The sequence below is a fragment of the Salvia hispanica genome, chromosome 3, assembly GCF_023119035.1.
Source record: "Salvia hispanica cultivar TCC Black 2014 chromosome 3, UniMelb_Shisp_WGS_1.0, whole genome shotgun sequence".
Classification (NCBI taxonomy): Eukaryota; Viridiplantae; Streptophyta; class Magnoliopsida; order Lamiales; family Lamiaceae; genus Salvia; species Salvia hispanica.
The window spans coordinates 49,558,947-49,814,101 of NC_062967.1; the positions used below are offsets into that span (position 1 = coordinate 49,558,947).

Sequence of the window (255,155 nt, forward strand, 5' to 3'; positions counted from 1 at the left end):
ATTTAGTGTTTTAGACAGTACTTGACAAGCTAGGAAAAATTTGATTGAGTGAAAAAAAATTATACCGCCTTATATATTCATTGTTTCAAAATACTATAGTAAGATACTGGGCCGTATATAGTATATTGGACCATCGCTATATTCAGTGACCAGATCTGACAAGGCCTGCTCAAAATTAGGCCCATTGATCTAATTTTCAGGCCCAGAACAAAACTTAGCCGCATCCAACCAACACTCAAATATTTATTTATTCGTTTCCTTTTTTCTCTTTAATCATTTATTGTTGCTGCTAAATCCTCCAAAATTTCTAGCCTTTTTTTGTGCGATCAAGCTAGTCATAGTTCTCGATTAAGACGTTTAACTACTGTCGAAACACGAATTCTTCGAATTCCTTGATATCTCAAGATATTGTTGTAGTTTTGATGATTCGGCAGCTTGTTTTTTAAGCCTAGGTATTTGCAATAGCAATTTTTTCAGATTTTTATTTATTTTTCCTCTATTTATTTTGTGTAAGTATGGATATTATTCTTGCTTCTGTTGAATTCCACAGGTGTATGTGGAGAAATGGATGTTGAATTGGTTACAGACGGAATATCAGAGGATGAAAATTTCGGTTATGATGATGGAAGTGAGGTAATATAGCTTACAATTGTTTGAATAAGTAAATTGGTTTGTTGGATTACTTAAGCGCATTATAAAAATTGATGCTGGAAGCTCATTAAAATGCATTGTCTAAGGGAAAGTGATAAGAGTATTTTGATCTATGAATGAAATTCCTGGCTGTTGTTTTTGATTGTTTTTTGTACTCAAGATGGCATTGTAAATTGCTGAGTACTGTATGGTTGCTTTGCAGGATTATTTGAATTATGAGGGAGAACGTTGTGGTATTTGTATGGATGTTGTTATCGACAGAGGTGTGCTTGATTGCTGCCAGCATTGGTATGTTAATGATAATTATAAGCTGTGATCAATTCTGTGTCTTAGAAATGTATAAAATAATGTCAGGAGCATGTATAGGTATCAATTTTATTGGTTAACAGTTGGCACCGTGCAGATTTTGATGCTTACTTATATTCCAGGTTCTGTTTCGCATGCATTGATAACTGGGCTACTATTACGAGCCTTTGCCCTCTTTGCCAGAATGAGTTTCAACTGATAACATGCGTACCTGTAAGTAACTTTCTTTTTTCAGCTCTCTTCGTTTTACACCTTTTTTACTGCTTCTTTATCTGCTATGATATTCTTCCATTTCTTTCACTTAGACAATCGTTTCCGAAAACCATGAGGTTTCTGCTTGACTGCTTTAATTTTTTTCCTTAATTCCTTACTATACATCAGGACACATTCATTTAAGAGGAGTAGTTAAGTGATTATTTTATATCTTCTTGAAGCATATTCTAGTGGTATCCTGAATATCCACATGGCTATTTTCTAATAGTCTAAAATTCTCAATGAAGGTACATGATAGTTTTGGCAGCAGTCAGACGGATGATGAAGCAGATCAAAGGTATAGTTTGTCTGCTATCTTTATGTGGCTTATAGACTCATAATAGCCATTTACTTTGAGTGATAGGATAGATTGATAAATCATAGGATTGAGTATTTGAAGGTTAAGATGGTCAAACAAAACTCGAAATTAATCAGTCCATTAAAGTAATTACTGGATTAGCTTGAGTTATTTTTATCAACCATCATGTCACTCAAAGTAAACGCTCCCATATAGTATGAACCCTCGCATGTAATCTTTCCAATGCTCCGTCGAGTAGAACTGAAAATGTGGTTCTTTGAAAAAAAAAATTTATTACAGAAGAGGTCAGTGTTGGCTTTTTAGGGATTGGGGAAGGGAATGCTAGTAGTGTTTTTGCTGAATAAATCTTAGTTCTTCAAAACCGGAAGAGAAGAGAATTGTTGATCAGTTGCATCTTTTTTGTCTTTCAGTTCCATCACATCCTAGCTGGGAGCAACTTGTATAGAGTTTTAGTTTTTCTCCCAGCTGCCCCAAACATCTCTAGTTCCATATCTCCTTATTTTGAGTAGGTTGAAAAATAATGTTATATTTTCCCTCTGTCCCCAACCGATAGTCTTCTTTTCTCACTTTGGTCGGTCTCACAAAATTTATTTTTGGTAAGTTCCCTCTCTTATGAGGTGGGCCCCATTATCCACTAGCAATACTCTAATAACTCCTTTTTTCTATCTCTCTCATATTTTACCAATTTCTCATTAAAACCGTGCCATCCCCAAAGTCCCTATGTTTAGGGGGACGGACAGAGTGTAAAATATTTTCATATTTGTTGTTTCTATGACATGTCTACCATTCAAATTTTAATAGGGTCTTGACATGATGGTGTTGTATGGATAGACATTGACAGAGAAGAAGCAAAAATTGAATTGCTGATTCTACTTTTTAGTAATGGATTATTGATTTAAAAAAGGGTAGAACGGAAATGTTTGTAGTTTGTTGACCCTGTATTTTCGGCTACTTGTAGTTTTTGAGGGAGTTTTAAAAATTGAAATAAAGAGTTGTTATTCATTGAGACCCAATAAATATTCTGAGTTCTTCTCTAGGAGGTTAAATTTCTCAAATTTTCTTTTCAATGGTTCTTCCATAGATGTCAGAAACCAAACCAGAGTAGCTGCTCTTCTATTTTTTGGCCATCTATGAGAACTTCAGCTAGAATTTTATGATCTTGTTCATTTACGAAAAGTACTGTGGATTTGTTTTCGGTAATCACTCGAATGTTCACTAGAACTATCTTATTTTGTTGCAGAGATGAGGACTGGTTCGTCGAGGAGAAAACTAACACTCTTTCTTTTCCTTCATATTATATTGATGAAAATGTAAGTTGGTGTTTGACTTTCATTTACTTTATTTGCTTATGGCATCAGATTCCATGTTTCAAGGTTTGGTCTGAAAGTATAATGGTACCTTACTTGATGCCCTTTTTCTTGCTTACCTTTTTCGTATGATACTAAAGACATGCCTCTCAACTATTTTTAAATAGTGATAAAAAGGTATGAGTCGAAAATCATTACAAAATGCTCAAGGGGTGAGGGGACACAAGCCACATGCACACATGTTTTTAAGTAAACTAAGTGTGCGATACAGTTTGAGTGGGCCCATGGAAAATCCAAACCATTCATCACCCACCATCCAATGTGGTGCTCTTTACCTTGATGAATTGGTCTTGTGTACAATTCATCCTTAAAACCTAGTTCAGAGGGAGAGGGTTCCCAAGGCACATATATATACGTCTCATCACAGTGCAATTGTGATGCAGGATCACAACTACCTACTAACTATATATATCGATCTTCATTCTTCAATGGACCAAGCATGCAGGAATAATTAAAACATTGTTGCGCAATTTGAGCTACGTGTCTGCCTTAGGCTTATTTTAGTTGATAGAAGTACTGCAATTATTTTCCTTTGAAATAGCTCTTGGTATGAGAGATTTAGGAATTGCTGGCCTGCTGATATTTTGTGGGCAACTAGGCATATAAATTTTTAAATCTTGGAACAGTAAGTCTTGCTGATTAGTAAGTTTAACTAGATATTATTGGTCTTTACTGGAAATCAAACTCAGGGTGCTTATACCTATCCCTGAGGGGATTGAGGTTTATTTCTCATTGGGTACTTTTTCTCACTGCTTCCCTATTTGTATCTTGTTCTTTTTCATTAACTTCTGTAGGAAAATGAACATTAGTTAAGCATGCGATTATAGTGGCTTTGTCCTGTTTTAGGCAGTTGTCTGCTTGGATGGAGATGGCTGCAAAATACGGAGTGGATCAGTGGAAATTGGAGAAGATTCAGACATTGATACATCCATTGCTTGTGATTCCTGTGATAAATGGTAGGGTACAATGCAAGTACCTTGTTTCCAACTGATGGTTCATGAAGTACTCCTGTTTAAATAGTATACAAAGCAATCACACATTATTTTACTTTGTTTAATATAAAGTTTAGGTGTATAAAATGTTACCCTTTTATCTTATGTGTGTTCTTCTTGAAAATGGGCCTCGTTCTTATTGAAAGATAATTAGAACTTTATAATTGACTGGTTGTTGAAGTGGATGTATGATGTACTCTTCTGATATGCTCTTGTATTCATGCAAATAGGTACCATGCTTTCTGTGTGGGGTTTGATCCTGAAGGTACTTGTGAAGGCTCATGGCTCTGTCCAGGGTAATTTTGTGGTTCTTATTTCCTGCTATATAAACCAATGCAGGTCAATGTATATTAGAATCTTTATATTTGTGATGCTAGTTGATGCAGGTGTATTATTGCTGAAGCTCAACAGAGATCAGAACGGGCTTCGGTATCAAGGATTAACTACCAAAACGGTATTGGAAATGCTGGTGGCGACTATTTAGCTGAAGCATCATTTTCTGGAAGAGTATCAGTATCTGTTGCTGATGACGGCGAGACTGCTGTGGTCATCTCATTGGTTGGAGGAAATCAAACGTATCAGGAATCAGACATGGATAACAAGGTGTTAACCTGCTCTACATCTAGTGTGTCGAATGCTGAAGCATTATCAGAAAAGAGGAACAGTTTTGACCCTGAGTCATGTCAACAAGAAACGGAAGAATATTTATCTCCTGCCAAGCAGAAGATAAGTGCTGGTGATACAGTTGAAAGAGCTGGAACACATTTAAACGACAAAATGACTGAGTCTAGTTTTCTTGGTACATCCATGGGATCTGATACACTTAGTGATTGCATTTTATAGAATTTGCATCTTCTCATTTATCTTGAGTTAGGCAAAATTGAGCACTACCAGAGATGTTTGTTTACTTTCTCATGCATATATTTTTTGCAGATAAGAAGAGCAATGGCATTTCTGGAGATCAGGTGACTGGATCTTTGGAAGCAAATAATAGGTCAGAAGATCTTTTACCAGGTATAAGTTAGAGTGAGCAAATAAATCAATCCTTTCTGATCCACTCTTGAGTGAGTGTTACTGTATAAGTGATTTGGCAACAATTATATTTGACTATCTGCTGTATTAAGTTAACCTCATTTTTGCTTATATCATTCTTGCTGGAGTGTTTCCAGCTGCGACTGTGGTACCTGATGAAATCAAAGCTTTCTCTATGAAAAGCATGTTGCCTAATGAGAAACAGACGCCAAGTGGAACTGGTGCTAAAAGAAAGCATGGAAATCGCAGGTTGTTATGCGATAAAGTGTTTTATCTTCAGAACTGTTTTACAATTGTAAGTAGATATCAACATTTGCCTCCCTATTAAGGAGGATTCTTAATGGAAGGAGCACCTGTTGGAGGTCCAGATCTGATTATGTTTTGCAGTTTCTTGTGGCTTTTTGAAGTTGTTTCTAAATACTCCCTCCATCACACTCTAAGTGACACATTTTTCTTTTCGGGATGTCACACTCTAAATGACACATTTCTTAAAATTGAAACATCACCCTCTCTACTTTTTCTCTCTTACTTTATTCTCTCTTCACTTAACTCACAAAAACAACTACATAAAATCCCGTGCCGAATTAGAAATGCTCTACTTAGAGTGGGACGGAGGGAGTAAAACTTTTATGAATGAGCCCAAATGGCTACTACTTAGAACAATATGTTTTTGTCAATTGTCATTCTTCTTATAACTATTATCGGAAGTAAGATACTTCATGTGTTTTGAGTGTGTTGGTTGTAACTTGTAAATTTCTAGTGCAATATTAGACTATGTGTTTGTATTGTCTTTGAAGCACTTCTGAAATTTGTTGTGCAGTGTTTTAACCATAGAGACCACCTAGATCATAATGTATAGGCTTATGTCTTCACGGGGCTCAAAACATCCCCTATGACAGTTAGGATTTGGGTTGGATTAATTGATAATCATTTTACTTGATACATTAATAATATTAAAGCTTATTATTGTACTTGCCTTTTTTCTTCTCTCACATTGTTGATTTATGAGTTATATTGATTTCTTGTTTAGTGGGCCTTCCTCATGGAAAATAGATTATTGCTAGGTCTGAACTATCTCTTACCTTCTATTTCCTGGGCGTTTGTTCACATAGTTGTTTATGATGTAATAGAAATGCGGGTGGAGAGATAGAGGCTAGTCTCGAGGCTAAACTACCGCGGAAGAAAATCAAAGCTGAAAGAGACTGTCACCCCATTCGCCTGACAGATAAAAGAGCTGCATCTCTTCTAGATGATTCCAATACAGCATCTACACAACAAACCATGGGAGGTAGCACACATAAATCTTCATCTGCCGAGGAAAATGGCACTCCAGATATAATGGATATAGTTCAGGAGACAGATCGTAGAAAAGAAAGAGAAACTGCTACTGGGTTGAGGCTAAAAAAGATAATGCGGAGAACTGATAATAAAGATTCTTTGGTGCTAGTTCAAGAGCTTAAGAAGAAAATCAGAGATGCTGTTCGAAACAAATCCTCTGAAGAGCTAGGACAGAATCGTTTTGATCCAAAACTTTTGGATGCTTTCCGGGCTGCTTTGGCTGGATCAGGGGCTGAGAATAGGAAACCGAGTTTTGACATAAAGGCAAAACGGGCATTGCTACAAAAAGGAAAAGTACGTGAAAGCCTAACAAAAAAGATATATGGAACTGGGGCTGGGGGAAAGCGAAAGCGTGCTTGGACTCGTGAATGTGAAGTTGAATTCTGGAAACATCGTTGCATGAAAGGATCAAAGCCTGAAAAGATTCAGACACTAAAGTCAGTTCTTGATCTCCTGAGGGATGAACCTGATCAAACAAAGAAAATGCCTGGGGATGACCAGGAGGGGAAGGGTTCTTCTATTCTTTCAAGATTGTATTTAGCTGACGCATCTGTTTTCCCTAGGAAGAATGATATTAAACCCGTCTCAGCCCTTAAAGCTGACTCAAATGAAAGAGCATCTAAATTGCAGCCAAATAACCATTCCGACCTAAACCAACAGAAGCTTAGTACTTTACCAGAGGCGATTACTCCTTTAGAGAGTAAAGAACAGAAGACTCATCCCAAGGGTGCAAAATCTGAAGCTGCTTCAGGTGATGCACAACTAAAGAGACATCCCAAAGGTGCAACTCATACTACTGCAATTGGTGGCGTTAAGATACCTTTGTCGAAGGACACGGAAACTAAACCTGATGTCGTAAAGAGCGATAAAAGACAGTGGGCCTTAGAACTTTTGGCAAGAAAAACGGCAGCCTCATGCAAGAGCACACAAGATAAAGAAGAGGACCAATTAATTCTCAAAGGACACTATCCATTATTGGTAAATTTAATATTTTTTCCTTCAGCAAGATTGTCTCCCTTCCTAGGAACTTTGAAATTAAACAAGTTCCTTTATCAATAATTCTATAGGCTCAACTGCCAAAAGATATGCGTCCTGTTTTGGCTCCCAGTCGTCACAACAAAATCCCCTCATCAGTCAGGCAGGTAAATATTGTCTTCATTCCACAGCAACCAATGTGTTTCAGCCATCAATTCGACACTTCTATCCTTAGATAATTAATGGGTAATTCTGGACAGTTCACCTATCATTATTTGTTGGCGAGCATGCAGAATTTAGATAAGCTGTCTTTTTGTATGTGTTCTATGTCACATGAAATTCTGGTTCTTGCCTATGAGTTTTACCTTATATATTCCGAAAAAATACTTCCTTCTAAGGATAGATAGAATCATGAAACTCGCATCCAAAATTTTCTTTTGGAATGTTAATCTCATTTGGTCATGCTTCAAGCATCTCCTAAATTTGTTAACATAAGAATGTGTCACCATGATCCTGATTTCAACTTGGGGTGAATTGCCTGAACTAGCATGTAGTATTTCTGTATCACAAGGTCCCTGCATCCAGGCTGTATATTTTCGAGTCTTTCGTCTGATTTTATCCTCTTTTTGATGCTATTATTTACTTTGCTTTGCCTTGGTTGTAGCTATTTCCTTTTCTCAGCTGGACATCTTTCTATTTGTGAGATTAAAACTCAAATCTATAATTAACCAATAGTTACAATTCAGGTTCAACTTTATCGTCTGACGGAGCACTTCCTGAAGAAAGCAAATCTATCAAAGGTTTGCCAAAGTGCTGAAACAGAGTTGGCTGTAGCAGATGCTATTAATATTGAAAAAGACATAGCTAACAGGTCAAAGAGCAAGCTTGTATACCAGAATCTATGCTCACAAGAGCTGTCACGCAGATCAGAAGACATAAACTCTGAAAGAGCTGAAGGAATCAATCATTGCTCCACTTCTAAAGGCCCATCTGTTGAAGCATCTGAGGAAGCGAGTAATATATCCTTTGATCTCGAAGTTAATGAAGCCTTAAAAAATGCAGGGCTTATGTCCGATTCCCCTCCAAGTAGTCCCAGTCACCCGACCGAGGACATTGATAACAATTTTGGGTCACCAGGAAACAGCGATGATGGACCTGACAATGTAATTGAAGTTGATCCACATCCGGATCTTGATATTTATGGTGATTTTGAGTACAGTTTGGAAGATGATGACTTCATTGGTGCGGGTGTTCTGAACACTTCTAAGCTAGAGTCTGAGCCACCTAAACTCAAGTTGTTGTTTTCTTCCCTTAAACCTGAGAAACCAGACGGAACTGTGGACTTTGTGGATCATGAGGTGCAGAGAGATGTTGAACCTTTAGCTGGCCCATCTGAGCTGCATGAGCCTCAAAACAAGACGAGTGCTGAAAGCTCAACTGTGGATGATAGAGTAGATGGGTGTGGTCCTCGAAAGTCTTCTGATGAAGATGATGAAGAGCCTTCTCTTGCAGAGTGTGAAGAACTTTATGGACCTGATATAGAACCACTTGTCGGAAAGTATCCGGTGACGGTTCCTGCAATGCAATTTGGACCAACAGTCAGTAATGGACTACACGTGGAAAATGGAGATGATAGGTCGAACGATACTGATAAGAGCTCTGTACAACCAATGGAGGATCACACGAACAACTCAGGAGCTACCATGGAGGAATCAAATCAAGCAAGTACCAAGGAGAAGACATCCAAATGTAACGCCAAGCAATCAGAAAACCATAATATGATCATGAAAAAGGTTAAACGCTTCCACCTACACATGTATATACACACACATTAGTTCTTTGTTGTCTATCTGCTCATAAATTAATCACGTTTTTCCATTGCAGGTCGAAACTTACATAAAGGAGCACATAAGACCTCTTTGCAAGAGTGGCGTGATCACAGTTGAACAATACCGGTGGGCTGTGGGGAAGACTACTGAGAAAGTAATGAAGTATCACTCCAAGGAGAAAAACGCTAATTTCCTCATCAAGGAAGGTGAGAAGGTGAAGAAACTCGCGCAACAGTATGTTGAAGCTTCCCAGCAACGATGAAGCTTCCCAGCAGAAAAACTAAATTCGTTACACATTCACTGTCCTTTTCTGGATCTCACCATAATGTCTCATTGTATTGCTTAAATTAATGCGCATCAAAATACGGTAAAATCTTTGGAGGAAATAACACTCATGTGGTCCTTTCTAAGATCCGAGTGTTAGCTGCTGCTGCTTAGTATTGTAACAGTTTTTGTGATATTTGGAAATATTGTTTCTAATTTCACTCTACATGTCGAACTTGTGAACTTGTAATCTAGTGAATTTGTGTTTCATTCAAATTTAAATTGTGCATGGTAAATTCAATATAAACGTGTATACTTTGTGTTCAATCTTGACTTCATTGAGTTTATGTGATGATCATAATGTGTGTTTTGATTATAGTTCTGGTGTTAAAATATTTACCAATTGAAATGCTGAATCATATACTACTAAAAATCTAAATTAGAAGAAAAAAACGACTACAATTATGATCTCGTGCAATTCTCATGACACCCTATGTTCTATAAATTGAGAAACACCTTACCAATTGAGCTAGGTTTCGTGTTATAAAAATTGACGAGGCAAATTATGTACTTCTTCCATCCGCCATTCATAATCCCATTTTGACTCAGCACGAGAATATAATATAATAAACAATTCACTGATAATATTACATTGATGGTAAATTAGAGAAAATAAACAACTAAATAGGTAAAAAAAAAGTTAACATATACTCCCTCCGTCCCACAATAATTATCACTCTTATTGTGAGCACGAGTTTTAAGAAATATAAAAAAAAAATTGATTGGAAAAGTTAGTGGAATGTGAGACTTATTTTTTATATTGGCTTTATAATAAAATGTGAGTGAAGTGAGTTAGTGGAATGTGAGACATACTTCCATTTTTGGTAAAATTGAAGTGTGACAATTATTGTGGGACGGACTGAAATGAAAAAGAGTGACAATTATTGTGGGACGGGAGAGAGTAATCTGCATCTAATATTTATTGTATATGATCTCCCTATTACTCCCTTCGTCCCCCATTAAGAGTAACACTTTGACCGGACACGAGTTTTAGGAAATGTAAAGAAAAGTTGGTTGAAAAAGTTAGTGGAATGTGGGACCTACTTTTTTATATTGGTTTTATAATAAAATGTGAGTGAAATGAGTTAGTGGAATGTGAGACCTACTTATCATTTATGGTAAAAATGAAGTGCTACTCTTAATTGGGGACGAACTAAAATGGAAATTAGTAATTCTTATTCGGGGACGGAGGAAGTATACGTACTAGTTTATAAAGTTTACACGAATCTTATAGTAAAAAAGTACAGGTTGCTAAAATCGTACACTTTGCTAAAAACTTAATGTATTTCTTATAAATTTAAAATTCAGTTTCAAAAATTATGAACTTGGTCTTGTAATAAATGACATATAAAAATTAGTTTTCCCTACTCATGAGAAATTCATACAAGACATAAATTCCTAACTTTTGAGACAAAATTTCAGATTATAGAAAAATCCTAAATTACGACATAATTTAAAATAATAGAAACCAATAATCATATTAGCTTTTGAGTCTTTTTTGCACATATGATAATTTTTTTTGTAAAATATATACATACTCAATTAGATTGTAATATTAATTTCCTTTTATACAAATATCTAATTATCTCAATCGAATTATGAGAAAATTTGTGTTTGTGTTATGATAAGTTTTGTTTATGAAAATTGAAAATATTTCAGAGTTTTGATTTTGTTGAGTCTCTCATTTAAATAATTGATACTCACTAAATATTATTTGAGAAATAATACTACTAATTAGAAAAAAATATATAATTATTTAGATCTAAAATATGACTGTGAATGTCGTTTAAATTTGAACTAATTAATGATTTTATGCATTCATTAACATTTTTGGTCTAGAAATAGTCTACATAAAGTATGTACCAAAAAAGCATACAAAATTATGATCCGAATTGACCAAACTACCCTTCGTTTGAATGTGTAAACAGTTTCCGCCAATCTCTTCCGCCCCCATTTCAGTTACAAAAACACAACCAACTTTCTATCTCTGCCGATTCTATCTTCTCTCTCTAAAATCCCTAAATTAGGGTTTCATTTAAAGAAATTACCCTTCGCCAGCAGAGATTACACACGAATGCTTTTAATCCACCGGATAAGAAAGCAACACAGTGACGAAAAACAGGTACAAAATCACATACTAAAATTACTCTGTTTATCTGTAAGCATAGGGTTTTTTTTTTCTCTAATTGAATCCAAGCTTTGGTTTCGAACTTATCGCCTTTTATTTCCTCTTCAATTCAACAACTGCCTGAGCTGCTGCAACGCTTTTGTTTCAATTAGTTGTGAAATGGAGTTTATGTTTATCATTTCTGAAATTTTCTGTTTAAGTGATTATTCGTCATTGTTGGTAGCTCTATCCGTTACCTCATTAAGCATCTGTTTCGCGAATATTCTAATTCGGAGGAGGTTGGGGCGGCAGCGAAACCTTTCTGAATTGGGAGACTTGAGGCCTTCTGTTGGTGTGGATGGACAGAATGGAGTTCACAGTCCGGAGAGAACGACTGTGCTTTTTGATGGAGATGAGAATGGTGCGCAGACGGGGCTATCACTGGTGGAGCAGTTGATGCCGGATCTAAGACTGCATGCTCTCAGCTTCTTAGATTATCCCAGTGTCTGCCGTCTATCCATGGCGAATTCCCTCCTGTATAGAGCTGCCAATGATGAGATTTTATGGAAAACACTCTATCTTAAGGTTTGGTTCTTTGGAAGATCACTCTTGGGGATTTTGATATGATGTGTTTCAGTGTTTGTGTAAGGGCTGTATTTTTGTTAGATGGAATTTGCACTACTTTAGGGTTTAAGTCTTGAATCTCATGCTCATTGAATCTAATAGTGGAAGATAAGTTACGTAGTTCAGGATCCTGTCAAACGATTTGACCCTGGCTAATTTCTGGTTTGTAGATGAAAAACAACATGGTTTGTTATACATTGTTTAGTTTGATCGCTTCATATAATACGATAATCAACTCGTTCTTTTCTAGGAGTAGTAGTAATTAATCCACGTGGTAGAAACTAGAAAGTGAGATAGTCAGCACTCATTAGTGCCTGGTAAATCTTGCGATATAGATTCCACATACTAGAATCTTTAATGATGAAAATGCTTTCCATTTTCTTTTTCTGCTCATTTAATTTGTCATTTAGTAAACAAATCATTGTTTAGCAACTTCGGTTAGAGGAGCATCCTAATGGTTTGGAACTGATGTATGCAAGGGAACTGATATGGATGCTTGTGTTTTTTCTATAATAAGTTGGTTTGCATTGTCGTTTATATAGATGAATTTATTTTCTTATTGTAATTTGGACTTTTCAGCTAAAGATTCGAATGTATCGTTTCTGTATGAATACTATTAATTGTTGGGATGGATCTTTTCTTTGAAATTTTGACTATATACTGGCATACCATTTCTGATGTTTTTATGATTAAATTCTAGACATCGTTGAATCTTTGACACGTGTTCCTATTTAAAGATGTGGTTGCTTATTGGTGTTTTATGTCTTTAAGATATCGATAGTTTCTTATTTCTATTTTACTACTGGCATGAGTCATTATTATGTAACTAAACGCGTTAAATATAAAAGAAATGATACTTTAGATAATTGCTTCTATAACTACACTTGTAACAGTTGATGCAGCTTCACAATCAGTATTATTGCTGTCGGTTTGATTTAACAATTGAGATTTTTTGTTTCATAAAAATGGAGATGGTATGTGTGAGGATGTGAGATACAAATTTTTTCGATTGCCCATTAGATTTAGTCCCTCAAAATGTTACCTTAACTTGAAAGGGTTGGGGAAAAAAACTGCTATAGGGTAAACATTTTAGAATGCTTCACCAATACTTGCACCCAAACAGTAAACATTTTGTATACTTCACCCATACTTGCACACAAATGGAAAACTTTAGCATGCTTCACCAATACTTGCACACAAACACATAACTACAAGGGATGCTATTGATTATTGACTATGTATTTTTCCTGTTAGTATTGTCTTGGCATGAATCTCATGATTAGCATTCTCAAATAATTCTTTCTTGGGCTATTAATTGTGTGTTTCTTGCTCTCAGAAATTATATTTATTTCCCGTGTGCATGCTTAAAGTTAGTGTATAGTAATCCAGTCATTATTTAAACTGTCAATATACTGATCTGTTGGCCCTTTGCCCCATCCTCTAGGATTTCTCGTTGGAGCAAGCTGATGTTACGCCAGCCAATGGATGGAAAGCTTATTATGCAGCTAACTTAGCCATTGTTAACATCAACGCTGAGTTTTTTAGGATAGTTAAAGAGAGGTCACATACTGCTATGTCCCAGTTTTGGCTCAAGGCAGGCTACGTCAAATGTTTCCGTGCTACTGGCGAGTCATTTACTGGGTATGTATGTGTCTTTTAGCTGTGCATTGATTTTTCATTTTAAGTATCTCCTTACTTTTTATGATGTAAATTTAATTGCATATCTATGTATTTCTTTCTTTATATTTGAATCTTTCTATAAAGTCGTCTGACTCTTTAAAGCTTTTTATTTCCGTTTCTTTTTTAGTTGCTTTAATCTTTTATCGTTGTGGGTCCATGTGTTAGAATAATAATGCTAATATGTTCCTTGACCTGGTGTTTTAGTTACAATCAAGTCATGGAGAGCTGGCGTGCGACATTTAACCAGGAGAATGATAATAATTTCCAGATACGAGATGTAAGGACTCATGTCCTAACAGATATGGCTTGGGTTACCGTGAAAGCTTATTCCAACATGGAGAGAGCATACAATGTGACAAACATTTATGAACTCTGTGATGGTAGGTGGTATATGGTGCACCATCATTGCTTAGCAGCTCTCTTCCACGGAGGAGCTGATCAACAATTTGTATAGAGATAAGGAAACGTCCTTGCCAAGGATTTTCAAGGAAAGGGTAAAAGTATTTACATTCTTTGTATGAAATGACATAAAACTTCAAAATTTTCTCGGGAGATTCTAGTTTCTCTTTTAAAAAATGATTTATTACCTCAAGTTTTGCGTATGTGGAATTGTTGAAAGATGTGTGTATTTAGGGTTTTTGATTTCACAAGTTTCTCTTCTCACAATATATGAACAATACATGCACAGCACAATACATGCACAACACAACACATATAGAGTTTTCTGAGAAATTGATGTTTTGGGTAGTGGATTATATGTTATAGGAAACGTGGAGCACACCGGGGGATTAACATGTACTTTGAATGTAAATGATGCGAATTTTTTTTAGGTAACTATCTTTTTTTTTTCCTTTTCTTTTTGCAAGAGAGCTTTACAAATTTTCGTGTATTGTAATAAGTGAGGGAGAGATATCACTGTGATGGATTTACTGTAAATAATCGTGTAATTTTGTTTTGTTATGATTAGTGAACTAACATCAACATGATTATTAGTGATTGCTTAGCAATATAGGGTTTTCTATTGCTCTATTTCTTTGGAGAATAGGGACGGATTAGACAGATTAGTTTATCATGCAACTCTTGTTCCTATTCGAGCAATGCTTAAATGAAATATTTTTAGTTTGATTAGTGTGATTTCATTCACCATATTCTAGTTGTGAGTTGTTAGTTGTATGTTAGTACTTAGTTTTACTTTGTTTGAAGCTATAATTTAATTACCCTTCACCAATGGATACTTTCGTTGAATCATCATCATTAAAAATCATATTATAATAATAGTATGACATTGTGGCTCATATATGTTGAATGACCTATATATGTTATTTTTAGGGTTTGAATTTCTTTTAGTGAACATAAATTTTAAGAAAATTACCCACCAAAATGTTATCCGTTAAAGTCAATTACCTTACTTTACACATGACATTTTTTACTTTCGGTGTGTGGATTAGATAAAGGACCTAAGAGTATTCACAAATAGGGAGCCGTCCCACCATCGTGTGGGATGGTGCTGATTGTGCGCCTTCAGTTGTGGGACGGCGATCGGTAGGCGCCGACGGGACGGGCATGGCCGTGGGGCGGATGGCAGTGGGACGACACTCACCCGGTGGTGCCTATTGTGTGCCGAACAGGAGCCATCCCAAGTTTTTCATATTTTTCTAAAAAATTCTTTAATTTCAACTCACAATTAAAAAGAATTAAATTGGAAGACTTTTTGGGAGGGCCGTGAGAGAATGAGAGAGAGGGCTTTGGAAGGGCTGTGAGTTTGGCTGATGTCCCTATTATGAATGTTCTACATATTTTTAGGCTGAAATTAATATTTGTTGTAACAAACTAGAAACTTTTAACATAAATTTGTCAATTAATATGTTTATCAGTTTTTGTTTTATGCTACTCAATGAGATATTTTTTAGAGCATTATCAAGGAAGTGGATAAATAGAGAGATAAAAAGAAATACTCCTATATTATATTTATCTTTTTTTTATAATTAAAAGTCATTCTTCAATGAGAAGGGTATTAATAGAATTTTGAAAATATATCTTTGTATTTAATTTCTTCAGACAAAAAGTAAAATGTGGGTTAATTTTATTTGCTTTTAAAATTTACCTCCTTTTTGAAGTTCACTACTTTTAAGAAATATATTTATCTTTTGTGAAAGTAAATGAGAAATATTCTTAATTTATCTATTTCCTTTGGAGATACACTAAAAACAACTCCAAGAAAATGGGTAAATAGAAAAATAAAGAGAAATAGTATTATATTTGCATTTTCTTCATAAAAAATTATTTTCTAATGAAAAAATGTTATATACCTTTTACAATTTTAAAATCTTTTTATCATACAAAAGGTAAATATGATAGTTATTTATCTTTCCTTACACCCTAATAGATGCTCTAATAAAAATATTTTTGGATTCCCCCCAAAAAAGACAAAATCATCCATCAATATATTATATATCATCCTTAATATATAGACTATATATTTATCATCTAAATTCTAAGGTATGTATATATAGGTTGATATATTGACTTTCTCAATAGTTTAATTAGTTACTGCGTACATCATTGCAATTTTCCAAGAAAAAAAAAAGATTTGTTATTTTCATCAGTAGAGACCTTTTAAGATAAATCCACGCTATCATATGAATATACTTTTTCTTTTATGTAGTGTTTTTCATCTTATTGTTATGGGAATAATTAGGTACTCATAATGTGAAAGCTTAGAGTGATGGAAATGGTAGAAATTGTTTTGTAAAATTAATAATATTTCACCGTTTTAATTTAGTTGAGTCTCCTATTTAAAAATAATTAATATTGTCACTAAATATTAATTGAAAAATAAAATTAGAAGAAAATAGAAGTATATAATTATTTAGATCTAAAATATATGACTGTGACTATCGTTTAAAATATATTTTTTTTGTGTGTGTAAGAAATGAAAGAGTAAATTTGAACTAAAATTAATGATTTTATGCCTTCATTAACATTTTTTCTCAACAAATAGTCTACTTTAATTATATACCAAAAAAGCATGCAAAATTATGATGCGAATTGCCTATAGATCGTTTGAATGACCCTTAAAGAGAAACTAGAATCTCCCAATACTTGCACACAAACATGTAACTACAAGGGATGCTATTGATTATTCACTACGCTATTTTTCATGTTAGTTATAAGCATGTTTCCATGCTACCGGCAAGTCATTTACTGGGTATGTATGTGCATTACCTGTGCATTATCTGTGCATTAATTCCGTTCCTTTTGAGTTGCTTTAATGTTTTTTCGTTGTGGGTTCATGTGTTAAAACAATAATGCTAATATGTTCCTTGACCTGGTGTTTTACTTACAATCAAGTCATGGAGAGCTGGTGTGCGACATTTAGCTGGGAGAATGCTAATAATTTCCAGATACGAGATGTAAGGACTCATGTCCTAACTGATATGCTTGGGTTAACATGAAAGCTTATTCCAACATGGAGAGGGTATACAATGTGACAAACATTTATGATTTCTGTAACGGTAAGTGGTATATGGTGCACCATCATAGCTTAGCAGCTCTCATCCATGAAGGAGCTGATCAACAATTTGTGTAGAGATAAGGAAACGCCCTTGCCAAGGATTTTCAAGGAAAGGGTAATGTAATGTATTTACATTCTTTGTTTGAAATTACATAAAACTTCAAAAATTTCTTGGTTGATTCTAGTTTCTCTTTTAACAAATGATTCATTACCTCAACTGTTTGCGTATGTGGCATTGTGGCAAGATGTGCGTATTTAGGTTTTTTGATTTCACAAGTCTCTCTTCTCACAATATATGCACAATACATGCACAGCACAATGGATGCACATATGGAGTTTAGGAATTTTATTAGAAAAACATCCATCAATATGTTATAGTAGTATATAGTTTGCTATTTTCCATGGCAGTTGAAGTTCAATCATAATATTCAACTAACTTACGTGCATTTTGTTATCCTACTTGAGGAAAAAGAGGTTCAAAATCACATACTAAACTTACTCTGTAAATCTGTAAGCATAGGGTTTTTTTCTCTAATTGAATCCAAGCTTAGGTTTCGAGTTTATCGCCTTTTATTTCCTCTTCATTTCAACAGTTGCTGCATCGTTTTTGTTTCAATTTGTTGTGAAATGGAGTCTAAGTTTAGCATTTTTGGAATTTTTTCTATAAGTGATTATTCGTCATTGTTGGTAGCTCTATCCATGACCTTATTATGCATCTGTTTCGCGACTATTATAATTCGTCGGAGGTTGAGGCGGCAGCGAAGCCCTTCTGAATTGGGAGACTTGAGGCCTTCTGTTGGTGTGGATGGACAGAATGGAATTCACAGTCAGGAGAGAACGATATGGAATTTGGGGACTCGAGGCCTTCTCTTCTCACAATATATGCACAATACATGCACAGCACAATGCATGCACATATATATGGAGTTTAGGAATTTTATTTGAACAACATCCATCAATATTTTACTCCATATCATCCTTAAGTAGACTGTAGTTTGCTACTCCTTCTGTTCCATGGAGACGTTTCTTTTCGGCACGGAGATTAAGAAAAATTGTGTTATGTGAGTTAAGTAAAGGGAGAATAAAGTGAAAAATAAAAATGGTAGAGAGATGAAGAGAGAAAAAAGTAAGAGATAGTAAAATAGGTGTGGAAAAATGTGTTGACTTTTACTAAATTAAAAGGGAAATGACTCTATTACTATGGAACGTACCAAAATAACAAAATGACTCTATTACTATGGAACGGAGGGAGTATTTACCATGACAGTTCAATCGTAATATTTGACTAGCTTACATGCATTTTTTATCCTATTTAGCACGACTAAATCAACATGTTTTCTATGTAACTTTTTGTCCTACTTGTCACAAACTTAAAAAGTGATTTATAATATTATAAATATTTCACGGTTGCCCACATATAATAAGTTTTGCAAAAAATATCTTGTTGGGATTAGGAAATAGCAATAAACAAAATGAAAATTTATGATATTATAGACTAGTTTTAAAGTTTATGGGAAATATCAAAATTTGACTAAAGTTCATGGTTCTAGGTTCCAATATCCCTCATATAATTTATTAACTTTTGAGAATTTTTTCTACCACATATTACAAATTTTTTTGTATAATTTATACGGGATGTAATCAGTTGCTAACTAATTACCAATCCCAAATTGAGACCAATTTTCAACCATTACATTAGAATATCTTGTGGTTAATATAATGTCAAGTGTAATATATTTTAAATTTGAATAATTATTAATTAAATTAAAAGGGTATTAATGTCAAATCCTATAATGTCAAGTGTAATATATTTTAAATTTGAATAATTATTAATTAAATTAAAAGGGTATTAATGTCAAATCCTATATGTAGTAATTATAACTAACTACTTTCTCTCTCCTCAAAATCATCTCAAATCTTTAAATTTACGTAACTCTCTCAATTTAAATTATTTTTTCAGTAAAAAATATATCAAATTAAAGATAATTTAATAAGGATTCCAACGAGATCTCAATTGCATATGTTCCGACGATGTTCGGGTGATGAAATTTGATAAATTATATTTCAATTTTCGTACATGTTGATAAGCAGCTTTTTTAACAAATGCAACAAAAAATCTCAATATATTGTAGGCAAAATCTCAATATTATGCATGTCCAATCTCAATAAAAATGTGTTGATATTTTCTTGTCCTTGTGTTGATATTCTAATGTCATATTATTGATATTTGTAATACACAATGTTGATATAAAAAAACACTCATGAAAATTATCATATGAAAACATAATGACGATATTACCCTTTTGTTGATATTTTGTCTACTATTTATTGAGATTTTGTGAGCTTTAATCTCATCCACTCATTTTAAAATCCAAGGGTGAAGATTTAGTCTTGATTTTAGATTAGGGTGCTAAAAGGATTAGAATAGGACCCAAATTTATACAAGCACAACTAAATTTTAATTTAATTTTCCTTTTATGCAAATATCTAATATATCTCACTCAACTTATGAGAAAATTTGTGTTTGTATTATGATAAGTTATATTCGTGAAATTTAGTACTATAATATTTTAGAGTTCTGGTTTAGTTGAGTCTCCTACTTAAAATAATTGAATTTCTTTACTGAATATTATTTGAAAAATAAAATTAGAAGAAAAATATAAATTTATATAAAATATAAAAATGGAGTTTTGGAGAAATTTACAAGATTGCCATTTAATTTAAAAATTATATTAAATTAAAAATATACTCCCTCCGTCCCACTTAAAATGCAACATTTGAGAATCGGCACGGGATTTTATGTAGTGTTGTTTTGTGAGTTAATGAAGAGAGAGTAAAGTAAGAGAGATGAAAAAGTAGAGATAGAGTTGTTTCCATTTAAGGAAACGTTTCATTTTTAATGGGACAACCAAAAAAGGAAAACGTTGCATTTTTAATGGGACAAAGGGAGTATAATTTAAAGGCCATTTAAACTTTTGATTAAAAGATAAAAACATGTGATTAAGTGGAGTGATTGAGAGGTTTTATTATGCCACGTGTAATTATAACACACCACATCACCATTCCACCTTGGTATGCCTAGACTAGGGAATTTTTTCTCATATAACACACCACATCACCATTCCACTTTGGTATGCCTAGACTAGGGAATTTTCTCTCGTGAGTGGGAGCTTAGCAAAAATAATTTGATTCAATTGATATTGACTAATTTTATCCCCAAAATCAGCCTATTATTTTTCGTAAGGTGTTAATAAAATAATACGGTAACAAATAAATCTATATAAGTAATAGCAAATAATTGAAAATAATAAACATTATATTTTCCACGATACGGTTTATGGTTTATGGCAAGTTGCAACAATATCTACAGACTTTTAGGTATTATTATTTTTTTGAATAAATGTTTTGACAAAAAATAGTGTATGGATACAGAAAAATAGATTCGCACATATTATACGGAAAAATAAATTTTTCGGGTTATGGATTTTTTGGGTCATAAATTTTCAACCCTAACCCTAATCCGTCGGGTTTTGGGCTAACCCATCGGGCTATTCGGGCCTAAAAGCTTTCGAAAATAATCTCTTATATCAATTTTTTCTTCTATAAAATGATTTTAATTTTAGATACTTCTTTTTTTTAGTTTAAATCATATAAAATCTTCAAATTTTCATAGTTTTCTTCAATAATACTTGAAAAGAAGTCTTTCATCTCGATCAACTACAATATAAATTAAAACTTGTGTTCGTGTCATTATTATGACATTGTTCGTAACTAATTCTTTATGAAAATTAAAAATCATATCTTACATGAATCATTATTAAAATGATAAATATATTAAGATTTTGATGGGTTAGTTTTTTATTTTGTCTTGATTGGCTTTGGTAGTGGTAAGACACTAGTGGCGGATGATGGAACGGTGCAATAATGAGTTGCGATGGAACTTGAAAGCTGATATTGTGGGATCGAGTGAAAAAGTGTAGAATAAAGATTGAATAAGACTAATGATTGTGTAGAATGAAGATTGAGGATTCAAAAATATAAAAAACCCCTAAAACTTAATATTTTATAATTAAAACTCACAACCCATCGGGCCGACCCGCAATCCGTTCGGGCCAACCCGTTTAACCCGCCAACCCATTCGGGCCAACCCGTTTAGCCCGTTTTGTATTCGGGTAATAAAATTATAGCCCTAACCCACTCATATTATCGGGTTGTTCGGGTCGGCCCACGGGTTTCGGGTTGAATTGACATCCCTAGTATGGATACAGAAAAATAAATTCGCATATATTATACGGAAAAATAGATCCAAATTCCAAATGCACGATAATTTAATTTGACCAATAAGTGTTAAATTTAATTAATTATTATAATCTATTCCAAATAAAAATATAGGGAATCTTGGTAATCACACGATTAATACAAAGTGGAGCCTCTAGATTAAGTGGACTGAGTGAGAGGTTTTACAAGGGTTACGTTCATAATATTTTAGCATATAAATATGTCATTTAAAGGATGGGTATCCACACATATCTACTTACCTTATAGAACTCAAGCATACCATTTTTGCTCTTACCATAGGAGGAAAGCTTGACGCCATGAAACCATTCCACACCATGCTCAATGAGCTCGAGGCTTCCTCAATTTCTTTGGTTGTCAGAGTACACTTCGTGTTTTTGACACAACCGCTGCTAGAGACAAAACCATTGTGATCAGCAAACAGTGTGTTTTACAAGATCGTGCGGTACGTTATTTTGTTGGCCGTCTAATGTTTATTTGCAAAGTAATAGTAATTCATAAATTCAGGACTTTTCCTACATGGCGTTAAAATCCAGGCTACTTTTCCCCAGCTTTGCACGCGCGGTTTGGTGGAATATTGAAGGAAGGGGAGTTTCCGTATACGCAATTTTCTTGTGAAGGAAAATAGTTCTCGCAATCCCCTAACAAATCATGCATTTCGGCTGGTTATGTTTTCAAAGACACAGATGTTTGAAGTGAATGAACCACAGTATACAAAGATGACGTTTCAATTTAAGTCATTTGAGGAAATTAGTCAGATTGCCGATATAGGGACGAACCACTTTTTGGTAACTTCAGCATCTTTAATTTTGGCGTTAATTTTCATTCCTATTTCTCCCTCGCTGCTTACTTCTTCCTTTTACAGATATTATTGGTGTGATTGTCAATTGTGGCCAGATTGTGACACGCTCTACATCTAGACTCATTGAAATACAACTAACAGATCCATAATAGGAGTTGAATTATTGGTTAGTTTGCTCATTTGTTGAATGTATTTTAAACACCTCTTTCCTCAGGCATAACATCCTCTATTTCACATTGTGGGAAGATATCGTAGACTCCTATCTTGAACAAATAGAAAGAGTTAAAGGGTAGATGGTTTTTAATTATTTATTTATAGAATGTATTTACTTTACAGTATTGTTGCCCGGAATAACTTATAAATTTAAAATTTCAGGCGTTGTTCATGCGAGCATGCATTTTAGTGCATCTAAAGTATACATTAATGCAAATATTGATGAAATTTCCAAATTGAAGGAGAGATTTGTTTTTGCCCCTTACATTTGTACGTGCTTGTTGTTACATAAGATCATTATAAGATTTAAGCTCATTTGATTTTTTGATATCTTACCATGGGCGTTCTATCTTGATAGGATTACTGGCGACGACTCTTTTGGGTGTCATGAATCAACTGTTCCTTGTACATCTGATGAATTTGATGCTCTTGATGTTAAATCTCTAGAGGATGTGCTCCACCTAAAGGCATTTCCCCCTTTTTATTTGATGTTTTTTGTTTCTTTATTGCTAAGTTTTATTTAGCTCACGATTATTTATTGTGATGCATAAGATGGTTCTTACTGGCTATGTGGAAGAATTGAAAATGTCGAGTGTCACTATGGCCAATGGTTCTATATGACATGCAAACGGTGTGTCATAAAAGTTTCGAAGCTCGGCAATAGGTTCAACTGTATGGCCTGTGATGAGTTTGGTGCATTGTCGTTCCAAGGTTTAGCGCTACCCACTATTTGCCATCTGTTATGTTTGTTCACACATTTACCCATTCTACTTACATTCATTTTCAGGTATAGATTCGTTGCACACATTATTAATGGTATTAGTAGTGCTTAATTGCTACTGTGGAATCGAGAGTGTTTGTATATGTTGGGAAAACGAGTTGATGACTGTGAATATCGTTTAAAATAGATTTTTTTTTAAGAAATGAAAGCGTAAATTTGAACTAAAATAAATGATTGGGATATTGATCTCTTATATTATGGAACTTTCAACAAGTTGGGTTTTTCCCATGACCTATAAATTTTGGCAAATAATATCACAAACTTTTATCCGAGTTTGTTATTTCCCACGATAGAAAAAATTCTGGTTATATTAATGGATTGAAGAACAATTTTGGAGGGTGTGCTTAAAGAAAAACTATCCTCAATGATTGAAGAACTTGAAGCTCTCAAAGTTGAAGTTGAGAAATTATAAAAAAAAATCTGTATCATGATATTGTTTGTCCGAATTTTTTCGCTGATGTGAAATAACAAACTCAGGTAAAAGTTTGTGATATTATTTACCAAATTTTAAAATTCGTAAAAATAACCCAATTTTTTAAAAATTTCATGATATTAAAGACCAACGTTAATTTTATGCCTTCATTAACTTTTTTGTTCTACAAATAGTCTACTTAAATTATATACCAAAAAAGCATGCAAAATTGTGATCCGAATTACCTAAACTACCCTTCGTTTGAATGCGTATACAGTTTCCGCCACCTCTCTTCTGCACTGCACTCCATTTCAGTGACAAAACCAGCATCAACTTTCTATCTCTGCCGATTTTATCTTCTCTCTCTAAAATCCCTAAATTAGGGTTTCATTTAAAGAAATTTCCCTTCGCCAGCAGAGATTACACACAAATTCTTTTAATCCACCGGCTAAGAAAGCAAGACAGTGAAGAAAAACAGGTAAAATATCACATACTAAAATTACTCTGTTTATCTGTAAGCGTTGGTTTTTTTTTCTCTGATTGAATCCAAGCTTTGTTTCGAATTTATCTCCTTTTATTTCCTCTTCAATTCAACAACTGCCTGAGTTGCTGCAACGCTTTTGTTTCAATTAGTTGTGAAATGGAGTTTATGTTTATCATTTCTGAAATTTTCGGTATAAGTGATTATTCGTCATTTTTGGTAGCTCTATCCGGGACCTCATTATGCATCTGTTTCGCGACTATTCTAATTCGGCGGAGGTTGAGGCGGCAGCGAAGCCCTTCTGAATTGGGGGACTTGAGGCCTTCTGTTTGTGTGGATGGACAGAATGGAATTCACAGTCAGGAGAGGACGACTGTGCTTGTCGATGGTGGTGAGAATGGTGCGCAGGTGGGGCTATCGCAAATGGAGCAGCTGGTGCCGGATCTAAGACTGCATGCTCTCAGCTTCTTAGATTACTCAAGTGTCTGCCGTCTCTCCATGACGAATTCACTCCTGTATAGAGCTGCCAATGAGGAGATTTTGTGGAAAACAATCTATCTTAAGGTTTGGTTCTTTGGAAGATCACTCTTGGGGATTTTGGTAGGATATGTGTTTGTGTTAGGGTCGTATTTTTGTTAGATGGATTTTGCACTACTTTAGGGTTTAAGTCTTGAATCTCAAGCTCATTGAATCTAATAGTGGAAGATAAGTTACGTAGTTTGGGATCCTGTCAAACGATTTGACCTTGGCTAATTTCTGGTTTGTAGAGGAAAAGCAACATGTTTTGGTATATTGTTTAGTTTAATCGATAATCAACTTGTTCTTTTATAGGAGTAATAGTGGTAATTAACATGGTAGAAAGTGAGATGGTCAGCACTCAGTAGTGCCTGGTAAGTCTTGCGATATAGATTCCACATACCAGAATCTTTAATGATGAAAATGCTTTCCATATTCTTTTTCCGCTCATTTAATTTGTCATTTAGCAAACAAATTATTGTTTAGCAACTTCAGTTAGTGGAGCTGGAGCATCCTCATGGTTTGGGATTAGCTTGTGTAAGTCAGACAGATGTATGCAATGGAACTGTTATGAATGCTTGCGTTTTTTTCTATATCCAGTTGGTTTGCATTGTCGTTTTATATAGATGATTTTATTTTCTTATTGTAATTTGGATTTTTCAGCTAAAGATTCGACAATATGGTGGCTGTATGAATACTATTAATTGTTTGGATAGTTCTTTTCTTTGAAATTTTGACTATATACTGGCATACCAATTCTGACGTTTTATCGTTGAATCTTTGACACGTTTTCTTATTTAAAGATATGGTTGCTAATTGGTGTTTTATGTCTTTAAGATATCCATAGTTTCTTATTTCTATTTCACTACTTGCATGAGTCATTATTATGTAACTAAATGTGCTAAATAAAAAAGAAATTATACTTTAGATAATTGCTTCTTTAAATACACTTGTAACAGTTGATGCAGCCTCACAATCAGTACTATTACTGTCGGTTTGGTTTAACGATTGAGATTCAATTTTTTCGATTGGCCATAAGATTTAGTCCCTCAAAATGTTACCTTAACTTGAAAGTGTTGAAAAAAAACTGCGCAATAATATGCTTGCTCTATTTCATACTATATGTTAGAGTTGTGTTGGTTCATTAACTAAAGCAAAATAATATCTTTGTTTCTTCTGGTAGCTAGTAACTGAACTGTTAAGTTTCTCTTAATGACTATTCTTTTGTAATTTAAGTAGTAAAAAGTAGTTCTTCCCCCTATGCATCACCATTCAACCCCCTTTCCTTCCGACAAGTGAGACTGTGAGAGACGGAGGGGGATAGAAAGGTAAAACTAAAATTTGAATACAAGAACCAAAAGAAAAATGCCTTCTATTCCTGAATCATGTTAAGGGAAGCATGGTATTTGTCCTATAACATCACTTCTTTGACCTATATTAGGGTGACTTAATAAATTACAGTTACATCGTCAGATTTGTGACCTACTGGGCTTATTTGAGATTGTTAACTAAGACATTTGTGCTATAGGGTAAACACTTTAGAATGCTTCACCAATACTTGCACCCAAACAGTAAACATTTTGTATAATTCACCCATACTTGCACACAAATGGAAAATTTTAGCATGCTTCACCAATTCTTGCACACAAACTCATAACCACAAGGGATGCTATTGATTATTGACTGTATTTTTCCTGTTAGTACTGTCTTGGTATGAATCTAGGTCTTGGCATGAATCTCATGATTAGCATTCTCAAATAATTCTTTCATGGGCTATTAATTGTGTGTTTCTTGCTCTCTGAAATTATATTTATATCCTGTGTGAATGCTTAAAGTTAGTGTATAGTAATCCAGTCATTATTTTAAACTGTCAATATACTGATCTGTTGGCCCTTTGCCCCATCCTCTAGGATTTCTCGTTGGAGCAAGCTAATGTTACGCCAGCCAATGGATGGAAAGCTTATTATGCAGCTACTTTAGCTATTGTTAACATCAACGCTGAGTTTTTTAGGATAGTTAAAGAAAGGTCACATACTGCTATGTCCCAGTTTTGGCTCAATGCAGGTTATGTCAAATGCTTCCTTGCTACTGGCGAGTCTTTTACTGGGTATGTATGTGTCTTTTAGCTGTGCATTAATTCCGTTTCTTTTGAGTTGCTTTAATGTTTTGTCGTTGTGGGTCCATGTGTTAGAACAATAATGCTAATATGTTCCTTGACCTGGCGTTTTAGTTACAATCAAGTCATGGAGAGCTGGCGTGCGACATTTAACCAGGAGAATGCTAATTATTTCCAGATACGAGATGTAAGGACTCATGTCCTAACAGATATGGCTTGGGTTACCGTGAAAGCTTATTCCAACATGGAGAGAGCATACAATGTGACCAACATTTATGAACTCTGTGACGGTAGGTGGTATATGGTGCACCATCATAGCTTAGCAGCTCTCATCCACGGAGGAGCAGATCAACAATTTTTGTAGAGATAAGGAAACGCCCTTGCCAAGGATTTTCAAGGAAAGGGTAAAGTGTTTACATTCTTTGTTTGAGATTACATAAAACTTCAAAAATTTCTTGGGTGATTCTAGTTTTTCTTTTAACAAATGATTCATTACCTCAAGTTTTGCATATGTGGCATTGTGGCAAGATGTGTGTATTTAGGTTTTTTGATTTCACAAGTATCTCTTCTCAAAATATATGCACAGCACAATGCATGCACATATGGAGTTTCCTACCCCCTCCCCCTGTCAAGATTCTCTTGCCTACAATTGGTGTGACTTTCCATCCATGATGTGTTTGGAATCTTTAGAAAATTGATTTACATTTCTTTTATAAAATCGCCGTTCTATTTTTCCAAACTTTCCAAACACAGAATGAAAGATGGATTAGACTACTATGTTGAATCTCGCGTGACTGACATGCGACTGGAATGCGCTATGACTTAATGAATCTGGAAATGTGGCCTTAAGCTATGTTGTTATTTTTGGCAATTTATTCTGGAGGATTTTATCTGGGGAAATTGATGTTTTGGGTAGTGGATTACTATATTCTATAGGAAACGTGGTACACATCGCGTATTAACATGTACATTTTGAATGTAAATGATGTGAATTTTGTTTTGGGAACTATTGGTACTCCCTCCGTCCCACTCATGATGGCCACATTCTTGAGTGGCACGAGATTTTAGGAAGTGTTGTTAGGTAGAATAAAATAGATATGAAAAAAGTAGTTGAATATTTTAATGAGGAGAGATGAGGGATAGGGTTATTTTCAAAATAGGAAAGTGATCATCTTGATTGGGACAAACAAAAAATGAAAGGTGGTCATCTTGAATTGGACGGAGAGAGTATCTTTTTTTCCTTTTCTTTATCCTGAAAGGCTTTACCAATTTTTCGTGTATTGTAACAAGTGAGGGAGAGATATAACTGTGATGGATTTACTGTAAATTTGTTTTGTTATAGCTACTGAACTAACACCAGCATGATTATTAGTGATCGACTGATTAGACAGATTAGAGCACTCCCAATGCACTCGGCGTTAAATCCGGCGTTTTATCGCCGATTATCGCCGAAAATTCGCCGGCAATGGGGAGGAATCGGCGATAATCCGGCGTTAATTCGGTAGAATTAACGCCGAATCCCGAAAATTCGCCGGGGAGAAATAAGGGAGTTTTTAGGGAGAGCATTGGGAGTGCTCTTATTGTATCGTGCAGTTTGTTGTTCTACTCTTGTTCCTATTTGAACAATGCTCTAATGAAGTGTTTTCAGTTTGATTAGTATGATTTCATTCACCATATTCTTGTTGTGATGTTCTTATTTTGGGGGAAAAACGATTTTTTCTTTTAGTGAACATTAATTTTAAAAAATTGTCCACCCATATGTTGTCCGTTAAAGTCAACTACATAATTTTAGATATGACATTGTTGAACTTTCGGCGTATAAATTAAGATACATGACCTATATTTTTAGGAAAAATTTAATGTGTTATAATAACTAGAAGCTTTTAAGATAAAATCTCATTCTCTAATACAAAAGGTATTATACCTTAATTCAATTTTGAAGGGATATATAGTACTTATCTCTTTTTTTTGGGATTCCCCAAAATTTCCAGCTTAGAAATTTTATAAGATAATCATCCATAAAGATTAAATATGTTATATGTATCATCTTTAAGTAGATTATCTACCATCTAAGGTATGTATGTATATATATAGGTTGACTGTCTCAATGGTTTATACATGGTTGCATTTTTTTAGGAAAAAAGTAAAATTTGTTATTTTCATCAATCGATAGTACTCCCTTTTAAGACAAAATCCTGCACATACATTGCACATGTGAATATACTTGTTCTTTTATGTAGTCTCTTTCATCTTATTGATATGAGAATAATTAGGTACAAATATTATGTGAAAACATAGAGTGATGGAAATGGTAGAAATTGTGTTGTAAAATTAATGATCGATGGCAAAGGATAGGTTTCATTTTAGTGAATAGTGATGAAAATGGGTTTGTATGGTAAATAAGGAAAAGAGTGTGGATTATTAGTGATTTTTTGGTTCTAAATGTTGGTATTGCTAGTAGTATGATTTTGTATTTGCTATATATATAATTCACTTTTGCAGATATGAGGAAGAAAAATGAAATTATTTGGCTGGTGGTTGTTTACATGAAGGATGTCCTTGCATTTACATAGGTGTACGAATGGGTATTTTTGTACACAACTTTTGTGTGAAATTATATTTTCTAAGGCTAACGTAGAAGTTAAAACTAGAACTCCCTCCGTCCCAGAGAAGTTGGCACACTTTCCTTTTTAGTTTGTCCCACAAAAGATGTCACATTTCTCTTTTTGGAAAAAGTTCTCACATGAATATAAAAATTATATTTTCTCTCTCCATTTAACACACAAAACAAAACCTCCTAAAATCTCGTGCCATTTTCAAAGTATGTCAACTTCTCTGGGACGGAGGGAGTATTAATTAGAAAAAAATCTTGACCATGAGTTTAAGTTTGAGTATCTACATTGGATGTGACATGTTTATCAAGTCTTTTTTCTATTGCATGTGACATATTTTAAGTTTTTTTAAAACCAATAACCAATTCACCCTAAACCGTTTACGTGAATTATGTTCTTCTCAAACTGGGATTTATTTAAAGCTGAGTTTTTTTAATCACATCCTTGAGTGTTCAGTAAATTTTGGGCCCCATCTCTTAGACAAGTTTTATTTGCTTTGCTTTTGCTTTATCTAAATTCAAGTTTTTTTTTTTAGGCTTTTGCTTGTTCTAAATCCAAGTTTTTTTTTTTTTTTGCTTGTTCCGAATTCAAGTTTAATACTCCTTAATTGTTTCTTAGCATAAGAATCCTTTCAAAACTCATGTTTTTCAAATAGTGTTTAAATACAAATTGCAGTAACTGTGATAATGATATTAGTACTAACCATTAGTACCTACCTATAATTGCATTGTTTACTTGTAGTATTATTTATTAGTGCTAATAATGAATCAATGGATTAAACTTCTGATCTTTTAAATGGATGAGAAATGTCTTTACCATGTGCACTGTGATTCATTGTTCACTATTTCATAGTAGTTGAGACTTCATATCATCACAATTTTCATGTGTTTCTATATAAACAATCTTTTAAGGTAATACATACTACAACACTCAAAAAAAAAAAAATTTAATCATTTTGTTCATAATAAATAGTATGTTTTTTTTTATCCATTTACAAAATTTAGTCTCCCTCCATTTATCATAACTTTATCTCCCTAATAAAATGAGTCAAATTCTCTATTAATAATATTTAAATTATTCTTTATTTTTATCTCTATCTCTTTTATATTCTTTCAGTTTTGCATTAAAACTGATATTAGGGAGTAGTATCAATTTTGTTAAATAATAGAAAATTTAAAAACAAGTCTATAAATAAAAAATTCTCCGGCTACAAAAACAAATTATCCAATTTATATTAATTTTCAAATAAGCTCTACCGGATAAACGTGTATAGAGAGGAATTAAAATTAGTGGTTGAGAGAGAGAAAGAGAGATGGCTGCCACCGCCGTGACCGGCAGCTGCAACACCACCTTCTTCCCTTCCTCTCTCCCAAAACCTCCGCGACAATTTCTCCATTCTTATAAAATCACCGCACCTCAACACCTGACGCTGACTAGTACTTCAATCACCCGACTTTCTGTTTCACCGCCTGAAACCAGCGCCGTTGAAGCAGAACAAAGTGACGATGGCGTCTCTTCCTCCTCTGCCTCTCTCGCGTATATGCCTCTCTCTCATCGTATTTCAACATTTTCTCACTTGTTGTTTAATCCTTGATAGTAATTGCATAAATTTTAGAGGCAATTGCTACTAATTATATGAGCTTTCGCCCAATTTTGATTTTGCATAATAAACTAAAAATTTACATATTTGGAGACATGATTTTAGTTCTCTCACGAAACCTAATTGAGTGAAATTTTATCCTGTTTGTGTAATTCAATGGAGTGCCACGCAGATTTAATTGTTTGGATTGATGTGATCATAAACAACTCTAGTCATCTAGAACTAGTATGATGTAATTAATGGTGTTAGTTTAGCATCAATGTGAGTGAATTTGGTGATGATTCTTGACCTTTTCCTGGCCATAATTGAATGATCAAGAAAATGTTGGTGATATCATAACTCAAGATAGGTGAATTAGTATGAGTTGAAATAAAAATCTTGCACTGATACTTGAGGTACATTGGTGAAGGGGGTGTAATGCCTGTGGAAGGGAAGAGATTGAGAAGGGTTGTAACGGTGAAGGAAGGATTCAAGGTGGGATTGCCACTGTCCCGGGCTTCGGCTGGTGGCCAATAAAAGCTTACCGGCCTTGCCCTGCATACCTGCAGTCCGGAGGGAGGTACAGAAGAACAGGCCAAAGCATGGACGAAGTTGTCTCTGGAGGTGGTGGTGGTCGTGCCAAACCTGCATCAAGGTAATAACATCACAACTGCTTTTTTACATTTGGTTTCATATACAATCAAAGCTTTACATACATAATTCATAATCTTGAAACTATGCCTTTGCTCATCAGTTCAGCATTTTGTTTGTGATGTGAAGTGCATAGCATTCTTCTTCACTTTGTCGCTAACTATAGTTGCTGAATTTTTTTTGATTTTCAGCAAGAAAAAGGAATGATCTGAGTAAGTCAGGAGATAACTAAATGTTCAAGAATGCTTCAATGATGTTAGGCAAGTTTAATTTCTAGCACAAGAAGAATATCATCTAGTTTTTCTTGCATCAACAAAGCCATGTCCTTATTCTGTTTCTTTCTTTTTGTTGGTAAATGCAACATTAAATTCAAGGACCGTGCCACACTGGACTCGAGCCAGAGATCTTTGTACACCATATGTGAAAATTTTTGTTTACATTCATATATATCTGGGAAACATTCTATTACAAGGTGGTTTGGGAGAAAACAACACAGGATTTGATTTCTCCGACCACATAACTTTAGCAAATAAATCTTCTGTTGGAGCAAGAAGAGCTATTTCTTCTACTCGGAGTTGAATTTGCAGCAATCCTCATTTGCTGAATCAATGCCTCTGTATTCACCTCTTCCGATAAAATCTTTTCCAAATCTTTGGGGTTGATCACTAGCTTCACTTTCCAAACGCCATTCCCTGACCTCGGCTGCACCTCCACCGTCTTCCTCCTTGCCCCCGCCTCCATTCTTACTGCTCCCTCTTCAGCATCTGAGACTGCCTTCAAAGAGCAGTTTCCCATGATGTAAGATATATATTGGTATGTGTGAATGGTGGTTATTTCTTGCTCTTCTTTCTGTGACTGTGTGTACTGTGAAAGTGAGGGGATTTGGGGGTATTTATGAGACAAATTAGTAGGTGGATTAAGATAATGAAAGGGTCACGGATTTAATTTGGGGTAGAAAAGGCATCTTTTTTTCTTTTCTTTTTTTGAAAAATAAACTAGAATTTTGAGGGAGCGTTAAAGAATGGCAAATGGGAGTGATCCCATGTTTGAAAAGTTGGTATTTCTGTACAACGACATTTTGAGCCCAATCAAGTCTAGGTGGTGTGAATGTGGAGTTTTTAGATCCCCTTTTCTTGCATTTATTTTAATAATATTCGTATTATTCTCTTTTGGTTCTCAATTTCTTGTCATTATTCAAATTGATAAATTTTGAGCCGTAATTGATGATTTTGTAGTTTCTTGGTTTTTATGATTTTTTTTTATTGAAAGATTACTTATCGCTTTAATCGGATAGTTTGTTAACAAACTTTTCGAGTGTGAAATTGATTATTGTAAGAAATATAGTTTGGATGTGCATGTATTTAAAGAGATAAAATGGCTCTAAATACAGTTTTTGACAAATTGGACAATGTTGAGGAATAAGATTTCCTTTTTAATTAATTAATGACGCTAATCCACCACGGTCCAAATCTTCAACAATTTATCACATGCGGCCCTTCTAATTTGTCTTTTTCTAATTATTTGCAATTTTTAGAGAATATTTTGTCCTCTCTAAACACAAATATATATGAAAATCTTATCCAAGAGAGCTACGGCCCGTGATGAGAATTGAGAGCAATAAGAGTTAAAACTTAAAACTACCATGTTTGTACACTAGATTACAAGAACGTTGATGAGACTTGTATTAAACCTCCATTGTTTACGAAGAGTATTAATAACAATGTTGCCGGAAGTTTTGAAGACTAAGAATTATACTCCCTTCGTCCTACTCCCACAGCAGGAGCCCTATTTCGTTTGGGCACGAATTTTAAAGAAAAGTAGGTTGAATAAGTTAGTGGAATATGAATGTCACTAATATATACTCCCTCCGTCCAAGACAAAATAGAGCACATTTGTCTTTTTGTTTGTCCACGAAAAATATAGCACATTTAAAAAAAGAAAGTTTTCAACTACTTCACTTTTTTTCCCTTCTATCTTACTAATAATATGGATACCACATTCCACTAACACTACTTCTCTCTTACTTTTTTCTCTTCTATCTTATTTTACCAATTCCACATTAAAACGTGTGTCATTCACAATGTGCCATATTTTACGTGGACGGAGGGAGTATTAGTTTTATATTAAATATGAGTCAAATATGTTGGTGGAATGTGAGGCCTACTTACAATCTATGGTAAAAGTGAAATATAACTCTTATAGTGGGACGAAGGAAGTATTCCTTCCGTCCGCTATTAGGAATCTCATTTCTTGGGGCACGGATTTTAAGAAATACTAATAAGAAAAGTGAGTGGAAAAAAGTTAGTGGAAAAAAATTAGTGGAATATGGGTCTCATTTGTATATATAGTTTTAAATGAAATATGAGTGGAATGAGTTGGTGGAATGTGTGATCATATTAAACTAAGATGTTGTATATGGGCTTATTATTAGGCCCAAATTATGCCTATTTATTGAAGAGGGATAAAAAATCAGTGGCAATCAGGGTACAACGGGGTTCGTATGCTTTACGCCTTTACCACTCAGCTATGGTATGGACCCTCACGTTTAGGGTTAAAATGTAACTACAAAGAAAATTATAGTTATTTGCTTATAAAAAAAATTACTAGTACTAAACTTCACATATGGAAGTCTTATGTTTTCTCAAATCTATCCAAAGATAAGATTTATTGAAGCAAAAATACTACAGTGTCTATCTATAAAGTTTTAAAAATTTATCTCCCGTTATCTTTTATCATTCACGAACCTCTTTATGTGCCAATTTCATGCAATGCATGGAATATTCTCCTCCAACTCTCAAGTCTCGTGGAATTCGTAACATGATATCAGTACATTGTGCAATTCTAGAGGAAATTACATTCTGGTCAGAAACGAACTTCAAATTAGATATACAACTTATATTGAAATTAAAGTTATGATTTTGAAGGAATAAAAGGACTACAAATGTGGTTAAATGGCTTTGTATTAAACGAATAATTTCTACATAGCTCACCCAAAAAAACTCATAGGCCCAAAGTGATGGCCCAATCAATTATGAAAGTCAGCTCTACGGTTTAAAAATGCACTTTATATAACTCCGCACCCTCTATTCTTCTAATATTATCGCACAATCTCGCTTTCAGTTTCAATTTTCAACTGGTATTATACAATGATTCAATACCTTTGATTGTTTCTCTTCATTTTTCCATTGCTTTTTTTTTTTTTTTTTTTTTTTTTTTTTTTTTTTTTTTTTTTATTCATTTGTCGTTATATAAATCTTTGACATTGAGTTTGTCTTTGTATCATATTATTATGTAGTATTTCCGAAAAAATTTTAAAATATTTATTTTCTATGTGTTGGCCTCTTGTGACGATTAAAACTTAAATTTCGTTCTTCTGAGAATTGTTTCATCATGCGGAAAAGATTTATGGAGACCTGAACTGAAAGCCTTTCTATTTTAAATTATGCTTTCCTATTAAATTCAACGTTTGAGTCACTTAAATTTTGTTTTATACATGTGATTCTAAAGATGTATGTTTCGAATTTAAAGGGGTTTGATTGTTCATTTTGTTCTCACTTCTCAGTGATGATGAACCATAGATGACGAGTGTGATATCCATTCTTAAAAGCATTGATGACAATTCAAGCCATTTGTCTGAGAGCTTCAATCTTACCCCATTTACATATCAAACTATTTCAACAATTTTTTTTAATTCTGAATAATATTTTCTCCTTTGCTACGTATTTTTATTTGAACTCAACAAAAAAGAAGTATTTTTCTTTTCTGATTTGATACAGTATAATCTTCAGCCTATCTACATAACACGGCACTCAATGATTCTGTTGTTTTGCACAACATAAACCGAACTCTAGTTGATTTCAATTTTTTCTTTTTCTTTGATATGTTTCATCGATGTAGTCATTGTTGCTGCCCAAAACCCTCTTACACTCACACAATTTAATTGCTGCGCATAAATGTAATTGATCAATTAAATAACGTATCAACTCACCCACCCCACTAATCACCGCAACCCGTTCCTCTATCTTCAACCAGGGTTGTACACAAATTTTTATTGACAAGGTTATATATTACAAAAATTCAACAATATTACACAAATACTAGTATATTATTAACAATCTTTTATTTATACTCGACACCTCCATAATGCCAATTTTGTATCATTGAAAGAAGGCTAATTTCTAGGAGATATGCGTGCGCGTAGTGGATTTTTCATAACGACAGTACTTTCCTGCTTCTCTGTGAGATCCACCTCATCATCCGCTTCCCACTTGAAACTTCGAATCAAATTTGCAACCAAGTACTCCAAATGTAACATCGCCATCCAAAATCCCGGGCAAACCCTCCGCCCGGCCCCGAACGGCATCATTTTTATCTCTCTACTTCCGGTCACGTCAAACCCTTCCCCCGCGCACGCCTCCACGAACCTCTCCGGCCTGAACTCCATCGGCTCCTCCCACACCTCCGGATCCCAATTCATGTCCGCCACCATGAAATTCACGTACGCGTCCTTGGGGATTCGGTAACCCTCCAGATCCACCTCCTCCTTCACCTCGTGCGCCAATACAAAGTGAGCCGGCGGATGCCGCCGCAGCGCCTCCAGCACCACCGCCTTCAGATACGGCAGCTTCTGCAGATCCTCCTCCTCCACCACGTCGCCTTCCAGTTCCACCACGCCGATGATCTCCTGGTACACTTTCTCCTGAATTTCTCGGTGCTTTACTAAATTCGCCATGATCCACTGCAGCGCCGTCGATGTGGTGTCGGTGCCGGCGGAGAGGAATTCGCTGCATAAGCTCACGATTTCTTCTTCGCGAAGCTTCCTCTTCTCCTCCGGTAGGATCAGATCCGCGAGTGTGTCCACGTACGCTACCAATTCGTTCGAATTCCTCATATTCTTCGATTCAATTCGACCTCTGATGAGCGGAATCATGATTCTATCCTGTTCGCCGCGGATTTCAATCAGCTCCTTCCACCGCTTCCGGAATATGATCCGCCCTAGCCGAGGCCAGAAATTGAGAACGGCGAATCTCTGGAAATTCAACAGATATTTTCGCTGGATGGCTTCGATCTCCTTGATTTGACTCTCCTGCAGTTTATCCCCAAAACAGAGCAGCACGAGTAAACAGAACATAGCGTACTGGAAGTGATCAATCAACCTCACCGGCGCAGCGGAGGAACCGCGGATGCGATCCATGAGGAGAGACAGCACCCACCGCCGCGACGCGGAGTAGCCTCTGACGCGGGAGGGGTGGAGGATCTCCTGCGTCAGGTTGCGCCGGAGGAGGCGCCACGTCGGGCCGTAGGAGGAGGCGCTGATCGTCTTCCGCGGCGCGTTGAGGTGGGTGAGGGTCGCCGTGGCCCCGGGGCGGTCGGCGAAAACGGCGCCGTTCTGGACGAGGGCGCGGTGAGCGATGGAGTGGCCGCTGACGAAGATGAAGACGCGGCGAGCGATGTGGATGGTGATGATGGGGCCGTAGTCGGGTTTAAGGAGGCGGAGGACGTGCTCGAGGTCGGAGATCGACTTGCGCAGCCATATGAGGTTGCCGATGAGCGGGAGCGCCGGCGGACCCGGCGGCAGGCGGTTTCTGCGCGGAGAGGAGAGGGAGATTAGGGCTTGGAGTAGGGCGGCGATGCAGAGGGAGACGATGATGATGAACCACGCCTCCATTTTTGAGCTTCGACCTTTGCTCTTTGTGTGATACGCCTAAGATAGTAGTACTCCATACTAGAGTGAGGTCATTGTGTTATGAATATTTTATCCTAAAACAGGAAGACGTCAACGTATCGGGATAGCGCCATTTTTGTATTAAAAAATGAGTAATCACCTGGATTAAGATTAGAGCATTTACGTCAATGCTTCCAATGCTCTTGCCAATAGCATGGATGTATGCTCGGACACACTTTTATTCATTTTTAATTCTTTGCTATGAGATCACAACATCTACATCCATGCTATTCTATAAGAGCATGCTCTTTTGCAATTAAAGGATCTCAAGCACCATTCTATTATTCAATTTAAATACTTCAAATACTAAAAATATTTTCACAATATTAAAATATTCAAAATACCTAAAATAATATTGCTACAAATTACTATAAAATTAAAAATTACATAATCGATGAATCTTGTTGCTTCCTAATTGAAAACACAAGAACATGCTTATATATATAGGCTACAAACTTTGGGAATTGCAACCATAAACATGTCTATCTTAAGTAAAAATTGATATTTGATGAGAAAGATTGACTGATTTCACTATTATTTGATGTAAAAAGAGTCAAATAAATTTTTTAAAATATGGTCGAAAAGCGGCTATATTTTTTGAAATCCGATTTTTTTTTTGAATTATTTTTAATTTAAAAAAAATAAATTTAACGGAATAATAACATGCGTAATCGCGCATGGGGTGATTGGGCATCACCGGCCAATGGAATGCTGCCACGTTGCCCTGCTCTTCGCCACGATGGAGCTTTCGGCAAGAGCACGTCCCTGCCAACGGCAAGAGCGCAGCGGCGAGCACGGACGTGCTCTTGCTGACGACAAGAGCTGTCAGCAAGAGCACAGCTCTTCGCAAGAGCATCGTTGGAGATGCTCTTATACCATAACAGGTGAAGTTGTTCCAACATAGATTTATTTTATACTGTAATAAAAAAGTTTAATAGTATAAAAATAAAATTAAGAAATAAAATAATTAGGATATGTGGAACAATATACAGGTATCCAATAAAATTACTGAAATCTCTAGTCTCTTCCGTTAGTATATTAAAATACATATTTTATTGTTGTTGAATTAAAATGTATCCACACACTATACACACCCATAGAGTACACACACATGTAGACAATGCACACACACTAGACACATAGCGCGTCACACACATACTAAACTACACAAACATAACACACAACACACATCCACTGATGGAGGATGGTATGTCCGTCTACAACTATGGAGATGCCTCTGCCGTCGACACAGGAAGCTCCGATGCAGACGTTGACGGCGTATGCCGGGGCTAATTATGGAGGATTTGCCCTGCCACCTAGGATTCTGGGGTGTCGCTGCTGTTATTGCATTATCTCAACCTCTTCCACCTCCATCGCAACCGACTTCATTCATGGAGTTTATAATTTTTCACAGAAAATTACTCCCTTTGTTCCCTCATAGTTGAGTCTTTTTAATAATTTTGAGAAGTTCCCTCATAGTTAAGTCATTTCCATCGATAGTAACTTCTTACTCTCTCTTACTTTACTCCCTCTTACTTTATTTTCTTTACTTTATTCACTTTTTATTTTATTCTCTCTTACCTTTTTTCTCTTTCTTATTTTATTTATCTATTTATTTAACACATTTAACATTCTTTTCTTAAACTCCGTGCCGAAAAGTTATGCCTCAACTATGAGAGTACGAAGGGAGTTGTATATCTAATTTATGTTTAAAAGATACTCCCGCGTCCCATAATAGATGGTGTACTTGGGGAATGGTATGAGATTTTAGAAGATGTTTTGTGTGTTAGGTAGAGAGAGGAAATAGTACATTATGAATGAGAGTTTTCTCCAAAGACAGGTGGCATCTTCTATAGGACAAACTGAAAAGGAAAGCGTGACATCTATTGTGGGACGGAGGAAATATTTAATAAAATTACCGAAATTTTTAGTGTTATAATAGTTAGTATGTTGAAATACCCATTTTACTGTTGTTAAATTATAAAGTATCCACAAAGATTTAAATATATTATTTATTTAGTTAACATACCATATTGCTTACTACTATAATTAATGTAGATTACCCTTAATTCTAGTCATTTACGGTTGTGAAGTATAGATAAAATAGAAATAATTTACCACTACTATAAATAATTCACCTTAATACACATACTATGCATACATTACTCACATAGAGTGCACACGCATACAATTATGGAGATCCATCCGCCGTTGTTCCATATGACGCCGACACTGGAATTTCCGACGCAGAATTTGATGGTGCTCATGACAGGACTAATTATAGTGGATTTTTCGGCAATTACAGCCACCTTGGATTTTGCGCTTTGCCGCTGTGATTGCATAATCTCAACCGTTTACGTCTTCATCGCCACGGCCAACTTTACTCCATAGAGTTTACAATTTGTCATAGAAAAGTATGTCTAATTTTTTTGTAGAGTAGTATTAATAAAGTTATTAAAATCTTCTGGTCCCTACGGTTTGTATATTAAAATGCCTATTTATTGTTGTTGAATTATATAATAGGTTTATGTTAAAATGATAACCCCTGTTAAAGTGACACCGTGACACTACTTATATAGCAATATTATAAACGCTACACAACAATCTATAGATTGCTGTATAGCGTATTGGATATTGCTGACCAAGAAAAATTGTTGTATAGTGTACAATATATTGTTGGCCGTCTTTTTTAGATTTTTTTTTGCCACGTGGCAGCTTATTATTCGTCCACGTGTACAAATGATTGACTAGGAATGGTGGTATGATGTTATTTTAAGATGTGGTGGCACCCTAACACTCCCCTTATATAATATCCACAAATATTTATAGTATATATATATATTAGCTACTCCCTCCGTCCCACATAATTTTACACATTTTGACCCGACACGAGTTTTAAGAAATGTAATGGAAAGTGAGTTGAAATAGTTGTTGGGATGTGGGTCCTACTTTTAAAGTATTAGTTTTATAATAAAATATGAGTAGGAATGAGTTAGTGGAATATGAGGTCCACTACCAAAAATGGTAAAAGTGATATGGGTAAAATTATGTGGGACGACCTAAAACGGAATACTGGGTAAAATTATGTGGGATGGAGGGAGTATTTATTTGCTTAGTGTATCTTATTGCCTTTATTTTATGTAAGTTATCCTTAATTCTAGTTCTTTGTGGTCGTGAAGTATAAAACTCTAGTCCCTACAGTGTATATAGGTGGCGTTCGGTTGTCATGACTAATAATCATGAGACTATCCATCTAGGATTAAGTTGTGGGATTATTTTAGTTGGAGGGGGGAGGCTATGACTAATTATCATAAGACTATCCATCTAGGATTAAGTTGAGGAGGTTAATCTTATGAACCAAACATGATACATATTTAATCATGAGATTTAGTCTTGCCAACCGAACGCCCCCGTGGTGTATTGTTTATGTGCAATGTGCATTGTGTGCGTGCGTGAGCAGTGCTTGTGTTTAGTGAATGTGTGCATTGTGTGTATTAATATTATACATAATACATTGTTATTTTATGCATAACTAAAATTTTACTACACCACTTCTCTTGCTTTTGTAATTTATTATTTACTAATATTTTTTAGATATTTTATACTCTATGCATACACAAAAAATTGTCTCATATATGGATCCGCTAAGATATGAAAGACATGACAACCATGTACCATTTCTAGCCAACCACAAAAGTCTAGAAATATTACTTTGGGCTGGCCTCTTTAAGTATTTAGCCTAGAGCCTATTTCAGGGCCATCCCTGTTGATCTGTTCCTACCATTAATTAGCTGTATCTATGTTAAGTCTATGTGATTTAGAATAATGGTTACGCAAAGCAGTTATTACACAACTGATCAACTACAAGTTATGATCACCATTCACTTTTCTCTTCTCCTTATAAATTAAAGAAGAAAAACAATATCATCAGCAAGTGTAACAATGTCGAGCATTGCATGTGCAGTTTCTTTAACTTTTTTTTCCAACAGGAGCAGCAAAGATTCAAGAAACTTTCATCGGCATAACAGCATTAGATCCTCGGGTGATCATCAAATTTTTTCAACTACACATTCTATTTTTTCTTGCTACACCATTTCTTCACTATGTTATTATTTACTTAGGTATATACTATGTTGATTGATCTAAGTTATGACATGTTTGAGCAGGAAGACATGAGAAGATCAAATCAATGGCATCTCAAACTCCAACAGTTTCTTCTCCAAAGAGAGAAACAGATCCGAAGAAAAGGATAGTGATAACTGGAATGGGGCTTGTTTCTGTTTTTGGAAGTGACATTGATGTTTACTACAACAAATTGCTTGCTGGAGAGAGCGCCATTTCTCTCATCGACAGATTTGATACGTCAGATTTCACTGTTAAGATTGCGGGCCAGATACGCGGCTTCTCTTCGGAGGGATACATCAACGGGAAGGATGATCGCCGTCTCGATGATTGCTGGAGATATAGTTTGGTTGCCGGAAAAAGGGCACTTGATGATGCTGCTCTTGGGGAACAAGTTGTTGACACTGTGAGAATTTGCATCTTCTTAAACTCACAAAATTGAAATTTTGATATGCATAGACAAAGATAAATACATCAAAATATTTCTTTGTCCTTCGAGCTAGGTGCCTACAAATCAGCTAGGTGCCTACAAATCAGTGCAAGGAAGGTTGGTCGTAATCAATTATGCGAAAAATATGATCAGTTTACAAAGAAGAAAATTTTACATTGTCATAACACTTCTACGTATTTAAAATCGGTTGTCACACCATGAAAATTTCGCCGGAAATAAGACAGATGGGATAATTGCAAAACTTTCTATCTTTCGTGATTTAATTTCAGATTTTGAAAGTTGTGGAACATATCAAAACTTGATCATTATTTGCCAATTTATCTCTTTATATTTTGATCTTACTAGCTAGTAGTAGTACTTTTTATCTTTGTAATAGAAAAATACTCCCTCATTTCCGCAAAGTTTGTCACATTTTGATCCGATACAGATTTTCATAAATATAAGGGAATATGGATTGAAAAAGTTAGTAGAAAGTGAATCATTAAATTTTAAATTTGGCTAACTTTATGGAACATACAAAAATGAAAATATATGACAAAACTTTTTGTGAAAAGTTAAAGAATATTGAGTGTTACGTTGCAGATGGACAAGACGAGAATTGGAGTGTTGGTGGGATCAGGGATGGGAAACCAGACAGCTTTCACCAATGGAGTTGAAGCCTTACTCCAAAAGGGGAATAAGAAAATAAGTCCATTTTTCACTCCATATTCTTTATCTAACATGGGCTCTGCCTTGTTGGCTATGGACACCGGTTTGACGGGGCCCACCTACTCCATCGCAGCCGCCTGCGCCACTGCAAACTACTGCATCCACGCCGCCGCAAACCACATCAGACGAGGCGACGCAGACGTCATGGTGGCCGGTGGGACCGATGCTGCAGTCGTGCCACTCGGACTCGGAGGTTGCATATCCTGCAGAGCCTTGTCCCACAGAAACCACGACCCACACAAGGCGTCGCGGCCGTGGGACCTACACCGCGACGGATTTGTCATGGGAGAAGGTGCTGGTGTTTTGGTATGTCACTCACCTAATTAATACAAGTGGCATGTTTTTTCACTTTTTCTTAATCGACGTGTCAAAAAAATTAGATCACTTATACTAGGACAGACGGAGTAATTAATTATTACTATATCTTACTATAACTTATGAAAGCTCAGGTCATGGAGAGCATGGAGCACGCGATGAAAAGAGGGGTTAGGGTTTACGCGGAGTATTTGGGAGGTGCGGCTACCTGTGATGCTCATCACTTGACGAATCCACGCCCTGATGGGCTTTTCGTCGCGTCTTGCATAAGCAAGGCTTTGAAAGATGCCGGAGTGTCTGCTGAAGAGGTTTTTGTTGTGATAGTAAATAAAATTGATTAGTCTAGCAAACCTAAAATTATATTAACTATGAATAAATAAAACCTAAAATATAACTTGCTTAACCTCCAAGTCTTATATTCTATAACTGCATTAAAATCGAACACCCTTAGAGGGATATTTTGTTTTCTATTGATTTCCTATTTTTTTTGACTATTTTGCTTAAAATGAATAAGATTTTAAAATTTGCAATACTTGACAGGTTAATTATATAAATGCTCATGCAACATCAACTCCAGCTGGAGATCTTGCTGAGGTTAGAGCCATCAATAGAGTATTCAAAAACACCCCTAACTTGAAGATGAATGCCACCAAGGTCAAATTAATTACTATTGTATTTAAGTTCCAACAATAAGGCTAATAATAAATCAATTTTGTGATGAATTTCAATAATTTGTTAACATCAGTCAATGATCGGACATGGACTTGGAGCTGCTGGTGGGCTGGAAGCAATAGCGACTATTAAAGCAATTAACACTGGCTGGTTACATCCCACACTTAACCAAGATGTAGTTAAGCTATTTTCTGCATTAACTAGGATTAAATAATTATGTTAGAGTGCGACTATTTCCTAATCCTAAGTATAAATATATGTGTAGGAGTTGGAGGCTGAAGTCACCATTGACACTGTCCCATATGTGAAGAAGCAACATAAAGTAAACGTTGGTATGAAATTTTCAACTATTTTGAATCAAAATGTAGTTAATTATATATAAAGTAGTATGATGTATATTGATTAAGATTGCGTTACTCTATTGCAGCTATATCCAACTCATTTGGATTTGGAGGCCACAATTCAGTTGTTGTCTTCGCACCATTCAACTCTTAAAATGTCGTCACATTTTTAATTGGTGTATGAACTTTCGAACGTATTGAAAAGTTGAATTTCCATTCACAAATAGTATAGTTTTATGTTTGGAAGTATTATACGATACTTCCTTTTTTTTGAGAGATTAATAGTAGATTATTCCATTTTCATTGGATACTAATTAACAACTATGGATCGCAAATTCCTAAAGAATACTCCCGTTTCGCCATAGTTGAATCATTTTACCATTTCGGGAAGTTTCTTCATAGTTGAGTCATTTTCATATTTGGTAACTTTTTTCTCTTTCTTACTTTACTCTTTCTTACTTTATTCTCTCTACTTTATTCACTTTATACTTTATTCTCTCTACCTTTTCCACTCTCTTACTTTTTAATTTATTTATTTAACACACCCAACATTTATTTCTAAAACTCCATGCCCAAAAATTCCGCCTCAACTATTAAAATATTAACCCTTTGTAGTCCGTCCCACAAGAATATGCAGGTTTGAATTTTGGAAATTCTCTTCTCTATGATGAGGTGTGACCATTTTCCACTAACAATACTTTACTACTTTTTGTTTCTACTTCTTTTTTACTTTACCAATTATGCATTAAAACTTTGTGTTCAACCCAAAAGACATTGTTAGAGCATCAACAGTGGGACGGAAAAGACATTATAAGAGCATCAACAGTGGGACAGATGTCTCGACGGACATCCCGACGGACTTTCCAAAAACACCTCATGTCATGTCATAAGGACCTCACACTGCACTGTCACATCATAAGGACACCCCCTGCACAATGGCGGACATCCTCAATGACATCCCGACTGACATCCACAATAATAAAAATTCACAAATTCACCAAATTAAAATTTCGACATGAATACGGGGAAAATGCAACTATTTTATTTTTTAAAAAAAAACATACATATTTAAATTAAGAGTAAAGGCCAAAATTGGTCCTAATATATGGTCATTTTATCTTTTTGGTCTTAAACTTTATCGTTTGAATTTTTTGGTTCTGCACATATGGAAATTTGATCATTTTGGTCCTCCGTCAATAGTTCCGTTAAAAATTAACAGTCAACAGGTTTAATCCCGATTTTGACCAAATTAAATTCTTAATTCTGATTTTTAAGTCACTAATTAAAACAAACGCCAAAAAACAGGCTGCAGTCTCCCTCTGCCCTTTTTCACTTTTTCAGCCACATCTTCGCCTCTTTCTCTTCTCTATAAATTATCACCCAAAATTTCACATTCTCACAGCACACAATCATCCCTAGAAGAATGAGCAGACGCCATTGCTCAGAGCTAAAATCCCAGTCAATATTATGAATTTCCCCTTTCAGTCCGGCGTTTCCGCTGGCGATTCGAAAGAATTATCCCTAAACCTTAGAACTTTTCTCGATTCCGGCCCCTCTACCAAATATTCCTACCGCCCAAATGATTCGCAAAAACCTTTCAGCTTCGTTTTCAAAGGCATTTCGGCTCGCCCAGTAAAAGCCCTCTGGTGATGAGCGCGAGTTGAATTTAGTTGGGAATCAAAACCCTAGATTCTTCATCCACTTCAAGCCCGATTTGGGTGATTTCTCGCTGAAGAAGTCACACTCATCGGCCTCCGTGAAGAATCTGGGCGAGAAATTGAACGATGGCCTGATTTAATTTTTTATATTATTTATTTAATTTTAATTTTAAATGGATATTTGTTAAAATAATTAGGAGATTAATTAGTGACTTAAAAATTAGAATTAAGAGATTAATTTGGTCAAAATCGGGATTAAACCCGTTGACCGTTAGTTTTTAACAGAACTATTGACGGGAGGACCAAAATGATCAAATTTTCATATGTGCAGGACCAAAATGATCAAATTTCCATATGTGTGGGACTAAAAAATTCAAAAGATAAAGTTTATGACAAAAAAGGTAAAATGACCATATGTTCAGGACCAATTTTGGCCTTTACTCTTAAATTAAAAAAAAGTACATAGTTCACCAAAAAAAACTATCCTAAACCAAAAAACGATTCAAACAAAGTACATGTTATGCCTTGAATCCCTATAGTTTGCAACGAGCCGTATATATAGAGTTTGCAACGAGCCATATATATAGAGTTTGCAACGAGCCGTATACATAGAGTTTGCAACGAACCTTATTTATAGAGTTTCAAAAAAAATTAAATAATCAGGACGTCCGTCGGGACACTGCAATGGTGGACGTCACGAAGGACGTCGTCGGAATGCCGCGGAACTTGGGTATCCGCACGCGGACGTCCGGCATGCCGGTCCGACGTCCGCCGGGACGTCCGCCATTGCTGATGCTCTTATGTACAGAGGGTGTACTAAGTAATAGTAGTAAATAATAGTATGAGTGTTCTGAAACAAAAAAAAGAGGCGTACTCCTGTACTGAGCCTAATTCACGTTTTCTAATTGAAATTAACACAATAGACTGGGGATACGAAATAATAAATCCTAATTAAAGGATGTAAATGGGCCAGACTAAAGAAAAACTAAAATAAGTAAAGAGCTGAAGAAGTAATATGGGTCAACTGTACAAAAGCCCAATAGATAGATATGGATGTTGATGCGTACCACTAGATATAATGAATGTTTCGGAAATAATACAAGAATCAATACATGGTTCTTAAATGCAGTAAATTCTTCCTACTATTTTAATGCAGTTATATTAATAGCAAATGTAATAATTTTAAGCTTAGTGGAGTATTATTACTGTAAGAGGCCCATATATCGGTATGAAATTACAGTATAAGTAGGGTTATAGTATATGGCGGGCATACGTAGGTATTTATTGAAGAAAATTAATGAATGCGGCAGCTCAACAACAAGCAAGATGTGCATTGACTTTCCTTATTTAAAAAAAAAAGAATCACGAACGATGCATGGGAAGCAAAAAAAAAATGTGGAGCATTATGTTAGCATCTTCGTTTTCTACTGTGTTTACTCAATCAACAAACCCTAAGCTGTTCCTTACAACTTCATCAGGTGAATTAATACCGATTTATTCATGATCTACTATTTAATTCCTAATACAATTCATTTTCTTGCTTTGATCAAGTAACTGTGTGTGTGTATATATTGATTGAGCAGCGAGAAATGGGAAGAAGATCAAGGCAATGGCTTCCTCCTCTCCAAAGAGAGAAACAGATCCGAAGAAAAGGATAGTGATAACTGGAATGGGGCTTGTTTCTGTTTTTGGAAGTGATATTGATGTTTACTACAACAAATTGCTTGCTGGAGAGAGTGGCATCACTCTCATTGACAGATTTGATACATCGGATTTCGCTGTTAAGATCGCTGCCCAGATTCGCGGCTTCTCTTCGGAGGGATACATCGACGGGAAGGATGATCGCCGTCTCGACGATTGCTGGAGATATTGTTTGGTTGCCGGCAAACGGGCTCTCGACGATGCTAACCTTGGCAAACAAGTTATTGACGAGGTGAGCATTAATTTCAATTGTTTAAAGGTTGAAATTTCAATTTGATTTGATTTCTTTTCTTCAGATGGACAAGACGAGAATGGGAGTGATGGTGGGATCAGGAATGGGAAACCAGATGGGTTTCAGTAATGGAATGGAAGCCTTGCTGGAAAAGGGGAGTAACAAAATAAGTCCATTTTTCATTCCACATTCGGTATCTAACATGGGGTCCGCGTTGCTGGCTATCGACACCGGTATGAGAGGGCCGTCTTGCTTGGTCTCAGCATCAAGTGCCACTTCGAACTACTGCTTCAACGCTGCCGCAAACCACATCAGACGAGGCGACACGGACGTCATGGTGGCCGGTGGGACCGATGCTGCAATCATACCGCTTGGACTCGGTGGATTCATAGCCTGCAGAGCCTTGTCTCACAGAAACGAAGACCCACATAAGGCGTCCAGGCCGTGGGACGTACACCGCGACGGTTTTGTCATGGGAGAGGGTGCTGCTGTTTTGGTACGTCATCGAATGTTTGTTTCAAAAGTTTCTATTTTTATATGACAAGGCAGTAGACTATTACTATATCAATGCACACAATAATTGCATCTTAGTAGATGCATAATGTTTGACAGAGTTTACAAACTCCTTAAAACAATTTCTAAATTGTTCATGAGCTTATAAGTTTTTTGAGTATTTGCTTATTCTACATACACGTTATAAATATAGTATATATAGGATATTTGTCTAGCTAGTTAATTCCGTTAACGAACTTGAAAAAAAAAAGATGACTAATAAAACACACATCTTATTTGGAATTTTAACATTTATTATTATTAAGAGGGATTTTATAATTTTAGTTCATAATTTTCATTTCAACTTATAAACTCATTTATTAAATCATCATAGTAGCTCTTGAAACATTTTCTAAGTTATTAAAAATTCTATAAAATAAACTTAGCCCAACACTCCTAAGTTACGACATCAACATAACGATGCAAATTCAGATAATGGAAAGCGTGGAGCACGCGATGAAAAGAGGGGCTAGGGTTTATGCGGAGTATTTGGGAGGCGCGGTTACCTGTGATGCTCATCACATCACAAATCCACACCCCGATGGGCTTGCCGTTGCATCTTGCATAATAAAGGCTTTGGAAGATGCCGGAGTTGCTGCTGAAGAGGTTAACTATGTGAATGCTCATGCAACATCAACCCCACTTGGAGATCTGGCTGAATTCAAAGCCATCAAGAAAGTATTCCACAACACCTCTAACTTGAAGATGAATGCCACCAAGGTATAAAAATTATATTTCCAATAATTAATTAAGGTTCAATATTTACGATTTCAAGTATTTGTTTTCATCAGTCAATTATTGGACATGCGATGGGAGCTGCGGGTGGGTTGGAGGCAATAGCAACAATCAAAGCAATAAACACTGGATGGCTACATCCAACAATCAACCAAGACGTAAACTATTCTACAACTAATTAATTAAAGAATTAATCAAAATGCGTTAAATTTTTTTCTTAGTTAATTTGTAGTAATAATTTTTGAAACTTTAATTTTAGGAGGTGGAGGGTGAAGTGACGATTGACACTGTGCCAAATGTAAAGAAGCAGCATCAAATAAACGTTGGTACGAAATTCTCAACAATTTTGTATCAAAATATATACTGTAAAATAGTACTGCTTGCTCTTATGATTTAATCTGTGACTTCTATATTGCAGCCATATCCAACTCATGTGGCCTTGGAGGTCATAATTCAGTTGTTGTCTTTGCTCCCTTCAGCCCTTAATTAATAAATCTATGAATTTGTCAATATTACACTCTACATTACAAAAATTGTGAACTCTATATATAATAAATGTATGAATTTGCAAGTATTTGTAGCACATGACTTAAAAGTATGTCAGTTGCTTGCGACGCTATATCAATGCAAATGAGGAAGACAGTTTTATTGCTGGATAAGAATATGTGTATCTTCGCCATTTTTCATGCAAGTGCGCCTAATAAAAAAAATTCTCTAATATGTTTTCATTTTTTAGATCAAATTTGGCAAAGTTACACACATGGAAAATTCTCTCCTTTTCACTACACATAGCAATTAGCATCCATTTTTCATACGAATACTCCTCTATCTTTATCTCCTTTCGTATGGATCCAAGTAACATTTTTTCTCATTCCCTCCAAATTTACCGTCCTAGTAAAGTTTAAGTAATAATCTCCAAACTTTTCAAATTGTATCCTGAATCGCATTTCAAAATACTCAGCAAACACAGAGAAACGCATGAAAGAGCCCACAAAGTTGGAAAGATGAAGAATCCGATTATTGACACGAACCAACAGAGTAATCCGGTGCCTTTGTTGGCACATGAAACAAAAATAAATAGTACTACTATAACAACATCATACCGTGTCACTCTATCACCTATTGATTATAGGATGAAACCATATGGAGTAATTTCTAACAGCCCCAGTATGCATTCTCTCTCCGATATACGTGAAAAATAGAATGCATTCTCATGCCAAACGAACAATGCATGTCCCTATACTAAAAAGTTGCTACTACTTATCTAGAATAGGCTATAGGATCAGGTCATTCGTAAATGTACTTTACTTTCACAAAGTGGTTAGATACTAATTAATTAACTAGTAACTAGTAGAGGGGGTAAACATATATAGTAGTATAGTATTATAGCTAGTGGCTTCGTGAAATGAATAGAGCACACACACATTTAGTTGCACAATTAAAGAGTCAACCAGCCAAGATCACCATTCACTTTGTACATTTAATTTCTAATTTTTTAATACTTTCCTTTAGGGTTTAGCTCACTGATAATAACGACCACCATTCAATTTGCAATTTAAAGTTCTATTTCCCTTAAGGATATTAGGCCATCCATAATAAAGACTTGATTTTTCAGGCATAACCTCCGCCGCATCAGCCAGCGTCATCTCAAGTCTCAACCATAGTTCAAATTATCAATTTCATCATTTTATAAACCATATTATATGTTAAATTTCGATACTTACAAATTAAAATAAAATCTAATTCAAAAATAGTTCACTCGTGAACCAGATCTAACCCCTGGATGGGATGGTTCCATGTTGAAAATCTCGTATTCATCTACGTGAAAATCTTGTGTCATCTACGTTAATCTCGTATGTGGCAACGTCGATGACAAAAACGGTGGTTGCACGAATGGCGGGTTGCAGTAAAGTCATTGTTTTGTTGGCATTCCGTTCCAGTGCGTACATATGTGTAATTCATTAAAGAGCCATTGAATTTCTGATCCATATATGCAACCATATATGTGTAGTTATTTACATTAATTATTTGCATGCAGGTGGTGTTCGTAGGTATTTATTGGAGAAAATTAATGAATGCGGCAACAACCAAAACTATAATGCATGAGCACTGTTATATATGTATTTATAAAAGAACTGAATCATGAGCAATGCATGGGAAGCAAAAAAAAAATTGTGGAGCATTATGTTAGCATCTTGTTTTTCTACTCTGCTTACTCAATCAGCAAACCCTAAGCTGTTCCTTACAACTTCATCAGGTGAATACTTCATGATCTACTATTTAATTCCTAATACTTCCTTTTAATTTCTTGTTTTGATCAAGTGATTGTGAGTGTATATTAATTGAGCAGCGAGAAATGGGAAGAAGATCAAGGCAATGGCTTCTAATTCCTCTCCAAAGAGAGAGACAGATCCAAAGAAAAGGATAGTGATAACTGGGATGGGGCTTGTTTCTGTTTTTGGAAGTGACATTGATGTTTACTACAACAAATTGCTTGCTGGGGAGAGTGGCATTACTCTCATCGACCGATTTGATACATCAGATTTTTCTGTTAAGATCGCCGGCCAGATTCGCGGCTTCTCTTCGGAAGGATACATCAATGGGAAGGATGATCGCCGTCTCGATGATTGCTGGAGATATTGTTTGGTTGCCGGGAAACGGGCTCTCGATGATGCTAACCTTGGGAAAAAAGCTGTTGACACTGTGAGAATTAATTTCAATTTTTTTAAATAATAGTATACAATAATATTCCCTTTGTCACTGCATTTTCCTTTTTGGAATGTCTACTCTAAATGACACATTTCTTAAAATAGAAATATATATTACTCTCTGCTTTTTTTTTACACTCTAGTTACTTTATTATTCTCTGTACACTTAATTTGCAAAACAATATTAACATAAAATCTCGTGTGGAATAAGAATTACTGCACTTAGAGTGGGATGGAGCGAGAAATTAATTTTTTCAAAAAGAATTAAAATACTGGCCATTATACTTTTTGTCCTAGTTAGTAAATTAAATTGTGTGTTGCAGATGGACAAAACGAGAATGGGAGTGTTGGTGGGATCAGCAATGGGAGGCAATACGATTTACAGCGATGGAATTGAAGGCTCAGTCCAAAAAGGGCCTAAAAATATAAGTCCATTTTTCATCCCTTATTCAATATCAAACATGGGGTCTGCATTGCTGGCCATAGATGCCGGCTTCATGGGGCCTACTTACTCCATCTCAACAGCTTGCGCTACTGCCAATCACTGCTTCATTGCTGCTGCAAACCACATCAGGCGAGGCGAGGCAGACGTCATGGTGGCTGGTGCATCTGATGCCGGAGTCACTGTAGCTGGAGTCGGGGGCTGCACAGCCTGCAGAGCCTTGTCTTTGAGAAACAACGAGCCTCATAAGGCGTCGAGACCGTGGGACATACACCGAGACGGTTTTGTTATGGGAGAAGGTGCTGGTATTTTGGTATGTCATTAATCATTAGTACATTAGTATGTATTTATAAAGTGAAAATTTGTGTTAGATTGGAAAAATTGCCTAGTAAAACCACTTTCAAAATTCGTGAAAATATTGAAGTTTATGATTTTAAGACCAAAAATCCTTTAATTTAATCATAACTTATATGTTATGAAATTTCAGATCATGGAGAGGATGGATCACGCGATGAGGAGAGGGGCGCGGGTTTATGCAGAGTATTTGGGAGGTGCGGCTAGTTGTGACGCGCATCACATCACAGATCCACAACCGGATGGGCTTGGAGTAGCATCTTGCATGATCAAGAGCTTGAAAGATGCAGGAGTTGATGCTCAAGAGGTTCCCATTCATTTCTTTTATGTGATTGAAAAAAATTAATTATATTTTGTGTCCCTTTTTAAGAAAATTATCCCCTTCATTGAATATATTTTTCTTTAAAACACCAAGTTATAGACATAAAATATAATTGATATAGTTAAAAATTATAGTAATAACCAATGAATTCTAAACTTTTGTGTGGATAGGTTAACTATGTGAATACTCATGCGACCTCAACCCGTGCCGGAGATTTACCCGAGGTTAAGGCTATCAAGAGAGTCTTCAACAACACCTCTGAGTTGAAGATCAATTCCACCAAGGTCAAAAATGATGTTATGATTATATCATCGTTATTATATATGTATATACTCCACAGTTCACTAAATTTTTTATCCACTATTTTTTATATTCCTTAATTTATGTGTCGAATTAAAGTGCGACATATATTCATGAACATGCGGAAAAAATAGATTATTTGTCCAGCATGAGATTGAATAAAATGATCAATTTTTAGTATTCATGATCAGTCAATCATCGGACACGGACTCGGTGCTGCGGGTGGACTGGAAGCAATAGCAACGATCAAAGCAATCAACACCGGTTGGTTACATCCTACACTCAACCAAGATGTAAGCTTTAATTTTTTGCAACTATCTATGAATTAATCAAGTCTTCTTAGACTTTGTATTTTCATAGTAATTCCAAATGTTGAAACTTATGTGTATGTAGGAATTGGAGGCTGAAGTCACCATTGACACTGTCCCAAATGTAAAGAAGCAGCATCAAATAAATGTTGGTATGAAATCCTCAACACTATTGAATCAAAATTATTTACTACTCCATACTACTTAGTTTATTATAATTATATGATGCTTAATTTAATCTCTGACTTGTATATATTACAGCCATATCCAACTCATTTGGATTTGGAGGCCATAATTCAGTTGCGGTATTCGCGCCCTTCAGCCCTTGAGACATCTTATACATATCCCTGTTTAGTGTATTAATAATGTAACGTCTTTACAAGAACATAATTAGTTTATGGCAAGCTCTATAAATCTGTCTACAACACTCATATCATATTGTATATAGCACAGTCTACTACGCAATCCACACAAGAGTTTTAAAATTTTATTTAATTCTACTCCCAAATTCATCCAATATTTATATCTTTGAAGTAAAGATGAAGTCAAAACAAGTTCAACAATATTATCTGCATTCTATTCATCACACCCAATTCGGCTACACAAACTCTAGCTAGTGAGAACATTGATCGGTACTCTCTGGAAAAAAAAATTAAAAAAAATAGGAAAGATATATAAGTGATGAAAATAATTTTTGGCTTCAGCTAGATGACATCAACTCGCAAACATGGAGTTTTGGAGCTTAGATTGTGTGATAAATCAGAATAATGGAAGAGAAATGAAGAGGGCCGGCCTTTGCTTTGATGTCTTTAAAGCAAGATTTTGGTGATATAATTTTAAAATTTTGGAAAGGGTTTTTGGCTTTTTAAACCAAAACCTTTCCCCGAATTCCGGTTTTTCCCATGAACTATGAGATTTGTTTTTAAAACCACGAACTTTCATTTCGTTAGGATTTTTCCCCGGCGGGTCAACGACGAAACCCGGGTTGTCTACATATCAATTTTAATCCTATTTGTCACTAAATTGATTACTTGGATACTATTTGGCACAATAATACATACAATCACAATTATTGCATAACAAATGACAACTTTTGAATAAACAAAACACAACTTTAACATTTTGAATTATGCTATTCGGGTCGGAAATGTGCTATTCGGGTCGGGTTGGGAAAATCCTAACGAAATGAAAGTTCGTGGTTTCAAAAACAAATCTCATAGTTCATGGGAAAAACCAGAATTCGGAAAAAGGTTTTGGTTTAAAAAGCCAAAAACCCTTTTGGAAATGTGGAGTCGGATGATAAAGTTGTATTAAAATGTAAATCATACTACTATTTTTTATTGTTAATTTCTAACGTTTGAAATTGTAATTAATACTATATCGTAAATCATAATTTATTACATTTCAACTATCCCATAATGCTCAAACCTGGTGACTATATATATGACCACAAAATGATAGTATTATTATATTTTGATTATTAATTGTAAGATGGTATATTTAAAACAATGTTGTTTTGTTGTCGTATTATATTTGATTTTGTCCGACAATTATAAGACAATTAAAATAATTAAAAAAATTATGATTGAATATATACTTCCATCCTATAAAATAGATATTTTTAAAATAATATGAGTTTTATCGTACTATTAATAAAATAGAAAAAATCTAGAAAGAACAAATAATGTCACACGCGCAGTCATTTCGTTAATGCTATAAATAGTCCTTTGCTTGGACATTTATGGTTAGTTAAATGTCGATAGTTGAGAGGTTAGGAAATATCCATCCAATAGAAAAAGAGTATAGTTATACCCTCTACTATACTAGAGGGTTACATTCTTGTAGAAAAATTATTCACTTTTTTCTTGCTCCTATAAATTGAAGAAATAAATCGGATCAAGGTGTAAATTATGTCGAGCATTCCATGCGCAGTTTCATCAACTCTGAGGAACAAAAAGTCAACATACCCTCAGAGCTACAAAAGGAGCCTCAAATCTGTCGCTACAGCTTCGGGTGCACACCAATTTTTTTATTTACTTTAACTGTTTTTATTTAACTATTGTGAGTCTGAAATTAAACATATTTCGAATTAAGAAATTAAGTATGTTGATGTGTTTTTAAGCAGCAAGACATGGGAAGAAGATAAAGGCAATGGCTTCTTCCTCTCCAAAGAGAGAAACAGATCCAAAGAAAAGGATAGTGATAACTGGAATGGGGCTTGTTTCTGTTTTTGGAAGTGACATTGATGTTTACTACAACAAATTGCTTGCTGGAGAGAGCGCCATTTCTCTCATCGACAGATTTGACACGTCAGATTTCACTGTTAAGATTGCAGGGCAGATACGCGGCTTCTCTTCGGAGGGATACGTCAACGGGAAGGATGATCGTCGTCTCGATGATTGCTGGAGATATAGTTTGGTTGCCGGAAAAAGGGCTCTTGATGATGCTGCTCTTGGGGAACAAATTGTTCATACTGTGAGAACATTTTCGCTCAAAATTCAATACCAAATAAAAGTAATTAAAGTAGTGTTAATAATGTAACGTGTAATGAAAAAATTTCAAAAAATAAAAAATGTATTAATTTTGTGGGACGAACTAAAAAGATGATAGCAATATTTCTCATTGTTTATTGCAGATGGACAAGGCAAGAATGGGAGTGGTGGTGGGAACAGCACTCGGAGGCCTCACAAGTTTCAGTAAAGGAATGGAAGGCTTGGTTGGAAAGGGGCATAGAGAGATAACTCCATTTTTCATTCCTAATGTTACGTCAAACATAGGGTCGGCTTTGCTGGCTATAGACACCGGCTTCATGGGGCCTACTTACGCCATTGAAGCAGCTTGTGCTACTGCCAATCACTGCTTTGTTGCTGCTGCAAACCACATTAGAAGAGGCGATGCAGACGTGATGGTGGCCGGTGGGACAGAAGCTGCAGTCATTCCGGTTGGAATTGGGGGCTTCATAGCCTGCAGAGCCTTGTCTCATAGAAACCACGACCCACACAAGGCGTCGAGGCCATGGGACATACATCGCGACGGTATGGTGATGGGAGAAGGTGCTGCTGTTTTGGTACGTCGTATCGTTGCATTTTATGTTTTACTATCTGAATATCTATTGCACCTCATCTAATTTTCTCCATGAATCTAGAATATATTATTTAGTCTATTTTTATTATATATCATAGATTCATATATTCTAGATTCATAGAGAAAAATATACGAGGTGGAACAGATATTATTATCAGTAGGTTTACAATGTTCAGATTAGTCACTTTATGTTACATTAATTATTCTATATCAACTTATAAGATACACTATCCAAATACTCTGATCACATACAATTAAGTTATTAGAACATCACATTTATAAGCTCTTGAAACATCTTATGATGATCTAATTGGAGTTGATTGTAAGATTTCTAAACTAAACTTAGCCAAACACTCGTTCAGATAATGGAAAGCATGGAGCACGCGATGAAAAGAGGGGCTAGGGTTTATGCGGAGTATTTGGGAGGCGCGGTTACCTGTGATGCTCATCACATCACAAATCCACACCCCGACGGGCTTGTCGTTGCATCTTGCATAATAAAGGCTTTGGAAGATGCCGGAGTTGCTGCTGAAGAGGTTAACTATGTGAATGCTCATGCAACATCAACTCCAGCTGGAGATCTGGCTGAGGTTAAAGCCATCATGAAAGTGTTCAACAACACCACTCACTTGAAGATGAATGCCACCAAGGTCAAATTGTTATATTCCCAACAATTAAAGGCTACTAACTTATCATGAATTCTTTTTTATGATTTCAAGAATTTGTTCATCAGTCAATGATCGGACATGCGTTGGGAGCTGCGGGTGGGTTGGAAGCAATAGCGACGATTAAGGCAATCAACACTGGCTGGTTACATCCCACAATCAACCAAGATGTAAACTACTATTCTGCAACTAATAAATGTAAATTTTAATTCTTGTTAAAATGAGTTTGTTTTCGTAATTATGTGTAGGAGTTGGAGGGTGAAGTCACGATTGACACTGTCCCAAATGTAAAGAAGCAGCATCAAATAAATGTTGGTATGAAATCTTAATCCTCCACAGTTTTGAATCAAAATATTAGTATTAATTAAGTAGTACTAGCTTATATGATGCGTATATATGATTTAATCTCTGAGTTGTATTACAGCCATATCAAACTCATTTGGCATTGGAGGTCATAATTCAGTTGTTGTCTTTGCGCCCTTCACTCCTTAAAACGACCCTTCATCTAAAAAATGTGCTCGTTGATCCGTGTACGTACTCTGTTAAGCACTATGTTGCTGATGCTCACAAAATAGAAACACTGAAATGTGACTGAAAGCAGCGGTAAACTCTTTTATCTTGATTATTCGAAAGTAGTATTTTTTTAAGTTCGCCCATGTACAAATTATGCACGTATATGATTTATAAAATGAATGTTCAATTGAAATTATATTTAACCAATTTTTTTAGTTATTCTCTTCATTCTTTTCTCTAATTTCAGTCATTCTTAATCATCCATCCTCTGACCATTTATTTTCATCTGCATCAATTTAGTAAGGGCTAAAAATAATTTCTGACAACATTTTTAACAACAAAAAATGAGAAGAAAAAAATAGTACTAGTGTGTTAGGAGTTTAATTCCGCCCTTCAACTGTACGTCCGCATGTTACATATAGTATTGAAAATTTATCTTTTCCACTACACAACATCCATTTTCCATAATGTTCTGTCTTTTAAAAGTATATACAAATAATATTTTCTTCTCAAATTCTTAAGTTTCCTTGCCTTCAAAATATCATTTCAAGATATTTAGCCAACACAAACCAACAGAGTAATCCGGTGCACATGAAACAAAAATAAATAGTACTACTATATATAACAACATCTCACTCTCCGCTCACTCTATCACCAATTGATTATAGAATGAAAAATAGAATGCAATTCTCATGCCACACGAACAATGCATGTCCCTATACTAAAAAGTTACTCCTACTAGTTATCTAAAATAGGCTGTAGGAGGTCATTCGTTAATGTTTCACTTTCACAAAGTGGTTAGATGTAACTAATTAATTAACTAACTAGTAGTGGGGGTAAACACACATATATAGTAGTATTATAGCTAGTGGCTTCTTGAAATGAATAGAGCACACAAAGATTTAGTTGCACAATTAAAGAACCAACCAGCCAAGATCACCATTCACTTTGTACTTTTAATTTCTATTTTTTAATACTTTCTTTTCGGGTTTAGCTCACTGATAATAAGGACCACCATTCAATTTGCAATTTAAAGTTCTACTTTTCTTTCTATTTTCCTTAAGGATATTAGGTCATCCATAATAAAGACTTGATTTTCAGCCATCCTCATCTCAAGTCTCAGCCATAGTTCAAATTATCAAGTTCATCATTTTATAAACCATATTATATGTATTTAAATTTCATTACTTACAAATTAAAATCAAATCTACTTCTAAAATAGTTCACTCGTGAACCAGATCTAACCTCTGGAGGGGATGGTTCCATGTTGAAAATCTCGTAGTCATCTCCGTGAAAATCTTGTGTCATCCACGTTAATCTCGTATGTGGCAATGTCGACAATGACAAAAACGGTGGTTGTACGAATGGCGATTGCAGTCAAGTCATTGTTTTGTTGGGATTCCGTTTCAGTGCGTGCATGTGTAATTCACTAAAGAGCCATCGAATTTCTGATCCATATATGCAACCATATATGTGTAGTTATTTACATTAATTATTTGCATGCAAGTGATGTTAGTAGGTACTTAGTATTTATTGGAGAAAATTAATGAATGCGGCAACAACCAAAACTATAATGCATGAGTTGTGTTATATAGGTATTCATGAATCATGAGCTATGCATGGGAAGCAAAAAAAAAAAGAATTGTGGAGCATTATGTTAGCATCTTGTTTTTCTACTCTGCTTACTCAATCAACAAACCCTAAGCTGTTCCTTACAACTCCATCAGGTGAATACTTCATGATCTAGTATTTAATTCCTAATATTTCCTTTTAATTTCTTGTTTTGATCAAGTGATTGTGTGTATATATTAATTGAGCAGCGAGAAATGGGAAGAAGATCAAGGCAATGGCTTCTAATTCCTCTCCAAAGAGAGAGACAGATCCAAAGAAAAGGATAGTAATAACTGGGATGGGGCTTGTTTCTGTTTTTGGAAGTGACATTGATGTTTACTACAACAAATTGCTTGCTGGAGAGAGCGCCATTTCTCTCATCGACAGATTTGATACATCAGATTTTGCTGTTAAGATCGCAGGCCAGATTCGCGGCTTCTCTTCGGAGGGATACATCAACGGGAAGGATGATCGCCGTCTCGATGATTGCTGGAGATATTGTTTGGTTGCTGGCAAAAGGGCTCTTGATGATGCTAACCTTGGGAAACAAGTTATTGAGGCGGTGAGAATTAATTGCATGTTTTCTGAAAATTCAAAACGATAAGTCCATTTTCCGTTGTTAATTTGTTGCAGATGGACAAGACGAGAATGGGAGTGGTGGTGGGAACAGGAAGAGGTGGCTTCACGACTTTCAGTAATGGAATGGAAGACTTGATTAATGGAAGAGAGATAACTCCATTTTTCATTCCTTATGTTATGCCAAACATGGGGCCTGCTTTGCTGGCTATACACACCGGCTTCATGGGGCCTAATTACTCCATTGAAGCAGCTTGTGCTACTGCCAATCACTGCATCGTTGCTGCTGCAAACCACATTAGAGCAGGCGACGCAGACGTCATGGTGGCCGGTGGGACAGAAGCTGTAGTCATTCCGGTTGGAGTTGGGGGTTTCATAGCCTGCAGAACCTTGTCTCACAGAAACCACGACCCACACAAGGCGTCGCGGCCGTGGGATATTCACCGCGACGGTATGGTCATGGGAGAAGGTGCTGGTGTTTTGGTATGTTGCATTTTTTACCCTATATATGTTCTCTCTAATTAAGGTAGTCACTTTATTGACTCTCAACTTATAAGCTACACTATCCAAATACATTGATCACTTACAATTAAGTTAAAACATGTTATGGTGATCTAATTGGAGTTAAATTGATTGTAAGATTTCTAAAATAAGCTTAGCCAGATAATGGAAAGCATGGAGCACGCGATGAAAAGAGGGGCTAGGGTTTATGCGGAATATTTGGGAGGTGCGGTTACCTGTGATGCTCATCACATTACAAATCCACAACCCGATGGGCTTGTCGTTGCATCTTGCATAATAAAGGCTTTGGGAAATGCTGGTGTTTCAGCCGAAGAGGTAACTTTTAAGTAATGCATTTAAGGGACGAGTGGCCTATTTCTACGCTCAATCTTATAAGTGAGTAGATGGAGATTTTGAAATTAAACTAAAATGCAAGGTTAACTATGTGAATGCTCATGCAACATCAACTCCAGCTGGAGATCTGGCTGAGGTTAAAGCCATCAAGAAAGTGTTCAACAACACCTCTCACTTGAAGATGAATGCCACCAAGGTTTGTTTAATTATTTATAACCAGCAATAAAATTAATAAATTAATTTAAAAATTTATGATTTCACCAGTCAATGATTGGACATGCGTTGGGAGCTGCGGGTGGGTTGGAAGCAATAGCGACGATTAAGGCAATCAACACTGGCTGGTTACATCCCACAATCAACCAAGATGTAAACTACTATTCTGCAACTAATAAATGTAAATTTTAATTCTTGTTAAAATGAGTTTGTTTTCGTAATTATGTGTAGGAGTTGGAGGGTGAAGTCACGATTGACACTATCCCAAATGTAAAGAAGCAGCATCAAATAAATGTTGGTATGAAATCTTAATCCTCCACAGTTTTGAATAAAAACATTAGTATTAAGTGCTTATAATATGATTTAATCTCTGACCTGTATTGCAGCCATATCAAACTCATTTGGCATTGGAGGTCATAATTCAGTTGTTGTCTTTGCGCCCTTCACTCCTTAAAACGGCCCTTCATCTATAAATGTACTCTGTTAAGCACTATGTTGTCGATGCTCACAAAATAGAAACACAGAGATGTGACTGAAAGCAGCAGTAAACTGACAAGTGTAACTATATTTTTAGTAGCTAAATTTTGTCTTGATTATTCGAAAGTACAGTAGATTTTTTTAGTTCACCCCTGCGCAAATTATGCACGTATATAATTTATAGAATTGATGTTCTAAGAAATTATATTTAACCAATTTTGGGTTATTTTCTATCCGAAAATGCCTTTTTGAACATTTGGGCGGTTTCGTCGTCTTTTCACATTTTAATTGTTTTAATATGATATTATTTCAATGATGTATTAAATCGGATATTATTTCAAAATTATCTTCTTCTTCCTTTTATCATCCTCCACTTTATTTTCTATTTCGATATTAGATTTAATTTTATAAAATTAAATTTATAATTTAGATTTTTAAATATTAATAAATTATTTTAATTAAAATTATTAATTTATGTATTTTTTTCGTCTCATAGCTATATATATAGAAATAAAACTACGCAGCCAACTCACACAAAACTCTTTTATAGTAATAAATACATAAAATAATAATTTTAATTAAAACTAATTTATTGATATTTAAAAAACCAAATTTTAAATTTAGTTTTATATAATTAAATCTAATATTGAAATTTTAAAAAAAAATAAAGTGAAGGATGGCAAAGGGAGGAAGAAGATAATTTTAAAATAATATCAGATTTAGTAAATCATTGAAATAATATCAGATTGAAACAGTTAAAATGTGAAAAGACGAAATTGTCTAAATGCTCAAAAGAGCATTTTTAGATTAAAAAAATAGCCAAAATGACCAATTTCAAAATAAACCCTTAGTCCAGGGACTACTGACTACATTTTTAAAAGGACTATGGGCGAGATAAACTTATAGTCTATGGACCATTTTTGTAGTTCACTTTAATTCAAAAGGACACAAAATTAAAAACGATATTTTTATCACTAGATCATTTTTTAATTTTTAAACATAATCAAAACTGAGGATAAAAAAAAACATCCTTAAATCAATGACACAATTGTCAACTAAAGTACTAAACCATAACCTATATTTTTTGGACGTTTTTTATTTGTGTCCTTAATTTTGCAGGAACACTATAACTGAAGAAATATTTTAAAACGCAGATAGTATATCTAGAAACACAAATTAATGTATTTGGTTGACTAAAATATATCCCTATAACATTTGTTTATAGTGACTATTCACCGATATATGGTGGTAGGGATTTGGATCCCTGCTATGCTCCAACCATAATAGAGGTTGTTGTGCACACACAAATATTTATTTTATTGATAAAATAAAATTTTAAAAAAGTATAATAAAATAATGGTGATGGGTGGGGTACAACCGCCCCGTGGTTGGAGTAGAGCAGGGGATTCAACTCCGTACTATCTTCTAGGTGATAATTAAATTTGTGGCCCAAACTAAAATAATACTCCCTTCGTCTCACAAAAGATGTCATACTTGTGGGACGGTACGGAATTTTAGAAGGTTTTGTTTTGTGTGTTAAATGGAGAAAATATAATTTTTATATTCATGATGTGAGAGAGAACTTTTTCTAAAAAGGAAAATGTGACATCTTTTGTAGGGCAAACTAAAAAGAAAAGTGTGACATCTTTTGTGGGACGGAGGAGTAGTATAGAGTGATCCCCAAAGAAAAAGTTGACCTTTCTTCATTTACTAATTAGAATAGCTTATGTTTCACATAGTAGTATAGTGTCCAAGCTTTAACTATCTGTTGGATAACCTATACAGCAAGGTACTTTTCTGCTATGAAGACAGCACACAAACATTTTATCATGCAATTAATGAGACAATCAAACCAATATCACCATTCAATTTTTTCCTTTTTATTTATAAATCAAATTTTAAATCATGCATGGGGTGGGTAAAATGTCGAGCCTTGCTTGCACAGCTTCTTCAACTCTACTACTAAACACACAATCAAGAAACACTAATTGCCTCCATACAGCTTCAGGTGCCCACCAATTTCATCACCTTTACTTTTATCATTCATAAATTAGAAAATTCACTATTTCTCTCTCATATTTTCTGTAGAATACGAATAAACACAATTAGCTCTGATGAAATTATCAACTCCTGTCTTAACAATGCCTTAACTTTTGATCACAAGCAGTAAAACATGGGAAGATAAAATCAATGGCTTCTTCCTCCCCAAAGAGAGAAACAGATCCCAAGAAAAGAATAGTAATAACTGGGATGGGCCTTGTTTCTGTTTTTGGAAGTGACATTGATGTTTACTACAACAAGTTGCTTGCTGGTGAGAGCGGTATCACTCCCATCGACAGGTTTGATGCTTCGGATTACCCTGTTAGGATCGCAGGGCAGATTCGCGGCTTCTCTTCAGACGGATACATCAACGGGAAGGATGATCGCCGCCTTGATGATTGCTGGAGATACTGTTTGGTTGCTGGCAAAAGAGCTCTTGATGATGCTGCTCTTGGGAAACAAGTTGTTGACACTGTGAGCTTTTTCTTGTCATTTTCCATTCTTTTTTTCTTTTTATGAAAACTAAAAGACAATTTCATTAATATTGTACTGCAGATGGACAGGTCAAGAATGGGGGTGTTGGTGGGATCAGGAATCGGAGGCACTTCAGTTTTTAGCAATGGAGTGGAAACATTGCTTCAAAAGGGGCATAGAAAGATAACACCATTTATGGTCCCTTATATAATATCAAACATGGGGTCTTCACTTCTAGCTATAGACACCGGCTTCATGGGGCCTAATTACAGCATTTCAGCAGCTTGTTCTACAGCAAACCATTGCCTCATTTCTGCTGCAAACCACATTAGACGAGGCGATGCAGATGTGATGGTGGCCGGTGGGACAGACGCTTCAGTCCTCCCGATTGGAATCGCAGGCTTCATAGCCTGCAGAGCCTTGTCTCAGCGAAACGACCAACCTCACAAGGCGTCCAGGCCGTGGGCCAGAGACCGCGACGGCTTTGTCATGGGAGAAGGTGCCGGTGTTTTGGTATATTACTATTAGTATCTTTCTCTTTGTCTGTCTCATAACTTGCTTTTGCCACGGGTTTTAAAAAATTATCTTATACACTTTTCTTTGTTAAGATCATGGAAAGCATGGAGCACGCCATGAAAAGAGGGGCTAAGGTTTACGCGGAGTATTTGGGAGGCGCGACTACATGTGATGCCCATCACATGACAAATCCACAACCCGATGGGCTTGTCGTTGCGTCTTGCATAATGAAAGCTTTGGAAGATGCGCGAGTGTCTACACAAGAGGTCATCTCATTCATTTATGTTTTATAACAAAATAAAATTAAACATAAATGTTGGTTATTTGCAAGGATAGGTTAACTATGTGAATGCTCATGCAACATCAACCCCTGCTGGAGATTTGGCTGAGATTAGAGCAATCAAGAAAGTATTCCAAAACACCTCTCACTTGAAGATCAATGCCACCAAGGTCTAATATTAAAATTATCCAATTAATAGGCTAATAGTATAAATTTTCTTTGTGATTTGAAGAATTTTTTTTCATCAGTCGATGATTGGACACGCGCTTGGGGCTTCCGGTGGATTGGAAGCAATAGCTACGATCAAAGCAATTAACACTGGCTGGTTACATCCCACAATCAACCAAGATGTAGTAATTTTTGCAACTATCTATGAATCAAATAATCAAGTGTTGTTAGAGTGTGATTGTTACCTAATTCCAAGTGTGTTTAGGATTTGGAAGATGAAGTCACCATTGACACTGTCCCAAATGTAAAGAAGCAACATCAAGTAAATGTTGGTATGAAATCCTAACTATACATCAGTACTATGTGTTTATAATTATATTGTGATTATTGATCAAATATTTGGTTATTTTTGCAGCCATATCAAACTCATTCGGGTTCGGAGGCCAAAACTCGGTCGTAGTGTTGGCACCCTTCATCCCTTGAAAATACATCGACATGATCAATATCTAATAACAGTGCATCTATGCATATAAAGTATAAAATAACTAAAAATGGTAGATATATATAGTGCCCTATATCAACAATTTCTCGATTGTTTTTCAATCAAAAAGTTGTTAATAGCATGAAAGATGCTTTTGATTAAATATGGGATTTTGAGGTCTAATTCAGCAGTTGTGTTCTCCCCCTTCTCTTACCGTGACAGAATTTTGCCAGCTCGTATATTTCAATATAGAATATTAGTAAAACTAGATGGTTAGAATTTTGGTGTGTTGTTACTTGTTTAGGCTAAAGGCAACTTCAAAAGAGAAAACGCATGATATGTCAATGCACATATTAATGCATCTATCATATAATTATTTTGCTTGTAATCATTTAAAAATTTGTTACTAGTATTAATTTTTCATATCACTTTTTTTGTATTGCTAATATAACTTAATAACAAAATTAATTTGTAACATAATTCAATTAAATTTAAAATTCTAAGATATTATTTATATACATTTATCTTGGCCAAATTAAGATCAAATCTTAGCCATTAAATTAGGAGATCTAGTGGTTGAAATAAATTATATTTTTAATTAAGAAAATTATTAAATAAAAATAAGGGGTATTAATGTCAATTATCTCTCATTAAAATCATCTTAAAACTTTAAATTTACGTAACTCTGTCGATTTAAATTATTTTTTTGCAAAAAATATATCAAATTAAAGATAATTTTATAAGGATTCCAACGAGCTCTCAATTGCATATATTCCGACGACGTTCAGATGATGAAATTTGATATTTTTTGTTTTAGTTTTCATAAATGTTGATAACCAGATTTTTATCAACAAATATATCAAAAAAATTCAATATAATGCATATAAAATCTTAATAAAACCATGTAAAAATCTCAATAAATATGTGTTTATATTTTCTTGTACTAGTGTTGATATTCTTATGTCATATTGTTGATATTTGTAATACACTGTGTTGATATAAAAAAATACTCACGAAAATTATCATATGATAACATAATGACAATATTTTTTTTTTTTATATATTTTGTCTACTATTTATTGAAATTCGTAAAGTTTAATCTCATAAAAATCTAAAAATATAGATTTTTTCTTAATTTTGGATTAGGATGCTATAAGCAATAACGCAAAAGTTAACTAAAACCATTATTATCTCATCGTAAAACGTGTTTAATCAAAGAACCCGACCCGACTTGGGATTAACCCGATCCGAAATTTTCAATCGAATGTTCGTGCAACGATCGAAAACCCAATCAAAACCCTAACTCTACTACCTCGACATTTTTCTATTCCAGCGAATTTGAAGTGCCTAAAGTCGAAATTCATTTGAATTGGATCTTGAGCTATGCAGCTCACTCTCGAATTCGGGTAATTTTTCACTTCTATGAAAGTTTAACTCGCTACTGTAAATTGAGTTTAGTGCAGGTAGCGGCAAAAGAGTCGCGCTTCTATCAGTCGTTTCTTTATTTTCACCAGTGATTTAACTTTCGCTTTTTGGTTCTAACTTTGATGGACTGAACATATCAAACCTTTATATTAGTCCTAGGCTTTATATAATCAGTAGTCTTTAATTCGTGATGATATGTTGGTGTTATGGCTCTATATTTACTGCCCTGTGTGAAAAAATGAATGAGTAATCATTATATTTAAATGATGGTCCTGCAAAGGGTGTTTATTTTTTTAATTTGATGTTTATCAATAGCTTCAACTTGTTGGATCATTCTTAATATGTTATGAGATCAATTTTACAACCGTTTGGCACGTTTTGGAAATCAAATCATTTGGCTTTGTTTGTCTTTAAGAATTCTAGCAAATGTAGTTGGAAACATGAAGAGAGGGTTAATTTTACGAAGTCGAGAATCCACTGATCCGTGATTCTCTGTTTATTCGAAGCATATTTGATACGGTTTAGAAAAATGAAGAATTTGGCTTTGTTTTTATTTGAAAGCTGCAGCAAATGGAATTGGAAATGTGAAGTAGTGTGTTGTGTAATTGGGTTCTGGTATGATGCCTAAGGGTTTCTTTTACTTTAAATGAAACCTCTGATGGATGTAATTTGGCTGTCAGTGGTGGACTTGAACTTCTATGTGATTCGGTCAAGATCCATAACGTGAATGTTGAGCCACAAGGTGAAGAAAAGAAGGTGGATCTCTTTTCCCGTGTCTGTTCTTTCTTTTTTAATGATGAATTGTAAGTTCTCTTCCCTGCATTAAGCAGAATTCATTCCTATTCTGTTGGTGCTTTTGCAGATAACCGTAAAGCACTTGCTCTCGTGGATCCGTACGAATTTGATTAAGGAAAGACCGGAAATGTTTATGAAAGGAGATACAGTGTAAGCGATCTAATTGTTTTGATCTGAAAAAAGCTTTCTTTTTTTTTTTATTCTGTGGCATTTCAAATACTTGCAGTTTCACATCGTATGCTTTCAAAAATACTCCACGGAAACGTTTCAATCCTGAACGCACTATTTGGAGGGTGCAACTGATTACCTTCCCACTGAACTTAAATGAGGGGGGGAGTCTATGTTTATGCTCCTATTAATGACATGCCCATTCGTTTACTTATTAAATTGCTTAGTTTCCTCGGATTTAGCTTTTCCATAGGGAAGGTAGAACATATAGCATATAGTAGTACGGAGTACATGATTATAGTTTCTGTTTCTTAATCAGAATTCATTCAGTCGTTCAAACCATGCCTCCATCGAATTTATGTTCCATTTAGACAAACGAGTTTGTGAAGACTCCTGATTCTAGATGAATATCTGCTGTGGTCCCATGATTTTTGTTGCAAACTTCATGGTTGTTATTCGTGCAGGAGACCTGGAGTTCTAGTCCTCATAAATGACTGCGATTGGGAACTAAGCGGGCAGCTTGAGACGGTACTGGAAGAGAAGGATGTTGTAGTTTTCATCTCAACATTACATGGTGGCTAGGATCTATATAAGCAATTCTGTATTACGTGGTGTAAAACATCTAAATGCTAAGCTCAATCCTTTGCTTGTGATGAATGCTAATCTGATATATATTTAAACCCAGAAGAAGTTAATCTCTCTTCCTTGCATTTTGTGCCTGCTAAGGGGTCATCTCTTCCGCCTCCTTTACGGTTGGTTCATCTATGCTTCTTTTGCTTTCTTTGGAACGATCATCTATGCGTTTGATTGTTGGGAGACGTTGAAAATCACTTGTGGGCTGAATTGCCACAAAATCGATTTCTCAGGCTCTCAGATTGTGTGCATTATTGACATAGGAAGCGATTGTTATGACTTACAGAATGTAGATAAATACAAATATTACTACAAGCTAATCTATCAATCAACTTATGTATTATTTATACATTCTAATAACAAAGTAAAATGCCTTCTTATTAGACTTTTATTGTCAGGAATCCATATCATCAAAATATTCATCAGTGTTCCACTGAGTAATAATTTTTGGCATTTGAATTAGAGTACAAATCTGGTAATCATGTAAAGAGGTCAAAACACTTGCTTTCCTGAGCATATCATGTGTAGGAAGACATTTTGTTGAGCATGTCATGTGTCAAAAGATTTTGTATTGGCCTACCAGGATTACATCACATCCACTGACTATAACTAATCTAAACTGAGGATTTTTTGCAGTGTCATGTAAACATCACATGTGAAAATGGATTGAAAAAACAAAATTTCATTGTTGAGAGTGGGATTTGAACCCACGCCCTTTCGGACCAGAACCTTAATCTGGCGCCTTAGACCAACTCGGCCATCTCAACAGTTGTCATTTGACCTTATAAATACCATTATGAATGTAAGACAGTATGTGGAGTGGTACAGAATGAGTTACAGTATCTAGGATATTCCGAATATCACAACATAATGATAAAACGTAAATAAAATAGTGATATCTGAAAGAAAATCATGATATTTAGGTTGAATTGCACAATTTATAGACTTGTACAAATAAGCCACCATCTTTTCGGACATTGTTCAATTCAATAGATTTTGGTGAGTAGGGAGTTAAATTCGAGCGATCAATCATCACTCTTCGTAAAATCAATGTCGAATTGTGGATACATACCAAGTTTAGATGGTTGCTTCAGTCTTTTAATGTTAAAGTTGGATCGAATAAGACAAAGTGAAAGCAGAAATAGGTTTTCCATATGACTAATAATCAGAAGAAAAAATTTGAAAACTATCAGAAAAAATATTTTTAGTTTATTATATACCATTCTTAATTGTTTTTATAACTAGTTATAAGTAAATAGTATTGTTAAATGTAATTTTCAATATCAATTGAAAACGTTAATCCATTTCTTGAATCAATATCTCTGAAATCCCAAGTGAATCAAACTTCTTGAAGCAATAATTCAATTTTTTTTTATCATTTCATGTTTTTCTTTCCTTTTCTTTTCTCCTTTTTTTAGGCGAAATTTCCATGCATCTTAATTCTTAATTTATGTAAGTAGTTGGTTTGTTTCACTCACCAAAGCCTAAATATTGGAGCTCGGCCCAATATCAACATCACATATGTCAATTATAAATAAATAAAATCACATGGTGTAGAGTAAAAGTATAACTAATAAGTTGATTAAGATTTTCATTGACGAATTAAATTAAATAAAATCTTTTCTTGCAAAAGATACATGATATCGTAATATAAAACTATAAGCAGAGGGGACCAATTTCCATAATAAGGTTTAATGTTCTCCCACTGTACTAATCATACGTCACTTTGATTAATTACAGGAATGGACAAAATCCACCCTCGACTAATTAATTAACTTATTCTTATTAGTGTCATGAATCATGATTGTGTCTCCCCAGCATAGACTAAAACCCAACTCATATAATAGTTATATATGGGAACAATTAAATCATTTTTTCTATGTAGAATTAATGATCTATTTAGTCCAAAATTTTATGGATCATATAAGTTCCTAGTTCAAACCCTAGGAATAGTTCCTACAATAACACATCCCATGATATTGGAAATATATTAATGTTTCAAAAGTTGTTTCCAAAAGTATGATACTAGTACATATTTTTGTGTTTATAGTAACCCACAATCATTAGTTTAATTGTATATTGAGGTGGAAAGTCTTGTTTCTATAATTCTATCTATGGAAAACCTTTGACATTTTTACCTTTATGATTTTTATTTTATTTTCATAATGCTTTTGGTGCATAGGATTTGATTAGCAAAAGTATATGTGCTTTATATTCTCTAATTTGTGATTATTACGTTTGTTTTTTGTTTGATCAACAAACCAAACAAGAGATTTGTGATAGTTCAACTTTTACGGTTGGTATAGTTTACTAATTTTTGTTTGGTAAAGAACTGTAGTGGGCTATGCACAAGAAACAAAGTAAATAAATTAAGGTAAGAAACACACATTCTATAATTATACGTCTATCATGAAGTAGCTAATTGTTTAAATCCAATATCAAGCCTCTAGAATATGGACTCCTCTAGAAAAACTATAAGAAAATGTGACAAAAAATCAACAGCAAAATTATCTGTTTACACGTTGAATCACAACAGAGTCAAACTATTTGAACAAGTCATACACCTTCTGTAACGAAGATTTTAATATCAAAATAACCCATAATCATCAACACTTCAATAAAACTATCACTCTTTATCTTCAGTTTAATTGTAGTGTCATTGCTCCTTCACCAGCTATACCTCCTATAAAAAAAACACTAACCTATGCAGTCGAATAGAGTAGTTCTTAATACTCAATGAGTAATTACAAGACACCGAGGGAAAATCCAATTCAAATTTAATTAATAACTTAAAGAAAACACTATAATTTTCCACTCGTACACTCTCAATTGTGATGATGATATGATAAAAAAATATCTCATGATTTGAAAATTCTAATGCAAAATGGTGGAAATAAAAATTGTCGACGTGGAATGCCAAATCAATAGCACCCAAGAGCATGACAACAAATGGGGTACATCTGTATATATGCAAAAGATGTTTGCTCTTAATAGTGATGAAAGGTCAGATCTGGTTTGAAAACAAGATTTCTAAACCAATTACTTTGCAATTATCATAATTAATTGTAAATGTTTGCATTATTAGGCAGACACTAAAGTCACGTAACGTCAATATAATTGGTTTTCATCACACTTTGGTATATAGCACAAAGCACTAACCGCAACATAACAATATTCAATTAATTACTATTATTACTAAATAAAATAGGATGCCCCCAATTAATCATAAGGAAAAGGTTATTTTTCTGACGTGGACTCAATAAATTTTTTCAGTGTAGGTTCTAAAGATCCATATAAGATTTGCAACTATTTATCACTTTAAATCTTGAACTTTAGAGAATTTTCAATTTTGGTATGTGATCACAAATTCAACATCAAAAGGTTGAGATATTTTTTAAAAAGTCCACAATATTCCAAATTCCAATTATAGTACACGTAATTTGAATTTTTTTTGCCTTGTATAAGTCGGGAAAAAATCGAATATTCATTATATTTATAGAACATAATCCTAATTTTAGCGGTTAAAAATGAAATCTAAGAAAGTCCGCTTAGGTATATTCGTGGGTCATTTCCATTCGATTTTGAACAATCAAAAGACAGTGACATCATAATCATATGTTTCTATAGTATTGAAATATACGTCCTCAACTTTTAGTGATTTTAATATATGCTACACCATTAAATATAGTATAATGGATATAGCTAGGTATGTGTTGGTGGGGATTGAGTGGAAAGCATTTCTCTTTTCAAAAATATATCCTTAAAAGGGGACAAAGAGTTGCTTAACGACCAAAGGTTTCCTTACTCATAAATCATTATAGATAGGATTATATACTTAATTATATTAATAAATATTCAATCAATTATTGTCACACGTTTGATGCCAACTCCATCCAACTCATTCGTGTGATCTATTCGTAATATTAAATCCACATAATTTGACATTTGGCACTTATTACTAGGGTGATATGTAATGAAATTTTTGAAGTGTTTACAAAATTGAAGTATGCACATGCGTCATTTAGTTATAACACCATAGACCATATAGACTATAGTATATTCTAAAAAAGTTTCGTTATTACATCAAAAAAAACAAAACATGTATTTATATATATCAAATTGCCAGAGTGCATATTATCATTTGAAATAAAAATGGATATTATATTCGGTAAATCAAATTAAAAAAATCTCATCTTTTGAAATATTGCAACTTGAATTAATTTGAACGTTCTCTAGCCTAAGTTTAAATCTACCATGAATTCGATGTTGGAATTCTACCTCGACCAATCACAAAATTTGAGCGCCACACAAATTTGTATTTTGTCAAACATGGGTCAATGTCTCATTCCAAATACATTAATATCAAGATAGAGAATTATATGTGAGCATTTCTAATTGTTTGATATCATAGTTAAGCTTAACTCAAAGCTGAATATAAGATAAGGGTCCTATCCAATCTTATCAAAATTATAACTTTAACCATGTTTATGTAACCCACCAATTTGTCAAGTTAAGCCATGTTATTTAATATACTACACAAAATTAGATAATTTCTTTTCTATCAAACAACAACGAAAAAAAATCTTATCTTTACATATCTTGACATGAAGCCCGTATTTCTTATCTTATTTTACATATCTTCTCATATGTCATCTTTCTTATCAAAACAAATTCCGATAACATACCATACTATTATACCATCTAGCACAAGTTATTACTATAAGATCTACTCCATTCAAAAGTTAACATACACATACCATAAGTTACAAATGTTAATTATAAGTCTTCTTTTGAACCACCCCCACACTGATATAGGACGATGTACCTATCGTGTTGGATATTTTTTTGATACAAAGCTAAATTTGATCTCTATTTAATAAGACAAAGACATATGAAAGCAATTAGTGCCGGTATAACCTTTTACTTTCAAATCTCCTATCCATTTGAAAAGAGACATTTACACAAACATCCAACGGCGATTATCAGAAAAACTATTGTTTATGAGCAATGATGGATTCAGGTGGGGTCGATCCAGGGGCGTAGCCACCTTATGAGGACATGGGGTAATTGCCCCTCCTCATCCACTCATTTTCTTATATATTTATACATAAATTTTTAATTATATATTTTAACCACACTAAATGCCCTTTCTCGAATACATAAAATTTTTATACTTTTGCCCCTTCTCCAGTAAAATCCTGGCTTGGCTCCGCCCCTGGGTCTATCGACCTTGTCTCATTGATTCGGATTCTTGAGTTATCACTCAGTTCACAGTGCATCATCTTAGGCCCGCACTATTTAGAGTTGTGATTCATTATCAATATTCACCCACTCTCTATTTTCATTAACTTTTGCATCATCAACTTATAGCTTTGCAAACATTTTTCACAATATTTGAGCCTACCAATTTCTATTCTACCATTGTCATTATTTATGAACATGACAATTCACCAAACTAGTTGGACTTAGCATAATATGATTTCCATTTATTTCATTTATGTAGGAGTATATGTTTATTTAGGTGTATGTGGCTATAATTGACATATGGTTGAACAGGAAACACAAAAGTTTGATTATTAATTATGATGGGGTCACAAAAACATTATTGAATCCACTTTTATCCGGCATAAGGCGAACCGGTCTCTTTTGAGTGTGCTCCTCCGGACACACATCATTTCCCATCCACATACTTCAATTGACCATAAAATTATGTTTTATTTATTTCTTTTCTTGGAAATATTCTAAGCACCAACACATTAATATATTTCAAATATTTGTGTGCAACAAATTTATGGAAAGTGTAATTCGCATAGCTATATATCTAGGCCATATCACACAAAATCGATATACTACTACTATAAGGAAAGAAATACTAGTGCTTTATAAGTAGGATTGATTGATTACTTTTATGTTTAAAAGGATACTATACTAGTCTTAAAAATCAACATAGGTGGATCATTTTGTATTTCCACGTATTTAAGTTATTGTTTCAATTTCGCCACCATCTTTAACAATTTTGCAATCTACACTTCCAAAAAGAATAGACAAAAATAATCTGACATTTCATCAATTTTTTAGGGCATCGATTCAACCTGCGTGGAAAATAATTCCCATCAAAATGTTGTAAATTATGTATCAAATTATGCCCTTATTGTACACGACAATACGAATAATATGTTGAAATTTGGCCATTTGCCTGGAGGGTAGTGATAATATGCAAACTTATATATTGTACAAACTCAAAACTCTTCAACACAGCTTCAACACAGTTTCAATACAATATCAACACAGTTAAAATTTCAAAATTTTAATGTCAACACAGTATCAACACAATATCAACAGAGCATCAATCATTGACTACCGTTGAAATTCTGTTGACATTTTCCTGTTGATGCTTTTTTGTGATCTGTTGACATTTTTCAATGGTCTAGATCATAGTTTTGAGTTTGTACAATATTTAGAGTTTTCATTTGATCACATCCCTTTGTCTAGAATTAATTGGGTGCTTATGATTGTAAAATTGTTAAACATGCATGGAATTATAATAGAAACGGATGCAACTCAAAAGTTGTGATTTTTTATTATTATTAATTATTAGGGCTTATTTGATTGCTTGTTATGAAAAGGCATTAAAGGATAATGGAAACCACATGATTTCATACACAAAACCACGAAGTAGGAGAGCTCAATGCGATAGTGGGGGGATAAATAATCTTTATCCGTTATACATTGGTAATCCTTATCCTCCACAAATGTCCAAATTATAAAAAATAAAAATAAAAAAATAAAAATAATCGTAGGGAACCCTCGATAGAGTTGACCACGAGTTTGAGATTACAAATGTAAAAATTGTCAAGTCACAAATAATTTTTCGAGTTTGCGAGAATATCGAATATGCAAACCAAACATTGAAAAACATGAGATAGGCAACTTCTAGTTGTTTAGCGTTAATCAAACGGGGCTTTATTGTGCATGAGCAAATATGACAAACGCTAGCAAAGATGACATTGCAATTTGACATATGTTATATTAGATATACTAATCATATACTCCTACTTTTCATATACTATATGTCATGAATTTGAAATAATACAATGTACAAATTACAAATAATGCGCCCAGTATTAAGCAATCAAAATAGTACTACTAGTACAAATTAGACCATATTATATCCATGAAAATTGAACTACAACTTACAGATCAGTGAATAGTGAGAATTATACCAATAGCTTATACATCAAGGTGATCATCTATACGCTTTAATGCCTAACATTTTGTTGAAATCGTGGTCCGGTCAACGCGATTAGACTGGGTCGTACAAGCGACAGATTATTTAATTTTGAAACAATTAAATAATTTATAATCAATCTACGCTCCAAGTAGATGATTGTGGTACATTCATTTTCTCTAAACCGATTCCCGGTGAGTGAGAAATAATATATTAAAATATGTCACGATATATGGAGATATGAAATTAATTAATTAATTAATTTATCTATTTTGGACACGTAGACAAAACAATGTAGCAAATTAGCATGTGGACAAAGCTTCGTAGAATGCGTGCACATTGATCGGATCGTCCAGATACATTTCTGGAATGAACAACTACGTGAGAGGTGTCTAGATACATCCGTCCAGGTTCATCCTCCATGGTTGACGTTTGTAACCCGTAACGGCTTGTAACCCCCGGCGGTTACAGTCAAACTAGCATGACACACATAATGGGTATTGACTCCATCAATTCAAATGAGTGGACTTGGCCTATAAAAAGGCATGCATCCATTGCATTCTCTACACAATAATATTGCAATCATTTTGCATAGCTCTCTCCCTCTCTCTGCATAGTCTTTTGTCGAAGCTCTGTTTGCGGTGCTGCAACGAAGAAGACGAAGTCTTTTTATCTTTTGGACGACACGTCAATCCGAGAGCACTACCAGGGCGTATCTCGTTTTGCAGAAAGAGGACTCCTCGACTCGGCTTACATCTTTACGGTTTACAGTTTCGATTATTGTCTTGTTATTTCAATTCAGTTTATTGTACTTTTATCTTCATTCTTCATTTCGATTGTATTACGCTCGGTTAGTGTATCTTTGTATCATAGATAATTTCAAAGAAAAACCAACACATTTAAAATTAAATCATACTCATTAAAATATGACCCGTGTTTGTAGATATTCAGTTATTATTGGACAAATACAATATAGTTGTATATTACTCCTTAATTATAGTATACCATTGAATCGATCGTGGCAAAAGAAAAACAAAACAAGAACCCTTCAAATATAAGGGTGGTAGTGTGTTTTTACATTATAGTAGTGATGGACTCAAGGGTAATCTACTATACATTGTTTCTAGTGTACACTATTAGTAGACTCCAATCTAAACAAGACACGTGAACCCCTCTCTAAATCTACACATGGAAATTCAAATAAAAAACCTTTGTCTAAAATTAATATATATATATATATATATATATATATATATATATTTGTGATCAATGTCGAACCAATTTTAAAGACCGAACTAGAGATCAAATCTGGGTCATTAGATCTAGTTTTTTTTGATGAGGTATGCTGCTGTGAAAATTTTTTCGGCTTCATTACAAGCCCATTTTACTTCATTATATAGGTTTATTACTTCATTCTGTACTTCAAATGCTTCTACACATACTTCATTCCAATAATTTATTACATTATTCCATGTGTTTATTAAACCATATTAGCGTCATGGCGTTGGTGATAGATATTGTAGAGAGAAAGAACGGCACGCGACGGCGAAACCACATTTACGTACTGGAATGAAGTAAAAACCTAGTGGAATGAAGTAAAAACCTACTAGAATGAAGTAATATATTCTGGAACGAAGTTAAATCTTCGTAACATGTTAGTATGACTTATTTACCTTCGGATGAATTAAAATAGGCTCGTGATGAAGGCGAAAATAATTTATAAATTTATGTATCTTATCCATAAAAAACTAGATCTAAAAGCCCTAATTTGGTAGGGTTCGGTGGTTCGGTCTTTAAGAGTAGATTTGTGGATAATGGGACTCTATATATATATACATTAAAAAATGATCAAAATAAAAATGCATCTTAATACGGAAATGCAGTCCAAATCGTGGTATAGGATTAGGCGATTCGATGATCAATAATTAACTAAAAATGCGAAAGATCATTAATATTAATAAGATTTAAGTCATTTTATAAAATTTGTATTTGAGATCATTTTTAGATCATTTTAGGTCATTCTTACCGACAATAACCTACAAATAAACTAGCAATGATCTAGTCATGCCTCCCGTGTGTTTTGATTATGCGTATTGTATTTAAAATATAGTTTTGCATATATCACACCCCTATATATTTCTATTAGTTCATACAAATACATTTATTTGCTACATAAATACTCTGAATTAATGTGTTGTCCTGTTAACTTTGCCCACCAACAAATTATGTTAAATGTTGTATTGATTGCAAACTAGATTAGGTTAGGGACTATTTAAATAAATAGACTCAACTGCTTTAATAAGACTGCGCTATTAAAAAATGGACTTCCTCCATCACCCATTAATTATCGTTCATCCCCGTTAATTGTCTATTTTTATTTTTTTACTATAAATGGTAAGTAAGTTTCACGTTCACTAACTGATTCTACATATATTTTATTAGTATAAAACTGATAAATGATTTTCATATTTCACTAACTTTTTTAACCCACTTTTTTTATATTTTTTAAAATTCAAAATTAAAGTGATCAATTATTAGAGCATCCACAATGGGTGTTGATCTCACGCCCGATCGCCCGAGATCGAGCTCGAGCGTCGTCGAGCACCCACTGCAGGCGTCGGGCGCGCTCGACGACAACTGAGAGATCGGTCGTCCCGATCTCGAGCCCGATCGATCAGGCGCCCGATCGGGCATCCACTGCAGGTAAGCGCTCGAGCCCGATCAATGCATTTTTTCTAAAAAATTCTTGAACCCTAATTAAACCCAATACAAAATTAAGTTCTAAAACAGAAACATGGCATAGCGGCTAGCGGCAAACTATACGAATTGAAGGCATACTAATAGTAGTTTTTTTAGCTAAGTATGATGTAGTTTTTTCTTTAATTAAGTAATGTAGTTTTTTTTTTGCATTTGTGGTGATATAATATATTTTGGTATTGTAGTAATTAAAAATAAAATTAAAATATATATATATATATATATATATAAAAAAAAAATTAAAATGAAAAATAGATAATAAATAAGGCATTCACTAGGACTCTACCATTGTAGAAAGATAGGGCGTGTTAATGGGACAACCACTAGGGCATCCACTAGGACATCCATTGTAGATGCTCTTAAGGAACCGGTGAAGTATATATGTTAGGAATATTGGCATGGTTCATGTGACATGAGAATAGAATGAATCATGGGCATATTTTCCACAAACTTCAACTAAATAAAATGCAAAAAATATTACGCAATTTATTCTAGTGGCGTTGTGTATTAGCTAATCATGTAACCTATGTTTTGAACTTAAGATTTTATAAGATCGGAGTTTTGTTCAATGATATACTGGGGTGGTGTTTGGTTTCCTATATAAAATAGTACCAAGATATAATTTAGGATAAAATTTTGAGATTATTTTAGTCATAGTGGGTTAGTTATGACTAATTATCCCATATTGATTATTCATTTTATATTGAGTTATCTTTTGAACTATACACACTATATATTTAATTCTGAATACAATCTTGCAAAACTGAACATCCCTAGGAGTACTGTGATAGTAGAAGATTGGGTTTTGTTGACGAGGAATATGACTTTAGAAAGTAATTCGTTTTCTTATTTATATATTGTTGTGTTAATTTCAATTTTCACTATTAAAGAAAGTCGAAAGAATCAATCATTCACTAGAAATAGTATACCAAATTATTTAGATTTTACAAACCGACATAATATATGTACCATGATTAGTTGTCCACGAATATCATGATCTGCATAGCACATAGTAGTAGACTAGCATAGTTATATTTAGTTAAAAATGTGAAATGATATGAAAGGTTAAAATTGTTCATTTCTAGATAAACTTTGAACTTATTGTACGCGCTTTCAATTTTCACAAGAATTCCTCATATTTTTTTTAAAATACTAATTACTAATATAATTATCTTAATAATTATACTATTAACAAAAATGAGTATTGATTCAACGTTTCGTTTACTTCGCTGTGTAGAGGTGTTAGAGTTCAACATAGAAAGCTCATTGCACAAGCAGCATTTCAACTTAAATACGAGGTTGAAATTATTTTCTTGAATAAATTATTGATATGTATATAGAATAGAACTAGACACCAACCTTCCCAGTAGCACAATAAAGAGCGTCACAAACTTTCAGAGACAGATAAAGTATTTTAATATCGTGTTTATTTATATTTCAGTATATTAATTTGTGATAAAATAAGAAAAAGATAGAAAGAAAATGTATTTTTAATAGATTATAGGTCTCCCCTCATAAAAAAAAAAGAAATTTATTAAAATGAAATTTTTTTATTTTTAAATAAATGGACCAAAAAGAAAAATAATTTATTTAAAATGGGGCGATGGAGTTTAAGAAATAATACTGAATTATTATAGAGCCGAAAAGTAGATGTACTCACAATTAATAAGGTAAAACATCACCTTAATTCTAGCCTTAATAAATTTTATTGAAAAAATACACAAAGTATTGATAAATGAATTTTCCACTAGAAAATATTGACGTGGCTCACATGGAGCTCGTACACCCGATGATGAATTATGAGAGAGAATCAATAATCATAGAGTTGCCCCGCGCCACGTGGAAGGATTTGATGACATGTAGTACCGTGGACCACTGATCTCTGAGCTGCTCAGCCTGCAGCCAAACAAAACCCCAAACTGTGCACGACCCACGTGGTCGGGTGGGGCCCAACCGGGTAGTGGCGATCATGTAATTTCATGCAGCCGTTGAGGTCAAACGTTGGTGGGAGTGAAGATTTGTGAAATCTACGGCGGAAATTCTTTGCAGGGTTGATGTGGAGCCATCCCCATTGCCTGCTGCGGAGCAGACAGCCAATCCAAATCCATTTCTCCTAGTACTCTATTATTTTATTTTCATTTTTTTTAATACTAGGAGTACTATTCTCAGTTCTCACCTTATTCAAAATTAATGCTCATTTATTTTTTTATCATCATAATTAATACTCGCTATTTATGATGTCATGATCCACTTATATAACTAGCATGTAGACTTGGTAAAAGTTGCCCAATATATTTAATGATATCTAAATTAGAAGTACTCGTTCCATACTATAGTAAAAAAATATTCCCACCGTCCAATTTTAGGACCCAATTTACCAATTTTCAATGTCCCATTTTAAAATTTTCAATTGAAATATTTCATAAGCGGTATTAAGTTCCACATTCCATTAATATTTTTCACACATATTTTATTATAAAAATAATATAAAAGATTATGACTCACATTTCACTATCTTTTTTCACCAACATTCCTTTACATTTCTTAAAATCTGTATCGAACTCAAATGAGACTCCTAAAATGAAAAGGAGGGAGTAGTAATTTATTTTTTATTTCGCGGCATTTTTATTATAGTAGAGTTGTTTTCTTGTTTACAAAGAGTAACACTTTTCTCCCTATTTACTATATTCACTTTCTTACTTTATCTCTTTATTTTTCATTTTTATTTTATTTTATTATCTTATCATTTAATATATTTAATATCATTTTCTTAATCTGCATGTCGAAAATAAGTGACTTTACTATTATGAAAAAAAAAGAAGTACTCCCACAGTTCTCCATCTCATGTCTCATTATGAGCAACATAGCAAGACACTTCTTTCAAGCACAAAATTTAAGAAAATAAAATTTAAAAAGTTAAATAGAAAAATTATAAAATAAAGAAGTAAAGAAACAATAAAGTAAGAAAAAATAAAATTGTTACTCTTTCATAAAGAGGAAAATAACTCATTTTAGGTAAGACATCCTAATACAACTCGCTTATTTATGGTGATATATAATTAGTAAATTATATTTTACGCCTGCCTTGTTTAGAAGATTTACTTTTACAACACAAGATTTTATATAATAAATATTTTATGAGCAAAATAAATATAAAATAAAGTTGATCGAGGAAAATAACTCATTTTAGGTAAGGTATCCTAGAAAAATGCAACTTGCTTATTTATGGTGATACATAATTAGTAAATTATACTTTACGTGCGCCTAGTTTAAAAGATTTCCTTTTACAACACAAGATTTTATATAATATATAGTTTTTTGAATAAAATAAATATAAAATAAAGTTGATAGATATAATTAGAAATGACATATTTTCATTTTATAGGAGTATCACTTTAAATAGGATGTTGTGAAAAATTGCATTAATTGAGACATGTGGATTGTGGAGTACTATTAGTAGAGAAGTAAACCATATGTTATCTCAAAAATGAAGTACTTTAAATCATATTGTGTGTATGAATTGATCAATTAGTGGAGTAGTTGATGTCTAATGCTAAAAATTTCGAATTCAAATATATCGGAAAAAGTGGAACACCAACTTCCCTGCATAGTGTAAATGAAATCTAAAGTTTGCGGCATCAAGGGCACTAATATATGTAAGCCTACGCAAGTAAATAGAATATGCCACGAACAATATAACTAGGTGGCTTGTGATTTACTAATAAAATAACAATAAATAATCTAGGATTACGTTGTGAAATTATTTAATAAAAAGGATCGACTATAACTATTATTATATAATTGTTCATCTAAAATTAAATTATGAGATTGAATCTCATAAATCAAATATTTATATAATACAAATTTAATTATAAAATACTAATTTTACAAACTGAACACTTTCTCACTGTATAAATATGTTTAGTTTAATAATAGCAAGAGACTATATCATATTCTAAGTAGTCTATAAGGAATAAGGTGGAGTACTAGAAAGACACTTATTGCATTCAAACGGTGCACACATTAATTTATTAAAAGAGAGATTTAAAGTTCAATTTAATTGCTCTGTAAAGTGATACTCCTCCTATGTCATGGCAAATTATTACCCTAGCCTTAACATTAAAAATTACAGTTTGCTGGAAATTTATGGACTATGATAAAATGAAATGAAATAAAATAATATGCACCAATTTACAAGAGGCGAAAATATAAAGTAGCAGTACTAGAATATCTACTTCATTTTTATACTCAAGCAAAGGCGAGGAGAGAAGGCTTCATTTATGATGAATAAATTAAACAATTAGCTCATACCAATCAAGAAGAGGGGGACAACTGCATTACCTGTTTATTTACATTTTCTAAGTTCTTTATAAAATGGAATGGTGGAGGTGGATAATTGGTTAACTCCAAAAAATAAAGGAAAAATAAAAGGAAAAAAAGGGGGTTGAAGAAGAGGTGGGCCTACACAAAATTTCCCGACAGGAAATGTCATCACGCCTCACTGGAAATGCCCAACTCTGGTTACCAACCATGGTTAGATATGTCTAACTACAGTGACAACCAAATGCACTGTGGGTTGTGCAGTGAAAAAGGAGACAACCTAACCACGTTCTGTGAAACCGAAACAAATTACTCATTACATTTACAATTTGTAGAGAGAGAGACTGAGGCGTATGTTCAGCTGTTTCTTGGGATTCTGCAGCGCCGTTGCTCACGATCCTTGCCCCCACTCATTTCATATGCATTTCCCACCCAAATAGAGGAGCAAATATCACTGAAAAAAGGCATAATTTACCAGTTTAATTCTGCAGTGGAAGGTTGGTTGTGAAATAAGCGAAATTGGACATGGGTTTTGGTTGAATTTCATAAAGAGTGGATTTTTTGAAGCTGAAACGTGTAGTCATGGCAAACAGAGTTCCTTTGTCGCAGCAGCAATATGGTTGTTTTCCAGCTGAAGGTCAAACTTTTGAAATGGCCTTTCAGTTTATCTTGGCCTAATTTCTGAGTTTTACCTTGTTTTTTTGTTGAAACTTTGATTTTTATAATTTTAGGGGGTGGTGGAGCAAAAGATGTAATGTATGAGGAATTATGGAGGGCTTGTGCAGGTCCCTTGGTGGATGTTCCTCAGGTTGGAGAGAAGGTTTACTATTTCCCACAAGGGCATATGGAACAAGTGAGTTTCTGTTTGGATTTTTTTTTTTATGTGTGTGATTGTGATGATTGCTTGAATTTTATGTTTTGAGGGTTTCTTTGTTGATTTTAATATTTTATCTGGTGCTTACTTGTGATTTTTTTGTTAGTTGGAGGCTTCAACCAACCAAGAATTGAATCAAAGGATACCATTGTTCAATCTTCCATCAAAGATTCTTTGCAGTGTTTTCAACATTAATCTGCTGGTATGTTACCCTAAATCGAACATTGAGTGTTCAGGAACATATTGGAATTTAGTGAATGCTTTATTATACTTTGTGAATTGATTATACTCTTTAGTGGTTGTGAAGAGTTAGTTAGTGAATGGATTTTCTTCTGTGTAGACTGAAGTAGACACTGATGAGGTTTATGCACAAATTACTTTGATGCCTGAAGCAGATGTAAGCATTTATACACCTCCTCTGTGTTTTTAAATATTTGATTTTGATGTTGGTGGGGTTTGGAAGAGATTTGTTTTGAATTTTATGGTCACACTATTTGTAGCAAACTCAGCCAAGAAGTCCTGATATCTCTTGTGATGAGCCCCCTAGGCCTGTGGTTCACTCATTCTGCAAGGTTTTGACAGCCTCGGATACAAGCACCCATGGCGGATTCTCTGTTCTTCGGAAACATGCTAATGAATGCCTCCCTCCCTTGGTATGATTGTCTATTTCTCCTTGCTTGCTCTGTGTTCTGTTTAATATTGCACTTTAGAATAATAGGGGCCCTGTTTTAACTGATTTTGTTCTGTAAAACCAGGATATGACTCAGCAGACGCCAACTCAGGAACTAATCGCCAAGGATCTCCATGGGATCGAGTGGCATTTTAAGCACATATTTAGAGGTAATCTTTTGCTCTTTTGGATTGTTGATACGAGTTGTTTTCCTTGATTTAAAAGAATGCCTTGCAATGATTGATCTGTGAGCAGTAACTTATTCAATAAACTTGACATGTAAACTGCACAGGTCAGCCTCGGAGACATTTGCTTACGACAGGATGGAGTACGTTCGTTACTTCTAAGAGATTAGTTGCTGGAGATTCTTTCGTGTTTTTGAGGTACAAACTTTTTTAATCTGCAGTTAATTTGATTTGATTTTTTTTGCATATCTGAATTTGACGCTGTGCAATGGCATTCACTCTAGGGGAGAGAATGGAGAATTGCGTGTTGGGGTCAGGCATCACGCTCGCCAGCAAAATTCAATTCCCTCGTCGGTGATTTCTAGTCAGAGCATGCACCTAGGAGTGCTTGCAACGGCATCTCATGCTCTCTTAACTCAAACATTGTTTGTCGTTTATTACAAGCCGAGGTTTGTTGTACATTCCAATGATCTGCTGCATGTGTATCGTGTTTCTCTTTTTATTATGTGGGTTTTATTGTAACTTTTCAGAACAAGTCAGTTCATCATAGGACTGAATAAGTGTGTGGAAGCTGAGAACCACAGATTCGGAGTTGGCATGAGATTCAAGATGCGTTTTGAGGGGGAGGATTCTCCTGAAAGGAGGTTAGTGGGCACAAAGTCACACACGATCAGAGAATATCTGAGAATTGTAGGCTGAGTTTCTTAGCTCCTCTCTTTCTTTTCGCCTGAGCAATCAGGTTTTCAGGCACAATCGTTGGGGTCGAGAGTATCTCTTCTCATTGGGAAGATTCTAAATGGCGGTCATTGAAGGTTGGTATCTGTGCTGAGGTCCCTTTATTTGGATTCAATTGTTATTGATTCAAGACTAAAAATTTCCGTTTCTCTTATGATATTCCTAGGTTCAATGGGACGAACCTGCATCAATTCGAAGACCAGAAAGGGTTTCACCTTGGGAAATCGAACCATTTGTGGCATCTGTACCAACCAACCTATCCCCACCACTGATGTCAAAGCACAAAAGAGCTCGTCCTCGTGTTGAAATCCCAGTTTCTGGTTCGATTTTCCTTCCAATAAATGTACCATTTTCACACATTTTTTTTGGCATTTTGTGTGCTTTATATCTTTTAGTGCCATGATTTTAGATAATCAGACTTCTGCTGTGTCGGCTGCCTGGAATCTGCCTCAGGAGTCACATCAGACGAATCATGGTCTTGAAGGACACAAGGGCAATCACACGGCTAGATCTGTTGCAGAAACATGTACGGCCGCTCCTCCTAATACAATAACTGAAGAAGCAGAAGAGAGTAAAACTGCATCAGCTTGGTCCATTATTTCAAATTCGTCGGCTCTGAGTTCTGTGAAACAGATCAGTAGCCCTGTGTCCTGCCAGACCGAGAGGAAACCGGATACTGCTGTGACATGCAGATTGTTCGGAATTGACTTGAATAATCCCTCAACATTGCCACCTGCTGAGAATTCTTCTATGATGTCAGACGACGCACCACAAGAAGGTGAAGGATTTGTCACAAAACAGTCGAGAGCACCAAGAAAGGACACTCAGAGCCGACACGGTCAGTTCTCCAGAAGTCGCACCAAGGTACTCGATAAATGCCTCAAATCTTGTAATATACATTTTCTCTGATATTTTTTTTTGAGATTTTGAACCAAACTGTTGTGGACAAGGTGCAAATGCAAGGGATTGCAGTTGGCCGTGCAGTGGACTTGACCATGCTGAAGGGGTATGACGAGCTCATAACTGAACTTGAAGAGATGTTCGAGATTAAAGGAGAGCTGCAGCCTCGAGATAAATGGGAAATTGTGTTTACAGATAACGAAGGGGACATGATGCTTATGGGCGACGATCCATGGCTGTAAGTGCTCGTTTTCTTTCAAGGGTCAATTGCCACAAACAACACAACATTTACCAAATTCTGCAATATTCCACGTGGTTTTTAACACGCTGCAATTACAATACTGCCTTATTTTGTCTCATATATACCTTGAAATAAAGGTTGTAATTGCAAAAAAAGTAAATGTGGTGTGATAATTATCATTTTAAAAGCATGTCCTAATATTGCCAATCCAGGTAAGCATTGTGTTATTTCCGAAACAACTAACCTTTCTTTGAAATGACTGTACACTGTACAAAACTGCACTCTGCATTGTAGTTTTTCTTCAGTTCGTGTGTGATTCTTGCATAGAATTCGTCAGCAATGAACCCTTCTTTGAAATGACTGCACATGTTCATAAATTCACTCTTCATTGGAGAACTTTTTCTTAAGTTTGTGTGATTCTTGCAGAGAATTTGTCAACATGGTTCGTAGGATTTTCATCTGTTCGAGCCAGGAGGTAAAGAAGATGAAAGGATGCGAAGGAACAAACCTCATCACGCAACATCTTGGTGATTAAACTCTATCGCTTGATTGGCTTTCCCGTTGTTCCATTGGAGAAGGGATCGAAAATTTCATGTGGTTAACTAGCAAACTGGCACTAGCTTAGTTCGTGTCTCGATTTTTTGAATCTGTCGGCTTGTTTTAAGGTATGACGAGAGCGGATCATCCCCCTCGTGTAGGTTGGTTAGATTATGTGCATATTTAGAGTTTGTTGGTTGGTTAGGAGAATGTGGGCTCGTCTCTTGATGTATATTGGCAAAAAAGTTGTGTTTGTTGAATTAGCGCTTCTATTTCTTGTGAGACTATTTATCATCATAATCACAAGGTTTATTGTTGTTAGTTGAACTCCTGAGTTTAATGAGATGATTTATTCTAAACTGCGTTTCATTTCCTATTTTTGTACATCTATATTTTTTCATGTGATTTGGTTATACATGTTGCTAAAATAAACCTACAAAGGTACTATTGAAGCAGCGAAAATGTGTGTTTTATACAAGACAACTTTTAAATATTCATTTGGCATTAAAAATAGAATAAAGGTTGATTTTGGTCCTAAATATATGGCCGAAATACGAATTTGGTCAAAAACATTTATTTTTTGAAAAACGGGTTTATAACAAATGAAGTCCGTGTCGATTAGGTCCATTTTTTACGGTTTCGTCAATTTTTGACGGTTAATCGTCGATTAGCTAAATTTTAACCCGATTAGGCTTAATCTCTGATTATTAGTCATCTAATTATTTTGCTCATTAAATTGTTTTTTTAAGTATTTTTTAATTCATTTTCCATTTCTAATTCAAATATCATTATTCCACACCACTCCAAATATTTGGAAACGAATCGATTACCTCCCCAACTTTCTCTTCTCTCTCCTCTTCTCATCGTTCTCGACACAATCCACTAAAACCCTAAGTCCAGATTCCAACTGAGAATGTCGTCGTCGCCGATTATCTCTTGTTGGCCATGAGTTGGAAGTCGTCGTACCTCACTTTCGCTCCACCGACGGACTTATCAATGCCAAAGCAACATATTCGAAGAAGAGGAAGTCCATTCTCCTCCTCTGAAGCAAATGAAACAAGGTTCGTCGACTAACCCTAGTGCCGACGCCAAAGTCGAGCTTTCTCCAATTCCAGAAGTCGAGCCCGGCGGCGAAGTCCCTGAGGAAGAAGACGACACACGGAGGACGACGACGAACCCTAGTTCTTCCGACCGTGGAGCTCTACAGTTCAATATTCCATAAATCGATGAGGATTTTGAGAGGAGGACTAAGCTCCGACACAACCGTCTGCTTCAATTTTCAGGACCTGTTTGATCATGATTATGAATATCATGGACTAGTTTAATGTTTATTATGTTGATGGTGTGTACTGATTTTTTCGTGGTAGGTACTTGTTTTTTTATGGTGGATACTTGACTTTGATGGTGATTTTGATTGTGCCAGTTACACGAAAACTTGTTTGTTTGACATCAATTGGCACTGGACTTGAATTCAATTGTAAAATGTTGGGACCTATTTGATGTTGCATATGAATATCATGGACTACTTTGACATTTATTAAATTGTATGTTTTTTTATTTAGATTCACATTCAGAATTTCATCCAGATTTGCTAATCGAAATTAAAAATCCATATCATAATGGTATGTAGTGGATAGATTCAAAATCGAATTCGGATTCAAAATCCATCCAGATGCTGGTGTTGTAGATAAAGATAAAATTAGGGTTATTGGGGAAGAAAGAGAAGGAGAAGAAAGAGACGGAGAAATGAAAAATGCCAAGTGAAACACGTAAATACATTTTAAAGTTTGTATTTTCAAATATGTCATAAACTTTGTTTTTAATTTTTGCATTTTTAATTTTACATTTTCATTAAAAAAAATTAAATCGGCTACAGTAATCAATATTGCCTAATTGGGTTAAAATTTCGCTAATCGACGATTGACTGTCAAAATTTGACGGAACCGTCAAAAATGGACTTAATCGACACGAATTTCATTTCTTATGGGTTTGTTTTTAAAAAATTGAATGTTTTGGACCAAATTCGTATTTCGGCCATATGTTTAGGACCAAAATTGACCTTTATACTTAAAAATAAGTTGGCAATTGTTAAAATATGGTGCTAAAGGATAATTTTTTAAAAAATTATGAATTTTGGTCAATATTTTGAAGAGTAAATTATGTTTTTGGTATCTAAATTTTGACATAGTATCAAACACTGACCCCTCTTTAAATATAAGTACTACATTTATCCATAAAAATAGACTAGTTTTATAATTTTAGGCCGTTCACCAGAATATAAAGTCCAAAGATGTGAGAGAATATTTTAAAGAATGACCGCATTTGACAGTATGATAAAAATAATTAACTCAACTTTAAAAGACATACCTAATAAAAACAGATAAATTAGGAGAAATTGATCAGAAAAATCATAAACTTTCACAAAAATATGTTATTACCCATAATCCTTAAAAATGATTTTAAAAATCATCAAACTTTTCAAATTGTTTGATTTCCCACACTAAAGATTTTCAAGATTTATCATGAAAACTAGGCCAAAAAAATACATGAAAACTTGGATAGGCAAAAAAAGATTAAAATTATATACATTTAAATTATCAGATCGAAATCATTTTGCTGGATTGGGCTGTAGTGTTGGTGAGCCCGTTTATGGTGAATCAAATACGGGTCATGGATGATCCGAACCATGAATAGAGTAATTTATACCAGCTTGCTTTCTTTTCTTGGGCAGGACGAATTCTTCGTGAACTCTACAAAACTCAATTCGGCGAGAACATAAATCTAGAGAGAGAAATGGATCCCAAATTCACAGAGGTTTCACAGCTATTCGAGCGATTCAAAGCAGCTATTCTCCGCAAAGATTTTGATACTTCTACCAAGCTTCTGTCTCAGCTCAAGGTACATCTCAACTCCTCCAAGTTCATCTTTTTTTTTTTGGTGATTGTCGAAATCAGATGTAGTTTTTATAGAAATTATGAGCGTTGTATCTGTTTTTTCTCCTTATAATGGGTTGTGGTTAAAACGAGCTCAATTGGATGGTAAACCCTAGTTCGTCTGTTGAAATTTTGTGTTCAGGTTTTGGATAGGTTTAGATAATTGAAGGGAAATTCAAATTTTATGTCGTTAGTGACCTAATGTTGCACATTTCTACCTCATTTGAAATTGCTCAGTAAGTGGAAGAACCGAAGAAGTTAGATCGATCGCTTGGGTTGTGCTTTTATTTGGGGGGTGGGGGTTCTGCATCATTTCGTTTTATATTACTACCATTTTGGAATTTGGAGTTTAAGCGGCCGATTGGAGTGTTACATAAGAGAAAGATGAGCGGGAGTTTTTACAAGAAAAAGGGGGGATTTTTTTGCTCTTGTTTAGTATACTAGATTTTTAGACATAGATGTATACGAATATCATCCGATAATTGTTGGTTCTCTATGAGACAAGGAGGAGTTGATTAACAGAATGTTGACGATATTATTCTGTGTAAATGATTATGGATAGGAAATTCATTGTACCCATTTTGAGCTACAGATGATTATACTTATTGGTTTGCTTTCTTAAGACACTTAATGTTTAGATGAAAAGGAAGAAGTCATTTAGTGACAAGGAAGTAGTGATGCCACCTGCGTCTGGCTTGGCTGAAGGTGAAACTAACCTGACCATGAAGGGTCCAAGCGGTTCCGGTTTTGGAATCGAAACCGGCAGTTTGGGTTCCGTCCAAAGCCGCTAGCTATTTTCTGGTTCACTAACTGGTTTTACTATATGTACTTTGAGTGATAGAACAAGGGAAGGAGAAGTGGGTGGCCTTGGACGTAGTCATTAAACCCTATCTGGAGTGTTGGGGAAGAACTGGCCAAGGCCAACAGAAGTGAGTGTCAGAGTAGGGTAATGCAAAGTTTAGGAGGGAATGCGATTGAGTAGTAGGGCGAGGGGCGTCGCCACAGAGGAGAATGTAGGAGCTGCTTCCATGAGACGGAAAAGAGAGAGAGAGAGATAGGCTGCACCGTACCCCCTCCCACCAACATTCCGAATACATCTGCACCATTCCATATGCCTTGTCACAGAACTGCTGGTTAACTGGCTGAACCAATGGCTGGAACCGTATCTGGCCCTGTGCCTGTTTGGTTTTGGTTCTGCTCGGCCCGGAACTGTGGTCAGCGGTTTGGAACCGGAGGTTAGTGGCCGATTCCGGGCTAAATTGCCGGTCCAAAAAAAATGGGCATCACTATAACGAAGTATGAATTTCTGGTCATATAGGTGTGAAGTTGAGAGCAGCCATTTTTGATAAGGAAGTATTGACCTTCGATGATTTAGGCCTGAAGATAACCTTTTGTTTGAGGAGTGGGATTCTTATGCGAGGCAATTTTATTTGTCCTGAAACTCTGTTAGGTTCACTCTATAATTTAGATAACCAGTCAATGCATATTAGTGGGGTCCTTATGCGAGTCACCTGATTTAGCTAGACAATTATGTTTGTCTACATCTAATTTAACTTAGTCTCTGTGTAAATTTATTGTTAAACCATTGTTCAAGATTGATATTTGTAATTTATCTTGTTTAGTAATATACATTCAATATGCTAGATAGCATTGACAGGATTCAAGAGTCTGCCTCCATTGTTTGAAAAAACTCCAAATGCTGTCCATGAAATGACACTCGCAAGTAATGTTACTTCCTACCTCTCGTTCATATCTTTGCATAGCTTAAGAATTCGTCTTCTGGTGTTCTTTGCTACATTCTGAACTATTCTATTTTTGCCCTCTTTTATTAGGGGACATTTATGAGCATGCAGTTGTCCTGAGCGTGAAGATTGAGGATCAGGATGCTTTTGAGAGAGACTTTTGCCAACTCAAGCCTTATTATACTGATACTGCGTAAGTGTCTGTCATCTATTGTTTCTCAGATTAGTAAAACTATCTAGCCCCTCAATTGATCCTTTTGCTTTAAATGATAAGATAATAAGATATAAATTTGTCTAGGATTTCCATGAAAAGGGGGTGTCTGTATGTGCTAATGCATTAAAATTGACGATGATAACTATGGCTTTTGTTTTGTCTACTGTCTAGTACTACAATTTCTTGAACCTTGGAGTATCTACAACTCTATGATAATTTAGGTAATCATAATCATCTGCTTTTAGGAAGTGTAGTTTCTTAAGCAAATCAAAATAGTAGTAGCTGTTTATGCAACAAAGATATATCTTATTAATGATATTTAGAATTTAAGGCTCTGATATCTAATTGTTCCTGCAAACGAAGCAAGATGCAGTGCTTTTAACCAGGATAAGGGATATAATCATGGTTTTATGAATTTATATGTTAGATCAGCAATTGTAATTTGTTGTGCTGGTTTCTCTTATGTGAGCCTTGAACTATCCATTCTATTGATTTACATTTTGGTAATGAAACGATGTTCATAGCTCTTATTTCATGTGATTGTGCAGTGTTCATCTCCCACCTTCTCCTCAGGAGTATCCAATTCTAGGTCTCAACCTGCTAAGACTTCTTGTGCAAAACAGAATAGCTGAATTCCACACTGAGTTGGAATTACTTTCTGCTAGTGCTTTGGAGAACCCTTGTATCAAGCATGCTGTCGAGCTGGAACAATCCTTCATGGAAGGAGCATATAACAGGGTGCTGACTGCTAGACAGACTGTACCTCATGAAACATATGTCTATTTCATGGACTTACTTGCAAAGACAGTCAGGTAAATATGTTGTAGTCAGGCAGATTACTGTACCATCATTGTTCAATTTGTCATGTGTTATATGCTTTTGTGGAACCATGTGCATTGCTTTAATTGTTAATAGTATAATTTCATCGACTATCATACTGTCAACTCTTATCTGATTCCTCCATTTTTAAGAAGATAAAACTGGAAGAAATAATCATACATATTGGAAGCATGCATCTATTTTCTACTGTATGTTAAGATTGATCTCCAGTTGCTTTACTGCTTTCAGTTGTGCTTTGTCTCTGAACTTTATATAGGCTTTGTCATCTTGTTCGTTCTTTTTATTCCTCTTTTATGTGGATATTCAAATTCCAGCTCTTTCTGAGTGTTAACCGTAGAACCATATTGTACTTGGTTTTATTTTGATGTTTGGTTATTACTGGTAGAGATGAGATAGCTGGGTGCAGTGAGAAGGCATATGACTCTCTTTCCTTAAATGATGCACGTCAAATGCTGCTGTATTCGTCAGATAAGGAAGTAGTTGAATATGTCAAGGAGGTAAAGTCTGTTGCACCCTGTTTCCTCCTGCACTATGCTCATCAAATAAAGTACTAGTACCTCTCATTTTTGGCTTCAATGCTCGCTCTGTATTATCTTGGTGCTGTTTCAAAACACGAGTTTTACCATAACAGCACCTTGGCTTTCTCAAATTGCAGGAGCATCCTGAGTGGGAGATCAAGAACGGGTTTGTGTTTTTCCAAAGAGCTAAGGAATCTGTACCTTGCAAGGAGATTCCATCGTTGCAGCTGATCAACCAGACACTCAGTTATGCGAGGGAGCTGGAGCGCATTGTGTGAGGGGACTATAAGAGCAAATGCCACTCTTATCCGTGCTTGCTTCATTTAAATTGTCCATTTTGGTAGCATCATCAACCATGCTCTCTAAAATTTTCGAAAAAAAAAAACTAAGGTTGGTGACCAATCTCTTGTATTGAGGGAATTCATGTACTCCCTACACTTTGACTTCACCTTGTCTTTTAAGCTAAATTTTCAGAATTCAAACCATGATTTATTTCCTTCTCGTTTTGTTCAATGGTAGTACAAGCGAATACTGCGTTGGTTCGAATACTGCGTTGGTTAGCTATGGAATGTGTTTAATTCATGACCTTCGGGTTTTCTCACCTTATATATACTACTCCCTCCGTCCCATTGAAGATTTCAATGACCCACTTTCCTTTTTAGTTTGTCCCAACTAAGACTCATTACTTAAAATGGAAACACCTTTATCTCTACTTTATTCTCTCTCTTTCTACTTTATTCTCTCTTACTTTACTTTCTCCTCTCAACACACAAAATAAAGCTGTATAAAATCCTGTGCCGCCCAAGAAAGGGGTCATCTTCCTTGGGATGGAGGGAGTACTGCTTTTCATCACACTTATACAAATCTGATTAATATTGCTAGAAAAAAGTAATTGCTACTGATTTGACTGATGCTCAAAACACATGTTTGCAATAATTGGAGTCTATAGCCTGCCACCATCTTTAGTTTGTCGTTGGATCTTATTAACAATAAATTTACTCCATCCGTCTCCTATTAATTGTTACTCTTTGACTGGGTTCATTCAAGAAATGTACATAAAAATTGGTTGAAAAAGTTAGTGGAATATGAGATCCACTTTTTATATTGATTTTATAATAAAATGTGAGTGAAGTGAGTTAGTAGAATGTAGGACCTACTTACTATTTATGATAAAAATGAAGTGCGATAATTATTGAGGGACGGACCGAAATAGAAAAGAGTAACAATTGATCGGGGATGGAGAGAGTATTAAGAATTCAGGATTAGTGAGTACACTTCTTGGGATAAAACGTATGTTTGCAGTTGTAAATTTCCATAAAAACACTGGAATATTACAATGAAAAAAGTTGATAATTTATGTTGTGGTTGTAACATTTGAAAATCGCATCGACACGTAAAAGTCACTAGTTAATTTTTATTTATTCCTATATGTAAATACTTCCTCTGTCACACAGTAAGCGTCATATTTTGCTATTTTATTCCGTCCTACATTAAGAATCATATTTCACTTTTAAGTAGATCCCACATGCATCAACCAATTTTTACTCATTTTATTATAAAACTAATATATATATAAGTGAGACCCATAATCCACAAACTTATTCAACCCATTTTTCTTTATATTTTTTAAAACCCGTACCCACACTAAATGTGAAACTTAATGCGGGACGGAGGTAGTAAGAAATTTATAAAAAATCAAATAGGATTAACTTGTAATTAGATCACAATTGTTAGCAAACTACTCCGTACATCGTAATTTATACTCCATTTGTTCCATAGTAATAGAGTCATTTTGTCATTTTGGTACGTTCCATAGTAATAAAGTCATTTTCCTTTTTAGTAAAAGTCAACACACATTTTTTCACACCTACTTTACTCTCTCCATTTCTCTACCTTTTTCATTTTCCATTTTACTTTCCCTTTACTTAACTCACTAACACAATTTTCTTAATCTCTATGCTGAAAAGAAACGCCTCCATTGCTAGACGGAGGGAGTATATTATTAGATCTCACATTGTTTGCAATCCATTACTAGACGGGGGGAGTATATTATTAGATCTCACATTGTTTACAAATATCGTCCATTCCTCAATTTCTCTTAAAAAGTCACAATTCCAATTACCAAAAATTTCTATATTTGGGGTCAAATTAAAAATAATTAAAAGTTGGGGGTGTTTCTGCAGCTACGAGAACTTTACTTGAATCGAGAAATTTGGAAAAACCCTTCCCCAATTTATCTCCTTTCCCCAAATTCTCATTCACCTCTGCAACAATGTCTGATAAAGACGACAAATCGGGCTCAATTGACGCCGCCCACTCCAAAGAAGAAGCTCTCCGTCTCAAAGCGCTAGCTGAGGAGAAGTACAATTCCGGCGACCTCAATTCCGCCGTCGCATACGCCGAGCGCGCCCGCGACCTCCATCCCTCAATTTCCGGCCTGCACCAGATGCTCACCGCCTTCCAAATACTCCGCGCCGCCGCCGCCTCCCCCATCCCTGGCGGCGAGAATCAGAAGCCGACGCCGGATTACTACATGATTCTGCAGGTGCAGAGGTTCTCGCACATCAATTCGATTAAAAAGCAGTATAAGAAGTTAGCTTTGACGCTTCACCCCGATAAAAACCCCTTCGTAGCGTCCGAGGAGGCGTTCAAGCTGGTCGGGGAGGCGGCGCGGGTGCTGTCGGATAAGATCAGGCGGAAGGAGTATGATGTGCGGCTTAGGGTTGCGATGCAGTCGGAGGCGGCGGGCGCGGTGGCGGTTGAGATTGGAGAGGAGGGGTCAAGAGAGACGTTTAGGACGGCGTGCTCGGCTTGCCAGCTGCTGCATCAGTTTGAGAGGAAGTATTTGGGACATAATTTGGTTTGCCCGGGGTGTATGAAGACGTTCAAGGCTGTGGAAGCTGAGGAGCGGAATGGAGATGAGGGGAAGAATGAGAAGAGTGAGGCGAATACAAGGGTAAGTGCTCGAATCCGGGAGAGAGTTTCCAAAGGGGACTATGTGGGGAGTGTGGAGAAGTTTGGTTTGGGGGTGAAGAGGAGGAATAATAATTTAGGTGAGGTTTCTGAGGGGTTGGGGGTGAAAATGGCGAGGACGGGTGTGTTGAAGAGGAGTAAGAGGGTGGAGGACTCCGGAGACGGCCATGGTGTTGAGAATGGTAGATTCAAGAAAATGGAAACTTTGATTAATGGAGGTAAGGAGGCAATGGAGAGTGGTGAGGTCGAGATAGTGGAGAATGAGATGAGTAAAAGAGGGGAGGGTAGGGAAGAGGAAAGTATGACATTGTCCCAAATGCAGATGATGGTGAAGAAGAAGAAACCGAAGAAGAAGGTAGTTGTGGGGAAATTGACTACAAAGGCAAAGAAAGTTAATGCTGAGAAGTTGAGGGTAAACGGAGTGGTGGGAGAAACCGAGAAGGACGGGGAGGGGAATAAAGAGGATTTAGGAGAAGAGGAGAGTGCAGAGGAGATGGAGGATGTGATGATAGAGGAGATGGCGAAGGAGAGGGGAGGGGAGGCAGAGAAGGAGAAGGTGGTGAATTTGAGGGGGAATTCAAATCGGAGGAGAGTGCCAAAAATTAGGAATCTTGAAGCTGTGCATGCAGCTTCAAGGAATTATTTTAATTCGGAGATTGAGAAAGATACATCATCAGACAAAGGGAACTCGGAGGTTCCGCCGGTGGAAAAAGAGAAGGAAATGGACGTCATAAAGGAGAAGAAAGGAAGACGTAGAGTTCCAAAGTTTGGGAATTCGGACATATTGAGTACAAAATCTTCAAAGAATCATGTGGATTCAGATCTTCAGAGGCTAAATGCTGACACAGAGGGTGATTTGGGTTTTGAGAAGGATATATCATCAGAAAATGGCGAATCGGAGGTTCTGCTGGTGGAGAAAGAGAAGGAAATGGATGTCATAAATGAGAAGAAAGGAAGACGTAGAGTTCCAAAGTTTGGGAATTCGAACATATTGAATACAAAATCTTCAAAGAATCGCTTGGATTCAGATCTTCATAGGCTAGATGCCGACACAGAGGGTGTTTCGGAGATTGAGAAGGATATATCATCAGAAAAAGGCGTCCCGGAGGTGCTGCTGATGGAGAAAGAGAAGGAAAAGGAAATTGACGTCATAAAGGAGAACAAAGGCAGGCGTAGAGTTCCAAAGTATGGGAACTTGGACATATTGAATACAAAATCTTCAAATAATGGCATGGATTTAGATTTTCAGAGGGTCATTGCTAACAAAAAGGGTGATTTGGAGATAATGGCCGTGGATGATTCTGATTTTCATGATTTTGATAAGGATAGAAGGGAGAGGAGCTTCAAGAAAGGACAAGTGTGGGCATTATACGATGATGTTGATGCAATGCCGAGGCACTATGCTCTGATCAATGAAATTGTCTCTGTAAACCCTTTTGAGGTGACATTGAGCTGGTTGATGCCTCAAAATAATGAAGATGAAGAATCAATAAGTAGGCTGAAAAATGGATATTTTGTTTCTTGTGGGAGCTTCCGTGTTACTAGGAGAGTAACCATTAGATATTTGAATTTATTTTCTCATCTTGTGGACTGTGAAAGAGCAGCCAGGGAGTTGTATAGAATCTATCCTAAGAAAGGCTCAGTTTGGGCAATATATAGCAGTAGTGGCCGAGAAGCTGAAGAAAGTGACGAAATGATTGAGGGCAAGAGATGCTACAACATTGTTGTAACTTTAAGCAGTTATAGTGATGTACATGGATTGAGTATAGCGTATCTTAAGAAGGTCGAAGGGTTCAGGACTGTGTTCAATAGAAGGGGAATCGGGGCTAACGCTGTTGTATGCCTTGGAGCAAAAGACATCAAAATATTTTCACACCAGATACCTTCAAAGAAACTGTTTGGTGAAGAAGCCTCTGGCCTTCCTAAGGGTTGTTGGGAGCTAGACCCTGCTTCGCTTACACCTCAGTTGCTTAGTTTGTCATAGTTATTACTCATGAAAAGATGCTCCTCGCACGACACAATGGCGTGCTTGCTCTGACTTATGTTTCCTCTGCCTATCATTGGGTAAAACTATGGCCTTTATTAATGTGCAGTGTTTTTTCCTTGCTTTCGTGGGTGATAAACTGTGTTTAAAACTATATTGGAAGGATGAAATGATATACAAACTCATAGATTGAGTTGCTGGAATATCTTGTATTGGTACTAGAATGAGGAGAAATGTTGAATTGTGATTGACTGAACATACCACGGGATGATATGTTGAATTTTATTCATATTATCACGTGATTGGTGCTCTTCTTATGTCTTGATGACTTGCATCCTCGTTGATTGGTTTTTACACAAAATTATTCAGGATGAAGAAGGTGGTCGGCATGGACGTTGGAAGCTGGAAGTTGGAAATGTGTTAAAATAACTACTACTACTACTAGTGTAGTGTCTCACTCGGTGTCTCTATTTGTAGCTAGCTGTATTATGTGGTCTAGAAATTAGGTCGGTTTTTTTTTGTGATTTCGTTTACTAATCTGTAACGTATGTAATTAATACTACTCCACTACTTAAGTTTATTGCTTAGGACATTTGATCTTGCAAGAGAGAGTTTCTGAGTGAGTTCTTCTCTTTGTTTTGAAGGAATTTTGGACTCCTGAGATATGGATATGATGGTTTCGAATCCGAATCCAAATCCAAATCCTTTCACCACAATTTTAACAAGATCTTCAAACGCTTAATGGATTGTATCAGCCATAATCTTTAATAGTAATATAAATAGACTATTCATATAGTCTACTTTACAAATTTAATTGTAAATAAAAGTCGACACAACAAAAATAAAAATAACTTCTCTTTTGAAATGGAGATTTGGTTACTCAAGTTAAGAACTTTAACGTAATTTTGGTATTTGCCGCAAATTTAATAAATGTCTAAAATATCACATGAAGGACTATATTTTGTAGCGTGTTATTTCCCACAGTGGCTAATCTTTATATACTACTACTAATATGCATACGTTATTCTTATCCTAAACACAACTAAATTAATGTGGCTTTATATGACGCTTTTTATCCTATTTATCATTGACTTTAAAAATAGTCTAAAATATCACAAATGATTCACAGTTGGCCATATAGAATACGTTTTCATCGAAAATATATTCACATCGTATTGAGAATATTACACATAATGCAAACTTTGTGGTAACTACTTTTAAAGTTCATAAAAAAATAATCAAAATTTGACAAAACTAATAATCCTTTAAATTTGGTACACTGAACGACCCAGCTCGTTATTAAATAAATTACGACAGGATTTTAAAATTATCACCCACGTGCGATGCACGACCCATTTTCTTTTATTTCATCTTACTTTATAATGTAAAATGATTTTTAAATTCATAAAAATATCATTATATGAAATCTGAAATCATAAATATATAAAATAAAAAACAATTGTTAAAAATATATAAAATCAAACAAAGAAAAAAAACACACAAATATATTGATTGGTGATTTTGGCAAAAATATACATACATATTATTATTAACATTATGATAGTTTAATTAAATTATTTATATCTATTTTATGATTAGTCAATTAAATCATAATTTCTTAATTAATTTTTGGTTCAATCTCATAAGTTATAAAAGTAGGTAATTAAATCACCACTTTTATACATTTCTCAATCCCATTACATGTTTCATCAATTTGTTGTGATAAAATTTTGATGAAATTTTATATTTAATTTAATATTTCGCTAATATTATACACGTATTTGTTAGTATATTGGATTTACATATTAATAATTTTACATACTATTTTTTTAAATCATTATAAATAGATTATTACTAACGGTGGAACATACATATGAGATTGATTTGTGCTCCAAATTCCAAAACAACGATTGATCAATTAATCAACACACAATAACGAAAACTAAAACACAAACTCACCAGAAAAACAAAATCCACACAATAATCAAAATCATTATATCCAAATTTCCAGCTCTCCATCCCACAATCTTGTATAAATTCTTCCATTCTCTCCTCATCACAAAACCAACAACACACCATAGCAAAGAAGCCTAGCATGGGGAACAAAAACCACCACCAAGTCAGCTTCTTCAAGCAGGCCAACGAGCTCTGCACCCTCTGTGGAGTGGAGATCGGTGTCATCATCTTCTCCCTGGCTGAGAAGGTCGTCACCTTCGGCCACCCCTAATGTCGAGCCCATCATCGATCGCAACCTCACCACCTGCAATCCTGAACCTCTCCAGCTGCCTCATCTGATCTGCCTTTTTGCGTGTTTGGGGTGATTCTTCTCAAGGAAGAGACATCCTCGTCTGCATACATTTTAGCATTTCATGGTGGCCTGGATAAGACATTTTTGCATTAAACCCGGCACAATCAAAGGACAACAAAATAAATTTAGATGACAAAACAAATCATACCTTCGAGGAATACGAAGACTGTTGGCGTGCAAAGCTTCCTCCCTTTTCTGTTGCTCTTTTCTTTCTTCTGGTGTCATATCAATTGTGCTGGAAGCAGAATCCCTGAAAGAAGGCACATACATAATTAAAAAGCACATACATATAAAAGAAGAAAAGAAAAAACTTAAAGAAAATGACCAAACACAATTAGTGACTGAAAGACATGAAAATTAACGCAACCAACAATGCAACTACTAATTAATTCACTTTGAAGTTTTTGTCAAAATTCAACAGCAGTAATTTTGATTACCTATCATGGAAAATGAAGAATGAACAATTCGATAAAGTTAACAATTGAAACAAACTAAATCAAATTATAGTCTCTTTTATGGACAATTGTTTAACCGTCTTATCACATTCCTTGACTAATTAAGAGCTACTACTCCCACTAAAATAAAAGGTCCACTTCCAATTATAATCAATAGCCACTACTCCAAATAAAACTCCTATAATCCACTTCTGTCAATTATTACATGAATTAAAAATGCCATTATTCATAATGACATTTTTGTTATTTTTACCAAAATTCCACTTTTATATATTTATTATAGATAATGGCATTTTTGTTATTTTTATTAAAACTCCAGTTTTGTATATTTATTGATTATTGATTATAGATGTAGTGAGAGTATTTCATTCAAACAATATCAGTTTCCTTTTGTGCCCGCGAATCTATCAAATCTTATGGTAATAAATTTTTCCAATAATTTCACGGCTTCGGCACCGATTGCCGTCTGTTTTTGATTCATACTGTTTGTTGATTCACGCAGTAAAACCCAGTAAATAAAGAAAGCTACAATCGCCCCAACAATTATATATATACACACACGCGCGCGCTATATTGTGATTGCAATAAGCGTATTTATTCAGCGAATTCCTTCGCTTCTACTGTGAGAGAGGGTTGTTGATTCGAAGATTCAATCATGGCTTACGAGAACGATGCGTAAGTTCTGGCCCCCCGATTTCCCGATTTGAGATTGTTGAATTGGCTTTTTAATTGATTTTGTGTGTGTATGCATAGAGCTAGGGTTTTGATTTGGAATTGGGGGTTTCTGTGGATTTATTGCTGCCTGTTGTTTATGTACGAGTTAGTTTGTGAATTAGGGTTTTTCTGTACTAAATTTGGGTTAGACGATAATTGATTGACATTTTTTATGTGGTGAATTTAGCTACCGTGATGAAGACGGCGAGCCATTGGTGGACTTTGATGATGATGTCCGATCTGAAGAGGAGCAGCCTCACGATCTCTTCGATGACATAGAGGATTCTGTATATGACCGCAGGGAGAGATCTGCAACTCCAGTGCTCAACGACTCGAGTTCTAAGCCCCGGAAGAGATTGATAAAAAAATCAGCTGTTAAAGAACCAGGCCCCATAGATTTTGGGTTAGATGATGACGATGATGATGATTTAGGTGGGGATTATGGCCGCGGGGATGATGTGGCTGGGTTGGTGAGAGATGATTACTCCAATGGCGGAAAGAGGAAGAGGGATAATGTAGAGAAATTGAGAGTTCTGGAGAAAAATAGGAAGGCTGAGAAGGAAACTAAGTTTAAGGTTAGGAAGAGTGGGGGAGGAAGAATGAAAGATCATGAGGCAGATCCAGAGATGAAAGAGATGTGGGACACTATTGCGGGCGACAATTCTGAGGTTAGAATCGTTTTCTAGTCAGTTATTTTATTCTTGAATTTGTTTCTATTCTTAAACTGGTGCTTGTAGTGTAGGCTATTGTCACGTGTTCCATCTACTTGTTGGGATGAAATGCATTGACGAGCCTTTGGTGGTAGATATTGCTAAATTGTACTTATATTGTATGGGTGAATTTGATAAATCTGATTTTGAACTTTTATTGGACATGGTGAATTTACTGAAATTTTGTGAAGTTGTAGTTTTGCCTTTTTATAGTGTGTTTAGCCAAATTTGGATTATATCATACTTTGTGAATATGAATATGTAATTTGATACCTTAATGAGCAGAATTCACGATTTATTGACCCAATATTAAGCACATCATTATTGCTCTTCTTTTGTTTTGATGGCATGCATCCTCAATGCTGATTGATTTTCACCCAAAATTATTCAGGAGGACCAAGAAGGTGTTCGGACTCTGGATGATGATAATTTCATCGATGATACTGGCGTAGATCCTTCTGACCGTTATGCAAGTGACCGTGAACATTCTCCAAGTCGAGCTCCTGAGGTTTGAATTACATCTTGTTTAGATTATGTACTTGTACTATAGTTCCGAATATTCAGTTCCTTTGTTATAAGTTAACTTTGTAAGATCTATAATGTAAACCTACATCTAAAAGAAAGTCAAATTGCTGCTGTTATATGTTTATTCTTCTGCATTTGCAGAACTATAAATTTTTTCTCTTGCGTCCTTATTTTGTAGGCAGAAGAGGGAGAAGAGGATGATGAAATCAAGGATCTTTTTAAGGTTGGAAGGAAAAAGAAGAAAAGTGAAAAAAGTCCGGCTGAAATTGCATTGCTAGTTGAGAATGTGATGGCTGAGCTCGAGGTGGTTGCAGAAGAAGATGCTGAGCTAAATAGACAGGGGAAACCTGCAATCAATAAGTTGAAAAAGCTTTCCCTTCTGACAGATGTTCTCTCCAAGTCAGTTGTTAACCCTTAAACATTCTGGGCCTCTTCTTATGCTTATAAGTTTCCCTTCAAGTTTCTGGCCTATACCATGCTCATATGATTGTAGTTAGAGTTGTTTTAATGAGGATTGAGTATCATGCAGAAAGCAACTCCAGCAAGAGTTTCTTGATCATGGAGTTTTGACTCTATTAAAGAACTGGCTTGAGCCTTTGCCAGATGGAAGCTTACCAAACATTAACGTCCGTGCTGCTGTTCTGAAGATCCTAAATGATGTCTGTAATTAGTTCTTCTTTGAAAACTGTTATTCATTCAATGTGTTTAAACAGCTAGGGGGCTAATAGTTTGTGCTACTGCAGTTCCCAATTGACTTGGAGCAATATGACCGCAAAGAACAACTAAAAAAGAGTGGTCTTGGCAAGGTCAGGGTTAGCTTCAATTTATATTCTCATATCTTTAAATTTTGTCTACTAGTATTAAACTATTAATACCTGTTGAGAGTGAATGGTTGATCTGGCAAGAAGATTTTCTTTCTCTATTTTGTCTATTGTCATTCAAAATACATGTTCTTTCTGATCTGCATTTATGTATATGTGCTTGCTGGCTAGCTTGGGGATTAAGCTGATGCTGAATCACATTTTGGCAGGTTATTATGTTTTTGTCAAAGGTTGATGAGGAAACTACTGCCAACCGGAAACTTGCTAAGGAGTTGGTGGATAAATGGGTAAAATAGCTATTATTCTCTTGTTTCATTGAAGAATTTGTCACTCCTCGATTGTTAGTGCTTGAAAATTGATATTTACTGGTTTTGTTATGGTCCGAAGTTGAACCTTTTATTTCTGATTTTTTTTTCCCCTGAGAAGATGCTGAACCATTCTGCATCTAAATGAAATGAACACATGTTTGCTTGTACTATTTGAGAAAAGTGCATCATCTGTCAGTTGCTTGTTATTACTAACTAGTCACATTGACTTCCTGGATGTAATTCATACAGAGCCGGCCAATTTTCAATAAGAGCACAAGGTTTGAAGACATGAAAAACTTTGAGGATGAAAGAAGTTACAGGAGGACACCTGCAAAAAAGTAAATTTTTATATACCCTGTAAATGGAGTTACTCTATATGTTTGAAAACTCAATCAGCACTGCCAACTAATTTCTCTTGTTGATCTTCAACAGGGCAGTGAATAATGCAGCAGGAAGGGCGTCGCGGGATGATGACCTAGATTTTTCGCAGTAAGAATTAGTTGCATTGTGGCTGTTGCTTCCTTTTTTGCATCGCAACTTCAACCTGTTTATTACTATCACGATGTTCGAATCAAATTATCTGCTGATGTAAAGTATCAATGCGTAGGGAGCGAAAATCTAGTCAGTCTTCTTCGAGGCAACATGCCTCTAGGCCTGAAGCAATGTCCATGGACTTTATGGTCCGTCCTCAATCCAAGGTTGACCCAGAAGCAGTGCGAGCCCGTGCTAAACAAATGGTACAAGATCAGCGTAGGGCCAAGGTTGGTAATTCTTTCATTAAACAAGCAACTCTCAGATGGAATGGCAATTCTCAAAAAGAATGTAAGGTTGAAGATATTGTTGCTATGTAATCCCTTGTTTTATATCTGCAGATGAACAAGAAGCTGCAACAGCTGAAAGCGCCTAAGCGGAAGCAACTGCAGGCTACAAAGCTCAGCGTGGAGGGTCGTGGCATGGTGAAATATCTGTAATCCTCTCATTCGGGTATTAATTAGGACGAGGTCAAGGGAACATGGTGCGTTGCTGGGAGTAACCAGTTTCTTGCCTAGGATGAAATGCGTTAGAGGAAGTGTTTGTTGTGTTCATCAATCTCCAATAATGTGTTGTATGATATGTATCCTTCCCATCCTGGAATTGGATACTGGAGACGTAATCTTTTTATGCTACTTTTATTATTTCTCTTTTAACGGAATGATTAAATTTTGTTTTTATACAGTCTGTCTAATTTTGATCAAGTAGATTGCTGAGGAAATTTACTTTGTAAAGTCAGTTACTAAGGCCTTCATGGTTAACCTATTTTATTTAATTTGAGAGAAAAATTAAAACAATATCGGTTTAGTATTACATTTAAGGTCCAATATAATTCTATTACTATTAGGGGCAATACACAAACTTAAAACATTTTTTAGTTTTTCCTCCGAACTTATTTTTTGAATACAATTACTATACTTTAAATTTTTCTGATTGTTCTCCTACAAAGAAAATCAATACCAATGTGAATAAAATAAAACTTATGTTCCAATCAAAACTTTGTTGTTTTAATTTATTTAAGAGTAAAAGCCAAAATTGGTCCTGAACATATGCTCATTTTACGTTTTTGGTCGTAAACATTATCTTTTGGATTTTTTGGTCATGAACATATGAAAATTTGATCATTTTGGTCATCCGTTAATATTTCCGTTAGAAACTAACGGTCAACAGGTTTAATCCCGATTTTGACCAAATTAAACTTTTAATTCTGATTTTTACTCCCTAATTAATTCTCTAATTATTCCCTAATTATTTTAATAATTATTCATTTAAAATCATCTAAATTATGGCCGACGAAGCCAAAGCAACGCCGCCTTCTCCTCCGGCAACCTCTCCCCCTCCAACCACGTCCTCTACTCCAACCTCTCCGCCGCCTACGCTTCCCTCCACCAATTCATCGAAGCTCTTTCCGACGCCGGAAAGACCGTTGAGCTCAAGCCCGATTGGGTCCGGACGAGGGTCCTCAGCTTCAACATCGCCTTTTTCGATAGAGCCGGCTTGTTGGTGAGGATGAGGGCGCATCCACCAGTGCGGAAGAGGCAGTTTGCGAGCATTTTAGAGCTGTCGTTTCCCATGTACCAGTTGGGGTTGAGGGATTTGGATGTGACGATCATTGCTGTTGAATTTGCTTGCATTTTGAAGATGTTTTCGACGATGTTGATGGCGATGATGGAGGCGCTGCAGCCCATCCCGGCGAGGTTGTAGACCTTCACGTTGTGTCTCAGATTGTATAAATTGATGATGCGGGCGGCGGGGAGGGGGCGGAGGAGAGCATGGAGATGTTGACGACGAGGAGGTCGATGTCGGAGGAGGGGGGGACGGCGGTGCGGCGGAGGAGGGCGGGGATGCTGTCGAGGAAGAACTCGTCCATCTCGAGGAGGCCGTCGGAGAGGGTGGGGGGGGGGGGGACTCGCGGCCGTCGAAGACCATCTAGGGGACGTAGGTCTCCTCGCCGATGCCGGAGCTGACAATGGTCTTGAGGAGGAATTTGTACTCGTGGAGCCCGAGCTGCTTGTTGCGGAGGATGATCTCGCCAGAGAATTTGGTGCTCAGCTTGCGGTGGTCGCCGCCGGAGAAGGAGTCGCAGTGGACGGAGAAGAAGAGGATTTCTATTTTTTTAATATTATTTACTTCTAATTTTAATTAAATATTTATTAAAATAATTAGGAAATTAATTAGGGAGTAATAATTTAGAATTAAAAGTCTAATTTGGTCAAAATCTAGATTAAACTCGCTGACCGTTAGTTTTTTAACGGAAATATTGACGGAGGACCAAAATGATCAAATTTTTATATGTTCAGGACCAAAATGATCAAATTTACATATGTCGAGAACCAAAAAATCCAAAAGATAATGTTTAGGACCAAAAACGTAAAATGACTATATGTTCAGGACCAATTTTGGCCTTTACTCTTTATTTAACAAACTAAAATTCTGCATTATCATTATCATTTCTGCTATTTCTCTCTTGCGAAATAAACAGAATTACAGAAGGGGAGACTGATACATCCGTTAACTATAAAAATTTGACAGAATCCAGTTTCCACAACAAGTCCAATCATTTATGCAATTACACAAACTATATGGAAAACTTGACGCCTTCATCATCGGCAGAAGTCCCTTTGAAGATCGCGAGCTTCCCCCTGTGTTCTAGGTGTTTTAGGGCTCGCATAAGAATAGTACGGTCCATTCCATGAAGCTCTGCATGCACCACAGTTATATCAGAGATATATATACGGTGTCGTTGAAATAAAACTTCTTATTGTGAGAACTGTTGCACATAATATAACCTATAACGTTTCTGTTTCTTTCTGAGTGATAGAAGGAAGATTGACTTGGCAAGATAGTATTCACTAGATTGTGGAGGACATATAATTCTACAAGGTATCACTCTAAACGTCGGATCACCTGATGACTTATCCTGTTATCCAACTATCATTTTTTTAACAACAGGAGAGGCAAGTCTTAGGTAAAACGTTATTTAAAGAGGACTTGCACGATATCATCTTATGTGACCGACAATCAGATAACTCAGCGTTGATTATATTGCATTTGCCTGGTTACGTTGTGTGGATATTTAAACCACCAAACAATGTGTTTCCTGCCATGGCGAAAACGGGAAGTTTACCTGTCCCTCGAGACTCAATTCCTGAACGTATTTCCTCAACAGTCATCACACTGTCTTCAAGTCCATTATCCCTAACCTAATAAAAGGTAACGAGAAGAATCATGCTCAAAACAAACTCGTGAGATAATTTTAAGGGGCAAAAGGATTAGCAATACTCACAAAGCTTATTATAAGGTCGGCCCAATCAGGTATGCGATGCCAGAGGAGGAGACATTTTCTATGACTCTTATCCAACCATTCGGCACGTCCTGTCAAGTAGAACTTATAGTGATCAAACAAGAGCTTTCATCAAATAGCAAAATAGCAAAATGAAAACATACCTTCTGATACTAGAGCTGAGAGAAATGCCTCCCTAGCTTCATGACTTAGGGATCCTGCACAGATCACAAGCATATCACTACATTGGAAATGTAAAATGTATTACTAATAAATAGGAAAACGAGATTTGGTATGTGAAAAATCAGTTCATGCATAGCTCTCTTGTATTTAATACGGATATTAATAATTGATCAAGTATAGGGAGCTAATAAGCATATTTTCTATGGGATTTGTCAACATTTTAACCAGCTTGACCTTGATAAAATAGTACTTGACATAGTCGGATACTCCTACAAAATACTACAGCTTCTTCTAATTAAGACATAAAGCGAGCTCCCTTATTCAGTTTTTTATCTCAACATCAGTAGTAGTGCAAATAACAAGCAACTATCCGATTCTCAAAAACCACAGTAATTCAACATTCTAAGCTGTTTGCTTTTAGAGAAGACAACAAATTCCGATACAGTTTAATCAATACATTCAAGAAACAAAACCACAAGAATAATTCTCACTTTCAATCACTTGATTGCTAAACAGTGGGAAGTCTTCATCGAGTCCAACCACAAAGATTTTGTGTGTCCGACAATATTCGAGTATCAGCTCCTTCCAGAGCTGTATCTGCTTCTCCCTGGTGTCCTTCACTGGCTGCAAACTACAGTAATTGAAAAAATTTAAATGCCAAAAAATCCAAAGCTCATCACCCGAAGATCTCCCAATAAAGCAAACACTACTAAAACTATGACACACTCAGTATCCATTGACACCACGTAAAACTATAAAAAGGTTTAAGCAGCCTCACTAGCTACACAAAATTTCTGTATAAGGAATTCTGTCTTTCCTCAACATTCATATGACTATTTCCACTGAGAACAAGGAAAGTATTACTGCTCCATTCAGTCGACAGAAAATAAATTTATGGCAATGCCAGTGCCTAAAGTCAAGCATCTTAAGAAATTTTCCTCGTAGAATTGTTGAACATTTTCCATAGAATTCAAGCATCCATCGAGACTACTCCCTACTAAGACGAAACTACACAAGTTCTAAAGAGACGAGTCTCCAAGCAACAATCTCGAAAAATCGCATTACACATCATTACAATCAATGGAATTGATAACAGATGTCAAACTAGCTGAATCGAAACTATCTTAGCAGATCACAATTCTTGTATTAATTCAACTAGTGAAAATCCCTAACTTTTCCCCTTTTCTCCAGTGTTATCAAATTTTCATTGCTCAATCCAAGCTGAGAAAATCCCAAATCAGTCTCGCAATTTATAAAACAAAATAACACGACAATATACATTCTGATAAAAAAAAATAAAAAATCAAACCATATATCATCCCCAAACTCTGCCAAGGCGAAAACAAAAACTAATACTGATAAAAAAAAGATATCAAAAGAAGATAGTAGAAGTATTACGTGAAATAGGGAGGGTAATTGAAGAAATGAGGCAGCTTGAATTCACCCAACGTCTGCATATCCGTTGCTCTTTGTCTCCCAATTCAATTCTAAACTCAAAAACTCCAAAACCTTCGACAGTCGAAAGCGTATTCTTTTTTCCGTGATATCGATCGAAGAAGGCAGAACTCGCCTAAAGGTTTGAATTTTATATTTTAGATTAATTTTTAAGAATGTTTCATTATAGTAGAATTAATTTTTTTACAGTAGACAAAATTTAGTTGATTGATACTACCAACGCTCTATTTAAATTTTTAATTAAATTCTAACTGGAATTTAGTAAATTGTAAGTGAAATTATTTTCTCCTCCTACTATAAGTTGCGCAATAATAATTTCTATTTAATTTAAATAAGAGTTAAAAACTAACAGAAAACTTATAATTTAAATTATTTTTTACCATACGTTGTGAATTACTCCTAAATTTGATAAGATTAGTTAATGAAAATGATGTACTCCAAATGCGTTAGTATAGAATTCCTCTCATCAAATTATAAGCTAAAGCTAATTAACCACCTCTTGAAAATCAGTCCACCTTTTACCTATTAGGCTATTACACTCTAAATTTCGGATTCAAGGCGTTCGATGAAATGCCTCTGATAATTTTCCAATCATATTTTTTAAGGAAGATAGCACACCACTCCAGCATGAAATGGTGGATGCAATAAAGTGGGAAATTGGGCCGCTGAATAAGCTGTACAAGTTTGAAAGTCATAAATCCCAATACTAAAATGTCAAAATTTACACACTCATAAAGACTGCTGCTCTTACTTGGTTGTTATCGTCGCCTTCATTCCCACATCACTGCTCCCACCAAATCCGGTACTACCCCCCCCCTCTCTCTCTCTCTCTCTCCAGATGCTTATTTTTGGTATCATTCATGTTAGTATGTGATCTACCTGTCATTGATCGGCAAGAAAACCTTTTTCTAGTTGAATCACGGCTTAATTTAACAATCTACAGCATCCCTTGATTCTTCAATCAATCAATGGACGGAGCTAATGTTCAGTTTAATGTGACTTAGCGTTTACCTGATTTGGGAAGTGATTGAAGAAACAAATTTAATTAATCGACGTTACTTATTTTGAGTTTGATTTTATTGTTCCTCAGTGGAATGAAATTACCTTTTTGTTCAATCGTGTTTGTTTGCTCTTGTTAATATGCATCTGAATTCAACTGTTGCTCTGCTCAGGTACAATCCGAAATTCGAAGATCGCACAAAGTGGTGATTTGTGAAAAATGGCAGTGTGAGTCATCCTCTTAAGCTTTTTTTTTTTTTTTGCAATTTCAGTATGATAAACATATTTTTACCTTCATTTTACATTTTGGGTTTGTCATGTCCATAAATGTGAGTGTATTGGTTGTGATTGATGATCCGTAGAGTTGCTTCTGCTCCGGGGAAGGTTTTAATGACTGGAGGCTACCTTGTTTTGGAGAGGCCTAATGCTGGGATTGTGCTGAGTACAAATGCTCGATTCTATGCAATTGTAAAACCGCTTTATGAGGAAATTAAACCCGACAGTTGGGCATGGGTATGTGACACTCTCTGTCTGCATATTTATTGGTGTTCTTGTTAAAGATGAGAAATGATATTGTCGTTGTTGGTTGAAAACTATGATGAATCTTCATATCCTGCAAATTTTTTCTTGGGATATCTTTAGACTCTGAGGGATATGTGCTTATTCATCAGTTCAAATAGATTACAGTGGAACTCGTTTTAGATTTTCTATATGTTGCAAGGTTTGTGGTTTGGCCATTAGCTTTAGAATGTTGCTCTTTGCTGTTAACAGGTACGAAAGTTAGGTCTGGTTGTGCATTATGTTTGAGAAACTTCATGGCGAGCTATGATTAATGAGTGTCGTCCTTGATTAAATGCTTTTTTTTTGAAGTTGGCATGCATTCTTTATATTGTTTACATCTGTTTAACCCAAGAATCTGAGGAACAAAGTGTGATATCCTTTTTCCTACCTTCTATCAAATGGTTATGCTATTCAACATTGTGTTCCAGGCATGGACAGATGTGAAACTGACGTCTCCTCAGATGGGAAGAGAAATTATGTACAAATTGTCGCTCAAGAATCTCCAGCTACAGAGTGTATCCTCTAGGTGAAACACTGTATCCGTCTGTATTTCTCTCCGATAACATTAGTCTGTAAATTGTGGGTGTACTCATAACTGGAAACTATATCAGAGTTCCTCCAATTATCATCATATGCACAAAAACGTAGGTAGATAAGCATGGCTAATTACTGACGAGAGTTTTTGGCTTCTCCAACTTCAGTGATAGGAATCCGTTTGTTGAATATGCACTGCAATATGTTGTAGCAGCGGCTTGTGCCACGTTTGATCAACCTAAGAAGGATGAGTTGCAAAAACTTTTGTTGCGAGGTAAAGTCTGATACGGAGCATTGGATATTGCATTTGTTTTTAATAGATCTCCAAAGTTCTAATGCCGGTTCTGGCTTAGTGATGCAGGTCTTGACATTACTATATTAGGTTGCAATGAGTTCTATTCATATAGGAATCAGGTAATTTGTTTCTGCAGTGATTCCTCTGGATTTTTTCGTTGGGGCTTTTTACTAGTTTGTCCTTCAACTTAATGTCAAATACAGTTGAATTTTCATTTTAATGGTCAGTTCTTGGGTATCTGAATGCGAATATTTTTTACATAGCTGCAAGATCACTATTTTTTTTCATTGAGAAGCATCTTTACTGTAAGAGCAGCACCTTGGCGAGCTCATTTCTGTCTATTTTTTAGTATGGAAATGTCAGCTATGTTGTGCCTTATGCAGATTGAAGCACGTGGCCTACCATTGACCTCCGAATCATTGGCTTCACTTCCTCCTTTTACTTCAATTGCATTCAATGAGGAGGAATCAAATGGACAAAAGAGCAAGCCTGAAGTTGCCAAAACAGGGCTGGGCTCGTCAGCAGCTATGACGACTGCTGTTGTCGCTGCTTTACTTCATTACCTTGGAGTTGTCAGTCTCCCCTCAGAGTTCAGTGGTCCTCTTGAAGGGGATAGAGTTTCCGCAGACCTGGATGTCGTGCACGTTATCGCTCAAACAGCTCACTGTATAGCGCAGGGTAAAGTTGGTAGTGGTTTTGATGTGAGCTCTGCTGTTTATGGTAGTCAGCGGTATGTCAGATTTTCACCAGAAGTACTTTCTTCTGCTCAGGTATTCAATGTTCTGTTATAGCCCAATGATTTTACTCTAGGGTGGAATTTTGAATTTGGAGCTGTGTATAAAAGCATGTTTGTGGTTACTATTCACCTGCCTCAGAGAGTCAGAGAGCATTGATGGTGTAGCTAAGATGAATGCTAAACATGGTGTGTTATATGTATAATTAATTCACTACTAAAATGCAGGATGCTGGTCGAGGGACTCCAATTGAAGAGGCCATAGGGAATGTGCTAAAAGCTAATTGGGATCATGAGAGGACTAAATTTTCATTACCCCCAATGATGACTTTAGTAAGTTCCATAATATGTATAGCATATGATGATTGATGATATAATGCTAATATAAATGCTTATCTACTACTGGTATGATGGTATCGGGAACGATACCCCGACTTTCCCATTAAATGGCTGTATTGTTTTGTGCATATTACTGTTGAACCTTAGTTAGTAGTTGGCACTTGCTATAAGGTACTCCCGCGCAATGCACTTAGACCTTTGTCTTTCCAAGTCAGATACTCTGCCGACCAGATACAATCAGGTTCCTAAACTTGGATTTCTTATTATCCTAAACGAGCATTCATGCACTCTATTTCAAGTATTTTTTATTGCTTTATATGGTATGGATATTATTGACTCAACGACCCTCAAAAAATAGTTAAGATGTCCATATTCGATATCCTGCACATGCACTTGAAAAACCAGGAATGCTGTTCGATGCATTTATTTTAGCATGAAGTTCCTGGCAATCTTCTTTGTATCACTGCATAATTGTTATTCTCTTCCAGTTACTTGGAGAGCCAGGAAGTGGTGGATCATCAACACCGTCAATGGTCGGTGCTGTAAAGAAGTGGCAAAAGTCAGACCCTCAAAATTCCCTTGAAACATGGAAGAAGTTGTCAGAAGCTAATTCTGCTCTTGAGATGCACCTCAAAACCTTGAGCAAATTGGCAGAAATAAACATTGATGATTATAAATATACCATTATCAAATGCAGCACTGTCACATCCGAAAAGGTACTGACTTAGCTAGTACTCCCTCCGTCCCGGAGTATTAGACTCACTTCTTTTGGTCACACGATTTAAGGAATTGATATTTAAATAGTTAAAATGGAGAGAGTAAAGTATGAGAGAGGGAAAAAGTAGGGGAGAGAAGAGAGAAAAAAGTAGGTGGAGAATAAAATAAGATAGATGCTTTTTGCTAAAAAAGGAAATGAGTCTAATATGTTGGGACATCCCAAAAGGGAAAGTTGGTCTAATACCTTGGGACGGAGGGAGTATTCTTTATTCCATCAGATAGAATCAGAGTATTATTATAATCAGTGTTGCACACTTGCACTGGAATGTATCATGTAGTACTTCACTAAATCTTTTGCTGAGTATGGAATGTGTACATAATTAGCCATAAAGCTTGGATCTGTAGAAGCATGACTTCTTTCACTAATAATGTTTCTGGCTACTCTCTTAACAGTGGAGAGATGAAGCTCCTGAACCAAATCAATTAGAAGTTGTTAAAGCATTACTAGGAGCTCGAGATGCCATGCTTGCTATCAGGTGTAACATGCGCAAGATGGGCGAGGCAGCTGGGATTCCCGTAAGCTCTTCTATTTTTTATGCCCTGGGGCATTTTGAGTTTATTTTAATCATTTGTTTTAAATGAATATAATAGATTTATAAGTTGATCTCAGAACTGCTTGTTTGTAAAATTCTATGTTAGTTTATCCACCAATGTTTTGCTTAGATTCTTATACGACTTTTTGTAGAAGTATCTACCCATTTACACATGCATCAGAAGAGACTAACCAATATATTTAAATGGAAAGATTATATCCCAATACCATGCATTGCACTTGAATCTGAAGCTTTTTCATCTTCTATCAAAGTCGGCTATCTAATGATGAGTTCGACTCGTCCTTCTGCTAGTATGCATTGTACATTGACTTTACCATTCAAACTTCTTCATATCTGGTTGACCCTTTTTCCCGCGGTGTATACCTCTCCCAGATTGAGCCCCAGTCACAAACTCAACTGCTGGATACAACGATGAATATGGAAGGTGTTCTGTTGGCTGGTGTTCCTGGTGCAGGTGGATTTGATGCAGTCTTTGCTGTGACCTTGGGGGAGTCGGGCAGCAACGTGGTCAAAGTCTGGAGCTCCCTCAATGTGCTCGCCTTGCTAGTAAGAGAGGACCCTCGCGGAGTTTCCTTGGAAAGCAACGACCCTCGGGCAACAGAAATAACTGGTGCGGTTTCTGCCCTTCGAATCAAGTGAAGTTAAATGTTTGTTACTTCTTTTACCGGTATTGTCATTTGAAACTCAGGTAGCTAAATTTCAGTGAGTTTGATACAGGATTTTAACTTATTACCACTGTTAAAATATTGTGTTTGTTGCAAGATAATAAGGAAACAGAACATTTCTGTTGTATTTTACAATAATAATTTGTATGAGATGTTCCATGTGCATTTTCAACACTACTACTATTTATTTTACTCCATATAAAATGAATATGAAATTATGAAGAACAATTGTCTTCTTGGGTTACCCTTGTTGGTACGTAATCACATGGCCACACATATTTATCATATTTTCTCCCTTATTAAAATACGCATCTCACATGGATGCATATTAAGCACTTGCACGACAGAGAGATATATATGCTTAAAAAATCTTTTACTAAGGTAAAGGAAATAGGTGTGAGTTCATATTATTTTCAAAGGTAAAATCAGTTCTAGTGACTAATTCATCTGCTAATTTGCAGATACTAATTCATAATCATAAGGTGGGACATGGTAAAAATCAAGAATCGAATCCTATTTTATTTACAAAGAAAGCTTATAAGTACTAGCATTCATTACTTACATACACTGAATCATTTAATTTGATGGGCAAATACTTAATACTCCTACTATTCTTCTCAAGGGTGAGAAAATGCAATTGCTTCATATTTTTCATGTCATTGAATTTATATACGTAAAAATGACATAGATAGATTAGATACCAACTAAAATTTCGACGTCAAGAATCACTAAAGCCTAAAATTGCCACTAGATCAGTTTATGAGACTTACATATCAATCAATTAAAAGTCAGACTAAAATTATGAGTAAAGGAGTGTAGATTTTGTTATTGATTGTGTTTCTGCAGTGGAGTAAAAAGACATGAGCATCTTATCTTAATAATGATGTTGTAAGTGTGCCTAATTATCCCCTAAATTAAATCAAACATGATGTATATAATAAGTTTCGATAGTACAATGGTGTTAGTGGGGCAGAAGCAATTATGACAATAATGCAACTGTAAACATCAAGGTTGTATTGCTTGTTTGTGTACATTTATTTCATGTGGTCCTCTACATGTTCTCCACATCTTTTTCTTTTTTCCCCTGACATTGGAACATAAAATTTAATGTAGCATATAAAACAAAATAAAATATCTTTTCACAATATCATTTCTGATATCAGACGAAACACAATCCTATTTTTTACCGCATTTTTTTTATCATAGTCTCATTTTTACCATAAATAAATGCTATACAGTTAAAATTTTCCTATTTCATTAGTTATTATTGCCTATTGGATTTCGCACTCCACTAGCTTACTACATTCATATTTTATTATAAAATTTGGATATAATATTTTGAAATATTATTTAATGAGTTAAATGAAGAAAGAAGAAAGTATGAGAAAAAATAAAGTAAAGAAATGAATACCATATAGAATAAAGTGATAGAGTATAAATTGTGTTATTTCTTTTACTAAAATAAAATATGACTTATTTATAGTTGGACGTAGTGAGTATATAAAAAAAATTGAGAATCACATCCCATTAATTTTTTATACTATTATAAGTTCTTCACATTTTATAAAAACTTGTGCTAAGTTAAAAGAGAGACCATATCCTACCAGTATTAATTAAAAGTGAGACTATATCCTACTAGAATTGTTAAGATTCTTCATTTATTACTAAAATAGTGCAGTAGAGTAATTGTCAAACTAGCAGCCAAATGAATTCGACTTTTTCATTTGGACTTTGCTCTACAAAGTCGAGAAATATTTTGAATTGTGAGTGACATTGACGATGATCTTGACATATAGTACTAATACTTCGCCCGTTCCATAGTAATAGAGTTATTTTGTCATTTTGGTATGTTCATAATAATAGAATCATTTCCTTTTTTAATAAAAGTCTACACATTTTTCCACACCTACTTTACTCTCTCTCTCTTACTTTTTTCTCTCTTCATCTCTCTACCTTTTTCATTTTCCACTTTATTCTCCCTTTACTTAACTCACCTAACACAATTTTTCTTAATCTCTGTGCCGAAAAGAAACGCCTCCATTACTATGGAACGAAGGTAATATAAAGCGGGGTGATATTTCATCAAAGAGACACATTTTAGTTAGCAATTTTTTGGATGGTAAAAACCATTTTGCAGGTTCCCTACGTTGTGTTGGCAACTCCATCCCTACAAATATGAAATTAAATTACATCAACTCAAGGAGTCGCCTGAATGAGACAGAAAACTACATCATGAAACATATCTATCAACCGCAATTTTTTAGTCAGAAATATAAAGTATGGCAAATTATCCTTTAAATATTACTCCTATCATAAGTAAATTATTGTTGACTCACCATTATTTGACTTGGTCGAGTGGCTTCTAATCGCGAGCCACTCGATCAAGTGCAATTTTCTGTCTTTGAAATTCAAACAATGAGCTCGACTCGACCAAGTGGTTGGTTTGATACCCTACTTGGGGTCTACTAGTGCTTTGTTATGATTCCTCTTCTTGTGCACCACACGTGTCGTGTGCTCATGCAAAATCGTTGCACGGGCCATGCATCCATGATCCCCGACTCTTCACTCTCGGCAGTACGTTTGATGAAGTTAGCCTAGTCCATCGTGCGAGTCGTCTCAATTTTCATCATGAAGATTACATAAATTTTCTTTTAAGATAAAATATCTGATTACACCAAATATTTGATTTAACACATTTGACGTAATAAAAAGAATTAAATATGGAATGGATATAATTAAAAAAGGAAAATTTGAGTAAGAAATGAAAAGGAATAAATTTAATTAAATTTATTGGTTCATAATAACGATATACAAACTTTTTGCTTAATTTGATATTTTTCATGAACTTAAAATTTGATTGAAAAAATAATAAATTTATCCCTTATAAGTGAATTTCACATAAGTTGAGGGAAAATTGATTTTGTGCGAAATTTACTATTTTGCAATAAGATTTGAATTTGGGGAAAATATCTAATTTTATCAAAAATTTATAATTTTAGAAATCAATATCCCGTTATAAAAATTTATAATATAATGAATCCTAATTATATCTATTACTAATATGGAATTATACACTCTAATTAGGGTGTAATTAATCTTACTAGTAATTGCTAACTAAAAATTTAGTGGTAAAATTTAGTCGTAAAAATAAAGGGTTAACTTTTTAAAAAATTAGTAAACTACAGTATTTATATCAAAATGAACTTTAATTTGTTTCAAATAAATACTAAATTTGCATTTGACTTTGTTTAAGGTTTTAATTGAAATTTGTACCAATTTTTTACAAATTAGTATGACAATTAGTAGTGTTTTTTTAAAGTTAACTACTCTCTCCGTCCCACAAAAGATGTCACACTTTCCTTTTTAATTTATCTCATAAAAGATGTCATATTTCCCTTTTTGAAAAAAGTTCTCTCTCACATGAATATAAAAATTGTATTTTCTCTTTCCATTTAACACACAAAATAAAACATCATAAAATCTCGTGCCGTCCCACAAATATGACATTTTTTGTGGGACGAAGGGAGTACATAAATACTCTAAGATCTTAATTAACATGGATAGTGTTTGTAGAATTTTTATAGCTTTTTTGGTATCTAAAAAGTCACATCTTTTAAGCCAAAATGCCCCAAAGTCATTAAGAGCATTTTTGGACTTTCCACCCAGATATACTAAATATGATATTTTCCTAAATTTTCCACCCAAGTAGTACTAAATACTATGGAAATTATTCTATTATTTATTTTGGATAAATTTACAACATAAATTTTTGAAATATAATTTCAAGTATTTGAGGAAAATATCTATAAGAAAGAGAGGGATTTAGAGTATAAACAACTTTCTTTTAAAATTTGATGTCAAATCAGTATTTCTAACATAAGTCCAATTCAAACTACAGACGATATACGTAATTTTTATCTTAATGGAGTGGTATTTATTTTATTTTATTTTTCTAACCATAATCGGATATAAAACGGAATTTGAAATTAAATGAGTATTGTACTCTCATCATTATGCGTTAATAAAGTTATTTTTTATCATCACGGATTAGGAAAGAGGTGTATAATATATTAAAATAAATAGATAATAACATAAGTAAAAAAAGTTATTTTTTAAAAGTACTCAACTAACCTAAAACCCTTCAATACAAAAAAATGACTGAATTATTATAAAAAAATGACTGAATTATTATATTAGGAGTAGTAATTAAAAGGAAAGACGATGTCTATTGCCGAGAATCCCACTCGCACCTAGCGCGTGACCCGCACGTGCTCCAACACAAACATTTGCAATTTTCAATCTTTAATCATTTAGATACACTGCCGACTCCAAACCGTGCAATCAATCGGACCCACCTAATCTCTCTCTCTCTACCCCTTCTGATTAATCGTCGTCTTACCTCCTCCAGCTATACATACACCCTTCCTGTACATACATGTGCAAAGACACAATTTTTATGTATGTATTTCCCCAAAAGCTAGATTCTTTGTGGTTCCAGCCTTTTTGATTTCTACAGTTGAAGCTTTAAAGTTTAAACTTTAAGGAAAGCACCTTTTAAAAATTAGGGACTGTTGATTTCATACACCTTCATCAATTTGTCCTTTCTTTCAGGTACATATGAACTTGAAAATTGATTTTTTTTCACTCTCTTTATAAGCATAAAGTTCTTACCTTTCTGAAAAGTCAATTTTTTTCATCCCTTTTGCTTTAAATCTCTGGACTCCCCTCTTTAATTTGTACTTGGGATACTGTGATTTGTGTATGTTACAAATGGGGTCCTGCAATGGAGTTGATTCGAAAGATTTTCTTGTAATGGGGTCAGAATTTAGTATTTTACTGCAAGTATATATTTAAATAAATTAAGTTTGCAACTTTGACTTGAATCCCTCGATGCTTTTCACTTTCTTCAATGAGGGTGGTTTTTTGGTTGAATTGTTATTTCGTTGTGCTGGAATATAGCATTTTCTAGCGGTTGATGTTTTTTTTATTGATTCAATTTTTTTTCAGATTTGGAGAGTACTCCACAAATCCGGCTATAGCGATTTGTAAAGTAATGTCATTGCTCTGGTAAGACTCTTGGGATCGTGCATTCTTGAATTAAATGTTTGTTTCATTCTTTAATTGGTTTTTATAAGGTTGTGCTATGATCTTGTTTAGTTATTGCTGAAAGTTCAAGGGTTGAATTTAGAGATATAACAATAATCTTGGTTTGGAATCTGTGAAATTTGGGTTCTTGGTTGTAGATAGACTAAAAAGGTTGGTGTGAGGAGAGATGGGGGAAAATGGAGCTGAGGATTGGAGGGAGATGGTGAGGAAAATGCTTCCGCCGGGAGCACCCATCCCGGATGAGGACAGAATGGATTACTCGATTGCTATTGAATACAACGGCCCTCCAGTCTCGTATGAGCTTCCCCGAGTGGAGCCTGTTGACATGGACGACAATGCAATCCCAACTGCTGAGCCTGTTTCAGAATCTCGAAGATCGCTGGCCTATGAAAGAGCAGCTGTAGTAGAACCAATACCATTGCCCATGTCTCGTATTGCTAGGGTTACTAGTCAGAGTAATCAAAGCCCTAGGGTGTCGGGAAGCTCGGAGTCTGGGGTTTCTGTGCTTCAGAATAACGACTTCGCTTCACATTCTGCCTCGGCTTCGCCTGGCTCGGTGCATAGTCGAGATATTCATGCAGGAAAAGAGCATGTCGGTGAAGGAAGGAGAGCCACAGTAGTAACATTTAACACTGTTGAAAGATCTGAGAGGAGAGTGGTGGATACTGAGAAGCAGGTGTATCCTGAATTTGTTGGTGTGGCGAATGAGAAGAAGAGGAAGAAAACGAGGAAGAAAACAAGAGTGTGCTATCGGTGTGGGAGAGGGAAGTGGGAAACGAAGGAGTCCTGCCTCGTTTGTGATGCAAAGTATTGCAGTAACTGTGTGCTTAGAGCAATGGGGTCAATGCCGGAAGGGCGTAAATGTGTCACCTGCATTGGGGAGCCAATTGACGAATCGAATCGGTCCAAATTGGGTAAGCAGTCGAGGTTGTTGTCACGATTACTTAGTCCTTTGGAGGTCAAACATATAATGAAGGCGGAAAAAGAATGTTCTGCTAATCAGCTTCGTCCGGAGCAGCTTATTGTGAACGGATATCCTTTGAAACCGGAAGAAATGGCGGATCTTTTTGGATGCCTTCTACCTCCCAAGAAGTTGAAGCCAGGGAGGTATTGGTATGATAAGGAATCGGGTCTGTGGGGAAAGGTAAAGTCTTTATTCGTTGCTTTTTCTCTATGCTTCCTTGGAATGTAAATGTGTTCGCTCACTTGTCAAATTTACAGGAGGGAGAGAAACCTGATAGGGTTATTAGTTCGAATTTGAATTTCACCGGAAAACTCAGTCCTCATGCCAGCAATGGGAATACAGAGGTATTCATGAATGGTCGAGAAATCACGAAACTGGAGCTGAGAGTACTCAAGGTCAGTACCTTGTCTAATGGCCGTGAGATTCATCTGTCAATAATATTACTTTTACAATTTCGTTGCTCCCTCTTTTTAACCAGTTAGAACAGTTCCTTTTCTGCAATTTGATGGATTTATTTCCTAAAGTAAATGAAATTGGTGCTGACCCTAGATATGCATTGATAAAACACCCTTGTTATTCAATCATTTTGCTTAGGGTGTTATGACCTAATTTGGATTGTTTGCTGTCCTGAATGGGAATGTTTCTTCTTAACTGCTTTAACAATAGGAAAGTGACCCACATTATCTACGTATTTTCTCAATAACTGGATTTGCGGGGATATATAAACCCAAACAGGTTTAATGCTCTATGATATCCATAAGACACAACTTCAATTTTACTGGAACAGATAAACAGGTGATGTTAGACATTATGTTTCCAACTCTTGCATCAGCTGATACTTATATTGTATATGATATTTTCTATTATTGGTCTTGGAAAAATTGCTGTTTGCTCCAACCTTCTTTTCTTTCACTAAGTTAGAACATAGGCTATTTAGGAAATTGGGAATGAATGACGAAGTCATTTTTACAAATGTGTCAACATAAGCAGTTAGGCAGTTAGGTTCCAATTTTGAGGTTTGCCTAATGAGATGAGGACTTTTCTGATTGGGTTTTAATGTTATTCGTTTTTAATTCAGCTTGCGAACGTACAATGCCCACGTGATACCCATTTTTGGGTGTATGATGATGGTCGTTATGAGGAGGAAGGTCAAAATAATATCAGGGGAAACATCTGGGAGAAGGTACGTTCCAAGAATAATATGCAATGTATAGATTGGTGGGCGGCCCCCAAAATCTGTTCACCAACGGTGTTTTTTTGTGACAGGCTTCGACAAGATTCGTGTGCTCCCTATTCTCTTTGCCTGTACCTCAAGGTCAGACTCATGTTCATAGGGACGAGGCTAGCAACTATACAACCATACCCAATTTCCTCGAGCAGAAAAAGATCCAGAAGCTTCTTCTACTTGGACTCCCTGGCACCGGTACCAGCACAATTTTTAAGCAGGTCATCTATATCAAGTTGTCGTAATGTATGAAGCAAAAATAAACTTATTTCGTGGATGTTTATGATATTAATCTTGTTATTTATTTTAAACAGGCGAAATTTTTGTATGGTAGTAAGTTTACCTCCGAGGAAATCCAGGAGATCAAGCTTATGATACAAAGCAACATGTACAAGTATCTCAGCATTCTCCTCGACGGTCGTGAGCGCTTTGAGGAGGAGGCCTTATCCGAGAGCAAACGGCAAGATTATGTTGGACAGGTCTCTGAATCAGGTACTAAACCAGAAGTTCTGGTAGGACATCAATAATTTTTCCGAACCATATATCTTTCGAGAGCATCTTGTTAAACTGTATCCATCGTAAGATAAGAAAAACATTTTAGATTTTTTTCCAAATGGCTTTTACTTGCACCTGAATTAGCTTCACATTGTGCTGAATTTTGATCGTAATGCAGGGGACGCCTTGGACTCGAATGAAAACAGTCAATGTATTTATTCACTCAATCCCAAGTTGAAGCATTTCTCCGACTGGCTCTTAGACATCATAGCCACTGGAGATTTGGATGCTTTCTTTCCTGCTGCGACCCGTGAATATGCTCCGCTTGTCGAAGAAGTGTGGAGAGATCCTGCCATACAGGAGACGTACCGGAGAAAGAGCGAACTTCACTTTCTACCAGACGTGGCGGAATACTTCTTGAGCAGGGTATCTTTATCACTCTATAAATTTTTTAGACTATTTTCCCGTCCTCTTGAAAACTCGTATTTTACTATCAGAAGCTCTTTGCTAAATCTTTGGTTCATTTGTAACAGGCGGTTGAAATATCGAGTAATGAATATGAACCTACGGATCGTGATATATTGTATGCGGAAGGGGTGACTCATGGTAACGGCCTGGCCTTTATGGAGTTCTCCATGGACGACCGCAGCCCAATGTCAGAAACCTACACCGAAAATCTGGACACCGCGCCTCCTCCTCTCACCAGGTTCGTATTTCTATTACGAAGAGTCAACAATATAGCTGATGAGAAAGAAAAGAATGTTGGTATATGAAATTCTGCCTAATGGTTTCACACACTTGAAATTTACTAAGTATCTATTCTAATAAAGATTTTGTACGTCAGGTATCAACTGATCAGAGTGAACGCGAAGGGGATGAACGAAGGGCGCAAGTGGGTCGAGATGTTTGAGGACGTCCGTGCAGTCGTCTTCTGCATCGCGTTGTGTGACTACGATCAGGTGTGGATATTCCCGGAGGGCCAAGGCAGCGGTTCCCTTCTTCAGAACAAGATGATTCAGAGCCGGGAGCTCTTCGAGACGATGATCAAGCACTCGTGCTTCACCAACACCCCATTCGTCCTTGTCCTGAACAAGTACGACCTCTTCGAGGAGAAGATCAGCCGCGTCCCTCTCGGCACGTGCGAGTGGTTCACCGACTTCAGCCCCGTCCGTCCCTACCACAACAACCAGTCCCTCGCGCAGCAGGCATACTTCTACGTCGCCATGAAGTTCAAGGACCTCTACGCCTCCCTCACTGGCCGGAAGCTCTTTGTGTGGCAGACGAGAGCGAGGGAGAGGTCAACTGTCGACGAGGCATTCAAGTACATACGAGAGGTGGTGAGGTGGGACGACGACAAGGGGGAGACCTACTATAACGGTGCGGAAGACTCGTTCTATAGCACGACGGACGTCAGCTCGTCGCCGTTTATCCAACAAGAGTGAGAAAGAACGTATTTCTTCTTCAAAAGCTGCAGCTGAGAATGTGTATATAAATGGAAGAAAGAAAAATGAGAGACGAAAAATAAGCTATTGGTTTGTTAAATTTCGGGAGTTAATGAGATTTTAGTTGGCAGCTGTGAGTCTGATTGTGACATCGTTTGTATACATATTTTTGAGCTAGAGATATGCGTGGCGTTCACAGTCCATTGATGGGCAATTTCCAAGTCCACATATTTATTGAATGCACTATTTCAAATCACTAGTTTTTATGCTTGATTTGGTTTTGTTTGGTTTTCTAATTTAGGGTTGTCTAGATTGATGTGTGAGAGGTCGGGCTGAGAGCATAGTACATATCAATTACTCTCTCCGTCTTCGAATATGAGTCACATTTTGATCGGACACAGATTTTAAGAAATGTAAAGAAAAGTTGGTTGAAAAAATTAGTGGAATGTGGGACTTATTTTTTTATATTGGTTTTATAATAAAATGTGAGTGAATTGAGTTAGTGGAATGTGGGACCTACTTACTATTTATGGTAAAAATGAAGTGTAACTCTTAATTGGGGACGGATCGAAATGGAAAAAGTGTGACTCTTAATCGGGGACGGAGTTAAATTCTCCAAATTCTTGTCCCACATCGGCTTGGTGATGATCCTAGCTTCTCTATATAAGTGTGGATAACCCACCCTTTTATGAGGCCTTTTAAGGGGCGAGTGGCCCATTTCTAATATGGTGTCAGAGCAGGGCCCAAGTCGATGATGGTTTATCTCTTTATCTCTTCTCTTGCCTACCCACGTGATGGAAGTCCGATGTGTCATTCCGGCCCACACGTGAGGGGGCGTGTTAAATTCTCCAAATTCTTGTCCCACATCGGCTTGGTGATGATCCTAGCTTCTCTATATAAGTGTGGAAACCCTCCCCTTTATGAGGCCTTTTAAGGGGTGAGTGACCCATTTCTCAAGGAAATTTACTAGACTGCAAGGTCTAGGAACATCGATAACTAGGAAGATTACGGTCGTTGGACTCATCTTCAGCCTGTTGTCAAAGAAAATAATACCTCAACTCACTACACTCTAACTAGCATAGAGAAGCAAGGGTCGAACCCACAGAGATAGATAGGACGCGAGTGAGAGTTAAGAGGACTCTGGACTGTTTCTCAAGGAAATTTACTAGACTGCAAGGTCTATGAACATCGATAACTAGGAAGATTACGGTCGTTGGACTCATCTTCAGCCTGTTGTCAAAGAAAATAATACCTCAACTCACTACACTGTAACTAGCATAGAGAAGCAAGGGTCGAACGATAGATAGGACGCGAGTGAGAGTTAAGAGGACTTTGGACTGGTTTGGCTGCTGCCACGCAAACTTGAGTTGAGAACTTAACTACTAGACTCGGGAAGTACACATGATCTACTCTAACAGCTAGACCTAGGAAAAGGAAAACATAATGAAAATAGGCATGAAGTTAACAGAGATTTAAACAGAGTAGCACTTCAACGATGAAATTTATCAGACCTAGTGAACAACTTTCCTAAAATGACTAGACAGACGAAAACAAGACTGTGGGGACCATTTCCAAAAACATCAAAGGTACGAATGAAAAGCTGCAAATAACTAACTATGAATTTAGCTAACGTTCATCTTCATATCTTCAACCGATTCAAGCGTAAACATGAATGAAACAGAACAACAACCCGGATTTAAACTGAACATGACGATTCGAACGTCGGAAAAACACAAATCACCGGAAAATGCTCAGATCTACAATAACTAGACGAAGTAAACTAAAAGCAGTAACTGAAAACCAAAAACCATGCAGAATTCAATAGATATAACATCGGATGCTTCATCCGCTCCGGATCCAAGCCATCCACAAGAAACCACAACAAATTCCATCTCTGATCACTCCGATCTAGCCAAATTCCACGGATCAACTACAATTCCAACACAATCCAACTTCAGCAAAACAAATCAAGTGCGAAAAGCATCCAAAGTAAAGCAACAATCAACGCAAATATAAAACAAAAACAAAACATAAACTTCCATAGCTAAAAGATTCAGAATTCAACAAGGATTCAACAACAGAACAAACGCCGAGCTTCGAACAACGAAGACTCGGGAAAATTCAGAACATAAATTAAAACGAAAGCAGTAAATTGTTGGTACACAACAGCAACTCAAAAAACAAACCCCAAGCCCATGAATTTCCGATATCTCCCAAGTGTGTGTAGAAGTGTGTGAAAGTGAGCTAAGAGCAAAATGTGAGAGATGATGATTTCATGTGTGTTGCATGCTCTCTATTTATAGACGTGGAGGTGATCTTCTAGAATCTTCTTGAATTCCCTTCTTTGCCCTCCATTTAGCAATCTCCTCCGTCTGGCAATTTTTTCCTTTTCTGCCCACTTTCTCTCCAAACTCCTTCACCAGGTGATTTTCTTCCTTCCTTCCTGGGTTTGGCGATTTCTCCTACACACCTGACTCAAAAGCTGTGTTAGAACCAGAAATTCATTGAAATTAACCCCATAACCAATGCATGAAATTAGTCTTATCAATGAGATACGGTATGGCTATAAAGTTTTAACTATAACTAGGGTTTTGAGGGTTTATGGATTTAGCGTGAGAGGAATGATGTGGTACATACTTTATGTGAGCACCACTTTTGTTTGATGCGCGTTTAGTGTTGTTGGTTTCGAATTTATATATTTAGTTTGATTCTAATACATTAAAAAAATTAAAATTTTTAATTTCACAAATTTCATAAAAATCAAAGCTCGATTTGCTCATTTTCTCAATAATTTTAAATAAATTAATAAAATAACAAATTAAGCTTTGATTTTTATGAATTTTGTGAAATAAAAAATTTTGATAATAATTTTTAACATTAAATGTGCGTCAAACGAGAATTGTGAGAAATAAAGTATGTAGCACATCAATCATTCCTTTGTACTATTTGGGTATAGATTCTGTTATGAGTAAGGTTCTTACAATGAAATTATACCCTACTTTAGATTTCTGTTTGCCCGAGTTAGACATAAAACAAAATATATTCATGTTTATGAGATTCATTCATGGTTCTAGATTCTCAATTGCTCACATGGCCAGGGAGAAATTCCAATCCTCCTACAGCCCAAAATAATGGTTCAAATTTTTTGTGTAATTTCAGCATCAAGATTTGAAGTCATACAAAAAAACCTACCACCCAATTGGACAAACTAATAGTATCTCAGAGTTTCCTAACCATGCATACCCCCAAAGCACGATATCACGGTCGGAATCACGCTTGAACAGTATTGCACGTTTAATTTTTACCTTGCCGCATTGGATATCTTGTGTTGGAATCTCATAGATCAACGATGCTTAAAATGAGTAAACACAAATTTAAATAATCCTGTTCAATAGAATGATATTGCAAAAAACTAAATGAGTGTTACAAGTATGGTTTCTGGCTGGAAACATATATTCAGTCGCATTAAGAGATCAGCCTCAAAAAGGGGAAAGAAATACAGGCAACTGCAAGACAACCGTAACAACTGATTCGTTTCCGGCGGAAGTAACAGATTTGGCCTTCTAAAATCATTGTCAGAGAAGAAACCGAAGGCATAAGAAGATCATGCTGCAACAAGATCAGGTGTCTCAGCCTCAACAGATAACAAAGCAGTGTGTACTTTGTCCACCCAGTTGTCCAGCCGGTCACGCAACGACTTGATCTGAGGGATCCCTAAAACTCTGGGTTGCACCCATGAGACATAAACTGTTCCCTCTACTTGGTCAATGATTCCTTCAATCAGATGCACCTGCAATGAGATTAACAAGTAAATACTCTCTCTAGGCCCCTAGATGATTTAAAATTGTCCTGATTTCGGATGTGAGATTTGCAACAAGTTCTGAGCTCGGGTGATGTAATTAGACAATTATTCTACCAGCTCCAGGACAATTCAGAAACTGGTTCAATTTTTTACTGACTAAACATTTCTATCCTACTCTTGATCACATTATGAAAGTTCAGCATAACAAATAAAAAATATTTGAATCCACTTACAGAAAGGCTCTTCATGAGAAGATACTCCACATCTTCAACAGTAAGTTTTGTTCGTTCAGCAATGATACTTAGCGGAATAGTCCTATCTTCTGATGGTCGGCTGTAAGTAGGAGTAGTTCTTCAACTTCAGAGGAAAAAAAATACGATGCAACGTAACTCAGGCATAAAGAAAGAAATTCACCTGAATATGATCTCCATCAAGCAAAGAATGTTGATCTTCTCAAGAAGCTTTTTCTCATTCTGGACTAATGCTGGTTGGCTGCTGAGAGCGGCTCCATGTACACGACACAGTTCTTGATAACGCACTAAATCACCAGAGTTAAATGCTTCGAGAATATAGTAAAGCCACTCAACTTTAGTTCCCATAAGACTTTTAATCTGCAGAAATTGCGGAAGTAGAAAGATTATTAGCTTATAAACAAGTGCTGAGAAAAGGAATGACAAAGTGGCACATGTTCAGATTTTCCCTGTCTTCTTCATTAACATGATAGTTGTATTTTGGACATAACTCAGTTAGATAAAAGTAAGAAAACTGAGCCTCCAATGAAGGTGCAATTTAACTAGAAAAACTTTACAGTGTCATTATAATTATGTGATAAAGCATGAAGGAAATGCCCATATCAGGAAGAACACAGTTTTATCCAAGCAAATTTTATGATAGAAGGAAAATATGCAACAATGCAACATAATGATCGGAGTATCGGACAAATACATTACTTGTATTCACAGTACAAGTCTTCACATTATATGTCGATTGTAATTCATAATTAGCCATAACTATATCTATTAGTTACACAATGTTACTTCAACTCAAAGTTCATTTAATTATTCACAGCAATATTAGCAGGCATACTGGGATACATTCTAGCACCAAATGGTTAGAGTGATACACACCATGACCTCTCTAATGTTCAGAAGAAATAAGCTTTAACCAAAAATTCAGAACTGGCACCGACAAATTACTTACAATTGGATGAGCAAGAAGTTCACCGAAGTTGTAGATGTTCTCCCCCAATAAGGCCGCCAGAGATAAGTCAAATGTCAAATCCTATTAAACAAATATACACGTTTAATTCAACAGCAATGACATCATTAAAATTAGTGGGAACATCCAACAAACATACTATTAGAACACCAGAAAATGCATGCATTTCAATGTGATTCTAGTTATGACTGACAGTAGCTATAATGATAATAAAATAATTAGAGAAAACAGAATGACCATCAATTACAGCATGATAAATAAATAAACAGCTAGTTATTGTCTCTCACAGCATGATAAATAAACAAACAAATTCGAATTTTCAGTAACAGTGTCAGGATGAAATACCAGCCTGATCTATGTAGAACTAGTTATTGTCTCCTCACAGAGAAAGGCAGCCCCTTTAAGGTTTAAAGAAAGGACTAAAAAACCATGATAGGAATTGCTCTAGTTACAGACAGATCAATGCATCTCAAGAGAAGTATATTTTTAATTAATTTCTTATATTCTTAAGAGAATATATTGATTTGAACCTACTTACCTTATAAGGTGAGCAATTGCAAGATAAAGACAACAGGCTCTTCGAGCAATTCAGAAGACCATCTCTAAAATTGAACCTAACTCCTAGTCCTAACCACCAAAGCAGCAGAACTAATAGTGGTTGAAACAAACTAATTTCTACTACATGCCACGCTTAATGCCAAGGAGACAACTTATAAGGGGTAGAACATATATAAATTATTGCAATAACAAGAGGCATAGTTGAAAACATACAGGTGGCCTAGGAAGATCCCTGTTTAGTAGTCTAGCCTTTACTACCTAAAGTGTTCCACACACTCAGCCACTACCATATACCCCTAATATCAACTTCAGAGAATATTTTTAGCAAACCTATATGACCTAAACTGGTCTATTTGGACACTCCTTCAAACCTCAACATGGACATATTTCATGCAATAACATGATTAGTAGGATATCATTTATGCAGTGTTTAAGCCATGCTAAAAAAATCAAAACCCAATAAAAGTAAAATGACTATACACAAACATTAATAGTCCACAGATTCAATTACATTAATATGAAAGGTCTTGGGCTTCCATGTCAACTAGAATTATTGCACAACTGAATGCTGGATTTTCTCATAATCAGAAAATGTATGAATTATCAAACACCAGCATTGTAAACAATAACATACCAGCTTAAATGATTCTGACAAAGTCTCAACTGAAGTGTAAGCTAAATATAGAAGAGCACTTCTGTAGAACTCAGCAAATTCTTGACGGGCTTTATGATATTGTGATGAAATCCAATAGTAGCTAGCATACACAGATGGATCAATGTCAGTCATGCTGTCAAGAGTACTCTTTCCCTCTTCTAAAAGTTTCTTGCATTCCTTTTGGTCTCCCAGCTCGAGCTTAAATAAACCAATCTGCATATTGATATAAAGTATCGGCTCCTCTATCCGTACTTTACTGGTAGTACGGAGCTTCTCTATCACTCCTTCAAGATATGATATGGCAGCATCTTTCTCTGAATACCGCCGAGAAACTATGACAGCGAAATGGGCAAGCTTGAGTAGATTGATCTTTGTCTCAAAATCAGTTATAAAGTTTTGGTAGAGTTGGATTAGGGAATCCCCAGCCTGAATTAGGGCAAAAGAAATAAAAGGGTTAGGTACAAATCACCTACAGAAATGACATGGATTTCAGAAAAAAAGAAAAGAAAATTTAATCAAAGTGAGAGAAGAATTTTGAAGTGATGAATCATGAATGAACATTATTCAACTCAAAATTATGTAACCCAAATGCTAGCAGGAAGTAGGAAAAATGAGATGCAGTCAATAGCATAACTGCATAAGAAAAACAAATTCACTTCTGACACTGAGGTAAGTCAGGAAGATATCCCTTCACAGTGTGATTTCTATGACTAGTGAACTTTTCGTTCATGTTAACAAATTCAAAGAGACATGCGGTTTACAATGAGGCAGAAATCACACAGCTTGATGCTTGGAATCAGGATAAGTAGATGCCTGTAAGAGCATAGCTTTACTAGTCCTTTCTAACCATGATTACCCTAGGTAGAAAAATTCAGAGTGTGGGAATATTCACTACATTACATGCATGCCATTGGTGTGACATATATATGGAAAGAATGATAATGAGCAGTTTATCTATGTAATGATAATGTATAGCCACATTATGCAGTATAATAAAGCTAAACTAGTACTCTGTATAACAGAATATTGTGTCTTGCAAATGGCATTATATATACAGAAAAACCAAAAAAGTTCTCACCAGATGAAGAATTGTAGAAGTAGCAAATGGGTTTTGACCAAATAAAGAATTCTTCCACTTCAAAACATTTTGATCAATTTGATTCTTTCAGGAATTGATTGCACATGCAAGTACAGAAACTACTTGCATATGCATTTCATGTTCATCTTAAAATTTTATAGCCACAAACCATGAATCGGAAAAGCACCTTTGTTGTATTACTATTATCAAACTATACCTTTACAATATAGGGATCAAATCACATAAAAGAAGAGTGTCAGGATTTGTAATACTCCCAACATCCATGACAAATAGTCCCATTTTGCCATTTTGGGATGTCCACAAAAAATAGTCCCATTTCAAAAAATATAAAGTTTCTCTTTATTACTTTACCCACTTTTTCTCCTCTCTCTCATACTTTACCCACTTTTTCTCCCCATCTATCTTCCTCTACCTACTTTTTCTCCTTCTCTCTTACTTACCAATTTTCTCATTAAAACTCATGCCGTCCACAAATGAGACTCTTTTTGTGGACGGAGGGAGTATAAAGATCTGAACTTGCAAAATATCATAATATTTTAATTCTAAATAACTGACTGCCAGTCATAAGCACTAGTATAGTATAAGCTCACAAGCAGTTGCAGTACTTTGTCAAATTACCTCTTGTCTATAACTATACAGTTACCGAGTAAACAGAATTGGCAAAAAAAAAATATGCAGTGTCCTTTTAGAGAAATGGAGCACTTGGCAGTATCAGGACTCCATTATGATCCTTTGGTAATGAAAATAGCATGCAAAGAAGCGGACAAGCAAGAGATATATAAATGGATTTCTTGGGAACTTAAAAGAACTTTTGAACTTGATATTTGAAGCGGACATGCTGTATTAAGTACTATGAACTGTATTTCTTTCACTCAACAAACTTAAATTATGTGAATGAAATCCAAGGAAGTGGTTTTCAAAATGAAGTGCCACTCAGCCAACATACATGAATACCAAATCATTTCCATGCGTAACCCAAATATCAGGCTAATTTCCTAGGTTTTTCATAAACATCCACATAATTTCACAATTAACCGTATGCACAACCAGTCTATGCAAATACCAACAATCATGACAGAAATGAGTGAAAAAATCAACAATGGTATGATAACCCAATCAAAAAATTCAATCCCCTCAAAAACATCACCGATAACAAAACCCTAGCACCAAAACCCCTTCCCCACATCCCAAAACTCAACCTAATTTCTCCAACACAAAGCAAAAGTGCGATTCACTATTTTATCACGGAACAAAACAGAAACCAAATCAACACAAGAATAACACAATCAAAACGAAAAAAATAGCAACAATTCGCATGAACAAAGCTCAATTTTCAGGCAGGTAAGTGGTCCAGCACCTGAAAGACGGCGAGCGTGACAAATTGCTCGAGCTTGAGCGTGAGCTGGTGCCAGAGCTTCCTCTGGTACAGATCTGAAAGAGTGGTGTACCACTCGCTGAGCTCCGGATGCGCATTACGCAGGGATTCCAGATACTGAAGAGCCGCCATCGAATTTCTTCCGCCGTTCAATATCACACGAGACAGTGGTGCTTCGCCGGTAAAAGAGAGAGAAATCGAAGGAGGTGGAGTATAATATGTTGAGTGTATCTGCAAATTTAAATGTTCCTCAATTTTGATTTATTTTCCCCTCTTTTCTTTTTCCCAAAGAAACGAATTAAATAGGTTTGTTCGCTATTGGGCTTCCTAATGGGCCCAAAATGACCCAGCCCGTAAATATCATGTGATCCAATTTATTGGTGTTTCGCCAACCAAAATCCCAATCACAGTATCCACATGAAAGTGCGTGTGTGACTGTGTGTGCTGCAATTATTTCAATTTGACTTCTAAGCGAAGCAAAGTTGCTATTCTCTCCCTATTAATTCTGTCAAAAATCGCAAACGCAACCTAAACAATCGGAAAATGTTCAGTTTACGAGCATTCTTCCTGCTTCTTCTGATCATCGCTTCCGGCGAAGCAGCGGCTGGCGGTCGGAGGTGGCAGAGGAAGCCATGGATGAACCACGGAAGCTTCCGCGGTCCCCGCGATCGCCTCGTGAATCCAACGGCTGAGCATCCGCTTCCAGTTCCTAAATTGCCTATTTAGTCTCTAAATCTGGCGAATTTGCTCTGTTCGTGTAGGTGTTTGATTGTTGACGAAATTGATAGCTAATATGGAGTTGTGTATGTAATTAAATTCCTAATTTATGTGTTTAGGGTTTACAGTTTTACTATGTGAGGATCGTAATTACTCAATTACTTGTATTTGTAATTTTCAATTAGTTCGCTCTTAGTTGAGAGTATGTTAAGAAATTAACTAGTACTACTACTAAGTGCTAATAACTGTGCATCTATTCATGATTGTATTGCATTAATATACCAAAGAAATGCTAGTATTAAAAAAAAATTAATCAAATTCACTTTTCAAATTCACCAGTAATCAATCTATAAAACCACTTTGACAAGGTAAAACAACAAGGTGAAGGTTTTTATACAAAAATAAAAAGAAAGGTTGTTGATATTGATCAAGTATTGAAGCTTATTCCAGATGCATTACACTCTTCCAGCAATTTGAGGATGTTGTGCTCGGGAGCACTCATAGATGGCAGAATGCGTCGAGGAGGCTGAGGCTTCGTTCTTGGAGTCTCGGGTTCGCTGTCGATCTGTTCCTCCAAAACCGGGGTCTCCACCCTTCGGGATACACCTGACGATGCTCTTTCCTTCCAGATCCTTCCATCCTGATCGTCACACAAACATACAAACATCGGGTAAATTAGATTGATTGCAACAATCAAACACTCCCTTATGACATTGATATTGCCTTTTCTTGATCTTTCCTGATTATGAATCTAGATTTGCAGAGAATTAACTAATATGAATACAGCGAAGATTAATTTTGTGTAGCAAGAAAAAAAAGGGCGGTGGTCCTTCAAAACAAGTAATCATCAAGGGAAACTGTGACCAGAAACAATAAGCTAAGCTCATTCACAACTCAAGCTAAAGGTATAATATTTATGTGAGATATTAATTTCTTGAGATACAAATACAATATCATCATATTAGAAAACTCGATCATGCTTATATACCTCAAGATAGCATTTAAAAAGAGTTGATATACTAACTTTAAGCAAGGAAATTTATTTTCATAAGTATTTCCTATCAAGTAAGGCTAGGGATCAAACTTACATTAAGAATGGAAGGCTCGGGTTGTGGACAGAGGATAGGTTGGTCACTGTCGAGAGGCTCACTTGGATGTTCAACGGGCTTAAACTCAACTGCTACTTCAATCCCATGGGGAACAGCAGACGTAGCTGTCGACAAGATAGCAGTGGTTGGAGCATCTGTGCTACAAGGCAATACTCCCCTTTCATCCTATACATCAAGAAAATTAAACAACTTATACCATAAGCAATGAAACACACCAGAAACACCTAAATCCAAGTTTGGAAAAATGAAACAAGTAATCATTACAATATAACAAGTATATCAGTTAGTTAATTCTTCATTTTGTATGCCATATAATACAATAACTTTTCAATCATAAGTTCAATATCAACAGCGAACACATATTTGAAAGAAGTAATCTTGCAAACAAGAAATCCAATCCTAGCAAACCCTTTACCATGGAGTATATACTCATAGTACATATCATAATTCAGTACAAACAGATAGAGAAACCAAACCACATCCAAGAAATTAATTCGATAATCAATTTTTCTCTTAAGGATTTAGTATAGTTTCAATAAAATGATGATCTAGTTGACTAGAAATCCACTAGCAATCCAAATGCCCCAACTGAAAAAAAAAAACATTAGCATAATCAAATCACACTACAAAATGGACAGCATCATCCAACTCTTCATCAAATAGGCCAAAAACCAAGAAACATGAAGTCCAATATACTCTTTAAGATGAGACAGAGTAGCTCAAATAAGGGAGGGGAAACTTGCTCAAAACTACACAGCATCATCCAACCATTCAGATGTGCCAAAAATCCAAGAAACAAGAAGTAAAAAAAAATCAATCTTTAAGAGAGAGAGAGAGAGAGCTTACAAGAGAACTTTGAGTGCGGCGATGGCTACCTCTGCCAGAAAATCTTGAGAAAATCCCCACCATTTTTTCCAGGCAGCAAAAAAATCAGCTTACAATCGAATTTCGAAGGGGGGTTGAGCTGATTCAATCCGCCAACCAAAAACGATGTATTCCAATTTTTGGTCTACTACTCAGAGAGAGAAAGGGTAGCTCACTTATAAATGTAAGGAATATGAAAAAGCTCAAATCTTGGCTTGTGGTTTGGGGTTTTCTGGTGGGATTCCATCTGTCTCCTCACGCTATATGACGATAGACACACTTGATTTTTCACACACAAAATAAACTATGCAAATTGAATAATGAAGATTAATAGGTGGCACACAGTTATTGTTATTGTTTATCAAGTTTATATTATTGCAGACGTTGAAGAGGATAGAGAAGAAGAAAACATGAGGTGAGACAAAATGGCCGGTTTGGGAGAATCATCGTTGGAAATAGGATATGTACTGCAATTAAAAGAAATTGGGCCACTTGATTAATGTTATTATTCTGTTGATTGCTTTTCGCAATTTTCTTCACAACTTAAAGGCATTAATTAATTATTCGTGGGAGAGAAGAAAAAAGACACATTTTTATATAGCGTAATGTAAATATTCTTAGTTTCGTCCTTCAAAAAATTATTAGTGTGTATCTAATTAGTATTGTTTAATATACAAGCACACCGATAAAGATTGTATAGTATTGTTTAATATACAAGCACACACATAAAGATTGTATAAAAACGATACTCTCTCTGTCCACAGAAAATAGGATATATTAAAAAAATGAAAGTTTTCAACAGCTTCACTTTTACTTTTTCTCTCTCTCTCTAACTAATACTCTCTCCGTCCCACTTAAGATGACACGTTTTTCTTTTTAGTTTATCCCAACTAAGATGACACATTTCCTTTTTTGGAAACTTTCTCTCTCCAATTAACACACTCAACCACTTTTTTCTACCCCTATTAAAATATTCACATTTCTTCTCTCTCCATTTTAATACTTCCACCCACCTTTTCTCTCTTCAATTAAACACATTAACCAATTACTCATAAAACTCTGTGCCGGCTAAGGAATGTGTCATCTTAGCCGGGACGGAGGGAGTAATATGGATCCTACTTTCCACTAATACTACTTCTGTCTTACTTTTTATTCTTTTCTCTTACTTTTTTCTTTTCTTTCTTATTTTACCAATTCTATATTAAAATTCGTATCATTCACAAAGTGTTCTATTTTTCGTGGACGGAGGGAGTATTCTTTAGAAGATAATGTGTAACAGTGTAAGTAGTTTGAGAGTTGAATAGAAAGTGTGACTAAATTTTCATAAATATATTATTGAATATATTTGATGACAAACTTTTAAGATAAAACTCTTGCAAAACGACAAGCTAGTAGTACTAAATGCATATTATGCACGTCTTCACAATTATTTATTATAAACAATTAAAGTGGCTATAAATAAAGAATCAGTTGCATGCTATGACATATGTAATGTTGACAATCAAAATTTAATAATGCAAATTAGGTTTCAAGTAATACGTGAATATGACATTTTTAAAAAATAATAATGGGACTTTCCCTTGTTGCAGGTTTTTTACTATACAACTTTTGGATATATCATATAGTATAACAGACCGACTTATTTACCACATCAAAAGAGGAGTATATTAATTCAAAGTCGCTTTAAGAAATGAATTAAAAAATGTGTATAACAGTAGTTTGTTGAACTTTGCTACCGGTTTCTCTCTAACATAAAAAAATTGTTGGATGAATTATTATTCCAGCATTATTGAGTGAAAATTTAGAATAACATATTTGTGAAATTAGTTGAGTAATTAACTAATATCCGAATCAGCGTATTAAAGAAGTCAATAATTAATGAAATTTTCTTAGTTCTAAAATGCCTAATACTTTGATACTAATAGATTGGAATCAGATCACATTAATCAGACGAAGACATACATACCATACATGTAACATGTGTGTGCATAAAGATTTAATCTTTTATATATCCAGCTCACAAAAAAGCATATAATGTCCCCTTAAAAGAAAAAGCATCTTTGAACGTTGCCTATCCGTGTAGTTCACGAATAAAGCTAATTTCAAGCATTAGTTATGGGGATAAATTATGTGATTTTCTAAGTTTAACAAAATTTTATAAGCCAGGTGTATAGAGAAACCGTCAGCCCCAAAAAAAAGGAGAGGATTACCTGGAGGAAGAAGTTAGCGGGAGAAGTGAGCAGAAGATGGAAGAGTTGCTAGACGAAGGAGCATCCAAACGGAGGGCAAAATGGAAATCACCAAGAAGAGTCTAGAAGCTCTACCCATTATAAATATGAGCACGCGTTCAACATGAAGAGGACCTTTTTTTTCTCAACATCAGCTCTTGGCTCCATTTTCTCATTTTCTCTACACACATTCTTAGGGGGAATCATCTTCGTGGTTCACGTTTCTAATTCAGTTGTGGTGTAACACCGTCTCCACGGAAGCGAAGATACAATCTCTTATTTGCTTTTTGTTTACATTTCGGATTTTCCAAGTCGTATGCATGGATGTGGTGTTTGAATGTTGTTTTCTTGTTTACCCCGTCGAGTAATAGTAGATCTGTTTGAATTCCTGTAGTTAATCGCTTTTAATCGGTTTTGTTTAAGTTGTTCTGTTTCGATCCTTGCTTTGCTCTGTTTTTCATCTGTTATTTCGTGATAGAAGTTAGAGAAGATGATGTCGTTGTTAGTTAGTCCTTTAGTTGGTTGATCTGCAGCTTTTTCTGTCGTACCATGCTGTTTTGGGAAATGGTCCCCACGTTTCGTTTTTCCTCTGTCTAGGCTAGTTTAGGAAGTCGTTTACCAAGTCCAGTAGTTGTTTCAAACACTTTTGGTTATTATGCATGTTATGGTGTCTCTGCCTAGATCTAGCTGTTAGAATAGAGCATTTCATTTTCCAAGTCTAGGAATTAAATCTCAACCCCGAAAATTGCGTGGCAGCAGCCAAAAAATAGCGTCCAGATCTTTTAGCATGTTTACTTACGCATCTGTCTCTGTGGATTCGATCCCTGCTTCCCTGTACTAACATTTTTAGCATAGTGGGTTGAGGGTTTTGAAAAGCTAAGGAAGTGATTGTGTGCCTAACGACAGGTAACCCAATGATTCTCTGAGTTCCTAGACCCGGTGTCTAGTGGATTCTCTGGATCAGGAGATTTTTGATTTAAACACACTTCGCTCGACTTACCGCTCTGCATTCACATTTACTTCGTTTGTTTGTGAATTGTTATCCAATTTTACCATTTTGGTATGTCTGTAAAAAGTTGTCCATTTATTTTTTTTCTTTCTAGTTTTGGTAAATGGGTCCACTTTTCACTAGTTCTTAACACTTACATTATATTATAAAATTAATATATATGTGAGACTTTATTCCAAAAATTTTATAAATTCATTTTTTTTCACATTTCTTAAAATCGCGCCGAGTCAAATTTAGACAATATTTAATGGATGGAGGGAGTATTTGTTTTTGAGTCCGTCTAGAGTCTAGAATATGCAAGTTCAGGTTAATACCACTAAATTTTATGTAAAAGTCCAGCTAGAAAATCACATAGTAGGAAAAAAGTGAACAATCTATATAGTCATGTAAATACTTTTTTATGAGAATTATTTAATCAATCAAATAATTTATCATTCGTTCAACAACATAAAAATTGAAAGGTAAGAATAACTACATTCATACATCCATCAACATTACTTGAGATCTTTAATCAATCATTTACATTTATATTTACCCAAAAATCAACTAGCTAGGTTGAAAACACACTTAGCAATAATTCAATATGTGAAGTGTTATTGCACTCTTCGCTTTGTCTCCACTTATGAATGAGAAAGTAAACAAAAATACTAATAAACAACTAACTGGAACGCTATGTACCATGGTAGCAAAAGCTCAAAATAGCATATTTCACTTGCCAAATAGATCAAATTGAGAAATTACCATTTGCGAAGCATACTGATGCTTCTCTCTTGTAAAAGGGTATAACTCCCAATATAAGAAAAAAGAATCAAAAAAGAATTTTCAAAAGTTAAAGACAAAAGTGACGTAACCTCATACTTTGTAGAAATTGTAAGAACTAAAAATAATTCAAGTTACAAAATATGGTAACGTAGCCCTAGTGCAATAAGTCAATAACACTATAAATAATTAAATATATACCCTTGATCTTGCCCTTGTTTTTCATGCGGCGCACCAGAAATAAGGACTTGTTATATTCCCGCCGCCATCTCGAAGCTCGCATGCCTCTTCATGACGATCTCCTCCTCAACGGGTTGGGTTTGCGTCTTCTTCTACTTTTAACTCTACATTTTCAATATATATATGAATATGAATATGAATATGAATATGATGCAGGTATTACACGATCGGAACGCCGCCGCAGCAGTTCGCTCTCATAGTTGCCACTGCCACTTCTCTTACTTATGTTCCTTGCTCCACTTGTCAACTCTGTGGAAACCTCAAAAGTTCCCTCTGAGAAAAAAGAATCAAAAAAGAATTTTCAAAAGTTAAAGACAAAAGTGACGTAACCTCATACTTTGTAGAAATTGTAAGAACTAAAAACAATTCAAGTTACAAAATATGGTAACGTAGCCCTAGTGCAATAAGTCAATAACACTATAAATAATTAAATATATACCCTTGATCTTGCCCTTGTTTTTCATGCAGCGCACCAGAAATAAGGACTTGTTATATTCCCGCCGCCATCTCGAAGCTCGCATGCCTCTTCATGACGATCTCCTCCTCAACGGGTTGGGTTTGCGTCTTCTTCTACTTTTAACTCTACATTTTCAATATATATATGAATATGAATATGAATATGAATATGATGCAGGTATTACACGATCGGAACGCCGCCGCAGCAGTTCGCTCTCATAGTTGCCACTGCCACTTCTCTTACTTATGTTCCTTGCTCCACTTGTCAACTCTGTGGAAACCTCAAAAGTTCCCTCTGAGAAAAAAGAATCAAAAAAGAATTTTCAAAAGTTAAAGACAAAAGTGACGTAACCTCATACTTTGTAGAAATTGTAAGAACTAAAAACAATTCAAGTTACAAAATATGGTAACGTAGCCCTAGTGCAATAAGTCAATAACACTATAAATAATTAAATATATACCAATTGTTCAATGTAGACATACATTTATTTCAATTACAACTACCAGCCTCATAATCATGTACTACCCATTTGACATAGTACACATGATGTCTGTTTTGTTATATACATACCTTTTGAATGCATACTATTGCAAATAAAAGTTAAAACTAAATTACCCTGGTTGGGTTCCCCAGCAAGTAGTAGTTTTATGTGGTTAGCTTGACACTTCAAGTTCATAAGATGTAGGTGAATCCTCCTTTTTATGCTTTGAAAAATAGATAATTTCCATTTGTTTCTTCCACCATTTTGCATGAGACACAAGTGTTCGTTCTTCCACCAGAATCATCAATTACTCTCACAATCTTGCTTTCTTCCCTATCTTCTTTCTCTATCTTCATTGTGCATCTACAATATTCTACATTACCTGTATATGGAGAATGCTTTTTTATTCACACCATGTGCGAGCTCTCATTTTGGTACATCAATTAATGCATTTTTCGTAGCTAAGAAAGGACGTCCCAAGATGACTGGTACATTTGAGCTTCTCGAATAAATATAAGAACATCATTAACCGCGGCCCGGATCCAGGCCCAAAGTCCCCTCTGCGTCAGCATTCTCCTAAATTTTTAGGGCCCGGCCACAACTCTCATAACCCTGCAGGCCTCATCCAAGCTACAACTATTAAATTGTACTATTCACAACTACAAGCTATTTTAATTGTAAAATAGAAAATATTACACAATTAAAACACGGAAAATTATTGTTCAGTTGAAAAAAAAAGTTATACACCTAGAAAATAAAAATTACAAATCCTAGAAAATAAAAACTACAAATCTAGAAAAAGAATATAGGAATAAATAGAAATGATAGAAGTAGAATAAATTGAGAAATTGGTAGAAGAATGTTGAACAAATGGTATATATGTTGGGACTACCGCAGTGGAAGACACGGAAAACAAACAGGTCCTTAATGGATCTATTTAGGTGATTATGCATTCGACTCCAATTTCATGCAATAAACATAGATCTATAGAAATAATATCAAATAAACACATAATCATGCATATTTGATGTAGATTCGATTGTTACCTCTTGATCCATCATTGGATTGACGTTGCTAGTTGCACCACCCGGTGATCCTTGGTTTATCGACCGTGAATCTTCCGTACTATTCCCTTGTCCTAATCCATCCGTGTGAGCGGATCTTGAATAATCAATAATAGTCTTGAAGAGATCTAGGGAAAACCAATCACAAACTTGATATTGTCTTGATCTAATCCTATGAATTAGGATAGAATAAGAACAAAACAAAACCCTAATTCTCCCACGTGCCAAGGCACGAAAACCGAGGCAAGGAGAGAGAGAGAGCCGGCGACGGCTACTAGGGTTTAGGGGAGGAATGTTGTGTTGAATGGTGTGCTAGGGTTTTCCATACTCCTCACTATTTATATTAGACTTAATGGGCTAGTAAGGGGATCCATGGAATGATTTAAGTGTTGGGCTCACCTATTAGATAAATTACTAATTAAATCAAATGACCCATGATTTAATATATTATCAATGGAATATTATTTTGTTCCACTAAAGAATAATATTGCACTCCCACTTAAATCACCAAATTACAAATAACTTGGGTCCATTTTATTTTATAATATTTCCCGCGTTTAAGATTATCTTGATCCGTCAATTTAATTCTTTTGTCTGCTATGTGACTAGAATTAAATTAATTCTCCAAAGAGTTTTTCTAGTTTGAAACTTTATTTATTATTCGTGGAATAAATTCCAACTGCGCAGTTTTCTGAATAATAAATTCCTTTTTCAAACACCTCTTGGGGATCACCCCTTAGGGATTTAATCATACCACACTGGGCACGCGAATTCTATGAAATAATATCCAATACCTTCATGTTATTCAATTACTACCACCCAAGATATCATGAACTTGAGTTACGTACAAACTCTCACATTGATAAGTCAAAGTGGCGTTTGATTGAATAAACAATATTGATATTAATATCATAGACTAGAAAATACTAAACTTTCTGAAATATATTCTTTCAGTAGATAGCAATAAAGAATACATTTCGGATTAGATCCTTTCAGTGCTTTACCACACCGGTGTTACTAATCTCATCTTAGGTAAGAGAGAATTATCACAAACACCGCAACCGTACCAATAGGTAGCCAAAGCCTATCTAGGTTGTGAATACGTTTTTCTTCTTACTAGATCTGGCCAAGTCCCCTACTGGAAAACTCATGAGGAGATTCATCGAATTTCCCTACTTGACCTTCTTAGTAAAAAGCCTTAGACTTGTTTATTATATTTCAATAATAAACCATTATATTATATTACTTATTCTCATAAATAGGTAAACAAGTGGACGTGGCGTTTCTCGTATACATGCACAAGCTGACTGTACAAAGACATGTACGCTCGAAGCATCTTTTAGTATACAAACCCCAACAATATAAATAGGCAAAAATTCAAAAAAAAAAGAATAGGGGGTGATAAGGCTAATTTCATGCATCAATTATGTGGTGAGAAAACACTTTATTTTGCTGGGTCTAACAAAATTTTTAAGTCAGGTGTGTGAAGGAGACGCTAGATCTAGGAAGAGCTGGAGACAATGGACTAGCAAAGGAAAATGAAGGAAAGTGAGCAGAACTGAAGGGAAAAGAATGGCTAGAAGAAGGAAGTCAATAGCTGAGGGCAACAAAGACTATTCATACCTCGCTGGACCCACTTCAACGCCTATAAATAAAGGAGCATGCATCATTTCACTCAAGTTAGTTTAATTTCCTCAACCCAAAAATGCGTGGCAGCAGCCAACCCAAAAATAGTCCCAAATCCTTGAGCATGTTTAATTACGCATTCATCTCTGTGGGATCGATCCCTACTTCCCCGTGCTAATTTTAGCATAAGTGGTTGAGGGTTTTTGAAGCGATATTCTGTGTGTCCGACGACCGAGATCTTCCAACGATCCGTGAGTTCCTAGACCTTGTGATCTAGTGGATTTGTTGGACCTAGGAGACTTGTTATTTCTTCATGTGCACACAGTACTTAGCAAAAATAAAAAAAGGCGAGCTTCAGGGGGTTTGGGTCCGACCATAACACCATAACCCTAGGCCGGGCCGCAACCAGGCGTAGCCCCGAGACTCTCCCGCGTCCTAGGGTGCTGCCTGAGCCGCAACTCCGGCCCGCGGTGTTATTGATGATCTAAAGGCTTAGATTAAACTAGAAATCAAACTATATATAGTCTTACTCTCTTGTTTAGCACCAATGGTAAATGAGGTGGTGAAGTTTTTGATATCCTTGAACTTTGTAGGGATTGTGTCAGTCTCTCATCTTCTTCACCATCTCCAAGTGTACATTGAAACCTAAAATGAGATAGGTAATTAGCTCTAATTGTACTCCAAGACCAATTTCATTTTTGGTTTACACTAAATCCAAACTCAAAAAAATTTCAAATTTTGTGAGTAATAAAAGCATAATATAGAGAATATTCTTTTAAATTTGGATTTAGTGTAATAGTTTGAGTAAATCATATTTGATGTGACATTTACACTAAAATGGGTTTGAGTTTAGTGTAATGGTTGGAGATGCTCTGAGACCACATTCTTCGGAAACATGACATTATTCGGCATTTGTTTTTGAGCTTCCACTAGTTATTAATTATCATTACCTAAGAAAATGATGTCGGGATTTCTTTGAGTTGCGAGAACTCTCACCCAATAACAAATCTAAACATTGTATAATTAATAATGTATGTTCAATTTATATGCATAGATTAATACATTAATAAATATAATTATTCTCTAGACCTCGTCTTTGAGTATTCAAAAAATATAATTTGTGCCCGTTGAATTATTTCGGTGCTATACCATATCAATATCAATGTTATTTACTTTCAAAATTAACACCAAAATTTATGAAGTTATAGAAGTAAAGATAACACAAAATAACAAACAACATACTCCTACTTGCATGTTTGTGTTTGTAACGTTCTACTTACATACCATGCTTTTCGTTCTATTCTAGTATAGTTGATTGTTTGACGTATAAATTTACCACCAAATGCATTAATTAAAATGTAACAATACAAATTTCGTGATACAAACGACATTTGTCAGATAGTTCAAAATAGAGGGGAGTGATCAATTTGTAACTAATTAACAATTTCAAATTAAGACTAAATCTTAGTCATTAGATTAGAAGATTTAATGGCATTAATGTCACATAGATTATATTTTTAACTAAGAAAATTAATAAATAAAATTAGAGGGTATTAATGTCAATTCTCTTTCATTAAAATCATCTTAAAACTTTAAATTTACGTAACTCTCTCGATTTAAATTATTTATTCGCAAAAAATATATCAAATTAAAGATAATTTTATAAGGATTCCAACGAGATCTCAATTGCATATGTTTCGACAACGTTCGAATGATGAAATTTGATATTTTTTATTTTAATTTTCGTAAATGTTGATAACCAGATTTTTATCAATAAAATCATGTAAAAATCTCAATAAAACCATGTAAAAATCTCAATAAATATGTGTTGATATTTTGTTGTACTAGTGTTGATATTCTTATGTCATATTGTTGATATTTGTAATAGACTATGTTGATATAAAAAAACATTCACGAAAATTATCATATGATAACATAATGACGATATTACCTGTTTTGTTGATATTTTGTCTACTATTTATTGAGATTCGTAAAATTTAATCTCATCCACTCATTTTAAAATCTAAGAATAGAAATTTGGTCTTAATTTTGGATTAGAATGCTATAAGCATCAGAATATGACCCAGATAAATAGCACTACTATGTAATAGCATATAATATTCCCCCTTTTGAAATACATCACACTTATGTATTATCGGAAAAAATCAATAATTTTAAACAAAAATATATATCGGTTCTTCATTTTAACTTGTTGGAATTTTGTACGATATATATGTTTGTTAGAAACAGAATTAAATAATTAATTTGACACGTTTAAATAGCTTGAATATGTATATTCTCACAATCGTATTGTTTGTAGCATTATACATAATAATTAATAGTATGATATGATTATTATAAATATTAACGAGCAAGTATACATGCGATATTGAGTTAAATATGCAATTGTTAGTTTGTTACAACAATCCCCAAAGCTAAGGCTGTTTATTGATAAACCATGCACGGGCTTGGTATAAAATTGTAATCTATGATACTATGATTATTGTAATCAAGTGGAAATATATCGCATGGTTAATATTTTACAATTTCATATATATCCACTTTATTGTTGAAATATCACATTAGTTATTACGAATGTATTAGTCCTATATTTATGTATAGATTTTAAATATTAAAGTAAGTATATTCTGCAATTAATTAATAAATTCTATATAAATACACTAGTTTTGTTGTTGAAGAAAACAAATTCGTAAATAGTCGGTGGAAATAAGAAGATTTCATAAAGTATTACTTTAATCGATTAATTTAATGTAGTTAATTACAAGGTCGGTAAATTTTCTAACAACCTTTTTGAGTGCTATTATAAAATAATCAACGGAATAACCCAAACTTCAATACGATACCCAACTCTTATCAATTGCAAGCAAAACCACCTTTTTCCAATCCAAATTGAATAACTAAAACATCTAATTTTATAAAAAATAAGATTGGCCACAATCAAACAGAATCGTGCAATCAATGTTTAATGCAAATCATAAACATAAAAATTTCTTTAAATCGAAAGATAATTATTATAATTACGACATATAAAACGAATGAAATTACAAATGGGCTGGCTAAACTTGTGATAATAAACGTAGAAATATTCCCACCTATTTCCGAAATCCAAAGGAGTAAAGGGAAAGCAAATTAATTCTATTTTGTTCTATCTTCATTATCTTTAATAAAGATATTCTCTATTTAATTAATATTCCTCGTCTATTAATAAATGACTAATCTTTATCTCAATGAAAAAGGTCACATCACACCGCATGTTATGGAAAATTATACGCAAAAAAGGGCACACATAATAAATATTTGTACAATATAATAAGCCAAACACCATTAATTTCGGAAGAGCAACTTTATTTTTGATTCCCCACCGCCTTTCCACGGCGTCGCGCCGCCGCCGGAGGAGAAGAACCCAACGTCAAAAAACAAAAAATACAGTCAATAAAGCAAGAATTCCTCTGCCTGTTTCAGACCACGACAGCACAAGCACAAACACAGAGCCTCGATTAACTAAAAAAACAAAATAAAAATAAAACAACACACACAAAACCACCACCTTTTACTCAATTGCTCCCCTGCCATTTCCAATTCCAGAAGAAACATCGGAATAAGGGTTTCTCAGATTTCACACACTAATTAGGCAGCCCCAATCCCCATCAACAACCACTTTTCAGCAAATCCCACCTCAAAAAATTCGTTCTTTGCTTCCACCAAACTCTCTCTCTCGCTTAATTCTCAAGAAAAATTGGTTCTTGAAGTTCGGCCGAGCTAAAATGGCGACGCTAGGTGATATTGGAATGTCAGCTTTGATCAACATTCTGGGCGCCTTTGCATTCTTGCTTGCGTTTGCTTTGCTGAGGATTCAGCCGCTGAATGACAGAGTGTATTTCACCAAATGGTACATTGAGGGGCAGCGGAGCAGCCCCAGCCGCCGTGGTGATGGGCTGGTGGGCAGATTTGTCAATCTCAATTACAGGACTTACTTGACTTTCCTCAACTGGATGCCTCAGGCCTTGCAGATGAAAGAGCCTCAGATTATCGAGCATGCTGGCCTTGACTCTGCTGTTTTCTTGAGGATTTACAGACTTGGGTAATTTCAAGATCCCATTTTTTATATTGTCTTTTTTAATGAAAAGTGTTCTTGTTGTTGGATTTGGTTGGGATGTAACTGGTTTTGTTGTGTATGGAAATGTGTATGATTTTAACGCACAAGCAAGCATAACTGTATGAAGGGAGTAAATCTTTTAGTTTGAAAATTGAATTTTCAGAGAAAGTGTTAGTAGAAATTTGGTTTTGGAGGGAAGTTATTATTTCTGCCGTTTTCTTGAGGATTTGCACACTTGAGTACTTTCAAGATTCCATTTTTGAGATGTTTTTTGATGAAAATTGTTCTTGTTACTGGATGGTTTTGACTTTTTTTTTGTTGCGTGTGGAAATATTTATGGAGGATTTTGGTTTTCTGGTTATTTGGTAGCTTCACGAGTTTCATATTTGGAATAGTTATATTTTGGAGTGACATGTAGAAAACGGAAGGCCTATTTTTAACTTGTATTAATAGATTTAGTTTTGGACTGAAAGAGGCATCAAATATTGGTGAAGATAGTGCACAAACAAAACTGGGTGTAGTGAGTTTTAAATTTGTTGAGTGACCAAATTGAAAATCTTTTAATCAAAAAACATTTTGCAGGGAAGTTATTTTTAGGGTGGACAACTGAACATTAGATTATAGTCCTAATGTTGGTTGTGACTCGTGTTTGTTGTGTATGGAAATGACGTGGAGAATCCATATTGGGTTTTCCTTTTTTTTTGTTATCACATGACTTCATATTTAGAATAGTTATATTTTGGAGTGACATGTAGAAAATGGATGGGTATTTTTAAGTTGTGTTAAGACCTTTAGTTTTGGAGTAATTATTATGAATATAATGCAAAAGGAAAACTGGATGAAGTATTTCGTTTGTTGAGTTACCAAAAATTGAATCTAAGAAAGTTTCAAGAAAAATTAATTTGAAGGGAGGTTATGTTTAGGTTGGGATATTGGAATATAGTCAAACTGTATGTTATTATTCAGCAATCATGTAGTCTCTCTAAGAATGCAAAACAAAAAAGGAAAAATAGAGAAAGCATCCTGCTGGTGGCTTATTTCTTCCTCGTCTTAGGATAATCATCGTAGAGCTATTCTTGTAGGACTTGAAACTCAAGTAAAACATGCTCTATTTTTCTTTTGAATGTCTAAGAAGAGATATCGCAGCAACTCCATAGATATTTTTGTTGGACTAAGGAAGGATTAAGTATTTTTTTCAGCTTCCAATTCATCAAATTTTGTCTTTTGAATGATTCCCTGTGCTTATCACTGTGAAGCTTTGGGGCGTTCAGTTGAAAACATAGAGAGCAATCTTGAATTATAAATTTTTCAGAGTTTTTGAGTATTTTCATAGCCATGCACCTCTTATGGTCTTTATCTTCCCCCGTGATATGATTTTCTTGAAATTGTGTATTCGTTTATAGCTCAGCAGAATCAATGGTGTATGATTCCGCCATCTATTTTGCAATTTTTTATTAGACTCTGTTTACAATGAATCTGCTAATTTTGTGTCCCGACAGTCACTTATGTTTGATCTTCAATGTCGTGTTATCTTGAATTTGCAAATGTCATTCATTTTAACTATCTCTAACTTGGTTGTTTTTCACTACTGCCAGATTGAAAATATTCGGACCAATAGCCATTGTTGCTGCAATAGTTCTATTTCCGGTGAACGCATCTGGTGGCACTTTGTTTTTCCTGCAGCACGACTTGGTTGTTAACAACATTGACAAGCTCTCTATATCTAATATTCATCCCAAGTCTAATAAGTAAGTTTGATGCTTTTTATTCTACAAAAGATATTGTATAGAAAGTAGAAACATTTTCATGACCTTTATTATCACTTCAAAAATGAGATGGAACTCTTCAGCAACACAACAAGGTAGAATTATGAACATGGAATTCAACTTCTCTTCACTTTTAAGCAGTTTTAGTTGTTATAGATGATGAAACAACTTTTCACTGAATCTCTGGCATTTATCGTGCATTATTCTTTATCTTCTCTTATTATTCTAATTTTGATATGTAACACAATACCACTACGGATTTTCAGGTTTTTAGTCCACATAGGCCTGGAGTACTTATTTACATTTTGGGCTTGTTACATGCTTTATAAGGAATATGATAAAGTTGCATCGATGAGACTGAGTTTCTTGGCTTCATGTGGCAGGCACCCTGCTCAGTTCACGGTTAGCCTTTTTAAACTTCAATGGCTATTGTTATCGAGTATAGTAATCTAATCATGCCAAATTTCCTGTAGTAATATGAGCTGAAAATTTAACTCTTTCGTCACATTTACAAAGCCCCTGAACTTGCTTATTGGATTTATTTGCACTAGAAATATGATCAACCAATTGGTTGCAAGTTTCTGTACTACACTACTACTTATAACAAGCCTCACATATGATCCAAAACTCACTGCAGCGGTGATCAACAAACACAATAAGTTGATATCCATTAGCTCAAAATCAGCTATGTAGTTCATAGAAGTTTCAACCCCGACACTCAGAATTATATATGATTCACAGTGAAAAGACCATGTGTTTAGGGCTGTGTTTGTAAATGCCAACATGTGATTACAAAGTCCAGTTTATAAGTCTTTGTTATAATTACAAGCTACATGCGAAGTTATGAACACTCTTGATCAGGTTCTAGTACGGAATGTTCCTCGTGATCCCAACCGCTCGATATCAGAAACTGTTGACAACTTCTTTCAGAGAAACCATCCAGATTACTATCTGTGCCATCAGGTAGTAGATTACCCCTCACTTGTCTAGACACTTCAAATTACTTTTTCTCATACAATCGATCTGACTTTGTTTTTTTTTTAACTATCCAGAGTGTATACAAGGCTAAAAAGTTTGCGAAACTTGTTAAAAAGAGAATTAAGCTTCAAAATCAGCTCAATTACAATCAGCTGAAGTTTGAGAGAAATCCAAAAAAGAGGCCTACTAGAAAGGTATTCTGCCTGTTTTGATTGAAATTTGAAACTCTTTGAGCAATATCTTATGAGGAAACTATGTAACTATTTCATTTTCCGATATATATTACAAAGTTTTTGTCATTCAGAAAGGATTTCTTGGACTTTGGGGTGAAAGGGTCGACTCAATTGATTACTTTGAACAACAAATTAAAGATCTGGATGAGCAAGTAAGTGTGCCGACTGGATTCATATGAGCTGCTCGAATTCATTTGTTATTTTTCATGTTAGTATCTTGCTGATTTATATCCTTTCCAGGTGAAAATTGAACGCGAAAAAGTTATGAAAGACCCTAAAGCCGTCACTCGTGCTGCATTTGTATCGTTTAAAACGAGATGGGGAGCAGCTGTATGCGCGCAGACCCAACAGAGCAAAAATCCTACGCTTTGGCTGACTTATTGGGCCCCCGAACCCCGTGATATCTATTGGAAGAATCTGGGAATACCATTTGTTTCCCTAAGCATTCGTAAACTCATCATATCGGTAGCTATGTTTGGATTGATCTTCTTTTACTTTATACCCGTTGCTTTCGTCCAATCATTGGCGAATATTGAAGGACTCTCGAAGGCACTTCCTTTTCTGAGGCCAATCCTTGACAGGTAATAGTATCTCATTGAAAATTATTACTCCGTACATGTATTCTGATATTGTAGTTTACTTATATTTAAATGTGTGCATCATTATTTATTCCCCTATAAGTATAATTTTGTATTTAAACTTTAAAAGTATAGAAAAATTAGTCTTTCTAGAGTTAAGGTTGAAAGGTCATGACTATTTCTCGATTTTGGAAGGGCTTGATTTGTTTTTCTTTTGTGTTGTACGTCTATTGTGAAACGCGTGCTTGAGAGACGGGCTGAGAAATTCGTTTCTAATTCTGTTAATTTATAGATTAAAGCAATTCACATGTTCTGCAGGAAGCTGGTGAAGTCGTTTCTACAGGGCTTCGTTCCTGGTCTGGCTCTCAAGATCTTCTTGCTTCTTCTTCCTTCGATTTTAATGGTGATGTCGAAGATAGAGGGGCACGTTGCAGTATCTGTGTTAGAACAAAAAACTGCTGCAAAGTACTACTATTTCATGTTAGTCAATGTGTTCTTGGGAAGCATAGCGACTGGGACAGCGTTCCAGCAACTCAATGCTTTTCTTCACCAATCAGCAACCGAGTAATATTTCCTATATCTCTGATGGATATCGTCGCCTTTTTTTTGTTAAGAGGATCAATAATGGTTCCCCGGTGACTAGTACAATGTCGTATAATTGCATGCCTTATTGTCTGAATAAAGTATTTTGGTTGCAGGATCCCAAGAAACATCGGTGTATCGATACCGATGAAAGCTAGTTTCTTTATCACGTATATAATGATCGATGGCTGGGCCGGAATTGCCGGTGAAATCCTCCGGTTGAAACCACTAGCGTTTTTCCACCTAAAGCGCATGTTCTTGGTGAAAACTGAACGGGACTTGGAGAAGGCGATGCGCCCTAAAGGAGTCGACTTTCCGGAGACTCTACCAAGCCTTCAGTTGTATTTCCTTCTCGGCATAGTGTACATGGCTGTTACTCCGATCCTTCTTCCGTTCATTCTGGTCTTCTTCGCCTTCGCCTACTTCGTTTATCGCCACCAGGTACGAGAGAGTCGATTTCTTTACCATTCTCATATTGGTGTTACTGAAATTCGTTTTTAGTTATGGTCGGCGTTGTTATCGCGCAGGTCATCAACGTGTATAACCAGAAATATGAGAGCGCCGCCGCGTTTTGGCCGCATGTTCATAATCGAATCATCGCTAGCTTGGTGGTATCGCAGCTACTTCTAATGGGGCTATTGAGCACAAAAAAAGCAACAAACTCCACTCCTTTGCTTGTGGTTTTGCCAATTCTCACTCTCACCTTTCATAAGTACTGCAAGCATCGGTTCGAGCCGGCTTTTCGGAATGACCCACTCGAGGTAAGATTTTAAACCCTAAGCCCTAAAGAGGGGGGGGGGGGGGGGGGGGTTGTGAACCCTTATCGGGGCTGATGCACCATACATCTGGATCGGCCCCAATTAAACCCGCCAAGTGGGGACCGACGAGCGTTAATTGGGGTGGATCCTGATGTACACATACCAGAGTTTGATTTGAATATTTATTTATTGATATTCCCATTTTAAGGAATCAATGAGCAAGGATCTTGAAGATGGAGCTACTGAATTAGATGGTGAGTTCAAGTCTCAGTTGATGGACGCGTACTTGCACCCGATTTTCCACAATATCGAAGGAGTCGAGGATGAGATCAGGATCGAAAAGAATTGAACATCCAAACGGGAACCGAGGTATAAGTATCTTGAGGATAGAATGACTAATTGGTAAGTAAATTGTGGGGACATATAAGGTGTAGTGTAGCTCTATGTTGTTATTTTAGAGATATATTATACTGTACTGGTGTAGTTTGTTTCGAATTCTAAAACCATGTAAATGTTGAGTAGGGTTGTTGATTTTGTTGACTCTGATCTGCCTATTTTGATGCTCTTGAAGTAACTATAGAATGTGTATGCGTCCTCAGTGTGGTTTTCATGGGTCCGGGCGGTCGGGGTGTGTGCCGGGTTCGGCTCGTGCTAGGCCGAACCCGACACATTCTTTAGATTGGATCCGTTTGTACATTAGTCCACATTTTTTTATTGTTTTCATTTAGAATTTGCTTCGAGCATTGATTGTTGAAGGTTGATGAGATATACAGGGATGGAATTCAATAAAATGGCATTTGAACCAATTTGCTTTAATTTATCCTTTAGAAAAATTTGTCACAATTTTATCGGTAGTGTTGTAATTTAGGCTCCTCCTTAACTTGAGTCAAAAATCAAAATCAAGTAATCTGAATATGGCATGTAACCAATCTACCTTTGCGATTCAATCTACGTCAATATTTTTAAAATTTCTAATACTACCTTAAAACTATTCTTTATATTATTAGTTCATAATAACTCATTTTATTTTATTTTATTTTATTGTTAATTTTAAATAAATAAAGAAATAAAAAATATATACATTACACTGTGATGGTAACGTCAAATTTTCTCACCAAATTGATTATGTACATCACTCAACTTTGTTAATATAACATGTATGTGTAAAAACATTATAAGACTTTATATAGTTATTTGTTATCAGCCCATAAATAGTATAGACACGAAAAGACTGCCAACATCGATTAATAATAACCTTTGGTTTCACCATAAGCTAGGCCCCACATATTTTCCTCATATTCCTTTTGTTCTTCAAAATCTCCATCTTCCCCTCTATTTCGAAGCCTCAATTGCACAAGAAATTTTCTTGTGCTTTCCTCTTCGAGAAAAAAAGAGGTACGTATTCATATTCTATTATGCATTGATTATCTGTTTATGAGCATTATATTAAAGAAAATACAATGAAATGGTAATTAATTCATTTGATCTATTGAAATGCATAGAACTTTTTAGATTCAACTTTTCGTCTTGTCGGTAATCTCAAAATCGCTATACACAATATCACACCAAGAATCAATAAGTTTAATATCTACATAGCATTAACAAAACACCAAATTCATTCAGAGTTATATTGTTCCCTATTCAATCAATGCACATATTTTTTTAAGGATTATATTCAATGTTGAACTAATTTTAAATATTGTATCCTTTGTATTTGTGGCGTGTTTGCAAATATTGAACTTATGCATGACGAGGTTGTTACACATTTGAAATTGAAGGGTGGGAAGAGACAAAATTCAAAGAGCAAAGCCATGAAATCCACAAGCACCACCACATTCCTCCTCATGGCTGCCCCGCTCCTCCTCCTCATCCTCCTCCCCTTGGCACATGCAAGCCTAAAACCCAACGCCAAGACCGTGGTGGTGACAAACAACCACACCAACTACCTAAGCGTGCGGTGCTTCTCGTTCAATGATGATTACACTGTGAACCACTTGCCCTCGTGGGGGCAGTACGAGTTCAAGGTGACGAAGCGGGTGGTCTACCCTTCCTCCACCATGTTTAATTGCTCCACCAACATGGGCACATTTGTCGCCTACAAATACGACTATGAGTGCACGGGAGATGAGTACGAGAAATGCGACTGGCGATTTGACGAAGATGGTGCTTATAGATGGGAACCTAAGCTCAATGTTTGGGTTGGTGTTGATTATACCCCTAACTATGAGTCCCTCAATAGAGGTGGTGTCATCCAAGGCTACTTTGCAAACTAGCCTTATTAATTTCCCTTTTCTTTCGCTACAAAAATATGTACTGGTCAAATTTATGATTGGTGGAATGTTTGTAATTTTGTTGGTGTTTTAATTCGATAGTGTTTGGATTCCCAGTATATATACTTTGTCCCGCAATTTTATAAATTTATTTTGAGTCATCCATCAAAATTAATTTCTATATAGTTATGGTTTCATATGTCTCTTTCTAATAAGATGCATGGGTAGTAAGATACTACTACTACTTTAGAAGTGAGAACAATAATTTAACTAGTAGAAATAGATTATATTAGACTGATCAAATTGCGTGAATTCACGTTTTTTATTGATGTGAATTTATGTCTCCCCCACAGTTTCCATTCCTTATATTATGGTGCAATTTATGGAGAAAACGGAGCTCGGATAAACCAATGAAACAAGTTTACGTGATCGTACTTTTATGGATAATGCACCAAATTTAAATGTTTTACATAATAAAATTTCATCTCGAATATGTCACCCTATTATATAATCCATCAGTCACCTATTTATATAGTTCTTTGTTGTGGCATAAATTTTTAGAAATGTGAAAGGAAAATAGATAGACAAAGTTAGTGAATGCAAGTCCACTTTTATGTGCTTTATTCTTAATTTTCGTCTTTGTCACAGGTGATCAACTTCTTTTCAAGGTGAGATTTTTAAAAAATAAGATTTATTGAGTTAAATGAAGAGAATAAAATATAAAGGAGAATAAAGCATGAGAGCACTCGCAATGGTTGGGCTGATTGAGACCTCATCGGCCAACCATTGCGGAAGAAGAGCCGATGATAGGCCATTGCTTCTCTCTCCCTTTTAGCCGATATATCGGCCTTGGCCGATGAATGATGGCCGATGATAGGCCTCCCATTATGGAAGAAGGGCCGATCATCGGCCCTTACACATATCTTTTTTCATTATTTTTTAAAAATTGTTGTATTCCATAATTTCTACACTACAAATACTCCATAATATTTTTATTTAATTTAGGTTCTCGTTGTATTCTTTTTTTAATATTGTAGTGCAACGAAGATTTGCGTATTATATTATTTTGATATTTTAATTTAATTTATTTAATAACATATTAAATGTAGATGTGCAAAAAAAATCAAAACAAAATAGTGATGACTGATGATGTGGAAATGAAATGGAAAGTAGGATAGGATCTTTGGGAGGGCCCTTCCAATACAAGGAGATATGCCCTTGAGTAAAATGCTTATGTGGAATGGAAGAGGCCCTTTCATTGCGATTGCTCTGAGACATAAAGAAAGAAAAAGTAGGGCAAATTGCTTGTAAAGTCATAAACTTTTAAAATGGTTTGATTTGTCCCGTGAACTTTGAATGTTGTATGAAAAGTTGTGAATTTTACCGGACTGTGTAAATTTCTCATCCGACCCGACCCGATAGATTTTCGACAAAAACTTATCCTACATGGTGCGCCGGAGGCGTGACTTGGCTAAACTCTACTAATTCTAATGGTTTCTCTTCTATATTTGCAATCTCTGACCCTGAACTTATCACAAACATATAAGTAGCACAAATGAAAACATACAAATCAAATTCAGCATACAAATTGACATAAACATGCAAATCGAATTCAACATTAAAGTACCATTAATTTCACAATTCGATTTGAACTCTAAATTTGTCATTTGTCAAGTCACGCCTCTGATGCGCCGCGTAGGATAAGTTTGTGTCGGAAATTTATTGGGTCGGGTTGGATGAGAAATTTACACTGTCCAGTAAAGTTCATAACTTTTCATGCAACATTTAAAGTTCACGGGAAAAACCAGACTATTTGAAAGGTTACAGACAATTTGCCCAATAAAGTATGAGAAATAAAGAAAGAAAGAGAGATAAAGTAATGAGTAAACTTTTTTGTTAAAAGGAGAACGAACAACTCAAAATAGAAAGTTGATCACTTGAGATAAGACTAAACTCAGAGAGTATAGTGATTTGCTGGAGTGTGTGGTCCATTACCTAAATAATGTTATTATCAACTTTTGAAATGACACGCATGTTAATATACAATTAGTAATGTAAGAAAGAGATAAAAAAGGCGATTCAAGTATTATTACTAGAAAACTAGTTCCACATCATTAGAGATTTTTTTTTTCTAAAATAAAAATTGCATATATAATTTTATATTAGCGAAAAAATGGAAATAATTGCAAATTTTTAAGGACGAAGAGAGTATACAATTTGATTATGGATGTTTTAAAATGACAAATGTAAACATTACTATATGATTATATTACAAAACTTTTAGTTTTTTTCTTTTTTTAAAGCTGAAATTAGCATATCCTACTTTTTTAGGTTTCAATTATAACCCTTTGAAGTTAAACTATCATCTTAAGGTTCCAAATATGTCTTGAATGGTATATCAGGCATGGTATAGAAAATAAGAGAGGAAAAGAGAATGGAGAGATTTAGTTTTCGATGATTGCTTGTTGTATTATTTAATTATAGGCACCCTTTATATAGGATTGCAAAACTTGTGCTCCAAATATTCTTAGACACTAAGGCTGCGTTTGGTGGCTATGTTTCTCCTAGTTAAAAAAGTAATCTGGGTTTATTTATGTGTTTGGTAGTTATGTTACTAAACATAGTAGCTCGTGTTTTATATCCCGGCCAGCACAAAGCCCAACCAAAATCCTATGTTTTAATCAGATTTGTAACTACCCAAAATCGTAGGTTATTTATCATGAAAGCCTAGTTAATTTTAGCAAAATACATAATTACCCATAACTTCAAAATTTTCAAACCCTAATCAAAACATAATCGCCTCAATCACTTCACAAAAATTGCGAAAAGAAGTTCTTCCACAATTCTCTCATTCTTTCTCCCTCCATTTCTTCCGGCGACACAACCCTCCGACGACTCCATTTCTTCCGGCGAATCCATTTCTTACAGCGAATCCATTTCTCCCGGCGAATCCATTTCTTACAGGGAATCCATTTCTCCCGGCGACTCCATTTCTTCTGGCGACTCTATTTCTGAATCAAGCTCAACAGAGACTGAAATCTCTCCCCCTGCGTCGCCAAGTTCCCCACCACACTTTGTATCCTCCCCCTTATACTCCTCAGCCTATCATACCTCATCCTTAATCAATGTTTTGTTCAATTTAGAAGAGCAGTAGCATAATTTCAAAATGATGTGCTCGGGCACCAACTGTTTGATGAAATGCTTGTTAGAATGTCCTGGCTACTAAGTCAGTCCACATTTATATCCGTAGCTTCTTCAAATACTACTAAAACTCAGTATTCTGCAATGAAAAAGATTTTGTGAGCTACAGGTAGGCATAAAGCTTAATGTCTCTGTCAAATGGCAATACCAATGCTCCGGTCTTTAATTTAAATTAATAAGGATAATTTAGACAATTCTAATTTTTATCCTTATTGTGACTTGTTGTACCAAACAATTAAATATGATAACTCACAACTATCTTTAGCTACCAAACACCCAATCAAGATAAATTAACTAATCGAAACTATGATTACTATCATAATGGTATCATGTCTAGTCGAAACATGACATAGCTACCAAACGAGCCCTAAGTTTCTTAGGAGTCGTTTGGTTGTTAGGTTTAAGACAGATTATAATTCATATCTGCAATATACATAGCGTTTGGTTACTTAAAGCTGCTAGGCCGAGGCCCGTTTTTATAATGCTAGGCCCGCACTATTCATGTAACAATCGACGTGTTAGTATCACAAAAATTTTGGGAGTTTATTATCCGGCATTGAACGATGTGCCTGATTAAGGCACCTTTTCCCCCAATTGCCCATCGCTCATTTGGGGAAGCAGCACAAAGTAAAAACTCCGCTCAGATCTCACTCATAGCAAAAGAAAGTGGTGGTCCTCAGCACCTGGCGACGGAATCAAACTGGATCGATTTAGCTTGCGCAAGGTAAGTTCGTCCTCCCAGAATTATATTGTGCAAATCTGTTGACGTTTTATTGGGTTTTTTTCCCGATTGCCCATTCTCATTGTTTCATTTTGAATTTGGGGAAGCAGCCCAAAGTAAAGCTCCTCTCAAAACACACGCGCAGTAGAAGAAAGTGGTGGCCCTCAGTACCTGGCGCCGGAATTTTATTCAAAGGGATTCGATTTAGCCTGCACGAGGCAATTTCGACATTTTACAACGATATTGTGCAAATCCGTTGACGTTTTTGTTGGATTTTTTGAAGTAATCGTTCAGATCTAGTTCTGGAAAATTATAAAGTGATGTTGTGTGACTCCTTTTTCTGTGAAGCATTTTTTACTGTGAGATAATTAGTTTTGATTTCTGTACTTGAGCTTTTTCATTCGTATATCTGCTTTCTCGGTACAATTGCGTGATACTCCAACCGATTATTTGCAGTGTTGGTTGGAGTGGGTAAATGATGAAATCAATATTTATTTTATTGGAACCATCTGCATGATTATTGCTGTTTAGATCAGTTGTATGCTGGGGGGTGATGCTAATTTCTTTTGTTGTAAAGATGTCTTATTTTGGAAATTTTGTTGTTACAGTAGCCTGATTGTTCTGATTGTATTACCAACTATGGTGATGGCTCGTCCATTTCGATTATCCAAAGCCGTTTACCTCATGATAGAAGATATATTGCATCTCTTACATATGCACAAGCTTATCCTATTGTACTATATATGAAAAGAAATCCACGATGCGGCCGGCGTGCTAGGCATAATCTTATTAGGTATTCAATAATAGATAGGATGCCGCCACAAGTGAGACATATGAACAGACTCACAAAAATTAGTGACATAGACTGTTTTGTTAACCTACGTATGGATAGGAATGCATTTGGTCGTTTATGTATCCTATTGAGAGACGTTGGTGGGCTGCGAAATGGTAGATATGTGTTATTAGAGGATAGCTATTTTTCTAAGCATTCTAGCTCACCACAAGAAAATTCGTCCATCTGGTTTTGATTTCAAGCGGTCTGGGGAAACAATATCGCATTATGTTCATCTTGTGCTTAAAGCAGTCATTAGACTTCATACCATCCTCTTGCCTGAACCCGAACCAGTAACGAACACTTGTGTTAATCATCGATGGAAACATTTTAAGGTAATGAACTTTGTGACCGAATACAACTATCATTTTAAGGTAGTGAACTTTGTGTTGATAGTTTATAAATATTTGTGATCCATCTTAAGGCTGCATTGGCGCCTTGGATGGGACATACATAAATGTCCTAGTAAGTAACCAGGATAAGCCACGTTATCGATCTCGGAAGGGGCAAATCTCCACTAACACTCTTGCGGCTCTTGCGGCCTGCGACCGCAACATGCGATTCTTGTATTTTCTGCCCGGGTGGGAGGGTTCCGCCGGCGATTCTCGAGTGCTAAGGGATGCCGTTAGTAGAGATAGGGGATTGAGGGTGCCCAAAGGTTTAAACACACCATTGTCTTTAACACTCATTGGTTTTTCAAAATTGATTTTTCTTTATTTATAAGTACATAACAATCCTAACCGAATGTGGTATTTTTAGGAAATTACTTTTTGTGCGATAATGGATACGCAAATTGTGAAGGCTTCTTGACGCCGTTCAAAAATGTCCGATACCATTCGAAGGAGTGGGGCGTCGGTAACCAAAGACCGCAAAATGCTCGTGAGTTGTTCAATTTAAGGCACAATAAAGCTCGTAACATTATCGAGCGAGCTTTTGCAGTTCTTAAGATGAGATGGGGCATTCTGCAGAGTGCTAGTTTCTATCCGATTAAGATCCAAATCCGGATGATTATGGCTTGTTTCTTACTCCACAATTTTATTCGTGGTGAGATGACCAACAACCCAATAGAACAACAAATTGATGGTGATACACAGAATGGCGTAGTTGATGATGTTGATGGTGAACCTGAATATATTGATCAAGTTGAGACATCTTATGCTTGGACTCAAATGAGGGAAGATTTGGCTAACTCTATGTGGAACAATGTGTGTATATGCATCTATTTCATATATAAATTTTTTTCTATGATTTGCTTTATTTGTGAATGGGTTGGTAAGACTGATTTAAATATGACACATTCTGACTTTTTTGTCATTTTATTTTTTTTGTTGATTTACAGCCTACTAATGTCAACGACAACAACCGACAGTGACATGATTCCCGAGTGTGTTTGTGGTCAAGGCAAGATGAATCTATTTTGTGCTGGGAAAGATGCCATACACAAAGGTAGATGGTTTTACAAATGCCCGATTAATGCAAATCACTCGGGGTCTTTCTTATGGTGTGACGACTATCATAGTGGGATTGGAGATGGGAAGCAACCGGATTATGTCTTGAACCAAACGTACCGATCTGCAAAAACTGTTCGCAACAAGGATGAAGAGAAGAATAAGAGGAGGGCCAGCACCGGACATGGTTGTGGAGTTTTTGGCCGGTGCCAGGCTGAAATTAGACTGAACTATGTATTGGTTTTCATGGGTTTGGTATTGTTATTGCTTGGGATTGTTTTAGGAAAACTATTCTAGTTTGCATTTGGTCTTATTTTCAAGTATGAACTTTAATTTATGTTCACTGCATGAACATAATAGGTGTTGCTTTTGCTATAAACATTTATATCTATTTTGTAAGGCCTATCACAGTGGACCCTTTGATGAACATTGTCTGAAACTTCTTTGCAGTTTTGTTGCTTATCCATTTCCGGCCAGGGGGAATTAGGCATTCATTTGGTCATAAAACATTTGATTTGTTTAGTTTATTTAGTATAGCATTGATTGAGTCCAATGGTATTGGGTGAAGCATTGAATGTGATCTCCTTTTCAGAGGTGTAGTCTTCAGTTTTAGGCCATTTTGTGTACCTAGCATTGGAGACTAATTGAGGTCATTATGTTTACTTTGCAATTGGAGAAAGCAGATTGGACATATACCAAACCATCACAGACGACGCTTTTCATTAACTAAGGAGCTGCAAGTCTAAATATTAAATTATTGTATCCAATTTATTCCACCCAACAATGAAGATCCATTTACTAATTAAACTACCCACTGCATTCGACGCTGGTCAATTAAGTGGGTAGTTGCATGGCAAAAACCTTAAATTCTTTGTACTTATGTATTCTTCATTATTTTGGCTTATAAATATGGGCAGCATGGTGATACCAAACCATTCACCACTTCAAAATTGCTTGCAACCTTATCATCCCTCCAAAATGTCCGATTACAGTGTTATCCAAAGCTCATTCCTCTACGGCTCACGCTGGAGCCACGAGATTGACTCAGTCTTGCTGGGTACATTGCTAAGGTTGAAGCAGGCTGCAGGTTGCGTGGGGTCAGTTTTTCCCAGCCATTTCATATCCGATGCCAAGCTTGCGATTGAAAACCAGGTTGGCATCTCGTTTGAGTGGTATGATCTGGTTGATCGTGTGCATTTTCTGGAAAAGCGTTACAACACTTTCAACGAGATCGTGGCATTGGAGGCAACCTACTGGAATCCGTCAACCAACGTCGTCATTGTTGTTGCGTCTAATTGGTCGGAAGCGCTAGAAGTAAGTACATCACTTAATAATACTACGTATGCTTTAAAGTGTTGATTTTTCATATATCATTTGGTTTTCTTGAAGCGAAACTCACTTCTCGGAGCTTATTCCCGACGTGGTGACCCGGCATACAATCAACTCAACGAATTGTTCGGTGTGAAAGCTGTCAAAGAGGAGCAAGCGAACACGGTGATCGTGGTGTCGGACTCCCAATCTCCTGGTCTGGTGTGCGCTGGGAAGGCGATGGAGAGGTGAATAGCAACCAGGCCTCCTCATTTGCGAGGAGTAAACTCATGTTCGACGAAGGCGGCCCTCTGGATCGGGAGTCGACCACCAAGAAGGCTGTATGTTACAACGGCCCCGATGCTAAAGGAAAGCTGGAAAGGAAGGTTGAGGGAAAAAAATCTCGTGTACTGCCGAGGCCGTTGCCACCAAAGTCCCATATTGGCCCCATCATGTGCATCAAACAGTCCGAGGATGTGGTTTAGGGTGCTAGGGAAGCCCCACATATGAATGGGGTGACAATTTCTTAGCTTCGCTCGGAAGACACTGTTATGTTTTGCCCAACGTCTTCTACATCGGATGTGAAGCTAGTGTATCCACTATATTATATTGCTAATCGTTTTAGTTTATCTTAGCTTATCTAGATGGCCAATGTTCTTGTATATCGGGAACGATTTTCTTTGTATTCCAAGGCCTTTTTTTGCGGCTAGTATAATTAAGTAATTTAACCTATTATGCATTATCAACTTGATGGAGTTGCATGGAATTATCTGCACATATTCAATTTGAGCTACAACTATAGATTGTTATTATATATATTGAGTAGTTTGGTTCTTCGTTGGTGTGTACACTCCACAATTTTTAGCTGATACATCTATTCATTAAAAGTGGATTATAAGAAGTGATTTGATTTAAAATATTTATTTTTGATCTTATTAAGTATTGCATATTCGAGAGACATTGTATAAATTTATTCATATCATGTAAAAAATGAAGACCGTTTGCATCTAGAGGTATTATACCATATTCAACCTTATTAGAAATTCTTTGTGTTATTTGGGAAATTGCAACTGAATACTTTTGTTCCAGATTGATGCTCAAGTCGGAGCAGTGAACGATCTTGCATTCTCCCATCCCAAATAATCAGCTCTCGGTGATAACATGTGGGAAACTACAACATCATGTCAAAGGGAGATGCAAAGCAGATCGTTTACAACAATTAAAGGGAAACCAAATACGAAATTTAATGGAAATGCAACTAGTTAGTCATACATCATCGCGAACGATTAGTTTTAACGAGCGATTAAGTCGTCCATAATTACAATACCAAAAAAACATCTTCAAATAGCCATACAAAACCCAACAGAGAAGTTTTGGCCACAAAACGATAAGACAAAACAACTACACCACCAGTTAAGTAAAGCTGCAGTGATCATAAGACAAAAAAACTGTGGTGCAACGCCATCTACAAGCGAGCTTCTTTCCCCAGGACACACTTCACATATCCGGCCTTCGAAGCATCAAGGAGTCCTCTAAAGATCTCTAGACGGGTGTTCTCTTTACCAATAATGTCGCACAGATCATACCTTTCATTCTAGGTCAGTTCTGGTATGTTGCACAAATGACTAAAGATTTCAGCCCTTGCTTTTCCCAAATCAATCTCGTACCCAATGCGTGATGCCAATGTTTCCAGACGAGCGTTGGTCTCGGCGTGCAGCTTTCCAAGTAGCTCAACTATGCCGTTATCATCATCCCGGACCTTGCGTTTGCGCTTACTTTTCTGAGGAACCTGAACGTTTGCAGTAGCGTTCGCTCCACTTTGAGTGCTACTGTCACCAACCCCAGTATTTGCAAACGTAGCCTAAACCTGCTCGTCGTACTCCAGAAAATCTTCAAAGCTAGGATGATAATCACTACTCTCACATATCTCAGGTGCATCTGGAGAACTATCTGCCACTGCATCAGCAACCCATTCGGATTGGCCACCATTTGCCCTGTCTTTGCCGAAGATGACCTTCCAGTCTTCCCAGTAAGGCCAAGACCTCGTGCGCATTCCGCGTGCACCGCTGTCTTGCTATGTGTGAACATACAAATGTCTACAAGGTCAGAACCTATGGCAAAGTTTCTATCACTTATGATAACTATTGAACATCTAGAGAAATATAACGAACCTTCACGATTTGATCCCATCGATCATCGTCACAATCAATCTTAAAATCTCCATGTACATTGAAACCCACACCACTCCGGTCAAGGATTTTTGCTAGTGAGTTGTAGCTTTTCTTCACCGCCGTTATCTTAGACTGAATGTGCGGATTAGCTTTCAAATCAGTTCTCGGAAACTCCTTCTTCAGCCACCCCTCTACCACTTTCAAGTAGCCTCCGCGGAAACCATTATCCGATTTCAACCCACGGGCCACCAAATCCTTCAAGGCTGTGACATCCTCAACCCGAAACATGCATTATTTTGCATATTAGCATATTTTCTTGTCATTTATACTACAGAGATATTAAGTGTGTCATAGAAAATATATTTATTATTATAGTGACTCAATATAGTCGAATATATATAGATAGTTTTGATTTATGGGATTATAATAATTTTTAACAGATTAGTATGATGAGTTAGTTATATATTCATAACAAAATTATATTTAATTAATTATTAACTTAAAATGTCATAGGTGTACGAATATATGTATACTATATATATCATGTGATTTCTTTATATTATATCTATAGAGTTATGAAAAAGAGAAAAAGAAATAGAAACATGTTTAGTGATTCTAGAAGAATTATAAATAAAATAGTAAATACAATGCAATTTATATATATAATTTTGTTGCACACATGTTCTCATTTAGTAGTGTCACTAATCTCCTTAAAAGAGAAGCAACATAGCATGCATGTTTATCTTTTGTTTTCATTATTTTATAAATCAAATGTCTATATATATGTGTGTAAAATAGGTGGATATGGGAGGAAGGAAAAACAGAGAACGATGAATACTTTATTTCCTTTAGATATAGACATATTTAGTAGGGATCGGGAACAAAAGAAAGAAAGCAAGAAGAATCGAGTGTCCTGAATCAAGAAGCAAAATTAAATGTTCGGATGGATTATTTTCATAATCAGGTGTGTATAAATCACACTTTTGATTTTACATGTGTTATGTACTTCTTTGCTAAGTGTTAAATAAAATGAATGATTTGATTATATGATGTGACTCTGATATAATTATGTGTTATTTGATATAGATGGTGGAATATGGTATGGATATGTGAAATGATTATATGATAGAAATATGTGATTAGTGCAATTGATATGTTTGCACATGGTTTTGGAATTATTTGAATCATTGGATTAAAGAGGATCTGTGACAATCATGCCCTGAGTCTGATATCAATGGCAATGGACCTACGGGTCATATACAATGGCAATGGACCTACGGGTCATATATACAATGACAATGGACCTTCGGGTCATATATATGTATACAATGGCAATGAGACCTACGGGTCATATATACAATGACAATGGACCTTCGGGTCATATATATATGTACAATGGCAATGAGACCTTCGGGTCATGATACAATGGAATCCCGGGCAGATGTTAGGCTTGATTTGTCACAGAATAATAAACTGAACAAAGTGGCATATGCATATGTACATGAAATTGATTCTAATATTTGTTGGTTATTGTTACATATATTGGTTAAAGAATATATTGATATCTGAGATGTGAAATTAAAGGTAAGGTTTATATGCACTGAGTTGTGGCTCATACTGAGTTGTGGCTCATATAAACCACTAATATTTTTCAGGAATAGATATCAGTGAACTTTTGGGTTAACGTGAGTCATAGGAACTCCACATGTTATCAGGGTCGGCGGCTGACGCATTTTGGCAAATTCTCTTCCTCATCATTTTTGCATGTAGATAAATGTGAACTATATAGAGTCGTGAGAGGGTCCACTACGGTTTAGAATGTTTTGAAATATGTACATGATAAATGTTTGTTTTTGAAATTATATAATATGTGTGTTTTATGTACTTGAAGTGTGGGTTAATTTATTTAATATTTAAAATTTATTTATAGTAAGTGCATATGTCATAAGGGTTGAGGTGTGACAAAGGCAACCACGAGGACAACTTCTTCGCGGTCAGACCAAGAACGACGGGGTACAACAATTCTGGTATCGTTTCCCCTTCGGTATTGGCTATTCCCCGAGACAAATTGAGGAATATAGGGCAGCATGTACAAAAATATCAAAGTCTGTAGACAATACCAGACTATGGACAAGAATAAATTCATAAAAACCCAAACCTTGTGTGTTCTGGCTACCATCTCCTGAGGGTACAAATCGTCGAGGATCGGACATAGCTTCGAAAAAATAAATGAGCAAGAGTCACATTCAAAGTAAACAGTAAAACTCATTAACAGAACATCAAATGCAGGAAATTTAGCAAAAAAAAGCTTAACATTCATACCAACATTTTACATCGAAATTTCAGTGACATACACACATCATATACACCACAAACACCAGGTTTATCTCGTCATGAATTAGTAGAGAAGGAGTGCATAATGGAAGGGCAAACTAAGAATCACAACATAAAATCAGGTTTAAATTAGCAGATGAGCGAAATACAAATAAATAATCTAACCTGGATAGGATTTAGATCGTCTTTCTAAGAGGAATTTTGCAATCGCCGCCGATGTGGGGAGGCTGCTCCGAAAAAAAAACCCGCGCGAATGATGAAAGTCTAAAAGGAATTCGCGTTTTTATGTCTGTGCAATCCTAAAATTCATCTGCAACCCTAGGGGCAAAATAGACAGCACAGCTTAACAGTCCATACCACTACAATCAACCAAACGAGGGGTTGGGCCTTGTTTTAATTTGGGTTGTATTCAACCAAACGCCCGTTTTGTAATTAGCCAAGACATCCTCAGATTATACACCACTGGGAAGCCTGATTATAGACATTACCCATGTTAATAACCAAACGACCCCTTAGGCTCTAAGTATTCTTGGCCACCAAGTCTCAACTCTTTGACTCCTAATATTCTTGGACACCAAATCTAATTATTGACAATATTATCCTTTCTAAAGGAAAAAAAGACTCATATATTATAACATGCTTACTAATCTAATTTTTTTTTCACCATTTTTAAATTTAGTTTACATTTTCACAAGCATATAGCCAGCCATTCATTTGAAAAGATATACAAACGTCTATTTATAGTAAATCCGTTTACTTGTGTACGTGCACGAATATTTAATAATCATTATAACAAGACACTAAAAAGAAAAAGAGAAAGAAATTTGCCAACAGATAAAAGAAATATCACATGCAAGAGAAATTATTCCAGAAAGTCCCTTTCCATTTCATTTTCTCACGCATGGGCTCTTTAAATAATGCACATATAAATATCAATTCAATAAAAGACAACTCAATATTTTTAGTCCATCTCCATGCAACTTTTTATGCCTAAACTAATCCGAAAATGGAAAAAAAAAACTAATAAAGCAGTTTCCTTCAAAAAAAAAAGAACGACAAAAAAGAGAAAAACGATTAGAAGGAAATAAATAAGAAACAAATAATACCCATATAGTATGATTTAAATATATCCATCACACTTAATTTAAGTGGAAATTTCCAGTCATTAGCAGTCATTATCACCATTTTGACGTATAACACCAAAATTAACCTAAGAAACCATACCAACCGATATTAGCAAAAAAAATCTTAGACAACATTTCCTTTTATATTCATATTCTCCTATTTAAAAAAACCCTTAAAATAGTTAAATATAAAGCACGTAGCATTCTTTTAACATGAACTAAACAACACACAAATCATAATAGTAGTAACATAAAGCTTAATCCAAATTTAATTTGACAATATAACTTTAGTTAATTAAGGGAAAGTTTATAACAAAACAATATCCCGATTAACTATACAAGAAAAGAAAGAATGGGAAATTTTATTTATGTGTATAAAAAGGCTTAGAGTATTTCAGCTTTTACTACTCTATTAGTCCACTAATAATAGATTCATAATGAAATTGATAAAATATGAGAAAAAGAAAGATAAAATGAATAAAATAAAATAAAATAAAATAAAAAAAGAAAAAGTAAACAAAATAGGAAAGAGTATAAATTTTTATTTTAGTAGTATAAGATTAATTTTGATGAATGGATGAAACTAGAAAGATGCGATTATGAACATAGATTAAAATATTTGACAACAATTTACAAATATTATACGAAAAGGGGTCTTAATCATCGTCCCCAATTTCAATTTATTTCTTTTGCAGCAAACCTGCTTTTAATGCACATCCCCATAAATTGTTCCTAGTATATATGCAACGGTTACTGTTTTTAGAGAGAGAAACATTTACGTGCCAAAAAAAACCATAATAGTTTAAGAGAGAGAGAGAGTGAAAGACCAGAATAGGAAAGTGGAGGGGGTGAGTGTAGCAGAGAGAATTAAGGATATAAATTGGGTTAAAGAGGCAACGAGACTGTTTCTTCCTAGTAAAACCCTAGCTCTCTGCATTGTTGACTTCTCAGATAGTGCAGACGAGCTCTTCTTTGCGCTGCGATAGGATGTGCCCTCAGATCTGGATATAGTGCTATTCAGCTCGAATTATTGCGGGTCCCGAATGGTAGAGGCTTGCGTAGAGAGCGGAGTTGTGGTTCTGTGATATATGGTTATGGATTGAATTATGAAGGCTTATTTTGTTTTTAGGAATTTGAATTTGTAGTTTGAAGACGTTTTCTCTTTTTTGGGGGTTTCTGATATCCTCGTCGTTTTATTTTGATTTGTTGTCATTTAAAAGGGGCTTTTGATCTTGAATAAGTAAGTGTAATTGGGAAATATTATTTGAGCTCTTCAGGTACTTCTGGAATTTGGATTAGGCTTTTATACCCCTAGATATGGTCCGATATCTTTCATGTTGCCACATAAGTTATTAGTGTAATTTATTTATCTGTTCAGAGAGATTGTGTAATTTTGCATTCGAGAGCAAAGGTTTCTGTGTTCCTTTTCCTGTTGGTTTGGAGAGGTTAGGTTCCACCCTTTCCCTTAATTTGATTTGGGTACTAGTTGGGATTTTGCGCTGGAGTGGCTGGGGGGGCCGGGAGGCGTCACTATGTCGTCCTTGAGTCGAGAACTGGTGTTCTTAATATTGCAGTTCTTGGATGAGGAGAAATTCAAGGAGACTGTTCATAAGTAAGTTCTGTTTTGGTTTGTGTGACAACTTAGCTTTTGTGAATTTATCGTAACATGCGACTGTAAATACACAAGGCATTGCTTCTTTGCTTCCTTTCTGGGTTGGGGTGGGGTGGGATTGAGTATTTTGCATTTATCTTCATATCTCTATGAGGATAAGCTTGAGGTATACCCGGTTTATAAAATTTTGGGTATAATGGAATGAATGAACACCTGCTTGCTTTGAACATGGTAATGTATATGACCCACTAGTTTATTGTAAAGAAAATTATGGGAGTAACTGTTGCTTCAACCACTGCACCTTTTTCTTTTTAAAATGACTTGTCGGCACAAATCAATTGGGTTCCGTTTTGTTGTTTTTTTTTGACACAAAAGGTTTCTGCTGTTTACATTGCATGTGTAACGTGTACAGATTGGAGCAAGAATCCGGATTTTTCTTCAACATGAAGTACTTTGAGGATCAAGTCCAAGCTGGTGAATGGGAGGAAGTTGAGCGTTATTTAAGTGGATTCACCAAAGTTGAGGACAACCGATATTCGATGAAAATCTTCTTTGAGATTAGAAAGCAGAAATACCTTGAAGCTCTTGATAGGTATGCTGTATTTCAGTGTCATCATATAAACTGAAATCTTGTGTGTCTCCGAGCAGTTGTCAAATCTGTTATTTATCCAACATTTTCAGACAAGATCGAGCAAAAGCTGTAGAGATTCTTGTTAAAGATCTGAAGGTGTTTGCCTCTTTTAATGAGGATCTATTTAAAGAGATCACACAGCTGTTGACTCTTGACAACTTCAGGTTATACTTTTGTTTAACTGTAAACTTATCATTTATCCTTTTCACTTTTTAATTTGTATGGGAACTACATTTATAGGCAGAATGAACAGCTCTCCAAATACGGGGACACAAAGTCAGCACGCAACATAATGCTTGTTGAGCTTAAAAAGCTGATAGAGGCAAATCCTTTGTTCCGTGACAAACTCACTTTTCCTGCTTTTAAGGCTTCGAGATTGAGAACATTAATCAACCAGAGGTGACAATCCAGCCCTGGCATACGATTTGGACTTACCTTCTACTAATTATCTGTGTCATTTTTAAGAAGTACATATCTGCATTCATTTGAATTTTCATTATAGCTTATTTCCCATTCCAGAACCACTTTAACATTTAATTTCTAGATTATTTTTTGTTGTTATTTATGTCTGATGGTTTTGCAGTCTTAACTGGCAGCATCAGCTCTGCAAGAACCCACGCCCGAACCCGGATATTAAAACACTCTTCACTGACCATACTTGTTCTTCAAGTAACGGAGCACGTGCCCCCCCTCCTGGTAACAACCCTCTAGCAGGACCTGTTCCTAAACCTGGTGTGTTTCCTCCTCTTGGAGCCCATGGTGTAAGTAGGGTCTTTGTTTTTTTTTTTTTTTAAATCTTGCTGACTGGGTTACATTTATTGGCATCTAACCCTTTGCTTTCTTTTTGCAGCCTTTCCAACCTGTTGTTTCTCCCCCTCCTAGTGCTATTGCAGGTTGGATGTCAACTGCTAACCAGTCTATGCCTCATGCTGCTGTTGCTGCAGCTCCTCCTGGCCTTGTTCAGGCACCTAGTCCTGGTGAGGTTTAAAATGATCACATTGAACTTAATTTGCAATCATCCTCAGCACATAAAAGTAGTGACTAAAAGAACAAGTTCTTTGACATGTTACTACCAGCTGCCTTCTTGAAACATCCAAGAACCCCTCCTGGTGGCCCTGGAATGGACTATCAGACTGCTGATTCTGAACATTTAATGAAACGTCTCCGCCCGGGACAACCTGACGAGGTCTGGAAGTTGGATGCAACTCTGTTAATCTCTTAATATATATTATCTAATGATGTTTTGAGTTTTGACACATGTTTGATGATGTCTAGGTATCATTTTCTGCATCGACCCAGCCACCTAACAGTAATAATATGTATTCACCAGATGACCTTCCCAAAACTGTTATTCGGAATCTTAGTCAAGGATCTAATGTTATGAGCATGGACTTCCATCCACAACAACAGACTGTTCTTCTAGGTTGTTCCTTCTTTTCATTCTTCTTTTGAATTTCAGACTAGTTTACTCTTTTTTATCACGAGACTACCTCCAATTCATTATTGTTACAGAGTGTTGTAGAGAAATCTGAAATTGAAAATATGTCATTTGTAAAACATGATGATGTTAATATATAAATATGCTAATGTTACTGACGTTGTCTCCAATGTAGTTGGAACAAATGTTGGTGATATCAGCATTTGGGAAGTCGGTTCTCGAGAAAGGTTAGCACTTAAAACCTTCAAGGTTTGGGATATATCAGCTTGTTCAATGCCATTCCAAGTGAGTATTCAATGTGCTTGCCTTGTCCTGTGTATCGTACAACTTTTAAGTTACATACTATTTTTTGTTTATATATTATAAATTACATGTATATGTAACTATGGTACATGTTTATAATTGTGAAATTTATGACATATCTATTTATTTATACTTTGGTCTTGTCCAGACAACTTTGGTTAAAGATGCGACAATATCCGTTAATAGATGTGTATGGGGCCCAGATGGATCTATACTTGGTATATAACATTGTCATATTACCAACTATTTAATTTCTACACTTCATAGACTTGTTTGTTCTGTCGTTGATAATTTTTTCTTCGATCTTGGAGGTGTTGCCTTTTCCAAGCACATAGTTCAGATATATACCTACAATCCAGCTGGAGAATTAAGACAACACTTAGAGGTCAGGATTCCTCCCAACTTCTCCTTTGCTCACTCTTTCCTACCGGGCTTGAGAATTGTTTAGAGTTGCAATGACAGATTATTTCCTTAATTGTAGATTGATGCTCATATTGGCGGTGTGAATGATATTGCTTTTGCCCATCCCAATAAGCAACTTTGCATAGTTACATGTGGGGATGATAAGACAATTAAGGTAACAAGTGCTTTTACTATTTGTGCCCCATTGTTTGGTCTCCTTGATCTAAACAAGTAACTTTGCCCCTAGATATGGGATGCAGTAGCAGGACGTAGGCTGTATACTTTTGAAGGTCATGAAGCTCCTGTATATTCCGTATGTCCTCACTATAAAGAGAATATTCAGGTGCGTTATTGTAAATGGATGCTCACCCTCCTTCTCACTGCGTACCCTTTTGAGTTGTAATTTGTAATTGAACTGTGTTGGTGGCTTATTCATTGGTCGAATTGATAAAGGGATATCTGATTCTAGTTTTTGATTCTGTTTGCAGTTTATTTTCTCTACCGCAATTGATGGGAAAATAAAAGCTTGGCTTTATGATTCCTTGGGGTCGAGAGTGGATTATGATGCCCCTGGACTTTGGTGCACGACAATGGCTTATAGTGCTGATGGTACCAGGTACCTGTCAATTTTTCTGGTTGGTTTGTCCTTTTTGTCTACCTTCATTGTTTAAGGTATCCATGACATTACTTGCAAATAATAATTGTTTGATAAACAAGGACATACTCCCTCCATCCATGAATAAGAGTCCCGTTTTTCCATTTTTGTCCGGCCACGAATAAGAGTCCCGGTTCATAATTACCATAAATGGTAAAGAGACCCCACATTCCACTAACTCATTCCACTCACATATCATTTAAAACTAATATATACAAGTGGGACCCCTATTCCACTAACTTTCTTCCACCCACTTTTCTTAACATTTCTTAAAACCCGCACCATTTAGAAATGAGACTTTTAATCGTGGACGGAGGGAGTAAATGGTAAGAAATGCACCAACTACTTCATGAGATTTCTAGTTATTGACTCCGGGTGTCCTATGGAAGTATGGATTTTCCTCTTGCTTGGTGATCACTGATTTCCCAACAATAAAATATTACAATTAAACAATTATTGTGGTCGATTAGCAAACAGTGCATCCATAGTAAAAGAGACTAAAATTATGAAAATACAAGCAATAAATGCAGACACTTTATAGTAGTATTATTCAAGCTAAACTATGGGATTTGAGAATTATGATTATTAACTAGAATACCAAATAAGTAAACTAAAAAAATTAAATTTAAAAAAAGTAGACTCATTTAGAAAAAGACTCAACTGTACAAACTTAGATTAAAATTCAGGAATAAAAGGCTGATGCGATAGAACTATCGACTCTGAAGAAACTATACAATTAACCTATTAATCCAATTCATATGAAGGATCACAAACATAGCCACAATCTCTCTCTGGACAACTTTTGTGATTTGTTTACTATAGCCTAAATCTCAGCAAATTATACAACTCCTAAAAGCTAACAAAGGTTTAAAATCTCCTCTGAATAATCATTCATATTAACAAAGGTTTAAAATCTCCTCTGAATAATCATTCATATTGTGTGTTCTTGAATCTCATTGAAAAATTAAACCTGCAATTCGTAAAGTATTTTATTGAATTATCACCAATCAATAATGACTAACCTGGCAGTTCTTTGTTGGTCATTGTGGTTTGGAAGGCATATGCGAGTTTTCTAAGGACATGAATCCTTCAAGGTGTGGGGCTGCGTTAGGTTTGGAGTTTTGGTTAAGGCTAGCTTAAAAAAAAAGTAGTTTTAGACATAACTAGGTATTTTTGTTGTATTTTGAACTAGGATACTGTCCCCTTTCTGGTGTCACTCGCCCCTTTAAAAAAAATACTAATAAACTTGTCTTGCGTTCTACCAAAATAAAAATGATGTTTTGGCCAAATAAAAGAAGAAATTGAGTAGGTAATAATGTAATATAGGTATGTGATAGATATGCAAGGCGCCAGGCAGTGATGTCACAGTAAGTGTTTGCATAAAAGAGAAACTGTATTACGGAATAGCTAAACAAGCGTAACAACTTCGATCCTCCTTGGAAGCCGATTACAACTCAATATTCAGCATTCCTTTATCAAACCTCAAGACTCCTACTGCTCATAAACAATTGAGACATAAAGATAATCCTAATCCTGCTCGACTCATGATAAACTAAAATAACAAAAAATAAACTCAAAGACAAGTAGACAACTAATCCAATCTCCAAGATCTTGCATGTTGTATTCCACCACATTTTGCTGGCCTCAACGATATACCTGCTATGCCATGGTTGTGGATCAATATCAGTAAGGGGGAAATTGATCGTTTTAATAGTTGAGGAGGACCCCTTCCCCATAGAATCTGTGTTTGAGAAACAGTTATTTTACCTTTTTCATATGTCATGTGTGAGGGAACTTTTAGCTCATATAAGTGAAAACATCACCTTGATTCTGAGTAACTCAGTATGAGCAATGTCAAAAAATAAAAAATGTTTTAAAGTAGAAAATCCAGGATTAATTGCTGCTTACAGGTTCTTTTACTTCCAGAGTTTGCCAATTATGCAGCTCTTTTTTTCCCCTCTTTTCTTAAAAACAACATTATCTTTCATGGTTATATAGGTGAGATATTTATTTACAATAAATTATTTTCAGGCTGTTCTCTTGTGGAACCAGTAAAGAAGGTGAATCTCACCTTGTTGAGTGGAATGAGAGTGAAGGAGCCATTAAGAGGACATATTCTGGTTTCCGGAAGCGTTCTTTGGGTGTGGTGCAGTTTGACACCACAAGGAACCGTTTCTTAGCAGCTGGTGACGAGTTTCAGATAAAGTTCTGGGACATGGATAACATCAATATCCTTACTTATACTGATGCTGATGGTGGATTGCCAGTTAGTATCTTTAGCTTATTGCATCTTTCAGATTGCTGTCATTATTGCCTTCATATTTGAAACCTTAAGTTGGTCTGTACTATACTTGCAGGCAAGCCCTAGATTAAGATTCAATAAGGAAGGTTCATTGCTGGCTGTTACCACCAGTGAAAATGGAATTAAGATCTTGGCTAATACTGGGGGTCAGCACATGCTAAGAATGCTGGAGAGCAGAGCGTTCGATGGTGCTCGTGCTCACGCTGAAGCTAATGTCAAAGTAAATTTCAGTTTTTCTGACTATTTGATTCGTTCACTGTATTTCAGTTTCAAGCTCTCCTATTCTGCAGCCTGATATTGCTGGTGCATTGAGTCCCGTTGCTACTGTTTCTGCTTCAGAGTCCACAACACTTATATATTCGTTTAATGTATTTTGGCTTAATTTTCTCTGCAGCCTGCTATTGCTGCTGGTCCATTGGGTCCCATTGCTAGCGTTTCTGCTTCAGCATCCCCCTTTGAGCGCAGTGATAGGATCCAACAGCCAATGTCTCTTCTGGTAGTGGTCTTGTGCAGTTGTGATTCATTCAATCAATCTATTTCACTTTCCTTAATTGATAAGTTAGTTGTTTCGGTTCATCCTCAAGGATAGTTGAGAATGTGCAGCCAGCTCATTTTGCTTGGAAAATTTTTTCAGGCCAGCATGGAAAGCAGCAGGGGAACTGATGTAAAACCGAGGATCCTTGAGAACACTGAAAAAATCAAAAGCTGGAAGTCTTCTGACATATCTGATGCATCTCAACTCAAGGCTCTGAAATTGCCCGACTCTCTGGCACCTAACAAAGTATGTGATGTGGACAATTTGTTGAACTGACATGCAATCCCCTTCAGTTGAAGAATGTCTGCTTGAATAAGGAGATTGCTATATTCTTATTCAGGAAACTGATCGTTGTTTTGGTTATGTTCAATTTGATGTCTAATAGCATAATGCATTACAGGTCGTGCGTTTGCTATACACGAATTCTGGCTTAGCTGTCTTAGCATTGGCTTCTAATGCTCTTCATAAGCTGTGGAAGTGGCAGCGCAATGAACGCAATCCATCTGGAAAAGTCAGAATTTGATTATCATTTGCTTAGCAATAAGCCTTCCTCAGCATTGTTCACTTAAACTAATTATAATGATATGATGTCTATTTTCAGTCTTCTGCCTCTAGTGTGCCTCAGTTGTGGCAGCCAAATAATGGGGCTCTCATGTCGAATGATGTGTCTGATTCCAAAGCAGCTGAAGAATCTGTTGCATGTATTGCCTTGTCTAAGAATGATTCCTATGTTATGTCTGCATCAGGGGGGAAAGTCTCCTTGTTCAACATGATGACCTTTAAGGTGTGCTAACTTCTTCACTTCAGATTTCCAAAATTGCTGTAGTTATTGGACTGTACTACTTCCCACATGAGTATACTTTAAACATGCTAGATAATTGATTTGCGTACTAATTCTGGTCAGGTCATGACAACTTTCATGCCACCGCCTCCTGCTGCTACTTATCTGGCATTTCATCCACAAGACAACAATATAATTGCTATTGGAATGGAAGACTCTACGATACAGATTTACAATGTTAGAGTTGATGAGGTAAGTATCTTGACTGTGTTTGGGGGTGTGCTAGCATTCTAGAGGAATTGATATATCTACTTATTGAATTTATAATCATGTGTCAGAGGGGTACAGTGTGTTACTTATTGTTGGTATTGAGCCAGCCTTTTGCTCATCTATCTTGAATCAGAGAATTTTAGTAGTTAGCACCTTAGTAGTGCTTATTTATTTAAGACTAAAGACCAATTTTGGTCCCTTGCATTTGCCCTAAAATTCTTTTTGGTCTCATACATTAAGTTTGTGACCTTTTGATCCCTAACATATTATTTTGGTACTTTTTGGTCCCAAACATATTGTTTTGGTCCAAAATAACCATTTTCTGTTAAAACTAACGGTCAAAGTGTTTGACCAAAATTTAAGTTTGTAGTAGAGAGCTATGAAAAATCCTGTTTAAATAATCAAAGAATTTTTCATGTATATAAAAATTCAATTTTTATACTAATGAAATTTAAATTTAAAAACATCAAATTTACTCCACTTTATTATCTATCCATTTAACACTCTAAACATTCTTTTCTTAGATTCTCTGCTGAAAAGTTTTGTCTCGGCATTGAGGAAACGGAAGGAGTATTAAGTTAATTAGATTATAATTAAGTTATTAAATTGGTCAAACACTTCGACCGTTAATTTTAACAGAAAATGGTTATTTTGGACCAAAACAATATGTTTGGGACCAAAAGGTACCAAAACAATATACTCCCTCAATTCCATAGTAATAGAGTCATTTTGCCATTTTGGTACGTTCCATAGTAATAGAGTCATTTCCCTTTTTAGCAAAAGTCAACATATTTTTCCACACATACTTTACTCTCACTTTATTCTCTCTTACTTTTTTCTCTCTTCATCTCTCTACCTTTTTCATTTTCCACTTTATTCTCCCTTTCCTTAACTTATCTAACACAATTTTTCTTAATCTCCGTGCCGAAAAGAAACGCCTCTATTACTATGGAACGGAGGGAGTATTAGGGATCAAAAGGTCACAAACTTAATGTTTGGGACCAAAAAGAATTTTAGGGCAAATGTAGGGGACCAAAATTGGACTTTAGTCTTTATTCAAGGTCCTTGTAATGACATAGTGTTTGGGCCTTTTAATGTTTTGAATATGTACACGTAATAACTCATCTTGTCCAATCTCTGAATGATGAATTGTCCCGTGCTTGCATATGATGCTCTTACTGTTTTCATGATCATCTTTAGATTTACTGATTCTGTCATGCTTGTTCACATTATAGGTTAAAACGAAGCTCAAGGGCCATCAGAAACGGATCTCAGGGCTTGCATTTTCTCAGAGTTTGAACATATTAGTTTCATCTGGAGCTGATGCTCAGGCAAGTCATGCCCAGCATTGACTTGTTTTAACCTATGTTCAAGTTATAAAATTTAATATTTCTTCCGAGTATTGCTAAGTTATTAGCTGAGTTGTATTATATGAAAACCAGCATGTTTAATTTTCTATCCCGATTTCAGCTGTGCATGTGGAGCATTGATGGATGGGAGAAGAAGAAATCACGGCCAATACAGCCACCTCCCGGTCACCCATCTACCCTGGTTGGAGAAACTAGGGTTCAGTTCCATAACAATCAATCGCATCTACTGGTTGTTCATGAAAGTCAAATTGCTATATATGATGCTCAACTAGATTGTTTACGTTCAGTGAGTGTTTTTCTTCTCTTTCGTTTCTTATATTTTTCACAAAGCAGTTATTTGAATATTTGCTATTCGTGCATTATCTATTGCATATGGTCCTCCAGAAATAGGTAAAAGTTTAGTTTTAATAAAGAACAGAAGTTTGCAAGTGTCACACAGTAGGAACAGTGTTATAATATGACAAGAGACTAGTGATGTGCCAATAATACAATATATTGAAGTTCATACCCCCTCGGTTGCATGTCTGGAATTTACATAGAGTATATTTGACATGCTAAAATCTCCATGTCACTAATAGTTCCCATTACGGAAATTGGAGAAAACAATAAATGGTTTGTGCTTGCAAATGTTCATGTACTAGTTAGTTGAGTTGGAAGCTAGGTCATAACCTCAAATGCCAATCACATGCATTTTTAATGGCCGAGAATGTCATGATCCGAGTATTTTTTTCAATTGCAGTGGTATCCAAGAGATTCACTTTCCTCAGCTATTTCAAGCGCTATATACTCGTGCGATGGTCTGTCGATTTTTACTGGGTTTTGTGATGGTGCTATCGGCATATTCGATTCTGACAGTTTGAACCTTCGGTGCCGGATAGCACCCTCTGCCTATTTATCATCAGCCAGGTACGTATATTGAAAGATATTCTTATATTGTTGAAACATGTTGATGTCATTCTATCTTAATAATGACTCCCAATTTGGCACTCTGGGGGATATTATGCCAGATCTCTCCTGCCTTAAGTGTTTACAAATTCTTTTTTTGTTTACTAAGTAGTAATTGACATCTTTTCATGTGCAGCAACGATAATCCCTTCCCCATAGTTATCGCAGCACATCCGACAGACCCCAATCAATTTGCGCTTGGCATGAGTGATGGTGCAGTTCATGTGATTGAACCATCGGATGCAGAGACGAAGTGGGGTGGATCAACCTCTCATGAAAACGGGAGCATGCCTTCGATACCTTCGAGCTCTGCATTGAACAGTCAGCCATCAGAAACCCCATCTAGGTGATTAATACAAAGTAAGAAAAAAAGCGCCTCATTGTTTCATTCTCTTCTTAAGCATACCAATGTAAAGTCTCAGTGTTACCTTTTTTATTCCTTGAGAGATAAACAGGTTAGTTTTACTTTGTTGGTTGCACCTCTTGACAAGGGTAGTTCGTGGTCACCCTCTTTTTTGTTTACTTTCATTTTAATCGGTTATTAAATTTATTTTTATCACTGCAATTTCATACTATAGCAATTTCACTGGCAAATTGGTGAGACTTGAACCAATCAAACTTGATATGTATTTTTATGCCGAATGCATCATTTTGTAAATTTGGGTCGAGTCAGCTGAATACCCACTGCAACAGATAATTGTGTAGCTTGATATGAATCTTGTTTCACATATCTCATTTGGGGTACTCCTTCCGTTCTGCCTTAACAGAGGCGTTTCATTTTCTGCACTTGTTTTGGAAAAATAATTATAACTAGTTAAAGTGTATAAAATTAAGTAAGAGAGAATAATATAGAGAAGATACACCTTTATTAACATGGAACATAGAGATTACATGTTAAACCAAATTTTATGATTAGCTTAAGCTAGATATGATAAGACGTACTCCTTCTGTCCCTAGATATGGATTTCATATTTTCTTTTTGGTCCGTCCTCCATTACATGTTCTATTTATGTTTTACTATATTTATGAAGTAAATCACACATTTTATTTAGTACTCCCTCCGTTCAGAAGTAGTGGAAGCATTTCTTATCGGGACGGAGATTAAGAAACATTGTGTTAAGTGAATTAAGTAAAATATAAATAAAGTATAAAATGAAAAAGATAGAGAGATGAAAAGAAAATAAAATAAGTGAGAAGAAATGTATTGTCTTTTACTAATAGGAAAATGACTTCACTGCTATGGATCATACCAAAATATTTAAATGATCACTGCTATGGAACGGATGAGTACTAATTCAGCCTAATTGGCACAATCTGACCGGTGCGGATCAGCTAATGCATATCGTACAAAATTTGCTAAGACAATAATTAAAACCCAACACGTGTATGCTATTTAAAAGGAAAAAATAACAGTTACTAGTATTTTATTTTTGATCGTGTAATCCTTCATTCTCCAACGCATCTCTCATTTGGCTGAATTTTTTTTTTCTGCTTTAGCCTTTGTTTTTGGTTGCCATTTTATTTCTTTCAGATTTTCATTTCATCACCCAATCTGTATTTCCTCTTCTTTGCGTTTTATCACCTTCTCTTTCTTCTTCTGTGTTGTGGAATATATTTTGTAAAACATGGTTCATTGATTTGTCTTCCTGCTTTTGATTATCAATAAATTAACTTATTTTAAGGATAAAAAAAATGAATTGTTGATAGATTTCACCAGATCCACAGCCACCTTACAAAACTCAACGCTTTCAAATAACTGATTCCATTCTATTCAAGTTCTATTTATAATCTTCACTCTTAGAGAGAGAAGGTTGTGTGTGTGTACGTGAGAGAGAGAAAATAAATGTGTATTTTTAATGGCATGAAGAAGAATTTGGTTTCCTCGACATCCTTCAAGTAAAAAAAACATAGGGAGATAATCTCAATATATTGGTTGAAGATAGAAAAGATTACTAGAGTTGAATTTTAATATTTTTCTCTTCTTAAATAGCATACACGTGTCAGGTTTTAATTAGTGTATTAGCAAATGTTGTATAATATGCATTAGCTGATCCGCTCCAATCCGACATATTTTAGTATCTCACCCACCACCACCCAACCTGAGCTAGGATTGTATTTTTTGATATTATATACGTTGCATCTAGGTTATTTTGTACATGCGCTTTGGTTACTTTATGATTATACCAAGGAAGATTGGACCAAATGTTACTAAACTTATGCTAGGCTATGTAATTTTCAGTTTATTTAATGAATTTTTATTAATGTAATGTTTTTTCTTATTAATTACATTTTTAAAATAAAGAAATGAGATAGTAGGACTCATGAATTAAGGAAGGAATGAATAATGCATGAATATTTGCAGGTGTGGTTTCAAGTGAAAGATAGAAATAAAAAATACTCCTTGGTACTTAAAAGTATTGTTATGTCTATCTACCTATAAATCCAAACGTTAATTTTAATTTCAGCAGAAATAGTTGGAGTTTGACCGGATTGAAAAATTTACACAACCTGTATAACTATTTACAATCATTTTAAAAGTACTTAAAAAAGAATCAGGATTCCCTTTTTTTTTTTACTATTCAAACTCTATATGTAGAACTATATTAAAAATGCTAAATATACCGAAGAAGGTAATGATGTTTGTAATTAAACGGCTGTTTAAGATAGCATTATATGAATAAATGTAGTACTCCATAAATCTATAATTATGTGTATTTTTAAAAAATTACTGTAAGAATTATTTAGCTTTACCAGCTCTCCAGTCTCAAACATCGAAACTGGAGCTGAGGTTTGCTGCATATTCATGAAGATGAGCAAACAAAACTGACAAGTTTTGCTATATGAATCATCTTCTACTGAAACAAATATTCTCCTTAACAAATCGATTCAGCTTCAAAACCTACTCTTCAAATTCAAAGAAATGGAACTCAAATCCGAACCCAAATCTCGTAATCACGCACCCAATTCTTCTTCTCACCGAAGCTTGCAATTCCATGTCGCAAGCGAAGCAAATTCACGCCCAAATGATGCGCACCGGCCTCGTTTTCCATCGCTTTCCAATCAGCAGGCTCCTATCCTTTATCGCACTCGACGAAAGGGGAAATCTTCGATATGCAAATGCTCTTTTCTCTCAAATTCCCGAACCCAATGTGTATATCTGGAATACAATAATAAGGGGCTGCGTTAAGAAAGGGTTTTCTGAGTTGGGGTTTTGTTATTTCGTTACAATGGTTAGAGAACGCGTGGAGATGGATAGGAGGAGCTATGTTTTTGGGCTGAAATCGTGTGAAGGTTTGGGGGATTTGAGAGCGGGAGAGTGTGTTTATTGTAGGATTTGGAAATCTGGGTTTGTGGGGGATGTTATTGTGAGGAATGAATTGATACATTTTTACTGCGAGAAGGGGAAATTGAGCTGCGCGGATCGAGTTTTCCGCGAGAGTGAGATTAGGGACGTGGTTTCTTGGACTAGTATGATTGATGGGAGTGTGAAAAATGGCATGATCGATAATGCATTAAAGATGTTTGATGAAATGCGTGAGACTGATGTGGAACCTAATGATGTTACAATGGTGGCTGTATTCTCCGCCTGTGCTCAGAGGGGGGATTTGAGGTCTGCAGAGAGGGCTCGTGAGTTCGCGGAGATGAGAGGGTTTAGGTTTAGTTTGAACATGATGAATGCCATGATGGATATGTATGTGAAATGTGGGGGTGTGGAGAAGGCTAAGGAGATCTTTGATAAGATGGAGGTGAGGGATGTGTTCTCTTGGACTAGCATGATAAACGGCCATGGGAGAAACGGGGAGGTTGAGATGGCTAGGAAGGTGTTTGATGAGATGCCGGAGAAGAATGTGGTTTCTTGGACAGCGATGATAGGGGCATACTCGCAGAATAATAGGCCGATGGAGGCTTTGAAGTTGTTTTCTGAGATGGAGATAGAAGCTTTTGCTCCTATGGAGAGTACTTTGGTGTTGGTGCTCTCAGCGTGTGCTCAATCTGGTCGTATGGATGTAGGGCAACGAATCCATGATCACTATGTGAAGGAGAAACGGATTCCTCTTAGTACAATTCTAGGTAATGCATTTGTTGATATGTATTCCAAATGTGGGAGCATTGATTTAGCTAGGGAGATATTTGATGAGACGAGGAAGAAAGATTTGGTGTCCTATAACTCCATGATTGTGGCGTATGCATCTCATGGTCATGCTGAGAAGGCACTAGGCCTGTTTGAGCTTATGGTGGAGCTCGGATTCAAGCCTGATAATATCACATTTGTGGGTATTTTATCGGCTTGTGCCCACAGAGGGCTAGTCGAGGAAGGTTGGGTCTACTTCAGGGATATGGAGGCATTTGGGGTCACTCCTGCAATGGAGCATTATGCTTGTATGATTGATTTACTCGGGAGAGTAGGGCTATTGGAAGAGGCGTATAGTTTGATAAACTCGATGGGGATGGAGGCGGACCAAGCCATTTGGGGTGCCCTTCTTAATGGGTGTCGGATGCATGCCAATGTTGAGTTGGGGAAGCTTGCTGCAGAGAAGCTTATGGTTTTGGATCCGGGAGATAGTGGGACGTATGTGCTGCTAGCTAGCTTGTGTGCAGATAAGAAGAAATGGAGCGATGTGAGGGTCGCTAGAAGTAGGATGAGGGAGAAGGGTGTGAAGAAGACACCGGGGTCGAGCTTGATCGCGGTGGAGGGCAAATTTCATGAGTTTCTAGTTGCAGATGAATCACATCCTGATTCTGATAGTATATACAGAGTTTTAGAAGAGATTTTGCTGTTTTCAAAGATGGATGATTGTAAATTGGATGATTACCAAAATCATATTGTTACATTTTTGTAGACATTTTTCTGAGTTGGAATGTTGAGAATTTTGGCTAAATGTTGTGTTGCTCAACTGCAGATTAAACTACAAAAGTTGGCATGCTTTGTTGATCATGTTTCTTGAACTTTTCTGTTTGAGTGGCTATTCTTGAGACCGGAAGTCTCGGGTTCAAATCCCACTAACGCCTTTATAGGTCCGAGCATATCCTTCCCCTGTTTGGTTTACCTGTTCTATTGCACACGAACATAGTTTACCGAAGGCCTATTAGTTGGAGAGGAATCATTTTACCAGCATATTGTGTTTCGTTGTCGAGAAACCAGAGTAACTATTGAAAGGCTCAAAAGAACATAAAAGTAAAAGGAACCCGTGGCAATAGAAGATTTAAAATTTACATAACTAAGAGGGAATCTGTTTCTCCTAAACTATTCCAACTACAACTTCACAAACTAGATCACAAAATTCCTATAATGGAAGTAAAACAAAATCCCCTCCAGTAGCAAAGGATGTTGATGAAAACTACCAACTAAATTCTTCTTATAAGCATCATCAACACTAATATAAACTATTGAAAACACATCTGCTTCCCTAACTTTATCCCTAATCAACTGCTGCTAGTATCTTACTGAAAATAAGCTCCACTGGAACACAACTTTTGTTGGGTGCTTTCTCCGAATTCTTGTGCAACTTCACAAAGGGCTTCTCTGCAGACGGGAGCATCGCTTCTTGGCCACTCTTCCTGGGAGCACAGGGCGAGGTCGTGACATAGCAGACGGGGCTCCTCTTAGAGGTCCTCCAAACAAGATCACCAAACACCTTGCGCGTGCCACTCTCGCCTCTTATCTCTCCAACATCCAACGGGTACCCAATGACTGTCACGCCATATGCCTCGCTTACTAGGCTAACAAACGGGGTGTTTTCAGCTCGAGGGCTTTGATTGACACTCAACTGCACATCCACCAGCACTATCTCCATCACATCCTGTTTGTCCAAGAAGCTGCAATCACTCTCAACCTCCAAATCCCCTGCCTTCGTCTTAACTGCACCTGCAATCAAATTCGACAGTGATGAGAAGAAAATGGCATTGAATATGAATATATCAAGAAGGTGAAGCTTTCTACTTGAAAGATCGGATGCTTGATTGCCATCTGGATTCTTGGAGATGGAAGCAGAGGAATTGCATCCAGTTGAATATATACATCTGCTTCTCTTTGCTTTTCTAGACTTCTTCTTCTTCTTCTTTGTCTCTGTTTTCTTCCGCCGCTCGACTACATAATTATAGCATCACCATCATTCTCAGCAGTGATCACACAAATGAGGAATCTAATGAACTATGCGTGACCTAAATTTTCCCCCAAATTCCAGGAACATAGAATTCCAGTAATTGACACAATTCCTAACAATTTGCTTCCAAAACATACACAAACACCTAAAATCTCCTTTTCCCGGCCCTAAAAATTCAATGTATGAGAAAAACCGTTGAAAACAAATACTGGATTTCCTCTTTATACGATAGCAACAAACAAATAATGATTGTAGGCTTAATTCGCAGGCATTTTTGTTACCTTGTCGCACATGTTTGAGGACTTGAGCTACCTCGCTGCATTTGTGTCGTTTCACTGGCTTTGTTTTGCCCATCTTAATCCACGCCCTCACCCTGCCAGTGAGTGAAACAGTGATAATCAAAGAAGTTCCCCTGTAATTTCAACAGAATTGTGGTTGGAATATTCACAATTTCAGCCACCGATAATGTTTAGTGGGTTAAGATGAAGAATGTGTTGAGAGGCATTGCGGATAGAGTTAGGATTTTTTGAGTTTTACAAACTTTTTAAAGAGAGAGAGATGTTTAACAGAAAAGGCACGAGTGCAGAGATGGTACAAACGCTGTCCAATGGTGGTCGGCTACATGTTTTCATGATACGGACCTCTTTTGTCTTAGCGGCTCTACTATTTTTGAGAAGCGTTATCATAAATAAACAGGCAATTTTAAGGTTGCTGCCATGGTGGTTTTGAAGTTTGAACTCTATAATTTGGCTTAAAATATTGACTACTCCCTCCATTCAATATTAAATGTCTCCTATTTAACTAACTCAAATTTTAAGAAATCGTATAATTTTGGCTTGGCTTAAAATATTGACTACTCCCTCCATTCAACATTAAATGTCTCCTATTTAACTAACTCAAATTTTAAGAAATTGTAGTATAATTTTATAAAGAAAAGTGGATAGTAAAAGTTAATGGATTGTGGATCAAATATTACTAGTTTTATAATAAAATGTGAGTGGAATTAGTTATTAGAATGATGTGTTCCATATAAAAATATACCAATAAAAATGAAATAAGACATTCATTGGTGGATAAACGAAAAAAGAAAAATGAGATATTTAATAATAGACGGATAGAGTACTTTATTAGTAGTGTTATTTATTAGTATTATTAATCTATTTAATGTGTTAAATAAAAAGAAAAAATAGTTAAATATATTAGGGATATCGGTCTCGAAAATCATGAACTTTGCCTAAAATTTAGTATTTCCTATAAACTTTGAAATTGTTCTATAATAAGATATTTCCCATAAACTTTGAAATTGGTCTATAATAAGATATTTCCCCTAAAATTTGGTATTTCCTAAAATTTGGTATTTCCCAAACTCACTCAAATAAGATATTTTCATCAAAATCTTATTTTATTTAGGCAATCGTGATACCTATTATGATATTTTAAACCACTTGTTAAGTTCATAACATGTAGGATAAAAAGTCACGTTGAAAGCCACGTTAATTTAATTGTGTCAAGTATGATAAAAAAAGTCTCGTAAGTACTCCAATAGATATGTCATGGGAAATTCCAAACAAAGTGCAAAGTTTGTAATATTATATACCAATTTTAAAGTTCGTGGGAAATACTTGTTGGAATCTATGCCGGTCAATGGACTTTGACCAAAATATAATTTCAACGAGATATTTAATTTTGTGAAATTAAATGATATAGCGTCGATCTACGTTTGGAGTAGATGACCGTGGTATATTCATTTTCTCAAATCCGATTCCGGGTGAGTGAGAAATAATAGATTAAAGTTGTGCAAAATTGCAAACTTAATGAGCTATGAGAGAAGCTTAGGGAATAATTAAGAGAATTAATTATCCCACATTGAAAGTTACAACCTTATTAAACTAGTATTTAATAAGAAAGATTATTACATGTAATAATTATAGTGGACTAAGATGGGCTATAAGAGCCCACACGTGCGCACACGCGCGCGCTGTCCGCCCCGCCCGCCGCGAGCCCGTGCCTTTTTAGACCACCACCGTTTCCACGTTAGTGAGCCAAGCGGGATGACAACTCTGTAACGACTTGTAACGCCTCGTAACCGACGACCGTTACGGTCTAGCATTAATGAAGCCATCAAGGCTGTGTTGACCCCTGCAGTGGACTGAGCCTATAAATAGGCTAGTCATTCTAGCATTTTAGTCACAGAAACTAGAATCCACACTCTGCATCATACAGTCTCTCCTCCCTCTACATTGTTTTTCTGTCGAAGCTCTGTCCTCTCCTCCATCCAGTTTGTCGGAGCTCGTTAATAGCGGTGCTTTGCTTCACCAAAGACGCCGCCGTTTTATCTTTGGGGACGAAACGCCAATCCGAAGAGCACTACCGGGGCGTATCTTGTCTTGCGGAAAGAGGCCTCCTCGACTCGGCTATTTCCTGTTCTACGGTTTATAGTTTCGATTTCCGTTTGTAATTTTCGTTTCAGTTCATTTCCGTATTCCTTCTTTAGATTGTATTACGCCAGGTTATCTCTTGTAATTCCACGATACTAAATTTTAGGATAACATAGTCTCATTTGCAATTTGCACAACTGAATGTACTGATTATAAAATAAGCAAAATTATCAATATATTTAAATGAATGGAATCACCGTATCCATTCCTCCTGCATATTTCAAACATTAATTTAGACAAAGGAGTAGTATAACATTTTGGCTATTGAATTCGTGCTGTGGTGCAACTGAAACCGCATGCAAATTACTACAAATAAAATGAAGAAACAAGAAGGAAGAAGTTAGTTTACCATTCATTCGCAATGTTCCATTTCATATGGGGCGTTGAATCGTTCCTTATCAAGAGATGGGGTATATAATCTAGAAAATGATCACCCACATTTATGTGAAAACTTGAATATTATAAATATGTTATATAATTTAAATGTCCATAGCACCACCCGCCATTAGATTGAATAAATTATAGTCTCTGTTATATAATTCAGTATACATGTGAAATTATTTGTAGTAAATGTTTATTAAGCTTTACTCTACCCGTCAAGATGATTTCATTACACCTTTACTACTGAATGCTCCGATTGAAATTTTAAATGGTTAATATATCCAATACTATTGCAATGACACCCATTGGCTCGGCCTCTATTTGAAGAAACTGGCAGCGGAAACGCGTTGCGGGTGCAACTTCGAATTTGAAATAATTTAATAATTATTAATCGAACAAATAAATCACATAATAGTCAGATCTATTTAGCAGATTATTTAGACAAAAGCTATTCGCGTAATTCTCACATGTATCATGCTCATAACTTGAATTAATCATGCTTTAAGTGTATTGAAACCTAAAACATGCTTTTCTACGGAGCAGAAATAATACCTAATTAATTCTCCAAAGAATTGACGATGGCTAGCGACTTCTCCACGTGACGCTTTGAATACTATACCACGGATCTTCTCTCTGGTTCCCGAACTGTACTCCAATATCAGTGTGGACTGATCTTACCGGAATACTAGGACTTAAATAAGAAGACAGAAGAACTTTTCCAATTAGAGGAAAATTTCAAACTCCTCTTACTAGAGGGGGACAAAATTTTTGGCTATTTTTATTATGATTCTGTCTCCTTTATTCTCCTATTTATATTAAGTTCATTTTTGGGCCCAGACACGGGATCTATGGAAGGTTTTGGATATGGGCTCATCCAATTTACTTTTTACTAATTAAATTGAACCTTTTAACTTTCATTTTCCGCGCTTAAGATAAAAATGTCCATTTATTAATTAATGTCTGCTATGGACTTAATTAATTAATTTCTTATTAATTCTAAGAGTGGACTTAGCATGAAACGCTTATTTATTATTCATAGAGTGATCAAACCCCAACTAGCTAGGTTCCAAATAATAAAACCTTGTTTCGCGCTCCTCTTGAGGATATTATCAAACGAGACTCACCTCGCGCACGATTCAATATAATAGCAATTCTAGCACCGCTAGCTATTAATCACCACTACCCAATATATCGGGATTATTGGGTTACGAAAAACCGCACCATTTGATAAGTCAAAGTAATGCATAATCAATACCGTATGCTCAATGCTAACGTACATTGATTAAGAAACAGATATTTATCAAGACCTCGCTTTCAGCAGATAGATAGCACAAAGACAAGTCTTGCTGTTAGATCCGTTCAGTGCTTTACCACACCAATGTCATCTTATTTCAGTAAGGCTTAGAAATATGCGGACTGACATTGCAACCTTTCACGATGGATAGTCTAATTCCATCTAGGTCATGAAATTCTTCTTTTTCTTTGTTTAGGACTGACCGTGTTACCTTAAAGTGGACGCCGCCCACAACCGGTCTACTAAAACAAAGACTTAGACTTTGTTAAGTTAACTTATACATTTAAACATGCAATTAACATCCATTAAATGTAAAACATAACAACATTATGACAAAAATAATCTATTTTATTCCTTGGAAAATAAAATAAGAGTTTTACAGTATTCAATGACTCGAAACGTGATTTTTAGTATACAAACTCTAACACTATTGATAAATACTACTACCTCCGTCCTCCAAAATTTGTCCCACTTTGACCCGGCACGGGTTTTAAGAAATATAATGGAAAATGAGTTGAAAAAGTTAGTGGATTGTGGGTCCTACTTTTATATATTAGTTTTATAATAAAATGTGAGTAGGAAAGAGTTAGTGGAATATGGGGTCTATTACCAAAAATGGTAAAAGTGAAATGAGACAAATTTTGGAGGACGGACGAAAATGGAAAAAAATGGAACAAATTTTCAGGAACGGAGGCAGTATATTGATAGTAATAATTTTAGTAAAAACATTTGTGCAAATGCATGTACCATTAATTTATTTTATATTTATTTACATTTAAAAAAAAAACAATATCTATATATAACAAAAATAATAATATAAATATGTATGTAAAACTAATTTATTATAGATCAACGCTTATTATGTTTCAAGATTAAAATTTCAATAACTTCTATGAATCTGTCAACAGAGGGTATATTAGACACTTTTATAATACGGTGAATTATTTAATTATAGAATAATTGTGTAATCTCGATTCCATCGTTCTCTCTCCTTCCACTATTCATGTTAATTAAACCGTTTCAATTACTCCCTCTCATTCCAATTTTTCAACTTTTCGTCGTTCTCTCTCCTTTTCGACTATTCTCCTCCTCAGATCTTAGAATCAACATGGAATCAATACGATTTCAACAAAATATTCAATATCAGTAGAATAAAAGAATTAATGCAATTTCAACGCAAAAAAATCATCAACAGTAGAACAAAAGAATAAACGAAATTTCAGCGAAAAATCAACACAGATTACAGATTCAACAAAAAAGCAACACGATCAATTAAACACAAATTCAAGAAAAAATCTACAAAAAATCAACACAGATTTTAGAATCAGTATAGAATCAATACGATTTCAACAAAATATTCAACTTCAGCAGAACAAAAAATCAACGCAAAAAATCAACAACAACAGAATAAAAAGAATCAACGAAATTTCAGCGCTAAAAATCAACACAGAAGAATTTAACAAAAAATCAACATGATCGATTCAACACAAATTCACCAAAAAATCTTCATAAAATTAAAACAGAATATGGTGTTAAGATCCTTTCGAAGATGTGAATATTTTCAGTTTTGGAAGGTGGGAGAGAAATTAGGAACACATAAACCGTTCAGAAACTTAACTTACAAAAATAACCCCTGTTGACAAAATACATGCTCTGTTGACAAAATACATGCTCTTGTTGAGATAGAAATTCTACGCAATATTAATCACATATATATTATAATTAATAGCTAGGATTAAAGTTTTGAGTTTGTATTAGATATATGGTTTGCATTGGATCATATCCCATGATATTGATAAAATGTAAACTTATATATTGTACAAACTCAAAACTCCTCAAAAGCTTCAACACTGTTTTAATACAATATCAACGCAGTATAAAATTTCAAGATTTTAATGTCAATACAGTATCAACACAATATCAACACAACATCAATTATTGACTACCGTTGAAATTCTATTGACATTTTCCTGTTGATGCTTTTTTGTGATCTGTTGACATTTTTCAATGGTCCAGATCATAGTTTTGAGTTTGTACAATATTTAGAGTTTTCATTTGATCACGTTCTTATGTATTAAAATATAGTAGATTAATATTGGTTGATACAATCAATTTCAAGAAATTTATCATAAAAACCGTTTACTTTTTCAATATACGTTTTACAATTTTGGACTAACTACATTTAAAGTCATACCTAAAACTATTATACATTTAAATTAAATTATAACGGAATTTTTGTTATTTCTTTTAAAACTCTTCTTATATATATGTATAAATAGATATAGATTAATAGATGACATTTAATATAATTCTTTTCTAATAGTATTACCAATAGTGTTTATTTTTTAATCCAATTCAAGATTATATGTCTTTTATAGTTTTAATAATGTGTCAATGAGCTATATAAAAAATTGTATATCCTTATTAATTCTCTTCATATAATACACAATCATGGAGAAACAGTAAGTAACTGCAAGAATATTTACTCTAAAATTTACGGCGGTATATTCTTACTAATTCTCTTCATATTATACACAATCATGGGAGTAACGGTAAGTAACGCAAGAATAATTACTATAAAATTTATTCATATGATTGGTAGTTACAAAAATTATAAATTTTCAAATTTATACCCAAAACTTATACATATTCAAAATATAGGGCAAAATTCACCTTTTATATATGTATAGCTTATGAGATTACATTTGCTGGTGTATCTCATAGCACCAGCTTGAATAAATTATAGTAACTGTAAAAATGTTTTCAAACTTGGATTTGAAGCTATCATCCCGACTTTCCTAGCCACACATGAGGCCCAATAGATGAGCATGATCCATAGGAGACACCCCTGATCCATACTAACAGAACCATATCTCTACCTTTCCGAATTTGTGTGAAAAACGATCTTTTACTTGCTTTATTTAGTTAATTGTCTTTACTTGATTGTTTACTCTTTGCTCTTAGTTTAAGAAAACTAAAAACCCCTTTTATTAGTCTAGATAGTGTTCAAAGTTGCATCGTAGTACTCAAACCGACTTTTAGTCTTCGTGGATCGATAATTTTAACTTGCCACGTGCTACTTATCCCGTACATTTGTGGGTGACGCTTTTGATTGCTAAAATAGCATGAGTCACTAACCCAAATTCTTGTGCCAAATACAAACGCCTCATTTAATGGGACAGAGGGAATAATAATTTAATAACATGAACAAATTGATAATAGTAATTTCTTAAAAATATACTAACACTCGGCATAGATAATAACTTATGGATTAAATTGCATTTCTCAAAAATGTTTTCACTTGATGATTGATAATAGTAATTTGAGAATTTTCTTATGTAATAGTAGGATTTATAGGAGTAATAATGATCACAGACAAACAATGCTTTATTTATTTTCTTCTATTGATTCTACGGAGCTATGTTATAATACTCTTCCTATTCTAAAAAAAGTAGTCTAATTTTACCATTTTGTGAACCGTCCCTTAAAATTAGACTAAGTCTATATTTAATTCCTCCTTATTGTAACTTTTAAACATTAATTGATTACTATAAATTATTTCATTAAAATGAACAATTTTTTACATGAAGTAAAATATATTTCCATGCAATGCACAAGTGTAGTTTATAACCTGTCAAACTGTATTGAATTGTAAGCACTAAGCAAATACGCAAATTTTTGGCGCAGCTTGGCTCGGCCGCCGATGGGCGGCCGCGCCCCAGCTAAAGACGGGCAATCAAGAAGAGTTGAAATTATTGGATTTGTCTCTTAAACTTTAATTAATCGGTTTCTGTTCAACAGGGCTGGTTATTGATTAACCAGTAATCGATTGTGTGCATTATATTGAGATCCCAGTTTCTATATCCAACCTTTTTCACCTTCAAATCTTGATTATCTATCAACATATGAACATTAAGAAACGTGGAGCTTTGTCATGTATGCCGGTAGAAGTATGGGACATGCAGGAATTACCTCATAATGAGGTATGGGAAAAAGACCTACCGACCCCTGATTCTTCTGCTGCTGCATTGGATAGACTTACAGTCTTAAGGGTGTGAGTGAAAAGAGTTGTACAAGAGAAATTCTTAAGAGAATACCGAACTTAAAGGGATTAGGAATTGTGGTAGAATTGCAGCCTTATGATGAAGATTATGATAGAATCCCATTGAGTAACCTAGGTTATATATCAGAGGAACTCAAGTATTTGAAATTTCTTATATATACTGTGAGGTATCCTGATATTAAGCGTAAGTATATAGTTCGTCTATCAATGTTCCCATCAAGTTTGACAGGGTTATATTTGAGTGGCTTAGGGTGTCCATGGGAGCACATGAATGTCATAGGTTCGATGCTACCAAATCTTATGTATCTCAATTTAGAAGGCTATGCCTTACGAAGCCCCGAGTGGAATATAGAAGCAGGGAGTTTTTTGAAACTTGAGACAGTTAAAATTGAGGACACCGATTTGGTGCGATTGATAGCTCAGCATAGAAGTCTCCCAAGGCTCAACCTCCTAAGCACACGTCATTGCTACAAATTACAACAATTCGATTGGACGCTTGATCCCTCAATGGTCACCTCTACAATTGAGTTAGTTGAGTGCCATCCCCTAGACGTCGATTCTGCTAAGAAATTAAGACCAGAATCTGTCTTTATGATTCGTTGGTGCTCTTCTTTTTGAATTCCTAGCTCGATCGACTCTCAACTTGGTTAACGGGTTAGTCTTCCTACTCCCTTTAATTTGCACAAAACCACCTAATTCACTTATTTCTTAACTAAAATTCTTGTGCTTGTAAGTGGTTTGGTTATATTGCTTTGCAGATTTGTGTTTTAGGCTGTTGGCTGCTTTTTCTTCTTACTAGTTATTTTTTGAATGAAAGTTTGATATCTAAAATGGGGGAGGTTTAAATCACGTAACACATGTTTTGAATATTTATAACACTCCCATGTTATATTAACTAGTATCAACCCCGTGCGTTGCACGGCCTATTGAATTTTCTTTTATACAAAAGTGAAAATGTAAATTAAATAAATTGTGAGAAAAAGTAAAAATTATATACGGAGTAGTTTTTAAATACAAACCAATGACATCAATTACGAAGCAATCTTGATTATGTTACTAATAATTTTTGGTAATGTTGATAAATTAAAATAGTTTTCCATATTGTCTTATGGATATTTTTACTAATGTTGAAATTTTAATCTTATACTTATGTTTGAATTAATTATATTGTTCATCAATCTATTTAATTACTAATTATATAACATTCAGTAATTTCATTAATAAAAAACAATATCAGAATGCAACCAAGAAATTGAAGAAATCAATAAAAAAAATAGTAGAATCCAGAATCATTTATGCTCATGCAGCTTTGGCCCGCCGCTCATCGGCCTCCATCTATCTCCAACAACCATCATCTTCTCCGCTCATCGTCTCCAACACTTTCATCGTCCTGCGTCTACACCATTTTCTCCATCAAACCAGTTTGCTCTCATATGTAGATAAGAACTTCAAACAAAAGTCAACTATAGACCCTTATTGCAATTTCGAGAATTATTTTCATTCGTGAACAATGCGAACACAACTTTGTGTTCTATAAAATTTCATAAAATACTTACCAATTTCAAAACCAAACTTGGCAAGGAGAATGCTTCCATAATTTCAACATTTGATTGATAAAGTTATGATAGTTTGTAGATCACTAAGAAAGATTAATTCAATTTTTATGGTTTCAACAAATATTAGTAACATAATAATCATACAAAAAGAATCCATAATGTGGTTATTATAAAAAGATAATATTGATAAAAAGCAAGAACCATACTGAAAATAAATCTTTTTTGCAGAAAATCGAGTAATGCAATAGATTATAGGTGAAGATAATGAGAAAGTGAGTAATAAGCCAGCGAATGACATCTACATATATATAGACAAAAAAAATATAGAGAAATTATAGTGCGTTAAAATTTACATTAAATTTTCCTTAATACAATTACTAATAATGTGTAATAAATTTGGCGGTTACAAAGTTATAAATTTCTAATTGGTGTAGTCCCAATTCCATAATTGATGGATATGTAGTGCTTATTATTGAGATTAAATCACAATTATTAAAAAATTGTAACTGCTAATATTTTATAAACCTTTATGAATGAAAACTTTCATGCCACATTTATCGCTCTAATTAGTGTAATCGCCTACTCTATGGATGAAATAGAATTAGTGTACGATTAAGATGAATTGATTCAAATGATAATAATAATTGGTGACAAAATTGTAACAGCCATATTAAATAATTGAATTAATGTTTTATAGGTCAATCAAAATAGTATCTAATTTTACAAAATAATCCAAAACTTATAAATATTATAAGTAAGGCCAAAACTCGCCTTTTATATATGTATAGACTAGTATCTCTCCCGTGCTATGCACGGCACATTATATTTTCTTCCAGAATCTATATAATACCAAATAATTATGTAGCATGAATATTAAATGAAAAATAATTTATCATAATTAATCCATAAATATTAATGAAAATATTTACATATCTAATATAAAAATTGCGAACACACATCAACAACATATAATTAAAAATATATATATAATTCAATAATATAACACTATCACCAATAAATAAAAAATACAACTAAAAACTCATGATAAAAAATTAAATGTTGTATATCATGAGACTAAAAAATAAAGCAAATTTACATCATACAAAACAAAAAAAAACCCTAAAGAATGTATAATTACCACTTCTCCTAATGAGATTTTAGATATTTTTTATCAAAAGCTATAATTTAAGATTGCATTGGTGATACACTTCCTAGTCGAACTCCATTTGATTACAATATAGTGACTCTATACACTAAAAACCCAAACCTTGAAACCTAAATCCTAAACCCTTATCTTTAAAATATACTCATCATGACCAACAAAATGAGCCAAATATCAACAAAATTCTCCCTCCGTCCCGATTCAGTTTTACTTTGTTGATCACTTATTCTATTTTGAGGGTTTTAGATCTGTATTTGATATCTTACTCTGGGTCGACCTACTTGATAATCCTTACTGATAGTAGATGTTTTTTTACCCGAATCTTGGTTGTAAATCTGTTTCTATGCTCATATCAAGAAAATGCTTTAAAATAGGACTATGTGAATGATAAAAAAAATCCTGCTTGCATTTTGATTGAAAAAATTGTCTCGTAAAAGAGTATTTATAAACATTTTGTTTTATACCAAAAGTCTTTTTGATTCAATGACTCTTTCACCTTCTTATTCCTATATTAATTTATATGTTATGAGTATTGATTGTAGAATAAAGAAAAAATTAACGGCAGAATGACGGTAGATCGATCAAATAATATTTTTTCTATTATTGTTGTATAGTTTATTTTATTTTATTATTCTAATGATATAAAAGAGGGAAATAAAGATTCAAATGATATAAAAGAGGAAAATAAATATTCATAACCTCACATTTGAAACTGCCGTAGTTAAGACAAATGTAATTAAAAAATAGTTTTAATTATAGTTTATAATTTTTAAATTTAAATGACAGTTTTGTAAATATTCCTAAAACTCCCATACATTTTATCATTATACTTGGATAAGTCTTTTGTCACAAAGACATACATTTGACATTATTAGTACACGCAAATATATACATACAAATATTATCTATACTTGAATGTATTAATTCATCACAAGTGATCATCATTTACCACATAATATAATTATAATGTCTGTGATAGTATAGATACACAAATAATAATTTGTGTAAAGATGGAGAAAAATAAAGTGTTACAATTTTTCCTTACTTTTAACTCTTTACAATTTAAGAAAAAGAATAATAATAAATGGAATGAAAATTACGATGAAAATTATAATATAAATCGAATTATAAGCCAAGTCGAGGAGATCCCTATTAAAGCAAGACAAATTACGGCACAACTAGTGCTCTCAGATTGATATATTATCCCTAAAGATAAAACGACATTCTCCTAACGTGTAGAAGCATCTTAAACCAGCTAGTCATTGACGTACTTGATGGAGCTATGAGAATCTAGCAATACAATGCTCCTGAAATGCAAAATAAAATGTTGAGAGATTGAGATAGAATGAAAAATGCTTTTGATATATAATTCATCTACAATTCTAGACCATTTATAGGAAAAATAGACAACATAAAAGGTCTTAAAATTAAGGTACCATAAATCATGAAGTGATGACAAAAGAGGTTACAAATTCTCCACTACACATGTCATTACTCCAATATAAGATTCCATTCAATTTTTTCTTAGCATACTATTAGACGTCATATGCAATAGTTTTATAAATTAAATCTTTTCATTTCTCTAATTATCACATAAATAAATAAAATATTTTCATTTTTCTAATTTTATTTAGATAAGATGTGTGAATTTAACACTCACAATAATGATGGGAGTTATTTTTTTTTATAATAAATATATAATCATGCATGAAATATATTGAGAAACAAAATGGTACACCTTATCTACTCCTATCTATACATATATAAAAGCCGAGTTTTGGGCAATTTGAATATGTATAAATTTTGGGAATAATTATAAATATTACTTAATAAGTTATGTTTATAATTTATGTAGCCAAGTGAAATGTTAATGCCATTAAATGTATAACTATATACTATGTAGTCAAATGAAGGATGTTAATGCCATTAATTTGGTATAACTATAAATTAATATCCACTAAACTATAAATTACGGCAACAGATTTATATACTATGTAGTCAAATGGAGGATGTTAATGCCATTAATTTGGTATAACTATAAATTAATATCCACTAAATTATAAATTAATGTCGACTAAAAGTATCTGAATCATTTAGCTATATTTTTGAACAATATGTCATTTGCCATAATTTATAAAAGAAACGGCAACAGATTTCATACAAAAAGAGCACCTAAGTCAACGAAATGGCAAAAGTTGTAATGAAGGGTAACAATATGTCATTTGCCATAATTTATAAAAGAAACGACAACAGATTTCATGCAAAAAGAGCACCTAAGTCAACGAAATAGCAAAAGTTGTAATGTAGGGTATGTAGTTGATTTTTGTTTGAAATTATTACATGTAGATGGTGAAAAATTGGCTTATGGAATAGATTGCGCCGGTGCAGGACAAGAAAGGTGCAGGAGATGATAACTGGTGATGAAGAAGGGCACCCGAGCTAGATGGAGGCGGATAAAAGATGTTGGGAAAAATAATAAGGTAGAGATGTATTGGAGTACAAAGAGAAGTCGGAGGGTAATGTTTTAATATGAATAAGTTACTATTCCTAATAAATTGTTTGTTAACAATACATTTTTTAATTAGTTGACCCAACTATATAGGTGAAGGGTTTACATGATTATTTTTTTATGAGACATATATGATATAACAAATTCTTATGGATTTATGTGATGACTTGGATTAATGTGATGAATTTATTATTTAATTTAATAAATTACTCTCTTCGTCCGCCATTAAATGTCTCATATTTGACCGACACGGGTTTTAAGAAATTGTTTGACTTTATGAAGTAAAGTGGGTAGAAAAGTTGGTGGAATGTGAGACTTACTTTTATATATTAGTTTTGTAATAAAATGTGAGTGAAATGAGTTAGTGGAATGTATGGTACACCTACCAATTATGGTAAAAGAGAAATGAGACATGTATTGGCAGACGGACGAAACATGAAGGTAGATTATATTTATTATATTTTTTCTATGACAATGGCTTCCATATTTTGAACGTTATAAATTGTATATTAATAATTTCATATTTATGGTGTTAGACATTAAATTTTACTATTTATTGTTTAAATAAAATTGTTATTTTTATATCCAAAAATGTTTTAATTAATATATGTGTTTTTGTTGTTTTAATATAATTTTAAATATTATACTAATTGCATAATTGATTTTAACATTTTACTTAAATTACTCTAGATTGACATTATAGTTATTAGTTGTGATTAATTTTACTATATTATATTTTTATTTTTATACTTAATTATTGCTATATCCATACATCTATTTATAAAAAAAATTTATAGGAGTATTAAATATACAAATTGTAACTTGTGGAAATACAATTGTATATGAAATTGAGAAAACCATCTTAAGCCTACTTACCACATCTTTTATTTATTTTCCGAAAAAAATGATCAATAAAGATTGCCTATTAATTCTCGTGATGATCTGAATTCCTAACCTATTGAATTGAGAAAAAATGTTTTGTCAACTGAGTAGTGTTTCATCGTCTTCTTATTTTAGTATTTTTATTGTACGGAATGTGTTCAAATAAATAATAAGCCTGATTTTTATAATTAAAATTTGAAGATAATTTATAATAGAAATATTTATGAATAAATAGAATATATAAGAAAAAAGTAGAGAATTCTAGAAGAAAAAAAAAGTAGGATGAAAACTTTAGAACAAATACATATGCAGTCTATATATATGCCTATTGTAAATATTTTGTAGATGTTAAGTTTTTCGCAAGTTTAGTTTTTTAGTTTTCAAATTCGAGTGATGATAAAGTGATATATTAAATTAGTTTTCGTAAAATTAATTGAACCGTGCATCGCACGGGAGTATATACTAGTTTGGTGATAATAATCCACAAACTTGAATATCCTAGTAACTGCCGGTTGAGATATATACAAATTAATTATCAAAATTAAATTTATTCTAATCATTCTAGCCTCAAAAAATTTAATTTCATAAATACCCCAAAACTCTCCTTGATAATTCCATAAATATCCTCAAAACTCCCCTTTTATATATATATATAGATATAGATATAGATTTACTAGAGTCACTTTTCAGGAAATGAGAGGGCAAAAGATGTCAGATAGCAATGTATGACTTATTTCAATTGTATTAGTATTAGCATGTTGTTTCTTAAATTTAAGCATATTAATTTGTTGGATTTTGTTGAGGTCTATAAAACCCAAATAAAATTACGGTAACCGACATTGCTGTGAGTTAGTTTGTGTGAAAAATACTAAAGACAACCGTTGTAAAGCTTCATAGAAATTAGGAAACAATTTATTAAATGAGTAGGAAAATATATTTGATTATGTTTTAATATGTTGGTTTGCATGTTGTAGAAAGCTCACTACAAGAGCAATGTACTCCCTAAGTCCATAATTAATAGTCTCACATTTCCTTTTTCGTCTATCCCTAATTAAATGTGTCATTTACTTTTTACTACTTTTGGTAATGGATTTCATATTCCATTAACTCATTTCACTCACATTTTACTATAAAACTAGGTCTTATATTGCACTAACTTTTCTACCTACTTTATTACGTTTCTTAAAACCCGAATCAAGTCAACTTATCACTAAATTGTGGACAGACGGAGCATGAATATGTGTGAAGGTCTTAAAATTGCTCTAACTTGATGAAATTTGTTTTTGTGTTTGTACTCCCTCCATCCCCTATTAATTGTCCACTTTGACTTCGGCACGAGTTTTAAAAAATGCAAAGGAAAGTGGGTTGAAAAAGTTAGTGGGATATGAGTCTCATTTGTATAAATTAGTTTAATAATAAAATGTGAGTGAAATGAGTTAATAGAATGTGTGACCTACTTATCATTTATGGTAAAAAAGTGAATGTGGACAATTAATTGGGGGACATATGAAAATGGCAAAAGTGGACAATTAATGGGACGGAGAGAATATTAGTTATACGTAGGAGTTTATTCACTTCTAATTCAAAAACTGGTCAACGTATTAGACAAAGAGTGATAGGTTGATTTGTGTCACGCGTTTACGATCGAGTTCTATGGATAAAATGGAAGTTATCTGCATGAAAAGATGCTTTTGTGGCAGGGATATTTGGTGATTTTGGATAGGCACAAGTGGGAGTGCATGGAGTAGTGAAGATTGGCCAATCTGTGGGCCTAAGCTAAACAATGAAGGGATTTCCGGTTGGTATTCTGAGGAAGTATTTAAGAAGAAAATATATCACAAAAGAGTATGAATTTTTAGTTTTATTTCCACTTAGAACTCCTCAGCTTAGTTTTACAACTCTCGCATTTCCAATCCTAATTAATTGTTACTTTTGCTATATGAATGAGATCCCTTAGTGGAAGTTCATCAACATGGATTGTTGAATTTCTTGAGCCAAGAATGGTTCGATATATATATTTGTTCTACCTTAACAAGATTGCTAGGATAGACATTTTATTCGCTTGTTCTAATTAATTGTTTATTTATGGGTCCAGCCACGATAGATCTAAGTTATTATGAATCGCAATTCAATTGATAAGACTTATTCATTAAGTCGAGGGTTCGATCATCAAACAAGATGGAAATGGACATGATTGACCCAAATATATTATGTGGCCATTTCCAATATTGTAATACCCGCACCCTTATTTCTTTTCTTTCGTTTTGTTATTGTCGAACTAAAGATGTAAGTTCTCTTTTCACGAAGAGTTATTGGAACTCGAGCCCTTGTTATGAGATTTAATTCTTTTTAGTTGCAAGTAAAAGCTAAAGTAATCAAATGAACTAAACAATTGGAATTTACATTGTAAAATATCACGAATTTTCGAATAGAAATTTCTTATGCAATTAACGAGCAACTAATGTTCAAATACTACAATACTTAGAACAAGGCTTAATTAATGACAACTAAGAAACAAAAAAAAAAGATGAAATATGCATGGAACAAATGGCATCGGGTCTCTTCTTCCGGGCCGGAAGTCGCAGCCCTCTCCGATCAGCCCGTTGGGCCGAGGCATCAAGCCGTCTCGGACAGCAGCTTGGCAGCCCAAGTCCCCTCCCAACCTGCAATGTAGGGACCAGCTTAAATTGCTAAGAAACAAAAGGAAATAAGGGGGGCTACTAATTGAAGAAAATGGACAACATCTCTTTAGTGGAGAGACCAAAGACTTACCCAAAAGGGGGCAAGTCCAGCCTCCAAATCCTCACCCTAATGCAGCACTTGTTTCTCACCAGCCACAAGCAAACAATGGGAGTTAATAGCCAAGTACTAAGTACTCAAATAGAGCCAATTCTCAAGTATATCTTGCTGCAGAAACATAGTCAAAAGGGGGATCTCTGCAAGAAGGGAACAAGGTAGTATAACAGCCAAATTAATTCCCCATAGTACACCAAAGCTCAGCCTATAAAGACCTCTCCACACCACATACCAACTCCTTTCACACACACATCAAAATTTCAGCAAAAACAGAGAGTTAGAGGGTGGAGCAAGTAGTGAACAACCGCAAAGTCAGCCACTCCTTCGTTTTCCAGAGGTAATACACCTCCATTTTTTTTTTCTCCCAATCAATTTTCATGTCATCATATAGAGGCACCACAACTTAAGAATCACAATCAATATAACACAAGCACACCCTCTGCCCTTGTTTAGAACATCATGCTAGCTCAAGAACACAGAATCATAGCTATAGAAATCTCATAACAGTAGTAGCATTGTTAGAGCTTTAACACATAAATGGAACAAGAGTACAATAGGCTGCCTTTATGCTCGAAATCAGTAGCACGCATATGTAGAATTTCGTTTCAGGGAGCTAATGTCCCTCCAAAATCAACTCATTTAAGCACAATCAAATCGAACACCCCCCCCGGCTGTTAATTGAAAAAAAATACAGAGAAGAACATAACTTGGAGTAGAGAACTTATCTTCGGGGTGAGTCGGGGCTGTTCGGAGTTGTTTCGGGGACTACCGTGGCGGTTCGAGAGAGACTCGGCGAAGGACGGTGGCTGCCGGTTTCGTATGGGCAGCAGGGGCTGACCACGTGACGAAGGCAGCAACCGTGGTTGGAACTCCACGGCGAGCCTAAGCTCCTGAGGTGAAGACGGCAGCGGCGAAACGCCGGAGAAGAGGGGGAAAGGCGGAGATGGCTGGAGCGGCGCAGCAGGCGGTAGCCCTGCTCGTCGGGCAGCCGAGGACTTTTCCGAACTCGACGGAGAGAGAGAGAGACGGGAGTTCCCACCGACGGAGCTCCAAATTTTCGCCGAGGATGAGAGTGACGAATGGCGACGGAGCACCGGCGATTGAAGGAGGCGACGCTGAATTCGCCGGGGAAAAGAGAGAGGAGCCATTTGCGCAGAGAGAGAGAGAGAGGCGATGCCTCCTCTCCTTCTCCGACGGTGCAACATCAGCAGGGCAGCGACGCGGGATGCCGAGGGGAAACGCCGGCGGCGCTCCGGCAACCCGGGTGGAGCGGCGCCTTCACCGAGAGGAAGGAGGGGGATGAGTCTAGGGATTTTTCCCCCAAATCCATTTCTGTGAGAGCCGATGGAAGTGAGAAGAAGTTTGGGCCTCTTTTGTTTTATTGTTTAGGGCCTCTTCTTATTTACTTTGTTGGGCCTCTCTAATTAAAGAAATATGGACTAAGGAAATATTTTAGAAATGGGTTGCCTTGTTATAGAATTTAATTATAGAGTTTGGGCTACCAACTCAAATTAAAGTATGGACTAGGAATTTAATTAAATCATGAGCCCACCTATGTTGCTCAATCAAATAATTGAGGTTAAGTAATGGTCCGCCAATTAATTCTACGATGATAAATTTAATTCCCGGACTTTAGTATTAGCGCTCGAATAATTTATGGTACGAAATGATGAATAGACCTCGAGTCTATTTTAGTGCTTGAATAAAATATATAGGAGGTAACGCTCTTTCGTTAAACGAATAATTGATAGACCTCCACACCAAACTAAATCGCAAGATTTATTTAGTGCTCAAGGACTTCTTATGAATTAAGAAAAAGGAATAAAATGATCACGCACTTAGGATGCATTCATGTTTAAGCTTAATGGATATCTCAAAATCTAATTAAGTATCATTTTATTTCCTAAAGGGACGTCGTCACGTGTCGTCTAAGGCCAAGTTAAAGAACTTACGGATAGAGATTTTGCTTTGAGGTGGGCATTCTTTCAAAACGTGATTTCAGTATGAAAATGTGAATCTTTGCTCAAGTATGTTGTCATGCCATGTTTTGTTTTATGATTACCTATCTGCTTGGCTATGCCAATTTAAGTTAAATCGAATTCGGGTCCCAGTAGGGCCGCAAACCCTACTCGAACTAGTGTACACATAAGGGGATCGTGAGCTAACAAAGGAGTTGGCCGGTCCAGTGACCGTCGTGGAATGTGGCCACATTCCCGGTTCACACAAAGTTCAGATATGGTATACCCATGTTATGTGATTGCGCAATCAAAATCTTTACTAAAGGAAAAGTATTTAGTGACTCGGGTCTTTTAAATAAAACCCCGTGATCACTCAACTGTGGCTTGACAAATAAAATAGAACTGTTTTTGGCAATATGCCCACTGAGTATATCAAATACTCAGCCCTGCATGTTATTTTCAAATGTGCAGGTTGAACGTGGATGAGAAGGCGAAGGTGTTGGGAACGATCCCTAAATAAGTAGATAGGTAGCCCAGGGTAGTGTGTCTCCATACATACTACCTTGTCTTGGTCTCTTCCGCTGCAGTAGAACTATGTTCAATAAACTTATGCTTTTAGTCTTGATACTCTGATTCTCTTTTGACTATGTACCCATTCGCCTTTGAAACTATCACCTCGAGTTGAATTATTGCTCTTATGTTTATTTCATGATTGATGAGATTATTTTAGTCACGAAATAGCTACGCTCACTAGTACTAGGGAGATGTGGTCGTGACAAATATCGTAAGCAAAATAATCATAATATAAATTTGATCATCGTATATTAATGAATTGTTGCCCAAGTCAAGTTCAAATCCAAGCAGGTGATTTACATGGAATTTTTTATGTTTAAGGTTGTATCTTATATCGTCCTCTTGTTCATAAATACTTTATTTTTTAATATAATCAATCATTAAAAATAAATATGAATGCAATTAAATTATCAATAGTCAACTTTGAATTATATTAACCAAATTCGTCATCAAATTATTGTTGGTACAAGTCTCCATCTTAAAATTAGTCAATTGACTGATTTGGTATCAAATACATGTGATTATGAATATAATTTCAAAATAATATTTATATGGCATGCATGATGATATAGAGCTGACTTTGTAGAGATTAGGCACAAAACAACCATTTTCATTTTAACAGTTGCAATCCAAAAATTTTAAACACTTGATTTGCACACCACCGGCGTGGCCAACACCGCCGCTTCACCGCCACCTCCGCCACCACTTCCCGTGATCTCTTGATATTTCATATTGAATCATGGCAGCTTATGCTGCGGCATCTTCTCTTAAGAATACAATTCAACATATTCTACAATCGTCTCGTATTTCGCTGGCTCCCCTTTCTTCTGAAATCCTACAGCCGGCCTACGAGGCCATGTCTCGTTTGCAGGAAGTTCTTCTAAAATTGGACGACACCAGCTGTAGCAAGATCAGGACGGAGGTGAATGCTTTGGATGAACGAATCAAAGAGGCTGCATGGGAATTCGAAGATTTACTAGAATCCGAATTCGTTGATCAAGTTCTTCCACAACTTGAAATCTTGCCAAGAGTTGATCAGGGAGATAACTTGTCTTTTCATGTTGATCTGGAGAGTTTGCAACATTGCGTTGATAACTTGCTCAAGAAGATGACCGGGATGGAGGAGGAGTATGATATTGAACTGGAAAATATGCCAGAAGAAGAAGATGAACCTATTTCCTCAAGAATTGATTTCGGAGGAATCAACTCAAAGATGGTTGGATTATCTGACCAATTTGAACAAGTCCGGGATTATCTTGTAGAAGATGAAGGAACTTGGTTATCAGTTGTTGGGATGGCTGGGGTTGGTAAAACAACTCTTGCAAAGAAAGTATTTGACGATCCATCTGTTCAGAAACATTTCGAGTATCGAGCATGGGTCAAAGTGGGCAGAAAGTGTGAATACAATGAAATATTAAGAGGCATACTAGCTCAAGTGGATCCCAACACTTACCACCAAATGATCACCGAAGAAGACAATGGTGATGATGACGATAAATTAGTTGGACACTTGGAAGATAGATTGAAGGATAAGAAATGCCTAATTGTGTTAGATGATGTATGGGAATGGGATAGACGAGTAATGGATAACTTGCCAGAAGAGAATATCCAAATCTTGGTTACAAGCAGACTAAGAATTAAAGTATATCCAATTCAAGTAGTACGCTTGTTGAATGAAGAAGAGAGTAAAAAATTACTTGGTGAGAAGGTGTTCGGTGAAGAGGGTTTTCCTCTTAGCCTTGAGAAATTGGGAGAGAAGATTGCCAAAAAATGTGAAGGTCTTCCACTAATGATAGTCACAGTTGCAGAGCTCCTATCCGAAGAAGACAAGACCCCGGAATACTGGACTGAGGTAGCTGACATACAACATAGTTCAGTGTTCGTGGATGCATATAATCAAATATCTGAGGTACTTTTTCCAAGTTATGACTACTTACCTCAATATTTAAAAATGGTTTTTCTCTATTTGGGAGCATTCCCTCCATATAGTGATATTGAAATACACAGCCTCTTTCACCGGTTGTGTGCTGAAGGGTTTCTTGAACCAATTGAAATACAAACTTCAAAAGACTTTATGGATGGTTTGGGAGATTTTATGGATGGAGAACAAACTTTGGAAGATTTTATGGCCCAATGCTCGGCAAAGCTTTCATATTGGTATCATCTTGTTTTACTCGAATCAAATCCAGAATCTTGGTTTTCAAAGAAAGAGTTTCGCGTCCATTCTTGTTGGCAACACTTGTGTAAGAAACAAGCTAGTGAGATAAAGTTTTTGCATGTTTTAGAAAGTTGTGATGATGTTTTGAGAGATCAGCGTCGGTTATGTGCTCATTCAAACACTTTATTTGCCTTCAAAGAAGTGTGTGATTCAATAAAAAGTGATTGTGCGTCCATTGTTCGTTCTCTACTTTGTTTAGGTCCTTATCACCAATATCCAGTGCCAATACATGACATGGATTTCAAGTTGCTCAGGGTACTAGATTCTCTTAAGGTTCGATTTTACAATGTCCCACTTGAATTTCTGACACTAATTAGTCTAAAATACCTTGCCCTAACTTGCAACAAAGAGCTCCCTATTTTCATATCCAACCTTTTTCACCTTCAATTCTTAATTATCCATCAACATATGCACATTATAAAGCGTGGATTTCTATCATATATGCCGGTGCAAATTTGGGATATGCAAGAATTGCAACATATTGAGGTCTTGGGAACGGACCTACCAACCCCTAATTATGATGCTACTTTGGGCAATGTCTCCAGTCTTATTGGTGTGAGTGCAAAGAGTTGCACTAGAGAAATTCTTAAAAGAATTCCTAATTTAAAAGAATTAGGAATTCTAATAGAGTTGAAGCCTTATGAAGATGATGATGATGATAACAATTCATTGATTGGCTTTGATTATATATCAGAGGAACTCCACAATTTGCACATACTATCTTATTATATATTGAACCCTAACATAAAGTATGAGGTTGTGGTTCCTCTTTCAATGTTCCCATCAAGTTTGACAAGGTTGGAGTTGAAAGGTTTAGGATTTCCATGGAGGGTTATGAATCACATTGGTTCGCTGCTACCAAATCTTAAGGATCTCAGGTTAGAACATTATGCCTTTCGAGGCCCAGAGTGGGATATAGAATTGGGTTATTTTTTAAATCTTGAAACACTTGTAATTGAAGATACTGATTTGGTGCGATGGAGATCTCAACTTGGAACTCTCCCAAGCCTTGGCCTTCTAAGTCTACGGCATTGCTACAAATTAAAAGAGCTCAATTGGTCGCCTGCAATGGTCACGTTGCGTACAATTGAATTAGTTGAGTGCAATCCGCTAGCTGTTGCTTCTGCCAGGCAATTAAGACCAGAATCTCTCTTTGTAATTCGTTGCTACTCTTCTTTTTGAAATGAGAAATTCTAGTTGTACTCTCAATTGGTGAACAGGTTAGTCTTCCTACTTCTTCCAATTTGTACAAACCATCTCAATTCAATTTCTTTCTTAAGTAAAATGAGTGTGATTATGAATTAAACTTTAGGTGTTTCTTTATACTTTGGAGAATATCTTTGGTCTTATTGTGTGTTTTTATGTGTCTGACTACTCTTTTGCTTAGTAGTTAGTCTATTAATCAGAATTTGACATCTAAAATGGTTTTGCAGGTTTTGTTGAGGGTTTCTATGACTTGGAATCGAACACAGGGCCAAAGATCTAAGTCATATGATTATATGTGATAGTTGCACTTGTTTGAATATTATGAACCCTTAATCCTATATTCATTTATCGTTTTTAAGGTAAAAATGAAAGTATATGTTACAGTCTTTGATGCAAGAAAACTTGTCCCGCATCGATTGTATTAGGCAATAGATATGGGGTTTATAAACCAAATGAGCTTTCATGATACGCTAGTTTTGGTTTTAATTCTCGTGTTTGGTCTTTGTAGTGTTGGTGCTTTCATTGATAGCATAGAGTAATTGCAAGGATGCGTAAAAGAAAACCATGCTTATGCTTATAGTCGTATTATAAATTCCTTATTTCTCCAATTTATAAGATGAAATTATTTATTTTTTATGGTTTTCCTTTTGTTACTTCCTCCGAGTCCGACTTTGTAAAATAGAAACTTTTGAAATGGCACGAGTTTAATTCATAATTAGTAGAGTAAGAGACATAGACTAAAAATGATTGAAAAATTACTAGTGGAGAATGGATCAAACAAAAATGAAAATAATTTCTATCTTTGAAGAATATAGAGAGTATTATTTATTTATTTATTAAGTTAATTGCAGATAATAAAGAAATTGAACAAAAAGTCCTAATGATGATATTTTGCTCACCCTACCTATATGTAACGAATCATGCTTATGAGCAAGGGACTGCCGAAATTCTAATTCCTTATATATTTATTTATTTTAACAAACAACTAGAAAAGTGATAAATAAATTAATACAACAAAAAATTGTCTTTCTATTTATAGTATATCCCCTATATACATATGCATAATACATAATTTTAAGCATAAGATACTATAATCTAAATTTTCATTTTAAAACAAGATATGAAAATATACACATTAAATACTAGGTCATAATTAATACTCCTGCAATATCACATCGTCGCAACTCATATCTAGAAGTAAACAAGCAAAATGGACATATGGAATTATGGACATATGGCTCACATCTAGATTTTTCAAGTGAGCTGGCCCGGCCTTAAGAGGTCCACCGCCTATATTTTGGCACAGTTCGGCTCATGCCTATGTCTGAGCCGGGTCGGGCCAGGCCTTATATTAATTTTGCTAAACCCGGTCCAATCCAGGCCCACATGTCAAGTGGATTTCTAACGTGATATTACACCGTCCCGGCCAAACTTTTTTTTATTTATTTATTGGCAAATAAAACAAAATTAAACATAACAATATAACCGAATGGATAATTATGTAAACGTGTCAAGCAATAGTATAAGCTCATTTATGAGTTTTCTATTGTTTCCCAAACAGTGAAATACTCGTTTCGTCCGTGAAATATTATCCACTTTTATCATTTCAGTCCGTGAATGAAATGTTGACCACTTTTTTTTTTTTTCCACTTTTGATAAATAGAGTCCACTTTTCACTAACTCAGTATACTCATATTCTATTATAAATCTACTCCCTCCGCCCGTATTTGACTACTCATATTCTCATATTTGACCGACACGAGTTTTAAGAAATTGTTTGACCTTATATAGTAAAGTGGGTAGAAATATTAGTGGAATGTGGGATATACTTTTATATATTGATTTTATAATAAAATGTGAGTGGAATGAGTTAGTGGAATGTAGGGTCCACTTACTAAATATAGTAAAAGTGAAATGTGAAATTTATAAGTGTGGAACCTGCATTCCACTCACTTTTCTTTACATTTTTTATAAACCCGCCGCACGTCAAATGTGGACAATATTTCATTGATAGAAGACTTCTCAAACATTATTCTCTCTCTTATTTTACAATTTCTTCACTTTAACTATTTATTATCATTTTTATAAAATGAGTGTAGAAAAGTGACTAGGTCTCTTAAAGTGGGACGGAGGGAGAATGTTATAACAGATTGACTATTTTACTCTTTTGTTGATATTTTATCTACTATTTATGAAATTCATAAACTTTAATCTCATATATACAATTTTAAAATTAATAATGTAAAATTGGTCTTAGTTGTGCATGGGAAGTTACGTGCATTTTAACACCCGTAATGAATATACTCATTACCAAAATCTAGTTCACCAAAAAAATCAGTAAGATAATGGGATATTATATACTAATTCTGTTATTTTTGCAACGGTATACGATATTAAACTTTTGATATGATCTGTACATTCCTACCTGGCTACCCCTAGCAACAACTAAAAAAATAATACTCCCACCCTCTGAAAAATAGGAACTATTCCGTATTTTCTTATTAATTCGTTTCTAAATAGTATGAATTTTTGTAATTTTGGGATAGTTAAATATTACCTTCGTCCCATTTAAGACGTGCATCTTTCCCTTTTAGTTTATCTCACTCAAGATGTCTACTTTCTATATTTGGAAATAAATCTCTCTCTCTCGTTTCTCCTTATTAAAATGTTCAACTACCTTTTCTACTTACTCCACCTAACAACTTCCTTAAAATCTCGTGTTACTTAAGAATATGGACATCTTGAATGGGACGGAGGGAGAAACACATTACAATTACACATTATTTTATTTACAACTTATACCATTTCACTACACTACTAACAATATAGAGTCTGCTATCCACTAACATTATTTATACTATCATTTATATCTATCTCTTACTTTATTAATTATGTATATTAAAACTTGTGTTAAACAAAATATTTGTACTTTTTAGGGACGGATGGAATAGAATATAGGAGTATTGCAGCAAAAATTAGTTGGATAACGATGCTCCCTCAAGTGAGTAAAAAATTAATAGTCCATATTATCACACAGTGTGTCCAATTGAAGAAATATTCTCTCTCCTATTTTTATATTGGGGTTGGATCTCTGGTTGGAACCACAGCAGGGTGCTGTGATAGACACAATCAAATTTTTTAATAATAAAAAATAATTTTTTTTTTATATTAGAATAATGGGTATGAGTCTTGCACAGCACCCCGCTGTGGTTCCAACCACAGCAGGGGATCCAACCCCTTTTATATTATGTGCAATTGTAATTTACTTGATGCACCACGTGTCAGTGTTCTTGATGACTAAATTCATAGTGGAATATTATTTGGGTTTCTAAAAAATGTGAGAACTGGCTCTAATAATTGAGACACCAATTTGGGGGGAGTAAATTCAATTTTGGTAGGGAGATTGGGATTAGATTTAAACTATGTGGTATGGGAAGCTTGACTATGATGTTGTCAATAATATTGGATCTAGATTTTTGTTAGAGAAAAAACTAATGTCGTACCGATAGCATCACAATCGCATTCATAATTCATAAAACATTGGAACTAAAAATTATAATAAACATATCGTACAAGGGTGTGTTATATTGCTAACTCACTCCTAAATTGCTAATTATTACTCTCTCCGTCCCATTTTAGGAGTCCCGATTGAGTTCGGCACGAGTTTTAAGAAATAAAAAGGAAAGTTGGTGAAAAAAGATAGTGGAATGTGGGTCCTACTTTTATATATTAGTTTTATAATAAAATGTGAGTGAAAAATGTGAGTGGAATATGGAGCCTATTACCAATTATGGAATATTCCAACCGGATCTCCTAAAGTGGGACACCCAAAAATAATAAACCGGGACTCCTACAATGGGACGGAGGGAGTATTAGATAGTAGACATTGGATTATAAAATCAAGGCACAAGATCATCCATTCTTAGTATCAATACAATCCACATAAAATGTCAATCAAAAGTATTAATGTCAATTGACTAAAAGTTAGTTATAACTAACTTTCAAAAAATATGCAAAAACTTTAATTGATTATAACTATCTCAATTTAAATTATTTTTATGCACAACTTATATCAAATTAAAGATAATTTTATAAGGATTCTAATGAGATTTCACTTGCATATGTTACGATGTCAAAATTCGAAAACAAATTCTTTAATTTTCGTATTTTTCAAAAGCAGCTTAATGTCAATGTTGCTATCATAATATATCAATATAATACATATACAATGTCAAAGCTAAATTGTGTTGACATATTCAATGAATCGTATTGATATGTTTAATGCACTATATTGATATTTTGTTCCCAACCCTAATTTTGATTGTTTTCTTATCTTTTTTAATTTAAATAATAATAAAACGAAATTACACATGGCGATTTATAGACTACTAGATCTCTACAAATCTTATGATTCTAAATTAATTATAGTTAGCAATTAAAAGTTGAATTAGCAATTGATCACTCCTCTCGTACAAAATTTCTTTTGAAATTTCAACAAAATGTTTGGCACCATTTATTGGGAAGAGTTATTAGGAAAATCACGACAATAATCATCTTTTTATCAATGGATTATGAGTGATATCCAGTTTAATTTCAATATTAATTATATTCAAAGGACCATCTTATTCATTGAAATGTATTCCTGGAAAATGTGGAGAGGACCACCAATCAGCTACATGCATAAATGCAGCAATCACAATTGCTCCAAATTCCAAAAGAATAACAGTCAGAAATAATAGCAGTAAAAAACTAAGCAAACTAACACAGAACACTTAGACCTTAACTTTTTCATACGGTTTTTTCTTCTTAAGATAGAGCTTATGTAACGTAGAAGAAAGGTTTTGGACTAAAGCTCCACTTCTTGATAGGCTACCATATGTTGCAAATAATACAAAAATAAGTATAACAATATGTGTAAAGAGATATTGAACCCACTATATAAGTCGTACTATGCTAATCTTCAAATCACTAAAGTATTTTAGAATCGAACCCAATAGTATCAGAGCGAGTTATTAACTATGGAAAATTTAAATGAACTAACTGCAGTATATATGGGCAGTGGGCTAAAACTTGAATATTACGTGAAATTCAAGCAACACTGTAAAGGGCAAATGGGTGATCCGCCATCAAGTGAAAACATTTATGTGTGGCTAACTTGCTTAAACCTCCAACGTTTCTCATAATTATTTAAATAATTTTCATATAAAACAATAATACATTTATGTGTGGCTAACTTGCTTAAACCTCCAACATTTTAATAGATACTATAATTTTAACAGATATACTAATTGATAGTTTTGATGAAATAGATACTATAAATTTACCAATACTTATGTTATAATTGCCTTAAGGTGGGTCAGTAGGAGTAGCTATTATCTTTTGGAGAGATAAATTTTGGACGGAGTTAATCCGTAGGCAGAGAAATCCGTGGCCTCGCGAGAGGAGTGTTTTCTTTCTTTTATCAATCATTCTCTTTGTTTTTCAGTTCATGTCTCTTCTAGTTCAATTATTAAAACCGTCAATTATTATTCCAGATTCTATAATATCCCTCTTATCGAGTACGACTTGTGCTCATTATTGTCGACAACCTTTACCTCCTATCAAATTTCAGCAACCTATGATGTTTTGACGGTAAAGATGAAGAATGTGTTGAGTTACATATAGATTTAGAAGCATTGCGGATAGAATTGGGATTTTTGGGTTTAACAGAAAAGGCACAGGTGTAGAGATCGTACAAACGTTGTCCAATGGTGGTCGGCTACATGCTTTCATGATACGGACCTCTTTTGAGAAAAGCGACTTATTTTTTAGAAGCGTTATTGTGGATGCTTTTAATCTAATATACATACATGATGTTTTTTATTTATTTATTATGTAGGAATATATCTTTTCTACTCTCGATACTGAGTTGACAATACTATTTAATGAGTTAAAAAAAAAATATATATTTGAATGTATTAACGGAGAAAGAAAATATAATGGAGGAGTAAAAAAAAACAGATAAAAAGTATGATTAAATGTAATTATTTTTTAAAAAAAACGTTGCATCTTGACATCTATTTTAGAACACCACAGTATATAACATACTACTCTATATGGAGTAACAAAAATTATCAATATAATTAAATGAATGGACCAACGGGTCACTTAGCAGTTGATAACGCGGAGCTGTAGTGATCTTGAGTTCACAGTTTAAATCCCACCATCCATTGGAGATTTTCAGCCTTAATCTGCAAATCCGATTGAGCAGATAAATCGGAATCCACCAAAGACGGATTCGGTACGTACAACCATCTCCACCATCTCCATTCCCTCCTGCATATTTCAAAATAGTAATTGAGACAAAGGAGTAGAAATTATACATTCAACATTTTGGGTATTGAATTCGTGTAGCATGCAAATTGCAAATAAAATGAAGAAACAAGAAGGAATAAGTGAGTTTAACTTCACCTCTCAAGATTCATTTGCCGCGTTGAAACGTCACCTAATCAAGAGATGGGGAATGTGGGCAATCTTCTCCCACTCCTCACCCTCCTCTTTCACACATCGCGCCGCCAGCTTCGGGCAGTCGAATATCGCAAGCGACGCCAGCTTCGGCATCCGCGACGGCGGCAGCGCCTCCAGCTTCGGGCACTGCCGAATCACCAACTCCGCCAGCGACGCCACCTCCCGCGGCAGCGCACTCAGCTCACACAGGTTCCACAATCTGAGCGATCGCAGCGACGGCAGATGCAGATCCAGATCACGCAAATTGCAATCCTTTATGTACAGCTCTCGAACATTCTGGAACACCTCCACCGCCGCATCTCCCTCCACCACTCCCCTCAGATTCGGCAAATTCGCAATCCTCAGCCGCTCTAACGACGCAAATTTCGAATTCCGACTTCCATTTTCATCCACTATATACTCCAACGCATCAATGCCCCATAGATACAGAGATTTTAGACGAGGCAGATTACCGATTAATGGCAGACGCGACAAATTTCTGCAAAATCTCATATTCACTAGACTCAAATTCTCCATCTTCTTCATCCAAACTGGAGCGTACCTTCCTTTGAAGCCGCTTATTTGCAAACACTCGAGATTTGGGTGAGGTTCCAAGCCTTCCAGAACCTTCTCATCCATTGCCTCCGCAGATTCGCCTTCCCAATTGAGGATTAGATGAGCTAGGTTTGGCTTCTCAACTAGCTTTGCTCTCGTCAATTCGCTCTTTGCTCTCTCCAGATGTCGGATTTCAAGCCTTCCTCCGATCTTCAACAGCTGCAATTGATCGAGCTGATTTCCTGCTTTGTTACCGACTATGAACAGAGTGAGCGTCTTTAGATGAGTCAATTCCTTGATTCCGCAAGGCATGTCACTCAGCTTGGGGCATCCATCTAGGAATACATGACGAAGATTCGTCATGTATTTGATGTTCTTTGGCAAAGCTTCCAGAAGGATGCAATCATTTATGATGAGAATTTGCAGATTCCAAAGGTTGCAGAAAGTAGAAGGGAGAATGCGAATGTGGGAGCTTGTTAGATCAAGATAGCGCAAGTGTTTCAATTTGGCTATTGCCTTTGGTAGGGTTTCTACTCTTGCCCAATTTAGCTTTAGAATTCTCAATCGAGGATAGCTCATAGTTGTGGACAGTGTTGGCACGTTCAATGAAATACTAGAACAACCATTTTCCCAGGAATGTTTAGTGAAATGTACCTTTCTCACTTTGTTATTTGATGCATTTGAGCTTGATCCAGGGACTTTGTTCTCCAATATCGACTGAGCTAGATCATGAACAAGATCGTGCATCTTCGCTGTTGTTGTAATTGTCGTTGTTAATATTTCTAGTGTTGTTGTCGTTGATGTAAATAGTTCCTTGGTAGTTCCTTGTGAAGTGACTTGATGGAAGAAGGATCTCAAAGCCAATTCATTCCATATCCGTTCACCAACGTCTTCAACCTCCTCTTCTCCGTTTGGCTTGATGCATCCGAGAGAGATCCAATGGAAGATCAAATCTTGTTTCTCAATCTCGTAATCTTTAGGAAAGACCGCACAATAAGCGAAACATTGCCTCATTTGTAGAGGGAGGTGATGGTAGCTCAGCCTTAGAGCCGGCATGATCATGGTTTCTTCTTCCCATATCTCACTCTCCCTGACATGAATCCATTCCTTTTCTCTCCTCTTAAACCGGAGAAGGCCTCCTAGCGCCTTGGCCGCCAGAGGAACTCCGCCACACTTTCTCACTATTTGCCTCCCTATAGTTTCCAATCCGGGAAAGGCCTCGCTCCCTTGCTCTTGCCCAAACGCTCTTAACTTAAACAGCGACCAGAGGTCCTCCTCGGACAACCCTTTCAGGGAAAATGGCGGAAGCGTTCCCATTGCTTCTGCCACTTTCCTCAAACGTGTGGTGACAACAATCGAAGCACCATTGGAACCACAGTCCAGAATGCTTCTAAGCTTAGCCCAGTCTTCTTGATTGTCACTCCACACATCATCCAACACCAATAGGTACCTCCTCCCATTCAAAACCTCACGGATGCGGCTCTGCAGCGCGTCTAGCTTCACCAGATTTGAAGCGCTTCCGGTGGTGGACTGTATCATGGCCTCAATCAAGAACTTGATACAGAAGTTACCAGAAACACAAACCCACAATTTATCTTCAAAATGACAAGTCACTCTCTCGTCGTTGAAGACTAACTGAGCAAGCGTTGTCTTCCCAAGGCCTCCTATGCCAACGATTGGCAAGACAGAGAGCTTGGATTCTTGGTTCAGCAACACCTCCACAATGCTCTCTCTGTCTTCATCTCTTCCATAAATATGATCACCCTCAATCAAAACCGATCCTGACTCGCGTCTGCAGTCGACCTCCTGAGGCACGACAATCTCAGACAAATGGAAGTTGTTCCTCTCTGCAGCGAGATGATCGAGTCTGTGAGTCATGTCTTTGATTCTTCTCCCCATCTTGCGGCTAAATAGGATCTTCTTGAGGTTGAATTTGGTGGGCAGCTTGGAAGCCTCAGTGCTGCATTCATCGAGTATGTCCTCAATGTCGAAAGCCGCGGCATTGAGCTTGGTGAGCCAGTTGTGGATGGATTTGTTGTGGAACTGTTTGGCTTCTGCGTCTTCAAGGACTGATTGGATTGTGGTGAGAGTGCTTTGCAGCTTCTTCATCTCTTTGTCTACGCCCATGATCACTCCGATCTCTTCTTCGAGTAGATACCTAAGATTGTGTATCAGAATCGAAACAAAGGACTCAGCCATTTCCAGATTTTGTGTAAGAGTGAATACGCAAAAGAATTTATGCTATTTTAAGGGAGATTCTGAATTTAGTATGCAACTTTTTTTGTTGAGGTATTTCAAGTGCAGATGAGATAATTACGTTGGGACAAATAGTTAGGTTGGTTTCCATCTTATTCGTCAAACATGTAATTTGGTTCGTTGATTGTTCAAATCCGGCAGCTTTCAGCAATGGAAGAGAATGAGTAGTAAGTCCAAAATTTGCGTATTTATTTAGTGCTTACAATCCAATACAGTTTGACAGGTTATAAACTATCATTACACTATAGCTTGTGTGCATTGCATGGAAATATATTTTACTACTTCTTGTTTAAAACTGTTCATTTTAATGAAATAATTTATAGTAATCAATTAATGTTTAAAAGTTGCAATAATGAGAAATTAAATATAGTCTTAGTCTAGTTTTGAGAGACAGGTTCACAGAATGATAAAACTAGACTACTTTTTTAAAACAGAGGAAATATTATAACATAGCCCTTGCTGTAGAATCATTAGAAGAAAACAAACAAAGCATTGTCTATAAATCCTACTATTACATAAGAAAATTATCTAATCACTATCTATTATCAATCATCTAAGTGTAAACATTTTTGTGAAATGAAATTTAATCCATTAAGTTATTATCTCTGCAAGTGTTGGTATATTTCCATGCTAATTAAAACTTTATACTCCCTTCGGCCTACACGATGCTTACAGTCAATTTGTTCATCTGATTAAATTATTATTCCCTCTGTCTCGTTAAATGAGACATTTGTATACGACACAAGAATTTAGGTAGTGCTATTTAGTGAATTAAATTGTAGTAATATTATAGCTGGAGAAAATATAAAGTAGAAAACAGAAAGGGAAAATAAAGTAGAACAAAGTAAGAGAGAAAAAGTAAATAAGATAAATAAGAATATGAAATAGCTAGAGTTAATTATTGTTAAAATAGAAAAAATGTCTCACTTATGCCGGTATATTCAAAAAGCAATACGTCTCACTGAGATGGAGAAAGTATCATAAAAAAAAAAAAAAGTAACGGTTGAAATTAGGCCTGTCAAATTGGGTACCCGCGGATACCCGATCCGAAATTTTCGGGTACCCGATCCCGAAATTCCCAAAATCCAATACCCGATCCCGAAATTCCCAAAATCCAATACCCGAAATCCAATACCGGATACCTGACTCGGGTATCCAGTCCCGAAAAATCGGGTATCCAGTCCCAATTGTGATTTTGAATTTTTTTTTTTTTGAAAATAAACTACAAACTTTTAGAATTTATTTAATATTATTTAATTCAAATTTAATACAAAGTTGAAATACTAATATTCAAGTAAAAATAACTACAAACTTTTAGAAATACAAAATTCTTATAGTAGCTCGAATTTAAAAGAAAATAACTACAAACTTTGAAATATACAAAATTTATAAGTTATATTACATATTAACATCTTTCATCCATCCACAATAAGTCAATAACCATCAAAATTCATAAGTTTAAACATTCATCCTTTATAAATATCACAATTCAATAATCCATAAGAATCAAGATCTAACAATAATATCATCAAAAAATTCAAAATTATAAATATCACAAGTCAATGAAATTAAAATATAATTAAAAATTTAAATTAAATATCTTATATGCTAACTATTAAGTATTAATTAAATTATAGTTAAGAAATTAAATTACATTTAATTATAATAAAAATATAATTTATAAATTTTAGAAAATAAATCGGATAATTCGGGTATACCCGATCGGATATCGGATAACCCGATACCCGATAATCCAAAATTATCACTACCCAATCCCGATCCGATATCCGAAAAATCGGGTTTCGGGTTTGGATATCGGGTATCCAATACCCGATATCCATTTTGACAGACCTAGTTGAAATGACGTCCTACATAAATCCATTACATATTAAGTTCAGAGGAAAACTATCATATATGTCTAAAATCGGTAGGTTAACCAACAATCAAACTAAAAAGGATAGTATTTACATACTATTATTTTTATACCTAATACCATTAATTTAAAGCTTCATTGCCAAATCCTCAACAATGCGCCTTCTCAAATTATATATGAGAATTTTTAGATTGAGATTTGTTTTTTATACTATTCTGAAAAAAATTCATGATCTCATCATCAATTTATGGAGAATTTGAACATATTTCGTGGGTGACTTCCATTTTCTCCAAGAAAATTAAAAACAATCATGACGAGAATTTTGATTAATTGGTATATGATACTCATGTTTCGTGGGTGACTTCCATTTTCTCAATGAAAATAAAAAACAAGCATGACAAGAGATTTTGATTTGGTGATTGGTATATATCATACTACTATATGTATTCAAGCATTCATATATGAACTTCCAATTTCAAATTTCCACAATGTGTCCCCATAGTGAGTGGGATCATGACCTTGTAATTAAAATATCAAAATTCCGAATACATATGTATAATCTACATGGTCCATTATGCTACATAGAATTTGATTCAGCGCTATTATGCAATTTCTTCACGTCATATATACACAAGCAAAATTTCAAACACAATGTACCCACTGCATATAATTTAATTCTTCTCGAAAAACAAATTTGTGAACAGGTTGAGTATGTGAGATATGTGATGTATTTGACCCAATCATTTTATTGTAGATGCCCAATCTCTCAAGCCCAATGGCCCTTAGAGTGTCCACTATAGGGGAGCCGCGGCCGGGCCACGGGAGAGCCGCGAGCCGCGGCTCCCTATAGTGACTGGGGTGGGCAGCCGCGGCGGGAGGGGGTGGACGTGGGCGCGCCACGATCGTGGCCCGGCCGCGGCTCTTGGGCGGGAGCCGTGGCCCTCCTATTGTATTGGCCACGAGCCGCGGCTCTCCATATTTTTTGATTTTTTTTTTTTTAAATTCTATAAGTATACACATTTTTTTACTTCTTTCCTACACAAATTCTATAAATATACCCGTTTTTAATTAAAATATAAACAAAATGGAAAAAATAAAATTTTTGGTGGCTTGGCCATGTCCACTATAGTGGGAAACATGGGCATTGGTGGCCCGACCACGATTTTGTGGCCTGGCCACACTTTGTGGCTTGGTCCGGCCATGTATAGTGGACACCCTTAATCCCTTTAAAGTGAGATTTTTGTCAAGTTAAATTATACTAACTTATTTCATTCACACTTTTTTATAAAATTAATATAATTCATTAAAATCTGAGCGGGTCAAAAAATAGGATGTCTAATATGGACCGAAGGGAATATATATTATCATGATATTTTATTTTATTATGATATGTGAAAAATATATTCATACTAGGTGACTTGCACCAAGTCCTTTACAAAAGAAAAGCATGTTGACAACCAAGACAACTTTTAGCTATCGATCGTGAGAAGTTACATTGTCATCCCGAAAGTTTTTTACCTAAAAATAAGAACGATAGTACAACACTAGATATGATCTAAATTGAGATTAAACTAATTTATTGTTGATGTTATCTACTGAAAAATAGTATCGTTGTTTGCAGCTGGAAGCGCAATGTGTAAAAGAGAAGGGTGAGGAGTTGGCGAAGATAAAATTAAACGTAAAATCCTAAATTCCTAATAATAAGAGGTAAAATTACCTATTCCTTTAAGTGTCTTGATTTGATTGCATGGTGAGTTTTTTGTTTGTTTATGTAGTTGCTGGTGGTGGAGAGGTAGGAAGGAATGATCGGATTGAGATACGTGTTTGCATCTCCAATTCTTGTTTTTCCTATTAAATGCGCATATGTCTTTGTTATAAGTACATGTCTTAATTTTTTATTTTATTAAGTTTTTTTATTAACTATCCTATTTTCATTTTATGTTTTAGTAATTTTTCATTATATTCCACTAATTTCTTTTGTTATATATTTTATTTTAAAATTAAAATTAGAATTCATTTTCCACTCACTTATTTGATCTATTTAACATTAAAAACTCTTATCAGATTAAAATGGACACATAATTATATTAGAGAATGAAGAGAGTACTAGTATTTTAAGATTCTCGCATATCTTACAATTATTTTTAGTCATCCAATCATTTGATACATTCTACCTGACTTAATTTGTAAGCGAAGTATAGTTGAATCATCGAGGATTAAAGGTTAATTAATCTCAAAGTCCATAAAAATTACTACTACTAGTATACTTTATATGAATTAAAGAAAGTAAGAAAGAAAGGATTATGATAAGCAAATAGCCGAAAGTGAATCAGCAACTTGTGAATGTATTTAAAATAAAAAATCTTCATCTGGGGCCTTACTCTTGGAGTGATTAGTGATGACATAAAAGCTGGATTTGCTTTCATCTTTAAAGTTGGAGTTGCTACCTACTTTGCTTTTTAACAAATTCTATTAATAATCCTATCTGATTTTATTCAGTTTTCAAATCGAGATTGCATTAAACGAAATACTAGCATAATACTTTTGCACTTATGATGATAATCAAAAGTGCAAAAGAACTATGGGACAGAGAAGCACGTAATTCTTTTCTAAAAAAAGAGATATTCATATATGTGTGCGTACACGTAATTGAATAGTGGGCGAGTTAATGAATAATCTGTATACTAGCAGTGTTACAACGTGCATTCATTCTAGGATCGTTTTCTTTTTTATAAGTATTCTATAGTTCTATATTCTAATTCTGGATATTTTTTAATTTACAACAATATTTCCTTCAAAATTGGTTAATGAAGTTCATCTTCAACAAATTCTTCTAAAACTAGTAACAGCCCAAATTACGTAATTGACTTTGAACCTAGCAGACATCTCCATATGGAGTATATTTAATTTGTGCAGACTCGGTACTTATCTTCTTGTGTCACATACAGGAATTAATTTTTTTTTATAATATATAAAGCAAAACATCTAAAAGTTTAGTTATTTTGCAAGGAAAATGACCTAATTAATCATCTAAATTGAATAGGCAAGTTGGGTCTGTCTAAGCGATCTGAACTATCCTTAAATTCTTAATTATATGTAACTCATTCTCAATGAATTATCCACCTTTTAATTGTTTCATTTGAAATTGGCATGAAATGTTATAAATACTCGTATTATAAAGAATTACTCCACTTATTATCTAAAAAGATAAATAGCAAAGCAGGGTCAATGTCGGTTGACTAAATAATTCTTTCTTTACTAGCAGTGTACCAGCGTGCATTAGCTCTAGGATAGTCTTCTTATTCTTTTCTTATTCTTTTTTTCTTTTTTTTATTTCTTAGATATTTTTATTTTCAAAATTATAATTCTATGTATTCTTGTTTTTTTTATAAAAGAAATCTAATTCTACAATCAAGATCCACTTCTACCTTTTTTTGGTGCTAATGAGGGCGGTGGTACCCCTTTACATTAAATTATGAATGCCTACACAATTTTATTTTATTTTTGAAAAAATACAAATAACATCTATGAGGAACAGTTTGATAACCATTTTAGGTATAAACTAAAAAAAAGTAAAGAAATTTGCATCTAAACTACGTTATAGTGTTTTCATAATAATTAATAGTACTACTACTACTTGACTTGGTTTGTTGCCAAATACATGACCTGACTTGCAAGCAATACAAGAAGTCCCATAAGGCAAAGTCGTTTGTCTCCTAGTCTCTATTTTCTCTTTTTCTGACATCTTCCCAAATGAAGAATTCATAGCACCTCCTTCAACTTCCTAAATTTTCCTAAATCACAAAATTTGATATATGACTTTTTAAACATATCCCAATTAACAGCTCAATCCTTATCAAATGAAATCACCTTGGCATTTTGTGTTGATCTAAACACCTTGACGGATGTCTAAATATAATAACTTGCTTAAACTCGCACAAGTTATTTGAATTTCCTTTCAATTATTTTTAAATTTTGAATTAAAGTATGCACTAATTACATTTATGATCCCAAAAAGTAAAAAAATTATATACAAATTATAAATATATGATTACAATATTGTACCCTTTCTATGTACTATATATGCATTTATATATTTTAATTAAATACATAAATAAACTTATATTTTATAAATAAATTAATTTTTGATTATACAAAATTTGGTCACGTAGATTTATTCTAATTCCTCAAATCATAATCCCAAACAGGATGTGTACATATTAGGTCCCAGAAATCATTTCATATTACAAAATATGATTCCCTTGTTTTTTTAAGATTGAAAAGTAGCAACTGCTCACGTCATTGCGTAAGCAATGATATCTCCACATAGTTTTCACTGTTCACATTTCATTTTCTTTTATCAATTTCTTCGATTCTTTCTATGTTTAATTATACATTAACCGACATAGCCGTTGAAAAAAACGTCCCAATCTTTCCTTCCCTCTCACTCGTCCTACTATCACCAACATATCTCAATCCAATTCAATAATTTTACACACGCACGCATATATAGCAATCAAGAATCCAAACAAAGCTCTAAAAATCAAGAAATGGAAGGAGCATCAACAGATATTTTGGTCCTCCCCTTTTTCGGACAAGGCCATCTCTTCCCCTGCTCCGAGCTCTGCAAACGCCTCTCCTCACACAACCGCAAATCAATCCTCATCATCCCCTCCCATCTCTCCTCCTCCATCCCCTCCGATCTCCACCGCCACCCTTCCGTCCATGTCTTCCAAATCCCACCATTACCACTCGATACCGCTTCCGATTCCCTCGGCCCCGGCATCGAATCCTTCCTCTCCACAACCTACCACAATGCTCGGCCCGCTTTCGTCGTCATCGACGTCTTGATGAGCTGGACCAAGCCCATTTTCAAGAAATTCAACATCCCCATCGTCTCCTTCTTCACCTCCGGCGCCTGCGCCACCATCATGGAGTTCGCCGCATCCAAGGCCGAAGCCGACGGCCCGGCCCGAACACTTCCCGGACTTCCCGATTCCATCGCCATGAGCGATATGGATGTCAAAAGACAGAATCGCCGGAGAAAAGATCGGGCCGGCGGCAGGCCCAGGGGCCTGATTCTCGGCCCGAACATGGGCCCGCCCAGGTCGGGCCCGCTCGGGCGGTGGATGGATCAGACTGAGGACTCAGTGGCCCTGATCACCAACACTTGTGATGGTCTTGAAGCTCCGTTTCTCGAGTATCTCTCGGGCCAGGCCGGAAAGCCCGTATTCGGAGTCGGGCCGCTGCTGTCGGACTCGTTCTGGAGATCGATCGGGTCGGTTGTGCGCGACGGGGACAGCAGGCCGGGCCGGGAAACGAACTACACGGAAGACGAGGTGATCCAGTGGCTGGACTCGAAGCCACGTGGCTCGGTCATCTACGTGTCGTTCGGCAGCGAGGTGGGCCCGTCCGTGGCCGAGTACAACGAGCTGGCGGAGGCGCTGGCGGAGACGGACAAATCGTTTATTTGGGTGATCCAGCCCGGGGCCGGAAAGCCCGGCCCGCCCGCCAACATGTTTGGCGGGAAAGCCGCCTCGGCCCCGGACTCGGAAGAGGAGGAGGGAGGGTACGAGCCACGTGGCTTGGAGGAAACGGTTGGGGATAGAGGGCTCATAATAAAGGGATGGGCCCCGCAGCTGTCGATACTGAGCCATCCCTCGACGGGAGGGTTTTTGTCGCACTGTGGGTGGAACTCGACCGTGGAGGCCATATGCTGCGGCGTCCCGATCTTGGGATGGCCGATTAGGGGAGACCAGTTTTATGGTGCGAATTTGGTGGCTAAGTATTTGAATGTTGGATCGAAGGTTGAGATTAGTGACGAGGAATCGATAATGGTGAAGAAGATTGATGTGCTTAGAGGGATTAAGGCAGTGATGGATGTAATGGTAATTCAACTAAAATTTAAAATAGCAAATGAAAAAAGGAAATGAAGGGATTGTGACAAAGTCTTGCGTTTGGTGGGTATTTGGCTGCGTTTTAATTCATAGCAGCTTTTGTTGTGGTTTTTAACACTGCAGATCAATATGAAAGCAAAGTTTCTCTGAAAAAAATACTCCTTCCACGCGAAGATTAAGAAAGAAATGCATAGGAGCAGTGAATAATAAAATAAGAGAAAGGGAAAAGTAGAGAGCACAAAAAAGAGTGAGAATAAATTAAAAGTGATAAAAAAACGTGCTATTTTTTGCTAAAAAGAAAATGACTCAAACGTTCCAAAATTAAAAAAATGACTCACACCATGAAAAGGAGAGGATAATAAAAAGCAATAGGATCCTGTTTAAATGCATCTCTACAGATCTTATTTCATTTATCGTAGATAAATCTAGGTAAATGGTAATTTGGCCAAAATCTGTAGCCGTGACTTTCACATTTAGGGTTAGGGATACTCTATATAATTAAAGAAAAGTAGTACTTCTCCTAGTCCGCCATTTATAATCTCAAATTTACTTGGCAAAAATTTTTAAAAATTGTTTAATTTTATAAAAAAAATGAGGAAATCAGGTAGTGGAATGTGGACCCCCACTTTTATGTATATTCAAAGAGATGTGGTTGGAAAAAAAATGTTTCTTTGTCAAGATTCTGAGAAAGAAAGCTAATAAATTAAGTTTGAAATTATGTTATTTGTATGATTTTTAATCAGAATTCAAGAAAAAAAAAACAAATTTTCATAATGGTCCCTATTTACACTAAACCATTTCACACGTATTTTATTATAAAACTGATATAAAACTAACATTTCACTAATTTTTTAGCTCACTTTATTTTACATTTCTTAATATACGTAATATTTGACACATAATAAGGTGTAGCATTATAATTATGGTATAAAATAACAAAAAATTATTGAGTAACAAATACCTACTTAATAAATTTTAAAATACTTAAAATTATTTTAAATAATGTATCATATTTAATATTATATTTGTTAAAAACATAATAGTCATTAATTTATTATTATATTATTTATTGTCATTATTACTAGTATTATTATTATTACTATGTTATTCATTAATAACTTCTAAAAATAATTATAATATAATAATTAATTGTGAATGATAATAACTAAATGTTTTTTTTATCAAAAATTTATACTCATTAAAATATTAATATAATTTAAAATTAGGAATCATATTTAATTATAACAAATATACATAATTATCACTATAATAGTATTTATGTTATTATAGTTATCATGCTTATTAATATATTACTATCAATTAATAAAATATTAAGAAAATCTTAGCAAATTATTCATTTATGACTCATAAGGATCGTATTCTTTAAAATTTTATTTCAAGAACAAATAGACGGACAAATTAAAAGCACATATTAAGAAATGAAAAATAAACCTTCCGAAAAAAAATGGAAACGGAAAACATATGACCACGTCATTGCATACGCATGAAGATGTTTTGCCACTATTCCAAGTTTTCCAATCAATTTTTAATATCTATTAGGCCCCACATTTTGGCGTAAAACAACACGTTACTTTTGACTTCATAGCTTAAAAGTCTAAATCTAGTTGACAAAATCCTATTCAAATTGTTTTCTTCCTTTTCACTCATCCTTATTCTATCAATCCAAGTCTCTTAACCCCTAAGTCTCCACACATTTGTCATGCTTCATTGCGTCCACAAAAACACAAACACATATGTATAAATAGCAATGAAGAATTGTGCAAAATAGGATAAGCAAGAAATGGGAGGTGCAACAAAAGATGTATTGATAGTGCCATTTTTCGGTCAAGGCCATCTCTTCCCATGTGCTGAGCTCTGCAGACACATATCCTCTTACAACTGCAACTCAATCTTCATCATCCCTTCTCCTCTCGCCTCCTCCATTCCCTCCGATCTCCACCTCAATCCTTCCATCGAAGTCGTCCGAATCGAATCCTCGGAGGAGGCACTGCCACGGGATGCTACGGATGGAGATTGGCCCGCTCCGGGGCCCCACCATCACCGCCAGCTGGGCCAGGGGATCGAGTCCTTCCTCTCCGAAAGGTTCGAGAATTCCCCGCCCGCATTCGTGGTGATGGATGTTATGATGAACTGGAGCAAACACATCTTCAAGAAGGCCAACATACCTATTGTGTCCTTCTTCACCTCTGGCGCTTGTGCAGCTGCAATGGAGCATGCTGCGTGGAAAGCTCATGTGGATAACATCGGGCCTGACCCGGCCCGAATGCTGCCTGGGATGCCCGAGAGCATGGCCCTGAGCTATTCCGATACTAGGAGACAGGATCGCCGGCGGCATGAGCTGGGCGGAGGTAGAGGCAGAGGAGGAGGCCGGGGGAGCGATGGGGCGAACTCCGGGCCCCCGCGATTCGGGCAGCACACACGCTGGATGGATGAGACGGAAGGCTCTACTGCTCTGTTGATCAACACTTGTGATGGTCTTGAATCCCCTTTTCTTAAGTACCTTGCAGGCCAAGCTGAGAAGCCGGTTTTTGGCGTGGGCCCGTTGCTGCCGGGGACGTTCTGGAAGTCAATCGGCTCAGTTGTTCATGACCGGGACAGCAGGCCGGGGCGTGAAACGAACTACACGGAGGATGAGGTGATCCAGTGGCTGGACTCGAAGCCTGGTGGCTCTGTCATCTACGTGTCGTTTGGTAGCGAGGTGGGACCGTCTATGGAGGAGTATGATGAGCTGGCGGAGGCACTGGCGGAGACGGAGAAATCGTTTATATGGGTCATCCAGCCCGGAGCTGGACGGCCCGGCCCACCTGCCAGCCTTTTTGGCGGGAGAGCCACGCCAGATAGTACTAAAGAAGGAGGGTACGAGCCGCGTGGCTTGGAAGAAAGGGTTGGGAACAGAGGCCTTATCATAAAGGGATGGGCGCCGCAGTTGTCAATACTCAGCCATCCCTCGACGGGAGGATTCTTGTCGCACTGTGGGTGGAATTCGACTATGGAGGCAATTGCTTGCGGCACCCCAATCTTGGCCTGGCCAATCAGGGGAGACCAGTTTTACAATGCCAAGCTGGTGGTCAAGTATCATCATGTTGGCCACATGCTTCCTGGTATAGATGATCAATTGGAAATGGTGAAGAAGGGCAGTATAATTCAAGGGATTAACCTGGTGATGGATGATGGAGAAGTTCACAATCAAGCAACTGCCTTGAAAGGTATCTTTGAGGGTGGTTATCCCTCAAGTTCTGCTGCATCGGTCAAGGCATTGGTTGAGCTTATAAGGAAGTAGCCTGATTTCCCACCTATGAAACAGAGCATACATCAGGAATTTATGGAGTGGTTATATTTTTGTAATGGTTAGTGTGAAGAAACCAGTTGCAGCATGTGTTTATCTGTTGACGTGCTGCCACTCGATCGTGTTTATGTGGCTCCGGGACGCCATAGATGGCCCCGAATGTAATCAAGGGTAGCAAGCTCTACCCCAATTTATACAATTGTTTGATTGTGTTTGTCCAGTTTGCTTTGAATTCTACAATACCACTGCCCCAGAAGTAGTTCATCTGGTTGGCGTTCAGTTCGTTAGACAAGATAATAGAGAGATACACTATTGGGATCACTGTGTCAAAATAAGTAGATATCTCACTGCTAAAAATAAAAAGAAGATAGCTTATTAATTTGAAGTAAATTAAGTTCCAAAATACACATCTGCAGAAAAACTAGTCAAGTTGATTAACCTGTATATGCACCTATTCTCAACGATTTCATGGAATATCTTTCCCATAATATCAAAGGATTGAAGTTTCAAGGATGATTGAAGAGAAAAATGGAAAAAGGAAACATATAAGGGGTAAACACACTAATGCTGAATTGCTGATAAACATGGAGTACTTAACTATTCAGAAAACAAAGACCAGAGGATGAATACTGAAGCGACCTAATCAACAAACATACGCATCAATACTCCGTATAGAAACCTGAAACTGAGGAATGTGAACAATGCATCTTATCTCCGAAAACTAACAAAGAAGAAAATCAGGAGAGGGGTTAAATTAGCTCAAAACTCTAATAGAAATAATTGAGAGAGAGATCAAAGAAAGTAAGAAAAACAGGCTGAAAATCGAATTTCAAAAATTGCTCAGAAGCTTAAAAAGCAAAACAAAAATCAGAAAATTTTCTACATTTGTTACTCCTACTAACCAAGGAACCCAAAAAAAGAAAATTTGGTTCAAATCAAAAGCAATTCTTGTGGAGAAGGATGGGGAATTCTCACGGAACAACTAAAGTTTCTTATGAAATACTAATATGTAACCAGATAGCATCATGCAATCTATGGGTGAATTGGAGAACACATACTTACTCATTGTCTGATGATGAAGCATTTCTTCCACTATCCAAGCCATATCTATACTCAAAAGTCAAAAGAATAGTAGTACTTGTTACCATTAGCAGAATGTGACCCTTGCTGCTAAATACAACCAACGTGCATTGATTTAGAAATTTTAAGCTCAAAATCAAGTATTACTAAAAAGGAATTTTATGGCATTTGAGATATAAAAAATTATCAACACTTGGTATTTGAAATCAAGTTTTTCTTTGCAATTGTGAACCAACAAGGAATGTGAATCTGTGAACAGTTAATGAATCCTAAAAGGAAAGTTTGCACTTTGCAGGGAGCAAAAGTTTTCAGGGAAAAGTAGAGGTCAGGCTAAGTTGTAATACAGATTATGAAGTCATTTTCATCTCTCTTTGTCCAAATTAAGTTAGTTAGGTCGTAATTTTTTTCTCGAATGTCCTAACTGAGTTGAGTCATGTTTTTTTACAAAAATCAAAACTTCTAATTACTTTTTCATCTCCTACTTACTCTCTCGTATCTCTCATATTTTATTTCATTTTCATTTACAGGGGCGGAGCCAGGAATTTGTAGGATAGGGGGCAAATTTACATGTGAAGGAATTTTACACTTTTGAGGAGGGGCAACTTTAGTAGAAGATTAAAAGAAATTAATTTAAAATAGGTATATAAATATATGGGATGGAAAACATGAGGTGGGGCAATTGCCCCTCTTCCAATACATGTACATCCACCCCTGATCATTTAACCCATTTAACACAATTTCTTAATCTCCATATCCAAAATAAACGTCTCAACCAGGATTAAAACATACGAATGTCAACTCACTTTATAAAAAATGTCAACCGGAGTTAAATGAGACATTGTGTTGACATTATTGTTCTTATATTGATATTGACATCCTAACTACCTAAAATTGGTGTTGACCAAAGATGTTACCATTTGATTACATTCCTATTTATTTGAGCACGAATCGTTAGTTTTTATTTGAGCAGATATTATAGAACTATTATTTCAAAATTTTATACAAATGCAAGTATTTTATAAATATCTTTTTCACAATGTACAAATATCTTACAACATCTCACTCCAATTGTGAGAAGATTCGTATCTATGTTAAGGTAAATTTCATTCAAGAAAATTGATGATACTACATAATACTACATAATACATAGTTTCGATTTGATCAAGTTGGTAATATTCTTCTATTGCAAATTAATTAACCTAACCGAGTCTCTTATTTGATTACTATATTAGTACTATATTTGATATACACACTTAATATTATTTGGCAAATAATAATAATAATTAGATGAATAATAGTACTATTATATGGATCTGAAATCTTATGCTAAAGCAGTAGACATAAAAATATTTTATTACACATACTTGATGCTGTATAAGAAAAAATATGAAATGAATAAATCATAAACTGTGACCAAAATTTGATATTTCTCATCAACTTAAAGTTTAATCAAAAATCATAAACTGAAGGTGCAAATAAATTTCCTATGAATTTAAATTTTTCTCAAATTCATGGGAAACTCATTAACAGGTTCATGATTTTTGCGACAAATTTAAGTTTGCGAAAAATATCAAATTCAATCAAAATTTGTGATTTTAATAATTAATAACATTATTATCTTTGCTATCATTAGATTTTATTGTTTTTATTTGCCAAATAGTATTAATTAGATGATAATATGAAATTATTTGAATCTACAAATCTTATGTGAATGCGCATAAAAAATTGATTACACACAGATGTAATATAAGAAAATTATGGAGTGAATACCACTGAAAATAGGAAACTTTATGTAAGAAAGGAGAGAACATGAATTCTAAATAAGGTGAACTGCATTAATTTTGTGCATTTATAGGAATAATTGCGTTAATTTTTCCTTAATTACAGAAAATAGATGAAAATTCCTTAATTAATGATTGGAATAGAATTGATACTTGCATTTGTCACGCTGTGTATAAATAGCAATCAAGAATGGTGTAAAATATGAATAGAAGTAAGAAATGGGAGGTGCAACAAAGGATGTATTGATAGTGCCATTTTTTGGTCAAGGCCATCTTTTTCCATGTGCTGAGCTCTGCAAACATTTGTCCTCTTACAACTGCAACTCATTCTTCATCATCCCTTCTCACCTCTCCTCCTACATTCCTTCCGATCTCCACCACCACCCTTCCATCGAACTCGTCCGAATCGAATACTCAGAGGCTACACCGCCGCCAGATGCTTCTAATGGAGATTGGTCCGCGGCACGCTCCCACCATCACCACCAGCTGGGGCAGGGCATCCAGTCGTTCCTCTCTCGAAGGTTCGAGAATGCCCCGCCTGCGTTTGTGGTGATGGATGTAATGATGAACTGGAGCAAATACATTTTCAAGAAAGCCAACATACCTATTGTGTCCTTCTTCACCTCTGGCGCCTGTGGAGCTGCAATGGAGTATGCTGCGTGGAATGCTCGTGTGAATAACATCGGGCCTGACCCGGAAAGAAAAATTCCCGGGCTGCCCGAGAGCATGGCCCTGAGCTATTCGGATACTAGGAGACGGGACCGTCGAGAGCATGAGCATGGTGGGAGGGGCGATGGGGCAAACTTCGCTCCCCCGAGAATAGTGCATCAGCCAAGTTGGACGGATGAGACGGACGGCTCTGCTGCTCTGTTGATCAACACTTGTGAAGGTCTTGAATCTCCTTTTCTCAAGTACCTTACGGGACAAGTCGAGAAGCCTGTTTTCGGTGTGGGGCCGTTGCTGCCGGGGAAGTTCTGGAAATCGATTGGCTCAGTTGTGCATGACCGAGATAGCAGGCCGAGGCATGAGACTAACTACACGGAAGATGAGGTGATCCAATGGCTGGACTCGAAGCCAGGTGGCTCTGTCATCTACGTGTCGTTCGGTAGCGAGGTGGGCCCATCCATGGAGGAGTATGATGAGCTGGCGGAGGCATTGGCGGAGACGGAGAAATCATTTATATGGGTCATCCAGCCCGGAGCTGGACGTCCTAGCCCGCCTGCCAACTTTTTTGGCGGGAAAGCCACATCAGATTCTAAAGAAGGAGGGTACGAGCCGCGTGGCTTGGAAGAAAGGGTTGGGAGCAGAGGCCTTATCATAAAGGGATGGGCGCCACAGTTGTCGATACTCAGCCATCCCTCGACGGGAGGATTCTTGTCGCACTGTGGGTGGAATTCGACAGTGGAGGCAATCGCTTGCGGCACCCCAATCTTGGCCTGGCCGATCAGGGGAGACCAGTTTTACAATGCCAAGTTGATAGCCAAGTATCATCGTGTTGGCCACGTGGTTCCTGGTATAGATGATCTATCGGAAATGGTGAAGAAGATCAATATAATTCAAGGGATTGACATGCTGATGGATGATGGAGAAGTTCACAATCAAGCAACTGCCTTGAAAGGTATCTTTGAGGGTGGTTATCCCTCAAGTTCTGCTGCATCGGTCAAGGCATTGGTTGAGCTTATAAGCAAATAGCCTGATTTCCTACCAATCAAACAGAGCATACAAGAATTTTTGGAGTGGTTATATTTTTCCTATGGTGTGGCATGTGTTTTTCTTTTGACATGCTGCCACTCGGTCGTTTATGTGGTCCCAGACCGCCATAGACGGCCCCAAATGTTGGTCATAACGGGTAGCAAGCTCTACCCGTTTTATACAATTGTTAGAATGTGTTTCTCTAGTTTTTTCGAATTCTACACATACAAAACTGGCCCCAAAAGTAGTTCATCAAGTGTAGCCAGTTCTATACATTTCATACATTGTGTGATTGTGTGTGTCCAGTTTGCATCGAATTCTATTCACTAAACCTCAGAATCAATGTAAACAAAGTAAAATGCATAGTCTTACCTCCGAGTAAAAATATCTCTTGTGAGAGCACCTTTACTCCTACCTACTAGTACTATATTTCCTTCTCATATACTACTCCTAATTCAATATACATACCAAGATAAGTACATACTAATAGTGATAATAAGATCAAGAAAGTTGTTGCATCACTGAAGGAGTTACATATTCACCATCAAATTATGCCACGCATCAAAAACAAGTTCTATTTACAGTCGACACGCATAAAGCACGTGCTCTTTAATACCAGCGTGTACCGATGAGAGTAGTAGAAAATTTTGAGAAAAAAAAATTAACGAATAATGACAATGTAAACGATGGGAAAATGCTCTCTGGAGAAGTGCAGCAATCATTTAAATAGCTGGTGCAAGTGCAATAAATCAATATTTGAAGGCCTCAGGGTGTTGTTGAAAACTGGTGATTATAACTTGATTTGAGTCAAAAATCATCTTCCTCTCTGGGCTCTAGTGCTGATGATAATTCTAGATGAGAAATCCTGACGGCACCGATTAATCGCTCTGGCAACTCCTCCGGCGTGTTACCCTGCATTTCATTTTCCATGCAACAGCTCAAGTATGTATATCTTTAATCACACTAAAACACAGCTCTCTCTCTCTCTCTCTATCTCATTTCTTGATAGCATTTGTAGATAAGTTACATGCAACGAAACTTAAGAATAAGATGGGATATATGAAATAAAATTCATTAGCTTAGAAGAAAGTACCTGTAAAATAAAAGCCATGTCTACAACCAACGTTGTGATAACGCCAATCACAAGCCCCAGTACTCCATTTGCCACAGTAGAGGAACCGATATCAACGTCGATCTACACGAATAGAAATGGATAATCAGTGATCTCAGTTGAAATAATTGTTGGATATTTCAGCCTGCGTGACTCAATAATCTTATTTGCTGTGTTATAGGGATTGATGGATGAATAGTCTCACTTCCAAGTAACTGGAGCCGCGGATATAGGTGCAATCAACAGATTTTCCCAGTAAACAAGGAGTGCTTCCGACACTCTGCCGTACGATCCAAGAGCCCTACAAAGTTTCCAGACCAGAATGAAGTTAACAAGAGAAAAAAGCAGGCTTCTGATCTTCGTACAAGAATGTTAAACTGAACAATCATCCAAGTACAGCATGCACTAAATTTTCTAAATGACCGGTTTTATCTCAAGGGTGCAAATCAAGAGTCAAAATATCAATGGATCAACAAAGGGGGGGAATACGGTGGACTCTTCTGATTATAGCTTGAATAAAGCAATTCGGGATGTAATACTACATCTTTGCAGAACTGTAAAGTCCCTCTACATTACAATAATGTTATCAAAAGCGCATGTAATCACAAATATTTTAGCTCTATGAAATAAATGATGTTGGCTAATCAAAACTTTTTGATGTATTAATACTCCAAATAAACTGAAACAGGGACAAAGATACCTTTGGTACTGATGGTATAAGCTTCAGTCTACTATTGCGGGCTTCATCGTCTCCATCAACAAACCGTTGCAAGAGAGATCCTGGTACTAAATTCTTTGTTACAAAGTAAAAAATCATGCTGTATTGTGTGGATCCAGCTGGTACCTAGACTTTTTATTGTCAATTTTTCAGATAACCATATGATATAAACAATAAATAAGATCAACCACTTGATCAACTCACTTGGAGATTAATAACAATAGAGAAAAGTCCTCTATCTGCTGCAACCTAAAAAGAAAGCACAAAGATCATTTGTATCAAGACATAAGTTAGCAATAATTAGGAACCAAATAAAATAATGTAAATAATTTGAAAATATTAAGATGTGGTATAAGATAGATCAAATGAACTTAAAGCTATTGAGTCATCGTTACTGAAACTTACTTGTGCTGCACACCCAAGGCGTTTGGCAACGTGATCCATTCGTTTCGTACTTTTGAACCAGTCTGTGGCAACAAGATCCATAAGATGCTTACCGCCAGCAGTCTAAAATATGAGCACAGCAATGTGAGATTGAATAGAGAAATAATACTACTTTCTAAACTGAAACAGCTCGTATCTGCTATATATGAAAATTATTGTATACCTTTGATTTGTCGCTGCAGAAATTCTTACCACGTACTCTGAAGTTGTTCCCATCAGATAATGTCCAGCAATTACGGGCATTTTCCTGATCATCGCGGCGAAGGTTGCCAAAGTAAAAGTTCATGTCTAGTTCAGGTTCGTCGTCAGAGGATTCTATATGTGCAGAAAATTGCAAGGAGGTGTGTTTATCAGAGATTAAATTATACATGTATATACTCATACTCCCTCCGTCCCAAGCTACTCTCTAGCATACTTTACTCTCTCTTACTTCATTCTCTTACTATTCTCTCACCACTTAACTTTAAACATCAATTTCTTAATTCTCATGCCCAAAAGAAATGGTGCAAGTAGTTTGGGACAGAGGGAGCATAAACTAAGGATATTACCAACCATTTCTTTTGTCATTAACCTCTGACGTAGAAACCTGTAACATACAGATAACAAAACTCAATCATCGATGCTGCAAGGAGAGCATATAAGAAGAAGTGCAAACCGACCTCTTGATCAGCACACTGAAAATCTTCGTCATCATCTGAGCACTCATCCATCATCCTGTTAGAAGAATTGGGGAAGCGAAAGGAAGATGACTGAAATCTTTTACTTTTCTTTGAAGGATCGGAAGCTGATGTCATATTAACCATAAGTGGCATCCTAGGAGCTATGGCCCTTTCATCGGTTTGAGAAAAATATTCTCGTAAGCCTGCAACAATAACCTTGAAACACTCAATAGCCTTGCAAACAAAATTCGAATCTGAGTCTTTAGCTTAAGAAATTATAAGAGGCCGTATAAGTTACCCTCGTCTGCTGTCATGGAAGCTTTGAGAAAGTGAAACAGAGTTCAAAATTCAGATATTTGCAGCAAATGCAACGACATGCATACAGTTTAAGCTCTTTTACTGAATATATCAGTGATTATTAACAGACGATAGTCAATTGATAAATAGAGCAACACCTTAACTAAGGACTTAATAAAGAGATTTAAGAGACCCATGCTTGGACCACTTAACTTTTAACTGTAAAAGATATGGCTCTCTTTTAACGAGGTCTGGATTGGTAATATAATATGATCTATATACCGCCAAACGAATAATTTAATATCTCAGTTCTCGAACATCTTACCAGCGACACTATTTAACATTTGAAGAAGACAGTGTTGCTGAAATGATGAAAAATAACCAGCTCCCCAGCCTCTAAGATCAATTTGCATAAGATGCTGGACCTTTGTTCTAGGTCTTCCATCACGAGACTGTAGACGTGATATATTAAACCCTCCACCTGAAAAAGCAGAACCAAAATCATTTAACATGGCAAATTGGCAATGAAACAAAAATCAAAAGATATTAAATAAAATATTTGTGTATATACAGGGATAGGATCATATAGAAACCATCCCTTCCATAATACCGTAGAACCATGCATTTTTTATATTCATCACTTTATGTATACCATGCTTCTTTTGATAATACACTTTATGTATTGCAATAATGCATCTTCATGATAATGCATTATTTATAATACTGCATCTTTCAATGGCAAGCGTATCATGCAAAGTAAAATGTCCAGGTAAGGTACTGCATACAATGGGAGTGAAGGTTTCTATATATGTGATTATCTTCCAGGTTATACTATAAAGAAAGTAATATGCAATTTATCAGAAAATCTCAGTGAATTTACTCTCAATATGAGCCCGCACATATCCTCGTTGTCGGCGACAACTTTCATGCTCCCTAGAACGAAACAAGACAACTGCAGAAATAAAAGAAAAGGCCAAAAATACATTCAGAAAACTAAAGGGTTTTTGGCTTTTTAAACCAAAACCTTTCTCCGAATTCCGGTTTTTCCCGTGAACTATGAGATTTGTTTTTAAAACCACGAACTTTCATTTCGTTGGGATTTTCCCCCGGCGGGTCAACGACGAAACCCGGTTGTGTACGTGTCAATTTTAATCCTATTTGTCATTAAATTGATTACTTGGATCATATTTGGCACAATAATACATACAGTCACAATTATTACATAACAAATGACAACTTTTGAATAAACAAAACACAACTTTAACATTTTGAATTATGCTATTCGGGTCGGAAATGTGCTATTCGGGTCGGGTTGGGAAAATCCTAACGAAATGAAAGTTCGCGGTTTTAAAAACAAATCTCATAGTTCATGGGAAAAACCGGAATTCGGGAAAAGATTTTGGTTTAAAAAGCCAAAAACCCAAAACTAAATGAAAAAGCAGATAACATGGAATTGCTCAAAGATTACCATAACTCCCATCATCATTTCGACGCCAATAGCGTACATAGCAGAGGTCACGAGGCCATACAAACCTGTAGTATTACAGGAAAGCAAATACATGATAAATTTCAAATACAACTTAGACATTAATTCTAGTGGGTGGAACTCAAAGTCACATCCATTAACTGCAACCAAACTTGATGTTAAACAAAGTAACTATTCTATTGGAGAGAATACACAGTAAGAGAAGAATGAGCATCCCAGAAAACAACAGAAAATATGTAAATGCTCCATCTTTAGTCAAAACTCAAAAGACTCCGAATGTAACATCGAGAAGAAAAGAAAATTGAATGGTGTCGAAAAACAAATTTAGCAATAGCATAAGAAAATATCATATTCATCTATGAGGCCACCCGAAACAAGCTTAGTTAACTAGTAGCTCCTTGGTCAAATAATTAAATTACAAAAACAGAATTAATGAAGGAAGAGCACAAAGAGCAAAAAATATTCAAACAGAAAGAAACAGATGAAATGGTTATGATAAGAATAGGCTTTACATTGAAAACCAGTCCAACTGAAGCCTTTGATATAGAATAGCAGTATGTCCATCTACCTCTTCAACCAAGCTACCATACTGAAAACTGCAATCCCACCTGCACAATGGTACTATTGTTTAAAGAGCACTGCATCAAAAACCGAAGTTTTCGATAAGTTCTTCATTACGTTTTATTGCACTCTATGTGGATGTGTGTGTGTGTGTGCGCGCGCGCGAGAGAGAGAGAGAGAGGCAGTGTTTCATAAGCTGTGAATTAAGACTTTGCGTAACATTTTATTCATAGATAGAGATAGAGAAATAAAAGAATGATTCACCCCTTAATAGGCTGAGTAGGGCTGAGAGCTTACTCTGATTTAGTGATTGAACAGCAAAGCGAGAAGAAGGACATGAGTTGAGCAAGCTAAGATGCTTGGGAAAATTAATGAAAGTAGTTATATTACTGTCGTAAACCTATCTTAAGTTTCACCTCATAATTTTTTACATTCCAGAGGTTGAAGAGCTTTTACAAAGCAGACAATTTAAAGAAGAAGTACCCATCAAAATGATAGGGCCTGAAAACTTCAACGGTGAAATTTAAATGTAGGAGTATATGTAATTAACCTCATAAAGTTTCTTAATTCTAACCTTGTTTTGAGCTCCCAATACCCTCAATGCATTTACTTTTCATTGTCAAGAAGTGAGCAGCAACTAAACATCTTGTTACACCAGTCGTGAGAGGTCTAGTTAATTTTAGACATTGCAAGTTGTATTCAAAGGAAATGAACACAAAGTGTAAAGCATGTCATTCTTGGCAAAAATTCAACATCCAACTAAAGACACCATACAGGAGACTGATCAAATCCAATGTTGAAAGAGAATAAAGAAAACCTTACTCGCATCGCGTAGCATCCATTCTCATTATGAGCTCAAACGTTTCTTCACAAGTAGCCTCAACTACCCCAACAGCTTTCATTGGTCTGCTGCAGCTCTTTGGCTACATCATTAAAATAACTTGAGGAATATACCAAACGCATCCACTGTCTAGCAAATAGATTTAAGCACATTCTACAGAAAATTAATAAAATGTCCTTACAAGAAAATCAACTTCAAGAAGCTCCTCAAAAATTCGAAGCCCTGCAAACTTGCACCAAAGAAAAGTTCACTGAAGAATTATTCAGACATCCCACAGGCACATATTTATGGTGTATACATCTCTCTAATTGATCAGAAAGGAAACTAAAGGCACATAGACGCACCATTTTGGCACTGAAGAAGGCGCCAGGACTTTTTTGTAAAGGCCTGACTGTTGAAATTCTGAATGTGTAAATTTGAATCTAATTCATCTGTCCAGTCAAAAACAGATTCAGGGGGACCTGCCACATCAATATGGTTAGTGAAGTTTTACTACAAAAGATATGAGTGCCATATATCAGCTGAGATAAGCATGTAGTCAACAAACCATCTCCTATCGTTTGGTGTGGAGAATCTGGACGATCATCATCATCATCATCATCTTCTTCTTCTGCAGCACTGAAAGGAATTCACAAAGCAAAGTTGAGCACATTGAGCGAAAGATATCCAACATGCATTGAAGTTCTTGAACAGTACAACCTCTTACTAGGAGATCAACAAATGCACTGCATTCAGATGTGAAGGGACAGAACTAGAAGTCAACAAATGCTGCAGGGGGAGTGCTAAAAATAGGCAATAACACAAGAAAATTGTAACGAATTGTGGACCATCACTTGGGAATTATTTATACAATACTTATTTTTGATTGAGTACCCAGGCCATATAATTGAAGACATCAATATAGATAGGCAGTTTGCAAGGACCTACGGATTTTGGACAGGCTAACATAACCACTGCTATGTAATAAGACCATTTTACAGATTTCCAGGCTTGAGTCCTACTATCAGCTCTATCCCTGAAACCCTCAAGTGAGATGTATTTAAGATACAACAATCAGAAAATTTTATATATTTGTAATACTAATCAAGGAGCACTCACGACTGCTGAGAAAAATCAAATATGGTTCAAATCAAAAGCAATTCCCTTCTCTCTTGGGAGAAGGACACGGAGCAACAAAGTTACATAACTAAAGTTATTTATGACTTCTGATATATATAACCAGAGTCCAGACAGCATCATGCAATCCTTCATGGAAATTATATTTTTGCAAACCTATGGGGCAGTAGATTAGAGTAACTAAGTTAATATTCTGCATGAACAAGCTTAAAAAGCCACCCACATACTGGGTGAATCGAGAACAAATACTTACTCACGGTCTGATGATGAAGCATTTCTCCCAGTATCCAAGCCATATCTATACTCAAAAGAAAAGTACTTGTTACCATGGGCAGAATTTGACCCTTGCTGCTGCATACAACCAACATTCATTGATTTAAGAATTTTATGTTCAAAATCAAGTAAAAAATGAACTTTATGGAATTTGAAATATAAAAAATTATTAACACTTGAAGGTGACATGTAGAATAGAAAAACCTGATCAATAATAGATTCAAGTTTTTCTTTCCAATTGTGAACCTCCTGAATGCTGTAAGATGCCATCTGAACAAGGAACATGAATCTGTGAACAGTTATAAATCCTAAAATGAAAGTTTGCAGGGAGCAAAAGTTTCCATTGAATTAGAGGGATACAAAATGATAAGAGGAACATAAATATTCAGGCTAATGTGTAATAAAATCTGAACTTTGCTAGAGGATTGGCAAATCTAATTGACTCCTTTTTCACATATGGTACTGAAGGTTTGGAGGAAAACATGAAGCGTTATTAGGGGTCAAGATTCACCAGGATCTGAATCAGAAACATCATTTTCATTTCTTTTAAAACAAATGTATCATGACCTGCAAATAAGAACTCGACATGTAACAGTTCATAGTTCCTAATACAATATCTAGCAGTATCACTAGTCATATGGGTAACTCGCTCTTTGATTTGCTTGAAAACTGAAGCCTAGAATCAGCAAGCCATACTCTACTTTCAAGATTGAGTACCACATGACTAGGACCATCATAGTCATTTTTTTTAAAGGAATGCACCATGAATTACCACCACATGAGTTGTTCTTTTGTAAACATCCTCTGTCACTGAATTCTATTCAGTTCTACTCAGCTTTCAAGTACTGAAAATTTTTCTTTAGGGGTAGATTTTTATAAATTCTCACATTTGGATTAATTGGTCAGAGTTTACAGTACAGGACAGATTTGGAAAATGGTGATAGTTTGGAAAGATTTGACTATTTAGCTAGAATAATTTATTGAGTTAATGTTTTACGGGCACTACTTATAAAGTTTCTCACTGTGGTAACAATACATTGATATTCTACAGAAATATACTTTGTTGTCAACTACTGATATCTTTTGCACTCTTAGAACACTTGTCCAATACATGAAAATAAATTATCATTAATGTGAAATTATTTATAAAAGGATCCTCATATCCTCGATAAAAGAATCATCCTAGTCATTCATAAGGGTCATTAAAACATGTGCTGTAAGGTAAATAGATAGAGCCTATATCTCAAAAGAAATTTCTCATAGATGTGCAAGGGAAACACTTCTGGTATTGAAAGAAAAAGTTGCACTACTATAATACATACCGTCATGCGATTGGAACTATCTTTCTTGTTGTAAACTGACAGAACGTAAATCATCTGCCATAAAACCAGAGCATTATTGCAGAATATGAATGCATTAGCAGAAAGCATGTATGATGATAGCATCAGTTGAATAAGTTTTATCTATAACAACTCTCCTTAGGTGGTGGGAAAATGATTAATAAAAGGTAGAAACTAAAAAGAAGTATTCAGTAGTACAAAACTAATCTGCAGTATGCCCAACCCAAAATGGAAAATGCTACCAAATGGTACAGGTAGCTAGAAGTTTTAGGAAACGGACTCTAGAACCACTTGACACTACATCTTGTTCTTAAGTAATTTGAATTATTTCAATAGATCCGAATCTCATTTCACCAATATGTAACTCACCAAAATAATATTTGTACCAAAATAAGACCAACGTGATTGTTCATGAATTTGTGGCCTCTCTAATCTTATAAAACAATAATCCAACTTGAAACTACTTTTCTTGGATAAATATAATGCTAAGATAAGATACAATCTTGACACCAAAGAGAAAAATCATTTGTGTAGGCTCACGTGATCATTGTTAGGCTTGAGACTCTTGACTCCTTGGTCCTCCACTCTACAGTTGCCATCTATGAGAAGAGTCTTCACTGGTACCTTACCGTATTAAATACAGAAACAATAGATTATTACTTTGGAAGATATACTAATATGTTTCCTCCAATCAATAACCAAGCATTAAAGTATCAAAAGCCCACATCCATGAAAGTTAAAGGTAAAGGTATAAATTCTATAAGCAATTGAATTACTATAACCTACAACTTTAAGAATTCCTTTCCCATTGAATTGCAATGTTTGTGAAAACACTAACTTTACTACATGCGCACCCCTGACCGAATAACCGATCAGAATAGCCCGTGATCACCCATTTCGTAAGAGAACATCAACACTGAAAAATAAATTTGTAAAGTAAGGCAATTACCATGCCATCTTGGGGCTTCTTCTTGTAATAGGCCAAAAATCGAGGCTCGAGCACAAAATATCGCATGTGAAAATATGATCTGCCAATCTTCCTGCGTTTATACCTCACCATCCATCCTTCATGAACCACCCTCGATCTCCGCATTTTCTCGAAGTTTACACTAATTTCTTCCTCGAAATTCAATCAATTGCTGGATACTTATCTTCCTCCTAAAACAATTTCAACTCAATTCCGATTAAAACAACGCCGTGCGAGCTGAATCAGTCACCAGAGAAGAAAACAATTAAAATGCTAAAATTAATGAAACAGAGAGCAATGATTTTCGACATGTGTGGGGAAAAGAAAATCAAAGCTTAAGACATGGAAACAACCCCTAAAGTTCCGAAATTTTACACACCGAATAGAGAACATGCATCCGAAAAACATTCACCGGAAATTGACGCGATCATCTACGAAATTTTGTCAGCGATGGAGTACGATCTCCTTCTCCAAATTATGAACATATAAATGCGCGCATAGTGAACGTAAATAGAAAATGATACAGCCAGCTTTTGTCGTGCCAATATCTTTTCAATTTTTCAATTAATTTATTGTATTTTCACACTTAATCATAGATAAGTAAACATATTTATATGATTCAAATTATGATTAGTAACCAATAAACATGACTTATATTTGACTTTGATAATACTTGGAGAGTGATCAATTGCTAACTAATCACTTAATTGCTAACTACAACTAATTTAAGGCTATAGGATTTTAGAAAACGTGTGGTCTACAATTTGACACGTGTAATTTTCGTTTTTATTAATAAAATCAAAAGAGATAAAAAAACATCAAATTAGGGTTTTAGATGAAAATGTCAATATAGTGTTTTGAAAATATCAACACAATGCTTTGAGAATGTCAACACAATGTTTTAAGAATGTTAACCCATTGCTTATATTGACATTCTACATGTATTATATTGACATATTTTATATAGTATGTTGACATTTCTGCTTTACGAAAAAATTGAAAAAAATTCAAATTTTTTCAAATTTTAACGTCGGAACATATGCATGTATGATATCGTTGGAATCCTTATAAAATTATCTTTAATTTGATATATGTTACTATATGAATTTAACGTTTTGTGATTTCTTTTAAAAGTTGGTTATAACTAAACATGTAGTTAATTGACATTAATACCCCTATTGATATTTTATTGAATTAATCATATGGCTTTATTGATGTTTTTTGTTGATTGTATTGACATTTCGTGGTTGATGATCTAGGCCCTTAATTTGAATATCTAATGGCTATTATTTAGTTGTAGTTAGCCATTAGGTATTGAGTTAGCAATATAACACTCCCCGATAATACTCTATCTATCTTGATTGAAACATAACTTTATTAAACCTTTTGCATTTATAAAACATCTACAATAATCTAAGGGGTGTCGACTTAAGGGGCGTAGTCGAATGGTATCTTTTAAATTTTAAAAAGCCTTGGTAATTATTAAAAAAAAAAACATCTACAGTTAAAAAGAATTATACTAGTAAATTTTAAAAAGTTCAGAAAATTCTAGAAAATTTTAAAAGTTTAAAAAATTATAAAACCTCACTGGCTCATGTATTTACAAGCAAATTACATTCCTCTATTAAATTGGCATCCTTTTAGTGATTATCATTTTTGCGACATTTTCAACTTTAAATGGAGGAACATTAGATATCTTTCCATAATCACTCCAAATGGAACACAACAAAAAAATTAGCCTAATAATTAAAATATACTCCAAGTTTGAAATGGTTTTATTGTGTGAAATACCTTCAAATGTAATTCTAAAATAATGTTAAGAATGAAATTGAAAGAGAATAAAGTAAGATATAAAATAAATTGTAAGACAATCATAAAGTAAAGTAATTATGTTATAGTTTAGAAAAAGAAGAAGAAAATGATTTACCCATCCTAAAAAGTAATATGAGTAGCTTATTATAGTATAAGAGAGTAGGTATGCAGATAGTATTCAGTAGACGTTACCAAATCGAACCGGCCCGTTCGAAGCGGCGGTTCGGAACCGGATAGGAGTCGGCGGTTTAGGCGGGCCGGTTCAGGTTCGCGAAAAATCAAGAACCGTAATTGGCGGTTCGCCGGAAACCGGCGGTTCCGATAGCTTTTCAAGGTTTTAGGGTTTAAATTTAAGTTGGGCTCAAGTCCTTTTCCTTTATTTCTTTTTTTTTTCAATTTGTTTCAACTTTAACATATACAAATACAATTATATAATTGTATTTATATATACTCTAATCGGTGAAGAAGACTTCTCTATAAAACTAAATCCGGGAGACTTTTGACAATTCTACCATGATTGTTGATGGTTAAAATTAAACTCAACAATTAAGGTTGAATTGCTAAAGGTATCCTCAATTTAGTTATCTAGAAACATCTCCTTCGCCGACTAAGAGTATATATATATATACGATCTATTTACATTTATAATTTATTGTTTTTTACTTCAACTTTTTTTATTTAAGTCTTTTGATTCTTTTCTAATTTCAATTTTCAACATTTGTATTTGTAATATCGACATTCACATATCGTTCAAATTTGTATGATTGTATGATTGTTTCAATAAAATTCCAATTGTTCCAACTCCAATGTCGACTTCTACTCCATTTGTCAATTGTCATTCTCGTTTTATTTATTTATTCGATAGTACAAGACTACAACTACAACTACAACTACAACTACAACTCTACCATTAGTACTATACCGAATAAAATTTAAATTTAAAAAAAAAAAAAAAAAAAAAAAAAAAAAAAAAAAAAAAAAAAAAAAAAAAAAAAAAAATCGGCTTTGAACCGGCGGTCCGAACCGGAACCGCCACGGAACCGTCTGGAAACCGCCGGTTTTGAACCGGCTTGGAACCGTGACTGAACCGGAACCGCCTGACCTTAGGCGGGCCGGTTCAGGTTAGGCGGGCCGGTTCAGATTCCATATTTTTTTGAACCGGAACCGGCGGTTCATGAACCGTGGTGACGTCTAGTATTCAGTTATGGATCACTCAATTTTGGTATATTAAAAAATTACTAAAACATAATAAACTTGAAATTGTGATAGATTTTGGCACAATAAACTTGAAATTCGATAGGGTACAAAACTTTGATATACCGTAATTTGACATATCCAAAAATTTTGTACGAAAACAATGTTGTATTTTTTTTTATTTCAATATTTTTAATGCGATATACGTTATGATATTTTTTTTTCGATATAAATTACCTTCCTACTCCTAATTCAAAAGGTCATCCAGAAATAACAAATAACCCAAACTGTTGTAGTGGACATCTAACTTGCCTTGTCTTTTTTGGTAAACCAAACACGCCCCATAGGTAAAAATTAGCAATAGTCGAGTCGTTCTTGAATTTAAGCTTTAGCGATAGTCTTTTGAGTTAGTATTATTGAATTTATGTGCATGCAATATCTTGGCCTAAACAAATTTGAATACTTTTTTTAGAGTTTTTGCCTTTAAAAACCAAAAACTTTCACCAAAATCCGGTTTTTCCCACGAATTATGAGATTGGATTTTAAAACCACGAACTTTAGATTTGTTTGATATTTCCCAACCCAACCCGAATATAATTTTCCGGTGTAAAATTGTCCAACGTGGATAGTCGTAAATATGACTTGGAAACTGATTTATTGACTGTGAAATATCACTATTTTTTAATTAAAACTTGGAATTAAAAAATTATTTTCACATCTCTGCCCGATTTCTCTCTGCACAGCCGCGCAGCGGTGCCGTCTCCGCTGAATTCACGGTGGCTTCAGCGCCGTCGCCGGCGTCTCTGACTCCATCACCTCACGCCGCTGCCCATAGCTCTGTTCCCATCTCTCTTTCATTTCTCTTTATCGGCCCTCTCACGACCAGATTCAGCCGCCGGGGATGCTCAAGTCCAGCCTCCGTCCTCGTCTAGCTCCTGTTCAATTCATGTTGTCTCTGTCTTCTCGCGACGATCCTCCATCGCCGTCACTGCTGCTGCGCTTGTGCCGCCTCCACCGCGGTGCTACCCAGTTAGGCCGTCATCGGCGTGCGAGCCGAAGTTGACTCCCCTCTCCATCGGTCTTCTCCTTCTCAGTAAACTCTTTTATTTCAAAGAATGCTATATCTTTTCTTCCTTCTTATGGCAACTCAGCGCCCTTCGCCGGTGCCGTCTTTCCTCCATCTGGCTCTCTCTCTACGAAGTTCCTCTATGAGTCACCGCCGCGGTCAGCTAAGAGAGGTCTCAGCTTCTCTCTCGATAGCTCAATCTCTATGTTTCTCTTTAGATTTCTGAATTTCACGATGCATCTCGTTGCTGCTTTCATAGACAGCGTTGCTGCCGAGGGGGCTGAGGCGATCGAGGTCGAAGTAGTTGAGGCCTGAGGGGGGAGGAAGAGGGGGTAGCGGTGGCAGCTGGTGGATTGGACGACATTGGAGTTTGGAGAGGGAATAGTGGGAAATGGGAATACAAGAAGATGAAGGGTGGAAAATGGGAATATGCCAAAATAGTATAAGACATGTGGCATTGCCAAATACGATCTTTAATGACAAATAGGATTAAAATTGACAGATAGACAAACCGGGTTTGGCCGTTGACCCACCGGGGGAAATAGCAAACAATGTGAAAGTTCGTGGTTTATTAAAATCCAATCTCATAGTTCGTGGGAAAAACTGGAATTCGGTGAAAGTTTTTGGTTTTTAAAGCCTAAAACCCTTTTTTATGTGTATAAACTTTATAAATTTTAAAAGGGTACTCGTTAAATTGAATACCCTCCGTCTTAAGGTAGTTGAGTCGTATTCATTTTTGGGCAGTGACGGAACCAGGAATTTGAAGAAGCCGAGGCTGAAAATTAACGATATCATAACATAACATTCATATTATCTGATCGAGTGGGAGAGTTGGAGCGATCACGTGGTGACGTGAACACGAGCATAGCCTCGTCCACGCCGCCGACGAGATCGCGAAACCAGCAGTTCTCCAATGCTCGCGGCGATCGACGGTCGTGGTGTTTGACGGAAGCCGTTGCTCGTCCGAGAGCAGCGGCGGTTTATTCCGGCAAGGACCCTAACCCTAGCCTAAAACCTAACCCTAGGCATGCCCTAACCGAGCGACGCTGAGTAGGAGCTTCGCCGCCGTGTGCGGTGGCGGCTCGTTCATGCGAGTCCGCAGGCGGACGTTGGAGCTTCGCCGCCGCGCGCTGGGTGACGTCGCCGGAGGGAGAACTTCGGCGTCTTCGCGCCGAGGAGGGAGAAAAGGAAGCAGCCGCCGTCGCGCGGACTGCCGGCGACATCTGGACGGCGTACCCGCCGATCCGGCGAGAAGTCCCGGCGTGATTTCGTTGTTCGTCGTACGTGCGAACCTCGTGCGACGAGATAACGATGAAATCTTATTTTAATGATTATTTGATTCCTAAATTAAAAGATATCATTAAAATATTATTATTTAATGGAAATAAAATATTTTGGGAAGATTTCCCTAGATTTTAGGAATATTTAGATTATTGACCATATCTAGGGATATCTTCTAATCCTAGATGATGTGGACAAGAATAATTTAATAGTTTCCTAATTATAATTATATATATATATCTAGAATCCTAATAAGGATAGATATGTAGGATTTCATTAAATAATAAAATATATTCTCTTCCCAATCTTAATAAGGAATTAATTTAAGTTTATTTATTCATGTCCGTAAAAGATATAAATAATTAATTATTTTAGATAAATCTTATAGAAGACATGAATATGGATTAAACTTTAGTAATTAATATATTATCCTTTAATAAGATGTTTAAAAGATTATAAAAGATTTAATTATCCAGTCAATTAAATACCAACAGAATTTAATTAAGCCTTTAATCTGCACTAAGGCTAAGGATAATTAATGAAAAACCATAACTTAAATATCTAAGCGATAATTACGAACTAAGTTTGTATATGGTCTCCATCGATTGGTCCACAACTTATGAAGCTAATTTCTGAATCTTATCGCCACCCATGCTGTGGGGACAATAATCCTAAGAAATAGCGAGTTCATATAGGTGGACTTCTCAATTGTAAATAGTATGGACTAGAAAGTAGTTTCCAATATTATCGCCACCCATGCTGTGGGGACAATAATCCTAAGAAATTACAAGTTTCAGAAGTCTAAACAGAATTTACGAGATAGCTTGGTCTTGTTATCAACGCATGAGCATTGTTATGGGAGTGTGTTGTAGAAACGAGATTCTGTAATGCTAAATCTGATGGTCGTGCTTAGGCAACATTTGGCGGCCATGCCGTGCTGCGGTCTCTGGACTATTCGTCGGTGTTGTGACCAGTAAAAATGTTAAAATTTTAATGCGTATTGACCTCTGCTTGAGGGTACAAAATTTTAATTTTACAGTTGTGAGAATTTGAAAAGTTTTATGGTTTAATCTACTCAATTTCTTCACATAAGTTTATGACAAATAGTAAATATTCTGTTTTGCAGTGCAACCTAAATCGTCAACATGTCACTCAATCCTCTTTCTGCAATTCTTAAAGAAAACAAACTCGAGGGCCAAAATTACATAGAATGGAAACAAAATTTGGACATCGTTCTCACGGCTGATGAGTACAAGTTTGTGCTCACTACTCCTCGGCCCCCAGTGCCGGCGGCTAACGCCGCGCAGGCAGCGCGAGATGCCCATAGACGGTGGCACAAGGCGAATGAGATGGCTAAGTGTTATATGTTGGCCTCCATGTCAACAGTGCTTAGACATCAGCATGCCGCCATGGCAACTGCCACCGAGATTATGGAAAATCTCACGAATCTCTTTGGTACTCAGAATCGAACGGCTAAGTCTCAAGCCTTTCGGAGTATCATGTGCAAGTCTATGAAGGAAGGCTCGTCTGTGAGGGACCATGTCCTCGAGATGATGAGCCACCTCAATCAAATTGAGGTTTTGGGAGGCGTCATTGATGCCGAGTCCCAAGTTACTATTATCCTTCAGAGTCTGCCCCCTAGCTTCCAGCAGTTCAAGCTCAACTTTGAGATGAACAAAAGGAATTACACCTTGGCTGAGTTGTTGACTGAACTTCAGTCGGCAGAGGATCTCATGAACCAAGCTAAGGCTGCGATGGTTAGTTCGTCACATCGTTCCTCTGGCCCTAGGCCTGGCGCAGGAAAGAAGAAAGTGACAAACCAGGTCGCACCTAAAGATGCTAAGGGAAAGAAAAAGAGGAGGTCGGGAAAGAAGCAAACCGGAAAGTGTTTCAAGTGTGGAGAGAAGGGGCATTGGAAGCCAGATTGCCCTAAAAGGAGCAAGGCTACAGGTATGCACCAAGCTCTAGTTGTTGAGTCATGTTTGGCTTCGACTTCATCTCATACTTGGGTTATTGACACTGGAGCTACTGATCATATTTGTTTTGATCCTGACTTAATGCAGGTGACAAGACGGCTATATGATGGAGAGATCGAAGTCCAGCTGGGCGACGCTACTAAAGTGGCGGCCGTTGCAGTGGGAGACGTTTATTTGCGTTTTAGTAGTGATAGATTTTTGGTTATGAAGAATGTTTTGTTGATACCTTCTTTTAGAAGAAATTTAATTTCAGTTTCTAAATTGGTTTTTGATGGATATTCGATTTCTTTTAATGACAGTTGTGTTATTAAGAAAGATGGTTCTTATATCTGTCGTGGTATCATGGAAAACAATCTGTACACAATCATATCTACACAATTTAATAATCGCAAATTAGAACTCAATAATGCATCGAAAATTTCAAAGAAAAGAAAAGAACCTTCAAGTTCAATGAACGAAACGTACTTATGGCACCTTAGACTTGGTCATGCCAACCAAAAGAGGATTCAAACTCTCGTGGATCAAGACCTTCTTAAAGGGCTAGATACTGAATCATTTTCCACGTGTGAATCCTGTTTGGAAGGCAAGATGACTAAGAGACCTTTTAGGGTGAAAGGTAATAGGGCCAAGGAAGCACTAGAACTCGTTCATACTGATGTGTGTGGACCAATGTCAACCGAGGCAAGAGGCGGCTTTCGCTATTTCATCACTTTTATTGATGATTACTCGAAAGTCGGATATGTTTATTTGATGCGCTTTAAGTCTGAAGCTTTTGACAAGTTCAAGGAGTTTAAGGCTTATGCGGAGACGCATCATGGAAAACGTATCAAGAGCCTGCGATCTGATCGCGGAGGCGAGTACCTCAGTGCCGAGTTTTTGGACTACTTATTAGTAGAGGGAATTGAATCCCAAACGACTGCGCCGGGCACACCCCAGCAGAATGGCGTAGCTGAAAGAAGGAATAGGACCTTGTTGAACATGGTCCGATCGATGATGAGTTATGCACGACTGCCTATTTCGTTTTGGGGACATGCCTTGCTTTCCGCGAGTCATATTTTAGACAATTTACCGTCAAAATCTGTTCCTGCTACTCCATATGAGTTGTGGACTGGGCGTAAGCCCAATCTAGAACATCTCAAGATATGGGGGTGTCCAGCTCATGTTTTGGAAAAGGATCCAACTAAGCTGGGCTCAAGGACAGAGGTATGTTTGTTTATAGGGTACCCCAAAGGTTCGAAAGCTTATGAATTCTATAGTCTCCGAGACAAGAAAGTCATTGTGAGTACTCACGCGACATTCTTAGAGGAAGACTTTGTTATGAATCATAAACCCAGCAGTGAGGTAGCTCTTGAAGAGCTTACTTCAGTCACAAGTTCCATTAACCAAGAACAAGTACCTATAGTACAACCAATTCCCGAACCTTCAACTTCTACACCTAATATTGTAGTGCCGCGCCGCAGTGGGAGGGTCTCTCATGAGCCCGAAAGGTACATTGGTTTGGGAGAATCTATGGATCACTCCTCGGACAGTAGTGTACCAGATCCCTGGAATTTTGCAGAGGCGCAGGCGGATATCGATCATTGCGAATGGGTGAAAGCAATGGATTCGGAACTACAATCTATGATAGACAAAGACGTCTACGATTTGTCCGTCCTACCCGAAGGCTGTACTGCCATTGGGAGTAAGTGGATATACAAACGTAAACGTGGACCCGATGGACGAGTTAAAGTCTTTAAGGCAAGACTAGTGGCTAAGGGGTATACCCAAAAGGAAGGTGTCGACTACGACGAGACCTTCTCCCCAGTGGCCATGCTCAAATCGATCCGGATACTGTTGTCTATAGCAGCTTACATGGATTGGGATGTGTGGCAGATGGACGTTAAGACTGCGTTCTTGAACGGTAGTCTTGAGGAGACCATCTACATGGAACAACCCGAGGGTTATGCCGTCAAGGGCAAAGAGCACATGGTTTGGAAGCTTAAGAAGGCCATTTATGGCCTCAAGCAAGCATCTAGATCATGGAATCAGTGCTTCGATCAAACTGTTCATAAGTTTGGATTCGAAAAATGCCCTAACGAGAGCTGTGTGTACAAGAAGGTAGAAAAAGGGAATGTGGTGTTCTTAGTTTTATATGTAGATGACATTCTTCTAATTGGAAACAATAAAAAGATGTTGTCATCAGTACGAACTTGGTTGTCAAACCAGTTCGAGATGAAGGATATGGGAGATGCGGGACACATTCTAGGTATCAAGGTCCTTAGGGATCGTGAGAAAAGGATGTTGTGCTTATCCCAAGAACCCTACATCGACACTGTACTTAGTCGTTTTAGCATGCAAGATGCCAAGAAAGGTTTCTTACCTTTTAGACATGGCATCCATTTATCTCAGTGATTGAATACTGTTAAAACTCTTATTTTATTTTCCAAATGAATAAACAGATTATTTTTGTCATAATGTTGTTATGTTTTACATTTAATGGATGTTTATTGCATATTTAAATGTATAAGTAACTTAACAAAGTCTAAGTCTTTGTTTTAGTAGACCGGTTGTGGGCGTCGTCCACTTTAAGGTAACACGGTCAGTTCTAAACAAAGAAAAAGAATAATTTCACAACCTAGATAGGCTTAGACTACCTATCGTGAAAGGTTGCAATGTCAGTCCGATTATTTCTAAGCCTTACTGAAATAAGATGACGTTGGTGTGGTATAACACTGAATGGATCTAACAGCGAGACAGTCTTTATGCTATCTACTGAAAGACGAGGTCTCGTAAATTATTTCTCAATCAATGTACGTTAGCATTGAGCATACGGTATTGATTATGCACTACTTTGACTTACCAAATGGTGCGGGTTTTTCGTAACCCAATAAGCCTGGTATATTGGGTAGTGGTGATTAATATCTAGCGGTGCTAGGATTGCTATTATGTTGAATCGTGCGCGAGGTGAGTCTCGTTTGATAACATCCTCAAGAGAAGCTTGAAATAAGGTTTTATTATTCGGAACCTAGCTAGTTGGAGTTTAATTACTCTATGAATAATAAATAAGATTTTCTTGCTGAGTCCTCTCTTGGAATAAATAAGATATTAATTAATTAAGTCCATAGCAGACAATAATTAATTAATGGATGTTTCTATCTTAAGCGCGGGAAATAAATATAAAGTATTGGAAACCCGAAGTACTTATAATTTCGGATTTGGATGGGGAGTGCAGTATTACTTCTGTAGTGGCTGCTCGTAATAGGTTTTGTACTGAAGATCTTCACGAGGAGAATGCGCTAGCCATCTTCGATTCTTTGGAGAATCATCAAGGTATAATGGCTTGAACCTTAGAAAAACATGTTTTAGGTTTCAATTAATTTAAAGCATGTTATTATTTGAGTTATGAGCATGATACATGTGATAATTACGCGAATAGAATTTGTCTAAATAATCCGCTAAATAGATCTGAATTATTATGTAATTGATTTATGTGAGCGCTTCCACTGCCAACCCCTTCAGGATCCTCTTCTATGGCTTATAACACCATAATTCAAAACTAAGACTAAATCTACACCCTTAGATTTTGAAGGGGTGGATGAGATTAAAGTTCACAAAATTCAATAAATAGTACTCCCTCCGTCCGCCATTAGGAGTCCCGGTCACTTTTGCGCACTCGTTTTGTAAAAATGATAATAAATAGTTAAAGTGGAGAAATGGTAAAGTAAGAGAGAGAATAATGTTGAGAATAGTCTTATCTAAGTTATTCTCTCTCTTACTTTACCATTTCTCCACTTAACTATTTATTAGTATCATTTTTACAAAACGAGTGTCCAAAAATGACTGAGACTCCTAATGGCGGACGGAGGGAGTAGACAAAATATCAACAAAAGGGTAATATCGTCATTATGTTATCATATGATAATTTTTTGTGAGTGTTTTTTTTATATCAACATAGTGTATTACGACTATCAACAATATGAAATGAGAATATCAACACAAGTACAAGAAAATATCAACACATTTTTATTGATATTTTACCTACATTATATTGAAATTTTGCATACACTAATTTTTTTTTTTTTTTTTTTTTTTTTTTGCATTTGTTGATAAAATCTGCTTATCAACATGTACGAAAATTGAAATATAATTTATCAAATTTCATCACCCGAACATCGTCAGAACATATGCAATTGAGATTTCGTTATAATCCTTATAAAATTATCTTTAATTTGATATATTTTTTGCGGAAAAATAATTTAAACCGAAAGAGTTACGTAAATTTAAATTTTTAAGATGATTTTGATGATAGAGAATAGACATTAATACCTTTTAAATTTATTTAATATTTTTTTACTTTAAAACATGATTCAAATATAATCATGTGACATTCTTTCAACCACTAAATTTCCTAATTCAATTACTAAGATTTGGTTTTAATTTATGATTGATAATTAGTTAGCAATTAATAAACTACTGTAGTAAAATTTAATAAACTATTTTAAAACTAAATTATATGTAAACATAATATAGTTTTAAAATTATTTTTAATAGTAATTGAGACTATCTTATTCTCTGCATCTTCTTAATAATTAAAATTAAAATTAAAATATACGTAATACGTTTCCCCGCTGTCTTCAACACTAGTATATTGTTTATAAGACTTTATGAATGTTATCACCATCATATTCATCCGTATAAATCTATAACTAAGTAAAAGAATTACTCTTATATACAAAAAATATTACTATTAAAAAATTAAATAAAATCAATACTTTCATTATTATTAAATTTCTAATCAAATAATTCCGACGGAATACCCAAAATCCATTATGATAATTTGTCCCATTTCCCACTCCTAACTCTCTCTCCCTCCCCCCCCCTCCCGCCCCATTTTCTCTTTCACCCCCTATTTTCCACCACTTCGACTCCTCCTTAGAGCATCCCCAATGCAAATAGGTCAGATCATAGGTCATTAATACTCTTTCTCCTTGCCACGTCGTTGAGCACTAAAAATTCACC

General features: G+C 35.6%; 31 protein-coding genes, 1 long non-coding RNA gene and 3 other non-coding genes across 50 annotated transcripts; 26 read left to right on the top strand and 9 right to left on the bottom strand.

The window, feature by feature from the left end:
* Positions 1-294: 294 nt before the first annotated feature.
* On the top strand, positions 295-9,652 carry LOC125213857 (uncharacterized protein At4g10930). 2 transcript variants are annotated; one of them, XM_048114617.1, is made up of 15 exons: positions 295-452; positions 551-633; positions 854-939; positions 1,080-1,170; positions 1,458-1,507; positions 2,769-2,838; positions 3,742-3,851; positions 4,118-4,183; positions 4,274-4,686; positions 4,821-4,901; positions 5,048-5,168; positions 6,050-7,235; positions 7,325-7,399; positions 7,979-9,025; positions 9,117-9,652. In XM_048114617.1, the coding sequence occupies exons 2-15, from the start codon at positions 565-567 to the stop codon at positions 9,321-9,323; spliced, it is 3,672 nt and encodes a 1,223-aa protein (XP_047970574.1). In that variant the 5' UTR covers positions 295-452; positions 551-564; the 3' UTR covers positions 9,324-9,652. The 2 variants fall into 2 exon arrangements, with proteins under 2 accessions (XP_047970574.1, XP_047970575.1); XM_048114618.1 differs by having other exon boundaries at positions 5,057-5,168.
* A 1,706-nt stretch (positions 9,653-11,358) lies between these two features.
* LOC125212915 (probable F-box protein At4g23960) lies at positions 11,359-14,284 on the top strand. The gene is made up of 5 exons (XM_048113213.1): positions 11,359-11,507; positions 11,805-12,077; positions 13,561-13,757; positions 14,001-14,073; positions 14,181-14,284. The coding sequence occupies exons 1-5, from the start codon at positions 11,460-11,462 to the stop codon at positions 14,232-14,234; spliced, it is 645 nt and encodes a 214-aa protein (XP_047969170.1). The 5' UTR covers positions 11,359-11,459; the 3' UTR covers positions 14,235-14,284.
* A 9,854-nt stretch (positions 14,285-24,138) lies between these two features.
* Positions 24,139-27,965, top strand: LOC125212916 (F-box protein SKIP8-like). The gene is made up of 4 exons (XM_048113214.1): positions 24,139-24,292; positions 24,519-24,859; positions 26,722-26,918; positions 27,042-27,965. The coding sequence occupies exons 2-4, from the start codon at positions 24,719-24,721 to the stop codon at positions 27,289-27,291; spliced, it is 588 nt and encodes a 195-aa protein (XP_047969171.1). The 5' UTR covers positions 24,139-24,292; positions 24,519-24,718; the 3' UTR covers positions 27,292-27,965.
* A 2,817-nt stretch (positions 27,966-30,782) lies between these two features.
* On the top strand, positions 30,783-32,237 carry LOC125216354. 2 transcript variants are annotated; one of them, XR_007175401.1, is made up of 4 exons: positions 30,783-31,075; positions 31,549-31,773; positions 31,961-32,029; positions 32,144-32,237. XR_007175401.1 is itself a non-coding variant. In XM_048118044.1 (3 exons), the coding sequence occupies exons 1-3, from the start codon at positions 30,852-30,854 to the stop codon at positions 31,974-31,976; spliced, it is 465 nt and encodes a 154-aa protein (XP_047974001.1). In that variant the 5' UTR covers positions 30,783-30,851; the 3' UTR covers positions 31,977-32,237. The 2 variants fall into 2 exon arrangements, 1 of the variants encoding a protein (XP_047974001.1); XM_048118044.1 differs by having other exon boundaries at positions 31,961-32,237.
* A 2,869-nt stretch (positions 32,238-35,106) lies between these two features.
* Positions 35,107-35,196, top strand: LOC125217192. Its single transcript, XR_007175612.1, has one exon. It is a non-coding gene; the product is annotated as a small nucleolar RNA Z159/U59 (small nucleolar RNA).
* A 129-nt stretch (positions 35,197-35,325) lies between these two features.
* Positions 35,326-35,411, top strand: LOC125217275. Its single transcript, XR_007175690.1, has one exon. It is a non-coding gene; the product is annotated as a small nucleolar RNA SNOR75 (small nucleolar RNA).
* Positions 35,412-35,709: 298 nt separating this feature from the next.
* LOC125211720 (cytochrome P450 89A2-like) lies at positions 35,710-37,518 on the bottom strand. The gene has a single exon (XM_048111628.1). It carries the CDS (start codon positions 37,435-37,437, stop codon positions 35,941-35,943), a length of 1,497 nt encoding a protein of 498 aa, XP_047967585.1. The 5' UTR covers positions 37,438-37,518; the 3' UTR covers positions 35,710-35,940.
* A 3,918-nt stretch (positions 37,519-41,436) lies between these two features.
* Positions 41,437-44,432, top strand: LOC125215739 (3-oxoacyl-[acyl-carrier-protein] synthase I, chloroplastic-like). Its single transcript, XM_048117268.1, has 8 exons — positions 41,437-41,536; positions 41,661-42,022; positions 42,650-43,081; positions 43,225-43,398; positions 43,631-43,744; positions 43,836-43,937; positions 44,028-44,094; positions 44,190-44,432. The coding sequence occupies exons 1-8, from the start codon at positions 41,437-41,439 to the stop codon at positions 44,255-44,257; spliced, it is 1,419 nt and encodes a 472-aa protein (XP_047973225.1). The 3' UTR covers positions 44,258-44,432.
* Positions 44,433-47,151: 2,719 nt separating this feature from the next.
* On the top strand, positions 47,152-53,840 carry LOC125215740 (3-oxoacyl-[acyl-carrier-protein] synthase I, chloroplastic-like). Of its 3 annotated transcripts, none has more exons than XM_048117269.1 (8): positions 47,155-47,239; positions 51,332-51,684; positions 52,013-52,444; positions 52,619-52,792; positions 52,978-53,091; positions 53,299-53,400; positions 53,501-53,567; positions 53,677-53,840. In XM_048117269.1, exons 1-8 carry the CDS (start codon positions 47,155-47,157, stop codon positions 53,742-53,744), a joined length of 1,395 nt encoding a protein of 464 aa, XP_047973226.1. In that variant the 3' UTR covers positions 53,745-53,840. The 3 variants fall into 3 exon arrangements, with proteins under 3 accessions (XP_047973227.1, XP_047973226.1, XP_047973228.1); XM_048117271.1 differs by lacking the exon at positions 47,155-47,239 and adding an exon at positions 51,143-51,238; XM_048117270.1 differs by lacking the exons at positions 51,332-51,684; positions 52,013-52,444; positions 52,619-52,792; ... (2 more) ...; positions 53,501-53,567; positions 53,677-53,840 and adding exons at positions 47,345-47,694; positions 47,759-48,190; positions 48,679-48,966; ... (1 more) ...; positions 49,241-49,307; positions 49,400-49,555 and having other exon boundaries at positions 47,152-47,239.
* Positions 53,841-55,325: 1,485 nt separating this feature from the next.
* LOC125210404 (3-oxoacyl-[acyl-carrier-protein] synthase I, chloroplastic-like) lies at positions 55,326-57,812 on the top strand. The gene is made up of 7 exons (XM_048109962.1): positions 55,326-55,428; positions 55,538-55,890; positions 56,051-56,482; positions 56,862-57,149; positions 57,233-57,334; positions 57,413-57,479; positions 57,589-57,812. The coding sequence occupies exons 1-7, from the start codon at positions 55,326-55,328 to the stop codon at positions 57,654-57,656; spliced, it is 1,413 nt and encodes a 470-aa protein (XP_047965919.1). The 3' UTR covers positions 57,657-57,812.
* A 1,493-nt stretch (positions 57,813-59,305) lies between these two features.
* On the top strand, positions 59,306-61,585 carry LOC125212185 (3-oxoacyl-[acyl-carrier-protein] synthase I, chloroplastic-like). Its single transcript, XM_048112281.1, has 8 exons — positions 59,306-59,404; positions 59,498-59,850; positions 59,922-60,347; positions 60,528-60,701; positions 60,802-60,915; positions 60,984-61,085; positions 61,164-61,230; positions 61,319-61,585. The coding sequence occupies exons 1-8, from the start codon at positions 59,332-59,334 to the stop codon at positions 61,384-61,386; spliced, it is 1,377 nt and encodes a 458-aa protein (XP_047968238.1). The 5' UTR covers positions 59,306-59,331; the 3' UTR covers positions 61,387-61,585.
* A 1,726-nt stretch (positions 61,586-63,311) lies between these two features.
* LOC125215559 (3-oxoacyl-[acyl-carrier-protein] synthase I, chloroplastic-like) lies at positions 63,312-65,756 on the top strand. Its single transcript, XM_048117005.1, has 8 exons — positions 63,312-63,417; positions 63,577-63,923; positions 64,005-64,436; positions 64,532-64,705; positions 64,776-64,889; positions 64,968-65,069; positions 65,153-65,219; positions 65,303-65,756. The coding sequence occupies exons 1-8, from the start codon at positions 63,315-63,317 to the stop codon at positions 65,368-65,370; spliced, it is 1,407 nt and encodes a 468-aa protein (XP_047972962.1). The 5' UTR covers positions 63,312-63,314; the 3' UTR covers positions 65,371-65,756.
* Positions 65,757-66,628: 872 nt separating this feature from the next.
* On the top strand, positions 66,629-68,466 carry LOC125212730 (ubiquitin-related modifier 1 homolog 1-like). The gene is made up of 4 exons (XM_048112968.1): positions 66,629-66,774; positions 67,474-67,549; positions 67,656-67,738; positions 68,221-68,466. The coding sequence occupies exons 1-4, from the start codon at positions 66,752-66,754 to the stop codon at positions 68,336-68,338; spliced, it is 300 nt and encodes a 99-aa protein (XP_047968925.1). The 5' UTR covers positions 66,629-66,751; the 3' UTR covers positions 68,339-68,466.
* A 609-nt stretch (positions 68,467-69,075) lies between these two features.
* TRNAL-AAG lies at positions 69,076-69,156 on the bottom strand. Its single transcript has one exon. It is a non-coding gene; the product is annotated as a tRNA-Leu (tRNA).
* A 13,730-nt stretch (positions 69,157-82,886) lies between these two features.
* LOC125213670 (auxin response factor 9-like) lies at positions 82,887-87,163 on the top strand. 3 transcript variants are annotated; one of them, XM_048114333.1, is made up of 14 exons: positions 82,887-83,331; positions 83,426-83,547; positions 83,675-83,770; positions 83,909-83,965; positions 84,069-84,221; positions 84,324-84,408; positions 84,531-84,621; positions 84,708-84,872; positions 84,954-85,067; positions 85,163-85,235; positions 85,325-85,501; positions 85,612-86,022; positions 86,109-86,296; positions 86,726-87,163. In XM_048114333.1, exons 1-14 carry the CDS (start codon positions 83,277-83,279, stop codon positions 86,832-86,834), a joined length of 1,896 nt encoding a protein of 631 aa, XP_047970290.1. In that variant the 5' UTR covers positions 82,887-83,276; the 3' UTR covers positions 86,835-87,163. The 3 variants fall into 3 exon arrangements, with proteins under 3 accessions (XP_047970290.1, XP_047970289.1, XP_047970288.1); XM_048114332.1 differs by having other exon boundaries at positions 82,930-83,313; positions 85,325-85,478; positions 85,568-86,022; XM_048114331.1 differs by having other exon boundaries at positions 82,968-83,331; positions 85,325-85,478; positions 85,568-86,022.
* A 2,394-nt stretch (positions 87,164-89,557) lies between these two features.
* On the top strand, positions 89,558-93,579 carry LOC125215781 (26S proteasome non-ATPase regulatory subunit 8 homolog A-like). Its single transcript, XM_048117324.1, has 6 exons — positions 89,558-89,734; positions 91,414-91,492; positions 91,602-91,704; positions 92,274-92,537; positions 92,951-93,062; positions 93,221-93,579. Exons 1-6 carry the CDS (start codon positions 89,630-89,632, stop codon positions 93,359-93,361), a joined length of 804 nt encoding a protein of 267 aa, XP_047973281.1. The 5' UTR covers positions 89,558-89,629; the 3' UTR covers positions 93,362-93,579.
* Positions 93,580-95,312: 1,733 nt separating this feature from the next.
* Positions 95,313-98,632, top strand: LOC125213750. Its single transcript, XM_048114462.1, has 2 exons — positions 95,313-98,120; positions 98,410-98,632. Exon 1 carries the CDS (start codon positions 95,356-95,358, stop codon positions 98,038-98,040), a length of 2,685 nt encoding a protein of 894 aa, XP_047970419.1. The 5' UTR covers positions 95,313-95,355; the 3' UTR covers positions 98,041-98,120; positions 98,410-98,632.
* Positions 98,633-101,102: 2,470 nt separating this feature from the next.
* On the top strand, positions 101,103-105,092 carry LOC125214763 (protein IWS1 homolog 1-like). 2 transcript variants are annotated; one of them, XM_048115906.1, is made up of 12 exons: positions 101,103-101,222; positions 101,306-101,478; positions 101,705-102,185; positions 102,619-102,735; positions 102,931-103,151; positions 103,282-103,411; positions 103,496-103,558; positions 103,783-103,860; positions 104,131-104,219; positions 104,314-104,370; positions 104,489-104,642; positions 104,754-105,092. In XM_048115906.1, the coding sequence occupies exons 2-12, from the start codon at positions 101,459-101,461 to the stop codon at positions 104,850-104,852; spliced, it is 1,509 nt and encodes a 502-aa protein (XP_047971863.1). In that variant the 5' UTR covers positions 101,103-101,222; positions 101,306-101,458; the 3' UTR covers positions 104,853-105,092. The 2 variants fall into 2 exon arrangements, with proteins under 2 accessions (XP_047971863.1, XP_047971862.1); XM_048115905.1 differs by having other exon boundaries at positions 101,184-101,478.
* A 1,804-nt stretch (positions 105,093-106,896) lies between these two features.
* On the bottom strand, positions 106,897-109,457 carry LOC125212618 (vacuolar protein sorting-associated protein 25). Its single transcript, XM_048112829.1, has 6 exons — positions 109,277-109,457; positions 108,370-108,509; positions 107,860-107,913; positions 107,699-107,787; positions 107,540-107,615; positions 106,897-107,112 (listed from the first exon to the last, which is right to left on the bottom strand). The coding sequence occupies exons 1-6, from the start codon at positions 109,333-109,335 to the stop codon at positions 106,991-106,993; spliced, it is 540 nt and encodes a 179-aa protein (XP_047968786.1). The 5' UTR covers positions 109,336-109,457; the 3' UTR covers positions 106,897-106,990.
* Positions 109,458-109,928: 471 nt separating this feature from the next.
* On the top strand, positions 109,929-114,962 carry LOC125216577 (phosphomevalonate kinase, peroxisomal). Its single transcript, XM_048118330.1, has 11 exons — positions 109,929-110,135; positions 110,506-110,560; positions 110,695-110,845; positions 111,322-111,419; positions 111,595-111,701; positions 111,789-111,841; positions 112,106-112,492; positions 112,684-112,788; positions 113,283-113,510; positions 113,965-114,087; positions 114,498-114,962. Exons 2-11 carry the CDS (start codon positions 110,553-110,555, stop codon positions 114,762-114,764), a joined length of 1,527 nt encoding a protein of 508 aa, XP_047974287.1. The 5' UTR covers positions 109,929-110,135; positions 110,506-110,552; the 3' UTR covers positions 114,765-114,962.
* A 4,161-nt stretch (positions 114,963-119,123) lies between these two features.
* LOC125213493 (extra-large guanine nucleotide-binding protein 3) lies at positions 119,124-124,278 on the top strand. 8 transcript variants are annotated; one of them, XM_048114071.1, is made up of 10 exons: positions 119,124-119,401; positions 119,798-119,857; positions 119,948-121,040; positions 121,118-121,255; positions 121,939-122,043; positions 122,127-122,306; positions 122,400-122,577; positions 122,759-123,006; positions 123,114-123,286; positions 123,425-124,278. In XM_048114071.1, exons 3-10 carry the CDS (start codon positions 120,063-120,065, stop codon positions 124,020-124,022), a joined length of 2,598 nt encoding a protein of 865 aa, XP_047970028.1. In that variant the 5' UTR covers positions 119,124-119,401; positions 119,798-119,857; positions 119,948-120,062; the 3' UTR covers positions 124,023-124,278. The 8 variants fall into 8 exon arrangements, with proteins under 8 accessions (XP_047970028.1, XP_047970023.1, XP_047970029.1 ...); XM_048114066.1 differs by having other exon boundaries at positions 120,034-121,040; XM_048114072.1 differs by having other exon boundaries at positions 120,038-121,040.
* Positions 124,279-127,395: 3,117 nt separating this feature from the next.
* On the bottom strand, positions 127,396-132,983 carry LOC125213494 (26S proteasome non-ATPase regulatory subunit 13 homolog A). Its single transcript, XM_048114075.1, has 6 exons — positions 132,712-132,983; positions 130,235-130,681; positions 129,025-129,105; positions 128,239-128,435; positions 128,058-128,157; positions 127,396-127,812 (listed from the first exon to the last, which is right to left on the bottom strand). Exons 1-6 carry the CDS (start codon positions 132,859-132,861, stop codon positions 127,627-127,629), a joined length of 1,161 nt encoding a protein of 386 aa, XP_047970032.1. The 5' UTR covers positions 132,862-132,983; the 3' UTR covers positions 127,396-127,626.
* A 772-nt stretch (positions 132,984-133,755) lies between these two features.
* LOC125213495 lies at positions 133,756-135,809 on the bottom strand. The gene is made up of 3 exons (XM_048114076.1): positions 135,402-135,809; positions 134,535-134,720; positions 133,756-134,086 (listed from the first exon to the last, which is right to left on the bottom strand). Exons 1-3 carry the CDS (start codon positions 135,462-135,464, stop codon positions 133,874-133,876), a joined length of 462 nt encoding a protein of 153 aa, XP_047970033.1. The 5' UTR covers positions 135,465-135,809; the 3' UTR covers positions 133,756-133,873.
* A 10,838-nt stretch (positions 135,810-146,647) lies between these two features.
* On the top strand, positions 146,648-152,835 carry LOC125215528 (CSC1-like protein At1g32090). Of its 2 annotated transcripts, none has more exons than XM_048116970.1 (11): positions 146,648-147,385; positions 148,996-149,148; positions 149,433-149,568; positions 150,028-150,129; positions 150,219-150,338; positions 150,449-150,529; positions 150,618-150,958; positions 151,274-151,519; positions 151,654-151,978; positions 152,065-152,298; positions 152,504-152,835. In XM_048116970.1, the coding sequence occupies exons 1-11, from the start codon at positions 147,069-147,071 to the stop codon at positions 152,642-152,644; spliced, it is 2,196 nt and encodes a 731-aa protein (XP_047972927.1). In that variant the 5' UTR covers positions 146,648-147,068; the 3' UTR covers positions 152,645-152,835. The 2 variants fall into 2 exon arrangements, with proteins under 2 accessions (XP_047972927.1, XP_047972928.1); XM_048116971.1 differs by having other exon boundaries at positions 149,550-149,568.
* Positions 152,836-153,587: 752 nt separating this feature from the next.
* LOC125210953 lies at positions 153,588-154,714 on the top strand. Its single transcript, XM_048110603.1, has 2 exons — positions 153,588-153,690; positions 154,074-154,714. The coding sequence occupies exon 2, from the start codon at positions 154,107-154,109 to the stop codon at positions 154,566-154,568; it is 462 nt and encodes a 153-aa protein (XP_047966560.1). The 5' UTR covers positions 153,588-153,690; positions 154,074-154,106; the 3' UTR covers positions 154,569-154,714.
* A 13,729-nt stretch (positions 154,715-168,443) lies between these two features.
* Positions 168,444-179,507, top strand: LOC125213242 (protein TOPLESS-RELATED PROTEIN 2-like). The gene is made up of 25 exons (XM_048113672.1): positions 168,444-169,316; positions 169,729-169,908; positions 169,998-170,111; positions 170,188-170,346; positions 170,531-170,708; positions 170,798-170,924; positions 171,024-171,133; positions 171,223-171,370; positions 171,561-171,670; positions 171,837-171,906; positions 172,000-172,073; positions 172,170-172,265; positions 172,338-172,433; positions 172,579-172,706; positions 174,777-175,011; positions 175,103-175,267; positions 175,442-175,543; positions 175,682-175,828; positions 175,983-176,093; positions 176,184-176,366; positions 176,487-176,615; positions 177,869-177,964; positions 178,104-178,289; positions 178,743-178,909; positions 179,085-179,507. Exons 1-25 carry the CDS (start codon positions 169,237-169,239, stop codon positions 179,296-179,298), a joined length of 3,405 nt encoding a protein of 1,134 aa, XP_047969629.1. The 5' UTR covers positions 168,444-169,236; the 3' UTR covers positions 179,299-179,507.
* A 2,188-nt stretch (positions 179,508-181,695) lies between these two features.
* LOC125212508 (pentatricopeptide repeat-containing protein At2g22410, mitochondrial-like) lies at positions 181,696-183,828 on the top strand. Its single transcript, XM_048112701.1, has one exon. The coding sequence runs from the start codon at positions 181,789-181,791 to the stop codon at positions 183,787-183,789; it is 2,001 nt and encodes a 666-aa protein (XP_047968658.1). The 5' UTR covers positions 181,696-181,788; the 3' UTR covers positions 183,790-183,828.
* A 291-nt stretch (positions 183,829-184,119) lies between these two features.
* On the bottom strand, positions 184,120-185,725 carry LOC125212149. The gene is made up of 4 exons (XM_048112230.1): positions 185,694-185,725; positions 185,334-185,425; positions 184,890-185,036; positions 184,120-184,814 (listed from the first exon to the last, which is right to left on the bottom strand). The coding sequence occupies exons 2-4, from the start codon at positions 185,404-185,406 to the stop codon at positions 184,369-184,371; spliced, it is 666 nt and encodes a 221-aa protein (XP_047968187.1). The 5' UTR covers positions 185,407-185,425; positions 185,694-185,725; the 3' UTR covers positions 184,120-184,368.
* Positions 185,726-201,796: 16,071 nt separating this feature from the next.
* LOC125216062 lies at positions 201,797-202,796 on the bottom strand. The gene is made up of 2 exons (XR_007175344.1): positions 202,110-202,796; positions 201,797-202,000 (listed from the first exon to the last, which is right to left on the bottom strand). It is a non-coding gene; the product is annotated as an uncharacterized LOC125216062 (long non-coding RNA).
* A 416-nt stretch (positions 202,797-203,212) lies between these two features.
* Positions 203,213-207,144, top strand: LOC125210405 (putative disease resistance RPP13-like protein 2). The gene is made up of 3 exons (XM_048109963.1): positions 203,213-203,483; positions 205,411-206,573; positions 207,082-207,144. Exons 1-3 carry the CDS (start codon positions 203,213-203,215, stop codon positions 207,142-207,144), a joined length of 1,497 nt encoding a protein of 498 aa, XP_047965920.1.
* Positions 207,145-214,147: 7,003 nt separating this feature from the next.
* LOC125210406 (putative disease resistance protein RGA3) lies at positions 214,148-217,328 on the bottom strand. The gene is made up of 2 exons (XM_048109965.1): positions 214,539-217,328; positions 214,148-214,403 (listed from the first exon to the last, which is right to left on the bottom strand). Exon 1 carries the CDS (start codon positions 217,326-217,328, stop codon positions 214,569-214,571), a length of 2,760 nt encoding a protein of 919 aa, XP_047965922.1. The 3' UTR covers positions 214,148-214,403; positions 214,539-214,568.
* A 6,366-nt stretch (positions 217,329-223,694) lies between these two features.
* On the top strand, positions 223,695-225,305 carry LOC125210407 (UDP-glycosyltransferase 73C7-like). Its single transcript, XM_048109966.1, has 2 exons — positions 223,695-225,146; positions 225,279-225,305. Exons 1-2 carry the CDS (start codon positions 223,809-223,811, stop codon positions 225,303-225,305), a joined length of 1,365 nt encoding a protein of 454 aa, XP_047965923.1. The 5' UTR covers positions 223,695-223,808.
* Positions 225,306-226,859: 1,554 nt separating this feature from the next.
* LOC125214988 (crocetin glucosyltransferase 3-like) lies at positions 226,860-228,682 on the top strand. Its single transcript, XM_048116253.1, has one exon. The coding sequence runs from the start codon at positions 226,957-226,959 to the stop codon at positions 228,454-228,456; it is 1,500 nt and encodes a 499-aa protein (XP_047972210.1). The 5' UTR covers positions 226,860-226,956; the 3' UTR covers positions 228,457-228,682.
* Positions 228,683-231,542: 2,860 nt separating this feature from the next.
* Positions 231,543-233,017, top strand: LOC125210408 (UDP-glycosyltransferase 92A1-like). The gene has a single exon (XM_048109967.1). It carries the CDS (start codon positions 231,543-231,545, stop codon positions 233,013-233,015), a length of 1,473 nt encoding a protein of 490 aa, XP_047965924.1. The 3' UTR covers positions 233,016-233,017.
* A 518-nt stretch (positions 233,018-233,535) lies between these two features.
* LOC125215765 (protein ENHANCED DISEASE RESISTANCE 2-like) lies at positions 233,536-243,295 on the bottom strand. Its single transcript, XM_048117302.1, has 23 exons — positions 243,208-243,295; positions 242,811-243,019; positions 242,402-242,485; positions 241,844-241,897; positions 240,726-240,791; positions 240,502-240,599; positions 239,680-239,750; positions 239,477-239,593; positions 239,314-239,354; positions 239,114-239,214; positions 238,243-238,338; positions 237,713-237,777; positions 237,125-237,196; positions 236,570-236,725; positions 235,948-236,150; positions 235,841-235,874; positions 235,452-235,603; positions 235,250-235,351; positions 235,049-235,093; positions 234,827-234,970; positions 234,332-234,427; positions 234,109-234,210; positions 233,536-233,927 (listed from the first exon to the last, which is right to left on the bottom strand). Exons 2-23 carry the CDS (start codon positions 242,952-242,954, stop codon positions 233,823-233,825), a joined length of 2,148 nt encoding a protein of 715 aa, XP_047973259.1. The 5' UTR covers positions 242,955-243,019; positions 243,208-243,295; the 3' UTR covers positions 233,536-233,822.
* Between the last annotated feature and the right edge of the window lie 11,860 nt (positions 243,296-255,155).

What these genes read in the sequence shown, in the direction of transcription:
- LOC125211720 (XM_048111628.1), bottom strand. Translation starts at nt 37,437, where the DNA reads ATGGAGGCGTGGTTCATCATCATCGTCTCCCTCTGCATCGCCGCCCTA.
- LOC125213493 (XM_048114071.1), top strand. Translation starts at nt 120,063, where the DNA reads ATGGGGGAAAATGGAGCTGAGGATTGGAGGGAGATGGTGAGGAAAATG. An exon ending in CCAGCACAATTTTTAAGCAG is followed by an intron (nt 122,307 to 122,399) that starts GTCATCTATATC and finishes TATTTTAAACAG; the next exon opens with GCGAAATTTTTGTATGGTAG. An exon ending in GCGCCTCCTCCTCTCACCAG is followed by an intron (nt 123,287 to 123,424) that starts GTTCGTATTTCT and finishes TTTGTACGTCAG; the next exon opens with GTATCAACTGATCAGAGTGA.
- LOC125210406 (XM_048109965.1), bottom strand. Translation starts at nt 217,328, where the DNA reads ATGGCTGAGTCCTTTGTTTCGATTCTGATACACAATCTTAGGTATCTA.
- LOC125210404 (XM_048109962.1), top strand. Translation starts at nt 55,326, where the DNA reads ATGTCGAGCATTCCATGCGCAGTTTCATCAACTCTGAGGAACAAAAAG. An exon ending in GGGAACAAATTGTTCATACT is followed by an intron (nt 55,891 to 56,050) that starts GTGAGAACATTT and finishes TGTTTATTGCAG; the next exon opens with ATGGACAAGGCAAGAATGGG. An exon ending in GAGAAGGTGCTGCTGTTTTG is followed by an intron (nt 56,483 to 56,861) that starts GTACGTCGTATC and finishes ACACTCGTTCAG; the next exon opens with ATAATGGAAAGCATGGAGCA.
- LOC125212730 (XM_048112968.1), top strand. Translation starts at nt 66,752, where the DNA reads ATGCAGCTCACTCTCGAATTCGG. An exon ending in CACAAGGTGAAGAAAAGAAG is followed by an intron (nt 67,550 to 67,655) that starts GTGGATCTCTTT and finishes GTGCTTTTGCAG; the next exon opens with ATAACCGTAAAGCACTTGCT. An exon ending in TTTATGAAAGGAGATACAGT is followed by an intron (nt 67,739 to 68,220) that starts GTAAGCGATCTA and finishes TTATTCGTGCAG; the next exon opens with GAGACCTGGAGTTCTAGTCC.
- LOC125213242 (XM_048113672.1), top strand. Translation starts at nt 169,237, where the DNA reads ATGTCGTCCTTGAGTCGAGAACTGGTGTTCTTAATATTGCAGTTCTTG. An exon ending in ACGCTGAAGCTAATGTCAAA is followed by an intron (nt 175,268 to 175,441) that starts GTAAATTTCAGT and finishes TTTTCTCTGCAG; the next exon opens with CCTGCTATTGCTGCTGGTCC. An exon ending in ACTCTCTGGCACCTAACAAA is followed by an intron (nt 175,829 to 175,982) that starts GTATGTGATGTG and finishes AATGCATTACAG; the next exon opens with GTCGTGCGTTTGCTATACAC.
- LOC125213670 (XM_048114331.1), top strand. Translation starts at nt 83,277, where the DNA reads ATGGCAAACAGAGTTCCTTTGTCGCAGCAGCAATATGGTTGTTTTCCA. An exon ending in TGGTTGTTTTCCAGCTGAAG is followed by an intron (nt 83,332 to 83,425) that starts GTCAAACTTTTG and finishes TTATAATTTTAG; the next exon opens with GGGGTGGTGGAGCAAAAGAT. An exon ending in CTAAATGGCGGTCATTGAAG is followed by an intron (nt 85,236 to 85,324) that starts GTTGGTATCTGT and finishes TGATATTCCTAG; the next exon opens with GTTCAATGGGACGAACCTGC.
- LOC125210407 (XM_048109966.1), top strand. Translation starts at nt 223,809, where the DNA reads ATGGAAGGAGCATCAACAGATATTTTGGTCCTCCCCTTTTTCGGACAA. An exon ending in AGGCAGTGATGGATGTAATG is followed by an intron (nt 225,147 to 225,278) that starts GTAATTCAACTA and finishes TTAACACTGCAG; the next exon opens with ATCAATATGAAAGCAAAGTT.
- LOC125215739 (XM_048117268.1), top strand. Translation starts at nt 41,437, where the DNA reads ATGTCGAGCATTGCATGTGCAGTTTCTTTAACTTTTTTTTCCAACAGG. An exon ending in GGGAACAAGTTGTTGACACT is followed by an intron (nt 42,023 to 42,649) that starts GTGAGAATTTGC and finishes GTTACGTTGCAG; the next exon opens with ATGGACAAGACGAGAATTGG. An exon ending in GAGAAGGTGCTGGTGTTTTG is followed by an intron (nt 43,082 to 43,224) that starts GTATGTCACTCA and finishes ATGAAAGCTCAG; the next exon opens with GTCATGGAGAGCATGGAGCA.
- LOC125212915 (XM_048113213.1), top strand. Translation starts at nt 11,460, where the DNA reads ATGCTTTTAATCCACCGGATAAGAAAGCAACACAGTGACGAAAAACAG. An exon ending in AACACAGTGACGAAAAACAG is followed by an intron (nt 11,508 to 11,804) that starts GTACAAAATCAC and finishes TTGGGGCGGCAG; the next exon opens with CGAAACCTTTCTGAATTGGG. An exon ending in ATAATTTCCAGATACGAGAT is followed by an intron (nt 14,074 to 14,180) that starts GTAAGGACTCAT and finishes CTGTGATGGTAG; the next exon opens with GTGGTATATGGTGCACCATC.
- LOC125214988 (XM_048116253.1), top strand. Translation starts at nt 226,957, where the DNA reads ATGGGAGGTGCAACAAAAGATGTATTGATAGTGCCATTTTTCGGTCAA.
- LOC125216354 (XM_048118044.1), top strand. Translation starts at nt 30,852, where the DNA reads ATGGCTGCCACCGCCGTGACCGGCAGCTGCAACACCACCTTCTTCCCT. An exon ending in TCCTCCTCTGCCTCTCTCGC is followed by an intron (nt 31,076 to 31,548) that starts GTATATGCCTCT and finishes ACATTGGTGAAG; the next exon opens with GGGGTGTAATGCCTGTGGAA.
- LOC125216577 (XM_048118330.1), top strand. An exon ending in AAGTACTTTCTTCTGCTCAG is followed by an intron (nt 112,493 to 112,683) that starts GTATTCAATGTT and finishes ACTAAAATGCAG; the next exon opens with GATGCTGGTCGAGGGACTCC. An exon ending in TACCCCCAATGATGACTTTA is followed by an intron (nt 112,789 to 113,282) that starts GTAAGTTCCATA and finishes ATTCTCTTCCAG; the next exon opens with TTACTTGGAGAGCCAGGAAG.
- LOC125215559 (XM_048117005.1), top strand. Translation starts at nt 63,315, where the DNA reads ATGCATGGGGTGGGTAAAATGTCGAGCCTTGCTTGCACAGCTTCTTCA. An exon ending in CGCGAGTGTCTACACAAGAG is followed by an intron (nt 64,706 to 64,775) that starts GTCATCTCATTC and finishes TTGCAAGGATAG; the next exon opens with GTTAACTATGTGAATGCTCA. An exon ending in ATCCCACAATCAACCAAGAT is followed by an intron (nt 65,070 to 65,152) that starts GTAGTAATTTTT and finishes AAGTGTGTTTAG; the next exon opens with GATTTGGAAGATGAAGTCAC.
- LOC125210408 (XM_048109967.1), top strand. Translation starts at nt 231,543, where the DNA reads ATGGGAGGTGCAACAAAGGATGTATTGATAGTGCCATTTTTTGGTCAA.
- LOC125213750 (XM_048114462.1), top strand. Translation starts at nt 95,356, where the DNA reads ATGTCTGATAAAGACGACAAATCGGGCTCAATTGACGCCGCCCACTCC.
- LOC125212185 (XM_048112281.1), top strand. Translation starts at nt 59,332, where the DNA reads ATGTTAGCATCTTGTTTTTCTACTCTGCTTACTCAATCAACAAACCCT. An exon ending in GGAAACAAGTTATTGAGGCG is followed by an intron (nt 59,851 to 59,921) that starts GTGAGAATTAAT and finishes AATTTGTTGCAG; the next exon opens with ATGGACAAGACGAGAATGGG. An exon ending in GAGAAGGTGCTGGTGTTTTG is followed by an intron (nt 60,348 to 60,527) that starts GTATGTTGCATT and finishes AAGCTTAGCCAG; the next exon opens with ATAATGGAAAGCATGGAGCA.
- LOC125210953 (XM_048110603.1), top strand. Translation starts at nt 154,107, where the DNA reads ATGAAATCCACAAGCACCACCACATTCCTCCTCATGGCTGCCCCGCTC.
- LOC125214763 (XM_048115906.1), top strand. Translation starts at nt 101,459, where the DNA reads ATGGCTTACGAGAACGATGC. An exon ending in CTCCAAGTCGAGCTCCTGAG is followed by an intron (nt 102,736 to 102,930) that starts GTTTGAATTACA and finishes CTTATTTTGTAG; the next exon opens with GCAGAAGAGGGAGAAGAGGA. An exon ending in GATGACCTAGATTTTTCGCA is followed by an intron (nt 104,371 to 104,488) that starts GTAAGAATTAGT and finishes ATCAATGCGTAG; the next exon opens with GGAGCGAAAATCTAGTCAGT.
- LOC125212508 (XM_048112701.1), top strand. Translation starts at nt 181,789, where the DNA reads ATGAATCATCTTCTACTGAAACAAATATTCTCCTTAACAAATCGATTC.
- LOC125215765 (XM_048117302.1), bottom strand. Translation starts at nt 242,954, where the DNA reads ATGCGGAGATCGAGGGTGGTTCATGAAGGATGGATGGTGAGGTATAAA. An exon ending in CAGTTGGACTGGTTTTCAAT is followed by an intron (nt 237,778 to 238,242) that starts GTAAAGCCTATT and finishes GTAATACTACAG; the next exon opens with GTTTGTATGGCCTCGTGACC. An exon ending in GCCTTGGGTGTGCAGCACAA is followed by an intron (nt 235,094 to 235,249) that starts GTAAGTTTCAGT and finishes CTTTCTTTTTAG; the next exon opens with GTTGCAGCAGATAGAGGACT.
- LOC125213494 (XM_048114075.1), bottom strand. Translation starts at nt 132,861, where the DNA reads ATGGCGGCTCTTCAGTATCTGGAATCCCTGCGTAATGCGCATCCGGAG. An exon ending in TCACGCTCGCCGTCTTTCAG is followed by an intron (nt 130,682 to 132,711) that starts GTGCTGGACCAC and finishes GCCCTAATTCAG; the next exon opens with GCTGGGGATTCCCTAATCCA. An exon ending in AACTTCTTGCTCATCCAATT is followed by an intron (nt 128,436 to 129,024) that starts GTAAGTAATTTG and finishes CAATTTCTGCAG; the next exon opens with ATTAAAAGTCTTATGGGAAC.
- LOC125212916 (XM_048113214.1), top strand. Translation starts at nt 24,719, where the DNA reads ATGGAGCAGCTGGTGCCGGATCTAAGACTGCATGCTCTCAGCTTCTTA. An exon ending in GGAAAACAATCTATCTTAAG is followed by an intron (nt 24,860 to 26,721) that starts GTTTGGTTCTTT and finishes CCCATCCTCTAG; the next exon opens with GATTTCTCGTTGGAGCAAGC. An exon ending in ACTGGCGAGTCTTTTACTGG is followed by an intron (nt 26,919 to 27,041) that starts GTATGTATGTGT and finishes CTGGCGTTTTAG; the next exon opens with TTACAATCAAGTCATGGAGA.
- LOC125213857 (XM_048114617.1), top strand. Translation starts at nt 565, where the DNA reads ATGGATGTTGAATTGGTTACAGACGGAATATCAGAGGATGAAAATTTC. An exon ending in CTTGATTGCTGCCAGCATTG is followed by an intron (nt 940 to 1,079) that starts GTATGTTAATGA and finishes CTTATATTCCAG; the next exon opens with GTTCTGTTTCGCATGCATTG. An exon ending in CATATTATATTGATGAAAAT is followed by an intron (nt 2,839 to 3,741) that starts GTAAGTTGGTGT and finishes GTCCTGTTTTAG; the next exon opens with GCAGTTGTCTGCTTGGATGG.
- LOC125212149 (XM_048112230.1), bottom strand. Translation starts at nt 185,406, where the DNA reads ATGGGCAAAACAAAGCCAGTGAAACGACACAAATGCAGCGAGGTAGCT. An exon ending in CCTCAAACATGTGCGACAAG is followed by an intron (nt 185,037 to 185,333) that starts GTAACAAAAATG and finishes ATAATTATGTAG; the next exon opens with TCGAGCGGCGGAAGAAAACA. An exon ending in TCAAGCATCCGATCTTTCAA is followed by an intron (nt 184,815 to 184,889) that starts GTAGAAAGCTTC and finishes ATTTGATTGCAG; the next exon opens with GTGCAGTTAAGACGAAGGCA.
- LOC125215528 (XM_048116970.1), top strand. Translation starts at nt 147,069, where the DNA reads ATGGCGACGCTAGGTGATATTGGAATGTCAGCTTTGATCAACATTCTG. An exon ending in TTAAAGATCTGGATGAGCAA is followed by an intron (nt 150,530 to 150,617) that starts GTAAGTGTGCCG and finishes TATCCTTTCCAG; the next exon opens with GTGAAAATTGAACGCGAAAA. An exon ending in CTTCACCAATCAGCAACCGA is followed by an intron (nt 151,520 to 151,653) that starts GTAATATTTCCT and finishes TTTTGGTTGCAG; the next exon opens with GATCCCAAGAAACATCGGTG.
- LOC125210405 (XM_048109963.1), top strand. Translation starts at nt 203,213, where the DNA reads ATGGCGACGGAGCACCGGCGATTGAAGGAGGCGACGCTGAATTCGCCG. An exon ending in TTCTGTGAGAGCCGATGGAA is followed by an intron (nt 203,484 to 205,410) that starts GTGAGAAGAAGT and finishes GAATCATGGCAG; the next exon opens with CTTATGCTGCGGCATCTTCT. An exon ending in CATATAATCAAATATCTGAG is followed by an intron (nt 206,574 to 207,081) that starts GTACTTTTTCCA and finishes TACTTTGTTTAG; the next exon opens with GTCCTTATCACCAATATCCA.
- LOC125215740 (XM_048117269.1), top strand. Translation starts at nt 47,155, where the DNA reads ATGTGGAGCATTATGTTAGCATCTTCGTTTTCTACTGTGTTTACTCAA. An exon ending in GTTCCTTACAACTTCATCAG is followed by an intron (nt 47,240 to 51,331) that starts GTGAATTAATAC and finishes TTAATTGAGCAG; the next exon opens with CGAGAAATGGGAAGAAGATC. An exon ending in GGAAAAAAGCTGTTGACACT is followed by an intron (nt 51,685 to 52,012) that starts GTGAGAATTAAT and finishes TGTGTGTTGCAG; the next exon opens with ATGGACAAAACGAGAATGGG.
- LOC125212618 (XM_048112829.1), bottom strand. Translation starts at nt 109,335, where the DNA reads ATGCAGACGTTGGGTGAATTCAAGCTGCCTCATTTCTTCAATTACCCT. An exon ending in TAGCAATCAAGTGATTGAAA is followed by an intron (nt 107,914 to 108,369) that starts GTGAGAATTATT and finishes TGATCTGTGCAG; the next exon opens with GATCCCTAAGTCATGAAGCT. An exon ending in CCGACCTTATAATAAGCTTT is followed by an intron (nt 107,616 to 107,698) that starts GTGAGTATTGCT and finishes ACCTTTTATTAG; the next exon opens with GTTAGGGATAATGGACTTGA.
- LOC125215781 (XM_048117324.1), top strand. Translation starts at nt 89,630, where the DNA reads ATGGATCCCAAATTCACAGAGGTTTCACAGCTATTCGAGCGATTCAAA. An exon ending in CCATGAAATGACACTCGCAA is followed by an intron (nt 91,493 to 91,601) that starts GTAATGTTACTT and finishes CTCTTTTATTAG; the next exon opens with GGGACATTTATGAGCATGCA. An exon ending in TTACTTGCAAAGACAGTCAG is followed by an intron (nt 92,538 to 92,950) that starts GTAAATATGTTG and finishes TATTACTGGTAG; the next exon opens with AGATGAGATAGCTGGGTGCA.
- LOC125213495 (XM_048114076.1), bottom strand. Translation starts at nt 135,464, where the DNA reads ATGGTGGGGATTTTCTCAAGATTTTCTGGCAGAGGTAGCCATCGCCGC. An exon ending in GCCGCACTCAAAGTTCTCTT is followed by an intron (nt 134,721 to 135,401) that starts GTAAGCTCTCTC and finishes CTTGATGTATAG; the next exon opens with GATGAAAGGGGAGTATTGCC. An exon ending in CCGAGCCTTCCATTCTTAAT is followed by an intron (nt 134,087 to 134,534) that starts GTAAGTTTGATC and finishes TGTGACGATCAG; the next exon opens with GATGGAAGGATCTGGAAGGA.